At 37.5% G+C, this 288,358-nt stretch overlaps 2 protein-coding genes, 2 long non-coding RNA genes and 1 pseudogene across 25 annotated transcripts; 3 read left to right on the forward strand and 2 right to left on the reverse strand.

Moving 5' to 3' along the window:
• Positions 1-9,343: 9,343 nt before the first annotated feature.
• LOC105224621 (ceramide glucosyltransferase) lies at positions 9,344-156,367 on the reverse strand. Of its 17 annotated transcripts, XM_049459732.1 has the most exons (8): positions 155,964-156,362; positions 73,208-73,729; positions 24,504-24,544; positions 23,659-23,800; positions 23,397-23,601; positions 23,216-23,328; positions 9,857-10,312; positions 9,344-9,779 (listed from the first exon to the last, which is right to left on the reverse strand). In XM_049459732.1, the coding sequence occupies exons 4-8, from the start codon at positions 23,719-23,721 to the stop codon at positions 9,573-9,575; spliced, it is 1,044 nt and encodes a 347-aa protein (XP_049315689.1). In that variant the 5' UTR covers positions 23,722-23,800; positions 24,504-24,544; positions 73,208-73,729; positions 155,964-156,362; the 3' UTR covers positions 9,344-9,572. The 17 variants fall into 17 exon arrangements, with proteins under 17 accessions (XP_049315689.1, XP_049315680.1, XP_049315687.1 ...); XM_049459723.1 differs by lacking the exon at positions 24,504-24,544 and having other exon boundaries at positions 156,132-156,364; XM_049459730.1 differs by lacking the exon at positions 24,504-24,544 and having other exon boundaries at positions 23,406-23,601; positions 155,964-156,364.
• Positions 156,368-157,389: 1,022 nt separating this feature from the next.
• LOC125779205 (uncharacterized) lies at positions 157,390-161,496 on the forward strand. Of its 5 annotated transcripts, none has more exons than XR_007423167.1 (3): positions 157,390-157,523; positions 157,741-158,112; positions 158,177-161,496. It is a non-coding gene; the product is annotated as an uncharacterized LOC125779205 (long non-coding RNA). The 5 variants fall into 5 exon arrangements; XR_007423169.1 differs by having other exon boundaries at positions 157,424-157,627; XR_007423171.1 differs by having other exon boundaries at positions 157,451-157,511.
• A 113-nt stretch (positions 161,497-161,609) lies between these two features.
• On the reverse strand, positions 161,610-162,744 carry LOC125779207 (uncharacterized). Its single transcript, XR_007423174.1, has 3 exons — positions 162,611-162,744; positions 162,471-162,551; positions 161,610-161,907 (listed from the first exon to the last, which is right to left on the reverse strand). It is a non-coding gene; the product is annotated as an uncharacterized LOC125779207 (long non-coding RNA).
• A 104,295-nt stretch (positions 162,745-267,039) lies between these two features.
• On the forward strand, positions 267,040-270,539 carry LOC125779194 (uncharacterized). 2 transcript variants are annotated; one of them, XM_049459838.1, is made up of 4 exons: positions 267,040-267,404; positions 269,014-269,646; positions 269,737-269,949; positions 270,013-270,539. In XM_049459838.1, exons 2-4 carry the CDS (start codon positions 269,485-269,487, stop codon positions 270,061-270,063), a joined length of 426 nt encoding a protein of 141 aa, XP_049315795.1. In that variant the 5' UTR covers positions 267,040-267,404; positions 269,014-269,484; the 3' UTR covers positions 270,064-270,539. The 2 variants fall into 2 exon arrangements, 1 of the variants encoding a protein (XP_049315795.1); XR_007423163.1 differs by lacking the exon at positions 267,040-267,404 and having other exon boundaries at positions 268,203-269,646; positions 270,013-270,168; positions 270,244-270,539.
• An 18-nt stretch (positions 270,540-270,557) lies between these two features.
• Positions 270,558-273,953, forward strand: LOC125779664 (probable deoxyhypusine synthase; annotated as a pseudogene).
• Positions 273,954-288,358: the final 14,405 nt, after the last annotated feature.

A 288,358-nucleotide genomic window follows, 5' to 3' on the forward strand; every position in this document is an offset into this window, starting at 1 on the left:
ACTAGATGACTTAGCCTAAATCTTAAAGCTAACGGGAAAAAACGGTTGGAATGGAAGTATACAGGTATGTACAAAAAGAGGTGAGTAGTTCATTTTGTTAACTTATAGTAATAGATTAAGGTAAGTATATATAACATTATTAGGGTAAGTATACAATACTAATATAATTCAATATTTATAATTTTTTATACTTCATTTCTCTTAATTTTAGTTTTAGGTTTAAATATATATTTTGTCGCTTGACGCAACAGCTGTTATAAAAATGCTTAATAAGAAGAAAGTGCAGACAACAATACCCGATATGTTTAAAAAATCAAATTTTTTATAAAAAAAATATGCTTTATATATCATAAACGATTTTCATTTGTCATATTTCTTTTTATGTATTTTTCCTCGCTGGGTGCACAACCTCAATAAGTGCAACTACCTAGATTTCTATTAGTTGTGGCAGCAGCGGGTTGATGGCAGCGAAGTGATTGTATGTATGTAGAAGCAACGGATTAGTTATATCGGCACTTTTGCTTTTACCGGTTATTTTGATTGCGGCACTTTCAACAGTTTTTGAATCGTACTCGAACGGCTTTTTCCAACTGTTACTTTCTCCGTACGGCACTTTAAACAGGTTTTTTTTAAGATTTTCCACCGGTTTTTTTCAAATTGTTAAAAATTTTGTTTTTTTAGTTATATACTAACGTACATACATATATATACAGTATAAACTCGGTAACCGCAACCCTCGATACACGCAACACCTCGATTCTTGCAACACTATAAAACATAGCATTATAATCTTCATAAGTGCAACTACTCAAAAATATTGACCTCAATAACTACAACTTTACATCTAAATATGTTTTGCTTCAGTTCATTTTTTGTCGTTTTCATCTTATGGCATTTTTTGTTATGTATTCACAAACTGATCGTTATTTTACCGTTGCTCTGTCGACTTTATTGTTTCTGTGTGGATGTAAGAGCAATTGTCAACAAATGACTTATTATCAGTTTATTTTGCAACACGCCAGTAGTGTTTTATGTGTAAAAGTCGTGGTGGTCAAAAAATTAATAAAACTAACAATTAAAGAAAAAACTGAAATTTTGGATAAACTAGAGAGTGGTGTATTTACAAAAGCTCTTTGTATTGATCATAAAGTTCACAAGTCGACAAAAACGAGAATAAAGAAGAAAAAAGCTTGTATACTTAAATGTGCCACAAATATGGAAGCTGGACCAGAAAAAGGCAAACCTTAAAATTTTGTGAATACCCAAGAATGGAAAAGGCTCTCTACAAGTGGTTTTTGATACAAAGGAGTGAAAATGTGGCTATATCCATCGATATCGTCAAAGCAAAAGCTCGCAAGCTTCATGAGAAAATAAAAGAAAAAAGACAGGATGTTTTCATGCAAGTAATGGTTGGGTATCTAGTTTCAAAAAGCGATATGGCCCCCGCCACTTGAAAATTTGTGGAGAGAAGCTTTCCAATAAGACAGCGCCCGTCGAACCATTTGTAATACGTTTTAGAAATAAAATTAACGAGCTTGATCTTTCTGCAGAACAAATTTATAATGCCGACGAGTCCCGATTGTTTTTTCAGACATATACCAGATAAAACGTTGGTGAGCTTCAAGGAATCATCTGCTCCTGGTCGGAAAGTTTGTAGGGAGAGAATAACATTTCTCGCATGCACAAATGCTTCGGGTACGCACAAAGTTAAGCTCTTTGTCATTGGAAAAGCAAAAAACCCTGCAGCATTCAAAAATTTACAAAAAAAATGTCCGCTGTCTACAAGGCTAACAAGAACTCGTGGATGACTTATTTGTTTTTCGAAGACTAGTTTAATCTTGGGGTGAGAAATACGAAATGTATGGAAAAGTGATGATGCAATGATAACCGTTATGTGTATTCCACCTAACTGTACCGCGATTCTCCAACCAATGGACCAAAACGTTATTAACTTAACAAAAGTCTATTATAAAAAAGCCTTTTGGGACATTTATTAGGGAATAAAACCACTCATCTGGTAGAAAAACTAAAAGAATTCAACTTAAGACATGCTATCTGTTTTCTTGCAAGTTCATGGGAAAAAGTGCCAGCAAGCCCCATTCGCAAGTGCTGGAATATGTTAAGAAACCAGATGTTCAGTGGAGTGAAGAGGAGGATATTCCTCTCAGCATTCTAAAAAGATAAATTGAAAATGAATGTATCAATGCTCCAAGAACTTGCACCAAATTATTCGTTCACAAATGAAGAGCTAAATGAATGGATGCACGAAAGTTTTTCTTATCAAGAAGTTGATAAAGAAGCCGTAGAAATTGAAAATTCTGATGATAGCAAAGTGGATGTTATTCCACCTCCTAAAATAAAAGGATCAGTTGCTTGCAATTTTTTTAACACATGCATTCAGTGGGCTGAGGAAAACGATATTCCAATAAAAGACTTTATATTTCTGAAGGAGCTTCGTGAAAAGGCTATTATAAAAATCCTTAATAAGAAGAAAGTGCAGACAACAATACCTGATATGTTTAAAAAGTCAATTTTTTTATAAAAAAAATATGCTTCATATATCATAAACGATTTTCATTTGTCATATTTCTTTTTATATATTTTTCCTCGCTGGGTGCACAACCTCAATAAGTGCAACTACCTAGATTTCTATTAGTTGCGATTACCGAGTTCGTACTGTATGTCTTATACATATGTATATGTCCGCCAGCCCAGCACAATTTCGAAATTTTGTCACTTCGTCTTTTGTTCTTTTATTTTTTCACTACTGTAAATTTCCTTTTTTTGAGTGCTAATACATAGCACTCTCTGAATCCACGATACTTCCCTTACCTTTTACTTTTTCTTTTATTTCGCTATCATAAGCTTAGGTACGTATGTATATGGGTTAGCACTCCACTTCACTGTACATGCGTATATGTGCGTCTATATGTATATGTATATATATATTGCTTTAAATTTTGTGTATATAGGTATGTTGAAATTATTCTTTTTCACTTTTATATTTGCATGTTTATTTGACCACTGTATTTTACAAAGTATTCACGTAAGTATTAAATACTTTTCCCGCCACTTTTTCTTTTTATTTTCACTCTAGTTTTATGTGTTATATTTTATGTTTTATAATTCTTCTTCCTTTATTTAGATGTCACTATCACTGCACAACTTGGTCACTTCCACTATATTGATTATGTACATATGTATATAGGTATGTATCTATATGTATTTTTAGTTAACTATTATTATTATTTTTTTTATTTCTTTGTTTTAGGTGATTGTTCCCACTTCACTTTACCGATGATCGAAAACCGAACGATTGACAGGCAATTAGAAACGATAATGGTTAATTAAAACGACAACGAAAGTCAAATAAAATATATTCTTAGCTCACGCACTAAGTCCCTGCTCGGGCGCCATGAAATTTCTCAAGCGTTTTTGACAAGCGATAATATAACTTAGGGAATGCGCGAATAAAATAAAGAAGCCTAATTGCCTGTCGAAAGAAAATTACGATAAAAAATGAAAACGCGTCCGGTCGTTTCCACGGTTCAATTATAATAATGCGCTCTTTATTTCTTAATCTAATTGCTAAGCCTAAATCTTAAACTAACGGCTTATCTAGTGGTAATATAATTACATGTTACAAAAGGGGTAAGTACTTATCTTTCGTTAAACATTGTACTAGCTTATGTTAAGATAAGTATTAAGGTAAGTAATAGATTAATATTATGAAGGCATTATTAAGGTAAGTATTTTATAATAGATTTTCTTAATTAAATTTTTAACAATTCAATATTTTACAATTCATTTCATTATTTTTATTTTATTATTCATTTATTATTTTTGTTTTAGATAAAGACATGTCGCTTGAAGCAACAAAGTGTATTTCGAAAAAGGTCGAAACAGGACTAGCGTTTACTTCTACACAATACCATTTTATACTTGAACCAACTTTTTCTCTTTATAATAAACAATTCAAGTTTTTTATGTTTTTTTCTTTTATGTTGAAATTAACTTTATAACAAATGAAGACTCAGAAAACTTTTCATATATTTAGGACCAATATAAAAAGGCATGACCCGATGCGACGAATAAAACTAGAACTACGCGCTTTCAGCGCCAACTAGCGAAAATTTTTTTTTGGCAACCTAATATATACCGAAACCGACACTATACAAGCATACTATTTTCTCAATACTTACAGAAATATACGTCATAGTGTGGGATGTCTTAATGGTATAAAGTGGGCAGCTTTTACAGACAAAAATGTAACTAATGTTGTAAAAAGAGAGCGAAGAGGGGAAATCTTTAGTATAGCTTCCTCCGATTACGGGGATAAAATGGATATGAGCGATTAGAGAATGTTCTTCATATAGCCACTGGAGACTTGTAGTTTTTGAGATATTCCAATTAAAAGTCAAAAACTTCAAAATTAAAGTATATAATTTCTGAATGCATTATACTCGTAAATTTCACACTTGCTATATTATATTATTCAGTATTATATTCACTAACACATCACTAAATAGTTTTTAAACATTTATACACAATACCTCGCTTTTGGGTTCTGCAATTGCATAAAATGCCCCTTTACACTCAAACTTATTGTTATTTTGATTAACGCGATAAGATAATTGGAAATTGCATTTACCGCATGCGTTTTTTCGCTTTGAAATACACTCAACACTCTGTATTGCGTAAACTTGTGCGTTTAACGAATTCTTGATGCTTTTTTTGAGTTCGTAGCGCTTATTTGTAATTTATATTTATTAAAAGTGTTTCATTTATTAGGAAAAGTTGAAAACCTAATGCATGGAAAAGAACAAAAAAGGAGGAAAAGGAAAGATAAATATAAATTAACGGTTAAAAATACTTAAAACAAAAAGTTTAAATTTGCAACAAAAAGAATATGTCAGAAGTAGAACGATGCGACAAATAAGCATATTGAATTATACTCGTAATTATATTTTTGGTATGTGTTCAGTAAAGCGAGTAGAGCGAGGGCCATGGGTCTAGGTTTTTGGCTGTTTGTGCTATTAAAAGTTGAGCCCTTGGTAAAAACATAGAAATCAGCCATCTTTGTTTGTTTTCATTTGAACAATGTTGCCATTGCTCAGTACGCATATATATAGTTTTGAGCACATCTATGTTTTCAACTATAATTTTTTATAATACAAAATATCAAAACTGAAAACAAACTATTAAAAATAGTTTATCTTATATATAAAAATGAAACCGTTTTCGTTGTCACGACGTCACGCGTGAATGGCTGAACCGATTTGGCTGATTTTTTTTTTTTGTATTTGTTATTATTAGGAGAAGGTTCTTATGTAAGAAAATATTACGAAAGTTGCCGGAAAACCCCTAAAAACAGCCCTTTTCTTTTTCCCATACAAACGTTTTATTTTGTGAATACATACATTCATATGTACATATGTACGAGTATGTAAATAAAAATGATTGTTTGTTTGTTAGTAACGCTAACGCTCGAGAACGGCGGAACCAATCTTCATGAAATCGGAAGTTGTTCGCTATGGATCTGGAAAGGGTTAGATATAAAAAAAACCATATAATTTTCATAAGGAAAAGTCGAAAAATTGGATATTTCCAAAATGTGACTTTTCATACAATTCTTTTCTGTTTTGTTTTTCAATATTTTGATTTGTAAATTATTTAAATCGTTCAATTTCGGTCGCTTGCTTTTTTATTTCGGCTATTTAAAAGAAAAATTATTGAAAATTATTCAGTAAACACTTTATGTGTGTTTCAAACGAAGTGATGAATTACAGATTGAAATTTGTTACGAAACAACGAACTACATGAGACTCCCAGGATGCGATGACATATGTGTAAGCGATGGCAACTCTGTTGCCCAACAAGTGTCAGATAAAATAAAGCAAGTGGCAGCAACCAAAAGGACACATCAACAAGCAACCGTCAGCGAGTGAACAACGTAAAAATAACGAGTACGAAATATTTGAGAACATTCTATAAATTTGCATAAGTGTAATATTTTCATATATTTAAATAAAGTTCTATATTCAATTTTAACGAGTGCACACGAGTACGGTGTTTTTCTACATATGTGTGGAATTATGGATCGCTATCAATCAGCAAGCGATCATCACGATAATACAGCAAGACTTTTCATACAACAGCTACGATGTTTGATGGACTTTATCTTGAAGCAACGTGTGTATATACAAGTATGGTGCAGTAAGATGCTGGATGTACTCTGTTGAGTTGCAAAAAAGAGGTTTGCCGCACGCACACATTCCTCATGCAGGGAAAGATCCATTATTCTACGAAGTGATGAAAACCAATATGGTGCATGTACCTTGCGGACACCACAATCCCACTTGCAATAAATGCACGAAACACTATCCACGTGCTTTTCTTTCGGAAACGCAAACTGGAATTGATGGATATCCACTCTATCGTCGTAGCTCATCAGACGACAATGGCAGGACATTTACCATTCAACTTAGAGTAGTGAATATCGAAGTCGACAACATATGGATCGTACCATATTCGCCACTATTGTCTAATTCACATTCAAAGCTCATGCCAATGTTTGATATTGTAGTTTGGTGAAATCGACTTTTCCGACTGTTGTGCGTTTCGCAGTTCATTTGGAGAATGGCTAAAGAGTGTTTTTCAACCCAGAGAGTACAGTACAGCCAGCGGAAACACTTCCAACAACAAAATTTACATTGACGAGTTATTTCTCAACTTGCGTCAGTGATTCGTTTGTGAGAACATTGCTCTATTTGGAAATGCCTTGATATTATGCATGGAATGCATCGCCGAAGAAATAGGTACGCAGAAAGCAAGACCAACCAATAGATTGACATCCAGGTGTGTTCTCAACTAATTCCTTAGGACGAACTTACATAATCCACCCGAAAAACTACGATTGCTAATACCTTCGGTTGCTATTAATAAATGTACTACGTCGTTCAGTTTGATTTGAGTCATTGCGCACACTTTTCGCGATGGTCATTTCGACATATCAGCCTTCAAATCCGCGTCAATTATGGAACACGAAGAAAAGTCATCGCCGAAGACATTTTACATCGTATTCGTTAAGAATTGAAAATAGGCAAATTCCGGTTCCAGTGGTTTGATTTTGTCAATTCACTTCAACGAAATATGAACTCATCACGAATGTTTATGCCAAATTGGCCAAATTATCGTAACTACGATTGCCATCTTCTCTGTACATTTACGCACCGGAATAAAAACCAAAAAATGTTGCTTATCAAACTGCGTTACATTTAAAAAAATCGAAAATAAATGATTTTTAACACAACGTAAATTCAACTTTTTTTTCATTTCAAAACACATAATTTCACGCAGGACAACACATGCGTTGTCACGGCATCACGCGTGAATGGCTGAACCGATTTGGCTGATTTTTTTTTTTTGTAGTTTTCTAATACTCTGTACAAGGTTCTTATGGAAAAAAAATATTAAGAAAATCTCTCAGAAAGATTGAAAAATATACATTTCATTTTGCATATTTTAAAAAACGCGCGTAACGAATGTAAACGTAATTCAATTTAAATGTCAACGTCATTCAATTAAAAAAAATTGTGGTAATCATTTTCATCTAAATTTTATTAAGTTTTTGATAAAGTTCGTTTTGTTTTAAAGACTAAGAAGTTTTTTGTTTGCTAATAAGTGTTTATTAATCACGGTAAGTTAAATCCGCCTCATATCGATTTTTGGTAACTTTTGCTGACTACACAATATTACAATTTGGTATACATGGTTAAACAGAAAAATATGAGATAATTTTATTTTCAGTTGGATTTTCGTTTTTAACAATGCCACCAACCAGACGTACAAACTTAGGCCGCAGAATTCGAAATACGGCAAGTATAGGTATATAAGTATAATGGCAAACAACTTTATTTAGTTTTACAACCATATAGCTGGTGCAAAATATGTTGAGCCAGTGTCGTGTAGATGTGTTTACAAAGTGTTCCAATACTTGGTAAAGCCTACTACCTGAAACTGTCATGGAAGGCTACTGTTCAATGTTGAGATTTAGTTCTAATTTGAAATGATCTATAAAGTATTTTGGGAGTATTTTGCGAGCCACAATTATCTAAATACATATTTATATTCTTGCAGATTCAGGGTCAAATATATCATCGAACAGGTTCCTTATTGCCAATGCCTGATGAAGACTATAAATTTTTGCAAATATATTTTATGGCCGATTCAGCAAGAGAAGTCGATCAGCGTTGAGCACACAACAACCCAGTGAAAAGATCCATTGTGGAACAACTTCAAACATTTTTGCATCAACACAATGAATTATATCATATCAACCTTCAAATTCGCGTCAATTTTGGAATACGAACAAAATAACATTGCCGAAGATATTTTACATCGTATTCGATAAGAATTGGAAATAGGCAAATTTCGGTTCCAGTGGTTTGATATCAATTCCACCTGCCTTTTGTCAATTTACTTCAACGAAGTATGAACTCATCACTAATGTTTATGCTAAATTTGCCAAATTATCGTAACTACGATTGCATGAGTGCGTGACAGTTACCATCTTCTCTGTACATTTACGATCCGGAATAGAAACCAAAAAATGTTGTTTATCAAACTGCGTTACATTGAAAAAAAATTTAGAAAAATCGAAATTAAAAGATTTTTAACACAACGTAAATTCAATTTTCTTTTCATTTCAAAACACATAATTTCACGCAGGACAACGTATGCGGGGTCAGCTAGTATATTTATAAATAATAGCATTCGACTCTGATTTTGAATTATTTTAAGAAAATTTCAAACATATTGAAGACAACTTTTATAATTACTACAGTATATCGATATTGGCAACCCTGCGTTGTGAGAGAGCAATCAGCTGACACGTTCCACGGGCCTACGTTTTTGGCTGTTTGTGCTATAAGAATGTATGTACTGACGAACGATTATCGAAGTACGGATAACTTGTCTGCCGTTATGCTCATACTGTTACAACACATAAAGTTCAGACATAATTCAATTTTGTTTAAAGATCTTTTTTTTTCTACTAAAATTGTATGAAAATTTCAGAGTAAAAAATTATTAATAAAAGCTGTATAGAATAAAAAGTGGTTCTCATTATGTGCGTCATTGACGGTATACACTGTACAAAATGACTGGAAAATAAGTAGAACAGAATATCTAATTTTTATTATAAATTACTTGATCTTAAAACTGAAATAAATTGTTCATTCTGTATATTTTTTTCTAGTATTTTAATGACATTAAATGAAACTTTACAAAATCACATATTTATATCAGCTGCGTGTGAAATTTCAAATTTAAATAATGAGTATTTATTAAGAAAAATCGTAAAGATATATATGTTTTATTTCAACGGTGGATTTAATTATGATGAACTAATGACACAACTAGTCTATATACATATAAAGCACACTCTCTTAATTAGTTTAGTTGAAGAAATATACACCCTACCTTAAAATTATTTAATATTCCTAGAAAACCAAAACTAGAAACACCAGCTTTGAACTAAAATGTAGATAACATTGTTTTGTTAGCTTATGCTATGATAATAGTAGACGTTTTGTACTCAAATTTATATTGACTGACGGCAACTCATACGCAATTCCACCCCATTGCAGCTTATATGTTCGCCTACGCCACCTTATTGCTGGATTCCAAAGGGCATGCAGGAACAGATAAGGCCCACTTATTTCCCTCAAAAGCCAACCTACAACAAATTCAAACTTATGGAACGATAATGACCCATTCTAAAATTTATACAATAGAATGTAATTATTAGTTTTAAAATATATAAAATCTTAACCTCTAAATATATAAATCTAACCTGTACAATAGAAAGTAATATCCAGTCGGATAAAAACCATGTCAGTACATGCACTAAGTAAAATACTAACGGATCCCAATTGAATAGTATCGCCGCAGACCATGATGCCAAAGCTCCCAACACCATACACTCAGAGAGCGGTTCAAGAAGAATTGTTGTTGGAACCATAGCTACACGTAGTTTCGCCCATCGTATGAGCCGTTCTTGGAAACTGCTTATATCACAAATACCACTATTTTGCATTGCAGGTTGATTACTTATTCGCATTTTCCAACCTTTGTCTCTTATTGCTTTAGCAATAAAGAAATCCTCAGCTAAATAACAGCCGAATGCTCTTAAACCACCAAGTTCATCAATTACGGATTTGCGTAACAAGCATGACATTCCAGTATGACAATTGATGCCCAGTAAATCAGCGGATAGATATATGCGCGATTGAACCGTACCAAAAAAAACCTGTAAAGGAAAATCCCTTATTATTTTGAATGTTTGAATAACTGACAATTCTATTTATTATACCACATCATATTGCGCAGAAAAACGGTTAGTATTGGTCTTTAATATTTCATAAATTTTTTGGCATCGTATGTGGTATATGATATAAACATTACCAAGGTTATGAACCATATCGATACATTTTTGACTCATCAATGAGTTCACCCTATATTCACGATTGCAGGCAAGCTTTGCCAATATTGCAACATTTATGACTGAAAGAAATCGGCATTGTGGCTACAATGGCTAAATCTTTAGAAACTTTGTTATATTACTTGCGGAAATTTTCAATTTTCGTTTAGATTTCATGCTTAACGGGAAAGTCAATTTTTAAGTTATCAATGGTTCACACTTTTTATAAATTTAAAATACAATATTTCTTTTAAATTACTTTATAAAATTAAAAATGGAAAATATTTTTACACCCAAAAAGCCTTTACTGTGTATAGCTATAGTGGTCAGCTCTGAATATTTTTTTTCAGATTGTAGCGTTATTTTAGAAAATAAGCGATAACAAATTTCGTACAGATATTAAAAAAAAATTAAAATTTTTTATCAAACAAGATCTTTGTTTTGATCATTTAGTTTTTATGGCTATAATACGGTGCTCCGATATTGACGGATCTGACGAATGAGCCGCTCCTTGGGGAGAAAAGGACGTGTGCAAAATTTTCGATTGATATCTCAAAAAATGAGGGATATAAAAATGGATAGACAACATGCGCGGCTAAATCGACTCAACTCGTCACGCTGATCATTCACATACTTACTTATTTTATGGGATTTCCGACGATTCCTTACAAACTTCATGCTAAACATAATGTACCCTGTTTATGAGTAGAATAATGGTTTTTTACTTTTCTTATTAACATTTTGCATCAAAATAAAAAAAAAATAAAACTTTAAGCCGTTTTCCCCACAACTCACGTTTTAAAGTCGATGGTCGTTATAACTTCAAAACTACTGAAACTTCAACATTTTGAATACTCTTTCTGTACATAATATTCATTTACGAGGTAATGAAGAGTTATTTTCAAGCCTTTAAAAAAAATATTTTACAATATAAAATTAGCCGATGTTTCGCAAAAACTCGCATTTTTCATCAATTTTTGTAAAAAAAATAAGTATTGAAATTTTGAAAAAACTCTTTCGGTGTTACCTGCGAAAAACTACTTCCGATTTCGGGAGATTTGTTTGTTTTTGTTGCCATGAAAGCGGGACCCGTCGAAATAATCGACAAAAGCATTGATGTGAAGGTTGCTATCAGAATCCAGGAAATCTGACACATTAAGGTAGCAGCAGATTTATAGATATTAGCCAGTGCAATAAATTTGTGGCTGGTTCTAGGAGCATTGAAGATAGATAATATTAAAGCCGAGTCAAATCGCTTTATTTCATGTTGCCTTTGCGATCGGATTGCCATCTTAAATGTGCTGTACTGACATGTGAAACCTTACATTCTATTCACAACGATAAATAACTGCGGTGGATAGTTTGAAATGTAGATGAACTCGATCTATTGTAAATTAGCATGCAGACACGCAAAGGCTTCTATGAATTCGGCCGACGTCCTCGGCTCACCGAAAAGTTTAGTCATTATAAAAATTTTTTCAATTGTTTAAAATCCTAAATGATTCTTTGAAATTTTCTAAGCACGCCCTTAAACGTTAAAGCCCATCTAATGAGGGGTGCCACTTTTTCTGTTCAGAAAAGTATTTCTCCTCCAAACATTATACATATTTCTTTGCCTTCCTCTCAAAGTGAGAAAGTATACGTTCTAGCATAAAAAGCTAAAAAGCACATTTCCTCGAAAGCTCTGAAATACACCAATTTTAACAAAACGTGTTAAATCCACTGAGGTAAATGTCGCTAAAGGCCCGCCGAAATAAAACTGAAATACGACGAGTTTTTATTATCAAAATAAATAAGACTTCTAATACTAAATGAAAGTTGTAAATTTGACGTTATTGATTTACAAAAACGTGGCTAAAACCTCAAGTTTTGTAGCGAATTTCAAATATTCAAATGTGATCAACTGAAGAGATTAGGAGGAGGTGTTCCATTTTTATTACGTTCTTCTGCTTCAAAAAAAGTCCACGTTCCTGATGAGGATTCATTTGAATTTAAGTGCATTTGGATTTGTGTTATTATCCTTTATTTATTTAACGTTATCATATATACCTACCCAAAAGGACTTATCTGAATATATATAAAAATTTAGTTATTTGAAATGCACATAATTCTTATTCCATAAAAGTTCAAAGGGAATTTCATTTGCCATGTGTCTTGTGGGAAGCTATCATATCCGTTAGTCCTTATTTCGGTGTAACTTTCTTGTTCTATCAGAGGATATATATTTTATTATATGCTAAACTGTAGTTTAGAACGACTACTTGACTTTGTAAATGAGAGTTTTAATGGACCCTTAGTATAATTTTAGTATTCATGTTAATACCATGCTATTGAAAGCTACAGATATGCTTAGTTTTGTTAAACAATAATTCAATGAATTAGAGATCCGTATATAACTGAAACCCTTTTTACAACTATAGCTAGATCTTTATTGGAATATGGCTCTGTGGTATGAAATCCTGGTATCGAATTTTGAAAAGTGTTTCTGTGGTCAAACGAATTTTTTCTTAGGGTATTTCCGATGCGATTCTAAATTAAGTCGACAATAGTCGTTAAGAACTTTAAAATATACCTACACTATCCAGTCGTAGGCCAATAATGAATGGCAGAAAATTCTTAGTAAAACTCCTGAATGGATCACTTCGCAGTTCTATCCTTTTCGCCGCGTATGCCATGATTTTAATTCTTAGTCCAGCACATATGATTTATCTGATACGCTTCTGAACACATTAAAAACGATATTATACTCGTATTATCTTAACAAATAAAACCTTTAACATTTATTATAGCGTTATTTTAAAACATAGCTGTTGGAATTTTTCTTTCTGTAGCTGGGCAGTTTTAGATCTCACGTCGCACAGTGGTCGATCTCGTATGGAATCAGCGGCCAAAAATACTTCTACTACCTATATAAAAGTGAAACTTTTGCCAAAGGTTTTTAAAATCTTCCTCTCCCGTTTTCCACTCCGCCACCCCTCGATGGTAATAAATTTTAATTAATTATATTAAATTACAAAAGTTTATAAACGAAAAAAGGAATTTTTTGAATGTTATTCAACTAAATCAAAAACTGATTTTAATAAAATTTATAGACTTTTGCATGATAGTTTCTTTGACTGGTGATGAACGGATCTAAGCTCAAAAGCAACCGCTTTAGAAAGTCCTTATTTGTAGCGATCCGTTAGTTCGTATGGGTATGATGAAGTCGATTCATCTTAACGTTCTTATTGCTTGACTCAGCAGATTCTTATTAGAACTCTAAAATTCAAACTAGTGCATATTGAATAACACCGGGAGCGTGAATTATAATTTTACGGACTGACGAAGGAAGATAATACCAGGAATATTTTGAAGTTGATTCCTTTGCAGGATCTAGCGCAAATCTAGTGCATTTAGGGTTTTTTAAACAGATTCCTTTTGAAATTGAATTCGAACAGGACGACAATAGCTGGTGGACGAAGGTCTGTAGTTTTTCCAGATTTGTTCCTGCTCTTCATCATTTTGTGATTTTATTACCAGTTGTATAAGAACATATGTAGTGACAAATAAATTATTGTCTTCCAAATTTCTGCTTATATTCCCTCTGACCAGAACTACCATCAAAGCCACATATTCCTATTGATAATAGGTAATTAGAGGACTCATTCCGTTCATCAATTACATTTGTGACGCAATGTGGTCCAATAATTTTTTTATCTCACCTTCAACATCAGATTCTGAGATCTTTATTTGCATGATAACTGTTTTTCCTTTAAAATGTTATCATAGCAGGTTAAAAAGTTAATATCAAGTTTTTTGTTAACGAAGTTTCTAATAAGCTGACACTGATGTTTGGTTAAATTTGCTACTTCATACATTTTCTAAACACCAAAATTCAAAAATATAATATTTTATATAGGCGTGAAAGTTTGCATCGATATGATGTGCCTAAATAAAAGTACGTATAAAACAAAAATTTGATAAAAGTGAGAAAATGATAAAATGAAAACCATAACTTAAATTTGTATATATGTATATATACATATATGTATGATAAAAAAAAGCTAAAAACCAATAAAATACACACGTAAATAAAATAAAATTATAAAAAATAACACACAAAAAATCGCATGCCTGGTAGAAAAACATGAATAACAAAGAAAGTTGCAAAAAGTTGCAGCTGAAATCGAAAGCAAAGAATAAGAAAACATTAACTGATATAAACAAACTTGATTCATTAGAGAGCGAGACAGGGATCACAACTTTTTGTATACCTTACACCGATGTATAAAGAAAAACATACCACTCAAAAGGGCACTTATAAAATAGTTGTTTTAAAATAATAAAACAACATATTATTACATAAAAACCACTTTTTTACATAACATATACCTCTAATATCAATAGTCATTTCGACTTATGCGGATTGAAAACGATTTTATATTGCAATTTAATTAATGATAAGACATAATTTTTGAGCTATTTTCACTGAACAGTCCCCGTGTTTCTATTGTCTCCCTTTTCTCGCTTTTCGTAGTCCCTACGAATGGGATAGAGCAAAAATGTATTTACCGTTAGTTTTATTGGTGTTTTAAAAAATAGCTTTGATACAAACAGTGATAAATTTCAAACTTTTATTATTTTATTTTTGGCCTATGAAATCGACTAGTGTGCGTCGGTTGGACTCGTTGGGTTATTATTAATTACAATAACAATGTAGGCGGTGGCATGCAAATAAAATCAAAATTTGAACAATTAAATAAAATTTCATTGCTTGAACGATGTAGTCTAACTATCTATGCAGTGTAGTTCGAAAAGGTTCGAAATGGGTCCCGTCGACGTTGTAGAAACTAGAGAACCCGTACCCGCATTACTATGGCTGATACATAAGTAGATGGTACAGACCCTACCTTTAAAAGATACGTATAAAAGTTTGGCAACTAAGGAAGTATTAGTTAATGAGATATTAGCTTACAAAAAATGGATTAGAAAGCATTTGGTGTTGAAAATACTATTGAAAAATTATTTTGAATTTGGGCTCTGGGATATCAACCGTAGAAAAGAGATTTGTTAAGTTGGAAACAGGCAAAAGCTCAGTGCAAAGTTTGTGACGCGCAAGTGCATAATCCAACAAAACAAAACGAATATCTCATTCTGAGGAGAGCTTGAGTGCTCTTATCGTAATAAAAACAAATTTACGTTGGTGTTTGACAATTGAAATATGACCTCATCATTTCACACCGGAGTCCAATCGACAGTCCGGTTTATCATGTTCAGTCCACTAGGCTGACTGTCGATTGGACTCCGGTGTGAAATGGTGGAGCCATGTTTATGTTGTCAAAAACCGACGCAAAAATTCGGTTTTATTATGATTAAAGAGAACTCAAACACTCATCAGAATCAGCAATTCCTTGTTTCTGTTGTATTATAAACTTGCTCGGCATCTACTTTGCACAGAGCAAAGTCAATGTGTGGGATGTCTTAATGGTATAAAGTGGGCAACTTTTAACGACAAAAATGTAAATGGAGCAAAGAGGAGAAATCTTTTGTATAACTTCCCCCGAATTCTGGGATAAAATGGGGATGAGCGGTTAGAGATTGTTCTCCATATATCCACAGGGGACTTTTTGTTTTTGAGATATTTGAAATTAAAGTGAAAAAATCACAAATTCAAGTAAATAATTTTTGAATGTATTATGAATTATACACTTATAGTTTTTAGCATTATATCTACTAACACATTAGTAATTGTTTTTACACATTTATTCAATCATAAATAGTGAACAAATAGTTTTAAAACGTAATTAAAGTTTCTTTGAATCTGACTAATGTACACAATTTTTGTTTTTTTTTTTTTAATATAGTTCTTTTATTTATGGAAACTACTTTTTGTTTTAAAAGCCTAACAATAAGTTATAAAATCTTCTTCTTCTTTACTGGCGTAGACACCGCTTACGCGATTATAGCCGAGTCAACAACAGCGCGCCAGTCGTTTCTTCTCTTCGCTACGTGGCGCCAATTGGATATTCCAAGCGAGGCCAGGTCCTTCTCCACTTGGTCCTTCCACCGGAGTGGAGGTCTTCCTGCTTCCCGCGGCGGGTACTGCGTCGAATACTTTCGGAGCTGGAGCGTTTTCATCCATCCGGACAACATGACCTAGCCAGCGTAGCCGCTGTCTTTTAATTCGCTGAACTATGTCAATGTCGTCGTATATCTCGTACAGCTCATCGTTCCATCGAATGCGATATTCGCCGTGGCCAACGCGCAAAGGACCATAAATCTTTCGCAGAACTTTTCTCTCGAAAACTCGCAACGTCGACTCATCGGTTGTTGTCATCGTCCAAGCCTCTGCACCATATAGCAGGACGGGAATTATGAGCGACTTATAGAGTTTGGTTTTTGTTCGTCGAGAGAGGACTTTACTTTTCAATTGCCTACTCAGTCCGAAGTAGCACCTGTTGGCAAGAGTAATCCTGCGTTGGATTTCCAGGCTGACATTGTTGGTGGTGTTTACTCTGGTTCCAAGATAGACGAAATTATCTACAACTTAAAAGTTATGACTGTCAACAGTGACGTGTGTGCCAAGTCGCGAGTGCGACGACTGTTTGTTTGATGACAGGAGATATTTCGTCTTGCCCTCGTTCATTGCCAGACCCATTTCTTTTGCTTCCTTGTCCAGTCTGGAGAAAGCAGAACTAACGGCGCGGGTGTTGAGACCGATGATATCAATATCATCGGCATACGCCAGTAGTTGTACACTCTTGTAGAAGATGGTACCTTCTCTGTTGATTTCTGCAGCTCGAACTATTTTCTCCAGAAGCAGGTTGAAAAAGTCGCACGATAGGGAATCGCCTTGTCTGAAACCTCGTTTGGTATCGAACGGCTCGGAGAGGTCCTACCCGATCCTGACGGAGCTTTTCGTGTTGCTCAACGTCAGTTTACACAGACGTATTAGTTTAAATAAAATCTTACATCTATTTAAAAACTAGACAAGCTCGAGGAAGTGATTGAGCTGTTTTGGTGATACGTTGCTCCTTAGTACGCAGGCATATCTCTTCTTTTAAGGCATGTTTGATCGCAGGAATGTACCAAAGCATTAACCAAAGGGTTTAGGTGATCTCGGTCTTCTACTTCTTTCTTTACCATAGAAATAACAAGGTTTTTATGAATATTTTCACGACGTATGTACCATGGTAAACACGTGATTGTTCTATTCACATCAATACGCCAGTTGGCTGGCCGTTCTTCGACAGAGCTTAAGTGGTCGGAATGTTTTTAATCTTATATAAAATGCCTTCCTGCCACACCTTATCAAATGTCTGAGCTACCTCTAGAAATATTGCTGAACAGCACTCTCTGTGCTCAAATGCTTTTCTTATTTCGTTTGTAATTTTAATTACTTGCTCTATCGTGCTATACTTTTCACGAAATCCGATTTGGTGCGTTGGTATTGTATTATTTTCGAGGAGGAAGGAAGACATTTTTGATAGTAAAACTTTTTAAAATATTTTAGAAAGACAGGGTAGAAGACTGATTGGTTTGTATGAAGACGGCTGTGTTAAGTCTTTCCCAGGTTTATCTATTAGGATAATCTGCGACTTTTACCATGAATTAGGATAGTATTCGAGATTAAGAATTGCATTGAAGAGCAAAGAGAGCACTTCTACAGCAATATTTGGTAACTCAATTAGCATTATTGCGGTAATATTATCATGTCCTGGTGACTTTTTTGGGTTAAGTTCTTTTATTATTCTAATAATTTCAGAAGGTGAAGTCTTAAAAGATTCCGTTGACTCGTTAACTGTGTTGGGTAAGCTGGATAACTCAAAGTTGTTCTGTGCGCAATTTGGTTGAAATACCTTTTCTAGGTGATTTGCAAAACAATTAGCCCTTTCCTCGTCACTTCGAGCCCACTTTCCACCCATGTCTCTTATAGGCATGTTGGAGTCAGTTGGTGGCTTCATGTACTTTGGGTTTTCCAAAGGGAATTTTTTTGTATGAATTTGGACACAGTTTCTTTATATACATGTGGGGTCGTAACCCAGTTTCTGTGGGTTCGACCCTTATTGAAACACGAACTTTTTTCTTTTAAACGTTTATTGTAAATATTATTATACCAGTAAACACTCGTTGTTTAACTTAGACACTATTTATATGATTTCTATTTTGAGCTAAGTTTTCTTATGGTAAGCGAAAAGTGTTTTCAATAGTACACGCTGTTTAGTATTTAAATCCAAAATTACACAATTTGTAGTTGTTTCAAGTAAACGGAGATATTCAAAAAGACACAACCGCACGCTGCTTAGCTCAGAATTCAATTGTGTCTTGTTAGCGTCCGTGGGTTGGCTATCTCGGTCGAGTCAGGGTTGTTAATTATCGTACTTAGCACGGTTGCTGTTTATTTGTGCTAGACCTGGTTGATCGTACGGTCGAGGTCACTCGTCCCACATACATTTCTGTATTGAATTCTTCCTCATGTTTAAGCGCTTTTTTTAATCGATTTTTCTGGGACAAAGCGGCTTATAGTTTTGCTAAGACAGCTGCGCTAGTTATTATATCATTGAGTTCTCTTATGCTTTCGTCAATATCTCTTTCTGTATTTATTTTGTACTAAACATTAATTTGGCTACTCACGTATTTTTTATATTTTAGCCAATTCGTTTTATAAGATGTTAGACCCACTTTTGGATCAACGAATATGGGTTGTTCACATAATTTTATTAGTACAGGAGAGTGATCAGAAGATAGATCAGTACATGTATCAGCTGTTATGTACGATTTCTCTATGTACATTTTTGATTACAGCAAAATCAATTAAGTCTGGTATTTTTTACGGTCACTAGGCCAATAAGTCGACTTACCAGGAGATATTATGTCAAGGTTATTTTGCCTATTTATAGTAGTGTGATACAGTTGTCGTCCTTTCGGATTAATTAATCGTGAGCCCCAATACGTGTGTTTTGCATTGTAATCTCCACCGGCTAGATCTATTGCCTAGTGTTCCAAACAAGTCTTTGAATTGGATGTTTGTAATTTTAAACCGAGGTGGGCAGTATGTGGCCGTCAGGTTTAAGTCCCCGCAGCGATTTTTTATAGTTATTGTTGTAGATTGTAATTGCGCTGTGGCACAAGATTCTAATGCGTGGTGATTTAACAATTTTCTAACCAACACTGCTGTTCCTTCATGCGCCTTTCCATCTGTGTGATTTGTAACATATATTCTAAATTCCGGTATAAAGAAATTGTTTTTGTTCGTAAGATGAGTTTCAGACAAAAGCATAACATCAATATTATTTTCATCCAGAAATCTAATAAGTTCCAATTTATGTTGGTTAACACCGTTAGCATTCCATAAACAAATGTTCCATACACTCATTTTTTACTTAAAAAAGTTTGCAATATTTGGTTTTGTCATTTGATTATCTCTTCAATCATATTTTGCATTGAAGCCATAAATTGTGTCATACTTTGGGTAAGGTTGACAATCATAATGTGAACGCTTCCATTTGGTTGGTTTTGGGGCACTTGCATTTGTGCAGTGTTGCCTTTCACCACGTTTGCATAGCTCCCTTGTGTAGCATTGCCTTAACCGGTTTTGAAATATGGATGGGAATTTCAATATTTTCATTAGGAGGAACATTCAACATTTGGCTACGACGTGCTGGAATGCCCTGTGACAACTTCGATTTTAAATCTTTATATACAGGGCAACTGCTGTAGTTAGCAGTGTGATTTCCTCCACAATTTCTGCATGTTTTATTTAAGCATTTTAAAAGCACATTTTGAAGTAGGATGTAGATCACCACACAGACATTGCGTAGAGTGCAATATGCTTTCGTGTGTCCATACTCTTGACAGTTTATACATTGTACTGGACCATTTTTCTTATGTGGTTCCTCAACAGGAATTCTGCGATGGAGCAGATATTTTAAATTGCAAATCGGGTGTATTTAATTTTTCTTTAGTTGGTTACAATTTGGCAACAGTTCTATTTCGAACATTGGTTGTGGGACTTCGTTCCTGTTAAAATTATTTACTACTGATTTAATGCTAAAACCACCTTCTTCCAGTGCTTCTTTCACATCTTTAGAGAAGACTCTATACCTTTTCTCTTCAGTTGATATGAGCAGTAATTATTGTTATTGTTTGACAAGTTCTTTACAATATCCATGAAACTTTTTTTAGTGTATGTTGGAATTTTTGTTTCATCTATGTTACTTTTTTTAAAGGTCACAATATGAAAATCGTTTGTGCCTATTAAATTGCTTAGTTTGGAGACAAGTGTATTTGAGTTACGCTCACGCAAGTAAATTGGAGGGGGTGGGTTTGGCCTTCACGACTGTGGTGGTACCCTTTGCATCATCGTTAGTCTCCTTGCTCAGCAAGACAAATCTGTTGCCATTTAGGATTTCTGGCTTTTTGCCATTTGGCGTACCTGGTTGAAGTTTTTTGTTATTGACCGCTGATTTAATTGGACTCGATTTCCTTTTTACATTTACCTATCGGTCAATACCAGTCTGAACAGATGGTCCTTTTTTCCATGGTACATTCCCACCTTGCGTTTTGTTTTCCTTCGCTGTCCGATTGTTGTTTACCGCTGTTTCTGCTGACCTCCCTTGCTTGTTTTCATTTCGGCTGATCGCTGCGAAGACTTATCTTCGCCATTACATTTTTTTTTTGCTAGGCATTGCTATTGTTGCCTCGACAAAGCTGAGGTAGAAATTTAAGGAATGTCTTACCACCAAGGCTGCGAAACACACATTATTGTTTTGTTTTTATCAATTTATTTCGTGCACTATTTGTTTATGTTTATAAATAATAATTTGTGAACAGTGATTTGTATTGATTGTTTATTTTTATTTTATAATTATTGATTGCTTACTTTTACGCAGTGGCGTAGTTACAACTTGGGGCGCCCGGGGCCAAGGATATTCTGCCGCCCCCTTTATCTACCTACCTACATGTTTAATGAGGTGGTTCGAACAAAAGTGAATTTTTACAAAATATCTTTGATATTAAATATATAAAATTTAGGAACTAGACGCCACGCAAATTCTGAAATTCCAAAACGGTTTTTGAGGAAATCGACAGTAAATTTACAAGACATCTTATTAAAAGCCATAGAAAAAACTCATTTTCACCCTATATCTTGTACATTTTTGACACAATTTGCAGGAATTTTTGCCCAAATTGGAGTTTTTAAATAACATTTTTGAAAATTTGGAGAAATAAAAGTATTTGTTACATTCAAAGCATATGGTAACTTTGAGAGTGACACGTCGCGACGACAGAGTAAAAATAAAGATACTGTTTTTTTTGTCACTCCAACGTCGCAATGTGTCGCTCTCACAGTTTGCCCTATACTTCAACTATGACATATCCGTTGGTTTCTCAAAATATGTTCGGTTGAACAAACTATGTAATTTTTTGTCTGTACACATAATTTGTTGAAGTATTTTTCAGAATATTAAAAAACAGCGAAGATCGTTTTGCCGCCCCAAAACGTTGCGCCCGCGGCGACGACCCCCTTCGTCCCCCCTAGCACGCCACTGCTTTTACGAATATACGGAGCGAATTAAAAAAAACACGTCCGTACACTTTGAACGCAATGTAATAATCCACATGTACACAATAACATAAAGGTTGTGTGCAAACAAATACAAATACTTTCGTAATTGTGTGTCGGTGTAAACTATTTATGCACTATTTATGATTTATAAGATGTACAAAAACTATTTAGTGATGTGTTATAACGGGTGATTTTTTTGAGGTTAGGATTTTCATGCATTAGTATTTGACAGATCACGTGGGATTTCAGACATGGTGTCAAAGAGAAAGATGCTCAGTATGCTTTGACATTTCATCATGAATAGACTTACTAACGAGCAACGCTTGCAAATCATTGAATTTTATTACCAAAATCAGTGTTCGGTTCGAAATGTGTTTCGCGCTTTATTTTGTTCAGCGATGAGGCTCATTTCTGGTTGAATGGCTACGTAAATAAGCAAAATTGCCGCATTTGGGGTGAAGAGCAACCAGAAGCCGTTCAAGAACTGCCCATGCATCCCGAAAAATGCACTGTTTGGTGTGGTTTGTACGCTGGTGGAATCATTGGACCGTATTTTTTCAAAGATGCTGTTGGACGCAACGTTACGGTGAATGGCGATCGCTATCGTTCGATGCTAACAAACTTTTTGTTGCCAAAAATGGAAGAACTGAACTTGGTTGACATGTGGTTTCAACAAGATGGCGCTACATGCCACACAGCTCCCGATTCTATGGCCATTTTGAGGGAAAACTTCGGACAACAATTCATCTCAAGAAATGGACCCGTAAGTTGGCCACCAAGATCATGCGATTTAACGCCTTTAGACTATTTTTTGTGGGGCTACGTCAAGTCTAAAGTCTACAGAAATAAGCCAGCAACTATTCCAGCTTTGGAAGACAACATTTCCGAAGAAATTCGGGCTATTCCGGCCGAAATGCTCGAAAAAGTTGCCCAAAATTGGACTTTCCGAATGGACCACCTAAGACGCAGCCGCGGTCAACATTTAAATGAAATTATCTTCAAAAAGTAAATGTCATGAACCAATCTAACGTTTCAAATAAAGAACCGATGAGATTTTGCAAATTTTATGCGTTTTTTTTTTTTTTAAAGTTATCAAGCTCTTAAAAAATCACCCTTTATAATAAATGACCTTAGCAGAACATAATCTTCACAACCGTATTTACTTAACGTCATCTAAATAATACCTTCTCAAATGTGGCAGCAAATCCTTCGCGATCACATGTAAACGGCATTTGATGCACAAGTGCATATTTCTCTGTCATGTTGTTTACCATATCTAAAAGAGTATCGTTCTTCACTGTAACAAAAAGTAGACGAAACGAAATGATGTACAAGGTTTAATTTGTTATGCCACAAATAATTTACTTTTAATACCACTGTCCGATATCATGATCAGTTCATGTTTGGCGGCCGAATAACCAGGCTGCATATTATTAATTTTTGGATTAACACCAACCTTTGAACCACCCATGTATAAAGTAGCGTCCACTTGTGGATACTTAGTCATTAAGCTTTCAACAGTACTTACAGCTGGGTCCACACTATCTTCAATACAAAATAATAACTCATACTAAAACAAAAACAAATTGACAGATATTATTATAGATGTATTTATAATTAAGCATACCACTGGATAATCCATTGTAAAAAATGATTCAAGGTTGTGTTCCAAGTTCGGATCGATGCCCATTAGTGGCTTCAATATAGAAACTGCAGGTAAAGGGCTTTCATTGTAACATTTAGATGACTTCTTGTGGAGTTTAAATTTTCTGCAAAATTTAATGTAATTTGCATGTAGTTCTCTATATATAGTATGATTTATACTTTTAATATTTACGTATCAGTGTATACAAGGGAAAATTAAGTTTTTTCCGTGCATATTACATTACTAACGTCATACGAAACGCATTGATTCGAGAGATCAACGTCAAAGCGCAAATTATTTTATAAGATTCGATAACGGTACTACTATTGGAAGAAATAAGTTTCGAAATTTTTATTGTATTTCTTGGGTATTTTTCAGATTACTCAGAAAAGTATAGATAATTACAATTAGTTTTAGAGGCTGGGTATATAGGACATTTTAGGTCTTAAAATATGTACTTATATATTTTAATCACAAAAGGTTATATAATTAACTTTTAAATGTTTTTATTGTATTTCTTGGGTATTTTTCAGATTACTAAGAAAAGTATAGATAATTACAATTAGTTTTAGAGGCTGGGTATATAGGACATTTTAGGTCTTAAAATATGTACTTATATATTTTAATCACAAAAGGTTATATAATTAACTTTTAAACCTCAATGTAAAAAAATATTTTAATATTTAAAAATGACCCACATATGAAGTTTACTTCTTTTTGGGTTTATTATATATTTATTAAAAAAATAATTTGTTTAAATTATTTAAAAATTAAAGTTTAAATAACATTTGCGGAAAATTCTAACTGAAATATGTACATATACTTACGTTGACAATTAGTGCTGCTAAGCATAACAACCCGCTCTTTCCTAAAAAACCCATATTAAATCTTCTTCAGTAAAGGTTAGAAATATACGTAAAATTTACTAAAAAATCTGATATCACAATTAACGCTACGGAATTCTTAATGGTCGTTCGTTGTTTTGATATCATTTGTTCAGTAGCTCATGAACTTGCAGTGCTGCCAAATAAACAACGAGATCATGAGCTCTCTCAACAAGCAAAGAGAGGAGTTGCGGATCATTTTATCCATGGCTCTAGGTAATAGCAACCGATATATTTATACATTGTCTCTCTGAAATTATAATATATCGCTTGTCGATGGTATCAGCAGGTTTATCAATTCTAACGATGGCAACATTGTAAGAAATAGTTTAACGTCATAAGCGAACAAAGTTTTTACTTAACAATTTTTTTATAATTATAGGAATAAATGGCTTTGGAAAAGTTAGTTTAAATAACCCCGATTTGTAATTGTTCGTGGAAATATTGGTAACACATATTCAACCGTTGCAATGCATAGGTGATGTCATAACTCACGTTGAGATCTGTTAAAAAGTTTAACATACTACTTGGCTTCGCCTTAAGTTTAGATTTATAAAAAAGACAGCGTGATGTCTTACGATTTTTTTGCTTAGCCGTTTAAAATATATTAAAAACTTAAGTTTGATTACAATTATTACAATACAAAATACCTGAAAAGTGATGTTATTTTTCTTGTAAGTCTAGTCGCGTAGAGCGAGAATCTAATTTTGGATTTTGCCAAACACTCCCAAAAACCATTTCGTAGTGAAATTATTCCAATTGTTCATCATTGAACTGGTCTAGATATACTGATCGCATCTGTTATTCCCACGGAAATTATCAATTAATTATTGCTACAAAACTCTTCTTTGTATGTACGTTTCTTAACACAGCTACGTTGCTCATCCTGAGGCTATCTATCTGATGGGACTCTCGAAACGGCCATACTTTGCAATCTTAGGGATTGGAAGCCCGATTATCCCATTCACAAAGATAGCAAGGCTATTTTGTGTCGCCATCTTCCAGCCACGTAAAATTGTCAAAACTTTTAAGTTAGCAATGACCATATGCATGCGTGACATAGTAACCGAACAATTTTTTCCTTCATTTCATACGTTTCTTTCTTGTAAAACCTACACTCGATTGGAACTGATGGTAACAAATTTTTATTGGGGAATAGCTTTTGAGCCTAAGCCTAACAGTACAAACTTTTTTCAGAAAGTACATACTTTTACACGATCAATTAATAAAAAATCGCCATTCATCTGCATTACAATTAAGATTTTAAGCCGAAAATAATTTGGGTAGATTTACACAATGTACTAAATCTTTGTCATTGCCAACAGTATTAAAACTTTCTCCGAGTAACAAAGTACTCTCGCGTTTTCTACCCAACGTTATTTGAAAATATTTTTCCACCAAATTCCACTGTTTTTGTCGTGAACCGAAGATTCTCGTTTCTATAAATGTAAATCAAGCACGAAATCTGCGTAATCAGAATTTCCGATTATTTTGATTCAGAAGGAAGGAATTCTTTCTCTTAATAAATATGTTTCACCATCATCAGTGGACTTACTTTTTGTAGGCACTTTGGCATTAAGTATTTTGGTTTTGTAACCGTAACAACATTCGTATACTTAACGATTTTTCGCGATTTGAAATTGTGACCTGAAACGTTTGTTTGGCACAAATAGCAACCATCTTGTCTATGTTACGCCTGATAATGCCAAGTCATCGGCACAGAAAAGGGAAAAGTAATTGATTGTTGAACTTTCTATTTTTTAAGGGGGTATTCTACTCTAGAGTTTTGAAAAATTCGATTTTTTCATATATTTAAAGTTTAGACCCTTAAGAACATATCCTCCAAGGGATTTTTAAAAATTAAAATTATTTTAAGAGCTACAGTTACTTTAGTGACGCAGTACCTAGCCCGGTAGGTAGGTAGACTCACTTTTTTAAATGCGTTTTTCTCGAAACTACTTTTTTTCCACATGGTACCGGCATTATCTCAAGTTCTTTACAACCGATTTACTTGAAATTTTGTGTGAACCTTCTTTATATAATCCTTTATCTTTATATAATCTTTAATCCTTTGTTTTTAATATTTAAAAAAAAATTCAGGAATTTCAAAAAAAAAAGCGTAAAAAATGATTTTTATTTTCAGACAGTCGCCATTTTTCAAAAAAAAAAAAAATTCGTGTTCCCTGAGGTAGGGACTATAACAGCATCCTTACTGATTAAGAATTTCTTTTGATTTTTTTCAGACCACCAGGAGAGTTAGGATCAATGTCACCAGGATGCGCTATTTTTGTTTACACCTGTCTCTCCCCCCTCTAATTATTTTAATTTTTAATATTTTTTTGTAAAATTTTTTTTCTGTATTCTTAAGATATCAATAAAAACACCATAAAAAATTGATAGTAAAAATATTTTTTTTTTTAAATAAGATTAAAAAAACTGCCAAAATTTGATTTCTAGAGTAGAATACCCCCTTAATGTAATGATTAGCACTATAAAACCTTTCCAAAATCTTATATATTTTTACAACACCAATATTATTTTAAAGAATCCGTACTTTTCCGATTATTACGTTAGTTGCACATTTTATTTTTACTTTGCAACAGTTTTTTTTATCAAATTTAACAGAAAATAAAACAAAATATAAACCACACGTGCACTTATAACGGAAAGTTAAAGACGTCAAAATTGGGTAAAAAAACAAAACCGAAAAAATTATTGTTATTGGCAAAAATTTTGTTTTTATAAAAAGTTTAAAAACTTAGTCAACTTGTAAAAAGAAACATTCGTTAAATTCGGTATTAAACGTACGCTTTGAATCCAATCAGAACACATCTAGTCTTTTTATAAAATAGTGTGTAAAAATATCGCCAAAATCAAAAATAGGAGAAAAAGGGTAACAAATTTCAAGTTTGTTCTGTAAAAACAAATAAGTATATCTCTTGAGCTTTATTAATACATTATAATTGAACAGTAGCTACGATGTGGGATAATAGCGCGCAAAAGTATGAAAAATCGTTTTTTTAAGCTTATGTCGAGATTTTGGGAGCAGCATTTTTTTCTAGCACCTTGTTAGTTTAAGCCAGTTTTTATTTTTTTATTCTATAACTCAACTACAAGCCCGCTTTTCTCGGCTTCACACGGGTATTTCAGTTCAAAAGTTATAATTTTGTACACACTCTCCTACACATACTTCCTCGTTTTTGCGTAGGGTCATTAAAAATTAGTTAAATGAAAGAAATTCACACATGAAAGTATATTTTCTGTATTGTTATTATTATTTTTTCAATTTTTGTAAAGAGGCCTTTACTATATATTTTACTTTCTCTGCTCCTGAAAAATAATTTATAAAAGATGTTTTCACTGGAAATTGAAGCCGATTTTAATGGGGTTAGATTCCTCGGTATATGAACTAGTTAACCAGCTGCTGGGCCGGTATTAATGGTTGCTACAATTAAATTGTCCTTCAATTCCTTAATAAGCAGCCTCGTCCCGTTGCACATGCTTGGAGGACTTGAATTCCTCAAAAGCATAATTGGAATTCCAATTTTTAAAGTCAATTCATGTGGTGGCAGTCCAGTAGATTTTAATGAATTTAAAAACTCATGGGGATTCGATATTAGTCACGGTGTCTATCGATTTGTATTTTTTATTTCTTCGGGAACTCTCATATTTGTGCATAGTTTTATATAATTCATAAGGACGACGATATTAAGCATGGTTTGATGATATCTACTCGGGTACCTGTGTTAATAACAGGAAGAGTCTGTCAGAAATCTCCAGCAAATACAAAAGTTATCTCGCCCATAAGAGCAAAAAAGTTTTTAAGGTCTTTTAATGTTCTGTCCACGGCCTCTATATGTGCTTTATGGCTCATGGTGCATTCAGCTTACATAATCAATGAGGCGTCTTCCAATAGCTAACCAAGAGGCCGATTCTTACGGAATCTAAGAGAACGAAAGCACAGCTGCACACGAGAAAAGTTGCCAGATTATCATATGTGTATACATACACATATACATATTAATTTGTAAGGGCTGGTTTAAAGAAACGGTCGAGACTTGTCAGTTTTTTTCTTTTGTGTAATAGCTTCTAACAATTTCCTTGAGCATATTAATAAGATGTGATATCTGATTTGCATCATTATTGTTTTCATATCACTTTATCAAGGTATTGATACATTTAACTGTTTCCGAAAAACTCACTTTCTGTTATTGCATATTCTCCTTGATAACTGGTTCTTCAACATCATTGTCAGACACTTCGAAATCTGCGACTTCTTCCGTATTTTGATCGTCGTTCCAATTTTCAACGGATATATGCCAAACGGATATATGCCAAACGGATATATGCCAAACCCAGGACATTTCTGTCTAAATTTAAATTTAGATACAGAAATTTTGAGTTCTGTGTTCTGTTGAGAGAATATAAGTGATAGCACTCGGCGAAATCAACAAGAGTGAAGGAACTCGATGAAAAAATATTTGTGTGGAGACCTATCCGAACGTGTCCTTTGGCGTAGGTGAATGAATGTGAGTGACAGCACTCGGCGAAAGCAACGTCAAGAAGTGTGGCCGCAAGCCGATTTTCACCTTGCGCTGTGGCGCGAGTTAATACATGACTTACACTGAACCCAACTGATAATAGCTACCACACATATACATCTGCCTAGCAATAAGCTGACATCACTTACTATAAGATAACACTATCCAAATAACTAAACTAATTGTCATCCACATCAGTACTTTTCCACAATAGAATAGAAACCACAAAACTACAACTGATAAATATATTACTTTGAAGCTAAGTTCTTGTATAAATACAACCACTGATAAATATATTACTTTGAAGCAAAGTTTTTTGTATAAATACAAGCACCCGCTTGTATACAACATCTTTTCTGTTCATAAAATTCACACTGTTTAAGTGATTAAATAAAGATCGCTCTACGGAGCTAAAAATATATTTTTTAGAAAATAATAAAGTGTAAACTTTAATTGGCGCCCGAGCAGGGACACACTAATAAAAAGGAATCAGAATAAATTCCTTAACAAGTCAACAAAAATTTTCAAAACGGTTCAAAACTTAAAAACAAAACAAGAAAAAAACAAAATAAAATGGCACAACAAGCAGCAGAGATCCAAGCACTTCAAGTGATGGTACTTGATTTGCAGAGGAAATTCGCCGAAGCTCAAATAGGTAATACACCAATAATAGAAGCCCAGGATGAAATCTGTACATACACTGATCCCAAAGAAGTCGACTTAGGACTCTTCAAATCAGCAATAACAGTGTTTAGTGAAGATTATCACGAATACAGAAATTGGAGAAAACTAGCAATAACTCTAATGAATAATGTGAAAATATTTCGTGGACAAAACATTTACACTGAAGCCCTGATCCTTCTCAGAGGAAAGATCACAGGACGAGCTGCACAAATCCTCATCAACAACAACACAAAGCTAAACTTCGATGAAATCATAGACCGCCTAGACGACTCTTATGCAGATCAACGCCCACTCTATGTACTCGAGGAAGATATGATGAGAATACGACAAGGAGAAAAACCTCTCCACATATACTATGATCACCTGAACCAAGCACTCAACGGAGTATTATCCAAGATAGAAATGTCACACAAAAATGAATTTGTGATAGAAGCTCTATCAAAAGAAGTGCAACTAAAAGCGATACGTACATTTATCGCAGGGTTAAAAAGTACAGCAACAAAAAACGCACTGTACTCCAGAAATTGCTCAAACCTGATGGAAGCCTACGGTATAGCAAGGACCATGCAACATGACACTCATTATCACCAACTGGAACACATACCCAGAACATACCAGAAGAATCAGCAACAATGGCAGAGACCACAAATATACCCACCTCTGCAACCAACTTTCGTGCAACAAACACAGCCAGTGGTAACAATGGATGTAGATCCTTCCTCAACAAGATTCAGAAGACAACCATAACCACCACAATTTCAGCAGCAGCAGAATAAAAATTATCCATTTGCAGAAAGAATTAAATTAGACAAACCTATTAAATTCAATACATTACATGGAGCTTCAGTAGTTACCCACAAAAGAGAAATTAATCTCGTAGGATTTGACTTAGATTTTTACGAAACAAAAGAATTAAAAGAATTTGATTTAATATTAGGAGAAGATTCCTTAAGAAAAATGAAAGCAAAAATAGATTTTTTCGAATATTCTATAACATTTAAAAAAAATATCTGAACAAGTAAAGGAACAAATTAATTATACTATAGGAGACAAAACTTATGAAAAAGAAATAAAAGAATTAATGAATAACAATAATAACAATGAACTGTAAACTTTAACAACCACAATACAAGCAGAGATCAGGACTGAAACCAGAGAATCTGTTTGGGTACGACAATACCCCTATCCATATGCGGATCAGGACTTTGTCGAAAAGGAAATACAGAAGCTATTAAAAAATAACATAATACAAAAAAGTAAAAGCCCATATAACTCACCAATATGGACAGTCTCAAAAAAAGGATTAGATGAAGAAGGTAAACAGAAAAAAAGAATGGTTATAGACTTCCAAAAATTAAATAAACAAACGATAGCAGATAGATACCCTATTCCAGATATAACTATGACTCTCCAGAATTTAGGGAAAGCCAGATACTTTACAACAATTGACTTAAAATCAGGATTCCACCAAATTATGACAAAACCAGAAGACAGAGAAAAAAACGCATTTTCAGTCAATGGAGCCAAATATGAATTCCTTCGCCTACCGTTCGGCCTAAAGAATGCTCCAGCCACATTTCAAAAATGTGTCGATGACATACTGAGACCCTTTATTGGAAAATGTGCATATGTATATATCAACGATGTATTAATTTACTCTACTGACCCAAAGCAACATATTAAAGACATCACTAATATTAAACATACCCTACATGCAGCCAATATGAAAATCTCAGAGGAAAAATCTAATTTTTTTCAAACAAAAACAGAATTCTTAGGACATATCATAAACAATGGAAGAATTACAGTAGATCCAGGGAAAATCGAAGCTATAGTTAGGTATAAAATTCCTGAAACACTAAAGGAATTACGATCATTTTTAGGACTAGCATCCTATTATAGGAAATGTGTGAAGAACTTCGCACATATATGCAAGCCATTAACAATTTACCTAAGAGAAGAAAACGGAAATATTTCAAAAAATAAAAGTAAAAACGTAAAGTTACAATTAGATAAAGAAGCACCAAATGCTATAAATGAAATAAAAAATAGATTTAAAAAAAAAGTTGAACTATATCAACCAGATTTTAATAAAGGGTTTGACTTAACCACAGATGCTAGTAACTACGCAATAGGAGCAGTACTAAGCCAAGGAAGAAATCCTATATCATTCATATCAAGAACATTGACGAAAACGGAACAAAATTATTCTACAAATGAAAAGGAAATGATAGCCATAATTTGGGCATTACAGAAATTTAGAAATTATTTATACGGAATAGCAGACCTAACTATATACACAGACCATCAGTCTTTAATATTTTCCATATCAGAAAAAAACCCGAATACTAAATTAAAGAGATGGAAAATTTTGATAGAGGAATACGGTGCCAAGCTAAAATACAAACCAGGGCATGAAAATATTGTAGCAGACGCTTTATCACGACAAATAAACATAATGTCAGATACGTCAATGCACTCAGCTGAATCATCCGCACCAAGAAACATAAAAATGATAGCAAAACCATTAAATTCATTTCAAACCCAAATTATTTTAACACCGTCACAAACAAACGAAAAAACAGCAGCAACTATATTTCCGCGACACGAACGATTCGAAATAAAATATAACACTGAAGAATATATGATTCAAACATTAAAACAAATAATGAAACCTAAAATAGTAACAGCATTCCACACTGACTTAGAGACGTGGCATAAACACAAAGAAAAGATAGCAAACATATTTTCAACCTACTACAAAGTATTTACACAAAATAAACTACACGATATAATAGAACAAAAAGATAGGGAAAATATATTAGACTTTACACACAAGAGAGCACACAGAAACGCTCTAAACAACTATAAAGAAATATTAGAAACTTGTTATTGGCCAACACTAAAACAAGACACAGAAAAGATAGTGAAAAATTGTGTCAACTGCACGGAGAATAAATATGAAAGGAAACCAATTAAACAATTATTAGGAAAAAGCCCAGTACCAAATACTCCAGTCACATCAGTACAAATGGACATATTTTATATAAATGGCAAAAGTTATCTCTCTTCTATAGATAGATTTACTAAATACGCATATTTTCGTAAATTAGGAAGTAAACTACATTTTCATGAAATAATAGAAGAAGTGTTATCACAAATTTTTCCGAACTGTACCGAACTCATGACCGATAATGAAAGCATATTCGTCGGCATAGGCACAACCGCATTATTAAATAAATTACAAATTAAACACGAAAAGACAGCAAATAATCATTCAACTTCCAACGCACAAGTAGAAAGGTTACATTCAACGATATTAGAAATCGCGAGGACTTTAGCTAACGACAGAACTACAACTACGGAAGAAGAAATATTCTCAGCAGTCAAGGAATATAACAGGACTATTCATTCGGTGATAAAGGAAAAACCAGTAGACTTATTTTTTAATCAAAAGGAAATTAACGAAAAAGTGAAAAATAATATAGAAAAAAAACAAGAACGTATGTTAGAATACCATAAAAAAAGAAGCCAAAAAGATTTTAAACCAGGACAAATAATTTATGAGAAAAGTAGTAGAAGACAAAAATATAACAAAAGATATATTAAACACATAGTAAAAGAAAATAAAGAAAATACGGTGCTTACAACGAAAAATAAACTAATACACAACGATAACATACGAAATGTACTACCCGATAATAATATTAATAATTCTAGTGAACAAATCACTACAATACCAAATAACTAATGTGGAAAATAAAAAGTTTATATTAACCGAGACATATCCGTCATACATTTATAATGAATCAGATTACTTATATCACATGATAAACTTAACAAAAATTTTAGAACATTATGACACACTCTCAACATTAGCTAAAAACTCTCCGGAATTACATAGGGACATAGCCTTAGTCAACAGAATAGAAGTGTTAAAAAATCAATTAATAATTAGAAGAAAGAAAAGGAGCATAAATTTCTTAGGATCAGCACTTAGCTTCATAACAGGCGTACCAGATCATGACGATATGATAAAAATAAAACAACAAATTAATGATATAGTAGAAAATAATAATAAACAGAGGTTAATCAACACTCACTTCGAAAAGCTGTTGGAATCCTTTAATTATAAAACAATTCATCAACAAGTAATGCTACAAGAAATACTCAAAGAACTTGAAGACTTAACTTTAACAATCAATTTCGCTAAAAATAAAAACTTTTACTCTGCATCGTTAAACACGGAAGATATAGAAAAAATTATTAAATTACAGAATTCAGACATTCCTGTAATGAATATAATGGAATATTCAGATATACACACTTGTAGAATTAATAACACATTTATTATTATATATAAATACCCTATAATTAAACAAAAATGTGAAACATATGATATTACATTAATAGCATATCGACATGGGAAGTTACAATTAGACAATAAAGTATCTAAATGTAAAAACGAAATAAAAAGAATTAACAAATGTAAAAATATTTTATCAAAATTTATATGTCAAGAAACTAAAACAGATACTTGTACAATACCAATGTTATTAAACCTCAAAGCACAATGCAATGTAAAAGAAGAATCAAATCAAGAAATAATTGAAATAAATGAAGGAAATATTTTAATAAATGGTAAAAATAAAATAAATAATGAAACTATCACAGGAACATACCTAGTGCAGTTTAAAGAAAATATAAAATTAAATAATATAACATTTCACAATCAAAACGAGGAAATTAAAAAATATATCCTGTCACAAGAAGAAAATAATATTAAAATCCTAGATATATTAGAATCAAACTCAAAATATAAATTTAATAACATTGAAAAACTACATAAATTTATTATACCATACGAAGAACACCCAATACAAAACATATTTGTAACCCTAATAATTATATGTATACTAGCTACAACAATATACTTAAGTTTTAAATTGTATTATGCCATATTGAAATGCAAAACTCTAAAACTTAAAGAAAATCAACAAAAATGATATGAACAAATACTGAAGGCTCAAGGATTGGAACATCTCATAAAGAAAGATGCAATCACCAGCGTATAAAAAGATCAGGAGATCTTTTCAATAAAGGAGGGGGGAGTTAACACATGACTTACACTGAACCCAACTGATAATAGCTACCACACATATACATCTGCCTAGCAATAAGCTGACATCAATTACTATAAGATAACACTATCCAAATAACTAAACTAATTGTCATCCACATTAGTACTTTTCCACTTCAGTACTTTTCCACAATAGAATAGAAACCACAAAACTACAACTGATAAATATATTACTTTGAAGCTAAGTTCTTGTATAAATACAACCACTGATAAATATATTACTTTGAAGCAAAGTTTTTTGTATAAATACAAGCACCCGCTTGTATACAACATCTTTTCTGTTCATAAAATTCACACTGTTTAAGTGATTAAATAAAGATCGCTCTACGAAGCTAAAAATATATTTTTTAGAAAATAATAAAGTGTAAACTTTAATTCGCGCCGCATTTTCGCTCGTATCTCGGGAACGGGTCGTCCTACGGCCATGATCACATATACCATTTCGGTAGCAAATGACAAATAACTTTTGTTTTATACATTTTGCCATGAGATGCGTATTTCAGGCGCTAGGTAGACAATTTCACGATTTAGGCGAATTTCCGAAATTTCAAGGCCGGAGTTGGGGTTGAAGATGCAATCCGATCTCAAAACAAAAAGTTGCATTGGAATCACGACGTACTAAGGAAACTTTTCCGCACTATTAGAAATCCCGAATCGAAAAAAGTCCGGAATCGATCCACCCTAATGCACAACAGTCAGTTCATGAATTGCAAAAAAAAATATCTTACAAACCATTTCATTACAGTTCACGTATTGACCCATTTGATACTTGCTGATCATATCTCGTTGAAGGCAATAGTGGTTATTGGCCGCTACGTCATTTGGTGACGTACTAGCAAACGTATTTGATCGATTTCACCAAACTGCAATACTCAACATGATATGAGTTTTGAATGTGAATTAGACAATAGTGGGGAATATGGTAAGACCCATGTGTTGTCAACTTCGATATTCACTCCTATAAATTGAATGCTGGGGTCGAATCATTACATCCGTGCACGGAGCGGCAAGCATACGAAAGGAAATTCCGTGATACGTGCAAACGGATGATACTGTATTTTCAATTCACAATAGTTTCTAAATTCCACATTGCTTTGGATTGTATTTTTAGGTCACAATATATGTGGAACTGTCAAAACTGTTGCGAAATTTTCAATAAACTAACAAAAGCTAATTAAATAATTAAAAATAGTGAGGAAATAGCTAAGAGATCGTAGCAATAGCATACGTATAAAAAAAAAATTATGAATCCTCATTAATAAAATTTTCTTTGTAGATGTATCGTTGAACAAATCATTGGCGTCTTAAAAAGACGGTAGAGTATTTTAAGAAATGGCAAAAGAGGAAGGTATCACCGCCCAAAAGTGGAAGATTTGCTAACGTTTGTGAGGCATTACATAACATCTGCATAAAATTTACAATAAGTTACAACCCTCAGAATTACGATTCTTATCACACACAAGAAATGGACAACGGGGTAGCGAACCGCTTCACCGCAATCGACCAAACGTTAAGAGACCAAATAAATAAATTTCATTCAAACATGTATGTGTCCTTAAGTTGTAAATAATTTTATTTTTATTGTCAAATAAAATACTAAAATTTTTTCATATAAATAATTTTGTTTTTAATTTTCAATGAGATATTCCATTCATTGGTTTCTTGTTTATGTTCTTTATTCCTAAAAATTATAAAAAACTTAAAATTTAAAAAAGTTTTGCTCACATTTCCATAAATGTGTCTATTGCGATTGGTAGTTTGCGTTCGAACGACGATTCGAATGAACGGTTCTTTTATATACTCGTTCACGTGTCTCATCATGCCAGATACGAAATACAGGCTTTTACGTGACGAGTGATACTTTCACGAATGTAACGATTCGGCCCATCAATGTTCTGCCATTGTCACTTGGTGAGCGACCCCGAAAGAAAAACATGCGAATATTGTTTCGTGCATTTATTGTCAGACATAAAAACCGAAGTGGGAAGGTCCATGAACTATTGTATATTGGTTTTCATCACTTCGTATAATTCTGGACTATGTCTGGATTAGGAATTTTTGCAGAAATGATTTCATCAATTTGATCTTGTTTAACCACCATCCACCAGAAGAATGTGTGCGTGCGGCAAACTTATTTTTTGCAACTTAACAGAGTACATCCAGCTTCTAACAGCACCATATATACAATTCGTTGCTGGTTTACTGTGATCCATAAGTCCACACGTATGTCATCGCATCTTGGGAGTACTCAAGACTATGTGTCTTAGGCTGCCATACGTTGATGGCAAGAAGAGCACCGCCCGAAATTAGTGCGACCTCTTTGTGGCATCGTAACAATCTGATCGTAACAATTGATCACTTTGTATTGAATACACATAAAGTTTTCACTGAATAATTTTCAATAATTTGCGCTGAAATAAAGAAAGCAGACGACCGAAATTGAACGATTTACATAATTTACAAATAAATCAATTGGAAAACAAAAAAAATGGAAAAAATGTATCATACCCTGCAAAATCTTAAACACTGTCCTTCCGGAAAGTTGGATACTTCTGTGCGAAAAGGTTATTAGGGCGATTTAATCAACACATGTGAACATTGATTAGAAAATTTTACAAAATATTACTTCAACTACACATTAAATCTCCTTTAAAGTTGGTCGCCTTATCGCGGCAAAGGGGCTTAAGTAATAGTAAAGTGCGCATCCAAAAGGAAACGCATTCTACTCTTACGAACTAAGAGGGACACCTCATAATTCCCACTATGGTAATATGGATGAATAAACTCTAGGTTTTACACCTATCTCCTTATGTGGAAGTATGAGGATACCCACACCAACACCACCCTAAGCCAAGGTGTTGAGGTACCTGTACAAATGGCTGAATGGTCGGCGGGCGGTAATAAGTATCTGATCGCAAACGGTCCCCTCCGATGCCCGGGCGAAGTCGGTGGTATCAAATATCTTTTCTATGCATACCGGCTCTAGAGACGAGTGACCAACTCTTTCCGGCTTACTTGTGGGACCAAACATGGACAAAACAAATTTAACAACAACAACAACCAATACAGCGATTACGATAATAGCGGCGATTACAGGAACTGCTTTGACATATCGGAATCCAATAACGGAATTCAATGAGGACGAATTACTCGCCTCCAGCCAGGAGACGAGTGAGAGTACTATCGGACATACCACCCAAAGTATATCGGTAGATAAAGCAGCGGAAACCGCCAAACTAAGAGTGGAAGCCTTTACCACCAAAGCTGCCATGAGCACCAACCAAAGCTCACTGGCAGCTAAAGGAGACAACCGCAAAAAACGCAAAAATCCCAGAATCAGCTAAGGGAATACCGGTACCTAGTGGGAAGTCTTTATACTTGGTAAGATCGCCAAAGATTAGGCAGCCGGTACCCCAGTTGATGGGGAAGAAATAAAGCGCCTCCAAATGATAGTAAAGGAATGGATGCTTTCTGAAATAGAAGCAATCCGAACTTCAGAATAAGAGCAAAAACCCGAGCAATTCCCAAAAAGGAGTTGCTCAATCACAGAACAGTAAGGAACTGTGCCCAAAAACCTTAGGCCGCGGCCACGCAGTAAACGACTGAGCGATGAGCGATGAGCTGCTGAGCGACGTATGGCTTTTTACTGAGCGACTGTTGTTGAGCGATTAGTTGCTAAAATGCCGTTGTCAAGGGAATATAGATATCATGTTTATATAATCTTGCTACGTATAAAAAAAAGAAAGTATGGTGTTCATCCTATAAACCAAACAAGATGGAGGTTCGGTGAATTTAATCGTTTATATCAAAATCTACGTAAATTTCCAGATAGATTCTTTCAATATGTACGATGTCCGGTATCTGATTAAAATTACATTTTGTATTTCTCCTCTGACTTCTAATTTTTCAATATTGTTAAACTCGCATAAATGGCAAGAAACTTTTAAAAAACTGAAGATCATCATCATCTTCTTCCTTCTTTTCTACCTCAGCTTTTAAAATTTCCATTCGCTCCTTTTCAATTTGGAGAAATTCAGATTCAAACTCGCTTGTTCTTCCCTTTCTTTTCTTTGTTTTTGGTGGCACATTTGTAGGGCAACTGGTGGAAACAGAAGTGCTGGTTTCAGGCATATCAACAGTTTTAAAAACAGAGTCTTCTTCACTTAGTAGACCGTTAATCAAAGTCGAATAATTAGGATTGCAACATTGATATTGCTCTGGTTCCAAAAGATTCCCATCCATAGGATCCGGAACAACGCTTTTTTTAATGAAGCTCATCAAATCATTTTATCATGTAAATATGTTAACAATCAATTTTTTTATGAATAAAAAAAACACTCACCAGAACAACCACATATTTCTCCCAGTTTTTTCTATATGTTGTCAGTGATATTTTTATTTTTGAAGTTTTTGTGGCTATCCTGCCACAAAACCGGGTAGCTTTGCACCTCAGAAATAAGCATTTCAATGTTAAATTTGTCCATTCTTTCTGTTCGTCGCTCAGCAGTCATCTGAAAATTAAAACATGTTTTAATTGTTAAGCGACGTCGCTCAGTCGCAGAGAAATCGCTCAGTCGCTCTGTCGCTCATCGCTTACTGCGTGGCCACTTCAATGGCATTTCATATGTTTTAATTTCGTCGCTCATCGCTCAGTGCGTGGCCGCGCACTTAGGCGGAGTGAAAGGGAACATAGCAGCTCAACAACGGCAAGGCACTTCTGCGATGTAGCCAATGTCTCTCCTAGCACAATTCAGGAACAATGGGTGCTAAGCTTTGTACTCGACAATCCTGCGGTCCTCACCCGGAGTTTGACTACTCTGAAACCCTTAGGGGTTACAGGGTCTGTGCTAAAATCTGCAACGCCTTTTAGGCCTCCAATTAAGGCTCATACACGCCAAAGATATCCCAGAGAGACCTCGTGCTCGCATTTGGCTACCCCTTACAGAGGAGCCGAGCGAAAAACTCCCGAGATGCATCAAGTTGCAGAACAAAACTGTACCTGGTGTAGATGAGTGGCAGCTGATTAAGGAGAAAAAACCGAATAAAGCAAGCAAGCCAATACTAGTGGCCATTTGCGATGAGTCCATTGAGGCTCTGAAGAAGACTGACTACAAAATCAGCTTCGGAATACGCAAGGCCAGACTAAAAATCGTCCAAGGCGACCAAGCGGCTGACGAAGACGACACGGAAGAGGTCGACGACGCCAGCCAGTTGCTAAGGAATGTGGGCATCGAAGAACCCCCCGATGCCCAATAACAATAATATAAGATGCGTGCAGATAAACCTGCAGCACTCGAAGAGTGCTACAGCGAATCTGACAGTCCTCTTAAACGAGAGGGACATCGACATCAGTCTAATACAGGAGCCGTGGCTCATTAACCCAGACACCATTAAAAGGCTAAACAGCAGTAACTGTTTAAACGGAGGCAAGAAAAATGCTCGTTTTTCTTTTTTATTTGGCATAAGTTAATTTTAATTTGCAAATGTAATTTCGTAACTTTACAATTAATAACAAAATATGAAAAATCTAAATGTACTCGCTACGTGCGAATGTACAATGGAAATCCAAGGCGTGCTGGCGAAACAGTATCCCGATGAAACTAGGTGATCGTGCGTATTATGTTTAATGTAGCGCGCAGGAGTGGGTGTCGTCGCGGCGCATATATGTTAACGTATTGATGATCGAATTGAGAGTGACGAATTGAGCCTGCTTTCCCGTTGCCCATACTTTTTGTTGAATGAGTTGCATATGTGTTGAGTTGTGCTGTAGTGTCACCAGCTGTGGTGAATTGCGATGTAGCATTAGGATGCGCCAGCTTTACCGAGTAAAGGGGGTGGATGATTAACTCATTTAAACAGGAACTGTAACATTTTTTACACACGAAATAAAGGTACACGAAGGGTACGCATTCTTACCAATAGAAGTATAAATGCATTCCTTTGTCCAAATTACAGCACAACAGATATCACGGTGGTAAAGGTGGAACAAACGGACACCCGTTTGTTCTTCGTCTCGGCTTACATGGCCCACGACAAGGACATACCACACCGGCACCGCTTATAAGACTAGTAGAGAACAACAAAAAGGAAGATGTCCTAATATGGTGTGATGCAAATGCAAGGCACGCCGTATGGGGTAGCTCCAGTAAAAACACCAAAGGTGAGTCACTCTTCTACTTCTTCTTAATTGGCGTAGACACCGCTTACGCGATTAAAGCCGAGTTAACAACCGCGCGCCAGTCGTTTCTTCTTTTCGCTACGTGGCGCCTCTGCTTCCCGCGGCGGGTACAGCGTCGAATACTTTCAAAGCTGGAGTGTTTTCGTCCATTCGGACAACATGACCTAGCCAGCGTAACCGCTGTCTTTTAATTCGCTGAACTATGTCAATTTCGTCATATATCTCGTACAGCTCATCGTTCCATCGAATGCGATATTCGCCGTGGCCAACGCAAAAGGACCATAAATCTTTCGCAGAACTTTACTCTCGAACGTCGACTCATCAGTTGTTGACATCATCCAAGCCTCTGTACCATATAGCAGGACAGGAAATTTGAGTGACTTGTAGAGTTTGGTTTTTGTTTGTCGAGAGATGACTTTGCTTCTCAATTGCCTACACAGTCCGAAGTAGCACCTGTTGGCAAGAGTTATCCTGCGTTGGATATTCAAGCTTACATTGTTGGGGGTGTTTACGCTGGTTCCAAGATAGACGAAATTATCTACAACTTCAAAGTTATGACTGTCAAGAGTGACGTCAGTGCCATGTAGTGAGTGCGACGACCGTGTGCTTGATGACAGGAGATATTACGTCTTGCCCTCGTTCACTGCCAGACCCACTTGTTTTGCTTCCTTGTCCAGTCTGGAGATATCAATATCATGGACATCGCCAGCAGCTGTACACTCTTATAGAATATGGCACCTTCTCCATTTAGTTCTGCAGCTCGAACTATTTTCTGCAGAAGCAGGTTGAAGAAGTCGCACGATAGGTAATCGCCGAGTCTGAAACCTCGTTTGGTATTGAACGGCTCGGAGAGGTCCTTCCCGATTCTGACGGAGCTTTGGTTGTTGCTCAACGTCAGTTTACACAGCCGTATTAGTTTTGCGGGAATACTAAATTCAGACATCGCGGCATAAAGACAGCTCCTTTTCGTGCTGTCGAAAGCAGCTTTGAAATCGACGAAGAGGTGGTGTGTGTTGATTCTCCTTTCACGGGTCTTTACCAAGATTTGGCGCATGGTGAATATCTGGTCGGTTGTTTATTTGTCAGCCACACTGATAAGGTCCAATCAGTTTGTTGACGGTGGGCTTTAATCTTTCACACAATACGCTCGATAGAATCTTATATGCGATGTTGAGGAGGCTAATCCCACTGTAGTTGGCGCAGATTGCGGGGTCTCCTTTTTTATGGATTGGGCATAGCACACTTAAATTCCAATCGTTGGGCATACTTTCGTCCGACCATATCTTACAAAGAAGCTGATGCATGCTCCTTATCAGTTCTTTGCCGCCGTGTTTGAATAGCTCAGCCGGCAATCCATCGGCCCCCGCCGCTTTGTTGTTCTTCAGGCGGGTAATTTCTATTCGAACTTCTACATGGTCGGGCAACGGAACGTCTGCTCCATAGTCATCGATTGGGGAATCGGGTTCGCCTTCTCCTGGCGTTGTACTTTCACTGCCATTCAGCAGGCTGGAGAAGTGTTCCCTTCATAATTTATGTAGGCTCTGGGCATCGATGACTAGATTACTTTTGGGGATTCTACAAGAGTATGTTCCGGTCTTGAAACCTTCTGTAAGCCGCCGCATTTTTTTGTCGAATTTTCGAGCATTACCCCTGTCGGTCAGTTTACCAAGCTCTTCGTACTCACGCATTTCGGTCTCTTTCATTTTCTGTCTACAAATGCGTCTCACTTCCCTCTTCAACTCTCGGTATCTATCCCATCCCGGACGTGTTGTGGTCGATCGCAACGTTGCGAGGTAGGCGGCCTGTTTTCTCTCCGCTGCGACACGGCACTCCTCGTCGTACCAGCTGTTCTTTTGCACTTTCCGAAAACCAATGGTTTCGGTTGCACTGTACGTAAGGAATTTGAAATGCCGTTCCACAGTTCCCTTATACCGAGATGTTGACGAGTGCTCTCAGAGAGCAAGAGTGCAAGCCAAGTAGAAAACCGTTCGGCTGTCTATTGCGATTGCAGCTTTTCGACGTCGAACCTTCCTTGTTTTTGTTGATGTGCGTTTTTTGCCGCACAGAGGCGGGTGCGAATCTTGGCTGCAACACGATAGTGGTCCGAGTCGATGTTAGGACCTCGGAACGTACGCACGTCTAGAACACTGGAGACGTGTCTTTCGTCTATCACAACGTGATCGATCTGGTTGGTGGTCATAGGTGCGCTCCAAGCGCTCATAGAAGGCATCTTTGGTCACATCGTCCTTCTCTTCCGTCGGGGCGTGGGAGCAGATCGGCGAAATGTTGAGGAACTTCGCTTTCATGCGGATTGCGGCTAGATGTTCATCTACCGGGATGAATGATAGTACTCGGCGACGGAGTCTCTCTCTCACCACGAATACCACACCAAATTTGCGCTGCTTTATATGGCCACTGTAGTAAATGCCACATGGATCTACTCGTCTCTGTCCTTGTCCCGTCCATCGTATTTCTTGGACGGCGGTGATGTCAGCCTTCAATTAACGAGGGCCTCAAACAGCTGGGCAGCGGCACCTTCCCAATTAAGGGACTAGCCATTACAGGTGCATGCCCTTAAATCGTAGTCCTTATGTCGTTTGCCATGGTCATCATCAAAAGGGGGTCTCTCATCCGAGGCTGTTTTGCCTTCTCACTTTAGCTCGCCTTCAAACGGATGTTCTTAGGCTACCCAGAGGATACTTGGTCAAAGACCGGAAGTCGTGAGCTGCTTGAGTCATATGTAAAAGAATCGTTTCTGGCCGCTCCCAAGTGAATGGCGATCAGAGAACTTTCCTCACTTGCGTGAACTTCTACACATGACTCCATCCTCACTCACTCTTACTGTATATTTTAAATAGCAATTTAATATAATATATCCAACAAGCGCGATAAGCCAACTTTTATTTTTCAAGCTCTGATAGGTTTCCGGGGTGGGATGAAGTGCTGAACCTCACGCTATTAACAGACAGCACTTGCACTCTAAAACCTTTCCTATACCTTATATATTTTTACAACACCAATATTATTTTTAAGAATCCGTAGTTTTCTGATTATTACCTTAGTCGAAAATTTTATTTTTATTTTTTATAAAAAGTTTAATAACTTAGTTAATTTGTAAAAAGAAACATTCGTTAAATTCGTTACTAAACGTATTCTTTGAATCAAATCAGAACACATTTAGTCTTCTTATAAAATAGTATGTGAAAATATCGCCAAAATCAAAAAGAGGAGAATAAGGGTAACAAAATTCAAGTTTTTTATGCAAAAACAAATACATATATCTTTTGAGCTTTATTAATACATTATAATTGAACAGTAGCTACGTTGTGCGATAATAGTGCGCAAAAATATAAAAAATCGTTTTTTTAGCTTAAGTCGAGATTTTTGGGGTAGCACCTGGTTTTTTTAAGCCAATTTTTTTTTTAATATTACTTCACAAGGGTATTAAACAATTATTTCAGAAGTTATAATTTTGTACGCACTCTCCTCGTGTTTGCGTGGGGTCATTAAAAATTAGTTAAATGAAGGAAATTCAAACATGAAAGTATATTTTCTGCATTATTATTATTTTTTTTTAATTTTTGTATAAAGGCCTTTACTATATATTTTACTCTCTCTGCTCCTGAAAAATAATTTATTGAGTCAGATGTTATTTGATGTTAATTTATTTTGTGGCAGCAATGTGCTTAGATCAATCACGTTTTCACCATGGTACATGCGTAATGAAAATATCCAATCCTTGGTATTTCTATGGTAAGGAAAGAAGTGGAAGACAGCAGAATTAAATATATATCTAAACTCCGAGATCATCCAAACCCTTTGGCTAATGCTTTGGTACAATCCTGCGATCAAACACGCCTTAAAAGAAGAGATATGCCCGCGTACTTACATAGTAGCAATGCATCACCAAAACATCACTTGCTTGAGCCTGTCTAGTTTTTAAATAGATTTAAGATTTTATAACTAATTGTTAGGCTTAAATAAAAAAGCAGATTCAATAAATAAAAAAAAGATATTGAAACAAAAAAAATATAAATTGATTTCAGGTCCTCCGCGATAGACCTCCCGCAGTAGACCATGAGTAAAACATTCTTTCCGTAGTTCATTTCCAATTTTTAACCCTCGTCGAGACCAATGGGTCTGGCCAGGCATATTTTGTTTTTAAATATTATTTAAATATATTTAGAGTGTAGCAAACGACTTGCGCTTCCAGGTAGCTTCCTAGAATTTTATTGTCTATAGAATTGAGAAAAAAAATTCAAGGATATCGTATCGAAAAGGGCGAAAAAAGGATATTATAATATTACATTTTAGTCGAGACCAATGGTGCTTGTCTAGATCCCATATATTTTGTATGAAAATATGTGAACTTTGGTATGTTTCTATCACTTCGCGCGGTTGATTTTATCTGTTTTCAGGTTCGTTACATATCCAAATTGGTTTATATGATTATCTAGGTCAAATACTTTAGCCGCTAGAGCGTTTTAAAGGTTAAAAAAATGTAATTTTTCTCAAAATGTTGCATTTTTTGTGAACGCTAACGCCCCTGGTAGGGATAGAAAGGTTGAGGGCTTTCCTGAAAGCCCCAGGGGTGAACTAACTCCCAAAATGGTTTTGATCTCCCCCGGCCCCATACCCCTCCAACTGTAGTGAAACAAAGGGGGGGACATGGTGAAACCCCATTTTCGCCTATTGCCACGCCCCCGGTAGGGCCTTGGGGGGCGTATTATACATTTCCGGAAAGCTCTTTAAATTACCTAACCGGTGCAATTACTGTAGCCGCTAGAGCGGTTAAGAAAAAATGTATTTTTTCTCAAAATGTTACATTTTTTGTGAACGCTATTGCCACGCCAAGCATGAACAAGGCAGTCAATTTGATTTCAATCAAATCGAGAGGTAAGAAATTTCAAAAATGTATCTACTTATTGTATTGTACATATATGTAGCGTAAATACAACACGTATTTCTATACAAATGTATGTGAACACATAGGGGCCTAGCCAAGCACCATTGGTCTCGACTAAGTGTATCAGACCGTTGGTCTCGACCAGGGTTAAAGTCAATTCATGTGGTGGCAATCCAGAAGGGTTTAATGAATTTAAAAACTCATGGGGATAATGAACTGCGTCTTTGATATTAGTCAAGGTGTCTATTGATTTGTATTTTTTATTTCTCCGGGAACTCTCATATTCGTCCGTAATTTTATTTAGTTCATAAGGACGACGATATTAAGCATGGTTTGATGATATCTACTAGGGTACCTCTGTCAATGACAGGAAGAGTCTGTCGGAAAAAAAGTTTCTAAGGTCTTTTAGTGTTCTGTCCACGGCCTCTATATGTGCTTTATGGCTCATGGCGCATTCAGCTCACATAATTAATAAGGCGTCTTGCAATAGTTAACCAAGAGGCCGATTCTTGCGGATAGAACATGTTGATTGCTGTTCACGATTTATGGATACCGGAAATTGAAAAGATGAATGAGCTGTTTTCCTTCTTTTAGAAAGTCGCAGCAATTCCTGACGCACCAACTGCTATCGCTATCTTCCGTGATTTTTTTACTTTAGCAAGTATTAAATTTGCAAGAAACGTCTTGCCAGTACCCTGGTGCATCAAAAAAAAAAGTTTTTGTTATTATTCACGCTATAACTCGCCGTTACTAGTCTGTCGCAGCTTAGCTTAAAGTTAAATTACATTCTTTGTTATAAGTAATGTTTTTTTTTTTTTTAATTTTCGCCCGCAAGTCGCTTAAAATTTAACATTTCCTGATTTTTTGCAAACCATCCTCTTTGGATTACTCTCAAAGTGCTTTAAATCATTTTTCTTTCATTCAACGGTTTAGCCAGCTGTAGCGAACAGACGAAAACCCAACTTATTTTAATATATAAAACTAGCTGACCCTGCAGGCGTTGTACTGCGAAAATTATGTATTTTGAAATGAAAAAAAGTTGAATTTATATTGTATTGAAAATAATTTATTTGCGATTTTTCTAACGCAACTTGATAAACAATACATTTTGGTTTCTGTTCCGGTGCTTACATGTACAGAGCAGATGATTTTCCAACTCGCGAACACGCCATGTATAGCATTTCCAGATTTATACCACACACCTCTAGGGACTATCCTTGTGTTCTGTTGATTGTTATTGCAAATGCAATTTTCCCTGAATAACTCAAAGGAATTTGTAGAATCAAGAATTCTTCTCCCTTGTATACTATAGCTGCGTCACAATCAGTCGGGTTCCACAGTTTCGGCGCATGGAGATTGCGAAACATAATAATACACATCCAAATTTGAGACGCAAATGATGTGGCGGCATACCAAGCCTCTCCAAAGATTCTAGAAATTCTACTGGATAATTCACGGCTTCGCATTTATTGTCAAGACGATCGATCGATTTGTATGAGCGCAAATCTCTCGGAATTTGACTTTGAATCTTCCAGTTTAAGTCATTAACATAGGTATTTTTCGAAGCTACGACTGGACAAGGAAGAAAAGCTAATGGGTCTGGCAGTGAACGAGGGCAAGACGAAATATCTCCTGTCTTCAAACAGTCGTGACACTCGCGCCTTGGCTCTCACGTCACTGTTGACAGTCATAACTTTGAAGTTGTAGATAATTTCCTCTATTTAGGAACCAGTATTAACACCACCAACAATGTCAGCCTGGAAATACTCTTGCCAACAGGTGCTACTTCGGACTGAGTAGGCAATTGAAAAGTAAAAACCTCTCTCGACGAACAAAAGCCAAACTCTATAAGTCACTCATAATTCCCGTCCTGCTATATGGTGCAGAGGCTTGGACGATGTCAACAACGGATGAGTCGACGTTGCGAGTTTTCGTGAGAAAAGTTCTGCGAAAGATTTTTGGTCCTTTGCGTGTTGGCCACGGCGAATATCGCATTCGATGGAACGATGAGCTGTACGAGATATACGACGACATTGACATAGTTCAGCGAATTAAAAGACAGCGGCTACGGTGGCTAGGTCATGTTGTCCGAATGGATGAAAACACTCCTGCTCTGAAAGTATTCGACGAAGTACCCGCCGGGGGAAACAAAGGAAGAGGAAGACCTCCACTCCGTTGGAAGGACCAAGTGGAGGAGGACCTGGCTTCGCTTGGAATACCCAATTGGCGCCACGTAGCGAAAAGAATAAACGACTGGCGCGCGGTTGTTAACTCGGCTATAATCGCGTAAGCGGTGTCTACGCCAATTAAGAAGGAGAAGTAATATGGCATTATTATAGAATGTGTTGACTTGAAGTCACGAAAATTAAAAAAAAAAATTAATTTCCAAAGTTATAGTTGTTTGCGTTGACCCAGTTCCAAAAAAAATGTATTTGCGGTGACAACCATAAATCATTGGAGATTCATCTAAAATCAATCGGACAAATAAAAATAGTTTTATAAATAGATTATCCTGGGCCTGATCGAAGGATTTTTTTTTTTTTCAAAAAGAAACAAAATGGCGGCCTCACGAAATTTGTTTCTAAATTTTTAGGAAAAAGACAATAGTTTATTCGTCCTAAAAAAATCCTTCCATCAGGACCAAGTTAATTATGTATTAAAGCTGTATAAATTTCATTAAATTCTACTGAGCGGTTTTCGAGTTTCGGTTGTCACCAGTTCAAAAAACATAGTTTAGAGAAAAACGCGTTTAAAATTTCACACTAGACTTTGAACTCTCTTTGTTTTTTGTCGTATAACTCAAAAACAAATTATATAGAATCAACGTGAAATTTTCAGAGAATAGAACATGCAAAAAAAAAGTTTTTGAAAATTCTGACTACCCGTAACCCCTTAAAGGCACAAAAAGCTCAAACGCTGCACAGCGAAACACAAAGTGGACTTAATTCACAACTAAGTCACAAAAGTTAAGGAAACATCCCCCCATAACAAACAAAACTCTAGAAAATCAGTATTGTGAAGACTTCTCTAAAGCCACAACCCAGTACATCGTACGACTACCGTTAGAGCCATAATTGTCCAACATCCCACAAATTGGCAAAAAAAAAAAACAAAGCCAGAATTCAGTCTGACAATCCCAATAAAAAAAATTTAAATATATGTTGCTTTACTTACTAAGCCAACCCATACAACTTCTGCATGTCCATATTACATATTACATCTATGAGCGCACACAAAGCGATGCCACGACCATAACCTAATTATAAGTAGCAAAAGCAAAATTGATCACTCTAGAACAGTGTTTCCCAAAGTGGGCGATAACGCCCCCTTGTGGGCGCTGCAGGTGTCAAGGGGGGCGGTAAGAGACCCAGAAAGAAAATGGAGGCGTTGTGTAGAGGCCTGGGGGGTTATTTGTAATTTTATTTAGCTAGGAGGGCTCTTAGACAACGACTACATGAGCTCTCGACTCTCAACAACAACTTGTGAACATCAACTAATATGAATTAAAAGATTGCTCAAACTCGGTTCTATATTTCTCTCCGCGTAGTTCATATATATGTCCTATTTTATTGAATATAGAAAAAATGAAAATCATGTCAATCGGTCGCTCCTTTTCATAACGGGTCATTTCGACAGGATAGAATTTATAGAATACCAACTGTCAAACGTATTGCTATTGCCATTGCCAAATGTGTATGTGGGCATTTGCTATCATATGAGTAATATAATCATTTGCGCAAAGGTGTAGGGTCGGTATTTCATCAGCTTTGTGTTACTAATGACGAGGATTTCAATCATTTGTTGTTTCATACTGAAGTTCGTTGACTATCAAGGGGCAATTGTCTGACTCGATTCTACAACCTGTTTTACTCTGTTATAGAGTTCTTGGAAACTAAAGATACAGAATTTCAAGACAAGCTCATAACATCAAAGAATGATATAGCTTACATGACAGACATGTATAAATTGTCCAACGACATGAATCTTCAACTGCAAGGCGTTGCTGCTTTCACAGCCAAACTGCTTCTACACAAAAAGAATCTGGGTAGACGTGAGTTTCACAATTTTCCGAATTTATCAGTATCATGCAGTAACGGCGAATTGTTTGCCTACTGCCAACATTTGAAAAATCTCCACATTGACTTCACCGAACGATACCAGGACATTTTGAACTTGGCAATACCAGACTGGTTGTTGGATCCGTTTTCAAATGTCAACACAGCAATGTCACCTCAGCTGGAAGAAGAACTTTTAGAATTAACAACAAACGAGGAAATAGAAATCAAGTTCAAAAATGGTTACCAAGAATTTTGACCACAAAAACCGATCTCGCAATTGTACCCTGGATTGTGGTCAATCGTTCAACGATTCCTGATAGCATTCCGATCGTCATATTTGGTGAACGTGGATTTAGTGCTGTGACAACACTATTTACTAAAAATAGAAATCGTTTGCTTGTTACCGAACGTGGCGACTTGCGACTGTTCTTGAGTAAATTGGAACCTGATATTAACAAACTTATTAAACAGCATCAGATTCATTCTTCACATTAGTTTTTATATATGGATCGATTATTTTAGTTTTATTTTTAATAAAGGATTCTCTGTTTTAATACTATGAAGTTGTGTTTCAATAATCATTCTTGTTGGCAGGTGGAACCCGTACTGCGCTCAGGTTTCAAGTTGCTGGTTATAGTAAAAGTTTCGTTTAGAATTCTCCGTTAATATACATATATACATAGGTCACAATAATTAATTTGAAGTTATAGTGGTTTTTAAATAGGTGAAAAAATGGGGGCGCTAAAAAAATCTTTATTCTCAAAGTGGGCGGTAGACAAAATAAGTTTGGGAACCACTGCTCTAGAAACTTCTAGTCTACCACGACTTGAGCTATGCGTTATTGCCAAATTAGCCTAGTTGTTGTTTCGTTCAATATTCCCAATGCGATACAGTGACGCACCTACATTATGGGAATCTTCAAATTCATTCACGGCCACTCTCTCGCAAGATCCCTCTTTTGTCACAGCCCTAGCTCCAGGGCTAAGGAGTACCCAGTCTGGTCACATCTCAGCCAGGCGTGGAGTTACTATCCTTCATAAGCCGAATAAAAATAAAACGCAAATAATAAACAACCGGTATACCAAACCGATAAAATAAGAAACTGTAAGTAACCACTAATAAAATTAATAACTTCCTTACTACAATAAGTGGTCAAAACACGCAAAAGCAAATTACTACCTCAAGCACCAATATTTACATAAAATACAAATTTCTACAATTCGCCGAATTACATGTCACAATTTATAATAGACAAAATAATCGACAAGGGGGCCCAGGATGTTTAAATGAGTTAAGCCTCCACCTGGGAAAAACTGGAATGATAATCGGGACATTGACGGAATACAAACTGATATACCGATGTATTTATAATTGGAATAAGTTTAATATTACTAGCTTAATTATAAAAATAAATTATTTTTTAATTCTTATCCGAAATCAACCTCATTTTCACTCCCATATAGTAGTTAACGCAAGTGCAAGTGACTTAAGGGACACACCTAGTGTGACAGCGTAAAAAAAAGGAATTTTTTGGGATCAAAAAAAAAAAAAAACTAGTCAATCAATCGTTTTAAATTTTTGAGGGTTTATTTATTTTTTTATTTGAGGGTATATTTATTTTTGAAAGAAAATATTAAATATTTTTGAAATAACAAGCGATCTCCGGCGGCGACAAAAAAAAGGCTCCTCACTGCTGCCATGGTTGCAGCCTTCTCTGTTGATAAAACCTAAAAAAAAAAATTCTCGTTAAACTAAAACATATTGTCTGTACCATGACCCTCGGGCTAATAAAAAAATCAAAAATTGACAAAATGGCGGCATGTTGAAAAAAAAGTTAAATTTCACCCAAAATTATGGTCGTTTTTGGCCTGCCAAAATTCGATTTTTGATTAGATCAAAAAAATGGAGGGTCATCGTATGGAGAACTATACAGAGAAGATGCAAAAAGAAATTTTATAGCGATCGGACCATCTCCGAGTAATCACTCCAGCAAATTCGAAAAATGCTGTTTCGAAAAAAACGCGTTGAAATTTTAGTATGTTATTTTTAAAGATATAACCTATCGAAATATGAAAAAATCGATTTTTTGATAATTTCACACTAGGCGTGCCCCTTAAGTGTGTGCGTGCTTTCCACTATGTTGGGCACCCACATAATCAATTTTTAACTGATTAAATCGAATTGTAATTGTTTCTGTCAATAGTTCCTTTCATTAAACAGTATTGATATAAGTATGTAAATAGAATACGAGGTGTGTTCAAAAAGGATCGCGAATTTTGAATTTTCGCAGGTTACATATATTCGAATTTTTTGTGGCGTTATGTTGGTACTCATGTCTCTCACTTATGCCGACAAGCTCGGCCATTTTGAATGTTCATTTAATTGTTGACAGCTGCTTTGCTTGCACGTGTTTTGTATCATCTTCGATTTTTACCTATCAAAAAAATTGCACCACGATAACGCCCCTGCTCACACATCGTTGCTTGGGCGCGACTTTTTGGCCAAAAACAACACACTAATGATGCCGCAGCCACCGTATTTCCCAGATCTGGCCCCTGTGACTTTTTCTTGTTCCTTAAACTGAAGAGGCCCATGAAAGGACGACGTTACGCTTCTCATGACGAGATAAAGACGGCATCGAAGGAGGAGCTGAAGATAAAAAAAAAGATTTTTTGAAGTGCTTCGAAGATTGGAAAAACCGTTGGCACAAGTGTATAATATCTCATGGAGTTACTTTGAAGGGGACAAATTAGATATTCATGAATAAATAAATAATTTTTGAAAAAACACAAAATTCACCATACTTTTTGAACACACCTCGTATGTATTTGTGTACAATAAAATAAGCTGCTGTTGGATACACCGCAATCACAACTCATCTCAATCATCTATGATATTTAAGTGGCAATAGTGTTGTCAATGGATAAAAGTATTGATTTAAGAATGGATCAAGTATTTCCCCGCAACATTATTTTACCAATTTCTCTAAAATGTTGTAACCATAAACCTTCGCGTTTTTGCTTACAATTTAAATGCTATTTGAGATTTTTTCTATTCCTCCTCTTCAAATTCTACAGAATTGACGTCATGGTTTCAATGGAGTAACTGCATAAGACGACTTATCTATTTAACCCCTTACGCGAAAGCAGTAGAGTTTACAACAATTACAATTAATTCATATCTCATTAAGTTCACAGCAGAATCAGGAATGTTAAGGTGCAAATGTAATATTTCATATTACAACGACAACAAATTCAAGTGCGTTCGTTCATAACTGTACACTGCGCTCTTTTTTAGTTTGCCTGGTCAACCACAATTCGTTTTCATATGGAATTCCTTTTCGCAATTACATAAATGAAAAATCGATTTTTTTGATGCATTATCGGATACACTGTAATAAACATTCTTTCCAATTTTGAAATCGAAATTCAATTTATTACGGTCGCTATAATATTTCTTGTAGAAAAGGAACATAGTGGAGAACGGAGCAACTCCAATCTTTAAACGCTTTTTTCTCAGAATGGTGTTTTTCAAAACGGTTTCCACTTTCAAAAAAAGAGTTTTAAAGATATCTAATTCCAATTTGGAGAAAGCATTTTTAATGCCATTCTTTATCGCGCTATGGAAGCTTTTTTTGGGGATAATGTTCCCATTTTTTCTACGAAAAACTGTAAAAACGGGGCAAATTCCATACATTTTGTTCAAACCGCCGCCATTTTGACAAATTAAAAAAAACTTCTTTATAGCGCGAAAGCAATTTTCGTACAGATTAATAACACAGTAACATGAACAAACAAAGCGTTTATTATGAAAAAATTGCCACAAATGCAGAAAATAGCTACAGATTTTTTTTATCACCTATATTTTTTTACTATGAAGATTTTTGTTAAAAAAACGTGATAGATGTATCAATGTTATATTATTTTATTAACCAAAGAGCACATTAAAATGTTACTGTCCGTATTTTTCGGCGATATTTTGTTTTTGGAGTATCCCTTAACAATTTCCAGCAGTAATCGGCCAACAAACTGGCACTCCACTTGCCTTTGTACCAATTTCATTGAGCATTTCCTCAAATGTTTTATCTTTCTTTAGTCTCTCATTTGCGGACCCACAAATATGCCCTTAATGTTTGCTTCACTGGCTCTTGGAAACTTTTGTTTCAGATACAAGAACCCTCTTCCATTCCTGTCCATTGCCTTAACAAAATTCTTCATTAAACCCTATTTAATATGCAAAGGTGGTAGTAAAACCTATTTAGGATCAATTAAAGGTTTACTGGTAACGTTTTTTTGTCCCGGAGTGAGTGCCTGACATACTTGCCATAATGACAGTCTCTCGCATGGCTGTCCCATACGCAAAGGAAGCAACAATATATATCGTATATCCTAGTTGCATTCCAAGAAAAAGGGCTATTACTTTTAGGTCTCCAAATATTGCCCACCCATACTCATGAAAACAGATGTACTCTAAAAGAACTCTCATATTCTCATATGATTCCTTCATATGAATCGCATGAGCTAAGGACGCAGATGGATATTTGTTACCGTTATGATAAATACCGCCTTTAAACTAAGTTTAGAGGAATCAATGAATAGATGCCAATCACGTGGATCATGTTTCTGTCCTGGTGCGTTAATCAAGAGGTTAACTTCTGAACAGTATACTAGATAGATAGCAGTCTGCAACACATTTTTACGATTTGAACCTTTTAACAAAGCTGTTAACAACGTTACACACGTTTTACAACAGATATGAGGGGACCATGCTATGTCTTGGTCTCTAACTTTGACGCCAAAATACAGTTCGTAAGCTTTTAGCACAAGCGGGAAAAGTTAGTTCGCTGCACACATAACAAAAACTGTTGGAACTATTTACGCACTGCCTAGGCATTGTACCTAAAAATCTTAAACACAATTAATTGCAAAAACGTAAAATAATGTGAACTCAAACACGTTTTGTTATCCAAACATAGAACACGTAACCCATTCGCAAGCCGTTAGTCTACTGATAAATTTTGTAAAATAAAATGATCGCAAAACGCTCTTTACTTCAAAGAAGCAGGCACAACCGGTTTAAACAGGATAAATCCCTGATCGTATGAAAATATGAGATGATGCAATATAATGAAATTTTATGTATTGTAAAATCTAAAGTCGCAGGTTACAGAATATCTGTGGGTGATAGAAATATTCAGTTTTCAGATTTAACTTAAAGTTATCTAACTGCATTAGGAACACCTAAGAATTTTCCTATCACAAATTATGTGTCTACCAGTGTAATCTTTTTGAAATTTTTGTTTTAGATAATAGGTTCGGCCACAATCGTGGACATCATACAAAACCTAAATAAAAAAAATCATTTTGTATTCATTATTAATGTACTTATTTATAAAAAATTGGGCCGATTAGTTAATTTCAACAAAAAAAGTCTGTAATATCAGTGATTTTTCGGAGGATCACACTGAGACGATCCCTTAAGTTTTTATTTTATCTACATAAATACGAAACTATGCAAGTTCAGTCCAATCGGTAATCGAATTACTTCAAAAGAATCTTCATTTTTCAATAAAAATGCACTAAAAAAAACAAACAAATGCCGCAATATAGCCGACATTGTCGCGAGATTGTTGATGCTGAAATAATTTTATCCTCCTGATCCATACTCATTTGCAATCGATCAACTTGTTCAGCTATAACAGCTTTAGGATAAAAGTAAAAGTGGAAATCTTTGTCATAGAAATTGTAGTAATATTACACAAAATTTTAAATCAAATATTTATCGAGGAAATTCAGCTCTCGACGACTCTTTCATAAACTCTACAACGCGTCTTATCTTGCCAAAATCCACACTATATCGTACTATGGAAAACGGTGGCAGCATCAAGTCATATCCAAAGAAACGTTCTTACATATTTTGACACTTTAGATATTTAAAAAAAAATCTCTCCAAAAGGATTCTTCAAAACTCAAATTATCTTCAATGTTATAGCCGTTTTAGTATTGTTCAACTTAGCCGATTTTAAGAGAGGGTTCTTTATGGACTTTTCTATAACGAAGACGAGCCATATCCACAAATTTAATGTTTTACTTTTTTTTAATTCGTAACGGTAATAGTAAAAACAAAACAATAAATGTTGTTTGTTATCAGGCAAACGATGTTTTTTAACAAATATCCACTGTATAGGCAAAAAAAATATCCGCTTGAAGGCGAAACATCGCTCGTATGAGAGACCTCACTTTTGATGACGACCATGGCAAGCGCATTACGGATTACGATTTAAGTGCATGCACCTGGAATGTCCGGTCCCTAAATTAGGAAGATACCGCTGTCCAGATGGTTGATGTCCTCGTAAAAATATAGGCTAAGGGAGAAGCTCTGTTACCGGCTTATGCTTCAATATTCCTGCATGAAAAAATTACCTTATATTGTCAAAAATATGCAAAATAAAATAATTTTTTTACCATCAAAATCTTACCTCCCCTTAATACAATGTAGTAATGTAAAAACTAGATAGTGATATTGACCGGATTCTATCCCCCTATACTCATATCTTATACTGTGAGTGTCAAAAATAAGGAAACAGCAATTCTATCAATATTAAAGTGTTTATTACAACGCAGTTTTTAATACACTCATAAAAAGTTTTATTATACATAAAATTCAAGGCTTATTATATAAGAGTTTAACTTAGTATTAATAATAAACAAAAACTAAACACAGCCAAAAATAATTCACCTAAACTAAAAATACTCTCGTTTTTTTCGCGCCAAAAAAAAGTAAACGAAATTCTGTAAAGTTAAAATCTATGTACATATACTAAATAAATATTCCTTCTAGTATTTTGTTTACACTCCTTGGGACTTCTGGAACTCACTTTTTGTAAATTCTGTAACGTAATTGCTTGATATGTGCCTCTGCCTAATTTTTCGGTCAAGGTGCTCCCACAGATGCTCGATAGGATTAATGTCTGGGGACTGTGGAGTGTTATCCAGTTTTGGTGTTCGATATAACAGCCACTCACTAATAATTTTGAACTTTTGGATCATTGTCCAGTTGAAAAATCCAGTTTCCTGATACGCCTAATTTTTCAATGCTTTGAGCAACGTTATTTTTTAAAATATTGAAATAAGCCAATTTGTTAATCTTGGACTCAATAAAAACCAACACCAGATGCTGCCATTCAGTCCCAGACCATAAACGATCCTCCTCCGTGCTTTACGATGTTATCATTAAAGGCTTTATTTCTGGATCGCCAAATTTCGTTTCAAATATTTCGAATTTGCTTTCGTCCGTATAAAAAATGTTTTCCCAGAAGTTTTCAGCCTGATTTGTATACTTTTTTGCAAATTCCAAGTTCATCTGTTGGTTCGCCTTTGATGTATAGGGCATTTGGCGCAGTGCTCGTCCATGCAAACCGCTTTTGTGCAATGTTCTCCTGATTGTACTGGCACTTACTGGTTTACCCAATGTCTCCGCTATATCTTTTGATATTTGAACAGCGTTTGAAACTGGATTTGTTTTTACTTCCTGTACTATTTTTCGCGCTTATCTTGTCAGTAAGGCGCTTTGATCGGTCCGGTCGTGACAAATTTTCAACAGTCTGATGATTTACCATGTTCATCAATAACTTTTTTATTGTGCAGTAGTGTCTTCCAACTATTTCTCTGATTTCGCTCAAAGATTTACCATTTTTATGCAAATTTAGTATGATTTTTTGACCGTTTCAGTGGTTGTTCGCTTACCCATTACAAATTTTGATAATTTAGCGACTTAACCTCAAAAAACAAAAATGATATAAAAAAATAGTAACGGTTTCCAAAAGATATTTGGCGCTTCCCCGAAAAAAGTATTAAAAACAAACGGTTGTTGCCACTGTTTACCTTTTTTTGACGCGAAAAAGCGAGAGTATTTTTATTTTAAATGAATTATTTTTGGCTATGTTGAGTTTTTGTTTATTATTAATACTAAGTTAAACTCTTATAATATGCATAAGCCCTGAATTCTATAATAAAACTTTTCATTATCGTAATAAACTCTTTAAAATTGATAGAATTGTTATTTACTTGTTTTTGACGCTCACAGTATACAAATATGCAATCACCTTCGATTTTGCAATAATTGTATATATTACAAACTCAAGATTTGGGTGAAAATTGGTGAGGATCTTTATCATTTTATGTTAAAAGTCAAAACAATTCATACATAAAACAATTATTGAGGTACCCACAACGTGCCATAAAGCATCGTGAAGTCATAAAATCATACATTTTTGTACTAGTTTAAAAAATTTGTTGTTGAATTGCATACTAATATAAGTTTACGCAAATACAACTCTGAACGCTATGTTTTCGGATCGTTATAACTTATAACTTTATGAGACTATGTGAAACCCCTATATGTGTTCAATATTCATTTCAATATTTTTTTGCTTAAAAAATAAAATAAAATAACATAACACAGCTACTGGCAGGGTCCAGTAATTTTGGCAAGATCAAGTTTGTGTTTTGCTTTTACTAACGGCTGAGTCAAGTAGAGGTACTTTTTTCAATGGCCTTCGTTGACAAATCACGCGTGGGTCGTGTTAAGCTGTCATGTTATTTTTGGTCAGTATTGTTTGGAATTTCGTCATGAAATACTATGAAAACTCACGTTCTGTAAATAATTTGTTTCGCGCGCTTCGCGCAACTTATAGTCAATCAAATTGGGCTACTGAGGGTATTATTCGTAATACCATCACCCATCTTGGGACCCAGCATTCATTATTGAATAATATTCGACCGAATAGACCACGTCCAGCATGCAGTGAAGAAAATATATCAGCGGTAGCTCCACGAAGACCGCGGAGAGTAAATTTGGCGCCGTTCGCGACAACTCGAAGTGACGTATGAAACGACGTCGATAACTTAACACTCCAGTAGTCGCGCGTACTACAATAGTAGACCACTTGTGTATATACTTTTACGTTATTTTTTAGTTATTCGCAAGAAGTCTGATTTTAAGTTCCTAATATGTTTAAAATGAATATTTTTTGGTTGATTTGGTTTTATAATAAACTGTTACTTATCATTATTAAAACAAATTTTTTTATTTACGAATATTTCGTTTCAAACCCTTATGTCTAAAATGTTCTACACATGTAGTACGCGCGACTACTAACGGCACAAAAAGGGGCGCGACCACTGGAGTGTTAAATTGAAAGCTTGTGCAAGAACTGAGCCGCACGACCTTCTCAAGCGCAATAGCGAGCCAAATTTTGTTCAGCGATGTGGCCCAGTTCTTTCTCAATGGGTATATGAACCAGCGGAATTGTCATATTTGGGACTAAGAGCAACTCGAAGAGAAAGGTTTGATATACTTAATCGATTCATATTTCTTCAAAAATCATGCCGGTAAGAACGTAACCGTCAATGGCGGCTGTTATCGCGCCATGACAATCGACTATTGATGCCTGAAATAAAAGCACGTCATCCCAGCGACATTTGGTTTGAAGATGGCGCCACTTCCCACACACAGATGGACCATCTGAGACATTTAAAAGAGATAATCTTCCAAAAATAAATGCCAAAGAATGTTTTTTCGAAATGGGATACACATTATTCATTCAATTTGAAGTTTCTGTGTTTTTATAAGATAACCTTAAAACATCAAACCTCGAAACGGATCACCCTTTACTATTTGGGTTTTAGCAGTCGATTTTGCTATTAAACTAAATTAACGTTAAAAAAAAACATTACCATATGATCGACATAGGGCGTGTGGCGCGTCCTCTTCTGCTCTACTCCTGCACTTTTATACACTAGTGATGTAGTATTTTGCAGAAACTGTGACATATTTTACGCATTATTTATTTCAAGTGATAAGATATTTGTTAAAATTTTGTTACATAATACGTATTTATGCAGTATACAAGTATATACCATTCCTTAAGTGATTTACGAAGTCAATAAGAAAAGCATGTTGCCAATTTAACTATTCCATTAATAGTTATCATTATAAATGATATCCGATGAAGAACCATATGCAAAAATATAATGAAAACTTTCATTTGATCAAGAGATATTCGTGTTTTTCTTTAACGCGCAGCAACAAGTTATTTAGTTCGTCGACTTAATACTTATTTACAGATAATCGACGCGAGCGACGTGAGCGATGCACTGGTTTCGATCAGAATTGTTTCTTTTACAGCTCATATTATGTAAATTATTGGATTAAACCTTTAAACGGTTTAATTAATTATTAAGGGCGTGAAAATTTGATATTTCAAACTAAATTTGAAAACACTAACAAAAAAAAAATATTTTACGACTCACATGGTTTTTTATATTACAACAACGACACGAATTTTCAAAATATTTCTCTGAATTTCGCCGCAGTACCAACTGATGGGGGAAACTGGAATTTGATTCTACATTTGGTACAACGATAGTAGCGCGGCCACTGGGATCCCATGTCAAACATTTCACAACCAAAAACAATTATATGTACCAATTGGGCGGTTTTTAACAAACGCACGTGAAAATTATTATAAAATACACCAAATAAGTTCTGTTTGAACAGCTCGTCGCGTCGATGCCAATAACATGACATACCATAAGAAAGGTAACGATTTCCAGTCCTCAACTGGACAAGTTCTTGTTTTTTAGTTTGAGTCAAAAAAATGATACGTTTTTGCAAAATCTGTGAAATTTTTACACAATTAACTTTTTAGATAAAATGACACAAGTAAAATGACAATTTATGAACTGCACTATTTGAAATTTGATTGAATTCAATTGTACACAGGAAAGTGAAAAAATCAAGTGAATTTAAAATTGTGTTATGTGGAAAGTAGAGGTGGTTACAGTCCGATTTCACTCATATTCGCACTATTACATAGACGCGTCAATAGAATGTCATATAATATAATAATATATACATATATTGGTTCAAATCGGTCGGGTGGGACTCGAGATACGTGTTCAAAAGCAGGCGATGCCGCGCCCCAAAATCTCTTTCGATCTTGGTTCTATTAAAGAGCTATTATGCCATTTTGGTGGTTAAATTACAGTCTTAATTTAATGCTTAGTTATGACAGTTTATGGTGTCAAGATATTTCAATTTTCATTCAATTTACAGCTTGCACGGACTGACGGATGGACAGACAAATAGACACCCGGATTTCAACTTGTTTCTTCATTCTGATCATTTATATACTTATTTTTTTTTACGGTAAACAAAAAATCAAACTGTACTGTGGTTGGCTTGCACAACTGGACACATGAGTGTTGTTTGCTTTTTCTATGAAATTATTGGTTTAAATTTTCTTTTCTAATATTTTGTATCACTTGGCGTTTAAAGAAATAAAAAAAACTAAAATTAAATATTTCAAGCGAATTGAATTATTATTTACAATCATCTTATGTAGAACGTGGTCGAACATCCGACCGGTATTGCAAATAAAGATATGCCGGTGAACATATAAAATATCTTTTAACTAACTCTGAATTAACTGAAGGAATAATAGATACGAATTATCAAAACACTCATTTACTAGTTTTCGTTAATTTAACAAGCCTTAACTGAGCCAATCGAATATTGGACGCGTTTTGGCTCCTCCTCGACTTTGTACCAAAATTTTTTTTGTTTCGACCAAAAACAGCGTCGCGTTAACATTGTTCAAAAAATGTTGGACTCAGTCTGCGACGACCCAGATCTGCTCCAGAGGGTCATAACAAGTGTCGAATCCTAGGTTTATGGTTATGACGTGGAGAACGAATTATCCCAATAGAAGCTCTGCCGCATGAGCCAAGACCCTAAAAAAGGCCCCAAGTTGAGTAAAACATGAAGGTTTTGCTAAAAGTTTTCTTCGATTTTTGCATTATATGGGTCATACAATCAATACAGGAAACTACTTGCACGTTATGCGTAAATTGCGCGAAGCAATCCGCTAGAAACGCCCGGTTCTGTAGAACTAAAATTGGCTTTTGAACCATTATAATTTTTCTGATCGCACATCGTTGCTTGTGCAAGAATAATTGACCAAAAACAACAAAATAATGGTACCGCAACACCTGCATTCCCCAGACCTGGCTCTCTGCGACTGTTCTGTTTTCAAAACTCAGAAGGCCCATGAAAGGACGGCGCTACGATGGAGGAGATAAACACTGCATCGGACGCGGAGTTAAACAAGATCTCACAAAAATTCGTTAAGTGCTTTGGGGATTGGAAAACCGCTGGTAGAAGTGTAATATATCAGGAAGTGATTATTTTGAAAGAGACAATTAAGATATTCATGAATAAATGAACCCTTTCTCAAGAAATGAAAAATTCGCGAAACTTTTTAACAAACCTCGTATATACATATATATATTTTTTTTTTGCAATATTTCTTTATTTATTGGATCTGCTTTTTGTTTTAAAAGCCTAACAATAAGTTATAAAATCTTAAATCTATTTGAAAACTAGACAAGCTCAAACAAGTTATTGAGCTGTTTTGGTGATACGTTACGCCTTAGTACGCAGACATATCTCTTCTTTTAAGGCGTGTTTGATCGAGGAATGTACCAAAGCATTAGCTAATGGGGTTGGGTGATCTCAGAGATTAGATTTATATTTAATTCTGCTATCCTCTACTTCTTTCTATACCATAGAAATACCAAGGTCTTTATGGATATTCTGATTACGTATGTACCATGGTGAACACGTGATTGTTCTAAGCATTTTTGATTGTGACCTTTGTATTATATCAATATTAGTTGCACAGGTCGTACCCCACAGTTGAATGCCATACATCCAAATCAGCTTCATGAGCGCATTATATAAATGCACATTTTGTCTAGGCAAAGTTTAGAGTTTTTATTTAAAAGCCAGTTTAAATTTGCAGCTCTTATCTTTATGCAAGTATTTAACTAGATATATGTTTTCTACACGTAAGTCTTTTATCTAGATGGATAGTATCCGAATCTCAGAATTCCATTGAAGAGGAAAGATAGTACCTTTCTTCTTCTTCTTAATTGGCGTAGACACCGCTTATGCGATTATAGCCGAGTTAATAACCGCGCGCCAGTCGTTTCTTCTTTTCGCAACGTGGCGCCAATTGGATATTCCAAGCGAGGCCAGGTCCTTCTCCACTTGGTCCTTCCAACGGAGTGGAGGTCTTCCTCTTCCTCTGCTTCCCGCGGCGGGTACTGCGTCGAATACTTTCAGAGCTGGAGTGTTTTCGTCCATCCGGACAACATGACCTAGCCAGCGTAGCCGCTGTCATTTAATTCGCTGAACTATGTCAATGTCGTCGTATATCTCGTACAGCTCATCGTTCCATCGTATGCGATATTCGCCGTGGCCAACGCGCAAAGGACCTTAAATCTTTCGCAGAACTTTTCTCTCGAAAACTCGCAACGTCGACTCATCTGTTGTTGACATCGTCCAGGCCTCTGCACCATAAAGCAGGACGGGAATTATGAGTGACTTATAGAGTTTGGTTTTTGTTTGTCGGGAGAGGACTTTGCTTCTCAATTGCCTACTTAGTCCGAAGTAGCACCTGTTGGCAAGAGTTATCCTGCGTTGGATTTCTAGGCTGACATTGTTGGTGGTGTTTACGCTGGTTCCAAGATAGACGAAATTATCTACAACTTCAAAGTTATGACTGTCAACAGTGACGTGAGTGCCAAGTCGCGAGTGCGACGACTGTTTGTTTGATGACAGGAGATATTTCGTCTTGTCCTCGTTCACTGCCAGACCCATTTCTTTTGCTTCCTTGTCCAGTCTGGAGAAAGCAGAACTAACGGCGCGGGTGTTAAGGCCGATGATATCAATATCATCCGCATACGCCAGCAGTTGTACACTCTTATAGAAGATGGTACCTTCTCTGTTGAGTTCTGCAGCTCGAACTATTTTCTCCAGAAGCAGGTTGAAAAAGTCGCACGATAGGGAATCGCCTTGTCTGAAACCTCGTTTGGTATCGAACGGCTCGGAGAGGTCCTTCCCGATCCTGACGGAGCTTTTCGTGTTGCTCAACGTCAGTTTACACAGCCGTATTAGTTTTGCGGGGATACCAAATTCAGACATCGCGGCATAAAGGCAGCTCCTTTTCGTGCTGTCGAAAGCAGCTTTGAAATCGACGAATAGGTGGTGAGTGTCGATTCTCTTTTCACGGGTCTTTTCCAAGATTTGGCGCATGGTGAATATCTGGTCGGTTGTTGATTTACCAGGTCTGAAGCCACACTGATAAGGTCCAATCAGTTTGTTGACGGTGGACTTTAATCTCTCACACAGTACGCTCGACAGAACCTTATATGCGATGTTGAGGAGGCTTATCCCACGGTAGTTGGCGCAGATTGTGGGGTCTCCTTTTTTATGGATTGGGCAGAGCACACTTAGATTCCAATCGTTGGGCATGCTTTCGTCCGACCATATTTTACAAAGAAGTTGATGCATGCTCCTTATCAGTTCTTCGCCGCCGTGTTTGAATAGCTCGGCCGGCAATCCATCGGCCCCTGCCGCTTTGTTGTTTTTCAGACGGGCAATTGCTATTCGAACTTCTTCATGATCGGGCAATGGAACGTCTGCTCCATCGTCATCGATTGGGGTATCGGGTTCGCCTTCTCCTGGTGTTGTGCGTTCACTGCCATTCAGCAGGCTGGAGAAGTGTTCCCTCCATAATTTAAGTATGCTCTGGGCATCGGTGGCTAGATCACCTTGGGGGGTTCTACAGGAGTATGCTCCGGTCTTGAAACCTTCTGTAAGCCGCCGCATTTTTTCGTAGAATTTTCGAGCATTACCCCTGTCGGCCAGCTTGTCAAGCTGCTCGTACTCACGCATTTCGGCCTCTTTCTTCTTCTGTCTGAAAATGCGTCTCGCTTCCCTCTTCAACTCTCGGTATCTATCCCATCCCGCACGTGTTGTGGTCGATCGTAACGTTGCGAGGTAGGCAGCCTGTTTTCTCTCCGCTGCGACACGGCACTCTTCGTCGTACCAGCTGTTCTTTTGCACTTTCCGAAAACCAATGGTTTCGGTTGCAGCTGTACGTAAGGAGTTTGAAATGCCGTCCCACAGTTCCCTTATACCGAGTTGTTGACGAGTGCTCTCAGAGAGCAGGAGTGCAAGCCGAGTAGAGAATCGTTCGGCTGTCTGTTGTGATTGCAGCTTCTCGACGTCGAACCTTCCTTGTGTTTGTTGGCGTGCGTTTTTTGCTGCACAGAGGCGGGTGCGAATCTTAGCTGCAACAAGATAGTACCTTTACAGCAAGATTTGGCAACTCAATTAGTATTTTTGGGATAATATTATCATGTCCTTGCGACTTTTTGTGTTAGGTTCTTTTATGATTCTAATAATTTCAGAAGGTGAAGTCTTAAAAGATTCCGTTGACTCGTTAACTGTGTTGGGCAAGCTGGATAACTCAAAGTTGTTCTGTGCGCAATTTGGTTGAAATACCTTTTCTAGGTGATTTGCAAAACAATTAGCCTTTTCCTCGTCACTTCGCGCTCAATTTCCACCCAAGCCTCGTATAGGCATGTTGCAGTCAATTGGTGGCTTCATGGACTTTTGGGTTTTCCTTTGGGCACAGCTTCTTTATATATGTACATTTCAATGTCGAATTTACGTATAGCAGGTAGGATGGATTCATGTGTAGAAGTTCACGCAAGTGAAGAAAGTTCTCTGATCGCGATTCAGTGGCCAGAAACGATTATTTTACATATGACTCAAGCAGCTCACGACTTCCGGTCTTTGACCAAGTATCCTCTGGGTAGCCTAAGGCGAGACACAACAAGCCTCGGATGAGTGACCATGGCAAACGAAATAGTGGCCATATAAATGAGCGCAAGTTTGGTGTGGGATTCGTGGTGGGAAAGAGACTCCGTCGCCGAGTACTATCATTCACTCCTGTGAATGAACGTCTCGCCACAGTCCGCATTAAAGCGAAGTTTTTCAACATATCGCTGATTTGCGCCCACGCCCCCACGTAAGAAAAGGACGATGACCAAAGATGCCTTCTATAAGCGCTTGGAGCGCACTTATTAGAGCTGCCCCCGCCACGATGTCAAAATGGTGCTTGGCGACTTTAACGTCAGGGTGGGCAGAGAAGGTATCTTTGGCACTACGGTCGGTAAATTCAGCCTCCACGAGGAAACATCCCCAAATGGGTTGAGGCTGATCGACTTCGCCGGGGCCCGAAATATGGTTATCTGTGGTACTAGATTCCAGAACAAGAAAATACATCAAGCGACCTGGCTGTCTCCGGATCGAAAAGCCACCAACCAGATCGATCATGTTGTGATAGACGGAAGACACGTCTCCAGTGTTCTAGACGTGCGTACGCTCCGAGGTCCTCACATCGACTCGGACCACTATCTTGTTGCAGCCAAGATTCGCACCCGCCTCCGTGCAGCAAAAAACGCACGTCAACAAACACAAGAAAGGTTCGACATCGAGAAGCTGCAATCACAACAGACAGTCGAACGATTTTCTACTCGGCTTGCACTCCTGCTCTCTGAGAACACTCGTCAACAACTCGGTATAAGGGAACTGTGGGACGGCATTTCAAACTCCTTACGTACAGCTGCAACCGAAACCATTGGTTTTCGGAAAGTGCAAAAGAACAGCTGGTACGGCGAGGAGTGTCGTGTCGCAGCGGAGAGAAAACAGACTGCCTACCCCGCAGCGTTACGGTCGACCACAACACGTGCGGGATGGGATAGATACCGAGAATTGAAGAGGGAAGCGAGACGCATTTGCAGAAAGAAAAAGATAGAGGCCGCAATTTGTGAGTATAATAGCTTGATAAGCTGGCCGACAGGGGTAATGCTCGAAAATTCTACGAAAGAATGCGGCGGCTTACAGAAGGTTTCAAGACCTGAGCATACTCTTATAGAACCCCCAAAGGTGATCTAGTCACCGATGCCCAGAGCATACTTAAATAATGGAGAGAACACTTCTCCAGCCTACTGGATGAATGTTCGACGCCAGGAGAAGGCGAACCCGATTCCCCAATCGAAGACGATGGAGCAGACGTTCCATTGCCCGACCATGAAGAAGTTCGAATAGCAATTACCCGCCTGAAGAACAACAAAGCGGTGGGAGCCGATGGATTGCTATTCAAACACGGCGGCGAAGAACTGATAAGGAGCATGCATCAGCTTCTGTAAAATATGCTCGGACGAAAGCATGTCCAACGATTGAAATATAAGTGTGCTCTGCCAAATCCACAAAAAGGGAGACCCCACAATCTGCGCCAACTATCGTGGGATAAGCCTCCTCAAGATCGCGTATAAGATTCTATCAAGCGTATTGTGTGAAAAATTAAAGCCCACCGTCAACAAACTGATTGGACCTTATCAGTGTGGCTTTAGACCTGGCAAATCAACAACCGACTAGATGTTTGCCATGCGCCAAATCTTGGAAAAGCCCCGTGAAAGGAGAATCGACACACACCACCTCTTCGTCGATTTCAAAGCTGCGTTCGACAGCACGAAAAGGAGCTGCCTTTATGATATTGATATCATCGGCCTCAACACCCGCGCCGTTAGTTCTGCTTTCTCCAGACTGGACAAGGAAGCAACGCAAATGGGTCTGGCAGTGAACGAGGGTAAGACGAAATATCTCTTGTCATCAAACAAACAGTCGTCGCACTCGCGACTTGGCACTCATGTCACTGTTGTAATAACTTTGAAGTTGTAGATAATGTCGTCTATTTAGGAACCAGTATTAACACCACCAACAATGTCAGCCCAGAAATCCAACGCAGGATAACTCTTGCCAACAGGTGCTACTTCGGACTGAGTAGGCAATTGAGAAGCAAAGTCCTCTCTCGACGAACAAAAACCAAACTCTATAAGTCGCTCATAATTCCCGTCCTGCTATATGGTGCAGAGGCTTGGACGATGACAACAACTGCTGAGTCGACGTTGCAAGTTTTCGAGAGAAAAGTTCTGCGAAAGATTGATGTTCTTTGCACGTTGGCCACGGCGAATATCGCATTCGATGGAACGATGAGCTGTACGAGATATACGACGACATTGACATAGTTCAGCGAATTAAAAGACAGCGACTACACTGGCTAGGTCATGTTGTCCGGATGGACGAAAACATTCCAGCTCTGAAAGTATTCGACGCAGTACCCGCCGGGGGAAGCAGAGGAAGAGGAAGAACTCCGTTGGAAGGACAAAGTGGAGAAGGACCTGGCTTCGCTTGAGATATGCAATTGGCGCCCCGTAGCGAAAGGAAGAAACGACTGGCGTGCTGTTGTTAACTCGGCTATAATCGCGTAAGCGGTGTCTACGCCAGTAAAGAAGGGGAAGAAGATTTCAATTGAAGCTGAGTGGAAGATGAGCCATTTACAGTACGCCGACCAGACTTCGGACGCAACAAACTTCCGACAGGCACTGACCGCCATTCACAGTGGAACCATCAACACCTTCACCGACTCCCTTCCCGTGAATGGCGTTGTTGGAGTCAAACCACCACCTATTGCAGACGAAGAGCTCCAGTTGCCGCGAGAAACGCGAGCGCAACTCCGTTCTGGATACTGTAGCAGGTTAAACTCCTACTTATCCAGAATCGACCCCGACATACCTAACGTATGTCCTGCATGCAACGAGTCCCCGCATGACAGTGGCCACCTCTTTGCATGCCCCACAAACCCTACCCATCTACCACCTTCCTCCTTTTGGTCCGACCCCGTCGAAACAGTACGTTTCTTGGGCCTACCGTCAGATGACCTCGACGACAACACAAACAACCCTTACCCTTACCATCCTAACGGGGATTAGCTAACCGTTAACAACAACAACATGAGCGATTTATCTGCCATTTTCGTCTAGCACGCCTTTTTTCATTTACAAGCTTTTTTAGTCCACTATTAGTGTTTGGTTAGTTATTATATCATTGAGTTCACTTATGCTTTCTTCAATATTTGTTCTTGTATTTATTTTGTATTCAATATTAATGCTGCTCCTTACGTATTTTTTATATTTTAACCAATTCGCTTTATAAGATGTTAGATCCATTTTTGGATCAACGAATATGGGTTTCTCACATATCTTTATTAATACAGGAGAGTGATGAGAAGATAGGTCAGTATATGTATCAACTGTTATGTGCGATTTATTTATATTTTTGGATTTAGCTAAATCAATTAAATCCGGCCAATACACTGTCGATCAACTGAATAGGTTCATATAAATTCGCTTGCATTTTCATGATCGTACGCATGATTTTTTTAAAAACGTTTTAACTTTATATATGTGTCAATCAGTGTGCGCTAGTAAAGAACCGTTTGCTAAGTACCGTTACTTTGCATATTCTGTTTTGCTATTTATATCGCTAATTTCTGAGCAATTTTTTTGTTCAACTGAATAGGTTCAGCTGAAAGATTTTTAGTTTGCGATTAAACTTGGCGGTGTAGCGACACATTTTTAATACAAACTTTTTATTTCATATATTTTCTTTGAATTAAATAAAAAATGGGACGCGGAGAACGATTATCCGAGAATGAAAGAGGCCAAATCGAAGCCTATCGTGAAAAAGGGCTTAGCCATCGCAAAATCGCTCAAAAAATTGGTCGAAGCCAAAATGTTGTGAGTAACTTTTTGAGAAACAAAGCAAAATATGGCAAAAACATGAAAGGCGGAGTCAAACACGCCACCTCTGCGGCAGTCAGGAGGCATATTGTGGAGATGCGTCCAATTCGCTTTCTATACAACAATGCTGTTCCACCATGTGCCTTTCCATCTGGGTGGTTTTTAACATATATTCTAAATCCCGGTATAAAGAAATTGTTGTTGTTCGTAAGATGAGTTTCAGACAAAAGAATAACATCAATATTATTATCGTCCAGAAACCAAATATGTGCCAGTTTTTGTCGGTTAACACCGTTAACATTCCATATACAAATGTTCAATATGATCATTTTTTACTAAAAAAGTTTGCAAATTTTGGTTATGTGCTCTGATAATCTCTTGAATCATATTTTGTATTGCAGACATAAATTGTCATGTGAGGATGGAGTCATGTGTAGAAGTTCACGCAAGTGAGGAAAGTTTTCTGATTGTCATTGTCTTGGGAGTGGTCAAAAATGATTATTTTATATATGGCTCAAGCAGCTCTTGGAGCGCACCTATGAGTGCTGCCCCTGCCACGATGTCAAAATTGTGATTGGCGACTTTAACGCCAGGGTAGGCAAGGAAGATATATTTGGCAAAATAGTCGGTAAATTCAGCCTCCACGAGGAAACTTCCCAAAATGGGTTGAGGCTGATCGACTTCCCCGGGCCCCGAAATATGATTATCTGTGGTACTAGATTTCAGCATAGAAAAATTCATCAAGCTTCCTGTCTCCGGATCGAAAAACTACCAACCAGATCGATAACGTTGTGATAGACGGAAGACACGTTTCCAGTGTTCTAGACGTGCGTATGCTCCGATATCCTAACATCGACTCGAACCACTATCTTGTTCCAGCCAATATTCGCACGCTCCTTACGTACAGCTGCAAACAAAAACATTGGTTTTCGAAAAAAGCAAAAGAACAGCAGGTACGTTTGACTGCAGATTATGAACCTATCCTCAAGCGTTAAAAGAGGAATAAGTCGGCTGGCAAAGTTATGGCATCAGTCTGTTGGAATGCACGTGGTATTCATCGACATATTACTGAGCTAGTTATAATCCATTGCACTGGGTATTTGGTTGCAGTACTTTTCTACTATTCCAAATATTTAGCAATTGTATTAATTTTTTCAGTTTGAAATTGTACGCATGTACTTCAGAGTTTCGGTTTAAATATTCCTCGCTAGAGAGCTCCGATAAAAAGCGTCCGATTTCTGCTAAATTCAAAGAGCTATAGGCAGAACCGCGCTATTTATAGGCACGCTCCCGCCGCCCCGGTCAGACGGTACCGCCGCAAACGTTACGTCCCGCACTTTTTAAAACTGTAATATCTTCGATTATAATAATTTAAAATATATGCTGTAAAGGGCCATATTCATCTATATTAAATCAACAATGTATTTAAGGTATTTAATTGGATAACGATTAATACTGTAGTGGTTAAAATCATTTTAATAATTCTAATAGGGTTCAGTCTGCGTTTGCAATGTAAGTGGAAGAAATGTAATTAGTTACGACATCACATTAGAAGCCTCAAAAATAGCAGTATTTTTCCACTAATTAATGGATGTTTTTATACATAAAGGGTGATTTTTTAAGAGCTTGATAACTTTTTTTTAAAAAAAAAACGCATAAAATTTGCAAAATCTCATCGGTTCTTTATTTGAAACGTTAGATTGGTTCATGACATTTACTTTTTGAAGATAATTTCATTTAAATGTTGACCGCGGCTGCGTCTTAGGTGGTCCATTCGGAAAGTCCAATTTTGGGCAACTTTTTCGAGCATTTCGGCCGGAATAGCCCGAATTTCTTCGGAAATGTTGTCTTCCAAAGCTGGAATAGTTGCTGGCTTATTTCTGTAGACTTTAGACTTGACGTAGCCCCACAAAAAATAGTCTAAAGGCGTTAAATCGCATGACCTTGGTGGCCAACTTACGGGTCCATTTCTTGAGATGAATTGTTGTCCGAAGTTTTCCCTCAAAATGGCCATAGAATCGCGAGCTGTGTGGCATGTAGCGCCATCTTGTTGAAACCACATGTCAACCAAGTTCAGTTCTTCCATTTTTGGCAACAAAAAGTTTGTTAGCATCGAATGATAGCGATCGCCATTCACCGTAACGTTGCGTCCAACAGCATCTTTGAAAAAATACGGTCCAATGATTCCACCAGCGTACAAACCACACCAAACAGTGCATTTTTCGGGATGCATGGGCAGTTCTTGAACGGCTTCTGGTTGCTCTTCACCCCAAATGCGGCAATTTTGCTTATTTACGTAGCCATTCAACCAGAAATGAGCCTCATCGCTGAACAAAATTTGTCGATAAAACACATTTCGAACCGAACACTGATTTTGGTAATAAAATTCAATGATTTGCAAGCGTTGCTCGTTAGTAAGTCTATTCATGATGAAATGTCAAAGCATACTGAGCATCTTTCTCTTTGACACCATGTCTGAAATCCCACGTGATCTGTCAAATACTAATGCATGAAAATCCTAACCTCAAAAAAATCACCCGTTATAAACCTTCCACTTCAACCACTGTATCTATTAAAAAACCGGATCAAAACCCGATGAGTAGTTTCAAAGACTTAAACATAAATAGGGATATAGGGACAGAGAAAACGACGTTGTTTTATACTATGTAGTGATAAATGAGGGAAAATAGTTTTTGAGGTATTAATAGATATAAAAGTGATAAATATAAGTGTTAAACTCATTATAACTAAAAACACATCACATACTTTAAGTTGTTATATTTTTGACCTTAAGTGCAAATATCTTAAAAACTATAAGTTTCAGACGTCCATATTCTTTATCTGGTGAAGTAAATATTTCGTTTCTTACTCAATGAACAGTAGGGTGATTCAAAAAAAAAAAAAAATTTTTATTCATAATGATTTTTTTTTAATTGAGTTATAAAATTCATAAAAAATACAAAATTTTCCCAAAAATAATCAAACTTTAACGGTTAATATCTTTTAAACAGTTGGGTTTACGAAAAAATCATAGGAGAATTCAATTTCCTAAAAAAATCTAAAGAACAAGATATTTTTTCAAGTAGTCGGAAGAGAGATATAAATTTTTCTATCTGATAATAAAACAAAATAGAAAACTGTTAGAAGGAGGACCTTCCCGTTACAATTAAGAACTCATGCTTGGAGAGGCTTTCTGAAGTGTCTAGGAACCTAGTTTTCGGAGTACCAAACAAAAAAAAAATATTTTTTTTTGAATCACCCTAATGAACAGACATAAAAGTCTATTCATACCGTCATTATGGTCATTTGGATATATTTAAACACAATTAGTATTACGTGTTACAAACATCGGTTAAGACGGAATGAATTGACATTTGTGTCTGTATAAAAATATGTTGCAGTATGATACTTAAAAATCAAAAATAACAAAATAAGTAAGATTTGCAAGGCACTTGCAATAAAAATTCATTAATGAATCAAAAAAGAATAAAAAAAAATTATTTAATCTTTAATACGCTTTGCTAAAAGCTTGATATACATAAAGAACTAACTACATTCAAAAATAGTAAAACAATGCTTACCCATAGCAAATGGCCAAAAGGTGAACGCACCAAGTTCCGCACCAGAATACAAAGAGAGAAATTGCGAAACCATATAGCGAATTTGGTAAATGTTTCATTGTGTTTTCTCAACCTAACACACACGAGTCGTTTGCGATTGTTTTTAGATTTATGGTAAGTAATTTAATTTTTTCAGCTCGAACTAATTTTTTTATATGTCTTTCATCATAACTGTTTATACAATCTTTCATATTTTTTTAAATTATTCGTGTATAATATATTTTGATTTAAATCCTTCATGAACACATTGCGCTACCGCCTTTTTAAAATATCTTGTATTTATTTACAATAGCACAGAATTAGTCCCTGTACACGCACGGTCACACACATTTAAAATCAATTTTATAGTTTTACAATTATTTTATCTCTATCGAGTAGTTCATTATAGGTTACATTAAGTGTTGATTTGACCAGCAAAGCTTCGTTTTTCAATTACTACGTGACTTTATTTAAAATGGATGTTTTATAAAAAATCCAGTTCTGCTAAAAAAATACACATATCACAATTTTCTTTTGAATTAAATTATAGGCACAACAGAAGATATAGACGTAATTTGTGTTTGGCTGGACTTAAAATTATTCGCCCTTGCGAATAATTGTTTCTTTTTTAAAACTGAAAAGCATATAAGTATTAATGGTCCATCTTTTTTAGTTAGAATAATGCTCTTCAGTTCCTCTTATTTGCCCACTTCGTTGCTGATACTATGCATATGTGCAGGCAAAAAACGAGTTTCACTAATTATTTGTATAAATTGTGCGCAAAAAGCGACAGCATAACATGATACTGTTGCAACTGTTGCCAGCAATTGACGCAGAACATGATACTTTGACAAATTTACAATAATTCTGTCGTGATTGCCATCTCGAATGCACTCACATTTAAAAAAGTAATGAAGGGCTAAGTTCGGGTATTACCGAACATTTCATACTCTTACAACGTGCAAGTTTTCACCCGATTTTATTATAATTCATTATGAGCACAAAAAGGCGCAGTTAAGAATTTGTAAATAACCGCTAATAAAATAAATAAAAGTAAAAATTTTTTTTTACTATAATAATAAGTCCTCAAAACATTCAAACGAAAATTACTACCTCAAGCACCACTGCTTACACAAAATTATATATTAACAGTAAGCCGAATTACATGTATCAGCTTATATGTAATACTAGGCAAAATATTCGCCTATGGGGCCCAGGATGTTTAAATGAGTTAAGCATCCACCCACTCTACCCGGAAAAACTGGAACACGCTAGTAAAGCACTGCTCAATATACCGTATCTGATGACACCATACTAATACATTACCACTCAACACAACTCACCACACTTCTACATCATTCAACCCACTCAACAAAAAGGATGGACAAAAGAGAAAGCGGACACAATACATTCCCTATAATTCGATCATCAGCATTCGCTTTCATACGTACATCTCGCTACTCTACCACGAATATACTCAACTACGATCCGTGTCAACTTGATCGCCAGCACCGACAAATCATTCCCGGAATATGAGTGTCGCCTTACCCTTCGGTATTCTTTTTTAATTAAATTGTGAAATATAAATTTATTACTTAAATGAAATTGTAAAAAAAAAACAAATGTACAAAGCGGATATTTTTGTTTTAATTAACGCAGTGGTGGATGCTACTGAGTACAAAATTATACACGCATTTTTCTCAAAACACACTTTTTGAACTGGCGGACATGATTCCGGTCGAACTACTCAACCGATTTGCTTATTTTTTTTTTAAATGTTCACAAAACGCCTTGCTATTTACTGACACATGTTATGAAAAAAATTTATGTAAAAAAATGGGGAAAAATTAAAATTATTATACTAATATTATAAATGTGAATGTAAGTTTGTTTGTTACGCTTTCACGCAAAAACTACTTAACCGATCATCATGAAAGTTTGTACATATACTCCTGAAGGTATTAGAAGTAAAATAGGTTACTTTATATTAAAAACAAAATTTAAAAAGATAAAAAAATACATCTATACTAATATTATAAAGCTGAAGAGTTTGTTTGTTTGAACGCGCTAATCTCCGAAACTACTGGTTCTTTTTGTGTTGGATAGTCCATTTATCGAGGAAGGCTATAGGCTATATAGCGACCAATAGGAGCGAAGAAACAGTGGTAAATGTGTAAAAAACGGGGGAAATTATTTATCTTTGAGGGCTTCCGTTCCTTGCGCTGCGAAAGCGATCTTGAACCGAGTACACAAAAGTTATGTATGAAAGAATTATTTCTCTTTTAATGATCTAAAAAAAATCCGTGAGTACCGTTTTTGTGATAACTAATTTGGTAGAAATTATTTGTTAGAGTTGTATTAACATAATAATATTAATTTTTCTATATTTATTGTTATTTTCTTCTGTCGTTACATGCAGTATAAAACTATTCAAATTCTTGAGGTAATCCGTAATTTTTGTGGTTAGCAGTCATTTTATTATTTTAGATCTTACTCGCTGATGTTAATTCTTACTCTGCTTTTCTTAGAAAATGCCTCGGAAGCGGAAATCTGGTATATCCAAAATGACATGGTAGTTTTATTGACTGGTGATTTCCGTCAAACCCTCCCAGTGATTCAGAGGCGGACACCAGCAGATGAAATTCAAGCGTGAATTAAATCATCACGCTTATGGTCGACAGTTGAAAGTGCATCTTCATAATGACGTGGATTCAGGACTTTACGCAGAAATGTTGTTGAAAATTGGTGATGGTTGTTTAGATGTTGACGTTGAAGGCTACATATTACTGTCAAGAGAATTTTGTAATTTAGTGGAAAGTGATGTGGATTTCATTGCTAATGTTTTTCCGGAATTGCGACAAAATTTGTGTAGTGATCAGAGGTTGTGTGCAAGTGCAATATTAGCACCAAGAAATGAAATTGTTAATAGGATCAACACTGATATTTTAAACGCGGTTCAATGGATACAATTATAGATACGGAACTAAGTACTTGATATCCTGTGGAGTTTTTAAATTCACTTGAACTATCGGGTGTACCGTCACATAAACTTCAATTGAAACTAAATGTACCAGTAATGCTTATGCGAAATCTAGATGCTCCTCTGCTATGTAATGGAACAAAGCTTCGGATAACAAAGTTGGGACAGAACATACTTGGTGCTACTATTTTAACAGGTGTCGGTAAGGGAAATAGTGTTATAATACCTCGGATACCAATTGTTCCCACTGACTTTCCATTCAAATTTAAAAGGGTTCAGTTTTTCGTCAAGCTTAGCTTTGCTGTCACTATAAAGAAGGCACAAGGACAAGCATTACAAGTAGCAGGAGTGCATTTAGAAAACCCATGCTTCTCTCATGGTCAACTTTATGTAGCCTGTTCACGTATATCTAATGCCCAGAATTTACACATATTTGCACCCGACGGGAAAACTTATAACATGGTCTACAAAAATATACTAGATTAACACTCTGTATTTTATTTTTTTAAATTGTTAGAATTCAGAATTATTTATTTTTGTTACGGTGAAATATATTTTAACATTTTTTGTTGCATTTCAATGCGCATATTTTAAGGTGTTGAAACTTCATTGTCTGTAGTAATTTTTAAAAATTGTTGATCTCAGCCAAGCAATAAAATTTAGTTATCATTTTGACTCATTTCTATTATTATACCCTTACCCTTTATCTATCATACTTATTTAATGGCTCCACTGCCGGCGAAGCCGCGGGTAAAGAGCTAGTACAGTATAAAACTATTAAAATTTTTGAGGTAATCCATCATTTTTGTGGTTAGCTGTCACTTTATTATTTTAGACATAGTTTCAGCTGTTTGTAATTTTTCTATATTTATTGTTATTTTCTTCTGTCGTTACATGCAGTATAAAACTATTCAAATTTTTAAGATAATCAGTAATTTTTGTGGTTAGCAGTCACTCTATTATTTTAAATCTTACTCGCTGATGTTAATTCTTACTCTGCTTTTCTTAGAAAACGCTTCGGAAGCGGAATTCTGGTATATCCAAATCATTCTCCCACCGTCCCACTATATTACCGGCGGTGACGACAATATCTAATTCAACAATCATGAATACTGTAATACCGTCCCACTGTATTACCGGCGGTGACGATAATATCTAATTCAATTGAATATACATAGTTTCAACTGTTTGTAATCATACTAATATTATAAGTGTGAATGTAAGTTTGTTTGTTACGCTTTCACGCAAAAACTACTTAACCGATCATCTTGAAACTTTGTACATATAATCCTGAAGGTATTAGAAGTAAAATAGGTTACTTAATATTAAAAAAAAAAATTAAAAAGATAAAAAAATACATACAGTATAAAACTATTAAAATTTTTGAGGTAATCCATAATTTTTGTGGTTGGCTGTCACTTTATTATTTTAGACATAGTTTCAACTGTTTGTAATTTTTCTACATTTATTGTTATTTTCTTCTGTCGTTACATGCAGTATAAAACTATTCAAATTTTTAAGATAATCAGAAATTTTTGTGGTTAGCAGTCTCTTTGTTATTTTAGATCTTACTCGCTGATGTTAATTCTTACTCAGCTTTTCTTAGAAAATGCCTCGGAAGCGGAAATCTGGTATATCCAAAATTTCATCGCGGGCCCGTGCCGCAAAAGTTGCACGAAATCAAGAAACTTCGGCTTACGCAGAGCTGAGAAGACAACTACAAGCAGAGCGACAAAGAGTTTTGAGAGCAGCTGAAACGCCTCTTCAGGCACGAGTTCATTTAGAGCAGTATTTCCCAAAGTGGGCGATAACGCCCCCTTGTGGGCGTTGCAGGTGTCAAGGGGGGCGGTAAGAGACCCAGAAAGAAAATGGGGCGTTGTGTAGAGGCAACTGTATTTGTAATTTTATTTAGCTAGAAGGGCTCTTAGACAACGACTACATGAGCTATCGACTCTTAACAACAACTTGTGGACATCAACTAATATGTATTAAAAGATTGCTCAAACTCGGTTCTATATTTCTCTCCGCGTAGTTCATATATATGTCATATTTTATTGAATATAGAAAAAATGAAAATCATGTCAATCGGTCGATCCGTTTCATAACGGGGCATTTCTACAGGATAGAATTTATAGAATACTAACTGTCAAACGTATTGCTATTGCCATTGCCAAATCTGTATGTGGGCATTTGCTATCATAATATAATCATAAAGATTCTTTTTTTACAAATGTATTTCTAGGAAAAATAAGAATTCATATTTTTTGACTACTATATAATAATTGTGCTTAAGCACTCCTATATAAACAATGTAATATTTATTTTATATGCATTTGTGGTTTTGCGCGCAATAGATGAGCATTACTTACGCCTCCTTTACATTACTCGCGAAGTTAAACGTATTTCTCAAAGCAAAACAATGTCGGAAGTAAAAAAGAACAGACGACAATACTGTGCCGAATATATTAAATTCGGATTCATTGAAAATCCCACAAACCCATCCTCGCCTTTGTGTCTTCTATGTCTAAAAACATTTTCGAATGAAGCAATGAAGCCTTCAAGACTGCAAGATCATTTGAATAAATGCATCAGGATAAGAGAGAAAAGAATGAAGCATATTTTCAAGACCTAGAGAAGCATAATACTCAGCCAAGTGTAGCAAAACTATTTTCGGCGGCTGCTAAGCAAGATGACGACGAACTTCGACCTTCGTACAATATCTCTTTGTTAATTGCTGAAAAAGGCAAACCACACAACATCAGAGAAGAGTTAATATTACCAGCAATAAATGAAGTAATAACTACCGTGCTTCATAAACCGGCCGCAAATATTATCCGAAAAATTCCTTTGAGTAATAATTCTGTGCAAAGACGAATTGATGAAATGGCTGAAAACATTGAAGAATCATTGTGCGATCACCTGAGGACAAGCCAATTCTCAATTCAGCTCGATGAGTTCACTTTACCAACTAATGAAGCATTGTTGTTGTCTTACGTGAGGTTTATTAAAGATGAGAAAATATGTAAAGAACTATTATTTGCTAGAAATTTAGAGACCGATACAAAAGGCGAAACCATATTCAATATACGAGTATTGGAAAAGTTTTGCGATGAGAAAGAGATTCCTTTGAAAAATATTATTTCAATTGCTACGGATGGCGCTCCGGCTATGATAGGGTACCATAAAGGCTTAATAGCGCACTTAAAAAATAAAATTCCAGATGTCCTTGGTGTACATTGCGTTATTCATAGACAACATTTAGTTGCTAGAAACTTAAGTGGAAAACTATTTCAATCACTGCAATATGTCATCAAAGCAATCAATAAAATCCGCAACAGCGCTTTGAATGATAGATTATTTCATCAGCTTTGTGTTACTAATGACGAGGATTTCAATCGTTTGTTTTTTCATACTGAAGTTCATTGGCTATGAAGAGGCAATTGTCCGACGCAATTCTACAACCTGTTTGACTCTGTTATAGAGTTCTTGGAAACTAAAGATACAGAATTTCAAGACAAGCTCATAACATCAAAGAATTATATAGCTTACATGACAGACCTGTATAAATCATGTCGTTGAATCTCCAACTGCAAGGCGATAAACTAAATTTAATTAAAACAAAAAACGTCGTTGCTGCTTTCGCAGCCAAACTGCTTCTACACAAAAATAATCTGGGCAGACGTGAGTTTCACAATTTTCCGAATTTATCAGTATCATGCAGTACCGACGAATTGTTTGCCTACTGCCAACATTTTGAAAACCTCCACATTGACTTTACCGAACGATACCAGGACATTTTGAACTTGGAAATACCAGACTGGGTGTTGTATCCGTTTTCAAATGTCAAGACAGCAATGTCACCTCAGCTGGAAGAAGAACTTATAGAATTGACAACAAACGAGGAAATAAAAATCAAGTTCAAAAATGGTTACCAAGAATTTTGGCTACAAAAACCGATCTCGCAATTATACCCTGGATTGTGGTCAATCGTTCAACGATTCCTGATAGCATTCCGATCGTCATATTTGTGTGAACGTGGATTTAGTGCTGTGACAACACTGCTTACTAAAAATAGAAATCGTTTGCTTGTTACCGAACGTGGCGACTTGCGACTGTTCTTGAGTAAATTGGAACCTGATATTAACAAACTTATTAAACAGCATCAGATTCATCCTTCACATTAGTTTTTATATATGAATCGATTATTTTAGTTTTATTTTTAATAAAAGATTCTTTGTTTTAATACTATGAAGTTGTGTTTCAATAATCATTCTAATTGGCAGGTGGAGCCCGTAAGAGTTAACTTGAGACCTAAGCGCCGTTGTATGTTACCTACTGCGCTCAGGTTTCAAGTTGCTGGTTATAGTAAAAGTTTCATTTAGAACTCTCCGTTAATATACATATGAGTATATATGTAGGTCACAATAATTAATTTGAAGTTATATTGGTTTTTAAATAGGTGAAAAAAGGGGGGCGCTAAAAAAATATTTACTCTCAAAGTGGGCGGTAGACAAAATAAGTTTGGGAACCACTGATTTAGAGAGACAAGCTGCACTGCAGACAACTAGAAGAGCAATAGAATCACAAGAACAATCGCAGGTGAGAAGAATTCATAATGCAGACATGCAGACCACGCGCCGCCGAAATTTCATGTGTAATGATTAGACTGTGTTTAATAGTACTGGGTTTCAATATGATCCTACAATTGAATATCATAATCATCCATTGATTGTTATTGGCTCAATGGATAAAAAATGTCAGTACTGCGATGCTTTTAAATGGAAAGATGAAACTGCTGGAATGTGCTGTTCCGGTGGTAAAGTTTCACTTCCATTACTTGGTGAACCAAAAGAGCCTTTGAAAACTTTATTATTAAATGTTACAGATGGGTCAAAGCAATTTCTAAGCAAAATAAGAAAGTATAACTCTTGCTTTCAAATGACATCCTTTGGAGTTCATAAAGTGATAAGAATGTCCGGCTTTTCACCAACTTTTACTGTACAAGGACAGATATATCATCAAATTAGATCACTATTTCAAGAAGATGATGATCAGCATAAATTTCTACAGGTATACTTTATAGGTGATGAAGAAAATGAAGTAAATCGTCGTTGCCAATATATTGAAGGAGTAGAAAGAGAAACGGCATTGAAAATTCAACGAATATTGCACAGTCACAAAGTCTTGGTAAAAATCTTTAAAAGTACGATAGACAACTGGCCTTCAGACAACTACTAAGTTATCATTCATGCTGATCGGAAGGCGTTATAATGCGCCGATGGTCAATAAAGTTGCTGTTTTGGTTACTGGTGACCCGAGCTCTCCACGAGACGTACTACTACGGGCACATAAGAATACGGTAAAGCGTGTAGCCGATACTCATAGATTCTATGATGCTTCGCAGTACCCATTAATTTTCAGTAAAGAATAATCTGGATATCATTTTAATATTCCAGTCAATAATCCAATAACGGGACAACCAATTCAAAATAAAAAAGTTTCCTGCATGGACTTTTATGCGTATTAGATGATGCTTCGAGAGCATGACTTCAAACTTCTTCTGCGTACAAGTCAACTTTTTCATCAATTCTTGGTAGATATGTATATTAAAGTAGAGAGCGAACGTCTTCGTTACATTTCACTAAACCAGGAAGAATAACGAGCTGAAAATTACATACATTTACAAGATGCGATTAGCGCAGACAATAATATCAGACCCAACGCCATTGGCAAAATGGTTATTTTGCCGTCCACTTTTGTGAACAATCCCCGTTATCTCCATGAGTACACGCAAGACGCATTTTCTTATGTACGAACTTACGGAAGGCCTGATCTCTTCGTAACTTTTACCTGTAATCTTTCGTGACAGGATATAACTCAAGAGTTTATGTATGGGCAAAAAGCCACTGATCGACATGACATAGTTGCCCGCGTGTTTCGATTAAAGGTTAATGAACGGTTAATGAACGTCGTAACAAAAGGAAAAATATTTGGAGACGTCCAGTATTGAATGGCAAAAACGAGGTCTACCACATGTGCACATATTAATTTGGCTAAAGCAGAAGCTACTTCCTAATCAAATTGACAACATAATTTGCGCTGAAATTCCAGATCCAGAAGAAGATAAAAATCTGTATGACACGGTTATTAAAAATATGATACACGGTCCCTGTGGAGCTCGCAATCCAGCATCACCTTGCATGCAAAATGGAAAGTGTACAAGAAAGTATCCTAGAGAAATGATTAAAGAAACAGTTCACAGTGATAAGGGTTACCCGTTATACAGACGTAGGGCGCCTGCTGATGGTGGTAAACAAGTTAACATTCGTACTCGCAGTGGGGAAATAAAGAACTTTGATAATAGCTGGGTAGTGCCCTATTCCCCGATTTTCTGTAAATTATTCAACGCCCACATTAATGTTGAAGCTTGCATTTCTGTGTGTGCAATTAAATATATTTGTAAGTATATCAATAAAGGAAGCTATCAGGCGATCTTTAATCTGCGTAATGAAAGTGCTGTACAGGCAATCAATGAAATACAAACTTATCAAGCAGGAAGATATGTTAGTAGCAATGAAGCAGCATGGCGGCTTCTTGGCTTTCCTGAAAGATATCCGACTGTTACACATCTTGCAGTACACTTAGAAAACGGACAGTGTGTCTTTTTTGATGAAAATACCTTTCAAGACAGGATTTTATCTCCTCCTTAGACCACGCTGACTGCCTTTTTTCACCTTTGTCAGAATAATACTTTTGCAAAGACGTTATTGTACTCTGAGATTCCCCGTTATTATACATGGAACAGTTCAAAAAAAGAATGGCGTCGTCGTATTCATGGTACACCTGTTTAAAACCAACCTGGGGTTAAGGCATCGAATGCTCTTGGTCGTGTCTACATTGTACATGTTACGAATTTTGAATGCTTTTGTCTGCGCATGTTGTTGCAACGTGTTAGAGGTCCAATTAGCTTTACAGAACTTAAAATTGTCAATGGTCAGGAATGTCAAACATACCAAGAAGCATGTGAAGTTCGGCGACTGTTAGAAAATGACAATCATTGGGACGAAACTATGGAGGAAGCTGTACAATGCCTATCGCCAGATAAAATCAGGGAACTTTACGCTACGCTATTATCTTCTTGCGGTATTTCTAACCCTAAAACTCTTTGGAATAAGTACAAAGAATACATGGCTGAAGATATTTTACATCAACTGCAGCAAGTACACAAAGATATTACTTTCAATGAACATGTCTACAAATAAAACGCAAATTATAATCGAAAACAATGTTTTTACGATGGTTGGAAAAAAATTAGATGATTTTGGAATGTCGAGCCCTCGACGAGACAATATGGATGATTTTGATAATGAAATTGCACGAGAGCTAGATTAAGATTTCATAGCACTGCAACATCAAGTGACAGAATTAGTCCCTCAATTACTTCCAGAGCAAAATCATGTTTTCAATCTAGTTTTACGTAAAATAGACTCCGGCAGTGGTGGACTCTTCTTTCTCGACGCACCAGGAGGAACTGGAAAAACGTTTTTGCTTAACTTATTATTAACTAGCTTTTTACCAGCGGCTTCGCTCGCAGTGGAGCCATTAAAGAAGTATGAGAGATAAAGGGTGAGTCAATATGATAACTAAATTTTATTGCTTGGCTGAGATCAACAATTTTTAAAAATTACTACAGACAATGAAGTTTTAACACCTTAAAATATGCGTATTGAAATGCAACAACAAATCATAATAATATTATAAATGCGAATGTAAGTTTGTTTGTAACGCTTTCACGCAAAAACTACTTAACCGATCATCATGAAACTTTGTACATATACTCCTGAAGGATTAGAAGTAAAATAGGCTACTTTATATTAAAAAAGATAAAAAATACATGCAGTATAAAACTATTAAAATTTTTGAGGTAATCCGTAATTTTTGTGTTTAGCTGTCACTTTATTAATATAGATCTTACTCGTTGATTTAAATTCTTACTCTGCTTTTCTTAGAAAATGCCTCGGAAGCGGAAATCTGGTATATCCAAACTATACTCATACTAATATTGTATTATAAATGCGAAAATGAAGTTTAAACAATGAATACTGTAATACCGTCCCACTGTATTACCGGACTCTCCAGGACTTGCGAGATAGTACAGATTTAATGGGACGCATGGTAGTTTTATTGGCTGGTGATTTCCGCCAAACCCTCCCAGTGATTCAGAGGGGGATACCAGCAGATGAAACTCAAGCGTGCATTAAATCATCACGCTTATGGTCGACAGTTGAAAAACTCCGCTCGAAAACGAATATGAGAGTGTATCTTCATAATGACGTGGATTCAGGACTATACGCAAAAATGTTGTTGAAAATTGGTGATGGTTGTTTAGATTTTGACGATGAAGGCTATAAATTACTGTCAAGAGAATTTTGTAATTTAGTAGAAAGTGATGTTGATCTCATTGCTAATGTTTTTCCGGAATTGCACCAAATTTGGTGTACTATTTTAACAGGTGTCGGTAAGGGAAATAGTGTTATAATACCTCGGACACCATTTATTCCCACTGACCTTCCATTCCAATTTGAAAAGGTTCAGTTTCCCCTCAAGCTTAGCTTTGCTGTTACTATAAACAAGGCACAAGGACAAACATTACAGGTAGCAGGAGTGCATTTAGAAAACCCATGCTTCTCTCATGGTCAACTTTACGTAGCCGGTTCACGTGTATCTAATGCCCAGTATTTACATATATTTGCACCCGACCGGAAAACTTATAAGCAATAAAAGTTAGTTATCATATTGACTTATTTCTTTTATTATACCCTTACCCTTTATCTCTCATACGAGGGCTGTCTGATAAATAACCGACCTCAACGTGAAGCTAGCGGCACATCTGAAAAAAAAGTTTCTACTTCAAATTGTGCATATTATAATAGCTACTCGCCAAAATTTCAGAAATTTATCTTGCGCAATTATCTGTTGACAGTCGTTTTTGTGAGTCTATTTCGGTGATTTCCCCAAAATAGAAAAAATTGAGTATCGAGCTGTAATTAAATTTTTATTTTTGAAAGGCAATACGCCTTCACAAATCAAAGTTGAGTTGGACTCTGTGTATGGTGACTCTGCACCATCGTTTACCACCGTAAAATTTTGGGCAGCTGAATTTAAACGTGGTCGCAGGAGCTTGGAAGATGATGAACGTCCTGGGCGTCCAAAAACTGTAACCACTAACGATAACATCGCTAAAGTTCATCAATTGGTACTAGACGACCGCCGGATTAAAGTTAGCTGAGATTATGAAGATGTCAAAAGAAACTGTTTGTCACATATTAAACCAAGATTTGGGCATGAGAAAGCTGTCCGCGCGTTGGGTGCCACGTTTGCTTACGCTAGACCACAAACGTGCGCGCATGAACATTTCCAGCGCTCTGTTGGCTCAGTTTAGAGGCAATAAGACCGAGTTTTGGCGCCGATTGATAACTGTAGACGAAACTTGGATTCATCATTATACGCCCGAAACAAAAATCCAATCTAAACAGTGGATTGAAAAGGAAGAACCAGCCCCAAACCTAAAGCTGTGTATTCGGCTGGGAAAGTGATGGCGAGTGTTTTTTGGGACAGCCATGGAATTATTTTTATCGACTATCTTGAAAAAGGAAAAACTATAACAGGAGCATACTACGCATCATTATTGGACAAGCTAAAGGAAGAAATTTCGAAAAATCGGCCACATTTGCGAAAAAAAGAAAGTCTTGTTCCACCAAGACAACGCACCATCTCACACCTCAACAGTCGCCATGGCGAAAATCCACGAATTGCGGTTCGAACTGCTTGACCATCCACCTTATTCACCGGATCTAGCACCAAGCGACTTTTTTTGTTTCCTCAACTTAAAACTGCGCTCGGCGGCCAGAGGTTTTCGTCAAATGAGGAGGCAATCTCTTTCGTGAACTCGTATTTTGCAGACAAAGACGCCAAGTACTATTTGGAAGGGTTGCAGAGATGGGAGCATCGCTGGGAGAAGTGTGTGGAGTTACAAGGAGACTATGTAGAAAAATAAAAAAAAAAATTGAAAAAGTCGCGTGCATCATGGTTAGGTCGGGTATTTATCGGACAGCCCTCGTACTTATTAAATCCAACTTCTCTCTTACACCGTAGCACACAAATTAAATGAATAGTACTAAGTGAAATTTGAGTATCTAAGCGATTATAATCAAATCGTTTTGTGCAAAATCAAGGTGGGATACATACTATTAGAGGACAGGAAGCCAAACAACCATAAAAATCGTGTATGCGCGAAATGTTCAAGAGATCAATCTGAGCCAGTGATTTTTTAGGTCAAGTGTATTTTTTCGGGATTATAAAATTTTCTTCGTTATCTTTAAGATATCCAAATGAAATTAAACGCATTGGTGCATTTTGTTGTTCTATTGATCACTTGTCAGAATCGGCCAGATCGGACAACTATGTCACATATCTCCTATACAACCTATTATTCCGTTATTTTATTTTCCGGTATCCTGCTTTTAATTAAAAAGCTAATAGCACATATTTGCGAAACTTTTTTCTAATAACAAGGTCAGTGAAAATAAAGATTCTTGCTTGCAATAATCTCTATTTTCTTTATTCGTTTGCTCGAAACCTGTTTTAGACACATATTCTCTCAGGCAAAGTTGTTCAGAATAATCCGTTGAACATTTTCCGCTTACGCGATCGACTACATATACTTAGCTTGGAGTGTTGTTCGTAGAATTATGTTCTGGATATACATATGCATCCACAAATTTACGATAAATATTTTGCTTAAATAGTTTATTTTAACTTAACAAAAGAATGACGACGTAAAGTGCAAAACATACAGGGGTTGTTTTTACCGCAGCGTCGCTTTGAAAGTGGGAGTAAAGTAAATAATTTTGATTATAGTAGTTCTGTCGTGCCTCAATTTCTACTTCTTTATTACTATTTTATAATATTTTTTAAAGACTTAAGTATTATTATTTTTAGGCTTGATTACTTTCTGTCATGGATTTTTTATTTAGATTAGAAGGTAAATTGCGCAAGTCTGAACATTTGTTAATAAAAAGTGATGTTAAGATTTTTTCGATTTATTTAACTATTTTCTTAATTTAAATGGAATAATAAGCTCCTGATTTTACTTAATTATTAGCATTACTTTGGTTAGCATTGTTAGCATGTTGACATGTCTTTCTGTCATAGAGGTTAAATAGTAATTATTAGTGCTATGCAGTGTGGGATTGTGGTAAATTCTTTTGTTTTTGAAATCAATACATAACAATATGTCTATAATATAAAGGTAATTAAATGGATAAATTCGCTTTTAAAAGTAATAGTAGGATCCAGTCGTGGCCTTGTTTTAAAATGTACTCCAAAGGGTCTTAAGATATAATATGTCCAACTTTGTATTATAAAATACTATTTTTGTACTTGTAAGTACTTGCACAATAGTAAACATTATATTGTTATTATTAATATTAATTTTATTAAACATATATATACGTAGGTTGCTTAGTTTATTTTATTCGCACGAAAATAAAGAAGTATTTCGACGCAAAGTCAGCACTTTACCGTGATTTACTCATCAAATTCATGTTTTCAGTGATCAAAAATGAAATATATTAGGCAATGTATGAGAGCTCGAATTGCCATGGTTTAGAGAATCTGTTTTCGTTGGTTGGTTTTCCTGATTTCTTGAGAGACAAATGGCAAGCAAATGGTTGTGTACCACTCAGACTTTACTCTTCTGTATAGTTTTAGAGGTAGGGTTACGACATGTTCAGTTTAAAAAAAAAAAAAACTGGAAACCATTTGCTTGGAGATGCTTCGTGCGCGAACAGCTTTTTCTGATTCGGCTCATTTTGAAATATCCATACAGTAGACTACTGTTAACTTTCGGGCTCATTCGCATAAATTCACGGTTCACCACCTGTCACCATGTCATAAACGTGTTTCGAAGCATCGTTATCGCATTCTATTTATATTCCTCTCGTCCTCTCTTGAGTGATGCACAAATTGTATGAGATCCAACGAGAAACAAATGTTTCTACAATGAAATGTCCATGCAATATTGAATGTATGCTAGTCCCGCTAGTGCATCTATAGTTGTCTAAATCTCACGATAGGTCGCATGACGATCTTACAATATCACTTTTTGTGCACAGAATCAGAATCAATAGTTTCCGGAAAAAGAACTGATGTGAACGAGTTTCAAGAAGTTCGTCTTGGGATGATTTATGGCGTCGATTGAATTTATCATACCAAATCAAATCAAATCAAACAGCACTCGTGTGTCAAAACTTTCTGAGTATGTATAAAATCAAAATTGTCGAACTTTACGAAGTAGTTGTGAAATTGCCAGTTTGTAACACTAGGGTTGCAAAATAACCAATTATAAAAGACAACCCACACATATAGTTATTTATACTATATCACTATTTTAGCACACGCATCCTATTAGCCATTTTGGAAAGGAGCTCAACTTGTACTTATTAATATGTACACCGGTCAAAGAAAGTATTCAACATCTGTATATATTTTTTTGTTTGTTTTTTTAAATATTCCTTAATATAAACAAATAAGAAACTAAAAAACAGTGCAACCTTTTAGTTAGTTTGTAACTTGATAAGTTTTGTGATAATCAAAAAAAAACGGACGAAAACAAATTTACCCTGAAAATGAAATCAAAAAAATAATCGCCAATTACGCAAAGGAGCGAATTCCTATGCTTAAAGTAAAAAGTAACGATGGGTTTGAAAATTTTGCTTAACATTGTCCAATTGTTCATTATATTATAAAAAAAAATGAAAGATAAGACGTCGGTTGAAAATCATCCAAGGTGTTGTCGCCCTTAGGCCTTTTCTAAAACAAACGAATGTTGGTTGGTACGCAAGGTTAAAACAAAAACCAAAACAAATGGCAAAAGTCTTAAAGAAAACCTTAATATAGATGTGATTCTCCAAACCAATCCAAATTATTAGAAAGTCAATGGGGAGAGTTGCGCGTAAAAAGCCAATATCTTTAAAAAGTTTAAGCTAAACAAAAGCAACATATGTAAACAAGCCCGCTGAATTTTGGAATAATGTGATCTTTGCATTTGAGAGCAAATTTAACCTTTTTGGAAGTGATGGCAAAGTAATTGCATACTGTGTGTGTAATATGTATATAGAAATTTTGAAGAAAAACTAACGAACTATTTAGTGCAGGAAATCTCGGAATCGGAGCGGCATTCCAGTTTTTCCAAGATAGCTACCCAAAGCATTCCGCACTAAATACAAATCTGTTGCTTTTATACAATTGCCCTAGAGTAATTAAAACTTCTACTCAAAGTGAAGTTTTAAATCCCAACGCAAAACTCAAATGAAACAGATAGTAATAGAAGAATGGTTCAATGACATTTTGATTTTTAACTTGGATTCTGAATTGCCGAATATTATTTTGTTTTTATTTTTGGAGTAATTCAGTTTTGTGGTTTTTTGGTCAGTTTTCATGTTTTTATTATCATAAAACTCATCAAGTTACAAATTAAATAAAAGTTTGCTTTAAAAAAGACTGTTTTTATACGCTGAACAGGGTATTTAAGTTTGTCACGAAGTTTGTAACACCCAGAAGGAGGCGTCTGAGTTAGGCTTGCCACCCGTACTTTATTATAAAGTATTTTACGTTAATTGTACTCTATACTTTATAAGAACAATAAAGTTCACAAAAATACTTTATTTCGCATGATTTGATTTCTTTGAGATTTTGGAAAGTTTAGTCGATGAATTTGTTAAACGAAATTTACAGATTGGTGATTTAGTGCTGAATCGATGTTGCCACTCGTTGGCGCCACATCACTGAAGCACTCGTTTTTTACAATTACGGAGCATCTCGACAGGATAGAATATATAGAATACTAGCTGCATTGCCGCGCCCATTGCCTATGGAGACTCCACATTGCTCATAGCTTACTAGATATAGATACTATCTAGTTTGCCATGTATCGTAAGCTAGAAGCTGTCACTTCAGCAGTTTGACAGCGCAATTTTCATTTCTATGAGAATTATGAAGAGGCAACATATCCCATTTGTACATATGCCGACGTCATTTTCAATTTGGCAATATGAAATTTATAAGAGCGAGTATTAAGACGATTGTGTTATATTATAAAAATAAAGTACTTGTTCAAAATACATGAATAAATGGTTTGATTTTAATAACACGAACTGGTTATTTACACTGGGTAATATAAATTTAAAGAGTAATATAGAATTTGACAATATTGTAAACATAATTGAAAATTTAAATCTGCAAAAACTTAATGTGGATATGGATGATCTTTATGGAGAAATCGCTTTATTAAACCAAGTTTATAATCAATTATGTACTTCTAAGGGTTTTGCAGAGCTATCAACTGCCCAAAAATGGCAGCAGGTATTTAATGTGAGTGATGATAATTTTTTAAACTTCTATAAGGTAATTTCATTTTTATTGTCTATTCCCGCCACGTCAGCATTCACAGAAAGAGTTTTTTCTGTGATGAATAGCATGAATAGATGGCGAGACGAAAGGAACAAAGCGCCTCTGAATTTGATAAAAAATGAATTACTTATTTATTTTAATTTAAATATACATAGAATGCAAAGATGCCGTGCAATTGTTCAGTAAAGATGCTAATTTGATAAAAATTTCAAAAAGCAATAAAAAATATGTTTTTAAATATAATAATAAAGAAAAATAAGTTATACTTTATTTTGATAGTATGTACTTTTATCCCCTACTTAGGGTTGTGCGCTGGGTTTGGGACCCGCCACGTAAAAAAACACCCCCAATGAAAAAGCAAACACAGCCTCGGATGAGAGGCGGCTTACAGAAGGTTTCAAGACCGGAGCATACTCCTGTAGAACCCCCAAAGGTGATCTAGCCACCGATGCCCAGAGCATACTTAAATTATGGAGGGAACACTTCTCCAGCCTGCTGAATGGCAGTGAACACATAACACCAGGAGAAGACGAACCCGATTCCCCAATCGATGACGATGGAGCAGACGTTCCATTACCCGGCCATGAAGAAGTTCGAATAGCAGTTGCCCGCCTGAAGAACAACAAAGCGGCAGGGGCCGACGGATTGCCGGCCGAGTTATTCAAACACGGTGGCGAAGAACTGATAAGGAGCATGCATCAGCTTCTTTGCAAAATATGGTCGGATGAAAGCATGCCCAACGATTGGAACTTAAGTGTGCTATGCCCAATCCATAAAAACGGAGACCCCACAATCTGCGCCAACTGCCGTGGGATAAGCCTCCTCAACATCGCGTACAAGGTTCTATCGAGCGTATTGTGTGAAAGATTAAAGCCCACCGTCAACAAACTGATTGGACCTTATCAGTGTGGCTTCAGACCTGGTAAATCAACAACCGACCAGATATTCACCATGCGCCAAATCTTGGAAAATACCCGTGAAAGGAGAATCGACACTCACCACCTATTCGTCGATTTCATAGCTGCTTTCGACAGCACGAAAAGGAGCTGCCTTTATGCCGCGATGTCTGAATTTGGTATCCCCGCAAAACTAATACGGCTGTGTAAACTGACGTTGAGCAACACGAACAGCTCCGTCAGGATCGGGAAGGACCTCTCCGAGCCGTTCGATACCAATCGAGGTTTCAGACAAGGCGACTCCCTATCGTGCGACTTTTTCAATCTGCTGCTGGAGAAAATTATTAGAGCTGCAGAACTGAATCGAGCAGGTACAATCTTTTATAAGAGTGTACAGCTGCTGGCGTATGCCGATGATATTGATATCATCGGTCTCAACACCCGCGCCGTTAGTTCTGCTTTCTCCAGACTGGACAAGGAAGCAAAAGAAATGGGTCTGGCAGTGAACGAGGGCAAGACGAAATATCTCCTGTCATCAAACAAACAGTCGTCGCACTCGCGACTTGGCACACACGTCACTGTTGACAGTCATAACATTGAAGTTGTAGATAATTTCGTCTATCTTGGAACCAGCGTAAACACCACCAACAATGTCAGCATGGAAATCCAACGCAGGATTACTCTTGCCAACAGGTGCTACTTCGGACTGAGTAGGCAATTGAAAAGTAAAGTCCTCTCTCGACGAACAAAAACCAAACTCTATAAGTCGCTCATAATTCCCGTCCTGCTATATGGTGCAGAGGCTTGGACGATGACAACAACCGATGAGTCGACGTTGCGAGTTTTCGAGAGAAAAGTTCTGCGAAAGATTTATGGTCCTTTGCGCGTTGGCCACGGCGAATATCGCATTCGATGGAACGATGAGCTGTACGAGATATACGACGACATTGACATAGTTCAGCGAATTAAAAGACAGCGGCTACGCTGGCTAGGTCATGTTGTCCGGATGGATGAAAACACTCCAGCTCTGAAAGTATTCGACGCAGTACCCGCCGCGGGAAGCAGAGGAAGAGGAAGACCTCCACTCCGGTGGAAGGACCAAGTGGAGAAGGACCTGGCCTCGCTTGGAATATCCAATTGGCGCCACGTAGCGAAGAGAAGAAACGACTGGCGCGCTGTTGTTGACTCGGCTATAATCGCGTAAGCGGTGTCTACGCCAGTAAAGAAGAAGAATCGCGTTGTGTTCTTATGCAATTTATGTATTTAAATTTTTACCATCAAATCATAGTCAAGCAAGGAGCCTAACGATGATGCAAAGGGTACCGCCACAGTCGTGAATGCCAAACCCCCTTCAATTTATTTGCGTGAGCGTAGCTCAAATACACTTGTCTCCAAACTAAGCAATTTAATAGGCACAAACAATTTTTATATTGTGCCCTTGAAAAAAGGTAACATAGATGAAACAAAAATTCAAACATACACTGAAAACGTTTCATGGATATCGTAAAGTTCTTGTCAAACAATAACAAGAATTATTACTCTTGCCAACTGAAGAGCTCAAAATGCCTAGTTGTCATAAAAGGTAATGAGTCTTAGGTAGACTCTAACGATGTTAAAGAAGCACTGGAAGAAGGTGGTTTTATCATTAAATCAGTGGTAAATAATTTTAACAGGAACAAAGTCCCACAACCAATGTTTAAAATTAAATTGTTGTCAAATTGAAACTAACTAAAGAAAAATGAAATACAGCGGATTTACAATTTAAAATATCTGCTCCAGTACAATGTACAAACTGCCAAGAGTATTGACATACGAAAGCATATTGCACTCTACGCAATGTCTGTGTGGTGTGTGGTGATCTCTATCCTACTTCAAAATGTACTCTTAAAAAAGAGGATTTTAATAAAACATGCAGCAATTGTAGAGGAAATCACACTGCTAACTACAGGGAATGTCCTGTATATAAAGATTTGAAATCGAAGTTGCCACGGGGCCTTCAAGCACTTCGTAACCAAATGTTGAATATTCCTACTAATGAAAATATTGAAATTCCCATCCATATTTCAAAACCGGTTAAGGCAATGCTACACAAGGGAGCTATGCAAACGTGGTAAAAGGCAATACCGCACAAATGCAATTGCCCCAAAACCAACCAAATGGATGCGTTGAAACTATGATTTTCATCCTTACCCGATGTATGACACAATTTATGGCTTCAATGCAAAATATGGTTGAAGAGATAATCAAATGACAAAACCAAATATTGCAAACTTTTCTAAGTAAAAAATGAGTGTATTGAACATTTGTTTATGGAATGCTAACGGTGTTAACCAACATAAATTGGAACTTATTAGATTTTTGGATGAAAATAACATTGATGTTATTCTTTTGTCTGAAACTCATATTACGAACAAAAACAATTTCTTTGTACCGGGATTTAGAATATACATATGTTACAAATCACACAAATGGAAAGGCCCATGGAGGAACAGCAGTGTTGGTTAGAAAACGGTTAAGTCACCACGCATTAGAATCTTATGCCACAGCGCAATTACAAGATACAACAATAACTATAAAAATTGCTGCGAGGACTTAAACCTGACGGCCATATACTGCCCACCTCGGTTTAAAATTACAGACATCAAATTCAAAGACTTTTTTGGATCACTAGGCAATAGATTTCTAGCAGGTGGATATTACAATGCAAAACATACGTATTGGGGCGCACGACTAATTCATCCGAAAGGACGACAACTGTATCGCAATATTATAAATAGGCACAATAACGTTGACATAATATCTCCTGGTAAGTCGACATATTGGCCTAGTAATCGTAAAAAAATACCAGATTTAATTGATTTTGCTGTAATCAAAAATATTGATAAACCGCACATAACAGCCGATACATGTACTGATCTATCTTCTGATCACTCTCCTGTACTAATAAAATTATGTGAACAACCCATATTCGTTGATCCAAAAGTGGGTCTAACATCTTATAAAACGAATTGGCTAAAATATAAAAAATACGTGAGTAGCCAAATTAATGTTTAGTACAAAATAAATACAGAAAGAGATATTGTCGAAAGCATAGGAGAACTCAATGATATAAAAACTAGCGCAGCTGTCTTAGCAACAGCAAACAAAAACTATAAGCCGCTTTGTCCCAGAAAAATCGCTAACAGGAAAATAGAAAAGCTTGTAAATGAAAAAAGGCGTGCAAGGTGCGAATGGCAGATCAATCGCTCCCCTTCTACTCAGCTTCAATTGAAATCTGCTGCACGTAAATTAAAAAAAGCGCTTAAACATGAGGAAGAATTCAATAAGAAATGAAAGAAGCTGTGTCCAAATTCAAGCAAAAAAAATTCCCTTTGGAAAGCCTAAAATACATGAAGCCACCAGTTGACTCCAACATGCCTATACGGAACATGGGTGGAAATTGGGCTCGACGTGGCGTGGAAAAGGCTAATTGTTTTGCAAATCACCTAAGCTTACCCAACACAGTTAACGAGTCACTGGAATCTTTTAAGACTTCATCTTCTGAAATTATTAGAATAATAAAAGAACTTAACCCAAAAAAGTCACCAGGACAGGATAATATTACCCCAATAATGCTAATTGAGTTACAAAATATTGCTGTAGAAATGCTCTCATTGCTCTTCATTGCAATTTTTACTCTCGCATACTATCCTAATTTATGGCAAAAGTCGCAGATTATCTTAATAGATAAACCTGGGAAAGACTTAACATAGCCATCTTCATACAGACCAATAAGTCGTCTATCCTAAAATTTTTGAAAAAGTGTTACCATCAAAGATATCTCTTTTCCTCCACGAAAATAATATAATATCAACGCATCAATTCGGGTTTTGTTAAAAACATAGCATGATAGAGCAAGTAAAGAGAATTACTAACGAAATACAGGGTCTGGCACTCGAAGTGTAACCAACTTCACACCGTTCGCGCAATTGTCGCACTGCAATCAGCTATTTATAAATTTGCTGAATGACAGTTAGGAGTATTGTTCACAAGTGTACAAAAGCGTTTTGCCAAAAGTTAACGCAAAAAAAGTGATCAGCGATGGAATTCAAACGTGTGATTGCTTTATATTTATCTGGAAAATCACAGCCAGCAATTGTTCGTGAGCTCAAACACCTTAATGTGAATAAAGTTTTTGTTTATCGCACCATCACTCGTTACAGTGATACCGGTAGCATCGCAAAACGCCAAGGAGGTGGTTATCAAGAGACTGCATCGTCACGTGAGATGGTTCGGAAAGTGAAGAAGCCACTTTAGCGAAATCCACGACGAAGTGCCAATCAAATGGCTAAAGAACTGAAAATATCCGACCGCAGCATCCGACGCATATTGAAAAATAAGCTCAAGGTCAAGCCTTACAAGTTCCAAAAGACCCATGATCTCACACCGAAGCAGCAACAAATAAGACTTGAGAGAGCGAAGCAGTTGCTTCGCTTGGCCGAAAGCGGTCAAATTCCGAACATTGTGTTTTCTGGCGAAAACATTTTTCCAATTGAGCAATTCTGATATTCAAAAGGTAAATTGTTAAAAATTTTTCAGTGAAAACTTTATGAGTGTTTCATACAAAGTGATCATTTACAGATTGAAATTTGTTACGATGCCACGAAGAGGTCGCGCTAATATCGGTCGACGTTCTTTTTTCCATCAACATACATTGGCAGCCCAAAGCACATGCAAGAATACTCGCAGGATGCGATGTCATACCTGTACGTACGAAATTATGGAGGGCGGATTTGTTTGTTACATTTACTTGAGGTCTTTCAGCAAGCGATCGTCACGATATCAAAGCTTTTCAAACAACAGCATGTTTACATAAACGCCATCGCAAGTAAATACAACGGCGAGTAATAAAAACTATAAACGGGTTTTATTAATTTTATCGGAAATAAAAACTCTTATTTACCTAAAAGAGTTTTTGGTTGAAAGAAAATATATACAAATATTTTACAAATTTACATTCTCTAAATGAATATATGTAGATTCAAAAGAATCTCAAACATCTCACTTCTTGAAAATTCCCAAAATGATTTCTGACGATAAGAGTCCATGTACACCTGTAGAAGATACACGCTCTAAGCTACCAACCAAAAGAGGGAAAAGACATATCATACTCTAAATTGATTTCTGAAAGTAACTGTCTAGTAAAATACTGCATTCGATCCAAAATTATCGCAAGCGCAAAAATTGTATCATCTCCGATACAAAACAAAAGGTCAAGCAAGCGTAATAGTAAAAAAGTTCGCATTAAATGAACACGATTTCAATTTGGCTTTGGAAGCTCTGAAAGCAAGATATGAAAACAAAAGAATATTGGTCGACAAGCAAGTAACTCAAGAACTTGCCGAAAATTAAAAAAAAAACAAGTGAAGAATTCATAAAACTAGAATCCACTGTTTCAAATTGTTTGTCGACACAAAATGTTCCCGCAGACAACTGGGACCCTATTCTGGTAAGTATAAGCACCGTAGAATTACCCGAAAAATCATTACTTTTATGGGAGCAATCGCTCTCATCAAGAAGGGACTGCCCAACGTGGCAGCAAATGAAAGATTTCTTATTTTCAATATGAAATTGCGGAAAGGGTAGATAAAAAAAAACGGTCAGAACTAAAAGTGATCAACACGAACTAAACAGAAGAATAACAACAATGTACAGGAGGGGATAAACTCAAAACTTGCGAGAAGTTTAAAAAATTAAATACTAACGATAGGAACAACTTTGTCAGATTAAAAAGACTGTGCAAACTGCTTGTCCCACGCACACAACCTTACTAATTGCGAAAGCAAATTCAACTGCGTATATTGTCATAAAAGACATCATTCCATGTTACATTACAACATGTCTCCCAACACACCTCAAAGTAGCGCATTCTCAAGAAAAGCCACGGGTTTAGTTGCAACAGCAACTCCTGAAACACAAAATCTCGAAATTTGCCAAAAGAGACCATGCTGCTCAAAGGCATTAAAAACTCAAACGCTTCACAGCGAGTAAGGCATTACTACCAACAGCAGCTGTCTACATCGAACTCAGAGGAGAACTGTTTAAACTTAGAACCTTAATAGACCAAGGATCGCAACGCTCATTTATAGCGTCTAAAGCACAAAATAAATTAAAATTGCCAACAAGGCAAGCAAAATTTGAAATTACGGGAATGGGCCGAAGAGTAGTGCAAAACGATCACAAAATATGCCCCATTACCCTAATTTTCAGCGAATTATTTTCCGAAAATCTGCCAATAGTCCACTACGCGACTTTAAATTAAAAACACTAACCTTTGATGTAAACTGTGCTCCATACTTAGCCATTCGTACACTCCACGAACTGGCAGAAGACACAAAGTCAGAATTTCCTCTGGCAACACAAGTGTTAAAAACACGGACGTATGTAGACGATATCCTGTCGGGAAGCCACAGTCTTCCACTAGCATACGATACCTTATCACAGGTAATAAATGCCCTCAATATCGCCGGGTTTCCTTTAAAAAAGATTACAGCAAATATTTAAAGAAACAAAAACACTAGGCATCCAATGGAATGCGACATCTGACCAGTTTTCCTATACTAGAGTCAATATCCGCATTATCCGCCATAACGAAGAGACAAATTTTATCCTGTGGCGAAACTTTTCGACCCCGCAGGATGGCTTTCGCCAATTATGATACAAGCGAATATTCTGATTCGAGAATTATGGGTAGACGGAACCGACTGGGACGAACAATTGAAGCCTCTTCGCTTAGAAAAGTGGTCCCAGTTTGCTAATAACCTAAAAGACATTTCACGGTTACGAATTCCACGGTGGGTAAACTGTTCCCCCGAATACAAAGCGGAACTACACGGCTTCTGCGACGCCTCTGAAAAGGCATATTGTACCACTATATATGTGCGTACACAAAGCAATGTCGCAACTACAATCCACATACTAGCGGCAAAAGCAAAAGTTGTGGCCCCAAAAACGCTAAGTCTCCCAGGACTTGAACGCTATGGCGCTCTGCTACTAGCAAAACTAGCTTCCATGGTGCAGACCCACTTGAACATGGCAAAATACAAGTTATATCTTTGGCCTGGTTGGGAAAACCACCACATGCGTGGAAAACATATATTTCTAACAGAACGTCTCAAATACTTGACCTAGTAGGATCAGCCACTTGCCGACACGTAGCCAGTGCTAAAAATCCTGCTGATCTAGGTACAAGAGGATGCAAACCTCTGCATCTCGCCACCTCCACCCTCCGGTGGAATGGTCCTCAATGGTGAACAGAATCTCCCGATCCTTGGCCACAATCGCCCATGCGCAACATAATTGCTCCAGTAAGAAAAATCGATGAACGATGGATGATACTGACATCCTTGAACGATTCTCATCGAGCACTCAGAGTGGTCGCATATGCTCAGATTCGTAGAGCGACTCAAGCATAAAGTTAAAGGAGAAAATTATCCACAATGCGATACCTTGACGCACCAAGACTTGCAAAAGCCAAAAGTCGCCCTTATCGCATCAACTCAAACGTGCTACTTCAGCCGCGACATATCATTATTAAGAGAACTGAAGCCGATTGATAAAAAGAGCTCACTCTTAGTATTAAATCCATTTCTAGACACGAAAGCTCTGTTTCGTGCGAATGGTCGGCTTGCTAATTCCAGCCTAACCTATAATGAACGCCACGCTATAATGTCCATTTGCCACCTTGTTCATCGCATATATCCACAATACTACTGCTCCACGCCGAACATCGCCTCATGCAACATATGGTTCGCCAAGAGTTGTATATACCCCGACTTAAGCCTCAAATAAAGAAATGCATTTTCATGTGCAAGATCTTCACTATCCATAAGCAGAAAATGCGAACCCAGATTATGGCAGCACTTCCACCTGAACGCTGCAATTTCGCTCTGCCCTTCACAACCACAGGGGTCGATTTTGCTGGGCCTTTTCAGATAAAGGCGTCCATGCTAAGATCTCCCACCCTAATGAAGGGCTATGTGGCTGTATTTATCTGTTTCACGACAAAAGCAGTACACCTTGAGTTGTATACTAATCTGACGACGGAGGCTTTTCTCGCGGCGTTTCCTCGCTTCACGGATGACGTGGCTTTCCATCAAAAATAATGAGCGATAATGGAGAAACATTTATCGGAGCACAACGAGGTTGTAGATTTCATGAAACAAGTCTCACCTGACATTGTCCAAAAATATGCTCCTCAAGGTATGAATTGGGAATTCATCCCCCCAAGCGCTCGTCATACGGGCGGTTTATGGAAATCAGGTAAAAAGCTTCAAAAATAATTTCAAGAGCTAGCTAGCAACTATAAATTCAATTATGAAGAATTCACGAAAAAATTAAAGTTCTCCATCATGAATTCAGTCGCCGATGGAAAGATTATTTAAAGGACCTCCACAGAAGGTACCGGTGGAAAACACCAGAAAAAAGCCCCTCAGCTTGGAGATTGTATCTTGATCAATGACGATTGTCTCCCCCCTACCGAATGGCGGCTTGGCCGCATAGAGAAGCTTTCCTACAGCTCCAACGGCCATATTCGCGGAGTCTCCACACGCAAACTGGAACACTAACCAGGCCGATCGTTAAACTATGCTTTTCGCCAACAACCGAAAAAACCGACATATAAACGGTTAACAATAAACCGAAAAGAAACTGCACAATATACTACAAATAATAATTTACTAAGTCCAACAAAATAACATAAAGGGTCGATCTACATGACGACCCACTCATGCCACACCACGTGGCAACATTAGTTCACCAATATATTTCACAAATGTATAATTACAATAACCTCTTCTATAGATAAATATGGATATCGATGCGGTAACAGCACCAATGCCAACCATCCATTCGACTGTTCATGTTCCACGCCCTGGGGCTGTGCCAACACCAGCGCCGCGAACAATCACGGCAACAACGCAACATTAGTACGCCACACTCCCCACACTCATTACATCATCATTTGTTACTCACATTATACACCACGCTCTAACACCCACACAATGACATCACACACTCATCACTCAAGACAACAGCACACACCATCACCTACTTTCGCCGCACCAAAGTAACAAAAAGGACAGTCAACATGATCAAAAAACACTCTGGCGCTACGACATCGGTCCGATCCACACGATTCCTTTGGCGAACGTTTTACCATTTCTTGCGAACAGCATCGTTAAATTAAAATATTTTGAACCTTTTTGCGAGGCGAAAGTTTTACCTCTTTTTTGCGAACATCCCATTTAAAAATTAAGTCCTTTTATATATTATACACCTATGTTGTGAATAGATAAATCCGAAAGTTTACATTTTCTTGAACCCCAATATGGTGCATGGACCTTGCGGACCATATCTTACCATATTCGCCACTCTTGTCTTATTCACATTCAAAACTCATATCAATGTTAAGTATTGCAGTTTGGTGAAATCGATCAAATACGTTTGCAAGTACGTCACCAAATGGCGTAGCGTCGATACGTTTACTGCAATGAAACAGTTCTATTCGGAAATGCCTTTATATTATACATGGAATGCATGGTCAAAGAAATGGTTACACAGAAAGCAAGGCCATCCAGTAGATGGACATCCAGATGTGTTCACAACTAATGCATTAGGGCGAATTAATACAATCCACCTGAAAAACGACGATTGCTTCTTCCTTCGGTTGCTACAATTTCCGGAACATGATAATCACTGGAATCAAACGATGGGTGATGCGATAGCTACTTCGCATACTTTCGTTTTTTTTCGCGATGATCATTCGACATATGAATCAGCCTTCAAGTCCGCGCCAATTATAGGATAGAAACAAAAATGGCATTGCCTAAGAAATTTTACATCGTATTGATCATATTACATCGTATTGGAAATGGACAAATTCCGGTTGATACTTCCAGTGGCTTGATATCAATTCACCTGCCTTTTGTCAACACGAAAGATGAACTCATCACGAATGTTTATCCGAACATTGGTAAAATTATCGTAACTACGACTCCTTGAGTGCACGCTCAATTTTAACTTCCAAAAATACCGATGACTTAAGCTGGAAGCTTCAAAGTCAAATTCCAAGAAATTTGCGCTCATACGAACCGAGCTTTCGTCTTGACGAAGCCGTGAGTTATCCAGTGGAATTTCTAAAATTTTTGGAGAGGCTTGGTATGCTGCCACATCACTTGCGTCTCAAAGTTCGATCTGTCATTATTATGTTTCGCAATCTTCATGCGCCGAAACTGTGTAATGGAATCCGACTGATCAAATACAAAGGGACAGAATTCTTGATTCTACACAAGGATAGTCGCTAGACGTGTGTGGTATAAATCTGGGAATGCTACGTTTTTCACACGGCCATACGAGTTCACGAGTTAGAAAACTATCTTCTACAAGTATGTACATTAACGCACCGAAACAGAAACCAAAAAATGTTGTTTATCAAGCTGCGTTACATTGAACAAATGTTGGAAAATCGTAAATAAATGGTTTCAACACAATATAAATTCAGATTTCTTTTCATTTCAAAACACATAATTTCACACGGAACAACGCCTGCGGGGTCAGATAGTCATATATAAATTGTGCGATAATCGAAGCATATCTGGCGACATGATGTGATACCATAAGTCCAAGTAGCCAAACAAGATAAAAGATTTAAATAAAATGGTCACATCTTGTAAGAATTACTCCAGAAAATAGCAAAGGTGTTCTAACCAAGGTGAAAGTTATGGATTGTACATACAATAATGGACAGTAATGAACACGATAATAACTACAAGTAAAAGAGGACCAATGGTGCAATCGAACCATTAAAAATACAGGCGCCATAACCCTGCAAGGCTTTTCCATTCTTTGGAGCGGGTTCATCCTGTGCAGTCCGTCCATTCGGTTGAGTGTCGATTAGACTTCTCACATATAGTCGCAGAAACTCGAGCTCATTACACTTGAATATCTTCAAACAGGGCTCCGAACCATCATACACACGTACAGCTGCAATGTTGTTGTTGTTTAACAGTCCGTCCATTCGGTTGAGTGTCGATTAGACTTCTCACATATAGTCGCAGAAACTCGAGCTTATTACACTTGAATATCTTCAAACAGGGCTCCGAACCATCATACACACGTACAGCTGCAATGTTGTTGTTGTTTTAACGGCTTAGCTAATCACTGTTGGGATGGTAAGGGTCGTTTGCATTGTCGTCGAGGTCATCTAACGGTAGGCCCAAGAAACGTGCTGTTTCGACGGGGTCGGACCAAAGGGAGGAGGGTGTTAGATAAGTGGGGTTTGTGGGGCATGCAAAGAGGTGGCCAGTGTCAAGCGGAGACTCGTTGCATGCAGGACATACGTTAGGTAAGTCAGGGTCGATTCTGAATAGGTAGGAGTTTAACCTGCTACAATATCCAGAACGAAGTTGCGATAGGGTCACTCGCGTTTCTCGTGGTAACTATAGCTCTTCGTCTGCTGTTGTTGTTGTTTTAACGGATATGCTAATCCCCGTTAGGGCGGTAAGGGTCATCTGTGTTGTCGTCGAGGTCATCTAACGGTAGGCCCAGGAAACGCGCTGTTTCGACGGGGTCGGACCAAAGGGAGAAAGGTGTTAGATGAGTTGGGTTTGTGGGGCATGCAAGAACGCCATTCACGGGAAGGGAGTCGGTGAAGGTGTTAATGGCTCCACTGTGAATGGCGGTCAGTACCTGTCTGAAGTCTGTAGCGTCCGAAGTTCGGTCGGCGTACTGTACGACGTCGTCGACGTAGTCGAGGAATGACCTCTTGATGCTCCTGGGAGGCGGCTCCGCTCCAAGCAGGTGGCTGCAGGGGTGATTTCTACGAAAACATCCCAGCAGGAACTGTTGGAGAGGAGTTCGTTATGCTCCTTAACTGGAGCATAAGCGTCTCACTATGTAGGTGTTCGATGTGAGACATCAAGAGGCATCCTGTCGTGGTCCAGAGTGCAATGTTCTGGGGGGTCTGTAGCTTCTTTATTTGCGTGCCACTGCATCCAGGCGACCATATCGGTGCTGCGTAGTTGAGGACCGGCCGGCCGATTGCCTTGTAAGTTGCCAACAACGTTTCTTTGTCTTTTCCCCATGTGCTGCCGGCTAGCGACTTGAGGATCTTGTTGCGGCTCTGTACTTTGGCGATAATCGCGGTCGTATGGGGAGTGAAGGAGCATAGACTATCAAAGGTTACGGCTAAAATTTTAGGGTTATTGACAGTCGGAATTTTGACGCCATCGACTGCAATATCAAGCTCAAGTCTAGACTCCTTCGTTCAGTTTGTGAATATAGTCGCTGTGGATTTGGTGGGGGAAAGTTGGAGATTCCGTGCAGTGAGGAAACGAGAAAGGTCGGAGAGGTAGCTGTTCACTTTCGAACACATGCCATCGATTCCATTGCCCGACGTCAATATCGTGCAGTCATCAGCGTACGAGGTTATGGAGCCCCCTTTGGTGGTTGTGGGAGTTTCGAGATATAGAAGTTAAACAGTAGTGGGGAGAGGACACCACCCTGCGGAACCCCCTGTTTAATTCTTCTCAGTTTAGATGTTTCGCCTCGAAATAGTACGGATGACTGGCGACCACTCAGGTAGTTCATGGTCCACCTCTTTAACCCTGGAGGAAGCGTTGTTTTTTCTATGTCCTGCAATAGCGTTGTGTGGTTGACTGTGACAAGTCCAACGCTACGAGGATCGTTCTCTCACAGGGTGGCTTCTGGTTGAGGCCACGAACTATCCGGGTGTTTATGACGCTAAGTGCTGTGGTGGTGCTGTGCACTTTTCGGAATCCATGCTGGTGGCTGGCTAGGCTCAGGTGGTGAGTGAAAGTCGGGAGTAGCAGGGCCTCAAGTGTCTTCACTACTGGGGAGAGGAGAGTTATCGGGCGATAAGATTCCCATTTGTTGGCGGGTTTCCCAGGTTTCAGTAGTGGCACCACCCTTCCGATTTTCCACACATCGGGTATTTGAAGGGTGGTTAGTGACAGGTTGAGGACACTGGTGAGATAACCTACTCCCGCCGAGCCTAGATGCTTTAGCATTAGCATGTTGATTTCATCAGGGCCAATGGATTTGGATGATTTAGCTTTTGTGATGACACTCTGAACCTCCTCACCGGTGAAAGTAAGTGGCGCGCAGTTGTTTGGCATTTTGCGCAGCCGCCGGTTAACACATCTCTTAGCTTTGTCTACCGAAGGGTGCAGTATAAACTGCCGGCTAAAATAGCTCGCGCACTTCTTCGGGTCCGAAGAGGCATGACCATTGAATTGAACTTCAACTCGGTCGTCGTGTCTCTTCGGATTAGACAAAGCTTTGACAGTAGCCCAAAGCTTACTCACACCGGTGGAGAGGTTGCAGGACTTCAGGTGCTCTATCCATTTCGTCCGCTTATGTTGATTTACCACTCGCCGAATCTCCAAATTGAGATCCCTTATTCGGGGATCCCCGGGATCGGCATGGCGTAAGGTGTCGCGCTCATTAGCTAAGACAGCTGCTTCGGCTGGGAAATTGGGGCGGATTTCCGCTATTCTTCCAGCCGGGATGAAGCGAGCAGTAGCTGCTGCGATCACCTTGCGGAATTGACGTTCGCCAACGCATACGTCCGTAGGAATGGGTAGAGCGTTGAAGGTGCTCTCAGTGAATTCTGTGAAGCCGACCCAATTAGCTTTTTTGAAGTTAATGAAGGTACGGTTGTCCACAGAAGCGAAATCGGGAGGCTTCTCGATCGAGATAATTATGGGCAGATGGTCTGATGCAAGAGTTAGCATAGGTCGCCAGGTTATGCTGTTTATCAGGCCACCGCTAGCAATGGTAATATCCGGCGAGCTATTACAGGTGCCCATAACTCTGGTGGGGGCTTCGTCATTCATTGTGCAGAATGTCGAATCGTCAATCTGTTCCGCCAGCTCCATCCCCCTACGATCATTTGACAGGCAGGAATGCCAAAGATCGTGGTGCGCGTTAAAGTCGCCTAGTACCATACGGTTTTCACCACGAAGTAGCGCACCTATATTCGGGTGATATCCTGTAGGGCAACATGTAACTGGGGGGATGTATATATTAAATATTTCGAGCTCGACATCGCCTGACCGGATAGCTATGCCCTGACATTCTAGGGTAGTATCCCTGGGGTCGATGTCTTCTTCGATTAAACGATACTGCACGGTGTTGTGCAATATGAAGGCTAGGCCACCACCACCATCTCGCTCGCGATCTTTACGTAGAACGTTGAAACCTGCACAACTCAGAAGATCTGAGCGGCTGTTTAGCTTGGTTTCTTGGACCGCAGCTATCGATACACGTTCCCGATTCATAAGTGCAACTATCTCCTCGATCTTGCTCTGGAGTCCGTTGCAGTTAAATTGAAAGAGTCGGGTTTGTCGCGGGTGTCCGTGGGTGATCCTGGGGGTGAGGGAGTGACGTGTTGGTGGTATTTGTTGCGCTGCAGAACCCGCGGGGGCGGTTGTCGCACTGGGGTGTTGGTTGGCGACGCCACTGTTGTGAGTTGCGGGGGCAGACTCCTGCAGCATGGGGCAACGTAGGTGACACTCCACTCACGTGTGGTGCGCAGGCCGGAACACGTCGGGAAATGGCACCAGCCAGTGCAGGAATTGCACTTAACTGATGCGACGTTCCTACGTATGACAGCCTGACACACGGAGCAGACTGTGCGAGGAACCAAGAGTTGCTGATTGGTTCTCGCACGAGGATTGGAGCGGGATGAAGGTTGGGGGGGGGACAAGTCAGAGTGGGAGCTGTGTTGCCTGTTTGAGCTCCTGACCGTAGAGGTCCTTTGTTGGCCACTCTGATTGAGTGGCGGCGCGGCGCGCGAACAGTGTGCAGGTTGCACAGCCGTGGAGGCTTGTATCGCAGTATTGCGCAGACAACACGGGGCCACGTAACGCGTGGTCCACTCCCTGTGGGTCTTAAGGCCTGAGCAGGTCTTAAGATGGCTCCATCCATTGCATGTATTGCACCTGACCGAGGTGGAGTTTGGATGGAGCCTTTTAGCGCAGACGCAGCAGAAAAATTCCTCCGGGCCCGGGTTGGACTCAATGCCAGCACGAGTCAGGAGGATACGGAGCAACCCTGCTGCAAGGCGTTGCTCTAATGACGACAAACATAGATTAATGCTTACCGATCCAAACGGGGTTAGATCGCCGAAAGGACAGCCCTTGGTCGGATAAAATCCGAGTCAATTCCGGTGCGTAGAACCGGCTGTCGTGGGAATCTTCGTCTGCGATAGGTGGTAGTTTGACTCCAAGACCGCCATTCACGGGAAGGAAGTCGGTGAAGGTGTTGATGGCTCCACTGTGAATGGCGGTCAGTACCTGTCGACAGTCAGTTGCTTCTTTACAGGTAGAGTACGCGTCTCTCTGTGGAGGTGTTCAATGGGAGACATCAAAAGACATACCGCCGTGGTGCGGAGTGCGGTATTCTGGCAGGTCTGAAGTTTCCTCATCTGCGTGCCACTACATCCAGGCGACCATATTGGTGCTGCGTAGTTGAAGACCGGCCGGCCGATTGCCTTGTAACTTGCCAGCAACGTTTCTTTGTCTTTTCCCCATGTGCTGCCGGCTGGCGACTTGAAGATTTTGTTGCGGCTCTGAACCTTGGCGATAATCGCGGTCGTATGGGGAGAGAAGGAGCATAGACTATCGAGGGTTACGCCTAAAATCATAGGGTTATTGACAGTCGGAATTTCGACGCCACCGACTGCAATATTAAGTTCAAGTCTATACTCCTTCGTCCAGTTTGTAAATATGGTCGCTGTGGATTTGGTGGGTGAAAGTTGGAGATTTCGTGCAGTGAGGAAACGAGAAAGGTCGGAGAGGTAGCTGTTTACTTTCGAACACATGCCATCGATTCCATTGTCCGACGTCAATATCGTGCAGTCATCTGCGTACGAGGTTATGGAAACCCCCTCTGGTGGTTGAGGAAGTTTCGAGATATAGAAGTTAAACAGTAACGGGGAGAGGACACCACCCTGCGGAACCCCCTGTTTAATTCTTCTCAGTTTAAATGTTTCACCTCGAAATAGTACGGATGACTGACGACCGTTCAGATAGTTCATGGTCCACCTCTTTAGGCCTGGAGGGAGAGTGGTTTTTTCGATGTCCTGCAGTAGCGTTGTGTGATTGACCGTGTCAAAAGCTTTTGACAGGTTCAACGCTACGAGGATCGTTCTTTCGCAGGGTGGTTTCTGGTTGAGGTCACGAATTATCTGGGCGTTTATGACGCTAAGTGCTGTGGTGGTGCTGTGCACTTTTAGAAATCCATGCTGGTGGCTGGCTAGGCTCAGGTGGTGAGTAAAGGTCGGGAGTAACAAGGCCTCAAGTGTCTTCTCTACTGGGGAGAGGAGAGTTATCGGTCGATAAGATTTCCCTTTGTTGGCGGGTTTCCCAGGTTTCAGTAGTGGGACCACTCTTCCGACTTTCCACACATCGGGTATTTGAAAAGTGATGAGCGACAGGTTGAGGACCTTGGTGAGATATTTTACTCTCGTCGAGCCTAGATGCTTTAACATTAGCATGTTGATTCCATCAGGGCCAATGGATTTGGAAGATTTTGCCTTGTTGATGACACCCTGAACCTCCTCATCGGTGAAAGTAAGTGGCGTGCAGTTGTTTGGCATTTTGCGCAGCCGTCGGTTAACACATCTCTTGGCTTTGTCTACAAAAGGGTGCAGTGTAAACTGCCGGCTAAAATAGTTCGCGCACTTCTTTGGGTCCGAAGAGGCATGACCATTGAATTGAACTTCAACTCGGTCGTCATGTCTTTTCGGATTAGACAAAGCTTTGACAGTAGCCCAAAGTTTACTCACACCGGTGGAGAGGCTGCAGGACTTCAGGTGCTCTATCCATTTCGTCCGCTTATGTTGATTTACCATACGCCGAATCTCCAAATTGAGATCCCTTATTCGGGGATCCCCGGGATCGGCATGGCGTAAGGTGTCGCGCTCGTTAGCTAGAACAGCTGCTTCGGCTGGGAAATTGGGGCGGATTTCCGCTATTCTTCCAGCCGGGATAAAGCGAGGGGTAGCTGCTGCGATCACCTTGCGGAATTGACGCTCGCCAACGCATACGTCCGTAGGAATGGGTAGAGCGTTGAAGGTGCTCTCGGTAAATTCTGTGAAGCCGACCCAATTAGCTTTTTTAAAGTTAATGAAGGTACGGTTGTCCACAGAAGCGAAATCAGGAGGCTTCTCAATCGAGATAATTATGGGCAGATGGTCTGATGCGAGAGTTAGCATAGGTCGCCAGGTTATGCTATTTATCAGACCACCACTAGCAATGGTAATATCAGGAGAGCTATTACAGGTGCTCATAACTCTGGTGGAGGCTTCGTCATTCATTGTGCAGAATGTCGAATCGTCAATCTGTTCCACCAGCTCTATCCTCCTACGATCATTTGACAGGCAAGAATGCCAAAGATCGTGGTGCGCGATAAAGTCGCCTAGTACCAAACGGAGTTCACCACGAAGTAGCGCACCTATATTCAGGTGATTCCTGTAGGGCAACGCGAAACAGGGGGATGTATATATTAAATATTTCGAGCTCGACATCGCCTGACCGGATAGCTATAGCCTGACATTCTAGGTTGGAATCCCTGGGGTCGATGTCTTCATCAATTAGACGATACTGCAGGGTGTTGTGCAATATGAATGCTAGGCCACCACCACTATCTCGTTCGCGATCTTTACGTATAACGTTGAAACCGGCTCAGAAGATCTGAGCGGCTGTTTAACTTGGTTTCTTGGACCGCAGCTATCGATACACGTTCCCGATTCATAAGTGCAACTATCTCATCGATCTTACTCTGGAGTCCGTTACAGTTGAATTGGAGAAGTTTGGTTTGTCGCGGGTGTCCGTGGGTGATCCTGGGGGTGAGGGAGTGACGTGTTGGCTATGTTGCCTGTTTGAGCTCCTGACCGTAGAGGTCCTCAGTTGGCCACTCTGGTTGAGTGGCGGCGCGGCGCACGAACTATGTGCAGATTGCACAGCCGTAGAGGCTTGTATCGCAGTATTGCGCAGGCAACCTGGGGCCACGTAACGCGTGGTCCACTCCCTGTGAGTCTTAAGGCCGGAGCAGGTCTTAAGATGGCTCCATCCATTGCATGTATTAAACCTGACCGAGGTGGAGTTTGGATGGAGCCTTTTTGCGCAGACGCAGCAGAAAAATTCCTCCGGGCCCGGGTTGGACTCAATGCCAACACGAGTTAGGAGGATACGGAGCAACCCTGCCGTACAGCTGCAATCGAAACCATTGGTTTTCGGAAAGTGCAAAAGAACAACTGGTACGACGAGGAGTGCCGTGTCGAAGCGGAGAGAAAACAGGCTTACTACCTCGCAACGTTACGATCGACCACAACACGTGCGGGATGGGATAAATACCGAGAGGTGAAGAGGGAAGCGAGACGCATTTTTAGACAGAAAAAAAGAGGCCGAAATGCGTGAGTACGAAGAGCTTGATAAGCTGGCCGACAATGGTAATACTCTTAAATTCCACGAAAAGATGCGGCGACTTATAGAAGGTTTCAGAACCGGAGCATTATCTTGTAGAACCCCCAAAGGTGATCTAGTCACCAATGCCCAGAGCATACTTAAATTATGGAGGGAACACTTCTCCAGCCTGCTGAATGGCAGTGAACGTACAACGCCAGGAGAAGACGAACCCGATTCCCCAATCGATGACGATGGAACAGACGTTTCATTACCCAACCATGAAGAAATTCGAATAGCAATTACCCGCCTGAAGAACAAAGCGGCGAGGGCGGATGGATTGCCGGCCGAGCTATTCAAACACGGCGGCAAAGAACTGATAGGGAGCATGCATCAGCTTCTTTGTAAAATATGGTCGGACGAAAGCATGCCCAACGATTGGAATTTAAGTGTGCTCTGCCCTATCCATAAAAAAGGAGACCCCACAATCTGCGCCAACTATCGTGGGATTAGCCTCGTCAACATCGCATATAAGGTTCTATCGACCGTATTACATGAAAGATTAAAGTCCACCGCCAACAAACTGATTGAACTAATACGGCTGTGCAAACTGACGTTGAGCACCACCCAAAGCTCCGTCAGGATCGGGAAGGACCTCTCCCAGCCGTTCGATACCAAACGAAGTTACAGACAAGGCGACTCCCTATCGTACGACTTCTTCTATATACTGCTGGAGAAAATAATTCGAGCTGCTGATCTGAATCGAGTAGACACAATTTCTTATAAGAGTGTACAGCTGCTGGTGTACGGCGATGATATTGATATCATTGGCCTCAATATCCGTTAGTTTTGCTTTCTCATTTGCGAAGCAAATTGCTCTGGTAGTTAACGACGCACTTAGGACCATTTGGTCTCAAAAACCGGACAAAATTATTTAAAGTGATTTTATGAATGAAAAAGAATAAAAATGCATGATTAAATATAATAATGCAATATATTAAAATAAAACAAGTAAGGAAGGCTTAAGTTCGGGTGCAACCGAACATTTTATATTGAATATATTTGAGAAGGGGGTAGTGCCAACCAGATTTCATCTATTTTTGCTAACCCCGCATACTACTTATATGCCACATACCCTCCCTCGGTTTCATTTAGGTATCTTACATACAAACAGCAATCATATGGTCAAGTGGAAGTCCGAAAATCTTGGTAATAGTTATATAGGTGGGGGGGTTGTGTTGGAGGGGTCAAGTTTTCGCGCAATTGTATCTAGTTTAGACGCAAAGATACACTGTTATGAATAAAATATGTTCTGCAATTTTCATTGAGACTTGACTCAAATATTGGCGGATATATCTAACATAAAGTGACCTAGGAGTTCTAAAATCTTTATATTAGGTATATAGGGGCTCTTGAAAGTATTGACCCGATTCAACCCATTGAAATACTATTATCAGAAAAGGATTCTGTGTGAATTTAAATTGCATATCTCACACATTGAAAGATATTTTCGGTCAAAAGTCAACTATTGGTATCGGTTATGTGAAATATTCGGTACCTGGGGCTTGAACAGTTTTGGTTGGATTTAGACAATTACTGGTCAAAAGGTAGCTTACTTAAAGGGAATTATTACGGCAAAATTTTTTTCCGTTATATTAATTAATTCTTTATTTGTGTACTGGAAAGAGGAAGAATCAAATGGAATTTTAAATTGTGTTATATGGGAAGTAGGCGTGGTTGTAGTCCGATTGCGCTTATTTTCACATGGTGACACAGGAAAATGAAAATAATGTTACGTTCCCAGTTTTGTCGAAATCGGTCAGTCGGGTCCCGAGATATGGGATTTCACCCAAAAGTGGGCGGTGCCACGCCCACTGTCCAATTTTCACACCGGCTCTGATAGAGCCCCCTTAAACCATCTATATACCACCCGCATAGAATAATTAAGCAGGATTTCAGTATTTAATTAAAAAAAAATAAAGCAGTACTCATTTTATGCAAGTTACCTACTTTTTTCAACGCGCTTTTTTTAAGGAGGGAGGAAGACGGGGAAAATGTTTAAGCTCATAAAGATTTGCAAGAAAAAAAAAACCAAAATTCGTCGAGATACAGGCTTGTGGAGTGGGGGCTTCAAACAAACAGCGCGTCCTGGTTGACGTGATTTCAACCCTAAACCACAAAAAACAAGAAGATTCTTCATTAGTAAGGATGTCGTTATGGGGTTGACCATTTTCAAAAACAAAAAAAAATAATAAAAAAAAATAACAAAATGGCGTCGACTTGAAAAAACAAATTTGTTTGACCCGATTTTTTCGACCTTTTCGAATTATTTAAAAATACTTCAAATCAAAATTTTTGGAAACCCAAAGCAGACTTAATAGAGCATTGTATAAAGAAGATACATACCAAATTTCAAAGGAAGCGGTTCAGTAGGACTTGAGATATCATGTCAACCACTTTTTTTGAGTTTCGAGAAAAACGCGTTTAAAGTTTAGGAGACAATTCTAGTGAACACGAACACCACGTCACAAAATCGGCTGTATCTCCGAAAATAAGTCGAATTTTAAAAAATCCTTCCAAGGTCATATTTTGGAAAGTCTAAACTTTCAAAATATGCAAAAAAAATCGATTTTTTTTCAAAATCCTAGACCAGAATGCCCCCTTAAGCAGATACCCTGTAGTTTACTTGGAAAAATAATTCATGGCTCGATCTCGCCCGACACTATAACAAAAACACTAATTTCTAAAAAATTAAAAAAAAAACATAGGTTTTTAATGATTCAAAAACATAGTAATACATTAACTAAATTAATTTTATATCATTAATATTAAATACATACCATGTTGTCCAGAATTCATAAAAAATGTTTTCAAGAATTTCGTTCACGCAATAAAAAACCACTTGCAATTTTGAGAACAATGGAGAGTTTCTGCTATATTGTGCAGGACAGTGACAACACCTGATGAATCAACGTTACGAGGTTTCGAGAGAAAGGTTCTGCAGAAAATTTATGGTTCTTTACGTTTTGGTAACGGCGAATATCGCATTTGATGGAACGATGAGCTGTTATACGACGACATTGACACACTTCAGTGAATTAAAAGACAGCGGCTATGTTGGCTAGGTCATGTTGTCCGAATTGACGAAACACTCCAACTCTGAAAGTATTCGATGCAGCACCGCCGGTTGCCATTTCGTTGGAAATTTCAGGTGGAGAAGAACCTGGCTGCACTTAGTATCTCGAATTGGCGCCAAATTATGACCGCGTAAGCGGTGCCATTAAAGAAGATGACAAGCCTGTTAAAAAGTTTTTCGATAGCTGTCTTTACACTGAGGCTGTGATATAAAAGCTCACGTGTCTATTAATCCACAAAACTTTGCTGCACCTTTTAGCCCTAATCCGAGGACTCTCATGACAAATAAAAATCTCGATTTATTTCACCAGAGTGCCAGACACAAGGACAGGAATTTATGTTACGATCTGCACAGTTATCTCACAGCAAATCAATTTTGAAACCAAGTACTCGTTCACAAGCAGTTTCAAACTCAACTTTTCCGTCATAGATCTTACATTTCGCATACTCAGAAATCACAGCAAACACTGCTATAAAATTTAAAATTAGATACTCCGTCCGTTACAAATGAATCACGAGGAACTGAGATTTCCACTTGTTCTTTAAATTTTTTCGCTAAGGCACTGACACTACTTTCATCATGTTGCATCTGTTTTTGGATTATGAACATTTTTTTACCTTTATATTCTCGACTTACGTATGTATGTTAAGACATTTTCTCATTTCTCTGGAAGATTTAATTTTTGCGAAAAAAGTACATTTCCAAGCACTCTGAAACGCCTTTGAGTGTAATTTTAAAAATACTCACCGGAACGATATGAAATTTTCTGTGTTTATTTTTAAATGAAAAAATAATCAAAAAACGAATTTTTGAACATTTTAAGTAAAAAACCACTGATGCTGATAACTACCGTCAAAAAGAAAAAGGAGGTCCGCATAATTTTATTGCAAGAGTACAGACACATTTGTTGAAATAATCCGTCAACTCATTATAAAAACAAAATGTTTCCCCATTTAAAAGAAAATAAGTTGTGAATCTTAAACAAACATTATTTAGAAGCCAATCGATTGACAATGAAACTGTTGTAAGGAAGTTTGACTAAGTTTTGATATTTATGTCAGGCATTATGATACATTTACACTTTATCTCCTTTTTTCACGGTTTTTTTACACGTTTTTTGAACACCTCCTAGTTACATTTTTACACTGTTCTATTTCAGCACATGTTTTTCATTGTTATCATATGCTTTTTTGCAATACAATCTAAATTCTATACGTAATTAATTAGAACATGATTTCCACTTGTTCTTTAAATTTTTTCGCTGAGGCACTGAAACCACTTTCATCTTATTCAGCTGATTATAAACATTTTAAATTTTTTTTGTTCTCGACTAACGTATGTTAAGGGGCTATACCAGTGTGACACTTCCAAAAAATTTTTTTTTCTTTTTGCTTTTACGATAGTTTATATATTCAAAAATATATTGTGAAATCGGCAAGGTCGTATCTTGAATAGTTTTTGAATGGCAGCGTTCTAAACAGCGACCGCTCAGAGGTGCAAACATATATAAGTGAAACTCTAAACGCATTTTTCTTAACACGACATTTTTCAAAATTGCTGACATTATAACTCAACGAGAAATTGACCGATCGATTTCAAATTAAAACTGGGTATAGTTGAATGTATTTGCTATACAATATACTACGACCTTTTTGTTTGGTTGAAAATTGTCAATTTGGCGTTGAAAAACGACCATTTTTTTGGTTACGTCATTTTCTTCATTTTTGATATTTTTCAAAGATCGTAGTTCACTGTATAGGAAATATTTTTAAGTTTAACAAACTTCTCAATTTTTTTTGTTTGAGCTACTCATTCGGCCGGAATCACGCCAGCAGTTGGGACACTTTTCTTTTTGGCACCTCCGAAGAGAGCTCATATCTCCGTTATTTTTTAACATTTCTGTAAAAAAAGAAAATTTAGAATATAGTTGAAAATATACCTTATTACGTTCAAAGAACTTTGAAATATTCAATCGCGTACTTTCTCTTAAAAAGATTCATGAAAATCGCTTAATTTTTCATGCGTCACACTGGTATAGCCCCTTAAGGGCGGAGCCTGCTTTAGAGGCTTCAAAAATTTGATTTTTTGAGGATTTTTTGGGAGGGAAAGAAATAATTGATTGCATGTGTCTGACGGCGGGCAGGATGCAGGTCGCAATCGGAAACAAAAAATTTAAAGATATTCATTTTTGTCAATAACTTATCTTCTAGTTAAACTAAGAAAATTCCAAAAAGGAGTAAAATTCTACCCTTTTTTAAAAATTAAAAAGAAAATGGGTATTGACCAAAAAATTTTACTTAATTTTTTTTTTAATATGTTCATACTTTCTTAGTTTTTTTTTTAGTTTAAATAGAAGATAATTTTTGCCACATAATAAACTTTGCCCCAATTCCATACGACGTTTCGTTTTTTTTTCTATCGTGCCCGCCAATTAAAAAACAATCGTAGAAATGAAAGCCCGAGAAATCGCGCGTCAAAGTTTCCACTGTCTGCCCAAGCGCTGACATATCTGCTAGATGCTCGGTCACTATTTCCCGCCTAGCTTCGACAATATTTGGAATTCCCATCTATAACTTTGGGGACATATTCTAAGATAATTTTTAAAGAGACTTAAGCAAACAAAAATATTTTTTGAAGCTTCTAAAGCAGGCTCACCCTTAAGAGATTTTTTCATTTCTCTGGAAGACTTCATTCTCACGAAAAAATTACAGAAAAAATATGAACGAACTCACAAGTTTATTGCTTGGCTTAGCTACTTATAGTGACTACAACTCTTTTATATTTTGAGAGAAGAAAAAGAAAAATTGACATTTCAGGTATAAAAAAATACTTAAATACTGTTGCTATAGCGTTTCTGGTAAACGCTGTCGCACCTTGTACTTCTAAGCCCTCTGTAACGCTTTTTCAAATGTGCGTGTAGCTTCAAAAATACTCACCGGTACGATATGAAATTCTGTGTGTATTCTTAAATATATGTACAAAATGAAAAAAAATCGATCCTTTGAACATTTTAACTGAAAGGGGTTATACCTTAAGACATATAGAGAGTGGAAACCAATTTGATCTATAGGTACATTGTACTGTCCCTGGAATTAGGATACTATTGATATCGTAGGTTGCGCCAGCCCAAAGTCAAAATCTACTGACGCTGATAACTACCGTCAAAAAGAAAAAGGAGGTCCGCAGAATTACATACACATTTGTTGAAATAATCCGTCAACTAATGTTATAAAAACAAATTGTCCCCCTATTTAAAAGGAAATAAGTTATTTAGAAGCCAATCGATTGACAATAAAACTTTTGTAAGGAACTTTCACTAAATTTGATATTTATGCCAGGCGTTATGATACATATACACTTGATCTCTTTTTTTCACGGATTTTTTATACGTTTTTTTAACACCTTCTAGTTAAGTTTTTACACTGTTTTACTTTTAATTTTTTTGCAATAAAATCTAAATTCCAGACCTAATTAATTACAAAGTCTGTTGCAAATGAACAGAACTTTTTAAATATAACTGTTTCTGGTGCCACCTATTGGTGGGTATATGAAATAAAAATTTTGATCTCTTGTTGACATTTCGTAAAAATTTTAAGACAATTGGATAACTACAATCGATGTTATCGATCAAAAAGTAACAGGAGGTTTTTGGTCATCGGTCGTAAAATGCATTTTGAACAAAGAGCAAAAATTAAATTGTGTTTTAAACTTGGGAAAACGTTTACTGAAATATTTCAAATGATGAAAAAAGTTTATGGTGATAAGTGTCTATCCCGTAGTAATGTGCATGAGTGGTTTAAGCGATTCCAAGAAGGTCGTGAGGACGAGAGCCATCACCGAAAAAAAGTCGTCTTCAAAAGTCAAAAATAAAGACAATGCTGATTCGTTTTTACGATTCCGAGGGTATTGTACACCGAGAGTTCGTCCCACCTGGCCAAACGATTTATGCTGTGTTTTACCTTGCTGTTATGAAGCGTCTTTTGTCACGCATTCGTCGCGCTCGACCACAATACCGTGAGGCAGGGGCCTGGCGCCTGTTGCAGGATAATGCTCCGTGTCATCGGTCGACGCTTGTCACTAATTTTTTGACAAAAAACTCCATATTAACCATTAATCACTCACCCTACTCACCTGATCTGGCACCCTGTGATTTTTACCTATTTGGAGAACTTCATTTGCCCATGAAAGGACTCTGGTTTCAAGACATTTCAGCTATCCAAAAGCATTCCGAAAAATGACCTTAAACACTCATTTGGAATGCTAATTGACCGGGCTGAACGCTGTATCGAAGCACAAGGAACTACTTTTAATAAAAAATTATACTTTGAATAAAAATATATTAATCTTTTGTTGTTTTTTTAACAGTCCTGTTTCTTTTGAAACAGAGCTTGTAAAACATGTTATCGTAATACGACTTTAAAAACGGAAAGGACTCTGGTTTCAAGACATTTCAGCTATCCAAAAGCATTCCAAAAAATGACCTTAAACACTCATTTGGAATGCTAATTGACCGGGCTAAACGCTGTATCGAAGCACAAGGAACTACTTTTAATAAAAAATTATACTTTGAATAAAAATATATTAATCTTTTGTTGGTTTTTTAACAGTCCTGTTTCTTTTGAAACAGAGCTTGTAAAACATGTTATCGTAATACGACTTTAAAAACGGTATATGTTCGATGTGAAATTACTGCGGCAATTTTGAGAAAACATCACGTTCCACACGAAAATTTAGCAACACTGCCAAAGTCACATATTCTATCGGTAAACTGTTGCCTACATTTTTTTTCCTCTGCGAATGGTAGGCACCTTTTCGTGGTGCAGGGGCTTAGGCGCAAGGGATATCGGCGCCCCCCAATCCTGTGTGGTTGGTGCTGTTAGCACGGACCATGCGGGATGTCGGGTGCCGCATGAGTGCGCTAACCAAGAGCTACCACCTCCTAATCCAGGGTGTTATGCGACTCCCGTGCCCATTGGAACTTTGCAGCCAGGAGGTAAATGTGGCTGTATTTTAACGGAGCCTTCCCAACACCGGGCCGAATTGGGAAGTAACGGTGGCCTTACCGCGCCAAGGGGCTCTGGCGTGGCGGACCTCTCTGTTCCCCAGACAGAACGTAGACCCGACAGCTCACCCCGTTGTGTCAAGGGTCGTAAAAAAATGATGAATAACGACCAACAACAAAAACAAACACAAAAACTGGATTTGATGACGGACAAAGGGCAACGACAAAGGACAACGGAAGCGGATAAGGAGAAGGAGATCGGGGCAGCGGAAGGTAAGGGGGGTCGAGGGGAGGTCACGTCAGGGAGAATGATGACGACGTGCCCTCCTGCAGCAGAGCTCACCTGGTGGGAACGCCTGGTGCCGCTAAAGCAGCAACGAACGTCGTCAAGACCCCCGCCGGAGGGTGCAGTGGGTCGGCCTCGGGCGAGTCAAGTCGGGCAGAGCCTGATGGCACAAAAAGAAAAAGGAGAAGGCGCAGAAGAAGTGGGCAACGCCCCCTCCCAGAAGCTGGCATACCCGGCGGGTGTGAGGATCCACGGAGAAAAGGGATGAGTGGCTCCACCATGAGGTGGTACCTACGCCACCTCCACGATGGGAAAACCCCGGAAGAGGCGGAGGCACTAGCCAGGAGCAAGGGCCAACGGAGCAACGCAACCACGGCAAATGGACGCGATAACAACGTGCCAGCTCGCGCGCAGGGCAGCGGTAGCAGCGGCAGAGGCCCGGTCAGCACAACGCTGTCCGTAAGGCGTAAGGCATCCGCATGGCTGTTCTGCCTCTCAAATACCCGGCGGAGTCGCTGAAACCGGAGGAGCTCACCGTGCTGCAGGACATCCTCATGGACGAGGTGTGTGAAGGAGTGGACTACACGGCGTCCTTCCTGGGCAACGACTTCAGGGGAGACATGATGCAGGTAGACTGCCATGACGAGTCGTCCGCCGACTGGCTGAAGGAACACGCTCCAAAGCTGGGAGGCTGGACGGGCCCTGTCCTCTGCGCGAAGAGTGTGGAAGATGTGCCAATCATGCACAGCATGACAATTTTCCTCCCTCGGAGTGGGGACAGGTCCTACGAGTACGCCCTGGGCCTGGTGAGGAACCAGAACCGGGGACTCAGTATCTCGGCCTGGTGTGTTGCCAGTAGCAATAAGGAGAAGTTAGGGAACATGGAAGGATGGAGGTTGCACTTATATATAGACGACGAGTCATATAAGTATGTCCGGGCCGCGAGCTTCCGCCTGTTCTACAGGTACAGCACGGTCGTCATGCGGCCTTACAAGCCTGCTGATACTGGGAGCAAAGAAGCCAAGACGCCCGCGCCTCCACGGAACAAAGGCGTCGATAGCCAGGCAGTGCCGGCATCCGCCACGGAGGAAACAAGGATGGAGGTGGACGAGTCGTCGGAGCAGACCTGCGTGAGCAGGTCTGGACAGGCAGTGCCAGGAACGACCACGGACGTCCCCGACGATGGCCTGAACATGGAGCTACACACAACGCAGGAGCTCCTAGACGGACTTGGAGGCCCAATTGACAGCAGCGCGGTTGACGGCGGGGTAGAGGATCTTTCTCTCCTCGAGCCCAATTTATGGTGGCCGTCAACATGGAAATTGCCCAAGTGAACCGGCATCATGCGGCGGCAGCCTCAGCTGTCATAACAAGCAGGTTCACTGCGGAGAAACTGGGCACGCTGCTGATCCAAGAGCCTTGGGTCTATAAAGGAGAGGTAAAGGGCCTCAAGACGGAGGCAAACAAGGTAATCTGGGACCTCTCTAGCGAGAGGCCTAGGACGTGTATAGTTGTTAGAAGCAATATTGATTTCTTTTGCATTTCAGAGTTTCTGACGCAGGATTTGGTGGCGGTGCAGGCTAGGTACACTGAGGGCAACGACTTCGTCCTAGCCTCAGCATACTTTCCGGGAGAGGCAGCAACGGCACCCCCGGAGGCGGTGGAAAGGCTGGTGGAGCAATGCAGTTTGCACAAGCTCCCCCTTATCATCGGTTGCGACGCGAACGCCCACCATACGGAATGGGGCAGCACCGACTGCAACGCGAGAGGTGAGTCCCTGTTAGAATATGTAGTAGGTAGGAATTTAGCGGTAGAGAATGTAGGGTGTGAACCCACATTCATAACGATAAGCAGGAGGGAAGTGTTGGACATCACCGTCAGCAATGAACCTGCAACAGGGCTGGTCTCGCAGTGGAGAGTCTCAACGGAGCCCTCCCTGTCGGACCATAGAATTGTAAGGTTTGCGCTGAGGGCAGAGGTCAAGCTGTGCCCTCCTAGACGCAACCCTCGAAGGACCAACTGGAGTGCCTTCAGGGAGAGACTAGATGTGGGATTGAAGAGTAAGGGGCAGACTGACAGTAGCGCCACGGGCCAGGGAGTGGAGGTCAGATTGACCGCGCTTAACGGGTCCATCATTAACGCGTACATTGACAGCTGCCCCTTAGGAGTACCCACAGACAGGCGCAATTGCTCCTGTTGGACAAGGAAACTCCCAGACCTAAGGAAGAAGGTACGAAGCCTATTTAATAGGGCTAAACGTACAGGGGTCTGGGAGGAGTACAGGGGCAATGATACTATACAACAAGGAGATCAGGTCTGCCAAACAGGCTAGCTTTAGGAGATTCTGTGAAAACGTCTCCTCCACACCAGAAGCTGCCAGGCTGCACAAAGCTCTCGCTAAAAGGAAGACGGACACAGTGCTAGCCATCAAAAGGAATGACGGGACATTCACGACCAGCGCGGAGGACAGAGCTACAGAGCTCTTGCGTGCTCACTTCCCGGAGACTGTTCCAGTTTATCGGTGTCTGCCATTAACTGAACACAGGCCATCCCGCACTGATTGGGCTATCGCCAAACAACTGTTTACCTCGGACTCGATCAGGTGGGCAATGGCCTCGTTCGAGAGGTTCAAGTCTCCGGGAGTGGACGGCATCTTCCCAGCGCTTCTGCAGCAGGGTGAGCAGATCCTGATGCCACACCTGATTAGGCCTGGCGTTGGCCTACATCCCTGAATCATGGAGGACAGCTGAGGTAATCTTCATACCGAAAGAAGGAAGGAAGGACTACTCGTTGGCCAAATCCTTCAGGCCAATTAGCCTAACCTCCTTCCTACTGAAAACTATGGAGAAGATAATAGATCATCATTTAAGGTCTAAGGCCGCACCCCTACATGCGGCTCAGCATGCATACAGAGTTGGCAGATCAACTAACACAGCTCTGTACCAGTTGACCTCCGAGATAGAGAGCTCACTGGAGAAAGGGGAAGTCATGCTATGCGCCTTTTTGGATATTGAGGGAGCTTTTGACAACACTTCTCATAGAAGTGTAGCAATGGCACTGGAGGGTAGGAATGTGGCAGCACCGGTGCGTAGATGGATAGAGGCGGTACTCCGCACTAGGATTGCTGAGACCACAGCAGGGGGCACAAAGATTCGCCTAGGCACAACAAGAGGCTGTCCGCAGGGTGGTGTACTATCGCCCCTGCTATGGAGCCTTGTCGTGGACGACCTTTTAGCACTGCTAACCGACAACGGCATCCGCTGCCAAGGATATGCGGACGATATAGTGATCATAGCGAAAGGCAAATTCGAGGACACTCTCTGTGACCTAGTGCAACGAGGTCTAAACCTGGCAAAGGAGTGGTGCAGGGGAGTTGAGCTGAGTATCAACCCCTCGAAGACTACCATCGTCCCGTTCACGAGGCGAAGATCCCTACCCGGGCTTAGGAACCTCTCACTTGGGGGTAGAGTGATTGAGATGACCAGCAAAGTAAAATATCTCGGTCTCACCCTCATCCCAGAGGATGGAGATGATAAGTGGCAGCAATCCAATTGCCCTCCTCCCGAAGGACGGGATTACAAAAACAATAAACTTCACGAGGAAGTTCAAGGTTACTCTTGGCAGCAAGAGCGAGTGGAATGACTCCACTCTTGAGCTGATGCTGAGGGATAGTACACTGAAGTGGTACACTGACGGCTCGAAGACGTCGGAAGGTATTGGTGCAGGGATCGCGGGCCCACGCACAAGGTTATCCATACCGATGGGCAGTTTCCCCAGTATCGTCCAGGCCGAAGTCCTAGCCATAAGTCGGTGTATAGAGATAACCCTCCATCGCGGCTATCGTAATGAGCGAATAACCATACTCAGCGATAGCCAAGCGGCACTAAAAGCGATCTCCGCCTACGAGATCAAATCGCTGCTAGTGCAGGAGTGTAGAGAACGGCTAAACAGCCTAGCGGAATTGAATCAGGTGCACCTCATTTGGGTACCTGGTCATAGAGGCATAGCCGGCAATGAACTGGCTGACGAGCTCGCCCGCTCTGCAGCCTCCACAAATATGGTAGGGCCCGAACCGTTCACTGGGGTGGGCCCCCACACTATAAAGGAGCTGCTCCGCAAGGAAGAAAGAGTGGGCAGAGAAGGTCATTGGCAACGAGCGCATGGTATGCGGCATGCCAAGTTGCTGATAGGGGGGTACAACCTCAAAAGGTTCAAATTGATAATCAACCTCCCAAGGATCAAACTCAGGCTCTTGGTAGCATTCTACACCGGCCACTGCAAGTTGAAAAGGACTTGCCTCTTGCTCTAACTGCCGGTTCTGCGACAGGGAACCTGAAACCCCGGAGCACCTGCTAATCGACTGCATCGCAGCCTGCAGACGCAGGTCTAAGGCCCTTGGAATTATGTTTCCGGATAGGGACCACATCGACTCACTAGCTCCCTAGAATTGATCGATTTGTTGGGGCTTGGTGAGTGCCTGTGAGTTAGGAGAGGGCACAATATACCCAAGGTCGCAGTGCATACCTCGTTTAATTCTATTCTATTCTATTGCCTACATTTTCCAACCTTTTTTCGTCCGCATTCATATACGTTAAAATTTCTATATCTCTAAGCAACACGTTCCACGCAAAATAAATACTGCAAAATATCAGTTGACCATCAGCAACAGAGTATCAAGTTTTTAACAGGTTGCAGTATTGCGGTGGTTATTAAGCAGCTCAAACACTGCCATGCTGGCGGAACTAGAAAATCCTTATCTGAATTTGAACCCAAACACAGAACGGTCTGAAATATTTCAGCTGTAATTAAATTAAGCAGTAGAATGCTACCATGAGTTGCTAGTAGAAGTATAGTAAAGGTAATAGAAAAGAAGACACAGCGATTAATTTCGACTTTTTTAAAATCATACTTGTAACATTATATGAACTTTAAAATTTATTTCTATTTTTTGCTATTCCGACTTTTTTTTTGTTTGTTACTTTTAAAGGTAATACCCCTGCGAATGGTAGGCACATTGTCGCGGTGCAGGGGCTTAAACTGCAACGCAGAACGGCGACCAAGAGCTACCATCTCCTAATCCAGGGTGTTATTCGACTCCCGTGCCCATTGGGTGATTTGCAGCCAGGAGGTTTATTCGGCTGTATTCGAACAGAGCCTTCCCAACACTGGGCCGCCTTGGGAAGTAACGGTGGTCTTACCGCGTCAAGGGGCTCTGGCGCGGCGGAGCTTTGTGTTTCCTATTTAAAAAGATATGGTCTGAATGGTCGCCAGAAACAGGATGAGCAACAAAAACAAAATACAAACAACAACAGCAAATAGCTGCAGCAGCACGAGTGTAGAAAAAAGTTCAGCTTCCTGGACGCTCTCTCGACGCAAGAACGTGCACTCTTCGAGGAGCACGCGCGCGATGACGATGAAGTGCCCTCTTGCAGCGGCACTCAGCGCAGTGCGTCCACCGCGACTATTGCAAGTCGTGCGAACCCCCACAACCCCCTCTAGCAGGATCGACTGCGGAGAGGAGGGTGGATTCAAAAAAGATGAATCGGGGCGAATGGAAAAGGAGAAGACAGCGAGGGAACATTCCACTCACCCCAGAAGCAGGACGCCCAGGAGGTCGTGACGATCCACGTAGAGCGGGCATGAGTGGTGCCACTCTCAAGTGGTACTTGAGATACATACAGGACGGCAACATCAGAGGCAGCAGAGAAGCGGTCTCTGAGTAGGAGCAGGGGCAGCAACCTTTCTTCTAACAATGCACGACGCGCAGGTGCTAACGCAGCGTCTGCAACCAGACGCAGAAATCGGAAGCGTCGCCGGGCCAACTCAGCCTCTTCGGAGGGACGGAGCAGCGAAAGGTCGGCACCTCAAGATGCACCCAGTCGGACCGATAAGAGGAAAAGCGGCCAGAGAATTCCTCAGGAGCCACCAAGGTCGAAGAGGATTAGAGAAGACGTACCACAGGAGGTAAGTGGAAGACGCTCCAACCCAAACCCGCCGCCGGCGAGAACTGTACAATGCAAGTACTCGGAGGCCTTAAGAAGCATCCGGATGGCGGTGGTACCCCGCAACTACCCGGCGGAGGTCCTCAGGTCTGAAGAGCAGACGACTCTTCAAGACTGCTATGCTACTGGTCGACTGTCAGAACGAGAAGTCGGCCGCCTGGCTAACGGAGATCACGCTAAAGCTGGAGGGTTGGAAGGGTCCGGTCCTTTGTGTAAAGAGAGGAGAAGATATACTACAATTGCACAACATGACGGTATTCTTTCCCCGGAGTGCGGATAAGACATACGACTTCGCGCTTGGTTTAGTAAAGAACCAGCTGTGCATGATGCGACTACCGCTGTGGTTGGAGGAGAGTGACACGAGTCCCCCAACGACACCATCTCGGTTGGGCAGGTTCAAACCACCGCCGCTCATGAAGGTAAGCGCCATGAATTTCCCAATGAGCAGGATGGCACGCTACCATCCACCCAAGAGCTTCAGGAAGAGCTGGACATGCAGGTTGATGAAGATGGCGGAGACGAGGACCTGTCTCTCATCGAGCCGATATTGTGAACTCCAGCGTCGGCGAAGAAGTTGCCCAGGTGAACCTGCATGACGCGACGGCAGCCTCAGCTATCATCGCGATGCGGTTCATCTCGGATAACCTGGGCATCCTCTTAATCCAGGAACCATGGGTGTATAGAGGATAGGTAAGAGGCCTTAATTCAAGAAAAAACAAGGTAATCTGGGATCTCTGTAGCGAGAGACCCCGTTCTTGTGTAGTCGTTAGAACCGATATAAACTTTTTCTGTATTTAGGAGTTTCTAACGAAGAATCTGGTAGCGCTACAGGTGAAGGAAGGTGAAGGTAAAAATAATTCGCGCTGCTGAAGTGAATCGAGAAGGCACAATCTTTTATAACAGTGTACAGCTACTGGCGTACAGCTATGATATTGATAGCATTGACCTCAACATCCGCGTCGTTAGTTCTGCTTTCTGACGACTGAATAAGGAACGGTAGTTAACGATGGCATGACGAAATATTTCCTGTCATTAAACGTCGCACTCGCGACTTGGCTCCCACGTCACTGTGGACAGTCATAACTTCGAAGTCGTAGATACTTCGGACTGAGTAGACAATTGAGAATCAAAATCCTCTCTCGACGAAAAAAGACTAAACTCTATAAGTCACTCATTATCCCTGTCCTGCTATGTGGTGCAGAGGCATGGACAATGACCACATCTGATGAGTCGACGTGACAAAGTTTCGAGAGAAAGGTCCTGCGGTGATTTAAGGTGTCCTATTGGCAATGACGAGTACCACTATCGATGGAACGAAATATACGACGATATTCACATAGTTCCGCGAGTTAAGAGACAGCGGACCCGTTGACTAGGTCATCTCAACCGAATCGATGAACACTCCAGCTCTGAGGGTATTCGACAGAGTACCCGCCGAGGGAAAGGAAGAGAAAGATCCGTTGGAGACTAGGTAGGCGTATGCCTAAGAAACTTTGTCAGTCACCGATATACGCTCGTTCGAGTACAAAGTGACTACCAACTTTATTCGTGCACAAGAAGTATTATGTGCCGAGAATTGGGTCTTCGATCGCATTGAACAACAGTGTACCCACCGAGGTACAAAATTAGTGTTTAATTGCCAGGGAAATCCAGCAGAAGACGCGTAAGATTACCTTACCATTGCCAAACACTTCTGCTGCCATTTGGAGCAGAATGTGTCAATCTAATCTAATCATTATACCGAATTTATTAAAACTGGTCAAGATTTGCATTCGTTTACTTCACCAAACATTTAAAATTTAACCACGATTGCAGATTAAACAAATGTACTTATTATTTTGACCATGTACATATGTATACCAGCCTCAGACTTTTAGTTTTTGAGATATTTGTATTTAAAGTTCAAAAATTTTTTAAAATAATACACGCTTTTTCACTATGTCTCAAGCAGGATTCCACTCTGCAGTGGAAGCAGCATTGTGACCTGACCAAGGTCAAAGTGACTAAGACACGAATGATGTGCAATAAACTATCTAGTAAATCAATATTGCCAATCAGGCGGTGACTTGGACTTCGCAGACTTCGGTGAGGATCCAACTATTGAATCTCCGCCAACTTGCATGCATCTGGGGTCGGCTTTAGAATACCGTCCCACGATTTCGGGATTAGTGTTATGCCCGCTTGTCCGACGGCAGCACTAGAAGTCATGCTGGAGCTCACAGCCAGGAAGCCAAACACATACATGTTTCAGACGTAAGTCTTTGCCATAAGTCGGTGCATAGAGAAAAACCTCAAATGCAACTATCGCAACGAACGTATAACCATACTTAGCGATAGTCAAGCGGCACTTAAAGCAATCTCTGAATTTGAGATCAAATCGCTAGAACGGCTGAACAGCCTAGCGGAAGCCAGTCACAAAAGTATAGCTGGTAATGAACTGGCTGATGAGCTCACCCACTCCGCAGAATCCACGAACATGGTTGGACCAGAACCCTTTGTTGCAGTAGGTCCTCATATCACAAAGGAGCAAGAAAGAAGGAGCAGGCACAGAGAGATATTGGTAAGGTCAGAACACTGGAGTCAAATCACCATCCATTTCATATGAAGACAACTTAGATCACTACTTAGATGATGAGAGACATCAAGAGGCATCCTGTCGTGGTCCGGAGTCCAGTTTGGCAGGTCTGTAGCTTCTTCACCTGCGTTCCACTGCATCCAGGCAACCATATTGGTGCCATATTGGTTCGGGGTAGTTGAGGACCGGCCGGCCGATCGCCAACAATGTTCATTTGTCTTTTCTCCATGTGGTGCCGATTAGCGATTTGAGAATTTTTTTGCATAGACTATCAAATGTTACACCTAAAAACTTAGGGTTACTGGCAGTCGACTGCAATATTAAGTTCAAGTTTATACTCCTTCGCCCAGTACCTAAATATTATCGCAGTGGATTTTGTGGGGGAGAGTGTTAGGTTCCATGAAGAAGAAGCGAGAAAGGTCGGAAAGACATCTGTTTACCTTTGAACCCATGCCATCGATTCCATTGCCCGACGTACAATCATCAGCGTACGAGGTTATGGAAACTTCCTCTGGTGCCTGTGGGAGTTTCAAGATGTAGAAGTTAAAGGGTAACGGGGAGAGCACACCGCCATGCGGAACCCCCAGCTTAATTTTTCTCAGTTTAGATTTTTTTCTCAAAATAGTACGGATGATTGACGACCACTCAGTCCTGAAGAAAGCGTAGTTTGTTCGATGTCCTGCAGCAGCGTTGTGTGATTGACAGTGTCAAAAGCTTTTGACAAGTCCAACGCTACGAAGATCGTTCCCTCATAGGGTGGTTTCTGGTTGAGGGCACGAACTATCTGAGCATTTATGACGCTAAGTGCGGTGGTGGTGCTGTGCACTTTTAGGAATCCATGCTGGTGGTTGACTAGGCTCAGGTCGTGAATGAAGGCGTTGGCGGGTTTCCCAAATTTCAGTAGTGGAGACATTGGCCACTCGGGGTGTGTGACGGCGCAGTGCGCGAACTGTGTGCAGATTGCGCAGCCGTAGAGGCTAGTGTCGCAGTATTGCGTTGACATATTGGGGCCACGTAACTCGGGGTCCACTCCCTATGTGTCTTAAGGCCTGAGCATATATTACACCGAGACAGAGTTTGGATGAAGCCTTTTGGAGCAAATGCAGCAGAAAAATTTCTCCGGGCTAGGGGTCGGCTTTAGTATACCATCCCACGATTTCAGGGTTATAAGTGGTAGGGTTGGATAGAGCTGCTGCTCCAGATTAAGAAAATATATAACTGTTGCCGCCGCAAACTTATAGTTTTCGAGATGTTTGCATTTAAAGTTGAAAATTTTGCAATTTTTATCTTGCAATTTCTCGATTTCTAGTAATTATTTATTTCATATTATGCACTTTTTATGCACTTATACTTTATTACATTGTTTCTACATATCTATTTTTTTAGTAATTATTTAGTTATTTTCTTAAAATAAGCATTTTATATTTTACACAAATTTCATTCCATGCACAATAACAAAAGTATTCCGTGTTGACAGATAATAAGTGTTGCCATAATTACACATTTATCAAACGAATAAAAATGAATCAAAATGAATAAAAAAATAAGATTATACCCCAAATACATAAATCATTGCCCCTTTTCTTCATACATCATGATTTTTGATCGGGCAGGCCGCCAACGCAAAAAGGAGTTTTACTCAAAAAAAAATCCGACACACCCCGGTGTTGGATCGGCCAGGGTTACTTTTTTTTGAAGCGCGGCCGAAGGCCGCCAAAGCAAAAAGGAGTTTTACTCAAAAAAAAATCCGACACACCCCGGTGCTGGATCGGCCAGGGTTATTTTTTTTGAAGTGCGGCCGAAGGCCGCCAACGCAAGAAGGACTTTTACTCAAAAAAAAACTGACACACCCCGGTGTTGGATCGACCAGGGTTATTTTTTTTGAAGCGCGGCCAAAGGCCGCCAACGCAAAAAGGAGTTTTACTCAAAAAAAAATCCGACACCCCGGTGTTGGATCGGCCAGGGTTATTTTTTTCGAACTTTTGTTATTGTGCATGGAATGAAAATTGTGTAAAATATAAAATGCTTATTTTAAGCAAATAACTAAATAATTACTAATAAATAAATATGTAGAAACAATGTAATAAAGTATAAGTGCATAAAAAGTGCATAATATGAACTAAATAATTACTAGAAATCGAGAAATTGCAAGATAAAAATTGCAAAATTTTCAACTTTAAATGCAAACATCTCGAAAACTATAAGTTTGCGGCGGCAACAGTTATATATTTTCTTAATCTGGAGCAGCAGCTCTATCCAACCATACCACTTTTAACCCTCAAATCGTGGGATGGTATACTAAAGTTTCCCCCGCGCTAGAGTTGGACTCAATGTCAGCACGAGTCAGGAGGATACGGAGCAACCCTGCTGCAAGGCGTTGCTTTGACGACGACAAATTTAAATTAATACTCACCGATCCAAAGAAAAATACAAAGTGAAATTTTAAGTGTCATTATATTAATTTGTGAAGTGTCATATTTTGTTAAAGAGTGGCTGAAGGCCGCAAGTGCTGGGAAGAATTCGACAAAAAATCTATGGACATCCTGGTGCTGAACCGACCAGGGTTATTATTTTTGAAGAACGGCCTAAGCCCGCTAACCCAAACGAATGAAACAAAACTCCTTTGACGGGAAACAAAAAATTGTTTGATTATTTTTCACAACACAATATGCGATATTTGTCAGGAATGTAAACACACAAAATTCTTGAAACGGTGAGTGGGAATTTCTTATTTATTTCAATTCAATTCAAATTTATATTAATAAGCCTGGGTGTTCACGTACAAAATGGGACACTTCATCAGTTGGATACCGTTCTATGTCGAGCTCAATTCGCAATTTGCTAACCTTTAGCAGTGTATCAGTCACTAGATGAATTAAGAATATAAGGTTTATACGTATATTGGAAAAACTATACTGAATTAAATATACCACTAGAATTTATCTGAATTCTAGGTTTTATTTACGGATGAAACCAAAATAAATAATTTTGGATCAGACGCAAACGTTTAGTGTGGAGAATTCCTGTAAAAGAATTGGTGGACAAGAATAGTAAAAAGACGCTGAAGCTTGGTGGCGGTTCAGTAATGATATTAGGTTTGCATTGGATCTGAGCTCGGGAAAGTACACGTTACTGATGGGATATTGGATGGTAATGGGTGCATTGATATTTTAAAACAAAATGTTACAAGCAGTAGAGAAAAGCTTTGTGTTCGTAAAAGTTTTGTATTTGATGTTATATAACTGCCAAATAGTTATTAAAAGGGGCCAGCTTTAGTAAACCATCCCACGATTTCTGGGTTAAAAGTGATATGGTTGATAGAGCAGATGCTCCAGATTAAGAATATACTTAAATATGGCCGCCGCAAACTTATAGTTTTCGAGATATGTGCATTAAAATTGAAAATTTCGCAAATTTTATTCTGCAATTTCTCGATTTATAGTAACTTTGGATAAGCAATAAGCATTTTATTTTTTACATAAATTTCATTAAAAGCATAATAACAAGTGTTCCGTGTTGAAAAATTATAAGTGTTGCCATAATTACACATTTAGCTAACGAATAAAAATGAATAAAAAATAGGATTATACCCCAAATACATAAACCATTATTCCTTTATTTTTTATAAATCATGATTTTTGAGCGACCAGCGCAAAAAGGATTTTTACGCCAAAAAAAACTTGACACACCCCAATGGCGGGTAATAAGATTTTTTGAGATTAACAATTGCAAAAATTCTTTTTTGGGTATATATTATTTTCTTATTTCATTTAGTTCATTAGCAAAAGTTGTCTATAAGGTAACACTGATTATTTGACAGACTGCAACTCTTTAGTTGTTATTAAATAAATATAATTGAACAATAAGTTAAATCTTGAATTAAAACTATTTTTGCAAACTAAACTATAAAATAAATGTGTACAAACGAATTAGTGAAGTGTTAGTGGATATAAAAGTGTAAAATACATTTTAAATCGAAAAATATGTACTTTAAATATTTGAAATTTTTTCTATAAACGCAAATCTCTCGAAAACTATAAATGGGTAAATTTTAGAATAGCATCCCCCGATTTTGGGTTTATTTATTTATTTAAAATGGGTATTTATGGATAGAGAAGATCCTCCAAATCAAGCAAATATATATATAAGGCGTATTTTATTTGACCCGTAAATTAAGCTATTAGCATATTTTGTATGGAAGACTTAACCAACATAATTATGTTGGCTTGTCATAAGCTATCATAGCTCGTATATTGAACTAGAGGCATTGTCAGTTCATCACAATAGCAAGGTTTTTCTTAAAAAAAAAGTAGTTGGCAAAGCGAGAAACCTTATTTTGACAGATGAAAATGTAAACAAACCAAAATTACAGATTTTTTGGATGAGTATTAAGTTAAAATTTAGACAAATATGAGCACTTGTTTTCAGATTTTTGTATTCTAGGCCCCAAATAAATAAAATAAATTTATTTGTATAGCATATTTGATTGTTGGTGTCCACATTACCAACGTAATTCATTTTTAACCGAATATATGGAATAAGCTAAGTGCGTTTTATTTGTTCATGATTTAGCTATTTGCTTGTGATGGTCAAATAAAGCACGACTATAGTTGCCGTTGGTTTATGGGTTTTGAGGTATTTGCATTTAAAGTTCAGAAATTCAACTATTAAAAACTCGTGCTGAAAGATGTGAGTATATTTTAAATTTTATTAAATAAATTTGCATTTATTTAATATTTTTTTACTTCATTTGACAGACAAAATTCCAAAAACAACAAGCAGTTGGGGGAAGTGTGTTGCTGGCTGCAGCGAGGGAGGAAGAGCTTCCAATTTTCCTAACAGTGGAACGGATCTCAAACGGTGAGTAATTAAAAAAAAAAACGTTAAATAGTGCAAAGAGTTGCTTATCACTTTATATGACTTTATGGCAAATTTGCTGAAATATTTTCGATTTTGTAATTAAAATAGTAATCCGATATCCAAATCGGACAATAGTGAAATTGAAATGAGGTTCCGTGTATTAATATGTTAAAAATAAGTTTTCGATAACAGAAAAAAATGTTAACATATACTTGTGCTTCTGTAGTATTTTTCGAATTTTATTTAAATATATTATTTTAAAGTAACGACTTATCATTGAATATTCATGATTGTTATAAAAAAAATCGAACTTTTAAATATTCAAGGGTTTATTAAAATAAGAGTAAATTTTTTTGGCATTGTTTGCACTACATATTATACTTTTTTATGATTCTATTTAACGCTTTGTATATTATTATTTATTCTATTAATAGGCGTCAAAGGCTCAAACGTTTAGGTGTTTTTGAAGATCTCAATGAAAAAACACATTTTTGCATGTGAGTGGCATTTTTCTGAAGAAATGCTTAACGCAAAAAAATTGCGTTCGAGCCGTTTCGGACATCAATGTAATTATTGAGCCAATATTTAACGCTCCAAATTCTTTTTTGAAAATACCATTGAAATGAAGATTTTGTTCCCCAAATGGAAGGGTCTGCGTCCATATTTTTTAGAGCCTCTGCCACTTCTTGAGGAGGAACTATTAAGGTGAAGTGAAAAAGTCGCACAAACAGGTAGGGGTCTGATAGCAGGGTCAGATAGAAAAAAAAAAGCGGGAAGTGAATACGATTTTAAAAATAAAATTATATGAAAAAGAACAGGAGAATAGGACAATTCCCACGACAGCCGGTTCTAGGCACCGGAATTGCCTCGGATTTTATCCGAACAAGGGCTGTTTTTTCGGCGATCTAACGCCGTTTGGATCGGTGAGTACTAATTTGTGTTTGTCGTCAATGGAGCAACGCCTTGCAGCAGGGTTGCTCCATATCCTCCTGACTCGTGCTGGCATTGAGTTCAACCCGGGCCCGGAGGATTTTTTCTGCTGCGTATGCGCAAACAGGCTCCATCCAAACTCCACCTTGGTCAGGTTTAATACATGCAATGGACCTGTTCTGGCCTTAAGACTCACAGGGAGTGGACCACGCGTTACGTGGCCCCAGGTTGCCTGCGTAATACTGCGACACAAGCCTCTACGGCTGTGCAATCTGCACATAACTCACGCGCCGCGCCGCCACTCAACCTGAGTGGCCAAACAGAGGACGTCTACGGTCAGGAGCTCAAACAGGCAACATAGCTCCCACTCTGACTTGTCCCCCCCAACCCTCATGCGAGAAGCAAACAGCAACTCTTGGTTCCTCGCAGTCTGTTCCGTGTGTCAGACCGTCATACGCCGGAATGTCACATCAGTTAAGTGCAATTCCTGCACTGGCTGGTGTCACTTCCCGACGTGTTCCGGCCTGCGCACCACACGTGAGTGGAGTGAATCCTACGTTGCCCCATGCTGCAGGAGCGCGACAACCGCCCCTGCGGGTTCTGCAGCTGCAACAAACACCACCAACACGTCACTCCCTCACCCCCAGGATCACCCACGGACACCCGCGACAAACCAAACTTCTTCAATTCAACTGCAACGGACTCCAGAGTAAGATCGATGAGATAGTTACACTAATGAATCGGGAACGTGTATCGATAGCTGCGGTCCAAGAAACCAAGTTAAACAGCCGCTCAGATCTTCTGAGCCGGTTTCAACGTTATACGTAAAGATCGCGAACAAGATAGTGGTGGTGGCCTAGCATTCATATTGTACAACACCCTGCAGTATCGTTTAATCGAAGAAGACATCCACCCCAGGGATACTACCGTAGAATGTCAGGGCATAGCTATCCGGTCAGGCGATGTCGAGCTCGAAATATTTAATATATACATCCCCCCAGTTACATGTTGCCCTACAAGATATCACCCGAATATAGGTGCGCTGCTTGGTGGTGAAAACCGTATGGTACTAGGCGACTTTAACGCGCACCACGATCTTTGGCATTCCTGCCTGTCAACTGATCGTAGAGAGATGGAGCTGGCGGAACAGATTGACGACTCGACATTCTGCACAATGAATGACGAAGCCCCCACCATACCTTCATTAACTTTAAAAAAACTAATTGGGTCGGCTTCACAGAATTTACCGAGAGCACCTTCAACGCTCTACCCATTCCTACGGACGTATGCGTTGGCGAGCGTCAATTCCACAAGGTGATCGCAGCAGCTACCCCTCGCTTTATACCGGCTGGAAGAATAAGGGATCTCAATTTGGAAATTCGGCGTATGGTAAATCAACATAAGCGGACGAAATGGATAGAGCACCTGAAGTCCTGCAGCCTCTCCACCGGTGTGAGTAAACTTTGGGTTACTGTCAAAGCATGGTCTAATCCGAAGAGACATGACGATCGAGTTGAAGTTCAATTCAATGGTCATGCCTTTTCGGACCCGAAGAAGTGCGCGAGCTATTTTAGCCGGCAGTTTACACTGCACCCTTCGGTAGACAAAGCCAAGAGATGTGTTAACCGACGGCTGCGCAAAATGCCAAACAACTGCGCGCCACTTACTTTCACCGATGAGGAGGTTAAGGGTGTCATCAACAAGGCAAAATCTTCCAAATCCATTGGCCCTGATGGAATCAACATGCTAATGTTAAAGCATCTAGGCTCGACGAGAGTAAAATATTTTGAGGTCTTGTTACTCCCGACCTTCACTCACCACCTGAGCCTAGGCAGCCACCAGCATGGATTCCGCAAAGTGCACAGCACCACCACAGCACTTAGCGTCATAAACGCCCAGATAATTCGTGGCCTCAACCAGAAACCACCCTGCGAAAGAACGATCCTCGTAGCGTTAGACCTGTCAAATGCTTTTGACACGGTCAATTACACAACGCTACTGCAGGACATGAAAAAAACCACTCTCCTTCCAGGGCTAAAGAGGTGGACCATGAGCTATCTGAACGGTCGTCAGTCATCCGTACTATTTCGAGGTGAAACATTTAAACTGAGAAGAATTAAACAGGGGGTTCCGCAGGGTGGTGTCCTCTCCCCGTTACTGTTTAACTTCTATATCTCGAAACTTCCTCAACCACCAGAGGGGGTTTCCATAACCTCGTACGCAGATGACTGCACGATATTGGCGTCGGGCAATGGAATCGATGGCATGTGTTCGAAAGTAAACAGCTACCTCTCCGACCTTTCTCGTTTCCTCACTGCACGAAACCTCCAACTTTCACCTACCAAATCCACAACGACCATACTTACAAACTGGACGAAGGAGTACAGACTTGAACTTAATATTGCAGTCGATGGCGTCAAAATTCCGACTGTCAATAACCCTAAGATTTTAGGCGTAACCCTCGATAGATTAAACTCCTACTTATCCAGAATCGACCCCGACATACCTAATGTATGTCCTGTATGCAACGAGTCTCCGCATGACACTGGCCACCTCTTTGCATGCCCTACAAACCCTACCCATCTAACACCTTCTTCCCTTTGGTCCGACCCCGTCAAAACAGCACGTTTCTTGGGCCTACCAACCAATCCATAAAAAAAGAGACCCCACAATCTGCGCCAATTACCGTGGGATCAGCCTCCTGAACATCGCATATAAGGTTCTATCGAGCGTATTGTGTGAAAGATTAAAGCCCACCGTCAACAAACTGATTGAACCTTATCAGTGTGGCTTTAGACCCGGAAAATCAACAACCGACCAGATATTCGCCATGCGCCAAATTTTGGAAAAGACCTGTGAAAGGAGAATCGACACGCACCACCTATTAGTCGATTTCAAAGCTGCTTTCGAAAGCACGAAAAGGAGCTGCCTCTATGTCGCGATGTCTGAATTTGGTATCCCCGCAAAACTAATACGGCTGTGTAAACTGACGTTGAGTAGCACCAAAAGCTCCGTGAGGATCGGGAAGGACGTCTCCGAGCCGTTCGATACCAAATGAGGTTTCAGACAAGGCGATTCCCTATCGTGCGACTTCTTCAACCTGCTTCTAGAGAAAGTAGTTCGAGCTGCAGAACTAAATAGAGAAGGTACCATCTTCTATAAGAGTGTACAACTGCTGGCGTATGCCAATGATATTGATATCATCGGCCACAACACCCGCGCCGTTAGTTCTGTATTCTCCAGACTGGACAAGGAAGCAAAACCAATGGGTCTGGCAGTGAACGAGAGCAAAACGAAATATCTCCTGTCATCACACAAACAGTCATCGCACTCGCGACTTGGCACTCACGTCACTGTTGACAGTCATAACTTTGAAGTTGTAAAGGGTGATTTTTTAAGAGCTTGATAACTTTTTTAAAAAAAAAACGCATAAAATTTGCAAAATCTCATCGGTTCTTTATTTGAAACGTTAGATTGGTTCATGACATTTACTTTTTGAAGATAATTTCATTTAAATGTTGACCGCGGCTGCGTCTTAGGTGGTCCATTCGGAAAGTCCAATTTTGGGCAACTTTTTCGAGCATTTCGGCCGGAATAGCCCGAATTTCTTCGGAAATGTTGTCTTCCAAAGCTGGAATAGTTGCTGGCTTATTTCTGTAGACTTTAGACTTGACGTAGCCCCACAAAAAATAGTCTAAAGGCGTTAAATCGCATGATCTTGGTGGCCAACTTACGGGTCCATTTCTTGAGATGAATTGTTGTCCGAAGTTTTCCCTCAAAATGGCCATAGAATCGCGAGCTGTGTGGCATGTAGCGCCATCTTGTTGAAACCACATGTCAACCAAGTTCAGTTTTTCCATTTTTGGCAACAAAAAGTTTGTTAGCATCGAACGATAGCGATCGCCATTCACCGTAACGTTGCGTCCAACAGCATCTTTGAAAAAATACGGTCCAATGATTCCACCAGCGTACAAACCACACCAAACAGTGCATTTTTCGGGATGCATGGGCAGTTCTTGAACGGCTTCTGGTTGCTCTTCACCCCAAATGCGGCAATTTTGCTTATTTACGTAGCCATTCAACCAGAAATGAGCCTCATCGCTGAACAAAATTTGTCGGACGTAAAGCGCGAAACACATTTCGAACCGAACACTGATTTTGGTAATAAAATTCAATGATTTGCAAGCGTTGCTCGTTAGTAAGTCTATTCATGATGAAATGTCAAAGCATACTGAGCATCTTTCTCTTTGACACCATGTCTGAAATCCCACGTGATCTGTCAAATACTAATGCATGAAAATCCTAACCTCAAAAAAATCACCCGTTAGATAATTTCGTCTATCTTGGAACCAGCGTAAACACCACCAACAATGTCAGCCTAGAAATCCAACGCAGGATAACTCTTGCCAACAGGTGCTACTTCGGACTGAGTAGGCAATTGAGAAGTCAAGTCCTCTCTCGACAAGTAAGTCAGTAAAAATTCCCGTCCTGCTATATGGCGCAGAGGCTTGGACGATGTCAACAACGGATGAGTCAACGTTGCGAGTTTTCCAGAGAAAAGTTCTGCGAAAAATTTATGGTCCTTTGCACGTTGGCCACGGCGAATATCGCATTCGATGGAACGATGAGCTATACGAGATATACTACGACATTGACATAGTTCAGCGAATTAAAAGACAGCGGCTACGCTGGCTAGGTCATGTTGTCCGGATGGACGAAAACACTCCAGCTCTGAAAGTAATCGACGCAGTACCCGTCGCGGGAAGCAGAGGAAGAGGAAGACCTCCACTCCGTTGGAAGGACCAAGTGGAGAAGGACCTGGTTTCGCTTGGAATATCCAATTGGTGCCACGTAGCGAAAAGAAGAAACGACTGTCGCACCGGTTTAACTCGGCTATAATCGCGTAAGCGGTGTCTACGTCAATTAAGAAGAAGTTTATTTAGGAAGTAATATAAAATAAATGGTTAGAAACGAATTAATGAAGTGTTAGTGGATATAAAAGTTAAAAATATAGGTGTAAAATTAATTATAAATCGGAGAAACACGCATTTTAAATAGTTTAATTTTTGAACTTTAAATGCAAATATCTCAAAAAAAAAATATGTCAGTATATGTATGTATGTATATTTTTTTTCTTCATCTGGAGGACCGCCTCTATCCGTACATACCCATTTAACCCCGAAATCGGCGGATGCTATTCCAAATTTTTGAATAAAGATTTATCTCTACCCAACTTTATGAATCAAATTTTGTGCGTTTCGCATTTATAGTTTTTCATCTTCCCTTTTTAATGGTTACAATGAGCTAAATATTTAATACTAAAAATTTGTTTTTAAACAGAATCGCTACATTAAGACGCTTTAAAGTTAGAACGATTTTAGAAAGTTTTTAATTATAAATTAGAATTTGGATTACAAATTGGCATTTGTATATATGTTTATTTTTAAAGTGTTAAGTATTATACATACATTTATATATTTATTTATTGTGATATGGAATGTTGTAAATTTTCTTTATATTATATAACTATAACTGGCTACAATGGAAAATGTCGTAAAGAGCGCTAATTTTGAGACGCTCTCACACTGGAATGAGTTGGACATTTCTTTATCTCTGTTAAAAGTTAGCGCTAAGCTTGGATGATCTCCTTCATCTACCTTTATAATTAAAACCCCGCATATACAGATGATATTCTAAATCGTAACCTGATAAAATTCACTATAATTTAAAATGTGCCAATTATAATTTTAACAACTTTTCACATTACAAGATTTTTGTAAGTTATCCTAATTAAAACATTCACAACATTCTGGCAACAATGGCGTCGAGTAAACACGTATGTATAACTTGCTCAAAGATTATAAGAGGAAACTCAGGAAGTATTAGCTGCAATAGTTGTAAGAATTGGTTCCACAAGAAGTGCAGCGACTTGACTGACGATGGTTTAAAGAAAATTGCTGCTGCGTTTCGGAAAACTGGTCATATTGAATGGCGGTGCTCTGGCTGTCACTCAGAGGTTAGTATTATTGAGGCAATCAATGACAGTGATGAGGACGACAATCATTTGCCGTTATCAACAAGCAAATCGGAGTTGGAGAAAATGTTTGAGAAATACTTAACACCGTTCAAGAAAACAATTGAAAATATTCAGACCAGCGTCGCAGGGATTCGGCTGGACTTGAAGAAATTTTCAGAAAACAACAGAGCAGTCTCGCAGCATTATAAGCAATTAGAAAAGAGGGTCAGCGCTGTTGAGAATAAATTAACATCGTTCGATGCACTTAATGTGGATCCCGACATTATAATATCAGAGATAAATGATCGCAATAAGCGTGAAAGAGAGGTTATTGCTGTGAACGTGCCGGAGTCTGATAAGCCGGTAGGCTATGATCGACGTCTGGATGATTTGGAGAAGGTTGTCGCATTATTACCACAGGAGATGTCAGAGATTGGTCCGAAACTCGGTCGTCCTGTGATAGGTAAGATTCGTCCGCTAGTACTAACTACAGAGTTTGTAGCAGATGCTAGGCGTATCAAGACAGCTGGTGTGTCTGACATCTCATTTAAGGCGAACCTAACTCGAGCTCAGCAAGAGCATCTCAGGAATCTACGTACGGAGCTTGATAATCTAACTAAGGGCGGAGCTAACAGCAAGATAATTAGATACATTAATGGGGTACCGAGGATAGTCGATAAGCAGACTTTTGGTGCACCAAAAGCAAAGCCTAAAGATTCGTAAGTTAGATATATACTATCAAAATACTCGAGGGTTAAGAACAAAATTAAAACAGAAAAATATCCCAACTATGCATTGATTATCGTTGGCGACTATAATCTCCCCAGTAGCTGTCCGCAAGATGAATGTGCAAATATGGTATACAGTGAGATGAGTGTGGCTAACTGTCCAGAAAAAGGATGCGCATGCAACATACAAGAGATTAAAAACCAGTTACGCCTACAATGTTTTTCGTCGGTGGCGAACGGAATGCAAAAGAATCGGTAAATGGTGTTACAGCGCATACACTTCCAGGATGAAGGAGCTTGTACGGATTAATTCGAGTCAGTTCTGGAAATTCATCAAAAGCAGGAGACGGAACAATATGGATATTCCATCCTCCGTGTCGTGGAAAGATAGTGTAGCTACAACGGGCGGGGAAGTGAGCAATCTTTTTGCGTCGTTCTTTGGTAGCATCTACGCGGAGAAACTTAATGACAATGGGGAACCAATGCCCACAGCCAAGCTGTGGAAACATCGACTAATTACGATGTGAAATTATCGGAACTCACCATCCGCTTCGATGAAGTGTACGAGCAAATGTGCAAACTAGATGGAAAGAAGGGAGCCGGACCAGATGGAATACGGAACATATTACTGCAGAGCTGTGCAGTCGGACTTGCCGAACCAATAACCCACATCTTTAGTAAATCACTGGAGATGGGTATTTTTCCATCGGCATGGAAAAGCTCGTATATTTGTGCAATTTACAAGTCAGGGTCGAGATCTGAGGTGTCCAACTACAGGCCAATATGCATACAGCCGGCAATGGAAAAGTTGTTTGAGAAACTTGTTTTGCAGCAGGTGAATTTCGCCTTCAAGAATACGATCTCGACCAAGCAACATGGGTTCTTTGGCGGCAGGTCTACGGCTACAAACCTTTAGTTGTATGTCGATTACGTACTGAGAGCGTTGGACGAGGGTGAAACAGTTCACACTATCTACATGGACTTCAGCAAAGCCTTCGACATGATGGATCATGAGCTCTTAATAGAAAAGATGGATCGCTACGGAGTGGCGGGAAATGTGTTGAGTTGGTTCAACTCGTACTTGACTGGGAGATTCCTGCAGGTGCGAGTCAATGGCTATGAGTCGTCCGAGTTTAATGTGTCGTCCGGGGTTCCCATCTGGGTCCAGTGATGTTTAGCATATTTGTCAACGACATTGGGGACAAAATATCGTCGGACTTTTTACTTTATGCTGATGACCTCAAGATTTTAAGAAAGATAAGCACTGTGGATGATATTAGAGCATTACAGCAAGACCTTGATAGACTTGAGGAGTGGTGCGAGGAAAATAAATTGAGTTTAAATTAAAAAAAGTGCGTGGTAATGTTCTTGTCACGGTCCTTGTGTCGTCGTCCAGCTGTTTACCGTATCGCTGATCATCAGCTAGAAGAAGTTACAGTAATAAAAGATCTTAGTGTCATGATTGACAATGCACTAAATTTCGCCAGGCACATTGACAAAATTACATCACAAGCACATAGGAAACTTAGGTTCATATTGTTGTTGTTGTTTTAACGGTTAGCTAATCCCCGTTAGACTGGTAAGGGTTGTTTGTGTTGTCGTCGAGATCATCTAACGGTAGGCCCAAGAAACGTGCTGTTTCGACGGGGTCGGAACAAAGGGAAGAGGGTGTTAGATGGGTGGGGTTTGTGGGGCATGCAAAGAGGTGGCCAGTGTCATGCGGAGACTCGTTGCATGCAGGACATACATTAGGTATGTCGGGGTCGATTCTGGATAAGTAGGAGTTTAACCTGCTACAATATCCAGAACGAAGTTGCGCTAGGGTCACTCGCGTTTCTCGCGGCAACTGGAGCTCTTCGTCTGCAATAGGTGGTGGTTTGACTCCAAGAACGCCATTCACGGGAAGGGAGTCGGTGAAGGTGTTGATGGCTCCACTGTGAATGGCGGTCAGTGCCTGTCGAAAGTTAGTTGCGTCCGAAGTCTGGTCGGCGTACTGTGCAATGTCGTCGACATAGTCGAGGAATGACCTCTTGATGCTCCTGGGAGGCGGTTCCGCTCCAAGCAGATGGCTGCAGGGGTGATTCCTACGGAAACAACCAAGCAGGAACTGCCTGGAGAGGAGTTGATTATGCTCCTTTACAGGAAGCATCTGCGTCTCACTATGGAGGTGTTCAACGGGAGACATCAAGAGGCATCCTGTCGTGGTCCGGAGTGCTGTATTTTGACAGGTCTGAAGTTTCCCCATCTGCGTACCACTGCATCCAGGCGACCATATCGGTGCTGCGTAGTTGAGGACCGGCCGGTCGATTGCCTTGTAAGTTGCCAACAACGTTTCTTTGTCTTTTCCCCATGTGCTGCCGGCTAGCGACTTGAGGATTTTGTTGCGGCTCTGTACCTTGGCGATAATCGCGGTCGTATGGGGAGAGAAGGAGCATAGACTATCGAAGGTTACGCCTAAAATCTCAGGGTTATTGACAGTCGGAATTTTGACGCCATCGACTGCAATATTAAGTTCAAGTCTATACTCCTTCGTCCAGTTTGTGAATATAGTCGCTGCGGATTTGGTGGGTGAAAGTTGGAGGTTTCGTGCAGTGAGGAAACGAGAAAGGTCGGAGAGGTAGCTGTTTACTTTCGAACACATGCCATCTATTCCATTGCCCGACGTCAATATCGTGCAGTCATCTGCGTACGAGGTTATGGAGATCCCCTCTGGTGGTTGAGGAAGTTTCGAGATATAGAAGTTAAACAGTAACGGGGAGAGGACACCACCCTGCGGAACCCCCTGTTTAATTCTTCTCAGTTTAAATGTTTCACCTCGAAATAGTACGGATGACTGACGACCGTTCAGATAGCTCATGGTCCACCTCTTTAGCCCTGGAAGGAGAGTGGTTTTTTTCATGTCCTGCAGTAGCGTTGTGTAATTGACCGTGTCAAAAGCATTTGACAGGTCTAACGCTACGAGGATCGTTCTTTCGCAGGGTGGTTTCTGGTTGAGGCCACGAATTATCTGGACGTTTATGACGCTAAGTGCTGTGGTGGTGCTGTGCACTTTGCGGAATCCATGCTGGTGGCTGCCTAGGCTCAGGTGGTGAGTGAAGGTCGGGAGTAACAAGGCCTCAAGTGTCTTCACTACTGGGGAGAGGAGAGTTATCGGTCGATAAGATTCCCCTTTGTTGGCGGGTTTCCCAGGTTTCAGTAGTGGGACCACTCTTCCGACTTTCCACACATCGGGTATTTGAAGAGTGATGAGCGACAGGTCGAGAACCTTGGTGAGATATTTTACTCCCGTCGAGCCTAGATGCTTTAACATTAGCATGTTGATTCCGTCTGGGCCGATGGATCTGGAGGATTTTGCCTTGTTGATGACACCCTGAACCTCCTCATCGGTGAAAGTAAGTGGCGCGCAGTTGTTTGGCATTTTGCGCAGCCGTCGGTTAACACATCTCTTGGCCTTGTCTACCGAAGGGTGCAGTGTAAACTGCCGGCTAAAGTAGCTCGCGCACTTTTTCGGGTCCGAAGAGGCATGACCATTGAATTGAACTTCAACTCGGTCGTCATGTCTCTTCGGATTAGACAATGCTTTGACAGTAACCCAAAGTTTACTCACACCGGTGGAGAGGCTGCAGGACTTCAGGTGCTCTATCCATTTCGTCCGCTTATGTTGATTTACCATCCGCCGAATCTCCAAATTGAGATCCCTTGTTCGGGGATCCCCGGGATCGGCATGGCGTAAGGTGTCGCGCTCATTAGCTAAAACAGCTGCTTCGGCTGGGAAATTGGGGCGGATTTCCGCTATTCTTCCAGCCGGGATGAAGCGAGCGGTAGCTGCTGCGATCACCTTGCGGAATTGACGCTCGCCTTCGCATACGTCCGTAGAAATGGGTAGAGCGTTGAAGGTGCTCTCGGTAAATTCTGTGAAGCCGACCCAATTAGCTTTTTTAAAGTTAATGAAGGTACGGTTGTCCACAGAAACGAAATCAGGAGGCTTCTCGATCGAGATAATTATGGGCAGATGGTCTGATGCGAGAGTTAGCATAGGTCGCCAGGTTATGCTATTTATCAGACCACCACTAGCAATGGTAATTTCGGGCGAGCTATTACAGGTGCCCATAACTCTGGTGGGGGCTTCGTCATTCATTGTGCAGAATGTCGAATCGTCAATCTGTTCCGCCAGCTCCATCCCCCTACGCTCATTTAACAGGCAGGAATGCCAAAGATCGTGGTGCGCGTTAAAGTCGCCTAGTACCATACGGTTTTCACCACGAAGTAGCGCACCTATATTCGGGTGATATCTTGTAGGGCAACATGTAACTGGGGGGATGTATATATTAAATATTTCGAGCTCGACATCGCCTGACCGGATAGCTATGCCCTGACATTCTAGGTTAGTATCCCTGGGGTCGATGTCTTCTTCGATTAAACGATACTGCACGGTGTTGTGCAATATGAAGGCGAGGCCACCACCACTATCTCGGTCGCGATCTTTACGAATAACGTTGAAACCTGCACAACTCAGAAGATCTGAGCGGCTGTTTAACTTGGTTTCTTTGGTTTCTTGGACCGCAGCTATCGATACACGTTCCCGATTCATAAGTGCAACTATCTCCTCGATCTTGCTCTGGAGTCCGTTGCAGTTAAATTGAAGGAGTCGGGTTTGTCGCGTGAGGGAGTGACGTGTTGGTGGTATTTGTTGCAGCTGCAGAACCCGGAGGGGCGGTTGTCGCACTGGGGTGTTGGATGGCGACGCCACTGTCGTGAGTTGCGGGGGAAGACTCCTGCAGCATGGGGCAACGTAGGATTCACTCCACTCACGTGTGGTGCGCAGGCCGGAAAGTCAGAGTGGGAGCTATGTTGCCTATTTGAGCTCCTGACCGTAGAGGTCTTCAGTTGGCCACTCTGGTTGAGTGGCGGCGCGGCGCGCGAACTATGTGCAGATTGCACAGCCGTAGAGACTTGTATTGCAGTATTGCGCAGGCAACATGGGGCCACGTAACGCGTGTTCCACTCCCTGTGGGTATTAAGGCCTGAGCAGGTCTTAAGAAGCCTCCATACATTGCATGTATTACACCTGGCCGAGGAAAAGAAAAATTCCTCCGGGTCCGGGTTGGACTCAATGCCAGCACGAGTCAGGAGGATACGGAGCAACCCTGCTGCAAGGCGTTGCTTTAATGACGACAAACACAAATTAATACTCACCGATCCAAACGGGGTTAGATCGCCGAAATAACAGCCCTTGGTCGGATAAAATCCGAGTCAATTTCGGTGCGTAGAACCGGCTGTCGTGGGAATTGCTTAGGTTCATATTCAGATGTAGGGATGACTTCAGGAATGCCGATACGTTCCTAAGGCTGTACTCGACCTTGGTGCGTCCAATGTTGGAGTATTGTTCATTGGTTTGGTCTCCTCATACCGACTACCTCATTGACAAAGTGGATAGAGTGCAGAAGAAACTCTGTAAATATGTCGCGTACTTCCTGAGACTTAAAGGATGGGTCGGAGGTTCGTGGTCAATTTGGGATTTGTCCTGTCATTGGGGTATAATTTGTTTTCTTTATTTTATTTAGATTGCAACCCTTTTGTTTTTGTATGAACAAAAATAAATGAACAAAAGTTAAATGTTGAATAAAAGTAATTTTTGCACTATTTAATATAAAATAAATGGTTAGAAACGAATTAGTGAAGTATTAGTGGATATAAAAGTTAAAAATATTATAATTATTATTAAACTTATTATAAATGGGAGAAACACGTATTTTAAAAGTTGAATTTTTGAACTTTAAATGCAAATATCTCACAAACCATAAATCAGCGGCAACTATATACAGTTAGTGTCATTGAAAATCGTACAGCAAGTAAAATTTTAAGTTTTCTTAACTATCTCTTTTTTCTTTCGGAAAATCAAAAATTGTATCCTTGTTATAATTTGTAATAGAGTTAACAACAAAATGCAATAGAAATTATTTCTTTAGCTTTCCTCGTTTTTATATCAAAGGAGCACCATTGCCCAAAGTTTGTCAAAGAGGGTGTCACTGAAAATCGTACAGCTGACTAATGATTTGAAAAATTCGGTTATTCTTCGAATTCAAATCAAGAAATTGGAACGTACTGATTTTAATCTTTTTATATATTAAAGTGTTCATTGCAGTAATTTTTTCATTAATATATAAAATTTTTGTAAAATGAAGTAAACGACTATTGAAATGCGCGAACTGGCAATTAATCATTATAAAAAAGGTAAATCGTATGGAGAAATAGCCAAAATAATTAATCGGAGTCGAAGATATCAATATATTATTGCAAGATATAAAAATGAAAATCAGGTGGCAAATAAGATAAAAAAAAAATTCAAAAAAGAGGAAGCTGACTGCGACTGACGAACGATCGATCATAAAATTGCAACAAATCTTAAATTTTACATAAAAAAGGAAGTGATTCAACTATTCGTAGAGTGCTCAGAAAAATTGATTTCCACGGCAGAGTGGCACGCAACAAGACTTTAATTAAAAAGCATAATAGAAAGATTCGACTTGAATTTGCAAGGACCTATCTTAAGTAGCCTGCTGAGTTCTGGAATAATGTTATATTTACGGATGCGTCTAAGTTTAACATTTTTATGTCCGATGGAAAAGTAAATGTGTGGAGAAAACCCAGTACTGCAATGGATCCTAAAAATTTTCGACCGACAGTCAAGCATGGCGGAGGTTCAGTCATGGTATGGGGATGCATGCCCTTCTTTGCTGTGGGAAATTTGGTGTTCATCGATGGTTGTGTGGATCAGTGGAAATACCTGAATATACTTAAGGAAAGTCTTAAGCAGAGCGCTGAAAAATGGGTATTGCAAGTACATTTAAGCTGTACGCGGACAACGACCCAAAGCATACAGCACATTCGGCACGAATGTGGGCACTCTATAATTGTCCAAAAGTTCTGAAAACTCCAGCTCAGCCCAGATTTCAACGTCATTGAACACGTATGGAATCATTTGGTCCAAAAAATTAGGGCTCTGCCAATTTCGAACATTTCTGCCTTAAAAAACGCGCTCCAAAGTGAATGGAGTAAAATATTCCTAGATTATTGTAAGAAATTGGTTGATTCAATTCCCAAACGTCTAAAAGCTGCTGAAACTAATAAAGATTTTCCAACTAAATATTAAATATTAGTTTTCAGCAATGATATTCATTTTTTGTTTAATTTTTTTTACATTTAAAATTAAAAAAGATGCACTGTACGATTTTTACTGACTGAATATTACTTAGCCAAGGGTATTAAAATGAGCTGTTATTTGTTATTTCGGGTCGGCTTTAGTATCGCGCCGGTTAATTTTGGCTCACTGTACCTAAACGAGAGAACCAAATTGAAAATTTTAAACATGCATGTAGGCATAAATTATGGAACTTTATTTTAAAACATATTTTATAAAAATCGGTTCACAAATTTTTCCACAAATTCACTTTAAAAAATGCTAAATGCAAATTTCTAAATATATGCTAGTGTATTTTCATCTGTTGCGCATTGTACCAAACCAATTATGGACACTTTTTGACGCATATATATTACTTATGAATTATAAAAACCACTGTTTTTAATTACTTATGATTGTTAATTTCTTTGTAAATATTTAAATAAAATACACATTTTTCTGCATTGAGTTCAATACTGCGAAAAACCAAAATGACTGCCTAATTTGAACTGTCAAATTACCGAGAAAGCATGAACAAAAGGGAATAAATTAAACCCACTTAGCAATAAATGTATGAAGTGAACGCGAAAGGGTGTTCAATGCTAAAATACTGTGAATGGCGTAGCCGGTGTTGGACCGGCCAAGGTTATTTTTTTAAAGCGCGGCCAAGGCCGCCAATGCAGAAAGCTGTACTACGCGAAAGTACTTCAGTTACCCCGGGTATTCGCTCGGCCAGGGTTATTTTTTTAGAACGCGGCCGAAGGCCGCCAACGCAGAAACGAGTACTACGCGAAAGTACTTCAGTCAACCCGGGTATTCCCTCCGGCAGGGTTATTTTTTTAAAGCGAGGCCGAAGGCCGCCAACGAAGAAAGGAGTTCTACTCGAAAGTACCTCAGTCACCCCGGGTATTCGGTCGTAACATTATAATATTATCACACGATTTTAGTGAAACGTTTCTTTTACAAAGCCAACTATAATCACACCGCCAACTTCGCCGACGTCACCGTCGAATATATGTGGCGATCTATTCAAAAGCAAGAAAAAGATCATTTTGTATCATTAATAGATGCAATTAAATATGTATATACACACACTGAAACAGTTTGGTTTTCTTTATTTTGATTTCTTGTCCATACAAAAATGTTGGCTGGGTTGCATTGGTTTCAGTTTGTATGGAAAAATGAGCAAAAACACTGATTTTGGTCATTTTCAAAGCGCTCCCTACAGGTCGAGGAGGGGTTTATTAAAAAGTTCGATCCTTCCTCTTTCCAATAAGGGGCGTGAGGGGAGCCCCCCTTTTCATGAGAAAAAGTCGAAAAATTGGAAATTTCCAAAAATTTACTTTTTTCATACAATTATGTTTTCTTTTGTTTTCAATATTTTGATTTGTAAATTATTTGAACAGTTCCATTTTGGTCGCTTGCTCTTTTATTCCGGCTATTTAAAAAAAAAATGTTTGAAAATTGTTCAGTGAAAACTGTATGTGTGTTTCAAACGAAGTGATCAATTACAGATTGAAATTTGTTACGAAGCCACGAAGAGGTCCCGCTAATATCGATAGGTGTTCTTTTTGCCATCAACACCGAGGCACATGAACGAGTACTTCCAATCAGCAAGCGATCGTCACGTTGTCACAGCACGACTTTTCAAACAGTTACGATGTTCTTCTTTGGATGGTGGATAGTGGTTCCAAGAGATCAAATTGATGAAATCATTTCTGCGGAAATTCCTGATGCAGGAGGATGGAGTCATGTGTAGAAGTTCCCGCAAGTGAGGAAAGTTCTCTGATCGCCATTCACTTGGGAGTGGCCAGAAACGATTCTTTTACATATGACTCAAGCAGCTCACGACTTCCGGTCTTTGACCAAGTATCCTCTGGGTAGCCTAAGAACATCCGTTTGAAGGCGAGCTAAAGTGAGAAGGCGAAAAATCCCCTGCATAGGGTTGTGCGCTGGGTTTGGGGCCCGCCACGTAAAAACCTCCCCCAATGAAAAACAACACACAGCCTCGGATGAGAGACCCCCCTTTTGATGACGACCATGGCAAACGAAATAAGGACTATGATTTGAGGGCATGCACCTGGAATGTCCGATCCCTTAATTGGGAAGGTGCCGCTGCCCAGCTGGTAGATGTCCTCGGAAAGATAAAGGCTGACATCACCGCCGTCCAAGAAATGCGATGGACAGGACAAGGACAGAAACGAGTAGGTCCTTGTGACATTTACTATAGTGGCCATATAAAGGAGCGCAAGTTTGGTGTTGGATTCGTGGTGGGAGAGAGACTCCGTCGCCGAGTACTATCATTCACTCCGGAGAATGAACGTCTAGCCACAATCCGCATCAAAGCGAGGTTCTTCAACATATCGCTGATTTGCGCCCACGCCCCGACGGAAGAGAAGGACGATGTGACCAAAGATGCTTTTTATGAGTGCTTGGAGCGCACTTATGAGAGATGCCCCCGCCACGATGTCAAAATCGTGCTTGGCGACTTCAACGCCAGGGTGGGCAAAGAAGGTATCTTTGGCACTACGGTCGGTAAATTCAGCCTCCACGAGGAAACATCCCCAAATGGGTTGAGGCTGATCGACTTCGCCGGGGCCCGAAATATGGTTATCTGTAGTACTAGATTCCAGCATAAGAAGATACATCAAGCTACCTGGCTGTCTCCGGATCGAAAAACCACCAACCAGATCGATCATGTTGTGATAGACGGAAGACACGTCTCCAGTGTTTTAGATGTGCGTGCGCTCCGAGGACCTAACATTGACTCGGACCACTATATTGTTGCAGCCAAAATTCGCACCCGCCTCTGTGCAGCAAAAAACGCACGCCAACAAACACAAGGAAGGTTCGACGTCGAGAAGCTGCAATCACAACAGACAGCCGAACGATTTTCTACTCGGCTTGCACTCCTGCTCTCTGAGAGCACTCGTCAACAACTTGGTATACGGGAACTGTGGGATGGCATTTCAAACTCCTTACGTACAGCTGCAACCGAAACCATTGGTTTTCGGAAAGTGCAAAAGAACAGCTGGTACGACGAGGAGTGCCGTGTCGCAGCGGAGAGAAAACAGGCTGCCTACCTCGCAACGTTACGATCGACCACAACACGTGCGGGATGGGACAGATACCGAGAGTTGAAGAGGGAAGCGAGACGCATTTGCAGACAGAAGAAAAAAGAGGCCGAAATGCGTGAGTACGAACAGCTTGATAAGCTGGCCGACAGGGGTAATGCTCGAAAATTCTACGAGAAAATGCGGCGGCTTACAGAAGGTTTCAAGACCGGAGCATACTCCTGTAGAACCCCCAAAGGTGATCTAGCCACCGATGCCCAAAGCATACTTAGATTATGGAGGGAACACTTCTCCAGCCTGCTGAATGGCAGTGAAAGCACAACACCAGGAGAAGACGAACCCGATTCCCCAATCGATGACGATGGAGCAGACGTTCCATTGCCCGACCAGGAAGAAGTTCGAATAGCAATTGCCCGCCTGAAAAACAACAAAGCGGCAGGGGCCGACGGATTGCCGGCCGAGCTATTCAAACACGGCGGCGAAGAACTGATAAGGAGCATGCATCAGCTTCTTTGCAAAATATGGTCGGATGAAAGCATGCCCAACGATTGGAATTTAAGTGTGCTATGCCCAATCCATAAAAAAGGAGACCCCACAATCTGCGCCAACTACCGTGGGATAAGCCTCCTCAACATCGCATACAAGGTTCTATCGAGCGTATTGTGTGAAAGATTAAAGCCCACCGTCAACAAACTGATTGGACCTTATCAGTGTGGCTTCAGACCTGGTAAATCAACAACCGACCAGATATTCACCATGCGCCAAATCTTGGAAAAGACCCGTGAAAGGAGAATCGACACTCACCACCTATTCGTCGATTTCAAAGCTGCTTTCGACAGCACGAAAAGGAGCTGCCTTTATGCCGCGATGTCTGAATTTGGTATCCCCGCAAAACTAATACGGCTGTGTAAACTGACGTTGAGCAACACGAAAAGCTCCGTCAGGATCGGAAAAATCAGAAAATTATTAGAGCTGCAGAACTGAACCGAGCAGGTACAATCTTTTATAAGAGTGTACAGCTGCTGGCGTATGCCGATGATATTGATATCATCGGTCTCAACACCCGCGCCGTTAGTTCTGCTTTCTCCAGACTGAACAAGGAAGCAACGCAAATGGGTCTGGCAGTGAACGAGGGCAAGACGAAATATCTCCTGTCATCAAACAAACAGTCGTCGCACTCGCGACTTGGCCCCCACGTCACTGTTGACAGTCATAACTTTGAAGTTGTAGATAATTTCGTCTATTTAGGAACCAGCGTTAACACCACCAACAATGTCAGCCTTGAAATCCAACGCAGGATTACTCTTGCCAACAGGTGCTACTTCGGACTGAGTAGGCAATTGAAAAGTAAAGTCCTCTCTCGACGAACAAAAACCAAACTCTATAAGACGCTCATAATTCCCGTCCTGCTATATGGTGCAGAGGCTTGGACGATGACAACAACCGATGAGTCGACGTTGCGAGTTTTCGAGAGAAAAGTTCTGCGAAAGATTTATGGTCCTTTGCACGTTGGCCACGGCGAATATCGCATTCGATGGAACGATGAGCTGTACGAGATATACGACGACATTGACATAGTTCAGCGAATTAAAAGACAGCGGCTACGCTGGCTAGGTCATGTTGTCCGGATGGATGAAAACACTCCAGCTCTGAAAGTATTCGACGCAGTACCCGCCGCGGGAAGCAGAGGAAGAGGAAGACCTCCACTCCGGTGGAAGGACCAAGTGGAGAAGGATCTGGCCTCGCTTGGAATATCCAATTGGCGCCACGTAGCGAAGAGAAGAAACGACTGGCGCGCTGTTGTTGACTCGGCTATAATCGCGTAAGCGGTGTCTACGCCAGTAAAGAAGAAGAAGAGAAAGATCCAGCGTACAACACAATCCCACTTCGGTTTGTATGTCTAACAATAAATGCACGAAAAACTATCCACTTGCTTTTCTTTCGGAATCGCAAACTGGAAATGATGGATATCCACTCTATCATCGTAGCTTTGGGCTACCCCCCTTCACGCCCTCTTATTGGAAAGAGGAAGGATCGAACTTTTTAATAAACTCCCCGTCGACCCCCTAGAGTCCCAAAAATCAGTATTTTTGCTCATTTTTCCATACAAACTGAAACCAATGCAACCCAGCCAACATTTTTGTATAGACAAGAAATCAAAATAAAGAAAACCAAAATGTTTCAGTGCAATGTATGTACATATTCAATTGCATCTATTAATGATACAAAGGGATCCGGGGTGACCGAAGTACTTTCGTGTAGTACTACTTTTTGCGTTGGCGGCCTTCGGCCGCGCTCTAAAAAAATAACCCAGGTCGGTCCAACACCGGGGTGTATCAGATTTTGGGTCGGCTTTAGTATACCATCCCACGATTTCAGGGTTAAAAGTGGTATGGTTGGATAGAGCTGATGCTCCAGATTAAGAAAATAGGGGAAACTTTAGTATACGATCCCACGATTTCAGGGTTAAAAGTGGTATGGTTGGATAGAGCTGATGCTCCAGATTAAGAAAATATATAATTGTTGCCGCCGCAAACTTATAGTTTTCGAGATATTTGCATTTAAAGTTGAAAATTTTGCAAATTTTATCTTGCAATTTCTCGATTTCTAGTAATTATTTAATTCATATTATGCACTTATACTTCATTACATTGTTTCCACATATTTATTTTTTTAGTAATTGTTTAGTTATTTGCTTAAAATAAGCATTTTATATTTTACACAAATTTCATTCCATGCACAATAACAAAAGTATTCCGTGTTGACAGAAAATAAGTGTTGCCACAAATACACATTTATCAAACGAATAAAAATGAATAAAAAATAAGATTATACCACAAATACATAAATCATTGCCCCTTTTCTTCATACATTATGATTTTTGATCGGCCAAAAAGGAGTTTTACTCAAAAAAATACCCGAAACACCCCGGTGTTGGATCGTCCAGGGTTATTTTTTTTTGAAGCGCACCCGAAGGCCGCCCACGCCAAAAGGATTTCTATGCGAAAAAAAAAATCTGGGGGAAACTTTAGTATACGATCCCACGATTTCAGGGTTAAAAGTGGTATGGTTGGATAGGGCTGAAGCTCCAGATTAAGAAAATATATAATTGTTGCCGCCGCAAACTTATAGTTTCCGAGATATTTGCATTTAAAGTTGAAAATTTTGCAAATTTTATCTTGCAATTTCTCGATTGCTAGTAATTATTTAATTCATATTATGCCTTTTTTATGCACTTATACTTCATTACATTGTTTCTACATATTTGTTTTTTAGTAATTATTTAGTTATTTGCTTAAAATAAGCATTTTATATTTTACACAATTTTCATTCCATGCACAATAACAAAAGTATTCCGTGTTTACAGATATTAAGTGTTGCCATAATTACACATATATCAAACGAATAAGAATGGATATAAAAACTCAAACCCAGAAAACAAATACTATCTGAAATAAATTTTCCATTGTAATAAGATAAGTTTTAAGGCTTTATTGGCGGCCTTCGGCCGCGCTTCAAAAAAACCTGGCCGATCCATCACCGGGGTGTATCAAGTTTTTTTTAAGTAAAACTCCTTTTCGCGTTGGCGGCCTTCGGCCGCGCTTCGAAAAAAATAACCCTGGTCGATCCAACACCGGGGTGCGTCAGGTTTTTTTTGAGTAAAACTCCTTTTTGCGGTGGCGGCCTGGCCGATCAAAAATCATGATGTATGAAGAAAAAGGGCAATGATTTATGTATTTGGGGTATAGTCCTATTTTTTATTCATTTTTATTCGTTTGATAAATGTGTAATTATGGCAACACTTATTATCTGTCAACACGGAATACTTTTGTTATTGTGCATGAAATGAAAATTGTGTAAAATATAAAATGCTTATTTTAAGCAAATAACTAAATAATTACTGGAAAAAAAATATAGAAACAATGTAGTGAAGTGTAAGTGCATAAAAAGTGCATAATATGAATAAAATAATTACTAGCAATCGAGAAATTGCAAGATAAAATTTGCAAAATTTTCAACTTTAAATGCAAATATCTCGAAAACTATAAGTTTGCGGCGGCAACAATTATATATTTTCTGGGTCGGCTTTAGTATACGATCCCACGATTTCAGGGTTAAAAGTGGTATGGTTGGATAGAGCTGATGCTCCAGATTAAGAAAATATATAATTGTTGCCGCCGCAAACTTATAGTTTTCTAGATATTTGCATTTAAAGTTGAAAATTTTGCAAATTTTATCTTGCAATTTCTCGATTGCTAGTAATTATTTAATTCATATTATGCACTTTTTATGCACTTATACTTCATTACATTGTTTCTACATATTTTTTTCCAGTAATTATTTAGTTATTTGCTTAAAATAAGCATTTTATATTTTACACAATTTTCATTTCATGCACAATAACAAAAGTATTCCGTGTTGACAGATAATAAGTGTTGCCATAATTACACATTTATCAAACGAATAAAAATGAATAAAAAATAGGACTATACCCCAAATACATAAATCATTGCCCTTTTTCTTCATACATCATGATTTTTGATCGGCCAGGCCGCCACCGCAAAAAGGAGTTTTACTCAAAAAAAACCTGACGCACCCCGGTGTTGGATCGACCAGGGTTATTTTTTTCGAAGCGCGGCCGAAGGCCGCCAACGCGAAAAGGAGTTTTACTTAAAAAAAACTTGATACACCCCGGTGATGGATCGGCCAGGTTTTTTTGAAGCGCGGCCGAAGGCCGCCAATAAAGCCTTAAAACTTATCTTATTACAATGGAAAATTTATTTCAGATAGTATTTGTTTTCTGGGTTTGAGTTTTTATATCCATTCTTATTCGTTTGATATATGTGTAATTATGGCAACACTTAATATCTGTAAACACGGAATACTTTTGTTATTGTGCATGGAATGAAAATTGTGTAAAATATAAAATGCTTATTTTAAGCAAATAACTAAATAATTACTAAAAAACAAATATGTAGAAACAATGTAATGAAGTATAAGTGCATAAAAAAGGCATAATATGAATTAAATAATTACTAGCAATCGAGAAATTGCAAGATAAAATTTGCAAAATTTTCAACTTTAAATGCAAATATCTCGGAAACTATAAGTTTGCGGCGGCAACAATTATATATTTTCTTAATCTGGAGCTTCAGCCCTATCCAACCATACCACTTTTAACCCTGAAATCGTGGGATCGTATACTAAAGTTTCCCCCAGATTTTTTTTTTTCGCATAGAAATCCTTTTGGCGTGGGCGGCCTTCGGGTGCGCTTCAAAAAAAAATAACCCTGGACGATCCAACACCGGGGTGTTTCAGGTATTTTTTTGAGTAAAACTCCTTTTTGGCCGATCAAAAATCATAATGTATGAAGAAAAGGGGCAATGATTTATGTATTTGTGGTATAATCTTATTTTTTATTCATTTTTATTCGTTTGATAAATGTGTATTTGTGGCAACACTTATTTTCTGTCAACACGGAATACTTTTGTTATTGTGCATGGAATGAAATTTGTGTAAAATATAAAATGCTTATTTTAAGCAAATAACTAAACAATTACTAAAAAAATAAATATGTGGAAACAATGTAATGAAGTATAAGTGCATAAAAAGTTCATAATATGAAATCAATAATTACTAGAAATCGAGAAATTGCAAGATAAAATTTGCAATATTTTCAACTTTAAATGCAAATATCTCGAAAAGTATACGTTTGTGGCGGCAACAATTATATATGTATTTTCTTAATCTTGAGCAACAGCTCTATCCAACCATACCACTTTTAACCCTGAAATCGCGGGATGGTATATTAAAGCCGACCCCAGCTAGTATCTATTAAATATTTTTAAGTTTTGTGAATAAATGAATTTAAGTTTTTATATAAAACGCCTAATAGTATATTTCATTGGAATTATCTGAAGTAGATAGGAACTGGCCACTAAAATACTTAAAAAGGGTGCCTGTGCGATTTTCAATGACACTCACTGTATATATATTTTCTTAATCTGACGGATCTCCTCTATCTATACATACCCATTTTAGCCCCGAAATCGAAGGATGCTATTCTAAAATTTACCCTCTGTCATATACATATGTACAAGGTTGAGTTGCACGCACTTGATCATTATACTTACAAAAAGCAGTACCTAGAATGTCTTCTTTAGTATTATTAAAAATATAATCCGTTTAGAATTGTTACACTCTTGTAAATTATAATCAAAAGCTAATATATTCGGAACCCTTATTATTGATTTGTTTTCATATTTTACACAATTGTATAACGAACGATAAAGAATTTTCACCTTCACGACTGAAACTAAATTTAGTTCAATCTTTTAATTTGCCTACACGTTCGACAAATTTGTCTGAACAAAATATTAACTTCCGATATAGACTTCCAACACTTTCTTTAACTCGGCTAAACAAATTATTTGGGGAAAATGTATACCACTAAGGCGTGATAGAAAAATATAAATATTATAAGATAGATATGCATATACGCAGACATCAAATCGTAGGAGCAAAGTTTTAACTAAAGGGGCATCTCGACACGATAGAATTTATAGAATACTAGCTGCATTGCCGTGCACATAGCCTGTGGAGACTCCACATTGCTCATAGCTCGCTAGACATAGAATACTATCTAGTTTGCCATGTATAGTAAGCTAGAAGCTGTCACTTCAGCAGTTTGACAGCGCAGTTTTCATTTCTATGAAAATTTTGAAGAGGCAACATATCCCATTTGCACATATGCCGACGGCATTTTCAATTTGGCAATATGAAATTTAGAAGAGCGAGTATTAAGACGGTTGTGTTATATTATAAAAATAAAGTACATTTTCAAAATAACATATTTTCAAAAAATTAATATTTAGTTTAATATTGTTAATTTACAGAAAAATTATACAAATTGGGTTGGGAATGAGCGAAGTCTTAAATTTAATAAACTTATACAAGCATAAATCAAAATATTATTGCGCATTTTAAATTTATTATTTCAATTGGTACATAAAATTTATGCCGCAATTATTATATAATAGTCCAAAAATATGAATTCTTATTTTTCCCAGAAGTACATTTGTAAAAAAAGGATCTTTCTCCTTTTCTTATTATCTTATTTTTCCCAGAAATACATTTGTAAAAAAAAGGATCTTTATCTATGTTATGTTTTTCTTTTTCCCAGAAATACATTTGTAAACAAAATGATCTTAATCCTTTTTTATTTTCCACATAAAAGATTTCAAACGTGCTCTACATCAGCTACCTACCCCACGGCATTTCGCAAATGATAAAATAAATTTTTCAAGAGCTCAAAGCATGCGCTACATCAGCTCGAACCTACCTACCCTACGCCTTTGCGCAAATGATTCTATCATGATAGCAAATGCCCACGTACAGATTTGGATATGTCAATAGCAATACGTTTGACAGCTAGTATTCTATAAATTCTATCGTGTCGAGATGCCCCGTAATAACTAGAGCTGCAAAACAATCTACGGAACTATCGATACATAATTTTATTTTCGTCCCACTATCGATAGACTTTTTCGACCATTGCTGGTTTATGCGTTAACTAGACCTCAGTATATACAGTAGACAACCTTTTGCGTGGTAGCTTTCATGGGGGTGAATAGCGGCCATCTTGGATTATCAGTGGTAGCAATCTGTAGCAACGCAGTGATGTATAAATTGAGGTTCTAAATACTTAGCAAATTTATTTTATTAAATAAAAAAACTATAAATATTGTTGCTTAATATAAAAGAAAATTATTTATTAATGTTATATATTTACCAATAGGTGATTTAAATGCCATAGTGTGCAATTCTTCGGCCATAAAAATATCATTTAGTGATATTCAGATATTCTTTTTGTAGTGAGTTCTTAATAATAAAATGCAGTCCTGTTTTCAGATTTCTCGGTGGTGAGTTTTCTTCTGAATGTATTTGTTTACATTTGACCGACAGAAAAAATAAAAGGTGCAGCTTTCAATATTCGAACATTAAAATAAATCAAAACAAAGTTTATTTTGTATAAAGTTACTAAATATTTTATTTAAAGTTTGGAGTGAACATAGGTTTTATACAATAGAAAATGTCCGTTGAACCAGATATCGCCAATGAAGCGGTACTTAAAAGAAGTGAAAAAGCACGGAAAACATACCCATCGTGCGGAGCTATAATTGGAATCAAGGAATTGATTACTCAAAATTATTTGAGTCGTGTGTTAATACGGGGTTTCAAGCTACTAATCTTGTGTTGGCAATAAAAGAAATCAATCTAATGGTAATGTAACCATTTTTTTGTGGAAAAGTTTAAGTATTTTAAAATATTGTTATCTTGATTGTAGGCAGCAGCCATTGAAACCTGAAGAAGCCGATTAGCATGAAACGGATGAATTCATTAGACGAAAACAATATTCCTTGGATTCACATCACATTCGTCACCAGAAGATCTATGTATTTATATATTTGATCAAGGACTGTTAACTCGTTTTAGATTATTTAATTTATTAGTATATGTATTTCTCAGTTATATAACTCTCTTTATTCCAACGAAATTATTAACGTTATAAATATTTTTAATAATTTATTTTTTAATCTTTAAGTTTTGCATATTCCACACCACCCCTGAGGTTTGCAATAAGGCGCGTTACCGACTTTTTTTAGGTGTTCGGTTCCCCGGTAGGCCTATTTTCACCTTTACGACTTAAAATAAACATAATTAATAATTTACATAAAAATTTAAATATAAATATTGCACAAAATGTTTAATAAGCTCCCACAATAGATGCATCAAAAATCCTATAACTCTATTAAATATATTAAAATACAGAAACTAACTTTAAAAGGGGGAGGTAGTTACCTATGTGAAATGCACAAAAATTTTATGTGCCGAAAATGAGGGCTGGCTGCCTGCTTATTAAAAATTCTTAAAGAAAAATATGTCCTAATTCTAATAAAAAGGAATTTTAAAACGTCGGGTTGTGAGTTTTCGCAGCAATAAAAAGGCTCTACATCTCCCATCATACTATGTAATTTTTTTGAAAATCCTACAAGATGACAACAAGAATCAAAATTGTCATTCAATATAGCATCAAGTTTTTTCAAAAAATCTATGAAGGGTTCAGGAGCTTTTACCAGATTTGACGAATCGTACACTTTTTCTTTTGTAAAAGTGAATGCGTCTTCAGGGATCTGGTCTTTTTCAAAAAGTGGCAAAGGTTGGGAACAATTATGCAATTTAAAATATTCATAATACATATAACCACAAAAATATGCAAATGAATTTCGCTGTAGGAAATCGCTTTCAATTACATCGATTTCGATACAATTCCTAACATTATAGGGGCTATCTAAGAACGGTCTTGGCAAACCTTGAAATGTCTGCCAAGAACTATCCTGAATCAAAGGGTCATTACATACCCTTTCAAGGGTATTGAAAGAAAATATCTCTAAATCTCTACCCTGCAGAGATTCACAATTGCCACGTGTCACAAATTTGACATGTCTAAGGCCCCAAGATTGGCGGAAAAGGTCAGAAAACATAGAAGGAGTTGTTCTGGCGTTTAATCCTCCCCCTTTCCTAATCTGTCCGAAGTAGTGTTCCAGTTCGTCTTGGCAAAGTCTTCTTGTCTTAATATATTCAAATCCCTCCCGGGACAATATGCGCCACAATCGTCTTAAACTGCGAATGTTAAGAAACCAACCTCTAATGAACGAAAATGTATTTGTGATATCTCGACCAAACATATCACAAACAGTGATAGAGTTAAGTGCTTCTTCGGCTTCTACTAAAAAATTCATTTGATCTAAGCTGCCCGAAAAGGGTTCACCATATTTTTTCAATGTTCCGAGGTATTTACTATTAAAAATATTGAAAAGTTGGTCGAAAAACAATACAAACTCCGCGGTATTTAAAAAAGTTTGGGACAGAGATGTATTTAAGTGACCCGTTGTATACATGGCTAACATTGCGCTAGCAATTGTATTGCTAAAGACTTGGGCAGCTAAACGTACATTCATTTTTTGAAAAGTACTGGGCTTTAAATGTGCGGAAGTCAATTTTGGCGCACATCGAATATCACGATGTGAATCCTGTTGATGGAAATGAACTATATCTTTCCAATCTACAGGATGCCCACGAAATTGTACATGGTTTTTGAAGTTTTCAATACAATTTCTCGTACTCTTTAACAGGTGAGGAGAATCATAAAAGAACACGATTTCTTCACCGTTAACTTCAAAATAGGGCCTATCATCTGTAATCCCCACTACCTTAGCAAAATTAACAAAATTGGATCCTTGATCACAGACTAATTGACAGGTATGAAGACCTATTCCCTGGAGTTTCTCAATCACTTCAAAAACATACTTCCGAACCACATCCCCTTTACAAGAATTATGGACGAAAAAGTAAGCAACTGGTTGAGACCAGGAGTTGCCTCCAATGCCTTGAGCCATTACTGTAAAAACACTGTTGGCTATCCTGGACGTGCGATTTTCATCCCCATAGTCCTCCAATCCTACTATAAAATCCCTATACCTATCATATTTCAAATGAGTTTTCAATGACATTTCATCACAACACAATGAAATGTATTTCTCCTCATTACTAAAGCCTCGGCTACGCAACTCCAGGGACTTAATGCTGCAAAATGAGCATCCAGGATTTCTTGGCCAACCTTTTACAAATTTTGAAAGGGTGGTTGTAGAAGGCCAATGAAAAAGGGGTCGCAAATATCTATAGGCCAAAGGAGATGTGAATTTTACTCCAAGGGCTATAGTCTTCATATTTTTGCTATATCTGCGACCTGAAGGGCTGCGAGAAGTATTTTTTACACTATTTCGGACACATATTGCGAGATGCGGTGGTAATTTGCCACAAATCTCATCAATTTGGGGATGGATATTGTTTTGATTAATTAAATAATCTTTTTGGGCTTTTAGCTCTAATATCTCCTGCTCTTTTTCTTTGATTAACTTCATTAATAATGAAATTTGATTCATCGCATTGTCAAGTTGTTCTTGGCAATTTCGATGACTGAAGGATCCATCGCAGAGATATGATTCGGTTTGGGTCCCCTGACATCGAACCCCAAAAGGAATCACTTCTGCCCTAGCTTTTTCTGTTTCCCTAAAATAATCAAAACCCTCCTCCTGAGCAGCAAAATCCTCAGGCCCTAATCGAATTACCCCGTCATCTGCGTCCGTCTGTTCGACTAAGCTACCTATTCCAACCCCTAAATTATTTTTTGTAATTCCATCTACTGTGGGTGCGTACAAATTACTATCGGGGACTGCCCCTTTACTTAGCTTTAATTTGTTCCTCATCCGGAACGAGAAATGGCGCTGGCAGGCGAATTGCTCTTTTTTTGGGGTGTCTGTTACCCCCAAAAGTTGCATCCATTTTCCTCGTCTATAAAAATTTTCATAAATTTAAGAAAAGAATATGCAAGCAAAATGGTTAGTATAAAACAAATAAATCTTGGTTAGTTTTTTTTTTAATAAAAATTAAAATGGTGCAAAAAAAATTAAAACGCATGAAAAGCATTAAATTGGTTAGTTTTTTAAAATAAAAATTTAAATGGTGCAAAAAAAACTTAAAACGCATGAAAAGCATTAAATAAATGCATGAAGTGAACCAACCTTTTTAGAGGCATCATTTAAAACATCGCCGAAATTTTTAATAAACTATTTATAAGTTTATTTTCATACAAAAAAACTTATCTTTTAAAAACTATCATATTATCTATGACTAATTTTTAAGGTTTAACAAAATGAATTACCTTAAGTAATTAATACTATTTATGGTATTGATAATTTAAAAGTAACATGTGGTCATATTTTGTATAACTACGCTCTTATAAGTTAATATAATATTTACTTAAAGAATTATATTTATAATTAAACATTTTCGTAAAAAAAATTTTGTTAGCCACTTGTTCTTTAACCTAATTAAAACTAATACAGTTTTCATTATACTTAAAAAAAGTTCTTAACTAAAACTGTATTCCGTAGGCCATCCCGAAAAAAAACATAACCACTTCACTTGGGTAGTTTGTATTGGTGGAAAGGCTGCCTGTAGATAATACACATGTGGCAAAAAAAATGGTTTTGAATTAATAAAAAAAGATATTTTAAATTTTTATAATGCACACATTTATGTATGCATAAGAACAATAGCATTAAAGGGGCTATACCAGTGTGACACTTTCAAAAAACCGGTTTTTATTATTTTTTTTTATAGTTGAAACTGAGTATTCTATAGTATATTATTTACCATACAATAACCTACGATCTTCTTGATTGGTTGAAAATTGTCAATTTGCCATTAAAAAAACGACAACTGTTTACATAAAAAAAAGACACTTTTTTCGGAACCTCCGAAGACAGCACATAATTTCGTTATTTTTAAATATTTTTGTAAAAAAAACTTCAAATATAGCCGAAAATGTACCTTATTCTGTCCAAAGAACTTCGAAATATTCGATGGAGTATTTAAAAAAAAAATCACGAAATTCGCCTAACTTTCCACTCGTAACACTGGTATAGCTCTTTAAATATTTGATGAATGTTATATATATATAAATTCACCCAAGTATTATTAAAATATCTAACATATATTCCAAAATAAATTCATACCTTGCTAATTCTCGTTCCGATGGGAATTTGTAGAAGGATTCAGCTCCTGCGCATCTACATACACATGATTTCGGCATTCTTCTGTAAACACAAACTTATTAAAAACTTCAACATATTTCTGATATATTTATAGACCTTACCTTTATCTTGCTTTTCAGCAAAAACACTTATAAAAAATATATATATTATAAAATACACACTAAATATAATAATAATAATAATAAACAATAAATCACTTTGTAATTGATATTTTTCTAATTGTCACTTTGTATACATATGTCAAACGACAAATTACCACCCAGGATTGTATCCTACTGCATGCAAAAATATAGAAATACTTGAAGCGTGTTTTAAAATTGCACACAAAAAAACAACTGATTTAACATTAAACAACAAGTAATATCCCAATAAAATTGAACAGATACTCAAAGTAATTCAATATAATCACTTAAATAACGTAAACACTTGCATTATTTAATATATTTTAAAGTGGTGATGATCAAAATTTAAAATTTATATGTAGCTCAAATGCTAACACAACACCCTGATTACCATGAAAGTAGCAAAAAAAGTGTTACACAAAACCCTAAGATTTGATAGAGGTGAGTATAAGTATGTAAACAAAGCAAAGGTTGTCTACTGTATATACTGAGAACTAGACTTACCAAAAACTCTCCTTAATTCGCAAAATTTTTTTTTTTAATGTACAAATTATTAAATTTAACTATATTTAAATTAGAATTTGGATCCATTGAAAGGAATGTTGTAGAAATATTTACAATTAGGTAAACATATCTAATGTCTCAAAATGCCGGGTCAACATGTTCATACAAGCAGTAGCAATTCAGGATTTTTTACGCGGGTAAATTTTAGAATATCATCCCCCGATTTCGGGATTAAAACTTTAGTATACCATCCCACGATTTCAGGGTTAAAAAAGGTATGGTTGGATAGAGGAGGTCCTCCAGATTAAGAAAATATATATATATACATATGTTGCCGCTGATTTATGGTTTTTGAGATATTTGCATTTAAATTTCATAAATTAAACTATTTAAAATGCGTGTTCTATATATGTATATTCTTCATTATTTCAACTATATGTATATATATTCCTGATCTGGAGGAGCTCCTCTGTCCGAGCATACCCATTTTAGCCCCGAAATCGAGGGATGCTATTCTAAATCGCAGCCTCTTACGCTTCTGTTTTCAGGTATTTTAGTAAAAATTAGGTACCGTGGAAAAATAAAATTTCAAAGAAGACCACATATTACTTAGTATTCCTGATCTTGAAGATACAATTTTGAATAATACATAAATACATACTAATACATGTTCTATGAACATGTGTTTGAATTTCACTAAATATATATAAGTTATTTTTAATCTTCTTGTTATTACTCCTTTGGGATAGCGACGGTGTTGTCGACTATCCAGAGTTAAGTTATTCTTGAAGATGATATTCACACTAGTTATTTCTGATCTTCTTGTTATTACTCCTTTAGGGTCGGCTTTAGTATACGGTCCCACGATTTCAGGGTTAAAAGTGGTATGGTTGGATAGAGCTGATGCTCCAGATTAAGAAAATATATAATTGTTGCCGCCGCAAACTTATAGTTTTCGAGATATTTGCATTTAAAGTTGAAAATTTTGCAAATTTTATCTTGCAATTTCTCGATTGCTAGTGATTATTTAATTCATATTATGCACTTTTTATGCACTTACACTTCACTACATTGTTTCTACATATTTTTTTTCCAGTAATTATTTAGTTATTTGCTTAAAATAAGCATTTTATATTTTACACAATTTTCATTTCATGCACAATAACAAAAGTATTCCGTATTGACAGATAATAAGTGTTGCCATAATTACACATTTATCAAACGAATAAAAATGAATAAAAAATAGGACTATACCCCAAATACATAAATCATTGCCCTTTTTCTTGATATATCAAGATTTTTGATACACCCCGGTGTTGGATCGGCCAGGGTTATTTTTTTTGAAGCGCGGCCGAAGGCCGCCAACGCGAAAAGGAGTTTTACTTAAAAAAAACCTGATACACCCCGGTGTTGGATCGGCCAGGGTTATTTTTTTGAAGCGCGGCCGAAGGCCGCCAACGCGAAAAGGAGTTTTACTTAAAAAAAACCTGATACACCCCGGTGTTGGATCGGCCAGGGTTATTTTTTTGAAGCGCGGCCGAAGGCCGCCAACGCGAAAAGGAGTTTTTCTTAAAAGAAACTTGATACACCCCGGTGTTGGATCGGCCAGGGTTATTTTTTTGAAGCGCGGCCGAAGGCCGCCAACGCGGAAAGGAGTTTTAATTTAAAAAAAAACTTGAAACACCCCGGTGTTGGATCGGCCAGGGTAATTTTTTTTTTGAAGCGCGGCCGAAGGCCGCCAATAAAGCCTTAAAACTTTTCTTATTACAATGGAAAATTTATTTCAGATAGTTTTCTGCGTTTGAGTTTTTATATCCATTCTTATTCGTTTGATATATGTGTAATTATGGCAACACTTAATATCTGTAAACACGGAATACTTTTGTTATTGTGCATGGAATGAAAATTGTGTAAAATATAAAATGCTTATTTTAAGCAAATAACTAAATAATTACTAAAAAATAAATATGTAGAAACAATGCAATGAAGTATAAGTGCATAAAAAAGGCATAATATGAATTAAATAATTACTAGCAATCGAGAAATTGCAAGATAAAATTTGCAAAATTTTCAACTTTAAATGCAAATATCTCGGAAACTATAAGTTTGCGGCGGCAACAATTATATATTTTCTTAATCTGGAGCATCAGCTCTATCCAACCATACCACTTTTAACCCTGAAATCGTGGGATCGTATACTAAAGTTTCCCCCTCCTTTAGGATAGCGACGGTGTTGTCGACTATCCAGAGTTAAGTTATTTTTGAGAAAGATACTAACACGTTGAGTTTCGTACTAAAACTGATTTATTTCATTATTTGTAAGCTTATTGCTAACCTCCTATCTTTGTCGTCGCTGCTGCCGTTTGCTCGACGTTATTGCTTGCATAGGCACTTCCCACGCTCATGTATCGAACTGATCGAATTACTACAGCTAACCCAGCATGTTGTTTTGTTTACATAATTTGGTCGCGCATGAAGTGACCGATGCAGACTGCTTGCCTTGCAATTTTTGGCAGCATGAGCGCTTCAGTGCGTTAACTATTGTTAACTACTCCCTCCTTCAAAACATGGTCGTCCTCGGCCATACCCAACCTTTCCATCACTTGACGCACTGCCTTAGAAGTTTCTCTTCGCCGCCTACGTTTTAGTAAGATGATTGATGCAGCAAGCATTACGGCGATCGTGGCACAAATTATTGCGGCTATCAGTGGTGCAGCAATCGTTCGTATGCGTAATTCAGCGATGTGCCGCAAGTTTACTTCACTTAGCTTGTGAAGAAATGGTAGGCTTAGTAGGGTATGATGGGAGGTTATGTTGATCCGTGCGGAGGCAGACTGTTGTGGGAGTCTCTTCGGGTATCCATTGAGAGTAACGTATTTGGTGCCATTGATAAAAGCGGTGCGTTCGAATGTAACAAGATAAGTGCCATTAATAAATATTTCAGGGCCATTATCTATGCTAGCCTTAACTATTGCATCGTTTATCAAAACTATACCATCGTCGACGACGACAATGGGGGATAAGTCGCTGGGCTTGGTGGCACAGTGCGCTACTGCGCCAGAGTGTAGGCTTTGTGCGCAAGTTTCAGTTTCGGCTTCTTTACAGAACGTTACCATTGGTGCATCAATACAAGATATAACAGCGGTAATGTTGCCTCCGCAGTCAGCTATAATGTTGTCCGGTAAATGCAATATACGGCCAGCATGCGATACGGGAAAAATAGTAATCTTCTTACATAATAACTTCTTCTTCTTCTTTACTGGCGTAGACACCGCTTACGCGATTATAGCCGAGTCAACAACAGCGCGCCAGTCGTTTCTTCTCTTCGCTACGTGGCGCCAATTGGATATTCCAAGCGAAGCCAGGTCCTTCTCCACTTGGTCCTTCCAACGGAGTGGAGGTCTTCCTCTTCCTCTGCTTCCCCCGGCGGGTACAGCGTCGAATACTTTCAGAGCTGGAGTGTTTTCGTCCATTCGGACAACATGACCTAGCCAGCGTAGCCGCTGTCTTTTAATTCGCTGAACTATGTCAATGTCGCCGTATATCTCGTACAGCTCATCGTTCCATCGAATGCGATATTCGCCGTGGCCAACGCGCAAAGGACCATAAATCTTTCGCAGAACTTTTCTCTCGAAAACTCGCAACGTCGACTCATCTGTTGTTGACATCGTCCAGGCCTCTGCACCATATAGCAGGACGGGAATTATGAGTGACTTATAGAGTTTGGTTTTTGTCTGTCGAGAGAGGACTTTGCTTCTCAATTGCCTACTCAGTCCGAAGTAGCACCTGTTGGCAAGAGTTATCCTGCGTTGGATTTCAAAGCTGACATTGTTGGTGGTGTTTACGCTGGTTCCAAGATAGACGAAATTATCTACAACTTCAAAGTTATGACTGTCAACAGTGACGTGAGTGCCAAGACGCGAGTGCGACGACTGTTTGTTTGATGACAGGAGATATTTCGTCTTGCCCTCGTTCACTGCCAGACCCATTTGCGTTGCTTCCTTGTTCAGTCTGGAGAAAGCAGAACTAACGGCGCGGGTGTTGAGACCGATGATATCAATATCATCGGCATACGCCAGCAGCTGTACACTCTTATAAAAGATTGTACCTGCTCGATTAAGTTCTGCAGCTCGAACTATTTTCTCCAGCAGCAGATTGAAGAAATCGCACGATAGGGAGTCGCCTTGTCTGAAACCTCGTTTGGTATCGAACGGCTCGGAGAGGTCCTTCCCGATCCTGACGGAGCTTTTGGTCCCGCTCAATGTCAGTTTACACAGCCGTATTAGTTTTGCGGGGATACCAAATTCAGACATTGCGGCATAAAGGCAGCTCCTTTTCGTACTGTCGAAAGCAGCTTTAAAATCGACGAAGAGGTGATGTGTGTCGATTCTCCTTTCACGGGACTTTTCCAAGATTTGGCGCATGGTGAATATCTGGTCGGTTGTTGATTTACCAGGTCTGAAGCCACACTGATAAGGTCCAATCAGTTTGTTGACGGTGGGCTTTAATCTTTCACACAATACGCTCGATAGAACCTTATACGCGATATTAAGGAGGCTAATCCCACGGTAGTTGGCGCAGATTGTGGGGTCTCCTTTTTTATGGATTGGGCATAGCACACTTAAATTCCAATCGTTGGGCATGCTTTCGTCCGACCATATTTTACAAAGAAGCTGATGCATGCTCCTTATCAGTTCTTCGCCGCCGTGTTTGAATAGCTCGGCTGGCAATCCATCCGCCCCCGCAGCTTTGTTGTTCTTCAGGCGGGTAATTGCTATTCGAACTTCTTCTTGGTCGGGCAATGGAACGTCTTTTCCATCGTCATCGATTGGGGAATCGGGTTCGTCTTCTCCTGGCGTTGTGTGTTCACTGCCATTCAGCAGGCTGGAGAAGTGTTCCCTCCATAATTTAAGTATGCTCTGGGCATCGGTGACTAGATCACCTTGGGGGGTTCTACATGAGTATGCTCCGGTCTTGAAACCTTCTGTAAGCCGCCGCATCTTTTGGTAGAATTTTCGAGCATTACCCCTGTCGGCCAGCTTATCAAGCTCTTCGTACTCACGCATTTCGGCCTCTTTCTTTTTCTGTCTACAAATGCGTCTCGCTTCCCTCTTCAACTCTCGGTATCTATCCCATCCCGCACGTGTTGTGGTCGATCGTAACGTTGCGAGGTAGGCAGCCTGTTTTCTCTCCGCTGCGACACGGCACTCCTCGTCGTACCAGCTGTTCTTTTGCACCTTCCGAAAACCAATGGTTTCGGTTGCAGCTGTACGTAAGGAGTTTGAAATGCCGTCCCACAGTTCCCTTATACCGAGTTGTTGACGAGTGCTCTCAGAGAGCAGGAGTGCAAGCCGAGTAGAAAATCGCTCGGCTGTCTGTTGTGATTGCAGCTTCTCGACGTCGAACCTTCCTTGTGTTTGTTGGCGTGCGTTTTTTGCTGCACAGAGGCGGGTGCGAATCTTAGCTGCAACAAGATAGTGGTCCGAGTCGATGTTAGGACCTCGGAGCGCACGCACATCTAAAACACTGGAGACGTGTCTTCCGTCTATCACAACATGATCGATCTGGTTGGTAGTTTTTCGATCCGGAGACAGCCAGGTAGCTTGATGAATCTTCTTATGCTGGAATCTAGTACTACAGATAACTATATTTCGGGCCCCGGCGAAGTCGATCAGCCTCAACCCATTTGGGGATGTTTCCTCGTGGAGGCTGAATTTACCGACCGTAGTGCCAAAGATACCTTCTTTGCCCACCCTGGCGTTGAAGTCGCCAAGCACGATTTTGACATCGTGGCGGGGGCAGCTCTCATAAGCGAGCTCCAAGCGCTCATAAAAGTCATCTTTGGTCACATCGTCCTTCTCTTCCGTCGGGGCGTGGGCGCAAATCAGCGATATGTTGAAGAACCTCGCTTTGATGCGGATTGTGGCTAGACGTTCATTCACCGGAGTGAATGATAGTACTCGGCGACGGAGTCTCTCTCCTACCACGAATCCAACACCAAACTTGCGCTCCTTTATATGGCCACTGTAGTAAATGCCACAAGGACCTACTCGTCTTTGTCCTTGTCCCGTCCATCGCATTTCTTGGACGGCGGTGATGTCAGCCTTTATTTTCACGAGGACATCAACCAGCTGGGCAGCGGCACCTTCCCAATTAAGGGACCGGACATTCCAGGTGCATGCCCTCAATTCGTAGTCCTTATTTCGTTTTCCATGGTCGTCATCAAAAGGGGGGTCTCTCATCCGAGGCAGGTTGTTGCTATTCGCTGGGGTTGTTTTTTTACGTGGCGGGTCCCAAACCCAGCGCACAACCCTATGTAGGGGATATTTCGCCTTCTCACGTTAGCTCGCCTTCAAACGGATGTTCTTAGGCTACCCAGAGGATACTTGGTCAAAGACCGGAAGTCGTGAGCTGCTTGAGTCATATGTAAAAGAATCGTTTCTGGCCACTCCCAAGTGAATGGCGATCAGAGAACTTTCCTCACTTGCGTGAACTTCTACATATGACTCCATCCTCCCTTAGGTCTAGGAAAACCGATAATAAAGGTTACAATTTCTTTGCTTGCTAAAACCTTAACTCTAGCTATGCTAAACAATTGGGTTATTGTAACTCCTGTGAAACTCTCCTTCATAACCGCCTCCAAGTCATCTGCATCAATAATAGCAGGGTTTATTACATTGGGAGCAGGGACTCTCCGCTAAACAATTAAGCGCATCTTCTTCATACTCAGTTTCATTTTCAGCCTCTATTTCTGCCGCTGCATCATAAGCGGCTTGATCATATTGCTTTTCGTACGCTTCGTCTCTTTCTTCTGTCAAATGGTTAATCCTCTGGCGTCTGTAGTCCGACGTCCTTTGAGAATTCGCAGGTCTCTTGAACGCACCTTGTGGTTGACTGTTGCCAAAGGGATGTGCTATAGGTAAGCTTGAGTTATGGGTAATTTGGTTGTTCTGGTTTGTAAAGTTAGTGCTCTGACGGAACCTCGAGGATGGGTCGACTTCCATTTTTTCAACTTGGTCGCGCTTTGGAGAGCGAGCTCCTTGCTCCCTGGTGAAATAAGGGTTTTTTCCAGTCCTGTACTGAATGTCGGACTGCTTCTGATAAGATCGATTTTGATGTTGCCTGAGGTTTTTTTCCTCCAACGATCTTGCAAACTGGGCCGCAAATGCGTGTATATCATGATTTCCTTCTATCTCCTGGGCCATTGCAAGAGCCGAGGGCAAATCTTTGGGCTGGGCGGCAAAAAGAACATCCGTGAGGTTTCTCCTTAACCCAGAGACGAATACGCGCAGCGCATCGGTCCTATGCTTGTCGTTCATATACCGTGCCTGGTCAGTATCAAAGGTCATTGTAGTTTTATTTGTGAGAAGTGTGAGTAACTCCTGTGAAACTCTCCTTCATAACCGCCTCCAAGTCATCTGCATCAATAATAGCAGGGTTTATTACATTAAATTTAGCCAGTGTGATTGCAATTATTAAATTTTGAATCTCTAGTGTTAAAATTCTGTTTCTAGCCAACAGCGTTTCATAGAGGTGCGATGAATCTATTTCTCCCCTTTTTTTTTTACACTGAGAATTTTATTGACCGTATTCGTGAAGGCGTTAATCTGTTCCTGAGTTCTAGAATTAATGACGATCTGTCTATTGTTGGACTGTATTAACTCTTGCTCCGTTAGTCTTGTTTGTAGTAAGTCATTGAAGTCAGGCGTGCCGGCTATTACCTTCAGGGCGGACCCCAAAAAGTTTAGGCTCCGAGCATGCCTATGGTGTACTCCTAGTGTCCCTAATAAAGTAAGTAAATGCCTGGTGTCTACTTCTAAGATCTTCCTCATGTGTGATTGTGGGAAGACGCTAATCAAGTCTGTGGTTTCTTGAATGTATTGTCCATATTCCGTTAAATTTGATATATGCCTTATGTACCTCGTCTCGTTCCAAATTATTGCAGTGCCGTCCAGGATCGGTATGTAGTCCGCGTGCGAGTAGTCCGTAAATTTGGAAGCCGTCAGCGCAGCCCAAGTCAAAAGTGCGAAGATGGGAGTATGCCTGAAATTCAAAATAAAAACAATGAAAAAAAAGGTATTAAGTCAGGAGTTTCACTTGAGGTTGTCCTTGTGGACCACCCTCCCTTTAATAAGAACGGTTGTTCCTAGATCAGCGTCTATCCTTTCCTCGACGTACAGTGGAGTGACCTTGTCGCCTAGTCTCTTGTTGGACTCTTGTCCGGTAAATGCAATATACGGCCAGCATGCGATACGGGAAAAATAGTAATCTTCTTACATAATAACTTAGGTCTAGGAAAACCGATAATAAAGGTTACAATTTCTTTGCTTGCTAAAACCTTAACTCTAGCTATGCTAAACAATTGGGTTATTGTAACTCCTGTGAAACTCTCCTTCATAACCGCCTCCAAGTCATCTGCATCAATAATAGCAGGGTTTATTACATTGGGAGCAGGGACTCTCCGCTAAAAAATTAAGCGCATCTTCTTCATACTCAGTTTCATTTTCAGCCTCTATTTCTGCCGCTGCATCATAAGCGGCTTGATCATATTGCTTTTCGTACGCTTCGTCTCTTTCTTCTGTCAAATGGTTAATCCTCTGGCGTCTGTAGTCCGACGTCCTTTGAGAATTCGCAGGTCTCTTGAACGCACCTTGTGGTTGACTGTTGCCAAAGGGATGTGCTATAGGTAAGCTTGAGTTATGGGTAATTTGGTTGTTCTGGTTTGTAAAGTTAGTGCTCTGACGGAACCTCGAGGATGGGTCGACTTCCATTTTTTCAACTTGGTCGCGCTTTGGAGAGCGAGCTCCTTGCTCCCTGGTGAAATAAGGGTTTTTTCCAGTCCTGTACTGAATGTCGGACTGCTTCTGATAAGATCGATTTTGATGTTGCCTGAGGTTTTTTTCCTCCAACGATCTTGCAAACTGGGCCGCAAATGCGTGTCTATCATGATTTCCTTCTATCTCCTGGGCCATTGCAAGAGCCGAGGGCAAATCTTTGGGCTGGGCGGCAAAAAGAACATCCGTGAGGTTTCTCCTTAACCCAGAGACGAATACGCGCAGCGCATCGGTCCTATGCTTGTCGTTCATATACCGTGCCTGGTCAGTATCAAAGGTCATTGTAGTTTTATTTGTGAGTAGTGTGAGTAACTCCTGTGAAACTCTCCTTCATAACCGCCTCCAAGTCATCTGCATCAATAATAGCAGGGTTTATTACATTAAATTTAGCCAGTGTGATTGCAATTATTAAATTTTGAATCTCTAGTGTTAAAATTCTGTTTCTAGCCAACAGCGTTTCATAGAGGTGCGATGAATCTATTTCTCCCCTTTTTTTTACACTGAGAATTTTATTGACCGTATTCGTGAGGGCGTTAATCTGTTCCTGAGTTCTAGAATTAATGACGATCTGTCTATTGTTGGACTGTATTAGCTCTTGCTCCGTTAGTCTTGTTTGTAGTAAGTCATTGAAGTCAGGCGTGCCGGCTATTACCTTCAGGGCGGACCCCAAAAAGTTTAGGCTCCGAGCATGCCTATGGTGTACTCCTAGTGTCCCTAATAAAGTAAGTAAATGCCTGGTGTCTACTTCTAAGATCTTCCTCATGTGTGATTGTGGGAAGACGCTAATCAAGTCTGTGGTTTCTTGAATGTATTGTCCATATTCCGTTAAATTTGATATATGCCTTATGTACCTCGTCTCGTTCCAAATTATTGCAGTGCCGTCCAGGATCGGTATGTAGTCCGCGTGCGAGTAGTCCGTAAATTTGGAAGCCGTCAGCGCAGCCCAAGTCAAAAGTGCGAAGATGGGAGTATGCCTGAAATTCAAAATAAAAACAATGAAAAAAAAGGTATTAAGTCAGGAGTTTCACTTGAGGTTGTCCTTGTGGACCACCCTCCCTTTAATAAGAACGGTTGTTCCTAGATCAGCGTCTATCCTTTCCTCGACGTACAGTGGAGTGACCTTGTCGCCTAGTCTCTTGTTGGACTTTACCAGGACCTTTTCTCCAACTTCGAAGATTCTATTTTGGCGGTGGGCATTACTCCGCTCCAACTGTTCTTGTTGGGCTTTCTCTAGTCTGGTAGCAATATCCGGGAACATGTTTAAGTTGGCATGGATCACCTCAATCGGCTTCATGCCCGTCACTGAATGGAACGTTCTATTATATTCCACGGCGGCCTGAAGAAAAAGTTCAACTACGTCTTGTATCTGCCTTTGCAGTTTTAGACATCTGGCAATTTCCACGAGGGTGCTGTGGAATCTTTCCACTTGCCCGTTTGACGTACTGTGCAACGGTGGCGCATTCACTATGTTGATGTCGTATTGGTTTTTCAGCAACGATCGAATTGTATCTGAATTAAATGAAGGTTCGTTGTCACAGTACACAGTTTCTATTTTAGGAAAAATGTTAATGATTTGCAAAATGCCCGCTTTTACGTCTGCGATAGTGCGTGACGCCACTGGCTGAACCAAGGCAAACTTGGAGAACTTGTCTAGGGCTGTTAAAAAGTGTTTTCCTGCAGTTGAAAAAATGTCAATGTGGATCAATTCTCCTACACGGGAAGGTATAGGCGTAACACCCATCTCTTGCTTCTTTGGATGCCTATCATACTTCGCCTTTCCACACACATTGCAGTTTACAACAATTTCTGACGCAATTTTTCCCATTTTTGGGAAATAATAATCGAGTAGAATCTGCTTTACATTCTCCTGGGCGGCTCTATGTGCCCTATTATGCTCCATCGTTACTATCTCCTTTTGCTCGTCTTTGTTAACAACATCTGTTACCATGTTCTTGCAGTGCCAGAATTTGGTGGCAGGGAAAACTCTGACCAAGTCATCCTGAATGCGTGCCAAAACGTGCAGGTCGCAGTGTAAAGCATTTACTACGTCCGGCTTTACGACTTCTTTCACTTCTGCTAGCAATTTAAGCCAGTCTTTAAAGATGATCTGATGACGAGTCTTTGTGCCAAACAAGATAAATGTCCGTTTTGTGGGGGTAGAAGACTCTTCTATAACTATCTGATTTCTGAAGCAATTCAGGGGCTTATCGATAGTCTCAATCACATGAGTTAAAGATACTTCACTGTGTGCTGTCGCTGCATCGGACTGTACTGATTCCTGTAGAACGTTAATACTTTGACGCGATAATGCGTCTGCAACGTAGTTTTCTTTCCCAGGTTTGTAAAATACCTTTGCGCCACTCTCTTCAATTCGCGCTTTCCAACGTTTTATCTTGGAATTTGGGTTCCTATCCGAGACCGCGAAAACTAGAGGTTGATGATCTGTATAGATTCGTATGTCACTCTTACCGTAAATGTAGTGCCGGAGGCTGTCCAAGGCCCAAACGATAGCTAATAGTTCCCTTTCGTTTGTCGCGTAGTTTATCTCCCTATCCTTCAGCGTCCTCGAGATCATTGTTATGGGTCTATTTCCCTGAGATAGTACTGCACCTATGCCACTTGAGGAGGCATCAGTAGTCAAGTCGAATGGTTTTGAAAAATCTGGGTAATGAAGAATAACATCTTCGGAAGCAAGAATATTTCTAAGCTTATCAAACGCAGTCTTCTGGATTTCATCAAAGGATACCGGGATGGTTTTTGAACGGAACTTGCTAACTCTTCCGCTCTCCCCTTTTAACAAGCTTGTTAAGGGTCTTGCTATTGCTGCGAAGTCCTTTATAAAGCACCTATAGTAACTCGCCAGACCAATAAAGGATCTCAGCTCGAACAAGTTGCTTGGTTGCTTAAAGTCTCTGATTGCTCTGACCTTGTCTGGGCTAGTTTTTGTCCCCTCTTTCGTAACAACAAATCCCAGAAACTCTACGCTTTCTTTAAAAAACTGTGATTTCTCCTTAGACACCCTCATATTGGCATCATAAAGGCTCTTTAGTACCTGTCCAACGTGTTGTACGTGGTCTTCTTCGTTTTCGGAAAACACTATAACGTCATCGACGTAAACATAGCAGGTTTTACCAATCATATCGCGCAGGACATCATCTATGGCCCTCTGGAAAATGCTAGAAGCATTCTTTAGCCCAAAGGGCAAACGGCAGAATTCATACTTTCCTCCATTTACTGAAAAGGAAGTCTTTTCCCTATCGTGTTCTGCTAACATAATTTGATGGTATCCAGATTTCAAGTCCAGGGTGGTGAAATACTTGGCCTTTCCCAGGTTTGAAAGTATCATACTGATACTCGGCATTGGGTACTTGTCCGCGATGGTTTTGGAGTTTAATTTTCGGAAATCTACCACCAACCGCTTATTAGGCGCTCCTGTGAGGTCTGTGCCCTTTTTTCCGACAACCCATATGGGGTTGTTATATGGAGACCTAGATGGTCGAATGATGCCATTTTTAAGTATATCCTTGATTTCTTGGCTCACAAAGTCAGCAGCTACCATGGGGAATGGGTACATTTTGGAGTAGACTGGCTCATTATCCTCCGTGCGAATGGTGGTAACAACATTGGTATTAAACGGGAGTAACTTGCTCGAGTCGGCAAATGCCTTCAAATGCTTTGCCATCATTTGTAGAAAATCTGCACGGACGTTAGCTGGAACTTCTATGTCTTCAATTTTTGTGAAATTGACTTGAGCACATTTGTGGAATCTCAGAGTTTCAGATCCTCCCTTAAAGTGGATCAGTTCTGACGCGAGATCAATAGTTGCTTCCGCCTGTGTCAATAGGTCGAGTCCAATTATGCCGTCAAAAGTTGTGAGACCGGGTAAATGAAAAAAGGGCTATTTATGCCAAACATCATAATGAAGCTTTTGCTCCCAATTCTGTTAAATCCATGAATTGATTTAACCACAAACGGGGTCTGTACTGGGACAGAGGATAAAGGGCTTATGTTAGGTTTAATATAACTTTTTGACGCCCCGGTGTCAATTAAGAATTTTAACGATTTCCCTGCTACTGTTCGTTGGATAAACGGGAGCAGGGACTCTCCGCTAAAAAATTAAGCGCATCTTCTTCATACTCAGTTTCATTTTCAGCCTCTATTTCTGCCGCTGCATCATAAGCGGCTTGATCATATTGCTTTTCGTACGCTTCGTCTCTTTCTTCTGTCAAATGGTTAATCCTCTGGCGTCTGTAGTCCGACGTCCTTTGAGAATTCGCAGGTCTCTTGAACGCACCTTGTGGTTGACTGTTGCCAAAGGGATGTGCTATAGGTAAGCTTGAGTTATGGGTAATTTGGTTGTTCTGGTTTGTAAAGTTAGTGCTCTGACGGAACCTCGAGGATGGGTCGACTTCCATTTTTTCAACTTGGTCGCGCTTTGGAGAGCGAGCTCCTTGCTCCCTGGTGAAATAAGGGTTTTTTCCAGTCCTGTACTGAATGTCGGACTGCTTCTGATAAGATCGATTTTGATGTTGCCTGAGGTTTTTTTCCTCCAACGATCTTGCAAACTGGGCCGCAAATGCGTGTATATCATGATTTCCTTCTATCTCCTGGGCCATTGCAAGAGCCGAGGGCAAATCTTTGGGCTGGGCGGCAAAAAGAACATCCGTGAGGTTTCTCCTTAACCCAGAGACGAATACGCGCAGCGCATCGGTCCTATGCTTGTCGTTCATATACCGTGCCTGGTCAGTATCAAAGGTCATTGTAGTTTTATTTGTGAGAAGTGTGAGTTTTTTCTCAACCTCCTCATAAAATTGAATAATAGTCAACTGTCCTTGCCTTAGCGTTGCTAGCTCTTGTTCGAGCAGATGCAATGGTCGCTTGTCTGAGTATGTAAAATCTAAACGGCTAATGATAGCGTCGAAATTAAGGACCGTGTTGAATGATGCTAAAACTGCATCAGCCGATCCCCTAATTCTGTTGCGAATTATGAGGACAGCTTGGTAGTGTTTTGAACTACCCACATAGGTTTTAAATATATCATACGCGGCCATAGCTGCCTGCCGCCAGGAGACATATTGCTCCTGTGAGCCATCGAACTCTGGAAGTGATTTAACTGCATCCAGACCCTCATGACATTCTACCCCGTCTATGATCTTTATTGGTTCATATGTCTTAATGTCAGCAGCTGCCACAGTTGTGGCCTGAAACCGGTTTGTAAGCTGCTCTAGCTTGGTTTCAAAGTCTTTCCTTTGAACTTGTAGTGCGGCGCTAACGGCCGCATTGATAATGCCCTGCAGTTGTTGTTCGTTCATGTCTTGTTCGCGCCTGAAACGTTTACTTGTCAAGAGTTGGTTGTCAAGTCTATCCAACAGTTCACTAGTGTCAAGCTTGCTCATGCAAGGTAGTTAAGATGGCACGAACGGGTAGCGGACGTAAGTGCACAAAAAAAACAAAAATGGGGAACAAAGTGCAATCCTGTTTATTGCAAATATCTAGTACGTATCTTAACTGGCAGTTTATGCAGTTGCTTGATATAAATTTTGTCGCCCGTTCACTTATTTTTCCAGACAGATTGTTTATTGCAATCACACTAACCACACTTAATTGTCAAATTTTCACTGATATGATTATGTAAACAGAAGGCGGAGGGAAAAAAAGTTTCACTTACATTATTTGTCGGTTGGTGTCTCAATTCCTTAGAAGGTGTCTTGATTCCTTTGCCTCCAGGTGGTGTTCCTTCCTGCGTGGGTTTTCTCTAGAAGGTGTCTTGATTCCTCTGCCTCCAGGTGGTGTTCCTTCCGGCGTGGGTTTTATTCTGGTTGGGCGCCAGTTATTTTTAATCTTCTTGTTATTACTCCTTTGGGATAGCGACGGTGTTGTCGACTATCCAGAGTTAAGTTATTCTTGAAGATGATATTCACACTAGTTATTTCTGATCTTCTTGTTATTACTCCTTTAGGATAGCGACGGTGTTGTCGACTATCCAGAGTTAAGTTATTTTTGAGAAAAATACTAACACGTTGAGTTTCGTACTAAAACTGATTTATTTCATTATTTGTAAGCTTATTGCTAACCTCCTATCTTTGTCGTCGCTGCTGCCGTTTGCTCGACGTTATTGCTTGCATAGGCACTTCCCACGCTCATGTATCGAACTGATCGAATTACTACAGCTAACCCAGCATGTTGTTTTGTTTACATAATTTGGTCGCGCATGAAGTGACCGATGCAGACTGCTTGCCTTGCAATTTTTGGCAGCATGAGCGCTTCAGTGCGTTAACTATTGTTAACTTATACATATGTATGTACTTTAGATCCGCCTGATATGCAGGGATATACGCTGGCTTAAAATCGGTTTGAGGCAAGGTTGTTCAGAATGATCCATCGAACATTTCCCGAATACGCGATTTTATAAAATAAATCGACTTGCTCTACATACTCATGTGCATACTCATACATACACCCACAAGGTATATACCATACATAATATATAAAACTAATTATTTTTAATTTTGCAGAGTCGAAGAAAAGGCTTAGACAAGCTCGATTAACAAATCTGAAAGAACAACATCACTAAATGCTAAACACGTCAACAAATTACTATTTTTAAACAAAACTAAGTGGGTTATTAAGAAATAACATACTCTACCGAAACGTATTTTAAGTATACATTCTTGTTCGCAAATTACAAATTTTCTTAAAATTTCAGAGCAGTTTATAGTTAATATAACATCAAAAAATTTGTATATGACTTAATCTTAACATAAAATATGTATTGCTAGCAATATTGCCAATGTTTAGCAATTGATATTTGAAGGCTCAGATATGCATAGTATACCACTGCACAGACAAACATTAGGGGTATTCAGACCGAAGCCTGTTAATTTGGTAATTCGTTAGTTGATACTTCGTTAAAAGGCTTAACTGTGAACATACTTTTTGCTCTACCTTGGTAGTATGGTAAATTTTATTCCGAAACAGCTGAGTCAATTTTATTAAAGAGTAAAAATGCCTCAACAAAGTGCAAAATCAAAAATTGTCAGTCATTTAATTGAAAATTATGTGGAGCAGATCAAATTGATTACTGGTAAGTACTTTGATGTAAAGAGGAACATGGAACTAACTTTCAAATTATTTCAAGACATATTCAGTGAAGATGAAAATTTGGAAGAGGATACCATTGACGACGTGTATGATGATTTGCTCATTACACTAAACTGTCGTAGAGATGTAGAAAATATTGTTCCAAAGTCAGTTCACTGGTGCGATGATATTTTAACCACAATGGATGACAATCGGTTCCGTCAAATGCTGCGTGTAGACCGAACTCAATTTACTCACTTATTGACCCTCATATCAAGTGACGAAGTTTTTAAAGAATGTAGTGGCAGCAATTCCCGATTGATATACAGCTAGCTGTCGTTTTATACAGATTGGGCTCGTCTGGAAAAAGTGCATCGATACGAAAAATTGCGTCAATTTTTGGGATTGGTGACGGAGGAACGTTAACAAATATTACTTGCAGAGTATTCAAGGCATTTTTAAAAAGACTCCATATATATATATACTGGCCAGATAATACTGAGCGCTCTCTAATAGTACGAGAAACGTTCAACGAACTACCATTTTGTGTAGGTTACGTGAATGGCACTGAAATAAAACTCGCCGAATCCCCACCAAAAAATCATGAAGCGTTCTTTTCCAGAAATCATATATGTATATGCAATTGAAGCTCAAATTGTTTGCGACTACAAGCTAAAAATTATCGTTGGCTAGTGGCTCTACTCACGATGCAAAAATATTTAAAAACTGTTCACTAAACAAATATGAGCCAAGATTTTTTTCAGGACAGGAGTGGATTGCTGGAGACATTGCTTACCCCCTCAGTAACATTATTATAACGCCTTAAAGAAGCAACTCTCAACAATTTGAACTAACTAAAAGAAAAAAATTCAGCAAACAGCATAGCAAATACCGTGTAAGAATTAAACACTGTTTCGGCTTATTAAAAGAGCGATTTTGCAGTCTAAAAGAGCTTAGGATTCGAATACGAAATCAAAGTAGTCAAAAATACTGTAACGAATGGATACTAGTATGCTGCTTTCTTCACAATATACTACTTGATAAAGGTTGGTACGCAGCTCTCAAGTAATTGCTCAAGAACAAAGATACATTATTTCTCAAGTAATTTTGACAGCTGGTTACGCATTGTGAATGATCCACACTAGAAGAGTAAGAGAGAATAAACAAAGTAAACAAACTTTGTGCGTATGTATGTATGTATGTATGTGTATGGTAACACAAATATTTTCATTGAGATTTAAGGAATGTTGTTGATGATTGGTTGGTTTTATACAAAATGGAACATACTTTATAATAATGATTTCAACTAATTTAGGATGAATTTGACGATTACTTCGAATTTCCTGCAAGAAACAATTGTTGATTTGATGTTTCTTCGCAAAACCAGGTTTGCCATATTCACATTTTATTGAAAAAAAGTATTAAAAATTAGTACTAGCTTTCTTAAGAGCTGCGTACTAGCACAAGTAACTTTATCGCAGGAACGTTTCTGGACCGTTTCTTAAGCGTTTTTTTATATGAAGTTTTTACGTTTCTTGAGAGCTGCGTACTAAGCTTAACAGTGAAATTAGAATTTCAACGAGAGTACAAATGAAGACATTAATGAAGAAGAAGTGGAAGAAACGATCTCAAATAGCTTTGAATTAAAAAGACAATCGGAATATCATCTTATGTTTCCAAATACAGTTTTATTAAATTAAAAATTAGAATTAAATAAAAAATTCAAATTTCATTTTTATATATGTAGGTACATTAGAGTGTGCCATTCTGAGGCAATCTTTTTTTTTCAACTGAAAAACAGGCTCAAAACTTTCGAAAATGTGTAAAAAAAGTCACTCAAAAGATGAGCTCTTAATATTAATATTAAGAGGTGCCTATTTCAAATTTTCTGTTTTCCATATAAATTACATGGAATAAAAATCATTTTTTTTTTGTGGTGGTTATTTTGCGGACGTTTTATATGTGCCCCGATGGCTGCCAGTAGGGATGGTAAACTCGATCCCGATTCTACTCGAGAATCGAGTTTTCTCGTAAAATAATCGATTTTTCGAATGTCAAGAACCGATTCTTAATCCACTTCGACTACTGAAAATCGATTTTTAAAAATCGAATTTTTACACATTTTCGAAAGTTTGGAGCCTGTTTTTCAGTTGAAAAAAAAAGGTTGCCTCAAATGGCACACCCTAATGTACATATAAAAAGTTGTATCACTTCAAGTTATTACATTTAGATATATTTGTACATTCTTAAAAATTTTTAAACATAACAATAGCATATAAAATTCATTCTTATCACATAAACATTCTTAAAAATTATTATACAAAACATAAAAAATGTTATATATTATATTTGCACTTTAGTTCAATCATTGCTAGTCTTTCTTTTTGCTCTAGCTCCAATCAATTAAAATCTTTATTTAACTTTTTTCTGTTTAATTCTAGCTTTAACTTATCCAAATTTAACTTTTCTTTTTCAATTTCTATTCGTTGTTAAAAAAAAACTGTTCTCTTCTTTTGTATATCTTTAAGTTCACTAAGAATATTCTTTGGAGTGCGTTATTTCACTTTTTCGAGGAACGACGGAGTGGTAGGAGGATCTGTTGCTAACTCTGCTCCTACTGTTGTCTGTTCTGCTTTGTCGTTAAGTGAATCCGATGGTTCCGCAGATGGTTGTGATGATTCGGCTGCAATTTCCACTACCTCTACAAGGTCTGCAAAATCGCTGCAGTATTGTGACACTTCAGGGTTGTACGTCTCTACAACACAATTGGCTTCGGATTTACTCCCAAATAAAACCGAAAACCGTTCATAATTTGGACACATTTTTGAAAGTTTTGCTGAAAGAACGGAGAATTATTAAAAAACCAAAAAAGTTTCACTTAACATTAAAGCCGCATTTACCTTTTATTGAGAAAACATCATCGCCAACGTCTATTCCAGCGCCCGTCGATTTGCGCCACTCCTCAGCTTTAATATAACGGGTGATTTTTTTGAGGTTAGGATTTTCATGCATTAGTATTTAACAGATCACGTGGGATTTCAGACATGGTGTCAAAGAGAAAGATGCTCAGTATGCTTTGACATTTCATCATGAATAGACTTACTAACGAGCAACGCTTGCAAATCATTGAATTTTATTACCAAAATCAGTGTTCGGTTCGAAATGTGTTTCGCGCGCGTGTTTTGTTCAGCGATGAGGCTCATTTCTGGTTGAATGGCTACGTAAATAAGCAAAATTGCCGCATTTGGGGTGAAGAGCAACCAGAAGCCGTTCAAGAACTGCCCATGCATCCCGAAAAATGCACTGTTTGGTGTGGTTTGTACGCTGGTGGAATCATTGGACCGTATTTTTTCAAAGATGCTGTTGGACGCAACGTTACGGTGAATGGCGATCGCTATCGTTCGATGCTAACAAACTGTTTGTTGCCAAAAATGGAAGAACTGAACTTGGTTGACATGTGGTTTCAACAAGATGGCGCTACATGCCACACAGCTCGCGATTCTATGGCCATTTTGAGGGAAAACTTCGGACAACAATTCATCTCAAGAAATGGACCCGTAAGTTGGCCACCAAGATCATGCGATTTAACGCCTTTAGACTATTTTTTGTGGGGCTACGTCAAGTCTAAAGTCTACAGAAATAAGCCAGCAACTATTCCAGCTTTGGAAGACAACATTTCCGAAGAAATTCGGGCTATTCCGGCCGAAATGCTCGAAAAAGTTGCCCAAAATTGGACTTTCCGAATGGACCACCTAAGACGCAGCCGCGGTCAACATTTAAATGAAATTATCTTCAAAAAGTAAATGTCATGAACCAATCTAACGTTTCAAATAAAGAACCGATGAGATTTTGCAAATTTTATGCGTTTTTTTTTTTAAAAAAGTTATCAAGCTCTTAAAAAATCACCCTTTACATATGCTTCCAGTACCGGACCTTGCATCGCAACATGTCCGTATTCGCATCGATATTTGTTGTTTCAATTAGTTTTTGGGGGTACAATTGGGCTTTTGGTTTCTATAAAAATACGTATTAAAGTGTTTATTTAAAGCTAATTGTATAAAAAAAATTCCCTAATTTTTACATTTTTTAGTAAATATTCTAGAACCAAGTGGTTTTCCTCCTCACACGATATTTTTTGCTTTGCCCTCCTGTGTATTTTCTTTTGAGGTTCCACTGAAAATAAGTATTTAATGAAATAAAAAGCAACTACAGTGAAATTCCCAAGACAGTCCTTATAACCGGACAGCTCCAATAACCGGACAAATTTTGTGTACACAGGTTTTTCAATCATTTTTCATACAAATATCATTCTAATAAACGGACGCTCTAATAACCGGACGTGGACACTGTATTTCAAGCCATTTCCATGAAAAAATTTCTCATAAACGGACAAAATTCAAAAACATCGCAAGCAAGCTTTGTTGTTCATTATAAAAATGAAATAGGGGATTCCCCTTTTAACATGTATGCACACATTCAAGCCGTGCGTGTCAAGTAAAAGGTAGTTTTCTATTCAGTTTGTCAAGTAAGTTGCATGCGAGTGGTTGCGTTCAAAGCTCGTAATAATATGGCACCGAAAAAGAAGCTACTTTCTATTAAAGAGAAAATGCAAATTATTAATGTTTTCGAAAAAGAAAACATATCAGTACGTGGAATTGCAAAAAGGTAAAGTATGGTGAGTCCAAAATTTAACTTGTAGGTACACGTTTCCTTTGCTTTAAAAGGTTCAATATTGGCAAAACGCAAGCTGCTGAAATTAATAAAATTAAGAAAAAATTCGTTCTAAATGGGAGTCTGGATCTAATATTCACCAAAAGCGAAGTTTCCTTAAAGAAGGCGGCTCGGAAATAGACAGGATGTGTTTTCATTAATTCGCTAAGGCTAGAAGTCAAAAAATTCCGATTTCTAGTCCCATTTTGAAAGCAAAAGCAATGGAAATTGCAGGAAAACTGGGTGTACCTAATTTTAAAGCTTCGGATAGAGGGCTAAATAAATGGCGATTAAGGAATAATGTTTCCTTCAAATGCATATCTGGTGAAGCTGCAGATGTGAATCAGGATGATGTCGAACAGTTTCAGACAAAGCTGCAAACTCTGTTGAATGGGTACAAGCCTGAAGACATTTACAACGCCGATGAGAGTGGGCTTTTCTTTCGTGCCTTACCGGACAAAACCCTCGCTTTTAATTCTGAAAAATGTATGGGAGGTAAACTGTCAAAGGAAAGACTCACAATTTTGTTCTGTGCTAATATGGCTGGAGATAAGGAGCCGCTTTTGGTTATAGGGAAAGCAGCCCGTCCTCGATCCTTTAAACATGTTCCAATTGCAAAATTTCCAGTGGATTGCAAGTCTAATAAAAAAGCATGGATGACTCGAGAAGTGATGAGCGAATGGCTGTAGCAGTTCAATCGAAGAATGAAAGCCCAGAATCGAAAAAGTATCTTGTTTCTAGATAACGCGGCTTTATCCAAAGGAATTAGACTTGACCAACATAAAAATTTGTTTCTTGCCACCAAATACAACGGCAGTTAGCCAACCCCTTGATCAAGGTATAATCCAAAATTTTAAAACTTTGTATAGAAGCTTAGTTTTAAAACACTTGATAACTAAAATTGGCGATACAAGTTCTGCCTCAGAGCTCTCAAAATCGATTAATGTACTGGAAGCTGTGTATTTTATCAAAGCATCTTGGGATAAAGTGGAAGCCACGACAATCCGAAACTGCTTCCGTAAAGCAGGATTTTTGGAAACCTTAGAGCATCCTTCAGATTTTGATCCCGAAGATGACATTCCACTGGCAGTCTATGCTAAGCTTCAGGAAGGACTAGATTTGGCAAATGATGTCGAAGCTTTTCTCCAAATAGATCAAAATGTTTTCACTGAGGACAACAATATAGAAATTCAATTTGACCAACCAGATGAAACTACGGACTTAAGTGATTCAGAAGATGAAACTTCAGAAGAAATAAGTGACCCCATAACATCATATTGTTACGAATTTACTGCTTGCTAGTTCACTTTGTTAGGTTCGTATCTCTGGATTGACAAATAAAACCAAAACTGTTTAATTTAATTCAACAACTCTTTATTTCACAACTCGTCTAAACTATAGCAGTTTACTCTTAGCACTGATTGATTACGTTGGCGCTGCCACGGCTTATATAGCCACGCACTTCTCGCTGATGCCGACGTGTCCTTCTAGAATATTGCGTCTGGAAATTACCAGAACATAATGCTATACGGCGCCAGACGCAAGCAGAGAGCCGCGGCGCCAGACTCAGCAATTGTTTAAGTAGACAAGCAGACAGTGCGGCGCCAGATGTCTATTGTTTCGATAAGCAAACAGCCGCGGCGCCAGATGTCTACAACAAGACAAATGCTATTCCATATACCTACAGCTATTGTTCATAATAAGGGATGCATATAGCAATACAAATACAACTTAATACTACTTTTGTAACACTGCCCTCCACTAAAGCCTAATCGTCCCGATTAGGCACAAATCCTCTTTAACCAAATAGGGCGAGCCTCTCCAAATGTACTACTTTCATTTTACATCGTGCTTTTCCATTTCTTTGTATGCGGTATACCACGTCATTTAGTCGTTTCATCACCATATAGGGTCCTACCCAGGCTGTCTGCAGTTTCGGGGACAAGCCTTTCTTTCGAAGTGGATTGTACAACAGGACCAGATCACCTTCTTCAAAACCTTTTGAATTTGCCGCTTGATCGAACCGGTCCTTCATCTTATTGCTCATCAGATGCGTATGCTGTCTTACCATTAGATGCAATTCATTCATTTCTTCCTTTAAGGCAGAACAACAATCTCCATCATTTCTTACAGCTGTAGGATTCGTTCCAAACTTAAGATCAGCAGGGAGTCGCAGATCAGATCCGAAAATAGTCTTTGCTGGCGTGTAACCAGTTGTCTCGTGCTTCGCTGAACGATACGCCACCAGGAACATCTGGATGCACTTGTCACAATTCCGTTGATCTTTATCAACGATTTTCCGCAGATGTTCTTCGAGCGTTCGGTTGAATCTCTCCACCATTCCATCTGATTGTGGATGTAACGCTGATGTCCGTGTCTTGTGGATGCCCAATAATGTACAGACTTCTTGGAAAATGGAAGATTCGAAATTCCTGCCTTGATCTGAGTGTAATTCGACGGGCACTCCGAACCTTGTTATCCAATTTTCTACAAAAGCTTCGGCTACTATCTTCGCTTCTTGATTTGGTAAGGCATATACTTCTGGCCATTTACTGAAATAGTCCATGACAACCAGTAGATATTTGTTTCCGGCCGTACTGGTTGGGAACGGACCTGCAACATCCATTGCGACTCGTTCAAATGGTGATCCCACGTTGTACTGTTGTAGCCTACCGCGACTTTTGGCTTTAGGACCTTTAGCTGCCATGCACTCTACGCAATTACTTATCCATTCTGCTATGTAATCTCGACAACCGATCCAGTAGAACCGTTGTTTAATCTTCTCTATAGTTTTTGTAATCCCAAGGTGCCCTCCACTAGGTCCATTGTGATATTCTTTCAATACTTTCGGGATCATGGACTTCGGTACTATGATCAGCAGACGAGACTGTTTGCTATCTTCGCTTTCCCAGGTACGATGAAGGTATCCATTAACGAGGTTTATGCTGTTCCATTGGGCCCAATATGCTTTTGCAGTTGGACTCTCGCTACTTATTTGTTCCTTTGGTGGTCGTACCCCATTTTCTTTGGCCATTACCAGCTTTGCAAGATCAGGGTCCTCCAGCTGATTGATTCTGATGCGGTGAGGAGTCCAATCATCTTCAGGTTCTATATTCAGTAGTCGCCCGTCGATTACACCTTCTTTTCCTTCTGATTTAGAGCAATGTTTACATTCCAATGGACAAGGGCGACGTGATAATGCATCCGCATTTTTGTGGTGAATCCCCTTTCGATGTTCCGTTTCGAAGTCGTAATTCTGTAATCTTTCGATCCATCGTGCAATTTGGCCTTCCGGATTCTTAAACTGTAATAACCATTTTAATGCTGCATGATCAGTCCTCAGCAAGAATCGTTGTCCATACAAATACTTGTGGAAATGTTTTACACATTCCACCACAGCTAGTAGTTCTTTTCGCGTCACACAGTAGTTTTTCTCTGGTTTCCCGAGCACTCTGCTGTAATACCCAATTACTCTTTCTTGCCCGTCGATGAGCTGAGACAGGACACCTCCAATTCCATAAGCGCTCGCATCTGTATCCACGATGAATTTCTTTCCAAGTATTGGATAAGCCAACATCGGCGCCGTACAAAGTAGTTCTTTAAGCTGCTCAAACGCTTTTTCTTGTTCCAACTGCTATACAAACGGGCGATTCTTCTTTGTTAAATCATGTAAACTTCTAGCCACGTTCGCAAATCCAGGTACAAAACGGCGGTAATACGTGCATAAGCCAAGGAAGCTGCGGAGTTCATGTATGTTGGTGGGTCGAGGCCAATCTTTGACTGCTTTTATTTTTCCTTCCTCGGTGTGAATCGCCTCAGTTGACACTTTATGTCCGAGATATGTGACCTGCTTCTTCCATAATGAACACTTTTTGGGATTCAAGCGTAATCCGGCTGATGCTATTCGGTGAAAGACTTCTTCTAGATTTTTCAGATGATCATCGAAACTTTTTCCCATGATGATAATGTCATCAAGATACACCAAACATGTTTTCCAGTTGAGTCCTTTTAACACATGTTCCATCAGTCGCTCGAACGTTGCAGGCGCATTACATAACCCAAATGGCATCACAGAGAATTCCCATAGCCCGTCGCCCATACTGAAAGCGGTCTTTTCACGGTCACGTTCATCAATCAATCGACTTGCCAATATCCACTTTGTAGATCTAATGTAGAAAACCATTTCGCTCCAGACAAGGTGTCTAATGTATCGTCGATTCTTGGTAGAGGATAACTGTCTTTCTTTGTGACATCATTCAACTTCCTATAATCTACGCAGAAACGGGTGCTACCATCTTTCTTTTTAACTAAGACGATAGGTGAGCTCCATGGACTTATTGAAGGTTCGATTACACCGTTTTTGTGCATGTCTTCAATAATTTTGTTAGCATACTCACGTTTTGCTAGTGGAACCCTACGCGGAGCTTGTCGGATTGGTTTAGCGTCTCCAGTATTTATGCGATGTTTGACAATGCCGGTTCTTCCTGTGTTTCCTTCGTTTGCAAATATGGATGCGTATTTTTCTAATAGTTTTTCTGCTTTTAATTTTTCATTTCCATGCAGTTCGTTCAGCAAATTATTTAGGAGTGTAGTACTTATCTGCTGTGGCTCAATAGTAGGCTTCTGTTCTGACCGTTCGCATCGTGCTATTGCACTTATATTCTGGCACTGTCCAATTACTGCTCCTTTCTTCAGACTTATAGGCGTGTTGAATTCATTCACTACTCTGACCGGAATGGTGGCGTCTTCTCTAGTTTTTACAAGCGTTCTTCCTACCAATATGGGTGTATCTATTTTTGTTGGTTCCACAATCCACAACTCTTCAGTCCCACCTCCTCCATTCACTTTAGCCCATACAATCGCCTCAGATTTTGGTGGAATACTCTGATTATCATCAACAATCACCCTCATACTTTCAACGTTGGTCACATATCCGGTGTTTATAGGCATCTCCATGTTCTGGCAAAACAGCATTTGCTTGTTTAAATAAAAGTAACCCCGTGATCAATCAAGAAATCTACTCCCATTATAATTTCATCCGTGATTTCTGCTACGATGAAGGTGTGATTAACTTCCAGGGTACCAATCACCACTTCGCAAAACACTTTTCCCGCGACAGCTGCTTCCTCCCCGGTGGCCGTTCGAAGCTTGCAACCGACTAATGGTTCAACCGTTCCTCTTACCACATCCGGTCGGATAATTGAATGTGTGGCACCAGTATCCAAAGTAAGCGTTGACAGTCGTCCATTTACGATGCCGTTGATAGTAAGATTGTTGTCATGGCGACCTATTTGTGATATCGAGATGGCGGGGCAAATAGTTGTGGGAACCAGCTCACGCCCCTTTGAACTGTTCCGTTTTAGTTTAACGACTTGTGAGATGTGGATGCTCCGTCCTCGTTATCTGTTGGTTGTTTCCGTTTTGATGGGTTTACTTTTATATTGCAATTTCGGGCAAAGTGACCCGCTTTTCCACAGTTGAAACATCTTCCTGTTGTATTTACTCGCGGTGCAGCAATTGTCTTCAGAGTCTTCAATATTTCTTCCATCAGCGCCGGTTGTTCCATTTCAACCCTTTGTACTTTGTGTGCTGGTTTACATAGTAGGGAAGCTGTTTCCTGTGTGAGGGCGTGCGAAACCGTTTCAGCAAACGTTCTTTTTGGCAATGCATATGTGGCGCGTTTGGTGTCCACATCACGAATTCCATTTATGAAACTTTGAATTTTTACCCTCTCAATGTAATCCACAGGTGCATCTGCATTTGCCAAATGAGCCAGTCGTTCGATTTCAGTTGCGAACTCTTGCAATGACTCGTTCATCTTCTGACCCCTATTTTGCAGTTCGATCTGGTATATTTGTTTCCGGTGCTCACTACCATATCGTCTTTCTATCGCACTCATCAATGCCTCATAGTTGTCCCGTTCACAGTCTGGAATAGTCTGAAGGATTTCTGCCGCAGGTCCTTTCAATGATACAAACAAGGACGCCACTTTGTTCGCTGCGTTCCAGTTATTGGCCATAGCTGTCTTTTCAAACTGAAGTTTAAAATTTGAAATGGAATACTTCCATCGAATGTGGGTGCCTTAATCTTTGATTATTTGTTGATGGTGCAGGGCCATGTAGTTGCAGTTCTCGCACACGATTACTTAATTGAAGAACTTCTGATTTTAAATTTTCTTCGTCATTTTTTAAAGTGCTTAATTCGTCTTCAAATTTTGAAAATTTTTCTTGCACTTGTGTATTATTTTCTGTAATCTGTTGTACCAAACGCTTTTCTAACTGCGTATTATTTTCAGTCATTTGTTGTTTAAGGCGAGACTCTAACTGTGATGTATTTTCAGCTATTTGCGTCATTTGCTGTGCCAGACGATTTTCTGTTTGCACTGCATTTTCTGTATTTTCAGCTATTTGTTGTGCCAGACGATTTTCTATTTGCACTGCATTTTCTGTATTTTCAGCTATTTGCTGTGCCAGACGATTTTCTATTTGCTTAATAGCCACTAACAGCAAGTTCATGTCTACACTTGATGATGTTCGTTGTTCTTCTACTTTTTCTTCTACCTTTGTAGAAGTTTCTGGCCCAACAAATTCGAACTCGTCCACATTAATTCCATCCGCTTCCATTGCTTCACGTAATCGTGCCTCCAGATCCGCCTTTTGCCCGCTTATCGGCAAATTACGCTCCTCCAATTCCTTTTTTAATTGCTGAATTCTCAATTCTCCGAATTTAACCATCTTGTATTTGGATTATTTGACAATCCCACTTCTGACACCAATTGTTACGAATTTACTCCTTGCTAGTTCACTTTGTTAGGTTCGTATCTCTGGATTGACAAATAAAACCAAAACTGTTTAATTTAATTCAACAACTCTTTATTTCACAACTCGTCTACACTATAGCAGTTTACTCTTAGCACTGATTGATTACGTTGGCGCTGCCACGGCTTATATAGCCACGCACTTCTCGCTGATGCCGACGTGTCCTTCTAGAATATTGCGTCTGGAAATTACCAGAACATAATGCTATACGGCGCCAGACGCAAGCAGACAGCCGCGGCGCCAGACTCAGCAATTGTTTAAGTAGACAAGCAGACAGTGCGGCGCCAGATGTCTACAACAAGACAAATGCTATTCCATATACCTACAGCTATTGTTCATAATAAGGGATGCATATAGCAATACAAATACAACTTAATACTACTTTTGTAACAATATGATGAGGCTTTAAAACTTGTTGCGCGCTTGAAACAATTTGCAAAAAATGACTATGTAGTTTTTCAGCAGGTTAAAAATATCGAGAGTCACTTTGAAAATGAAAATTTCAAATCAAAAGAATCAATGTTAAAACAAACAAGCATCACACAATTTTTTTTATCAAACTAGTCGATATTGAAATGTAAAGACTTGTACAATGTATTTAATTGATATATTTATGTATGTATGTATATGTAATACTAAAGTATTTAAATCTTCTTTACTTCGAAAAATTTCTTAAATAAACTACAATGAATTTTATATGTATAGTCAGGGTTCTCATTTACTACTCCGTAGCAGCAAAATTTCTAGAATTATTGCTATGCTATCGCTACCGCTATCACTTTTCCGGGAGCCACAGCATAGTCGTAGCATAACAATGTAAAAGAAGTGCTCTACTCTGCTCCGAGTTTTGTTAGGTAAAAAACTATAGCTGGAGCGGGAGCAAAAAATTAAATTCTGCGCTATGCTCTGGCGTAGCGGTAGCAAAAAATTGGGAGCGGTAGCACAGCAGAGCTAATGAAAATTTTCATTTTGCTATTTTCTGTCATAATATTTGAATTAATTGAATAATTCAAACAAAAAAATGTTATGCAAATCATTTTGGCACTTGTTGCGTCAAGTGACTTTATAAATCTAAAATCAAATATTTTAAGAAATATATTAATAAAGTCAATTAGATAATAATTGAATAAATTATACATATATATTTTTTTATTATGTAAAATATTTACCATTTATTTACCTTGGAAATACCATACAAAAACTTCCTTGAAATATTTAGCCCTAAATATTAACATTAAAAACTGGACCAAGGAATGTAAAAATGTATATAAGCAACAAACACCAGACTTATTTTTCCGTTAAAAATGTATAAAGCAACGAACAACAAACAAACAGCTGATATGATATTACCAAGTATCGAAACAATTATCAAGCTTGCCAGCTGGATAGTTCGTTACTCGATAAAACGATAGTCTGTTAATTTTACAAAAACAAAATACATGTAAAAACTACCGAACTAATGACTAACGAATTAACAAGGCTGGTCTGAATACCCCTATTGAATGTGAAATAAAGCTCCAATTATACTTCAGACAGCGCATAGAAATCTGCTGTGCAAACATAAAAGCCAAATTGTAGCGCAATGTTACCAATTTAGGGTTTTCCGCCCTAATATAGGGTTTAAAATAATCGAATAGTATTTTTTAGTGGTGTTATATTTTTAGGGTTATTTTCAGGGGTTTCCTTTAGTTTGAATACTAGTTTTTAAACTGAATATAGATTATGAACGTAATCGAAACGTAGTAAACCAAATCGAAACAAACTGTTCAGAGACTTTATTTATTTTACGATCTTGCAATTTGACATATATTATTTGTATTATTTTCCAATATTTTTCTAAGTGATTACATTGAGCATACTAGATTATGTTAATGTTTATGGTACATATACAAAAATTTCTTGTATCGACTTGTACCAAGTGACTTGATAAAATTGCACTAAGAGGCTTATCGGATGTTAAAGTATGACGTTAAATTTTTGTTGTTTAGCAGAACAGGTTAAAGAAAAATACGATACATGAAATATGTTTATTCGACTTCTGACCCCCTGATATTTCCCACCTCAACACACATATCTCACCGCAGCATTCATCGCACACAACTCAAACCCACACAACATAATAACTACAACATAGCACATCACTTACCAAACACAACCATACCACCACGGAAACGTTAAGGGGAGTTCGGGGTTGAGTTTCTATTGGAATCCAAAATTACCGACTTTTAACCGGAAAATGGTTGCATTGTGTTATTTTCTTAAAATTTATGAAAAAGTTGTCCCAAAAATATTGGTTATACAATATATAAAACTTTAATATATTTTCAAAAGAAAATCGTTTTATTTTAATATATTTTTTTAAAGAAGAGAACAAAATGAACAAATACATGAAAAATTAAGTTTTTTATTTATGGCTCTTTGAACTGTGGTAAGTTAATAAATGTTCACCACAAAAAAATGTTACGAACAAATAAGCAACTATGCCAAATATTGGGCTCCAGATTCTGCTCATTCACAATCACATTTATATTGTTGCCGTCGCATTGCTAAGCAAGCTAAAATTAAACTTTATTTCAAAAGAATTACCATGTATTTTTTATAGAATCAGCAGAGAAGCAGGTGTAGAACGTTCAATTATTTGTCTGCTTTAAACGGTAGTCCCACCCCATGAGCTTTGTGCTTGAGGGTGGAAGCAACTTTTTGAAGAGAAAATACTACGGTGAGCACATTCGAATATTGCACAAGCTATTGTCAATTGCGCTAAGGATCCCGATACTGCTGGTCAGGGTAGGTTTTGAGCAAAATTGAATTTACATAATGCTAAACACTCAACATCAACCTTGCAGACCAAAGACCAGATGAGCGAATTAATTGACTGGTTTCATCGTGTTATGCGCAAAGATGAAAAATGGATGGATACCGTCGTTAAGACATTCGTTCCGATCCTACCTTCCTATTGAAAGCCAAGTTCACTGAGCTTATCTGTCCTGGACAACCTATTGGTGAGCTACATATGAAACGTATCGATCGCGAATGTATTACCGATGTCGTTTGGATGTACAATTGACGTCCATGGAAGAGAAAGTACAATAGAAATTGCGGCCATATCGTGCTGCGCAATATTATGATGACAAATTGGGATAGTGGGAGGAACTAGCTCCACCAAAACCGATAGAACATCGGGAAGAACTACGTATGTTTGCATAAATCTACTATAATGGCAACAACGCTAACAACAACAGCCAAGCAAATAATAAACAACACTCACCAAATGAAAGTTGGTAGCCAACCAAACTTTGAAAGGTTTTCCAAGAAACATCATTAATCAAAGTGTCGTTGCAAACGCTTTGAAGGGCGCTAGAACTGAAAGCTTCCCATCCTTCCCTAGGCAAAGGTTCGCGATTTCTCTTAGTCACATAGTTAACAGTCCTAAGGCCACAGGAGATGACAAACATGGTCAAATGTCTAGGTCTCACGCTGGATTCCACGTTAAAATGGAAGCAGCACATTGACCTGGTCAAAGCTACAAAGGCACTGATGGTGTGCAACCGGCTGGCTGGTAGATCCTGGGGGTGTAAACCAAGGATAATCAGATGGTTGTACACTATGATAGTGCGACCAATTATCACCTACGGAGCGGTGGTTTGGGCACCGAAAGCAGAGCAGACGACGATAGCACTCAAACTATCGAACTGCACTGAAACTGTATGACAGGAGCTATGCGCACCTGCCCGACAGCTGCACAGCGGCCCTGCTGGAGCTCACCCCGCTACACCTAGTAATTGGTCAAGTCGCCAAGCACACTCTGCTTCAAATGACAGCAGAGGGGACTGGCAAAGGTAAAGTGATCTCGTCCCAACGCATGGATACGAGGTAAAATCGCTATTGGTGCAGGAGTGTATAGACCGGCTGAATAATCTGGCAGAATGCAACCAAGTGCACCTTATATGGGTGCCTGGGCATAAAGGCATCGCCGGAAATGAACTGGCCGATGAACTTGCCCGCTCTGCAGCATCCACCAGCATGGTAGGACCGGAACCTTTCATAGCGGTAGGTCCCCACACCATAAAGGAACAGTTCCGCAAGGATGAAGCAGTGGGTAGGGAAAGACATTGGCAACACCTTTCAGGCTTGCGGCACGCAAAGTTGCTAATGAATGGTTATAACCTCAAAAGATTTAAACTTATAATAAATCTCCCAAGGGATAAAGTCGGGCAACTGGTCGCCTTCTACACTGGCCATTGCAAACTCAAGAAGCACTTATTCAACATGGGCCTAGCTTCTTGTGCAAATTGCCGGTTCTGCGACATGGAACTCGAAACTCCAGAACACTTGCTAATGGATTGCACAGCAATCTGTAGGCGCAGGCCTAAGGCCTTCGATCCATGTTTCTAAATAGGGATCACATCGCCTCACTAGCACCTAGCAGTATACTGGAATTCATCCATTTGCTGGGGCTGGTTGAGACGCTGTGAGTAGGGAGAGGGCACAATAGACCCTAGGTCGTGGTGCAATCCTCATTCATTTATTTATCTTATTTATCTAAGGCCCCAGGATTTTCGGAAAAGACATGAGAACATGCACGGAGCAGTTCTCACTCCTACAACCCGGGTAAAATGCACAGAATTTGACCCTTGATCACACACAAAATGGCAGGGGTGAAGACAAGTTGTGGCACAAATTCAAATACATACTGTTTTAAAATATCTCCTTTGCATGATTTATGCACAAAAAATAATCAAGTGGTTGAGACCAAGGCTCCCCACCTATGCTTTGAATCAATTCTGGAGGTACGATTTTCATCACCCTAATCCTCAAGACGCCACCTAGCGAATTAAGAAGAAGAAGAATCCTCAAGACCTACAATTAAATCCCTATATCTATCATACTGCAAATGGGTCTTCAAAGACATTTCATCGCAGCAAATTGACACGTATTTCTGGTCACTCGTAAAGCCAGGGTTTCGCAGTTCCAGAGTTTTTATGCTGCTATACGTGCAACCAGGACTTCGTGGCCAACTTTTAATAAATTTGGACGAAGTTCTTGGTGATGTCCAATTAAAATAGGGCTGCAAATATCTATATGCTAGAGGTGACAAGAAGTGAACCCCTAGATATATTTTTGGTCACTCAGGATGTGCCCCTTAAAGCCTGAGGCTTATAAGTGTTTCTTTATACACTTATATTTTTTTTCTTATTATTTTCAACATTTAATTATTAATTCAAACCGAATATCTATAATATTATATTTTTAATATTATTATTAATTGTTCATAAAAGACTCGGAATACGAGGATTGCAGTACACACATTCATATCCATCTTTCATTTAATACTATAAATCAATATAATAATATTATAAATGTGATAGAAAGTTTGCATGCATTCACAATACCAAAAAAATGTACTTGTATAATAGAGATGAACTTCCACAACTCAAACTTCTACAACTCCCCATAACTTGGACTCTTGAATTAGCAATAGATGTAAAATTGCATACAAATTTCCTGTCATAACTCGAAGTTTTTTAGTGGATTATGGTGATTCGAGTTAGGAAAGTTCAACTGTAATTATAATTTTCAGTAAAATTCTTAAGGGGGTATTCTCATGTAATCACTTTCGAAAAAATCGATCTTTTTTTATATTTTGACAGTAAAACCTATTGAAAACATGCTGTGTAAAATTCAGACCGAAATTCATAGTATTTGAAAAGTTACAGCTCATAATCACCGACGTGTCGTAAGCGACTGTCTACCAGGCGCCATGACAAGTCTGCAGCTGCTACGTTTCTAAACGCATTTTTTTCGAATCATCATTTTCTGAAACTGTCATGGTCCTAAAAAAAAAATATTCAACCGATTCCTTTAAAATTTACATACATATGTTCTTCTACTCATTTATAGTTATCGTCCCTACCAGAATTGTTTATTGTCGATTTTTTATTTCAGACAACATGAACAGCCGCTATCAACATGACCAGTGAACTACTTTTTTTTTTGGGGGCTACTTTGATTAAAAAAAAAAAATATTAAAAATGTAAAAAACGAAAAATTTTTTTTTATACATTTCAAAATACAAATAAAAATATATTAAAAAATTAAAATGATTGAATTTTTTTGAATTTCCTATGAAGTTGTAAAATGTATGCGTCCACATGAGAGTATCCCCTTAAGGGCCATTTTCTTAATGTCTGGTTAACAGCCATTTGCCAGTACAGTTCTCGTAAACTTCACCAAGATCTCTTTTTTCGGTAAAGAACACTTCTTTATCACTAGAACTGACAGATGCTATTAACCTAACTAAGAAAACAGCCTTAACGTCGTTATTTTGTTCCATTGACATTTATAAGTATGAACATATTATATTCAAAATACACTAGTACAATTAACTTGATTCTTATACCAACAAAAGCGTGTTAACCTTTATTTGTTAATGAATTTTTCACTGTATTGAAATGATTATTATATATGCACCCAATATGCAAAATAACGTATGATCAAATAATTTGAAATTGAGTGTTTCATTGATTTCGATCCACCACTTCAAGTTACATACACATGAGTACATATATCCAACATTTTAAGGTTCTGTTATCTGATATAATAACATAAAAAAGGCATTTTTTGGGATCGAAAAAAAACTAGTCAATCAATCGTTTAATTTTTGAGGGTATATTTATACATGTTTTAAGAGTACACAAACAAATTTTTGAAAGAAAATATTAAATATTTTTGAAATGACAAGCGATCTCCGGCGGCGCCAAAAAAAAAGGTGCCATGATTGCAGCCTTCTCTGTTGATAAAACCTAAAAAAAAAATCTCGTTAAACTAAAACATATTGACTAATAAAAAAATCAAAAATTGACAAAATGGCGGCATGGTGAAAAAAAAGTTAAATTTCACCCAAAATTATAGTCGTTTTTGGCTTGCCAAAACTCGATTTTTGATTAGATCAAAAAACTGGAGGGTCGTCGTATGGAGAACTGTATAGAGAAGATGCAAAAAAAAACTGTATAGGGATCGGATCATTTCTCTCAGAGTAATCACTCCAGCAAATTCGAAAAATGCTGTTTCGAGAAAAACGCGTTAAAAAAATGTCCCATATCCAATGCAACTACCTAACTGCCGAGCGGCTACTCTTTTAAATGGCTGTAACTCAAAAACAGTTTCAGATATCAATTTTAAATTTTAGTATGCTATTTTTAAAGGTATAACCTATCGAAATATTTCACATTAACTTAAATTTAATCTCACTAGGCTTATATATAAAAATAAAAAGTTGTTTTGGTATGTCCAACGTATGCATGGTAACGTCCAAAACGCAGCACGAAATAATGTAAAAATTTGCACAATTATTTGTTTAACTTCGTCGATTGTGCAATACCATTTGATGATTACATATATATATAAATAAAAAATAAAATTAAATATTCTACTTACCTGGGCATTTCTCGCTCCCGAGGAAATTTATGCAGGCGTAACGAGCCTTTACACTCTAACACACACTTGAGAGGCATTTTCCTTCTGTAAAAAAGTGGCTTTTAGTATTTGGCTATAATTTAACTTATAAATACTAACCTGTCGATCGATCTGAACGGGAACGGGAAGAAATTGATCTGTGAAAATAATAATAAAGTAATCATTATATTGAAAACTTAAATAACTTAGTTTTAAAATACACCGTCCCACACTGGTCGATTTCATAGGCCAAAAATGAAAAAATTAAAGTTTGAAATTTACCACAGTTTGTTTCAAAGCTATTTCTTAAAATACCAATAAAACTAACGGTAAATACATTTTTGCTTTATCCCATTCGTAGGGGCTACGAAAAGAGCGAGAAGTGAGACAATAGAAACACGCGGACTGTGCAGTGAAAATCGCTTTAAAATTATCTCTTATAATAAATTAAATTTGCAATATAAAATCGTACTTAATCCCCATAAATCAAATGTGTATTGAGAATAAAGGTATATGTTATATAACAAAGTAGTTTTTATATAATAATATATTGTTTTATTATTTTAAAACAATTGTTTCATAAGAGCCCTTTTTAGTACTATGTTTTTCTTTATACATCGATTTCAGATATACAAAAAGTTGTGATCCCAGTCTCACCCTCAAATGAACCAAGTTTGTTTATATTAGTTAATGTTTTCTAAGTCTATGCTATTGATTTCAGCTGCAACTTTTTGCAACTTTCTTTGTTATTCATGTTATGTGTGTTGTGATTTTTTGTGTGTGTTATTTTTATAATTTTTTGTATTTACATGTGCATATTGTATTGTTTTTTATGTTTTTTTCATCATACATATAAGTATATAACTACATATTGAGCTTTGGTTTTAATTTGATCATTTTCTCACTTTTATCAAATATTTGTTTTATACGTACGTACTTTTATTTAGACACATCATATCATATCATATATATTATTTGGTGTTTAGAAAATGTGTGAAGAAATATCACTTATCAGCGAAGCAAATTTAATAAAGCTTCAGTATCTACTTATTAGAAGTTTCGATAACAAAAAACTTGATATTAACTTTTTACCCCGCTATGATAACATTTTAAAGGAAAACAGTTTTCCTGAGCAAATAAAGGTCTCAGAATCTGATGTTGAAGTTGAGATAAAAAAAAATTATTGCACCACATTGCCCCACAAATGTAATTAATGAACGGAATGAGACCTTTAAGTACCTATTATCAATAGGAATATGTGGCTTTGATGGCAATTCTGGTCAGAGCAAATACAACCAGAAATTAGAAAATAAATAAATAAAATAAATAAAATCGCAAAATGATGAAGATCACAAACAAATTTAGAAAAACTGCAGACCTTCGTCCACCCGCTATTGCCATCCTATTCGAACTCAATTTCAAAAGGAATCAAACCCTAAATACACTAGATTTGTGCTAGACTAATTTCAAAATAGTCCTGATATTATCTTCCTTCGTCAGTCATAACATCGCTCCCGATGTTATTCAATATGCACCAGTTTCAATTGGAGAACTCTCATAAGAATCTGCTGAGTCAAGCAATAAGGACGTGAAGATGTATCGACTCCATCATACCCGAAAGAACAAATTAGGACTTGCTAAGCCGATTGCTTTTGAGCTTAGATCCTTTCATTACCAGTCAAAGAAACTATCATGCAAAAGTAAATCAATTTTATTAGAATCAATTTTTGATTTAGCTGAATAATATTCAAAAAATTCCTTTTTTCGTTCATCAACTTTTTTAATTTAATATAATTAATTAAAATTTGTTGCCATCGGGGGGTGGCGGAGTGGGAAACGGGAGAGGGAGATTTTAAAAAGCTTTGGCAAAAGTTTCACTTTAATATAGGCAGTGGAAGTATTTTTGGCCGCTGATTCCATACAGGACCGATCACTGTGCGTCCGTCCGTTTGAATATTTTCAAATATTATATGGCAAAATAGTGTTGCGTAAGCTAATTTGAACTCCTTTTTACTGCTATATAGATATTGAAAATCCAAAAAATAATTCCTTTAAGAATTCCTTTTATTTAAAAACTTAGCTTAGAACTAAAAAATAATATGGTAAATCTAATAGGATCGTCAAACACTCCATTTGGGAAGGAGTAGGATTCCTGATCGCCGGTGTACAGCTAAGTTCTAACATGTAAAACGTTTATGTAGTTTGTGATTACAAAAATTTATACTTAAACATGGCTATTATAATTATCTCTTGATTTATCTTACAACAAAAAATTGTGTTTTACTATTGAGATGAATTATTATGATATGTAATACCAAATTTTTCCACAATAGTTATCTCTTTGGTCCACTCATTATCAAAAATAATTTCCAATTTGTCCATGAATAAGTTAACTAAAACGCTTAAAAATATATAGCATATTTATTTATATCAAGAAGATATAATTAAATATTTTGATAACAGCATTGAACTTCATTCTATAAGCAAATTTGAAAATAGTATTTTTAAATGTATAAATATAGTACTGTAAATTTATAATTATACTAGCTAACCCCGCAGCCGTTTTCCTGCGTGAAATTATGTGTTTTGAAATGGAAAGAAAGTTAAATTTATCATTTCTTTTTTTTTTTCAATGTAACGCGGCTTGATAAACAACATTTTTTGGATTCTGTTCCGGTGCGTAAATGTACAGAGAAGATAATTTTCCAACGCGTGAGCATGCTACGTATTTTTGGCCGTGTGAAAAACATAGCAGTTCCAAATGTATGCCCCACATTTCTTTTACTGGAAACGGAAGACGTTGAAACTGAAATGGCAAATCGTTAGAACTCAAACGAATTCGTAGAATCAAGCATTCTGTCCCCTTGTATTCGATAGGTGTGTATTGGTTTTCATTACTTCGTATAATACAGGATCTTTTTTTGTATCAGGAATTTCCGCATGATTGAATGACTTCATCAATTTGATCTTGTGTAACCACCATCCACTAGAGAAGAATGTGTGCATGCGGCAAACCTCTCTTTTGCCACTCAACAGAGTACATCTAGCATCTAACAGCACCATATATACGTTGCTTCAAGATAAAGTCCATCGAAGCTGTTGCTTGAAAAGCCGTGCTGTGACATCGTGACGATCGCTTGCTGATTTACCGCGATCCATAATACCGCACGTATGTCATCGCATCCTGGGAGTATTCGGTCATGTGCCTTGGGCTGCTAATGTATGTTGATGCCAAAAAGAACGCCGACCGATATTAGCGCGACCTCTTCGTGGCATCGTAACAAATTTCAATCTGTAATTGATCACTTTGTGTGCAACACACATAACATTTCCACTAAATAATTTTCAAAAATTTTTGAAGCAAACGACAAATTTGAACGATTCAAATAATTGAAAAACAAAAGAAAAAAATTTGAAAAAATTGTATGGAAAAAATTAACTTTTTGGAGTTATCCAATTCTCCGACTTTTCCTCACGAAAAGCATACAGGTTTTTTTATTTTTGAACCTTCCTCGATCCACACAGAACATTCTCTGAAAATTTCATCAAGATTGGTTCAGTCGTTCCCTTAGCGTTACTAATAAACAAACATTCATTCGTTTGTATGGAAAAACAAAAGGGCTGTTTTTAGGGGGTTTCCGGCAATTATTCGAATTTTTTTTGCCGTAAAAACCACCTTTGAACCTCAACGAACATTTAGAAAAAAAAATTGCCAAATTGGTCCAGGCGTTGTTGAGTTATGCGCTTACCAACACATTTTGCGATTAATTTTTATATATAACATATTAAAGCATTTTTGCTTTACGCAACCCGTTTTAACCTCTCGGCAACCTCGGCAACCTTTCTGGGAATTGGGCAGTCCAATGTAACCAAATTTTGGCATAGTGATAAACTATAATATTAGTTATAAGTTGACAAAATTTTAAGTACATAGCTCTTATAATAAGAAAGTAACGGCATTTTATATGGTGAGTACGCTATACGTGACTTGGGGCACTCAGTGCCCATAGAATTTCTTCATATATTTTGTATGAAGAGTCGTAATTCTCTAACGGTTTTGATGATTAGTGTGCATTTCTAATTAGTTTCGCGTAAAATTTTCGAGTGAACAGTTGATTTTTAGTTGTGACAAATATTATTTTTTGAAATGAGTGAGGAATTGGCGATTTATTTGGCCAACTTACGTCGTGAATTGACCGAAGAAGAAGAGGAGAATATTTCAAATTATTTGAATGCTAATGATAACGATGATGATGATGGTGGAAGAGAACATAAATTTGGTGATGACCACGAATCGATACCTAGTGACCAATCGGACTTTGGAGATGATAATGCTGAGCCCATTAGAGATCCACGTCTCGAAGAATATATCCAGGAGGGGACTGTGTATATATGGACCCTGACGAATGCAGATTTGATTTGTCAAATACAGCTATTGAGGGTAATCGTGGAGAAAAGTATTGTGGTCAGGGAAGGAACAATCTAACAGTATGGTGGTCAAAACCAAGCCAAACTGAAAAACGGCGAGCGGAACTTGCATTAGAAATGCGTAGACAATCAACGTCACTATGCACGGAAAGTTTTGGATCTAAAAGTAATGCCTTCATACGCGTTTTCCCAGCGTCTCTTGTTGAAGTTATTGCTCTTGAGACGAATAGGAAAGCTAATACAGGCAAACATGCATCAAACAGTTCCAAAAAAAATGAGATATTGGCAAGACACAAATGCGGAGGAATTATATGCTTTTATTGCAATAATTTTATATTCCGGTGCTGAGAAGGCAAACTTAGTTCATGCTAAGGATCTTTTTCACAAAACGAACATGCCCTTTTATAGAGCAGTGATGTCACTGCATCGGTTTGAACAATTGTGCCGTTTTATACGCTTTGACGATTCCCGGACTCGCGCTGAGAGACTACGATACGACAAATTGGCGCCTATTCGTCATGCTTGGACATTATTCTTGGCGAATTTGCCGATACCATTCGTCCCAAGTAAAGAATTACCAGTTGATGAGCAGTTGCTTTCAACAAGAAACCGATGCAGTTTCCGCCAATACATTCCCTCTAAGCCTGGAAAATATGGCATAAAAATATTTTGGCTTGTTGACGCAAAAACCAACTATCCACTTGCAGGCGAAATATATTTGGGTGCACAGCCTAATGAACAGCGGTCGCCTGGTATTGCGCGCAATCTCGTTATGCGACTCGCCAACCGATATTTGGACAGAGGTATGAGTATCACGATGGACAACTTTTTCACAAGCTATGACTTGGCGGAAGATTTGCTTGTGCGGAATACTACCTTGGTGGGCACAATAAGAGGCAATAAGCCGCAACCGTCCAAAATTATTTACATCCTCTGAAGAAGCTAAAAAAAGGGGTATGTTTGAATCAGTGTTTTGTTTCTCAAAATCAATGCAATTAGTAAGCTTTACAACACATTCGAAGAAAAACGTGCTAGTGCTTTCAACTGCTCATGCCAGCGAAGATGTAAATCCTGTGACAAAAAAACCACAAGTCATACATGATTATAATGAGCATAAAGGTGGGGTTGATACTTTTGACAAAATGCTACGTGGATTCTCTGGCAAAAGAAAAACAAATCGCTGGCCCATGGCATTATTTTATAATATGCTGGATATTGCTGGTGTAGTAGTAGTAATATACGGGTTCTAGATCACTTTTTGTATGGAGAAAATGGCGCAGCCGCAAAAACCGCAAATTGGCACGTGGTACAAAACCGCAAAACCGCAAAACCACAATTGGCACGTGGCACAAAACCGTGTTGTGTGTGTGTGTGAGTGTGTGTGTGTGTGTGTGTGTGTGTAGCGTGTGAGAATTTTATGAAATCACAGACACATATAGTATGTATGTATGTATGTATATTAGGGTGATTCAAAAAAAAAATTTTTTTGTTTTTTTTTATTGGTACTCGGAAAAATGGGTTCCTAGACACCTCTAAGAAATCATCTCCAAATATGAGTTTTTAATTGTAACGGGAAGGTCCTCCGCCTAACGGTTTTCTATTTTTTCTTATTATCAGATAGAAAAATTTATATCTCGCTTCCAACTACTTGAAAAAATATCTTGTTAATTAGGTTTTGTAGGAAATTGAATGCTCTAAAATATGGTCTCTTATGATTTTTTCGTAAACCCAACCGTTTAAAAGATATTAACGGTTGAAATTTGACTATTTTTGGAAAAATTCTTTATTTCTTATTAATTTTATAACTCAATGAAAAAAAATTATTATGAATGATGAAACACATAGTTTTGTAGGAAATTTACTGCTCTATAAAAATGGTGTACTATGATTTTTCGATTAAGTTAAGCGTTTACGAGATATTCATCGTCAAACATCAATGCATATTAGGGTGGATCAAAAAAAAAAATTTTTTTTTCGTTTGGTTCTGTGAAAAATAGGTTCCTAAGCACCTCTAAGAAATCCTCTGCAAAAACCTATTCATAATAATTTTTTTTCATTGAGTTATAAAATTAATAAGAAATAAAGAATTTTTCCAAAAATAGTCAAATTTCAACCGTTAATATCTTTTAAACGGTTGGGTTTACGAAAAAATCATAAGAGACCATATTTTAGAGCATTCAATTTCCTACAAAACCTAATTAACAAGATATTTTTTCAAGTAGTTGGAAGCGAGATATAAATTTTTCTATCTGATAATAAGAAAAAATAGAAAACCGTTAGGCGGAGGACCTTCCCGTTACAATTAAAAACTCATATTTGGAGAGGATTTCTTAGAGGTGTCTAGGAACCCATTTTTCCGAGTACCAATAAAAAAAAACAAAAAAATTTTTTTTTGAATCACCCTAATATATATATATATATATTTTTTTTGTTTTTTGCTTATGGAAAATTTTGCTTTTGGAAGATAAGACATTTTTAACCACAAGAGTATAATTTTGCTTTTGGAAATGTATAAAACTGCTTATAATTTTATGTTTACATTTTGTTTTTACTAATTTTTCGAACACAATCCCCAAGGGTTTTACTTAAAATGCCTAGTTCAGCATTTAATTTGTTTTGTGAGGAAGATGTTTTTGTTATTCTGGATTATATTACTCCGGAGGAAGTTGGAGTTTTATCTCCATTCTTAGATAGTCGATATTCGTACAGTGAACAAGCGCGAAATAACATCATTCGTACACATTGGAATAGTAATGATACTTGGGCATCAGAACTGAAAATACTGTGCGAGTACTTCATACTTCAACTCCTTAAGGAGCGAATGGAATGTAGCTTTCGAATAGAAACCAGCGCAGCTCTCAGGAAATTCGAAAAGGAAAGATCATATGGCGAATTCGTGGTCGATGCATTAGCATTTAAGGGAGACGCCGGTTGTGCTACGTATGGGACACAATTTCGAATCTCTGTAAATTTCGATAAATTGAAGATAATAAAAGAAAAAATATTGTTTTAATTGCTTGTTTTATGTTTATTTCAAATTTAAAACATTTGTACACTTATAAATAAAACATTTGTTTTGTCTAAATTTAATGAATGCATATAAACTTTTTTTCACGTGCTTAATGTGGGTAAATCTACCAACATCTTTATATGCATATACAAGTCCTAACAACTCACTTAGAAGTTTATCTTCACGGATCCATTCAACATCACACCAAATACTATTGTTTTTTATTGAAGTTTGATTGTCTTCCAAATAAATATCATCCCCCTTAGAAAATTCATCATCAAACCATTGATGTATTAAAAATTTTAATTTCTGAATATCCCCATCATTTTTGAAATTGACTTCAAATGAGGGGACGTTTCCACTCTTACTATTTAAATCAATTTTTCCTACATTTAGTAAACCCTTTGTGTTTAAAACTTCAGTTATAGGAACAGCTGCTGCTAATTTTGGTTCACAAACATCAATACAATTATTTACATTTCCTGGAATAGCTCTTGATTGAGTGGCTTTTTGTTCAGATCGCTCAGGTTGTATTAACTTTGTACGTCGTTGTCTCTTACGTTTATTTGGTATCTGAGTTTTCCCTTCGATGGTACCTTGTTGGGATTTGACGGGCTCTCCTAGTTCTTGAAGCTGCTTGTAAACTCCTTCTTCGTTTAAATTTTGTAGGATCTTATCAAATTCGTCTTGATTAAACTCAAAATTAATTATTTGTTGGTCGTTCTCAAAGATTGAATCCATAATTCTCCACGTTGATGTGTGTCTCCCGTAAATATTTCAGTACAATTGGATTATTAAAAGTAAAATTCATATTTATATCTTTTTAAAATTTGGTTTCTTTATCATTTTGAAAATGTGTTTTCTTTATCACACATTTGTTTTCTACCACCTTGACTCATTAAACATGACAGCATATAAATTATAAATTTTTTTCAATGTTTTATATCGGGAATAGAGTGAAATACAATTACAAATATCTACGATTTCCTTGTATGAGTTATCCGCAAAAGGACAATTTTTCTTATGTAAACCATTCGGTGAATATATAAATGGCTCGGATAAACATGGTCGCAATTCATTTAACATGGAATAAAAAAATATTTGATGCTCATTATCAATTAAGTCGTTATATTTTCTTAAAAAGTTTTCTAAATTTTTCGGGAAAGACATTTTATTTTATTTTTTGTGCCTTTTAATAGTAGTGTCTCCTTAATACTAAATTATAAAATATGTTCCCATACTAGAAAAAGTGTGCAACTTGCAGTTTGTAGAACTATAAAACCGCAAAATATTTACTAATAGACAGAACTATAAAACCACAAAATATTTACTGATAGACAGAACTATAAAACCGCAAAATATTTACTAATAGACAGAACTATAAAACCGCAAAATATTTACTGATAGACACTTTCATATATATATATGATAAGACTACTTGTCTCAATGAATATAAATTAGACACCTTTTCAGTGAAAACATTTAGTGACTTTTGTGAAGTGACTCTTGTTTCCCGTGCGATATAAAAATTTTAAATAGCAACACCAACCACTCAGTAAAAGGTAATATAGTGAAAAAATAAGATAATATATTTATACAACGCCTTTTCTAATGTATCGATTTTTTATAGATTTAAATTGTTTAAAGCAACTCTTGTTCCATGTAAGGATCTAAAATTAATCCTAATTTTCAATCACCTACTTTGTCCACTTAAGGATATAAATTAAGTATAAATTATGAATCGATCTCTTAAAGACTTGAAATCAGTTTCAAGAGAAAGAGTCCGAAAACTAATACTGAAGGTAATTGATTTACCAATTCATAAAAAATTCAAAATAATAAAAGCTATTAGGGTGAAGACAAAGTTTGGAGAGAAGGTGATGATAGAACTAGATGATAGTGTTCTTTTTCTTCCGCATTCCTACAACGCTTTAGAGGATTCAACTATTGATGCGTTAAATAGTAATACATTTTATATAGAACTAGTTAAACCTTGTGAAAAATTTATTTCCCCATCATTTGAATTTCATACAGAATAAAAAAAAAATCAAAATGTATCCGTGTAGTTTTTGTGAAAAGAGTTATACTCACAAAAGGAGTTTAGAAAAGCATATTACAATAAAACATCAAGAATCAAAAAAAGAAAAAACTTTTTGTGAGCAATGTAAAATTCAAGTAAAAGAAAATTTATGGCTAGCACATGTGAGAACAAACATGCATAAAAAGAATTGTATGTTTAGTGTAAATAGTAATAATAATAATATTAAATGTATTAATAGTATGTTTACTAATCGTATTGAAACATACGTTTTGGAAAACAATCAACCCAATGATTTAATTGTTGAAAGTTTTTTTGAAAAACGTCTAAGTGAATTATCTGAGCTTTTACAGAAATCTATAGAGAAGCATGAAAGCATAAAATTTAACTTTGAACTATTTTGTAAATATATTCAATTAAAAGAAAATATTGAAGAATTTGCTATAATGTCACATCAAACTGTAATGACTGAAGCATTTATGGAGAACAATAATGTTATTGATATAATTAAAGAAAAATTTGCTAAATTGATTGAAAAAATGAACACATTTCAAGAACGAGATAGTGGTTGGAGTCTAAGTGAAATTATTCATCTAGAAGTAAACATAAATAAATATCAACCAATTAGAGGATCGTTATATATACCACTACCAAAAATAATTGCAGATAAAAAAGCATGTATAAATATTGTTAACAATGATGTATATTGCTTTAAGTGGGCCATAGTTTCATCTCTTTACCAACCCTCAATAAATAGACAAAGGTGTTCTTCATATAACATAAGAAATATTCAAGATTCCATTATAACTTTAAATAATGGTAAAGTAGTAAATTTTAAAAATTTAAATTTTCCATTACAAATAAAGGATATTAAAATATTTGAAGCAAATAATCCAAATATTAGTGTAAATGTGTTTGGTATTGAAGACAATTTGTTAGTAGGACCCTTTTATTTAACGAAAGAAGAAAAATCACATCATGTTAATCTTATTTCTTTATATAGTGATGATTTCAATGAAAGTCATTATGTTTGGATACAAAATTTAAGTAGATTACTTAGTTCTCAAGTTACAAGAGTTAAGCATAAATTATATTTTTGTAATTCATGTCCAATACATTTTTATGAGGAAGCAAAATTAGCTATCCATAAAATGCATTGTAGAAAAATTGTGACACGGATGCCTTCACCTGAAAAAAAAAATATTAAAATTTGAAAATTTCAAAAAACAAATAAAGGGTGATTTTTTAAGAGCTTGATAACTTTTTTAAAAAAAAAAACGCATAAAATTTGCAAAATCTCATCGGTTCTTTATTTGAAACGTTAGATTGGTTCATGACATTTACTTTTTGAAGATAATTTCATTTAAATGTTGACCGCGGCTGCGTCTTAGGTGGTCCATTCGGAAAGTCCAATTTTGGGCAACTTTTTCGAGCATTTCGGCCGGAATAGCCCGAATTTCTTCGGAAATGTTGTCTTCCAAAGCTGGAATAGTTGCTGGCTTATTTCTGTAGACTTTAGACTTGACGTAGCCCCACAAAAAATAGTCTAAAGGCGTTAAATCGCATGATCTTGGTGGCCAACTTACGGGTCCATTTCTTGAGATGAATTGTTGTCCGAAGTTTTCCCTCAAAATGGCCATAGAATCGCGAGCTGTGTGGCATGTAGCGCCATCTTGTTGAAACCACATGTCAACCAAGTTCAGTTCTTCCATTTTTGGCAACAAAAAGTTTGTTAGCATCGAACGATAGCGATCGCCATTCACCGTAACGTTGCGTCCAACAGCATCTTTGAAAAAATACGGTCCAATGATTCCACCAGCGTACAAACCACACCAAACAGTGCATTTTTCGGGATGCATGGGCAGTTCTTGAACGGCTTCTGGTTGCTCTTCACCCCAAATGCGGCAATTTTGCTTATTTACGTAGCCATTCAACCAGAAATGAGCCTCATCGCTGAACAAAATTTGACGGACGTAAAGCGCGAAACACATTTCGAACCGAACACTGATTTTGGTAATAAAATTCAATGATTTGCAAGCGTTGCTCGTTAGTAAGTCTATTCATGATGAAATGTCAAAGCATACTGAGCATCTTTCTCTTTGACACCATGTCTGAAATCCCACGTGATCTGTCAAATACTAATGCATGAAAATCCTAACCTCAAAAAAATCACCCGTTAGATGTACCATTTACTATATATGCAGATTTCGAATGTATTTTAAAACCAATAGATATTCAAAATTCTAGTAGGACTCAATGTGTGCAAGAGCATATTCCTTATGCTTATTGTTATTTTATTAAGTGCTCATATAATAATCATCTTAATCGTTTCAAAATATATAGCGGTGTTGATGCTCCAAAACATTTTTTTAAAAATATTTTCGATGACGTTATCGATATTTATCACCAGTTTTTGAATAAAGCAGTTGGAATGCATCCATTAACTGTCGACCAACTTAGACGTCAAAAAGAGGATATAGTTTGTCATATTTGTGGAATGGAACTTTTATTAAGTGATAGGGTAGCAGACCATTGTCATTTAACTGGTGAATATAAAGGTCCGGCACATAAAAAATGTAATTTGGAATATCAGATAGCAAATTTTATTCCAATATTTTTTCATAATTTATCGAAATATGATTGCCATCTATTTATTAAAGAATTGTCATCTGTTAAGGGAGATATAAATATTATTCCCTTAAACAAAGAGTTGTACATTTCGATATCAAAGAGAATATATATTTATGATAAAGATACAATTGAACTTAGGTTTTTAGATTCTTTCCGATTCATGCCTTCTAGTTTAGACAGTTTAGCTAAGAATTTAAATAATAATGATTTAGAAATTACAAAGACTTTTTTCCCTAACGATCACCATTTTGATTTAATGAAACGTAAAGGTATTTTCCCATATGACTACTTAGATTCAGAAACATGTCTCAACGAAACACAATTACCTGCTCGTTCACATTTCTTTAATAAATTATCAAATGAATCATGTAGTTAGTATCGAAGATTATCAATATGCTCAAAATGTTTGGACAACATTCAATTGTTCCAATTTATTAGATTATTTATTATTATATCTAAAAGTAGATGTGCTACTCCTCAGTGACATTTTTGAAAATTTTAGAAAATTATGTAAAGGAATTTATCGACTAGATCCATGCCAATATTATACATCTCCAGGATTATCTTGGGATGCAATGCTCAAAATAACTAGAACAGAATTAGAATTGTTTACTGATGAAAACATGCATAATTTTATTTTGTCCGGTATTAGGGGAGGTATTGTTCAATGTTGTAAACGGCATTCAGTTGCTAACAATAAATATTTAAGTGATTACGATGCGACTAAGCCTTCAAATTTTATAATTTATTTAGATGTTAATAATTTATATGGTTATGCTATGTCACACAATCTTCCTCATAGCAATTTTGAATGGGTTGAAAACGTAGATGATTTTAATGTTTTTAGTATACCAGAAGATTCTTTAGTTGGTTACATATTAGAAGTAGATTTAGATTATCCTATAACCACTCACAATATTCATAATGACTTCCCATTGTGTTTCGAAAATAAAAAAATTGGATCAATGAAAAATTCAAAGTTGATTGGTGATTTGGGAAATAAGGTAAAATATATAATTCATTATAAAAGATTACAACAGTGTATTAAACATGGTCTTGTATTGAAGAAAATTCATAGAATTCTACAATTTAATCAATCGGATTGGTTAAAAAAATATATTGATTTAAATAATTATCATAGAACATTAGCAGCAAATAAGTTTGAAGAAAATTTTTTTAAATTATTAAATAATGCGGTGTATGGGAAAACTATGGAAAATGTAAATAAAAGAGTAGATGTTAAATTAGTACAAAATTGGGAAAATACTAATATTGGTGGAAGAGGCAGGAAAAGATTAGGTGCTAGAGCCTTAATAGCTAAACCCAATTTCCATAGTCTGAGCAAATTTTCTGATAATTTATTAGCGATTCAATTGAAACAAGTATCAGTTCTGTACAACAAACCGATATATATTGGTTTTTCCGTTTTAGAACTTTCTAAATTTAAAATGTATAGTTTCCATTATGATTATATCAAAGAGAAATATAAAAATAATATTACCTTGAATTATATGGATACTGATTCATTCATTTATGATATTCAAACTGATGACTTTTATAATGATATTCGTAATGATATTTCAAAATTTTTTGATACTTCTTCATATCCAATAGAAAATATTTTTAATTTTCCTCGATTGAATAAGAAGGTTTTAGGTATGATGAAGGATGAATGTAATGGAAAGTTGATAAAAGAATTTATTGGGTTAAGAGCGAAAATTTATTCATTTAGAATTGATAATGATGTAAATGAAACTAAGAAAATTAAGGGAATAAAAAAGTGTGTAACTTCTACATTGAGCTTAAATGATTTTAAAAAATGTCTGTTAGAAAATAAAGTTTATAATGCGTCAATGTATACATTTAGATCTAAGCTGCATACGATTTATACCCAAAATATTTGTAAAGTAGCTCTAAGCAATGTAGATGATAAGCGAATTGTACGGGAAAATCATATTGATACTTATGCTTATGGTCATTTCAAAACATTATAATATTATTTTATTATTGTAATACAAAAAAACAATTTATATTTTATATTACTTATTTTTATTAAATAAAAATTTTAAACATAATTGCCCACATATTACTGTGTTATATTTTTGTTTCTGCTCATAATTGTAATATATTGGTGGCTTCAGGTAATTGATTAGTTCTATCGGTGGCTGTAAATTACCAAAACTATCAAAATATTCTTTATAATTTTTGTTTTTATAGTATGCTACCCAATGAGTTCCAGGACCATCAGCATCATCTAAATTAAGAATTCCACATTCTTGAGATTTTGGTTTCTTCGGTAATGAGTTTCGCATAAAAATTCCTCTAAAATTTTCAAGATGTTTACCATATTTCATTAAATCTACGTCTGTTAATGGTCTTTTGGGTAGCTTTTTTACTAGTTTTTTGGATAGGGTCGTAAATATAACCCATATCCTCTTTTATAAGGCTTGAGGAATAAACCCTTCCCCATAGCGATTGATTCCATATATCTATTATGACGGCTAGCCTCGGCCAATTGCTCCTTTCCATTCCTAATATCATTTAATACTTTGGCTATGGCTGATCCACCAGATGCTATACCACCAAGTGCGCCTAACGCTGTTAAAATAGGAAGCAGTGGTAAAATCCCACCACTTTTTGGGACTGGAATTATTCTCGGTATGTTAACTTTTTTATTTTTAAAGCTAGACTTTATAGCATTCTGAGAAATGTTACAAACCTCATTAAATGGCTGTGGCTTCTTTTTGTTAAGCATGTTAATACCATTTTTAACTGCCCTCAAAAATATTTTGTTTGATGACACTTTACGGGGTTTCATCTTTTTACGTTTTTTACATTTAGATGTATTTATTTTCTTATTTTTAATACCCATTCCAAATTTGAGTTTTCTCTTCATTGCATTTGTTACGAGCCAAGCGTTTACTCGTTCTTTGAAATCACTATCCTTAGATGTAACACGTTGCCAGGCTTTTTCAGATAAAACTTTATCAGCTTGATGTCTGATATTTATATCTTTCGCTTGTGAATATGTAATATCGTGTTCTCTGCAGGCTGCATCTAAAAGATTTATACCTTTATCTCCTCTTTCTAACCGCTGTCGGAGTTTTGTTCCCGGTCCACAAAATTGATATCCGGGTAAATGAAGTTCAATAGGTAAAGAATTAATCAAACTATTTACAAGACCCTCCCCATTCTTTTTATGTATTAGTCCCATTGAGTGAGTTATAATTAAATGAGATCATTATTATAAAAGCAATGGTTTATATCGCTATAGGTCTAGTGAACAAAATGAAAGTTGTTAAACAACGTCTTCAACTCAAGGTTAACAACGCTGACAATTATATAAATGTTAAAAATGTTAGTAGACATAGTTCCCTTTTACCAAATTCCATACGAGCGCTGATTGTGGGACCATCAAATTGTGGAAAAACTAATGTTATGCTCAGTTTAATTGAAAGTCCTAACGGGCTTAATTTCCGAAATATATACATTTATTCAAAATCATTATATCAACCGAAATATATCTATCTAAAAAGGCTTATAGAACCGATAAAAGGAATAAATCTTTATACATTTAGTGAAAACATTGATGTTATCAAGCCCACTGAAGCCAAACCGGACTCTATTTTTATATTCGATGATGTAATATGTGGAAAACAAAGTACAATACGAGATTATTTTTGTATGGGTCGTCATAAAAATATTGATTCCTTTTATTTATGTCAAACTTATACAAAAATTCCTAAACACTTAATTCGTGATAATGCAAACATGATTATTGTATTCAAACAAGATGAAATGAATCTTAAACATATCTATAATGATCATGTTATTGGGGATATGTTATACAAGACATTTTTAAAAATGTGCGCTGAGTCTTGGATAAATAAATACGGCTTTGTTGTTATAAGTAAAGATGATCCTATAAACAAGGGTCGCTATCGAAGAGGATTTGACAATTTTATACAAATATAAAACATCTATAAAAAGCATACACCACACCAGATCCTTATCAGATACTCAGCTGATAGGTAACAGATTTGTATCTCATTCGCTAAAGATCATGTCCAATAATCAAATGACTATATTAGCAAATCTTGCTAAGGCCAGAAAAGTATTAAAAGAAAAAATTCAAAGAATGAAATTGGGAGAATTGGATAGAATGAACTTGTTGGAAGAAACATTTAAACCCATCTCAAAACCATTAAATGAATTGGTTGGTAATTTGAAAACCTCTAATAATAATAAAAATAATGTTACTAATTATAATGGTGATATTGTAACTTGGCAACCGGAAAGAGTAAAAGAAAGCAAAGATATGGAAATTGATGCATTGAATGATGTGAATGTTAATGATCTTGATAGTAAAGAAAACATTTTTTCGAATACCTCAGATTTAGAATATTCTACAGATAGTTCTCGGAAACAGATTGTTAAGAAGCAAATGATGAAGAAATGTAAAAAGAAGAAGAGAAAAACTACTGTTGATATCGCTAATGAGCAATGTTTTGTTAAAAAAACAAAACCAGTTAATTTTAATAGTGTTAGACGAAAAATAAATTTTATGAAAGATTGTGAAAGGCCAACATCGTATATTCATCCTAAACCTCATGATGATGAATTACTAAAGAGAGCTGTACAAAGCAATGTAATGAAAACTAAAAAGCGAAAATCTATTGATATCATTAACAAACAAAATTTTGAAAAAAAACAAAAATTAGATAATGTTGTTGGTGTTAGACAAAAAATAAATTATATGAATAATCCTCACCGAACAGAACCATATATTCCTAAAAAACCAGACGATGAACAATTGTTAAACAAGGCTGTAGAAACCCAAAATCGAAGTGAATTATGTAATGATAATAATAATACTACTCCTCTAACTGATCAAGATATTTTAAGAAGAATTGAAGAAGATCCTGATCTGTGGGAAAGAGACAAGCATGTAAAACGTAAGAGTAAAAATCAATTAAATGAAGACTATAAACGAGTTAAGCCTAATCAACCCAATTCATTATTACAAAATATAAGATTACTTAAAAATTTAAAAACGTTTGATACATTGTATGGACCGAATAAAGATTCAAATGGTCGATGGCGATTTGGAGTCAAACCAATAAAACTTACTTCCAAAGATGTTATACAGATCGGTAAGGATAAATGGAAAATGACACAAGGTCTATTTGAGTTAATATTTCATAAAAAACCACAACATTATAAGAAGCGTGATTTGATGACTTATCGACAGATTTTATTAGATACAAGTGCTCACAGACGTAATTATAAGCCAGATAGTCAAATTAAGGGAACAAAATCCTTTAAATATCTAAACATTATCAGAAAATTGATCAATTATATTCCACACTCTTTCATAAGGGGTAGAGGTTTATTGAAGTCAATCGACTGTCGTAAAAATATTTATCAATATTGGGATAACCCTAATGAGATGGTGGATAGATTGAGATTGCTTATATCTTCAACAAGTGTCGGTCACAATAACCATCAAAACGAAATTATATCAATTATTGAAGAGTTACGAGAAGCAAATATTATTAAATAATATGAGTATAAATAAATTTGGTCATTTCTCTTTAGACTCTAGTAGGTCAAGTGGGAAAACAATACTAGATCGAAATAAAAATCTGAATTTAAACAAGAAAAGAATAATTAACCTAGCTGCTCCCATAGGAGACGATGATGCCATTTCGAAAGTATACTTTTTAGACATGCTGAATAAAATGAAAACCAAATTAGAACATCAAATTAGAGAAATTAATACCATCTTGAATAATAGTATTAAAAATGATGTATCCATAATTGAGACTCTAACAGACCAACGAATAAAGAGTGCATGTGGAGAATATTTAGATAATATAAACAACTATTTATCAACTATTGAGGATTATTTGATGCGTTTCGTTGTATTGAAACAACTTCCTACTGAAAAAGACGTTGAAGTGTTAAAAATAAAGTTCCCTACTATAAAAGGATTAGCAAAAAATGAATAACAAAAGGGCTATTGTAGAAGAGTTACATAAACAAGCTAGAAAAAATTTTACACGACGACATGTTATTATAAAAGGAATCGATGATTTATGGCAAGCTGACTTGGTGGTAATGATTCAGTATTCAAGTAGTAATAAACAATACAAATATCTTTTAATTGTAATCGATACATTTTCCAAAAAAGCATGGGCCGAAGCAGTTAAAGATAAAACTAAAGAAAATGTTACAAATGCAATGGTTAAGATTTTAAACTCAAGCAACCGAATACCGAAAAACCTGCAAACAGATGATGGAAAGGAATTTTATAATACTAATTTTAAGAGATTACTACAGAGAAAAAATATCAATCATTATTCAACATTTTCTTCATTAAAAGCATCTATAATAGAGCGATTCAATAGAACATTAAAAGGAATGATGTGGAAAGAGTTTAGTTTTCGAGGAACCTATAAATGGATTGATATCTATAAAAATTTAATTAATGATTACAATAATACTATTCACAGGACTATCAGAATGACTCCAAATGAGGTAAATTCCTCGAATGAACAACATTTATTGGACACTGCATACAACAATTTGAAGGTTTTTCATAGACCAAAATTTAAAATAAATGATGAGGTTAGAATAAGTAAATATAAACATGTATTTGAAAAAGGATATACACCAAATTGGACAACTGAAGTTTTTAAAATCAAATCAATTAAAAACACAAACCCTACAACGTATATACTTGAAGACTATCAAGGAAATGTCATCAAAGGTGGATTTTACGAATATGAACTAATGAAAACTAAACACCCTCATGTATATTTAGTTGAAAAAGTTTTGAAACGTCGAAACAATAGAGTTTATGTTAATTGGTTGGGATTCTCTTCTGACCACAATTCCTGGGTGGATGTTAATGACTTAAATTAAAAAAAATTAATAAATAAATAAATAAATATAACAATATTTTAAAAAATTGTTTCAGTTGAGTTTTTAATGATAACCTATCATCATCATCATCATGTCGATTACATTAACAGTAAATGGTAATTCATCTATATTGGTTGCAAATTATTTTCCTCCTATAGAATTGCCACAATATTATGTTTGCGGGTTAATTAGCTTCGACTCGTATAATACAATTCCAAATGTGGACAAAGAAAACAATTTGTTTCACATTGGAAATATGGTTCTTGAGATACCTATTGGAACATATGAATTGGATGATATAGTTGAGACAATAACCAACAAATATGAACCTTTAAATAAAGGGTTTATTGATATAAAGGCTAATCTGAATACATTTCAAACTGAAATCATGAGTAATAACGAAGAAGTGAATTTTAATAAAGAATGCTCAATTGGTTCATTACTAGGATTCAGTAAAATAGTATTGGAGCCAAAAATTGTTCATTACTCTGATAATCCAGTGGATATAACAAGAGTAAACACAATATCTGTTGAATGTAATATCATCAATGGTTCATATATAAATGAAGCAACTGCGCATACTCTACATCAGTTTTCACTTAAAGTTAGCCCAGGATATAAAATCACAGAAATACCTATTAATGTAATATATTTACCGATTAATACACGTCAAATAAGTACTCTAGTTCTTAAAATTGTTGATCAAACGGGAAAACTTATTAATTTCCGTGGAGAAGATATATCAATAAGACTACATTTAAAACCTATATAAAGAAAAAATGATAATTTTTAATAAAAAGACACTACATACAGATTTTGTAAATAGTTTTCAATCATCCTCAAAGGTATTACCTTCAAAAACAAAAAATTTACGCTCCAAAGAGGTAAATTCTCTTGTTCATAATAAAATTGTTGATTTAACCCCTTCGAATAAGGAGTTCCTAATAAGTCTAGGATTTAATTTAAAAAAAAATGAGTGTTATAGTAAACGTTTTGTACAAACCCATTTTTGATAATAGTATAATAAAAAAGGATTATCATAGCTATATACCATATTTACATTCGTTTCAAAACAATGATGAAATTCGGATTCCCATACAAAATCAAGACCTCTATGTGCTACCAAGTGAGAGTATTTTATACATAGAGGGGTACATATCAAAAAGTGATTCATCAATTTCACAAACTGTGCAGCTGCTAAATAATTGTATGGCTTATTTATTTGAGGAGATACGATATGAAATAAATGGAATAGAAATCGATCGGACTAGAAAGTTGGGTATTGCAACAGAAATGAAAAATTATGTATCACTTAACGTATTTGAGAGCACAAATTTAAAAAATGCAGGGTGGTGCCCTTTTAAAAATATTAACCTCACGACTGGACATTTCAATTTTTGTATACCACTAAAAACCCTACTTGGATTTGCTGAAGATTTTGAAAAAATTATTGTTAATTGTAAACATGAACTAATTTTAGTACGAGCTAAAGAAGATGATGCTGTTATGATGACAACTACAGCAAATGAAAAACTTGTATTAAAACTTTTAAATGTTATATGGAAAGTGCCACATATTGAACTTTCAGGCTCGTATCGCTTAACTATGTTGAGAACAATTAATAGTAAACAACCGCTCAACATTTCGTTTAGAAGTTGGGATGTCTATCATAACCCCTCCCTACAGGAAAGCACGAATATCTTGTGGAATGTCAAAATGGTTGGTGAAAATGAAAGACCTCGCTATATTCTTTTAGGATTTCAAAATGCAAAGAAATTTAAACATTGCGACTTATTAGATGTTAAAGTTCACCTTAACTCCACTACATATCCATATGATGATCTTAATATTAAATTTGAACGAAATCGGTATGCTCTATTATACGACATGTATTTGAAATTTCAACAAAGTTACTATGGACGCACTCCCCAACCACTTTTATCACCTAATCAATTTGTTGAAATTGCTCCAATAATTGTTTTAGATGTAACACATCAAAATGAATCTATTAAAAGCGGCCCCATCGATATTCGGATTGAGTTAAAATTTCACAAATCCGTCCCTGCTAACACAGCTGCTTATTGCATCCTTATCCACGATAAAATGTTTGAATATATTCCATATACAAATATAGTTAAAAAGATTATTTAAAAGAACGAGCTTAAATTATATCAAAAGCATAAGTAGGTTAAACATTATTTCCCACACTAGTTTTTATCACAAAAGCAAAAACAAAAAAAGTTCAAATGCTTAATCGTTTTGTTATAAAAAAGTAGGTTAAACATTATTTCCCCCACTAGTTTTTACCACAAAAGCAAAAACAAAAAAAGTTCAAATGCTTAATCGTTTTGTTATAAAAGTTTAGCTGTGCTGCGATTTGTGTACTTATATACATATATGTAAGTCATGCAAACTAGCTATTTTGTTAAACATGAAGCATTTACGCGGACACGTAAACAGGAGGACGCTGAATGAGACCAATCCGAGCTGGATTTCGGTATTGGAAAACGAAGATGAGCGTTTGGAACTGCTCAACAAAATTAAAGAGATAATATTATCTCGTTTAAGAATAGAACTGGATGGTGACATCGAAATGATGTTCGATAATATAGATGTTACCGAAAAATCAATGGGAAACATATCAGTTTCCGTATCTCTTTATCGAAGACACTTGGGTCTTCTATGGGGGCTTAGTGAAGCCCAATTAACATTTAGTAATGGAATTTTCAATTTTGTAATGCCTTCATAATTGAAAAAATAAAAATTAAAAAATAAAAATAAAAAAAGTTGTTTTTTATTTACATAAAGGTTTATTAAAAAAAGTAAGTTATTACAAGTGGAATTTATTTACAACATTTACAGCTAATTTGATTATAAATTTTGGTGTAAGTGTTCATAATTTTATAGGCTTTCTCATCTAGACGCTCGAGGTATGAGCAATTACAGGTGTCTGGACCAGCTGTACAATTAGGATTCGACCAAACGCAGTCTTCATAATGTTCACCGAAATGATTTCTTATTTTACTTAATTTATCTCTATACTCGACTTTTGAATGAATATCCATAAGTGTTCTCCTCTGATCTCCAGGTAAAATATGTTCAAATTTTTTGAGAAAATTAAATATGTATACAGCTGTCATCGTGGACATCGTCTTTTTGATTACTGAACCTTCATATGTAGTGTTTGATAATAACGATCAACATTAATTATTGTCGGGTTTATAACGTACGAAGAGCGCTCATGTAATGCCTCTCTATTGTTTTCCGAAAATTCAAAGCAATAGATATTTAGAGTACGCTTTACATAATTGCTATAATAAGAGCATTTAACTCGTATTTCACAATTATCGTAAACTAAATTGAAATGTCGATAAAAAACCTCTGGACTTTCAAGAATACCTCCAATTCTCTTTTCCTTTTCCACTAAATCTTTTTTGAAAGCGTCAATGGCCTCGAGAATGGTGTATGCACTTCTTTTTACATTATGTGACTCAGTCCTTTGATCGGAGTAAGTTGGTCTTAATGTTGTTCTTAATAATGGTTGGTTCGGCCCAGGAAAACTTTGATCTATCAATTGAATTGTTACATTTATTTTTAAACGTAATGAAGTGTTTGGAATACTGTATTCAAAACTAGCTTGTTTACTGTTTTCAAAATTTCTAAACCTACTTATATTTTGATTTTGGTCTATAAATTGATTATAATAATAGCTTGTTCCATAGCTTAAATAAAATAGGTGTAAAAGTAGAATTTTTATTAAATTAACTAATTTCATTTTCTTTGTTGTTTTTTAATTGATCTTTACACGTGGAGCTCACGTTATACTATGACCATATTATATGTTTGTTTATAGTTTTTTACATCAACTATTTCCACATGTGGTCTTTTATATGAAGTATCATGGACTAGAACCTTTTCAATATCCCCATTACTTAGAATTCGTTCAGTTTCTATTTCACGATATTCAAAGCACTTGATGCTCAGCAGTTTGTCACTATATCTACTATCATAGGTACAACGAATTGGTATATTAAAGTTATCATATTCCAATTTGAAATGTCTATAAAATGCTTGTTTCGCCTCGATGATTCCTCCAATATCAGTCTCCTTTTCAATAATTTCTTTACGAAATGCCTCTATAGCTTCATCTATAGTAAAAATTCTCAAAGGCTTTCCTTCAGTTGTAAAGTCAATTACAGACAACGGTGTGATTGTTGTAGATGGTTGAATTATTTCTGTAGGTGGTGAAGATGGTTGTGTTATTTCTATAAAGGAGGTCGATGACGACACTGCGATTTCTTCTTCTTCATAATCCGTTAAAAGAGGTTCACTTTGCTTAAGTAATAATAGTGAAATATTTATTTGTAAAATATCATTACTATTCGGTAATGTTAAATTAAATTGTAGATTTTTCGAGTTTTGGTTTATCGCAAGTCCATTATTTTCTACTTTCTTCCAAAATGGTGCCCCGTAGGCAGCTTTGAAAACAAGGAGGAATGATAATAATAGCGAGAGATAAAATTTAAATTCCATTGTGTCATAGCGCTTTGCTCACGACAATTTAAAATGAGGTGTACATTTGAAAAAATGTGTTTATATACTTACTTTTCTTCTTCTTTTCATCCTTTCAAATAAAAAAAATAAGGTTTAAAATTTCTAATTTTATTTTATTTTATTTTATTTATACCATTATCTAGTATATACTTCAACATAATTAATGCTGATTTTAAAGCACAACGGATTTGTAGTTTGTTGATTTTCACATTACAGGTATTATTAAAATGATATTGACAACGTATAGCATCTGTATATAAATTATACAATGTAGACAGATTCATTTCATTACCTTCTATCATCATCTCTTCTTCAATATTAAAGACCGGCTTTTGGAGAAACTCTGCTATCCACATTTGTTTCTCTTCCCCTTTTCAATGTAGATGCTAAATAATTCCTTACTGCTTTGAAATTATCGCTTCCATAAGACCATAGTAAACCAATTGGCTTGTCGCTGATAATCCTTATTCAGCTCTGAAAAATCAAAGGGAGCTTTGATGTGGAAACAATGAAATTCTTCATTATTAAAGACCACAGCTATTTCCTTCACAATAAAACAAATATTTTTATGCTCTTGTGGTTAAAAATGTCTTATCTTCCATAAGCAAAATTTTCCATAAGCAAAATTATACTCTTGTGGTTAAAAATGTCTTATCTTCCAAAAGCAAAATTTTCCATAAGCAAAATTATACTCTTGTGGTTAAAAATGTCTTATCTTCCAAAAGCAAAATTTTCCATAAGCAAAAAAAAAAAAAAAAATATATATATATATATATACATTCTATATGTGTCTGTGATTTCATAAAATTCTCACACGCTGCATACACACACACACACACACAAACACGGTTTTGTGCCACGTGCCAATTGTGGTTTTGCGGTTTTGCGGTTTTGTACCACGTGCCAATTTGCGGTTTTTGCGGTTTTGTGGTTTTGCGGTTTTGCGGTTTTGTACCACGTGCCAATTTGCGGTTTTTGCGGTTGCGCCATTTTCTCCATACAAAAAGTGATCTAGAACCCGTATTTTACTACTACTTGCTGGACTTGCAGCGTTCAGACTGTTTGATCTTGGCCACCCTATGTGGAATACCAATAAGTCTGAAAAGCGCAAAATATTTTTGAAAGAACTCTCTATGGAGCTAGCGCAAAAGCAATTACAAAGCCGATGCAAAACAAGAATTATTTCTTCAACTAAAATTGCAATGGACTTGATAAATTTCAAACGGGTTCCTGCAGTGACGAGCTCGCTTCCAAATGTACAGGTAGGCTTTCATAATTTAATTTTAGTTCGTTTGAAATATGTTTCACTATTTTCTTTTCTTGCCACAGATAAACACTTTAAAACGGCGGTGTGAAACCTGCAAAACTGCTAAGATCGATAATAAAACAACAGCAGCAGTTTGTGACCATTGCCTTGTTCCGACATGTACCAAACACTATATAAGGACATGTGAAAAGTGCTATTTTGCAAAATACAATGCCGAAGCCGATACGGACTCAGACAATGATGAAGATGTGGACAATACTCCAACAACATCTACAGCCAATCAAAATGCATCAAAGAGACAGCGAAGAATTTGACCCATTTGAGCATTTCGAAATTAAAACTTTATTTGATTTTCATATTTTTCAATAAAATACATTTGTTTCTAACAATAAACACAAGTTTCGATAAATTATTTGCATAAACAAGCGAGATATTGACGTCTTTGTAAAAAACTTAACTCTTAAAAGTCTAAATTTTCAAACAAAATATATTACTGGGCACTGAGTGCCCAAGTCACGGGATTAAGTTGTATAGCCATGTCACGGTTCTAAGGTTAAGGACTGTGAATGGCTCTTTTACTATGGTGTGGCACTTTCCCTTGTACCAGGCATACCACTTCATACAACAGGGATGAGCTCCTATTCTATAATCACCCGTTGCATAGATATTTTGCCGGCTTTTCGATAGCAGCAGTTTTATAGACGTATGTGTGCCTACGGATTATTTTTATCGCCTATTCTTAAGGTCCTCTTATAAGAATAAAGTAGAGAATACTTGAAAAATTATTAAATACCTGAATTGAATTCTTGCTTGCCGATACGAAATTATTGTTTACATTATTAATACAAATTTTAATTCTTTAACTTTTAAAAGAAAAAAGTACACGTGAGTATACACCCAAATATAAAAATATGAAAGCAACGAAGTATTAGATAAAATACATAAATATTAAATATTAATGTAAATGTTGAAACATGATCTTATCTGATATTTATAATTACAAAAACGTATTATTAATTCAATAATATTTGATTATTTATAAATTAAAAGTTATTATTTTTGAATATATATTTTGATTATATATTGAATATATATATCCCCGGGGTTGTGCGCTGGGCTTTGGACCCGTCACGTAGAAAAAATTGTCAATGAAAACGAAACAACAGCCTGGAAAGGGAAACCCTTCTATAAAAGGCTGGTACAATCAGAAGGGCCGTGTCGCAGTGCAGTGCTTACCTCGCAACGTTACAATCGAGATAAAGAGGAGCGAGACGCATTTACAGACAAAAAAACGAAAGAGGCCGAAGTGCGTGAGTATGAAGAGCTTGACAAACTGCCCGACAGGGTTAATGGCCAAACAACGACCATGAAGAAGTTCGAATAGCAATTATCCGTCTGAAGAGCAGCAAAGCGGCGGGGCCGATGGATTGCCGACCGAACTATTCAAACACGGCGACGAAGAACTGATAAGGAGCATGCATCAGCTTCTTTGTAAAATATGGTCGGATTGGAATTTAAATGTGCCTTGCCCAATCCACAAAAAGGGATACCCCAGTCTGCGCCAATTACCGTGGAATAAGCCTCCTCAACATCCCAAATAAAGTTCTATAAGTACTGTGTGAAATATTAAAGCCCACCGTCAACAAACTTATTGGACCTTATCAGTGGGGCTTTAGACCTGGAAGACAATTGACCAGATATTCACCATGCACCAAATCTTGAAATGGATGAAAACACTCCAGCTCTGAAAGTTTTCGACGCAATACCCGCCGGGGGAAGTAGAGAAACAGGAAGACCTCCACTCCGTTAGAGAGATCAGTGGAGAAAGAGCTGACTGCACTTAAAATCTCCAATCGATGCCACAATGCAGAAGGAAGAAACGACCGGCGCATTGTTGTTACCCGGCTGTAACCGCGTAAGCGGTGTCTACGCCAGTAAAGAAAAAGTGAATGTATAACTTATATAAAAACAATTAAATATTGCAGCACCAAGGGAAAAAACAAACTAACGTTGTTAACAAGCCAATCAGTCGACCGGCCATCAATTATTCTGCACGGGTATTGTAACCTGGATGCAGTATGAAGCAGATGAAAATGTCACGATGTCTCGATGTTTCCCACCGAGCAGCTACACATAGAGACCTTTATCCTTCCAATTAACGTAATCGTAAATAAACTACAAATTCAAATTCAAATTTGGTATCTCCTTAACCCATTTCCAACCGCGCTGCAAAAATTTTAAAATTTTTTTATTTAAGGTGCATTTTTAGATTAATTACGGCCCCCTGATTCCAAATCTGTCATCAAAAAATTTCTACCTCTTCCCGTTTTCCCGATATGTCAAAAATTAAATTGTTCGATTAATCGAACACTGGCGGTGAACACATACCATAAAATCCCATACAAATGCGAAATGTCAATTTTTCCCGCCAAATGATAGCGCTTTGACATTTCTTTTGTGTGTTTCAGAAGAAAAGACTTGTTTTGTGCCTGCTTATCATATTCTTACATTTTAATAGTTTTTCGAAAAATAAATGGTGAGAATCTATTAGAATATAGTTTCGTTTGATGTGTAATTCCGAGTGTTTGTATTGTTCCTCGATTCCAGAATTGCAAAATGGCACGTTCAAAGAAAACAACAATGAGGGAGATTGAAGATATTTTAGAGAATTGGAGCGATGACGAAAATCCGGTTCAGTGTGTCAACGTACTCCCACCCAATGTACATGAACTATCCGATTCTAAGAACCAGATAACCCTTTGTCGCTGGCAAGATAATAAGGAGGTCACCATTGCTACAAACCATGATCAGATTCTGCCACTCTACCCTGTTCGGCGTTGGCAAAAGGCAACTAAAGCTTCTAAGAAGAGCCTGGGAGAAAATGGGAAATTTGTCAACGTGGATCAACCTGCTGTGCTGCACAATTATAACAAAGGAATGGGTGGCGTTGATCTCCACGACAATGCCATTCAAATTGATCGAGTAAACATCCGTGGAAAGAAATGGTACTGGCCACTTTGAATAAACACTCTAAATTCTTCCACTGTGAATGCATGGAAATTGCATTGTTTGGTCGCGAAAAATAAGAATGAGAAGCCAATGAGCCAAAAACAATTCAAGTCGTCAGTCACTGAGTCTCTTTTGTAGAGCGATGATAAAGAAGCATTGGAGGTGGATGAAGTTCTGCAGTTCCAAAGACCACGCAACTTACCAAATGTGGTTGGTGAACACCTCATCGTCCGTCAACCTCAATTGAAATGTCATCGATGTCAATTGAAAGGCTGTGGAAAACCAACAGTTTGGATGTGTGAAAAATGTGCCAAGCATATGCACTCGAAGTGTTTCAAAGATTTCCATGAAATACTATCTAAATAATCAAAAATAGCCAATATTCAATAAACATTTGTTTTTACTGAAATAATCTTGTCTATTCATTTATATTACGATATGTTGTTATATTACGATATGTTGTATGTGATGACCGCCACTGTTCGATTAATCGAACATCTATTTTGAGTAATACCTGTGCCATCCATGTTTTGTCAGGTGTTGATTTTTTTATTGTAAAATAATATTTGGTTCTTTGCCTATAATACCTCATGTTTATTTTTTTAGTTTTATTTATTTACATATTTTTAATATAATTTACAAAAAAGGTCTACCGGCAAGGCATTTTTCAACCCCTCCCCAATCAAATTAAGGGGGAGTTGGGAGTTAGTAAATATAGTTTTCAAATAGCCAAAATATCAAAGTAATATATGATACTCACTATCGTCCTGATATCATTTACCTTCACAGCTAAAACAATTATTCAAAATAGACAACTTTGCTGTTCGATTAATCGAACACCAGTTGGAAATGGGTTAACTTACTATTGTGTGCAAAAAATAGTAAGACTTATATAACTATCATATAAATGTCACAACATAATCTTTCTGAAGTACATAAAGCGTTAGTAGATTTCACGATTAGTGACATTATTCAACAAAGAAGTTCGATTAAATTTTGTGTGCGCAATCAAATTTCAGAACGTTGGTAAGGGCTTCCGGTGATAATTGTTTGTCGTGAGCAATTGTTTGGATTGGTACAATATATTCAAAACGGGTCAAGAACGCTTTGACGACGAACCATGACCAGGGGTCGCACCGTTACATCTGTGAACGTATGACTCGTCACGTAAATAGCTGTATTTCGAATTATGACATACGTGATCGTAACGCTTCTATGGTAATCTGGCATGATGACATACGTGAGTATATTAACGTATCCGGTCGTTCGAAATGTCATTAGAATGAAAAATGCCAATCGTAATAGATAAACTTTAAGAAAATTTGAGTACATTTTTTTTTTTAATTTTATATTATTTTTAGTAATAAAGAACAAAAACAAGAAACCAATGAATGGAATACCTCATTAAAAATAAAAAAAAAATTAATTAATAAAAAAAAATTAAATAAAAAATTTTGTATTTCAGTTTACATAAAAAAATTATTTACAAGGTTAACGACATATTTATTTTCAAATTTAATTTAATACTTTATTTAGTTTCTTTTCGTTTGGCTGATTGCGGTTCGCTACCCGGTGTCTATTTCTTCTGTGTTATCAGAATCGCAAATTTGAGGGCCATAACTTTTTTACATTTTATGCAATTGTTATGTGATGCCGCACAAACGTTAGTAAATCTTGCCATATCCTAAATTTCTCTATCGTCCTTTTAAGATTCAAATGCTTCGTTCAACTATAAATGTACAAATAAAATTTTAAAACGGGGTTTCATAATTTGTTTTTTTTTTGATACTTACGCTATTGCGCTATTGGTGATATCTCGCTGCTATCTCCGCACTATTTTTTCATCCTCATTACTTTCAGTAGAGCTTAAATAAAGTGACAAAGTCGGATCCATTTTCATGTTTAATTAGCTTTTGTTAGTTTGTTGAAAATTTGCCACAATTTTGACAGTTCCACAACTACTGTGATCTAAAAATACGATCCAAGGTAATGCGGATTTAAAAACTATTGTGAATTAAAACAAATTACCATCCGTTTGCACGTATCACGGAATTTTCTTTCGTATGCTTTCCGATCCGTGCGCGGATGTAATGATTCGACCCCAGGACGACCATCAACTAATGATCAACACGTCAATCAAATAAAGGAATTGGTGTTTGAGAATCGACGGTTCACAGTCAGAGTTCTTACTGGAAATGTTGAAATGTTAGAAGGATCAATGAAAACCATTTTGAATGACCATTAGGCCTAAGAAAAGTGAAAGCACGACTGATTCCAAAAACACTAAATTTTTTACGAAAAACCTCATCTCACTAACGTCTGTGAAACAATTATTTATCGATAATCGTATTATTACTGGTAATGAATCTTGGATCTATGCTTGCGACCCGGAAATAGACGATCAATCGGCCGAATATCGTGGCAAAGGTGAGCCGAAGGTAAGCCGAAAAACAGCGTTAAAGTAGATCAAAAATCAAAATTTTGTTGACCAACTGATGTTATAAGTAAAAAGAGGCCGAAAACCACCACGATAATGCCCTCGCATACTGAAAAGTATTTTGGCATATTCGTATTGTTGCTAAGAGATACTATTTTGAAGGGGATATCTTAAATTCTGAAGAAAAAATTAAGAATTTTAAACTTACGCACAAAGTCTTACTACTTTTTTCTCATAGTAGTGTGCTAAAAGCCCTAAACTTAAACTTAAGTTTATTTCTATATTCGAGTCAGCTAAAATTGTATTAAAACCGTGTTTACATATGTGATATTACTCGACCGAAGAAGATTTATTTAGTATATTGAGTTAATGTTGAAAACGTCAACCAGAAATAGGAAATCTTTATATTATATTAGAGATATGATATTTACACCAAGATATAGGTCAATTCCATTCTAATTATTGACCATTTTATTTCATAAAAATATCACGTATTGACAAACGTGAACGGTGTCAAATCAACGGAAATCATTATTGGGCAGAAAAAAAGACGGACTGATTGCAATAATTTGGACATTTCACACGTATACGTGAGAAAGTATCAGCCCTATTCTGAAAAAACCTCTCAACTGAGTTGAGAGGAAAAATTTAAGAGATTTCTTGTGAGACATATTTTGTTAAGCTATTCTTGCTCAGGATGGAGTCATGTGTAGAAGTTCACGCAAGTGAGGAAAGTTCTCTGATCGCCATTCACTTGGGAGTGGCCAGAAACGATTCTTTTGCATATGACTCAAGCAGCTCACGACTTCCGGTCTTTGACCAAGTATCCTCTGGGTAGCCTAAGAACATCCGTTTGAAGGCGAGCTAAAGTGAGAAGGCGAAACATCCCCTGCATAGGGTTCTGCGCTGGGTTTGGGACACGCCACGTAAAAAAACACCCCCAATGAAAAGGAACAACAAGCCTCGGATGAGTGACCCCCCTTTTGATGACGACCATGGCAAACGAAATAAGGACTACGAATTGAGGGCATGCACCTGGAATGTCCGGTCCCTTAATTGGGAAGGTGCCGCTGCCCAGCTGGTTGATGTCCTCGTGAAAATAAAGGCTGACATTACCGCCGTCCAAGAAATGCGATGGACGGGACAAGGACAGAGACAAGTAGGTCCTTGTGACATTTACTACAGTGGCAATATAAAGGAGCGCAAGTTTGGTGTGGGATTCGTGGTGGGAGAGAGACTCCGTCGCCGAGTACTATCATTCACTGCGGTGAATGAACGTCTAGCCACAATCCGCATCAAAGCGAGGTTTTTCAACATATCGCTGATTTGCGCCCAAGCCCCGACGGAAGAGAAGGACGATGTGACCAAAGATGCCTTTTATGAGTGCTTGGAGCGCACTTATGAGAGATGCCCCCGCCACGATGTCAAAATCGTGCTTGGCGACTTTAACGCCAGGGTGGGCAAAGAAGGTATCCTTGGCACTACGGTCGGTAAATTCAGCCTCCACGAGGAAACATCCCCAAATGGGTTGAGGCTGATCGACTTCGCCGGGGCCCGAAATATGGTTATCTGTAGTACTAGATTCCAGCATAAGAAGATACATCAAGCTACCTGGCTGTCTCCGGATCGAAAAACCACCAACCAGATCGATCATGTTGTGATAGACGAAAGACACGTCTCCAGTGTTTTAGATGTGCGTGCGCTCCGAGGTCCTAACATCGACTCGGACCACTATATTGTTGCAGCCAAAATTCGCACCCGCCTCTGTGCAGCAAAAAACGCACGCCAACAAACAAAAGGAAGGTTCGACGTCGAGAAGCTGCAATCACAACAGACAGCCGAACGTTTTTCTACTCGGCTTGCACTCCTGCTCTCTGAGAGCACTCATCAACAATTCGGTATAAGGGAACTGTAGGACGGCATTTCAAACTCCTTACGTACAGCTGCAACCGAAACCATTGGTTTTCGGAAAGTGCAAAAGAACAGCTGGTACGACGAGGAGTGCCGTGTCGCAGCGGAGAGAAAACAGGCTGCCTACCTCGCAACGTTACGATCGACCACAACACGTGCGGGATGGGATAGATACCGAGAGTTGAAGAGGGAAGCGAGACGCATTTGCAGACAGAAGAAGAAAGAGGCCGAAATGCGTGAGTGCGAACAGCTCGATAAGCTGGCCGACAGGGGTAATGCTCGAAAATTCTACGAAAAGACGCGGCGGCTTACAAAAGGTTTCATGACCGGAGCATACTTAAATTATGGAGGGAACATTTCTCCAGCCTGCTGAATGGCAGTGAAAGCACAACACCGAGAGAAGGAGAACCCGATTCCCCAATCGATGACTATGGAGCAGACGTTCCACTACCCGACCATGAAGAAGTTCGAATAGCAATCACCCGCCTGAAGAACAACAAAGCGGCAGTGGCCGATGGATTGCCGGCCGAGCTATTCAAACACGGCGAAGAACTGATAAGGAGCATGCATCAGCTTCTTTGTAAAATATGGTCGGACGAAAGCATGCCCAACGACTGGAATTTAAGTGTGCTATGCCCAATCCATAAAAAAGGAGACCCCACAATCTGCGCCAACTACCGTGGGATTAGCCTCCTCAACATCGCATAAGGTTCTATCGAGCGTATTGTGTGAAAGATTAAAGCCCACCGTCAACGAACTGATTGGACCTTATCAGTGTGGCTTTAGACCTGGCAAATCAACAACCGACCAGATATTCACCATGCGCCAAATCTTGGAAAAGACCCGTGAAAGGAGAATCGACACACACCACCTCTTCGTCGATTTCAAAGCTGCTTTCGACAGCACGAAAAGGAGCTGCCTTTATGCCGCGATGTCTGAATTTGGTATCACCGCAAAACTGATACGGCTGTGTAAACTGACGTTGAGCGGCACCAAAAGCCCCGGCAGGATCGGAAAGAACCTCTCCGAGCCGTTCGATACCAAACGAGGTTTCAGACAAGGCGACTCCCTATCGTGTGACTTTTTCAATCTGCTGCTGGAGAAAATAGTTCGAGCTGCAGAACTTAATCGAGCAGGTACAATCTTCTATAAGAGTGTACAGCTGCTGGCGTATGCCGATGATATTGATATCATCGGCCTCAACACCCGCGCCGTTATTTCTGCTTTCTCCTGGACAAGGAAGCAAAACGAATGGGTCTGGCAGTGAACGAGGGCAAGACGAAATATCTCCTGTCATCAAACAAACAGTCGTCGCACTCGCGACTTGGCACTCACGTCACTGTTGACAGTCATAACTTTGAAGTTGTAGATAATTTCGTCTATCTTGGAACCAGCGTAAACACCACCAGCAATGTCAGCCTAGAAATCCAACGCAGGATAACTCTTGCCAACAGGTGCTACTTCGGACTGAGTAGGCAATTGAGAAGCAAAGTCCTCTCTCGACAGACAAATACCAAACTCTATAAGTGTCTCATAATTCCCGTCCTGCTATATGGTGCAGAGGCTTGGACGATGTCAACAGCGGATGAGTCGACGTTGCGAGTTTTCGAGAGAAAAATTCTGCGAAAGATTTATGGTCCTTTGCGCGTTGGCCACGGCGAATATCGCATTCGATGGAACGATGAGCTGTACGAGATATACGACGACATTGACATAGTTCAGCGAATTAAAAGACAGCGGCTACGCTGGCTAGGTCATGTTGTCCGGATGGATGAAAACACTCCAGCTCTGAAAGTATTCGACGCAGTACCCGCCGGGGGAAGCAGAGGAAGAGGAAGACCTCCACTCCGGTGGAAGGACCAAGTGGAGAAGGACCTGGCTTCGCTTGGAATATCCAATTGGCGCCACGTAGCGAAAAGAAGAAACGACTGGCGCGCGGTTGTTAACTCGGCTATAATCGCGTAAGCGGTGTATACGCCAATTAAGAAGAAGAAGATTCTTGCTCAAATCTCATAAGAAAAAAGCTTAAAAAAGTCACCACGTGAGGTGAAAAGCTTTTTGTTGTCAAACAGCTGTTTTAATAAAAATCAAGATATGTAAGTAATTTTGCAAATTTTAAATGTAACTATAATAATTTCATATATTCCTAGGCGTACGAAACCGAAAGGACAACTTAGGAGCAGCTGCAACATTATGTAATGTTTATGGTTGTTAAACCGGCCTTATTACATTACTTTACCTTTTTGTGCTAATGCAGCATACGTAACGTAAATGAATGCTCCAATTAATCACCTATAAAAAACATTCTAATTTTTCACTATCCACTCCTTTTTTTTGTAAAATACGGGCCTTTTGAAAACTCCAGGGGGAATCGCCACTGACGTGAATAAAAGAAATAAAACGTGATGATACTATGTTATATATCCATACATATTCATATCATGTACTGCCATATTATCAGCCTCCCAAGCAAACATTGGCAGTTTGTTAACCTAATGTAATCTAAACAATAAAAAAATCACATCATATGACGTCTTTCATATATATTTCTTCTTTTTTACTGCGCGCCTTCTTAACAACAGCGCATCAGTCGTTTCTTCTTTTCACTATTTGGCACCAATACAACAGAGTGGAGGTCTTTCTCCGCCTCCGATTTCATACGCACAAAATGACATAGCCAGCGTAGCCGCTGTCTCTTAAGCCGTTGAAGTACTGCGATACTGGCCATTGCAGGGAACATAAATCTTCCGCAAAACCTTTCTCGCTAACACTCCTAAGGTCGACTCATCAGATTATGGCATTCAGGGACTCCTACTATGTTCAGACCGACATCGAAAACATGTTTTGGTGGAAAAAACTGGTTTTGGCCTAAAACTTTTTCATCCATGTACATTAAAGTGCAGAGCTCTAGACACAGAGGACTGGCTCATAGAGAGCATATAACTATTACCAACGCATTTTTGGTAAGAGCCATGCCCGTAAAAATACAAACACGCCAGGAAACGCAGATCAAAAGATATACTCGACTTCTACACATCATGCGGCACCAATTCACCTATAAGAACTTTACATAGCGATTTTGGGAATCGAAATGTATTTATAAATGTTGTGTCTTGCATAGTAAAAGGATCGCTTTTGTCTCGTAAACCCTTCAAAATTTTCTTCCTACCCCCCGATTCCTCCTCTTCAACAATTGCCGCATACACAAAGAACAGTTCCTTCATGCTAGTTATAACACTCAAACACAGATGTTTTTTCACACGTCACAGATATTTAAGATAATAAAGGGTGATTTTTTAAGAGCTTGATAACTTTTTTTTAAAAAAAAACGCATAAAATTTGCAAAATCTCATCGGTTCTTTATTTGAAACGTTAGATTGGTTCATGACATTTACTTTTTGAAGATAATTTCATTTAAATGTTGACCGCGGCTGCGTCTTAGGTGGTCCATTCGGAAAGTCCAATTTTGGGCAACTTTTTCGAGCATTTCGGCCGGAATAGCCCGAATTTCTTCGGAAATGTTGTCTTCCAAAGCTGGAATAGTTGCTGGCTTATTTCTGTAGACTTTAGACTTGACGTAGCCCCACAAAAAATAGTCTAAAGGCGTTAAATCGCATGATCTTGGTGGCCAACTTACGGGTCCATTTCTTGAGATGAATTGTTGTCCGAAGTTTTCCCTCAAAATGGCCATAGAATCGCGAGCTGTGTGGCATGTAGCGCCATCTTGTTGAAACCACATGTCAACCAAGTTCAGTTCTTCCATTTTTGGCAACAAAAAGTTTGTTAGCATCGAACGATAGCGATCGCCATTCACCGTAACGTTGCGTCCAACAGCATCTTTGAAAAAATACGGTCCAATGATTCCACCAGCGTACAAACCACACCAAACAGTGCATTTTTCGGGATGCATGGGCAGTTCTTGAACGGCTTCTGGTTGCTCTTCACCCCAAATGCGGCAATTTTGCTTATTTACGTAGCCATTCAACCAGAAATGAGCCTCATCGCTGAACAAAATTTGACGGACGTAAAGCGCGAAACACATTTCGAACCGAACACTGATTTTGGTAATAAAATTCAATGATTTGCAAGCGTTGCTCGTTAGTAAGTCTATTCATGATGAAATGTCAAAGCATACTGAGCATCTTTCTCTTTGACACCATGTCTGAAATCCCACGTGATCTGTCAAATACTAATGCATGAAAATCCTAACCTCAAAAAAATCAGCCGTTAGCAGAGAACGTATAATATAGAGAAGGTCCACCGCGTTGCCAAACTTACGATATTTCATTTTTTGGAGGGGTACCCTTTTCTATTAGTGGATTTCACCTCAAAATCAGGGGAACTATTTTCTATAAGAGGATTTCACCAATATTTAACAGGAGCGTCGAAAATAGCAGAATTGAGCATTTTCAGTGATAAATGAGAAAAGTAATGCTTATACATATATAAATAAGAGACAGCCAATGAAGTAAAAGCTATGAGAATGTATTTACAATATATGCATGCTCTTTTTGGCTGAGTATTTGCATATAAGATTTTTTTGATATGTATGTATATGTTTTCATGGAGGACTTGCGCCAAATTTAACGATGAAATATGCGGTATATGTACATATAAAATATGAAAGTAGTTAGATTTTTTCTAATTGTAGGTAATATATGTATGTTACAACGGGGAAATGGCGCCAATTGTATTTACAATATTATAAAAAATAAAATCGGGAAAAATCGGGAAAAATTAGGAAAAATTATTTTAATTTTATTTCTCTTTATTTTTATTTTTTAATTTTTAAATAAATCATTTCTTCAAAGAAAATTGATGACCTTTATGAAATATGCATATTCGCAATATTTCGTTATCATTTCCATATTTGTACCAATAGAATTTCTATGACACATACGGTGGCTCAAACGCATAATCGGACAGTGGTTTTTTATACGAAAGTTTATTTTAATTGAAAGAAAAAAGCCAGAAAAAAGAACAACAATGATTCAATTTTTATGGTGAGTATTCTCCAATCTCTCATTTTTCATAATACAAAAAAAACCAAGAAGAATAAATTCCTTTTTACAAAACAAATTTAACAAAAGCAAAATAAATCAGAATTCTTAAGCACAAACAAATAATCGGACACTAAACAATATTGTCATAATAGTGCAAAAGAAGCAACCAAAAAAATGCTCAATATGAGGTTTAATATTTTGTGGGGTATTCTTTAGAGTCAATTACAGCTTGCAGTCTTCTGGGTATAGAATTGACCAAATTTTTACAAACTTCTGGCTCAATTGAATACCAAGCCTCTAAAAGTAACTTCTTTTAACTCATCTAGAGTTTTGAATTTTCTTTTGTACACTCTTCTGGCCAGTTCCTCCCAAAGATGTTCAATGACATTTAGGTCTGGACTTTGGGCAGGTGTTTGGAGCAGCTTGGGGCAATGGTGGATCAACCACATCTGTGGAACGTTCGATTTGTGCTTCGGATCATGATCTTGGTAAAATGCAAAGTTTTCCAAAATACCAAGCTTCTCCGCACTCTGCTTCAAATTTTCTTTCAAAATGTTGTGGTATCCAAATCTGTCCATTTTTCCATCCACGAAACACAAATTGCCTACACCAGCACTTGACATACAGCCCCAAACCATGACTGAACCTCCTCCATGTTTAATTTTGCCCTTAGTATTTTTAATAGCAAATTCTTGATTTGGCTTTCGCCAAACATAAGACTTGCCGTCAGATCCGTGTAAATTAAATTTACTCTCATCTGTATAAAGAACCTATAAATTGTACAATATATTTTTTTTTTTGTAATTTTTAACTGTTTTCTATAACTTACCGTATTCCAGAACTCAGGCGATTTAAGTAAATAGTCTTTAGCAAAAGCGATTCTTAGCTTCTTGTTCTTGTTGCTAATGAACGGCTTATTCCGAGCGATTCAACCATGGAAATCGTTTTTACGAAGAACACTACGTACCGTCTCATCACATACTGTAACTCCAGATCTTTCCTCCAACTCTATTTTCAACTCTTTAACCCTAACTTGGTCACTATTTACATATGTAAATATTCGATTTTTAAAATAGCTATTATTTTCACATTTTCGGTCCTATAGAATTACGATTCGGACTCAGTGACTACTTTTTGATGTTTTTCCTGTGAATAGAAAAAATAAAAAAAATAAAGTTAATTTACCGTAACTTTTTTCAATTTTCCCATTTTTTCTTCATAATCGGGCACTATTTACATATGTAAATATTTTTTGTTTTTGCGTTTTTAAAACAATACAATTTTTTTATTTATTAAATTATGTGCTTATAAATAAGAAAAATAAGGAATACATAAGAAATTGCAAATTTAGTTTTTTATACATAGATTGCATTTTGTTTGCACTTTGCTGTGTTCGATGCAAACCGGTTTTTTGCACTGGCCACAAACTTTGCGTGTTGAACGCTTCCTTTTGCCTTCTTCTTGATAGCACATATAGCAAGCACCTTTTATTTTCGAATGCCCACGATCATCTTCGTCTGGGACAAAATCATAATTCCTTTCGCTATGCAATGCATGAATAGGTACACCAACAATGCACTCAATTGCACTCTTTGTTGGAAAATATGAAATGACACGAGGAATCTGGGATCTTTTCAAAATTGTTGGCATACAAAGTTGTTCTGCTAATTGCTGCAAAAACAAACTACGTCCACCTGTTTTGATGAATAGTACAAATATAAAACGTTCCTATTTACTACAAATGTTATGAAAAATAATTACCATTTCGGAATACAAATTGTGATGGAAAATTTTCTGTATATATTATATAGGTCGCAATATTATAAAATAGAGCAAGTGGCCAACGATGTGTTTTGCGTTTTGTGGAATACTGCCGTAGCATATGATCCATTACGTCAACACCTCCTTTCGTCTCGTTGTAAAATAAAATAACATTGGGTTTTTGCTTTATACCCGAGATGGTGTCGTCATATGGCATTGTTGAAAGTAAAACAACGGCTTTGTTCTTTTTGGGAACATAGGAGCAAATTGTCTTGTTTTCTCCTTATCCAAATATGCTCGAATGTTCCAACCTTTGCGGGGAGGGCTTGAACTCCGAGGGCAAGCATGCTTTGTTTTTTTTCATGGTTCCAACCAAAGACAATTTCCAGCTTGCAAGTGCATCTGCAAGTGGAAGACTTGTAAAGAAGTTGTCGCATGTGACATTTCTTCCAGTAGTTTTGTACTGTTCAACCAAATCTTTAACCACTCTTTCTCCTTGGTTTTTTTCTCTGTCACTGCCCGACTTACCAGTATAAATTTGACCAGTCAGAGGGTACTATGATTTCGCATCACATACCCACCATAGCTTTATGCCGTATTTGGCTGGCTAGGATGGAATATACTGCGTGAACTTGGTTCGGCCTCTAAAAGGAAAGAGCTGTTCATCTACAGTTATATTTTCGCGTGGTCTGTAGTTTTGGCGCGAAATGGCGTTAAGCATTTCGAAAATTTCGGAAATTGGTGCAGCTTTGTCTGTTAAAGATCGCTGCTCTCTAGTATTTTGTTGAACCAAACGAATAAATCTTAAAATTAGTTTGAAACGTTTCGCTGACATAGCTGCCCGATACAAAGGAAATGCATTTTTTTGCCAAAGCGCTTCAAGTTTCTCATTGCTGGCATTATGACTACCAATAGCTATTAGTATACCATAGAATGTGTTAAGCTCCTCTTCTGATACATCTTCCCAAATATATTTTCTAAAGATGATGTCAAACATATTTCTGCATGCGGATAGAAAGGCCATAATAATTATAATGTTAACTTACCTTGCACTGCTAGCGCTTTCACTCGCTTCTAGTTTTTCGTACTCAGCCTTGCCTCTTTTGTTCGTATTTCGGCAAACAATTGTCTGTATTGTCGGATGCATTATAGCGTGAAATGTGTCAAATATGCTCATATTTTTAGTGTTTGGATTGGGACCTATAAAACGACTTTCACGGAATATATTTTGTTGCCGAAAGCGCTGAAATCCAGGCGGGCTTCTTTTCCATTTGGTCCCGTCTTTACCAAGAAAATAGCTTTCTTCATCAGTGGTTGGCATATCTACTGCTTCCATTTCATCATCAGACTCCAAATCATTTTCCGAGTCACCTCCGTGACCCAGTTCTACTGGATGTGCCACCATTTCTGTATCAGAAGCATTGTCATTTAATTCGTTAACTAATTGCATATCATCTTCATCAGCATTGTCCGTTATCATTTCCTCATCCTCGGACTCCATTTCATTAACCAGATTTTCAAAATACTTTGTTTGCATATCATATGGAAGCATGGGATATTTTAAACATACGTAGATACTAGCATTTAGTTATATCATAAAATACTTACCGGGACACTGATGAAGCACTCAACACTTTAAATTTACTATTATTGTTAGTTGCCATTTTCACTAAACACCTGTTGCTCAATGCATACACAATTTCAAAATGACACGCTTCAAAAGTTTAACAATCGAATTCAGTAGTACATATGTATTTGCAAAAAAACTATTACCGTTATTCCAAACATAGAATGCAAAAAAACACACAAAATTTACTCTAAAAGAGACACTTTTGTTTTGAATAAAATAGCATGTGTCCAGCAAGACAAATATTATTCTTAAAAGTTACTCTCTTTCTCTCTCTAATTATTAGATTTTTACGGAATATAACTTCTCTCTAAAATAACATATAAAAATGTACGTATTTACAAATGTAAATAGTGCCCGAAATCGTAGTAAAAAGTTGGTGCCCAAGTTAGGGTTAACGGGTTTAAAAGGATTTTTCTTAACTTCTATTAATAGTTTGCGCTCTTCTCTTGCTGATATCTTTTTCCCTTGACCTTGCCGTGACTAATATTCCAATCTACATTCGTCCCTATACCTTTTAATTATATCGTGCACTGTAGATTTTCCTTTCCCGACTATTTCAGCAATTTCGCGTACCGATTTTCCCTCAAAATTTAATTTTATAATAAGTTGGCGTATTTCTAATCCTAAGTGTTTACCTACAGGTGCCATCACGTGCAAACTTCAACAAAAAATCTCACAATGTTCATCACGTCAAATATGATAACTGTTGTCAATGTAACGGCATTTTTTTGTTTCTTCTTTTGCACTATTATGACAATATTGTTTAGTGTCCGATTATTTGTTTGTGCTTAAGAATTCTGATTTATTTTGCTTTTGTTAAATTTGTTTTGTAAAAATGAATTTACCCTTGTTGTTTTTTTTTTGTTGTATGAAAAATGAGAGATTGGAGAATACCCACATTTGTATGTTTACGAAAGCAAATGCGAGCCACATACATATGTATGTACATATGTACATTCAAAATAACAAGTGTCACACGCATCTTTCGCATCTCCGTTGTCACGGTCTACCAATAGCCGAAACTGACGCTTTGTTAAAGAGTCAAGTGCTGAACACATTGAGCGCGACAGACTGTTATGTCAAATATTAAAATACACACGTTATTATGGACACAGTTATTTTGTTGTGAAGCTGCCTCATTAACTGTGTCCCTAAGAACGTGTGTATTCTAATATTTGACAGATGTCGTTTGCAGTCTGTCGCACTCATTGTGTTCAGCACTTGTGTGATGATAGAAACTCAAAGCTGTGCCGAAAAAAATAAACGAATGGTCGCCGATTGTCACCGCTTCCCTTGCCGCTGTAACAGCTTTGCCTACAAATGTGAGTAAATATATATGTATGTATACGTATGAGCGTGAATACATATCGACGCAGATTTTTGCGAGTCACGGAAAAATATTTTAGAATGGACAAATATTACAAATCGACAACTGCGTTGTAGCCACTTTTCTCACGTCTTTCTGTGAAGAAGTATCAGAAAGTTGTTCAATTTATGATGTTTAGCTTTTGCCATCGTCGCGAAAAAACGCTTCTAGGCAAAGGCATGCTCGGGGAGATGTTACGGCGTCTGTTTATATGAATGAAACGAGGTCGCTTGTGGCATATGCGCCTGCGTTTATGAATGAAATCGTTTTTGTTGTAAAATTTACTACATTTGGGCTTCGCCAATTCGGCTGCCATATTGACTTGTGATGCTTCTGCTATTTAGACAATTGTTGTTTTTGTAGAACAATGCTTCAATTTTTTGTTGGTGACATATTCACATGTGTACGCAAATGTATGCTTGTATGCTTGTGCATTATTTGTTCGGAAGTGTATACAAATATATGTATGTACATATAAGTGTATATAAATGTATGAACATGCAGATCAATTTGTGACGATTGTTGTTTTTGTACATTTGTAGTATTTGTAGTTTTTGTGGGTAATATATTTACATGTGAACACATATATTGAACACATATAAATATGTATGATGTGTATGTATATTATTTGTGTGGGAATGTCATGTGCACATATCTACATGTGTGAGTATGTATGATGATGTTTGAGACGATTGTAGAACAATATTTGAATTTTTACGGGCGACATATTTACATGTTGAAGCATATAAGTATGTATGATGTGTTGTTTTTGCAGAACAACGTTTGTAGATTTTGCGGGTGACATACATATTTAGATGTGTACTCATATTCATACTTATATTGTGGTTTGTGTACGCATTATACGGCAATGTTACACACATGCAAATATGTAAATTATGTATTCCCGCGTTGGGAATACCAAAAAAAATTATTTTTTAATCGGACAGCGTGTCCGCTTTATTGAACAAAAACGACTCAAACTTAAATTTAACAATTTGGTTAATTTATACTTATTCTAAGCCACGGAATTATTAAGTGGCGTGATCTATTTCCTAGAATTAGTATAAGCAATTAGTATAAGCAATTCGATTGCATGTTCGATTGGCATGTGCCGGATGTGCTGAGGTTGCATCGGCAGAATTTACCAGTTGTCGCTTGCGCTGTAATTTCGGGGTTGTTGACATAGTTGCACTTTATGCTTGGTTCGTGCTAACTCTTCCCCTCTTAAGTCGATTGTCCTCAATCGGGATTAATGCATTTGTGGTGTTGAAATTTGTAGAAATGGTCCCCTTTTTGCTGAAGTTGCTTGCGGTGGCTCAATTGAAATATTTAGCTTTTGCTTACTTTTTATAATGATGTATACAATTGTTATTAAAATTATAGTTATAATTATAACATCAGTGCCTATGCTGATTAAATTCCTCTTTTTATTTTTATTCATTAGTAATTCGATACTATTTTCGTGATTTATTTGTTTTACATAAAGATTTTCTAATTTAAGAACAAGTTCAGTTACATTCTTTTTCTCTTTAATGTTTTTTCTTTTAATTTTTAATATAACAATTTTGAAATTTGATAAGAAAGTTGCCTTTCTGTTTTATTTTTTGCTTATTGCAATTGTGTTCTATTTCTACATCAAAATACTTAAATACTAGAATACCAGGGACTATTTCAGTGACATTTATTTTATCTATAGTTTCTATATTACAATTTGCTTCTTCGAATTTCAATATATTTTCTAAACATTTATTGTGAATTTTTATTAAATTTTTCTCCAAATTGTTTTTTACATATGTTTCATACATATTGTTTTCTGAATCTATTAATACTTCGTAAGTATCTAAGGCTATTGATTTGTTAGCTATATTAGGAAGTGGTTCAAATCTGATTTGTGAAAGGGTATTTGGTGAATATTGGGGTATTAGGAGGATTATGATTATGTTGTTGTTTTGAAATATTACTGCTGTCTTGATATTTTGGTAACTGTCGAAATCTGTAATTAATTCGAGTTCTAATTTGGTGAGGATGTCCGTAGGAATTATACCTATTTTGCTGGAAAATATAATTTGTCCTATGTCGTCTATGTGGTTTCGTAAAAAGGATATATCGTTTTCTATGTGGTATGTGTGCTCTAAAAATTGAACCTTGTCCTCTAATGACTTTATTTTATTTTGTATGGTGTCCTTAAATGTATTAATGTAATGACTTATTGAGATTTGCTGTTGGTTAATATGTTTTGTTATATTGTTTATTTCCTCGGATATGAAGTTATTAACGCGTACTATATTCGTCATACTAGCTGTTGTGGATAATTCATTTTCGTGTATTTCTGTGAGTGCGTTATGGATTTCCGTCTCGTCATCACTGTCCATGGATCCTGCTATATATTTTAATCCTTTCCCTAGAATATTTACAAGTCCTCGTTTTGATTTAAAATGAGGGTGTAAGCCGCTTATTTTTGATTGGAGTAATGCAAAGTTCCTATTAACTGTGTCCAAAATTTGTTTATCTTCAAAAGTTGTGGTTTTTAGCATGTTAATGTTATTTGATATTAAGGCTACTGTTTCCTCGTAGGCTGTTAAGTTGATAAAATTAAGTGTTTTGTCATAATGATTAATTATTTTCAGTTCGTTAGTTTTGATGGGTAAATATCCGTTATTATTCGTTAAATCCTGGATGTCGATTTGTTGTGCGTCTACCGTCAATGCTAATACCAGCATGATTGTCATGATTTCCCCCGTATTCATTTTTCCTATTAAAGAAGAAATTTTATGTGCTTAAATTCATATTTACTCATGCATTTCTATTTAATGTTACTTTTATGAACTACTCTACCTGATTTAGTTACTATTGTTGTATTAAAATTTTTCGCAACAATTTCTTTTCTAAATCTAGCCGATAACTTATTTCCTAATCTTCTATTTACTTTGACAAATATGATATCTCCTTCCGCATATGTGCTTGGAGGTGATCTGTTCTTGTTATGGTATGTAAGGTCTGCGTTTTGTTTCACTAGGAGTCTGTTTATAGTTTCTTGTCTGTCTTTCTCCATTATTTTAGGGTCGCTATAAACACGTCTGCCAAAGAATATTTCTACAGGTTTTCTTCCTGTTGTCGTATGAATAGTGGAGTTATATTCGAAAACTGATTTATCCAACAATTCGTGGAATGAACGGTCCGTGTTCTCCTTTTGAAGACATCGCATTATTTCTTGTAATGTAGAATGGAAACGTTCTACCTGTCCGTTTGAACAACTTGTATACGGAACGGTTCTAAAAATATTAATTCCGAATTCATTCTCTATCATGAAGTTTATTGCTTCAGAATTAAAAGATTTCTCGTTATCCATCACTATTGTTTCTGGAACAAAGGAGAAAAGGATATCGCGTAAAGGCTGTCTGATGTGTTCCGATGCTCTCGATCGAATGGGTTTTGCTATTGCGTATTTGGAGAATTTGTCTATCGCGGTTAGAACTAATTCCTTACCAACTATAAATATATCAATGTGCACTATTTGGCCTGTGAACTGTGGAATGGGTGTGGCCTGAATTTGAGGTTTTATTGGACGTCGGTCATATTTGCTTTCCTTGCGTGTTGCACAGTTTCTTATAATTTTCTTTATTTTACTTGCCATTGCAGGAAAATAGTACTTTTCCAGAATTTGCATTTTATTTTCCCTAGTATTTCTGTGCGCTCTATTGTGCGTTTTTATAATGATCTCTTCCTGTTCTTTTCCATTAGGTATATCTTCCACTTGTATCTGTGTGAACCTAACTCGGTAATTGCTAAAATGTAATGGGTAGACCTCTTGTATTTTGCCCATAACATATTCTTCTGCTTTTATACAGTTTATAACTGATGGGTTCAAATATCTTTTTAGAATTGATTTGATAAGGGTTTGTTCGGAATAATCAGGTTCCGTAATTATGTGTCTATGATATGTAGGAAACACGATTTTAAATTGATACGTAGATGTGCTATCTGTTTTTAAAATTATTTGGTTTTTGAAAGCGTTTATAGGGGCTTCTATGCTATAAATTAAATTATGGGACGAGCTATCATTCGAATTGGTTGCTATTGATAGACTGTTAACCTGTGATTCCTTCGGGGGTATCCTGGATAGTGCATCTGCTACGACGTTTTGTTTCCCAGGTTTATAATGTAAGTCGTATGAATATTCTTCTAAGGCTGCTTTCCACCTTTTCATCTTGCTATTGTTATTCTTATTGCTCAAAGCGTAATAACTACTATGTTCAGACCGACACTTAATCACACGATTTCGGCTGTTGAATGGATTATCCCACTAATCTTAAAAATTTATCAAGATTTCGCCATACAAAAATGACAGTTCCAAATCACTTTATTGAAATGATTTGAAACTGATCCACGCTAAATCTGTCCGTGCGACTCTGATTTTGCGCAATCTACTTGTCAGCACTAGAAAAATACTAGTCAGCACTGGAAATCTGTTACGTTATCACAGCTGATTTAGACACTACAAAGGGAAAAAAATGTAAACAAACACATTTTTTTAGAGCAATGAATCTAATTTCACCTGAAAATCGACCAAAAAAATGAAAAAATGCATCCATTATTTCTATTATATGGAAAATATTAAAAAAAAACGGCTTTTATTTCAAAATACTATATGACAATCTTTTCTTTTGATAAATATTAAGCGATGTGAATTCTTGAATGACAACAACAGCTGTTTTTTAATCTTTCTAACGGCAGTGAGAACACTGTTGGGTTATGAAATGCTTAAATGTAATCTAATCTTTGAAATTTTCGGTCTGAACATAGTATAAGTGAGCGGCTGGTGATCAGTAAAGATTTGTACTTTAGTTGAGCCATATAAGTAATTCCTAAATGAATTCAGAGCCCAAATTATGGCCTGCATCTATTTTTCATTGGCGGCGTAATGTTCCTCCGCCTTGCTCAATGTTCTTGAGATAAATGCCAAAGGCTTTGAGTCTTGCGATAGTACGGCTCCGATTGCAAAGTTGGAGGCGTCTGTTACTAGTTCGAAATTTTTCTTATAATCAGGATATGCAAGTATCACATCTCTGGAAGTGAGTGAACGTTTTATATTATTGAAAGCTTCTATTGCTTCTTCATTCAAAAGTATTTTTACTTTTGCGGATTTGTTTTTCGATATTCTACCTTCTTCTCCTCTCAGAAGAGAAGTCAGTGGTTTTGCTAATTTCGCATAGTTTTTTATGAATCTTCTGTAGTATCCTGACAAACCAAGAAAACTGTCAAGCTCTTTTAAAGTTATAGGTTCTGGAAAGTTGGCAATTGCTTCAACTTTTGCAGGATTCATTTTTATGCCATTTGGAGATATGACATACCCTAAAAATTCTACTTCCTTTTGGAAGAAGTGACACTTATCCAACTGAACTTTCATGTTGGCTTCGTCCAAGGTATTGAAAATTGTATTAATGTGAAAAATGTGCTCGTTTTCCGTTTTGCTGAATATAATTATGTCATCGATGTAGACATAACAGTATTTTCCTATGTGATGGCGCAGGATATCATCAAGAGCGCGCTGAAAAATAGACGGAGCATTTTTCAAACCAAATGGTAAACGTGTAAATTCGTATTTACCATTGTTGATGGAAAATGCCGGTTTTTCGATGTCAGATTCTCTTAGAGGAATTTGATGAAATCCGCTTTTCAGATCTAACACTGAGAAAAATTTGCTTTCGCCGAGCTGCGAAATTACTTCTGTTATTTTAGGAATTGGATATCTGTCTGCTGTTGTGACTGTAATTTTCGGTAATCGATGACCATTCGGTACTGTTTATTCCCCGCTGAGTCGGCCTTTTTCGGGACGATCCACAAGGGTGAATTGTAGGGAGACCTAGAGGATCTTATAATCTTATCATCTAAAAGTTTCTTTACCTGCTTTTCTACCTCTGATTTGAGAGATGCTGGGTATGGGTAAAATTTCGAGTAAACAGGAGAGTCCGTTACGGTTCTTATTTCTCCAACAACTTTTGTTGTGTATGTTAATTTTTTGTTCGGCTCCGCGAACAGATTTGGGAATGCGTCTACTGCTTGCTTAATGCTAGTCTTCTGCTGTGACGATAAGTGCTCGAAGCGAAGAGCTCATCAAGCTAAAAAATGAACTTCAGATGGTTCGTCTTCCGAATAATCATTCTCCACATCTTTCGACATTGTGGCAATGTGGAAAGTTCTTTGGGTTTTCCTTTGTTGCTGATTATTAACTGATGGTGGTCTTTTCCCTTGAAATTGATTTTGAGGAGTTCTGTTCATATAGTTAATTCGACGTGATTGCATACTCTGGTCAACTTCCATGGGTTCTGGCTTTTTTTTTTTAAGTAGGGGGAAGCATCGAAAGCCGAAGTGCGGAACTTTAATCCGCTAAACCTAACCTACTCCCAACTCAGGACTCTCCCACGGAACCACCGGCTAGGTATTACTTCGTGGGAGGGACTAGACATTTAAGTCTCCTCTATTGCGCGGACTAACGGACGCCTCGTCTGTTGAAAAGATCTCAGTTTGGTCATTATGAACGCTGACGCTTCGCTGACCATTTATCAGTCGACTGACACATGAGTGTCGTTAAATTATCGACCGTAAAACTACCACCGAGTGTGGTTTTTAGATTTTCCCTTGTATTCGAAAATCGAGGGCAATAAAATAAAACATGTTCAGAGTCTTCTATATACTCTGTACACGTCGGACAGTTCGGACTAACGTCATTGTGGAATCTGAAAAGGTAGCTTCTAGAGCAACCATGTCCACTGAGTATTTGGGTCAGATTAAAGTCTAGGTCCCCATGTCGTCTGTCTATCCACGAGTGGATGTCCGGTATAAGTCGATGGGTCCAGCACCCTTTGGATGAGGAATTCCACCGCTCCTGCCACATTGTAGTGCTCTTGTTTCTCTCCTCTGTCCTCGCCGAGACAGTCTTAGGCGTTGATAATTGATACAAACGCTCGAGTTCATCTCCCTGGATGTCAATGGGCGGCATGCTGGCTAACACTTCAGAAGCATCGGTTGATATAGTCCGGAAAGCACTTATTACCCGGATTGCAGAAAGTCTATGCACTGCAATATTTGTTTAGCATACGCTTTTATATCCATTGCCTGAATCCATACTGGTGCCGCATACAGTATTACGGAACTCATTGCCTTCGCTATTAAGAATCGCCGGCTGGAACGCACACAGCCTCTATTGGTCATCATTCTCGATAGGGCATTATACATTTTGTTTGCCTTGGCGGAAGAATACTCCAAGTGTTCTTTAAATTTTAATTTGGAATCTAATATTACTCCCAGATACTTCAATTGCGGCTGCGAAGTAATCTTGCATTCCCCAATGGTGAGCTCTATTCGTTCTTCTGTCTTCCTAGTGCTTATCAGTAAAACTTCTGTTTTTTCCTCCGCCAGTTTCAGACTCATAGAAGAGAACCATTGACGTAGATTATTTACGCACTCATTGCATTTACCTCTCAGGTCGGCTAATTGTTTGGCGACTGCTACCACCATGAGATCGTCCGCATAAGCTACTAGTTTCACGTCTGTTGGTTGCTGTCTTCTTAGCACCCCGTCATACATAAAGTTCCATAATAGTGGGCCTAACACTGAGCCTTGGGGTACTCCACTCGTCATAGAGTAGCTCTTGGTGCCTTCATCCGTATCAAAAAACAGTTTTATGTTTTTAAAGTAACTCGTTATTATATTTATGAGGTATTCAGGGGCCCGTATTTCATCCAGGGCATTGATTATGTCTGCCTAATTCGCCGAGTTGAAGGCATTCTTGACATCCAGGGTAATCAGAGCGCAGTACTTTTTTATGCCACCTTTCCATCTTTTGCCACTTACTGCACATTTCGCAACATCGACGACTTCTCGTAGTGCGTCTATAGTGGATCTCTTTTTTATAAAGCCGTATTGTCTCTTTGATAATCCGCCGGCTTTTTGGATTGCTAATTCCAAGCGGTTTCTTACATTGCTTTCGTACACTTTCCCAATCGTGTCGAGCATGCAAAGAGGTCGATAAGATGAAGGTTCTTCTGGTGGCTTTTTTGGTTTCGGGAGTAGAACCAGGCACTGTATCTTCCACGGGTCGGGGAACACCTCTTCTAATATACACGCATTGTGCATATTAACAAATAAACTGGGTCTAAGAGTTATGGCTTCTTTAAGGGCTCTATTTGGTATACCATCTATTCCAGGCGCTTTGGAGTTTTTAATATTTTTCGCAATAGCCAATAGTTCGTCTTCTGTGACTAATAGGGGTGGCTCCGTAGCTTCGTTTCGCTTAATATAAGAAATGGAGGCATGTGTCGGGAATAACGCTTCGACATTTTTCATAAACAATGCATTCTTAGGTTGCTGCGACTTATTTTTGAATTTCGACATACAAATTTTGTACGCCGATCCTCAGGGGTCTATGTTTGCTTCTTCACATAGCTTTTCGAAACAGGATCTCTTACTACGGATAATGGCTGACTTCGAGAGCTTTTTTTTGGCATTTAAATGCTTCTCTGAGGCGGATTTCATCTTCCCCTCCCTGGTTTCTCTGTGCGCGACGTCTAGCTAAGTGACAGAGCTTCCTCAGCTTGGCAATTTCGTGCTCCACTAGTATACCGGCTTTCGATTCTTATTATATCTCGTCCTGCGCATAGTTGCGTCGCATGCTGCAACTAGTTCCTTCTGCACAGCGGATACTAGGTGGGTGGCGTCTTCGCCTGGTGCCTTTGCCGCACTCCAAACGCTCTTAAAGACATCAGTATCAAATTCCTTTTCACGCCAACTACGTTTTCGAGAGGTATTTCTCTGAAACAGTTCCCTTTCTTGGAATAACGAAACATCAGCGATTATAGCCATATGGTCGCTATTTGTGTAAATATCTGATACCTTCCACTCAATATGTCTGCTAAGCGTGTCGTTCGCAAACATTAGGTCTATTATAGAACCTTTATTACCCTTTTGAAACGTATTTTTTGTGCCATTGTTTAGAATCGTGAGGTTTGTTTGACTCAAAAATTCTAGAAAGAGGCGACCACGGTGATTTGTAATTCTGCTACCCCAAGCAGTAGACCATGCGTTAAAATCACCCGCTATTATTATTGGCGATTTGTTTCTGGTCTCTAGAGACAACTCCAGGATAAAATCTTCAAATTCTTTAATTGTTGCGCTAGGACGAGCATAGCAGCTTACTAAATATATATCTTGTATCTTCACCCATGTAAAGCCATTATGAGCAACTTTGGAGCGGGATGAGAAAGCATATCCTTTGCAGGCCCATATTGCTGCCTTGCCACTTTTATCTTTACACCAAGAGCTTTCCGAACACTGTCTATATGGCTCGCTTAGTAAGGCGACATCTATGTTCTCTTCTTGAACTGTTTGTTTTAGCAGATCTTGTGCTGCAGCGCAGTGATTAAGGATTAGCTGTAACAACCTCATTTTTTCATTGTTTTCATCATTTCTTCGTACTTCGGACAAGTCGTACTTAAGACGGAGTGCTCTCCTTTGCAAAGCATACAGCTCGGGGCATTTTTGCACACTTTTGCTACGTGCCCTGCAGCTCCGCAGCGTGTACAGAGGGCTGACCGATCAGTCTGACTGACGCATTTGTGTGCTATATGAGCCAGTTGAAAGCACCTAAAACATCGGGTAATGGGTGCGTATTCTCTAAAACGACAGACAGACCACCCTATCTTCACTTTGCCCAATTTTAGTGAATTTTAGCATCTTGAGTGCGCAGACAAATAAGAGCTATTTGTGTGCCACTTCGGGTTTTCCTCATATTTTTGAAACTTTATTTCTCCAGGTTTTGGAATCCACACTCTTTTTTTAGTGCCTCGCAGACTTCCTCCGGTGTTGTAATTTCGTCCAAGTCCTTACACACTATTGTAACGTTATGGGTTTTTGGCTGTATCAGCGCCATTCCACCCACCGCTCCTTCTAAGACGGTTTTAAATGATTCGGCTCTCTTGTCTGCCTGATTTTTCAACTCGATGAGTAGGTCTCCTTTCATCGTCTTCCGTATGTAGGTCACGTTTGATCCCAACTCTTCAAGGCCGCTGTCGCTTTTTATCTTACGACGAATATCAGCATAAGACGCACCCTATTTTTTAGTTATAATGATGGCGTCCGGTCTCATTCTAATTTTCTTCTGAATCGGTTTCTTCCCTTTCACGACGTCCACCCATTTTTCACCTGCGCCATGTTGACCCGTAATATTTTCCTGAATTACTTTTGTGGGCTCACTGGTCATTTGTTGCACCTTCTCAGTGGCTTTTTTCGGTTTTTTCGTTGGGGGTAGGTCACCCGTTGCTTCACGCAGCAGCTTTGGGGTATTCATTTCTTTAAAAATATGAGATAGCTGGGTTGCTTTCTCAACCATAATTTTTTTCTACGGTTTCTCGGCTTTTTTATATAGGCTCATTATGCTACTCAGTAAATCGCGCATTGCTTGATTTACGTGCCTTTGACCAGCCATCATATTTTCCAACTCTTTAATTCTACGACCCAGCTTGTTGAAATGGTCGGAAGTATCATTGTTTAATGAATTCTCGTCACTTCTGCTTACTCGGTCAGCAGTTTCATCGCTAATTGTTGATACAGCAGCAGTGGATTCCTCATTTCCGCCGTTAGGAGGCGTTCTCAAAAGTTTAGAACTCCATCGAAAAGGATTCTCGGGTGTACGCCTCATACAGTTCTCAGAGGCCATACCTCAGTGAGAAAATAGTCTGGGTACACCAGTCAAACAGTATGTTCAATCCCTACCGCTACAACTTTACTTATATTTTCAATGGTTGGCAACGCCTAACCCAAAAGCAAAACGAAAAAAGGGAGAAAAGAAAACGGAGAACAGCTGATTAATCAAAACAAAACGGCAGATTAAAAAAAAAATATTTGCACGTTTTGATGTGATTTGCTGTTAGTAGGGGAAATGAAAAAAGAATTAAAACTAAAAAATTTGCAAATTTGCCACGAAAAAGGACAGGAATTTTTGTTTAAAACAAATTGTCCTTATCTATTTCTCTAGGCTTATTATCCACTTGAATCCTCCGGACTTCCGGCAAATGCTAAGACAAAATCTAGTGTGCTGTCACTGTGAAAACTGGGATTATTCCGTGAACAATCCAAGAGCGCAAAAAACACTTCCACTTCACTCAACACTATCTATCTATCCGTCGCTTAGGATAGAGTTGAGGAGTTTGGTATGCCGTTTTCACATTGTGAACATGATTCATGCGAAAATTCTGATTGTCTAGTTTCAGGCATAAATGAAGGGCCTGAGGTAAGTCGACCGGTTCTCTTATTCCCAGTAAACGTGGGAGGTCGCCATTTAATCCTCTTATGAAGGTGTCCAAAGCTTTATCCCTGTATGATTACGTTATCATTCGTAGAGATTCGTTGCTCATTTCGGTACATCCTAGTTTATTTAAAATTAATGAGAGGTGTTTGTATACTTGCTGATAGAATTCAGCAACCGTTTTATTACCTTGTACTAGAGTTGTCATTTGATACTCTAAGGTGGATAAGTCACGCTTGTCGGCATAATGCATTGCCAGACATTTTGTTATTGCTCACCAATCACGTGGCGTGTTATAAGATTCTAATGCCATATCTGCATTGCCTACAATCTTATTTCTAACTACAGTAAGGATTCCGTAGTATTTCGGGGTTCCTTTTAATGGTTCGTATATATTTAATATACGGTCTTCACTTTTTTTCCACGATATGAATTCTCCTGGGCGGCCAGAAAATTCTTTTAGACACTTCACATCAGGGATCCTATCTAAACCGTCTAAATTTCCTCTATGTCTGTCCTCTATAGTTTGATCAGTTGTAGTTGCTAAGTTGGCATCCGGATTTAGGGTGCCCTGTACTACCTTTGGTCCTTGCTGCTGTAGTATATTTGTCGTTATATTCGCTATTAATGATGTCAAGTCGTCTATACTTAATTGCGTGTTATTTGTCGCTTGAGGAGTGGATTGGTTAGAAGGAAGAATGGGAGATCTGACCAAGTTGTTGGGATTAGCCATTTTACAATTTAATATAATTACAATATAATTTAAATTAATTTAAATAATTCTTATAATTTAAAAAAATTGTTTCTTACTCTAATCCTGATGTTTCTGGATGCTGCTGCTGCTGGTTTACTTCGTTGTTAACGTTGGCAAATCGTACAGCCCCACTATCAAACACTACGCTCGTTATTTTACGTTTGTGTTTTTGTTGCTTTGCTTTTGTTTTCAATTTCTCGGTAAACTTTAAATTTTAGTAGCCGTCGTTGATTATGTGAGCAATAGTTGCTTGTTGCTTGTGCTGCTCGGCTAAACATTTTTAGCCATTCACTCGCTTGATTTTAACTATCATGTGTGATCGCGCGCGTAATTAATCTTTAACACTAGGATTTTATAAAGAGGCTTGTGTTTTGTTTTCTGTTTTATATAAAATCACAAATTTAGAATATTGTTCTGTTACAGTTTTGTTAATTATAATAATTACTTTCGTACATATCTACGCTTATAGTTACAATTACAATTTGGTAGTCGCCAATAAACGCTATTTAAATTGCTTTGTTATTGTTGCTTGTTGTATTTTATCACTGCTAAAGCTTTTATGTTTTTCACAACAATTATTTCGCTGGCCTAAACTTTTTCACTTCACTTGCTGCTTGTCTTTCGATAAGGCTGGCACGTCGATGCCTCCTTTTTACTTTTGTTACTCAGGGACCGCTATCGAAAATACTTTTTCACTTCACTTGCTGCTATGTCTTTCGATAAGGCTGGCACGTTGATGCCTCCTTTTTACTTTTGTTACTCAGGGACCGCTATCGAAAATACTTTTTCAACCGGGCGCCAGTTTTCCTACCGGACCGACTGAATTTGCTCGGGCGCCAATTATGTATTCCCGCGTTGGGAATACCAAAAAAAAAATTATTTTTTAATCGGACAGCGTGTCCGCTTTATTGACCAAAAACGACTCAAACTTAAATTTAACAATTTGGTTAATTTATACTTATTCTAAGCCACGGAATTATTAAGTGGCGTGATCTATTTCCTAAAATTAGTATAAGCAATAAGTATAAGCAATTCGATTGCATGTTCGATTTCGGGATTGTTGACATAGTTGCACTTTATGCTTGGTTCGTGCTAACTTGTATGTTCATATACATACCTACATTAAAGCGCGCTGATGATAGTGTATTGATAAATGATAAAATTTCTGAATGCATATATACATATGTATGTAAGTTAATAGTTGCCACCAAATAATAAAGACACGCTCATTTGAATTGTCAAGTTGAACTCCAAATTATTTTATTCAATACATTTCTTTTTATACAAAATTTTTGCTTATTACTATAAACTTACATATGTACGAATTCTTACTTACTAGTACTTAATTCTATATACTTTATAATGCTAACGTAAGCAATAATATAGCGAAACAGTAAACCTCAGTTTGTTCAAGAAACGGCTTACATTGCGGTGGCACGACTTCCGCTCTGGTTTAGTGCCGACGAAATGTGCTGTTGTTGTAATTTTTGGAATTTAACTTTATTGAGCAACATTCTCGTCAGTATACTCGTATTTTGCTAGCTACGACAACTTTGTTGTTGTATATTTCGTTAGCTATGCTACCTGTGATAACTGCTATGCTAGCTGTGATAACTCCCCCCTTCTTAAGCATCAGCGTCTCGCTGATTAAGAATTATTGGCTACTGAAAGCTGTGGGTAATCTATTATTGGTGGGATAAGAAATGAATTTCTGTTTTTTGGTTTGAGTATGATATATAAAACTAATGATAGTGTTACTGCAACAAGAATTGCTAAGAAGCTTGAGCTAATTGAAATAATGTTTTTTGATGTTATCCGTTCTAGTTCATTTACATTATTTAAATGTAGTTTATGTAAGTAGTTTAAGTCCAATTTAATTTCATTTTCCGTTAGGTTATTCTGAAGTATTGCGGGTAAGATTTGGTAGGAACTTGTTTGCCAGTTTGTATAACTAACGTTATTCAAAGTTATAGTTTCGTTAAAGAAGTTTATGAGAAAAGTACCATTTAGTTTAAAAGAAGTATTATTATAAGTAATATTTCCAATAAAATTTGAGAGAAATATTGTTCCTTCACTAATTAATTCAATTATAGCTTGGTTTACATATTGGTAATCGCAAAGCGCTTTTTCTCCGCTAAGGATTTGTGAAATGCAATGGGATTTGTTTAGTTTTTTAAGTTGGTTTCTCTTGCATATAGTAGTATCATCTATTTCAATGCAATTTCCAAGTATGCCATATTTGTCGTTTTGGGATATGAAAAGATTGGTGAATTCTAAGTATACTCGTTTAAGGTGTTTTACAGTCGATCGTATGATAATATTATTGTAAAGGGTATCTTCGGTTTTTGGTAGTGAAATTACATATAAAAGAAGTGAGTCTTTAATAATCATAGAAGGTTCTGCATATTTGAGTGCTTGCAGTTCATTTTTAAAAGGTAGTGTCTCAGTTTGAGAGAGAATATTTGCGATATCTTCTTTATTTAGAATTTGAGAATGAACGATTCCTTGTTTTGCTATTTGGGTTGCCATTATAATTTTAGTAATTTCGTCTTTTACAATACCTAATCTATTATATAATGTTTGTGCGAATAATTCCTTATTATTCTTAGTTATTTCATCCACAATCATGTTATGACTATCTAATATTTTATTATTTGTCTTGATAAGGTATTGGTTTGTGGTGTACTGTACGTTACTGTTTTCAGTCAGTTTATGTGTTGTGGAAAGTATTTGATCCCAGTCAGTGGCATCGGGATTTCCTGCTAACCATTTCCAAGCAGATCCTATCCAATTGATTGAACTCTTTTGAATGGTTGAATTTTTTGTTCGCAGTTGGCTTAATAAGCTGTCTATCTCGGAAAGTTGATGTTTTAGTTGTGGAAATAAAATATTTGTTTTACTAATTTCTTGGTATATAGTAAGTCTAACGTCGTTGGTAATTTTTTCGTAGTCGTCCAAGTCGATAGTGTGGATAATTTTATACGTCCCTTTTGTAATCTTTCCTAGTCCTTGTTTGATCGTCACGAGTGCGCTGTCATATTCGTAGGTGTCCACTGTTGCAGTTGTCCAGTAAGGTAAGAGTCTAAAGAGTAAATGTCAGTTAGTTTTTTAAATGTGATTTATGAATCTTTCTGTTATCTTTAGTAGTTATTGTGACGGTATTGTCTTTAGCGACAGTTTCTTTTTTAAAAATGGGTTTCGTTTTCCCTTTAATTTGTTTGTTCTTTTTAAATATAGTATCACCAGGTTCGTAATTCCTTACTTTTGACCTATTTTTGTTGTGATAATTTAGTGTATTTTTTTGGTTTCTGGCTATTTCATTTCGAAGGTCAGAATTAACTATTTCCTTAAAGTTTGTTAAATCTTGGTAGTTGATTCTCTGTGTTCTTCCAAAGAAAATATCAGCTGGTTTCCTTTTCGTAACTGAATGTATCGTGTTATTATATCTGTCAACAGCAATGTTGACAATTTCTTTAAAGGAGTAATCAGGATATTCCACTTGGAGACATCTGATTATTTCAATAATAGTGGAATGCACACGTTCTATCGCACCATTGACTTCGCTTTTCTGAGGTGGTGCTAAATAGATTTCAATTCCTAACCCTTCTAAATAGTTCAGAGTTATTGGGCTTATAAAGCTGCCTTCATTGTCCATGACCAAAGTCTTTGGTACAGTGAAATAGTGTAGAAGCTTTATCAACTTATCCCTGATATGCAGTACTGATTTATTTTTTATCCTGAAAAATTTTACAAATTTAGTGAATTTGTCAATGCACGAAATATATTTTTCACCGGACATTTCTATAATGTCGATATGCAGTATTTCTGTTGGATACGAAGGTATGGGTGTTGCCTGTAACTTGGGTTTTTGTGGATGCCGGTCGTACTTATTACATCCGCAAATTTCACATGATTTAGTATATTTTTTAATAAGTTTAGTCATTTGTGGAAAATAGTATTTTTCCAATATCTGGTCTTTATTTTCTTTACCATTGCGATGGGCTCTTTTGTGTTCTTGTTCTATTATTTTAAATTTGACATCTTCGTCTGCGATATCGGTAACTACTTTCTGTGTTATCCTGATACGAAATTGTGAGAAATTTTCTTGATATATTTGTTGAAGTAATGAAATGTATTTCTCTTGAATTTTAATTCCATTGATTATGTTTGGGTTTAGAACGCTTTTCAAGATTTTACTTAGCTTTTCTTTATCGTAAACTTCACATTTAATGAGATGTCTATGGAAGCTTGGATGAGGTTCTTCCTGTGTAATTTCCTCCTTTCCTTCTGTAAATATAACTTGATTTTTAAATACGTTAATTGGAGCTTCACAGTGAGGAATGAGCTTTGAGCTATCCTCTTCTGCGCTATGTTGTGTATTTTCATCTGTGGATGTTAGCGTATTAACTTCTATTGGCAGCCGTGATAGCGCATCGGCGACTACGTTTGTTTTTCCTGGTTTGTAAATTAGTTTATAATTATATTCTTCTATCCTTGCTTTCCACCTTTTTAGCTTGGCATTGTTATTACTGTTGCTTAGTGCAAACGTCAGTGGCTGGTGATCAGTAAGAATTTTTATTTCTTTAGCTCCATACAGGTAAGTCCTTAATTTGTCGAGGGACCATACTATGGCGAGCATTTCTTTCTCTATTGTCGAGTAATTCTCTTCGGTTTTATTGAGTGATCTGGAGATGTAAGTTATGGGTCTGTCTTGACCGATTATCCCTTGTGAAAGGACTGCTCCGATTGCAGTATTGGAAGCATCTGTCGTTAGAATAAAGGGTTTGTTGAAGTCTGGGAATACCAGAATTTCAGAAGATGTAAGCAAATATTTTATGTCATTAAATGATTTCAAGCCTTCCTCTGTTAGTGAAATTTGTATCCGTTTGGATTGACTTGCTTTTATTTGAGCATTTTCACCTCTAGTTAAATTGGTAAGTGGCTTAACAATTTTTGCAAAATCTTTTATAAATCGCCTATAATACGATGCTAAACCCAGGAAACCTTTTAATTCCTTAAGGTTAGCAGGTGCGGGAATTTTTTTAATAGCGGATATTTTGTCAGGATCTGGCAAAATACCTTCGCCGGTAACGATATGACCTAGAAAATTTACTTCTGTTCTAAAAAATTTGGATTTTTCCAGATTGACTTTTAAATTTGATTTGTACAGAAGCATGAACACATCTTCAATATTTCGTAAGTATTCCTCTTTAGTTTTTCCTATTATTATAATGTCATCGATATAAACGTAGCAGGCTTTTCCTATAAGCGTTTTGAGAACATCATTGATCATTCTCTGAAAAATGGAAGGGGCATTTTTAAGACCGAATGGCAACCTAGTAAATTCATATTTACCATTGGCTGTTGAAAAAGCTGTCTTTTCTATGTCCTTTTCCTTCATCCTGATTTGGTGGAAACCGGATGTAAGGTCGAGTGTAGTAAAATACTTACATTCGCCTAAGCTAGCGAGAGTGTTGTTTATATCAGGTATTGGATAGGAATCAGGTATAGTTATTGCGTTTAGTCGTTTAAAATCAACAACTACTCTATACTTTTTTTCTCCTGATGGACCTGGTTTTTTTGGAACAATCCACAATGGGGAGTTATACGGACTCTTTGAAGGCCTTATTACACCATTGTTTAGAAGTTCTTTTATTTGTTTATCTACTTCGCCCCGTAGGTTGGTTGGGTAAGGATATGATTTTGTATATATCGGTTCTTCACTTGTTGTTCTAATTTCTGCTAATACAGTTGTGTCGATTGTCCCACTGTCGGAGACTGGTCCGAAAAGTTCCGAATATTTATTTATCATTTCCTTAACTTCATGTTCATAGGGGTTTTCTTGAATATTATTTATTTGTTTAGAGATATTTTGTTTTAGTGGCAGTACCACATCCTTGAGAGTTATTGTGTCATTTTTCCTATTTATGATTGCTCCCAATTCTTTGAGGGTATCATCGCCAATAATGCCATCAAAGGATTTTAAATTGGGTAATGTGAAGAAATCAAAATTATTTGTAATACCTATACTTCCGAAGAATGGTCCACGTAGTTTATGGGTTATATTTACTTGACCTGTGGCTGAGTGAACCTTAAAAGGAGACTGAAGTTTCTTTGAATTTTTTGAAAGTTTTTCGGAGACAAAGTTTTTATTAGCTCCCGTATCTACAAGGAACTTCGCGATATCCCCGTTCTTTAAAGTTAGTTCTAAATAGGGTAGGATAGACAGGCGTCTGTCATAAAATTTATTTCCTCGTCCTCTGTTTGGACATTAAATAGTTTTTGGGATTTCTTAGGGATATTTGAAGAATAATTGGATGGCCTTACTATAGGCGTATTGTTCGGTCGATTCATATAGTTTATTCTTCGTGAGTGTATTGAAGGGTCTACCTCCATCGGGACTGCAGGCTTGGGTTGGGTTGGCCTAGGTGGAGGTAGCGCTTGAGTTTGAATATTTTTATTATAGATTTGATTTTTTTCGAACGAGTTTAATTCCCTTGGTACAAATACCTGTTTTTGGTTCATTTGGTTTCTTTGCGTTTGGCTTATGCTACCTATATTCCTTGGGTAGATTGAATAGTTTCTTAAGTTAATGTTTTGTATTTCAAGACAGGAAGCGTATGCTTCGGGTAAGTTCTTGGGTCGTTGGATGACTAGTATCCTGGATAGTTCACCGTTTAGGCCTCTGATGAATACGTCAAGGGCTCGGTTCCTATAAGTTTCTAGTAGCACGCTACTTGTTTCTCTGGAATAGTCCTGTCCCTTTATTTTATTGATTATCAAAGATAATTGGTGATTAATTCGAGCATAGAACTGCTCTACGCTAAAGTGCTTTTGAGATAAGGATCCTAGTTCGTGTTCTAGGGTCCTTAGGTCGCGTTTGTCTGCGTAGTGCAGTGACAAACAACTCTTGATTGTCCCCCAGTCGTCATCAAATATATTATATGATATTAAGGCCGTATCCGCAGGACCTTTCACTTTTTGCCTAATGTGCCATAAGATGGCTCTATAGAGTGGCTTCGTCCTTACCACCTCATAGTTCTGTAAAATAGATTCTACATTGTGGATCCAGGAGATAAATTGGATTGGGTCTCCTTCGAATGTCGGTAGGTTCTTTACACTATCAGGCAATCTGCTAATTTCGGCTAGGTCTGCCTCTGTTAAGTGAATAAGGTTATTTGGGTTAGCGCTTTCGCTGTGTGGGTTGACTCTAGCTTCTAATTGATTTATTCTATTGCTTAATATCTTAGCTTGCTCGATTTGCGCGTTTATAGCGCCTGTCAAGTGTGTGATTGCTTCTTGTACTTGTTCCATACTGAGGCTCACCAGTTTTTACAATTTTTTCTATTGCTAATTGTTATAATCTTGCTCTTATTACAATTTATTTTAAATTGCTCAATACATAAATTTGATTACAAAAAGGTGAATAACTTAATTTTAATTCTTACAACAGTATCGGGAGTATCAGCTTCTGCATCCTGATTTCGGGCGGTCCACTTGTTCCTTTTTGAGGTGTTTTATTCCGCTACTTGGGAGTGGATGACGTCACAGTTCAGGCTTTGATTGTTGTCTTGGTGGTTTTGCACTTTTGTCTACACAGTTGAATATGCTGCGAGAATAATTTTCTCAGTTGCACAGTTCTTATTGTCGTATTAAAGTCACTTTGAGCACTTGGTGTTATGGCAGCTTTTCTACGTTGATTCCTTCTTGTTTAGGGGCAACAATAGTTTTTATTAATGCACAGTTTTGAGTCTCTTTGAGCACGTTTTTAGATAACAGCAGTTTTGTTAAGCTGCTTAGTTACTTACACGCGGATAACAGAAGTTTTATTAATGTGCGATTAGAGTTACTTTAAACATTTTGTTTAGATAACAGCAGTTTCCTAACGCTGTTTTTTTCTGCTCGCGGGCAACAACAATTTTATCAATGCGCGATTTAGAGTTTTCTAACGCTGCTTTTTTCAACCGATATAGACAATTTAAATTCTCGGGCGCCAGTTAATAGTTGCCACCAAATAATAAAGACACGCTCATTTGAATTGTCAAGTTGAACTCCAAATTATTTTATTCAATACATTTCTTTTTATACAAAATTTTTGCTTATTACTATAAACTTACATATGTACGAATTCTTACTTACTAGTACTTAATTCTATATACTTTATAATGCTAACGTAAGCAATAATATAGCGAAACAGTAAACCTCAGTTTGTTCAAGAAACGGCTTACATTGCGGTGGCACGACTTCCGCTCTGGTTTAGTGCCGACGAAATGTGCTGTTGTTGTAATTTTTGGAATTTAACTTTATTGAGCAACATTCTCGTCAGTATACTCGTATTTTGCTAGCTACGACAACTTTGTTGTTGTATATTTCGTTAGCTATGCTACCTGTGATAACTGCTATGCTAGCTGTGATAACTTGTATGTACATTCATATCTGCACGTGCAAATATAAAAGCATACATATGTACATATGTATGTTGTAATAAACTTAATCTCTATTAGTAACAATTTTAATGCAAAATATTAGGAAAGTATATTACGTATAAAAAATAAAAATATTAAATGTTCAAATTGATTATCAATGATACATGCGAATATATACATATATGTACATACATACATACATGAGATATTATACACTTGTATTGTATAATTATATGTACATAGGTGTTAAATGATGAAAGTATTTTCAAACATAAGAAATACTCAAAAAGTAGGTCTTATTTGCAGATTGTAAATAAATATTACTTTGAAATAGCATATGTAGTTTAACTAAAAGGTTATCAGTTTTGCTTGCATTCCTAAAAATTTCAAAACGAAATTCATATCAATAAATATGATTCATATAAACGCATATGCAAAGAGAATAACATGCGGCTGTAGTATCAAAGCAAGCCTCAGAGCATAATTTTCATTGAATGCTCGGCTCTGTTCGTTCAGCACTGTTAACATTTCCCCTTCTTAGCCAAAAGTGGTGAAATCCACTAATAGGATTTTGTTAGCTCTTGACAGTTCACACGCTTGTCCGCAATTGAACCTTCTCTATATTATACGTTCTCTGATAATAGTGAGCATTTGAGCTTTTGAATTTTCGCCAGCATACCGAAAACCTCACAAATAACAAAAACATCACTGTAGTGAGGGCATGAGAATAGGGATGATATCAATATCATCGGCATACGCCAGCAGCTGTACACTCTTATAAAAAATTGTACCTGCTCGATTAAGTTCTGCAGCTCGAACTATTTTCTCCAGCAGCAGATTGAAAAAGTCGCACGATAGGGAGTCGCCTTGTCTGAAACCTCGTTTGGTATCGAACGGCTCGGAGAGGTTCTTCCCGATCCTGACGAAGCTTTTGGTGCCGCTCAACGTCAGTTTACACAGCCGTATCAGTTTTGCGGGGATACCAAATTCAGACATCGCGGCATAAAGGCAGCTCCTTTTCGTGCTGTCGAAAGCAGCTTTGAAATCGACGAAGAGGTGGTGTGTGTCGATTCTCCTTTCACGAGTCTTTACCAAGATTTGGCGCATGGTGAATATCAGGTCTAAAGCCACACTGATAAGGTCCAATCAGTTCGTTGACGGTGGGCTTTAATCTTTCACACAATACGCTCGATAGAACCTTATATGCGATGTTGAGGAGGCTAATCCCACGGTAGTTGGCACAGATTGTGGGGTCTCCTTTTTTATGGATTGGGCACAGCACACTTAAATTCCAGTCGTTGGGCATGCTTTCGTCCGACCATATTTTACAAAGAAGCTGATGCATGCTCCTTATCAGTTCTTCGCCGCCGTGTTTGAATAGCTCGGCCGGCAATCCATCGGCCCCTGCCGCTTTGTTGTTCTTCAGGCGGGTAATTGCTATTCGAACTTCTTCATGGTCAGGAACGTCTGCTCCATCGTCATCGATTGGGGAATTGGGTTCGCCTTCTCCCGGTGTTGTGCTTTCACTGCCATTCAGCAGGCTGGAGAAATGTTCCATCCATAATTTAAGTATGCTCTGGGCATCGGTAACTAGATCACCTTTGGGGGTTCTACAAGAGTATGCTCCGGTCTTGAAACCTTCTGTAAGCCGCCGCATTTTTTCGTAGAATTTTCGAGCATTACCCTTGTCGGCCAGCTTATCAAGCTCTTCGTACTCACGCATTTCAGCCTCTTTCTTTTTCTGTCTGCAAATGCGTCTCGCTTCCCTCTTCAACTCTCGGTATCTATCCCATCCCGCACGTGTTGTGGTCGATCGTAACGTTGCGTGGTAGGCAGCCTGTTTTCTCTCCGCTGCGACACGGCACTCCTCGTCGTACCAGCTGTTCTTTTGCACTTTCCGAAAACCAATGGTTTCGGTTGCAGCTGTACGTAAGGAGTTTGAAATGCCGTCCCACAGTTCCCTTATACCGAGTTGTTGATGAGTGCTCTCAGAGAGCAGGAGTGCAAGCCGAGTAGAAAAACGTTCGGCTGTCTGTTGTGATTGCAGCTTCTCGACGTCGAACCTTCCTTTTGTTTGTTGGCGTGCGTTTTTTGCTGCACAGAGGCGGGTGCGAATTTTGGCTGCAACAATATAGTGGTCCGAGTCGATGTTAGGACCTCGGAGCGCACGCACGTCTATCACAACATGATCGATCTGGTTGGTGGTTTTTCGATCCGGAGACAGCCAGGTAGCTTGATGTATCTTCTTATGCTGGAATCTAGTACTACAGATAACCATATTTCGGGCCCCGGCGAAGTCGATCAGCCTCAACCCATTTGGGGATGTTTCGTCGTAGAGGCTGAATTTACCGACCGTAGTGCCAAAGATACCTTCTTTGCCCACTCTGGCGTTAAAGTCGCCAAGCACGATTTTTACATCGTGGCGGGGGCATCTCTCATAAGTGCGCTCCAAGCACTCATAAAAGGCATCTTTGGTCACATCGTCCTTCTCTTCCGTCGGGGCGTGGGCGAAAATCAGCGATATGTTGAAGAACCTCGCTTTGATGCGGATTGTGGCTAGACGTTCATTCACCGCAGTGAATGATAGTACTCGGCGACGGAGTCTCTCTCCCACCACGAATCCCGCACCAAACTTGCGCTCCTTTATATTGCCACTGTAGTAAATGTCACAAGGACCTACTTGTCTCTGTCCTTGTCCCGTCCATCGCATTTCTTGGACGGCGGTAATGTCAGCCTTTATTTTCACGAGGACATCAACCAGCTGGGCAGCGGCACCTTCCCAATTAAGGGACCGGACATTCCAGGTGCATGCCCTCAATTCGTAGTCCTTATTTCGTTTGCCATGGTCGTCATCAAAAGGGGCGTCACTCATCCGAGGCTTGTTGTTCCTTTTCATTGGGGGTGTTTTTTTACGGGCGGGTCCCAAACCCAGCGCACAACCCTATGCAGGGGATGTTTCGCCTTCTCACTTTAGCTCGCCTTCAAACGGATGTTCTTAGGCTACCCAGAGGATACTTGGTCAAAGATCGGAAGTCGTGAGCTGCTTGAGTCATATGCAAAAGAATCGTTTCTGGCCACTCCCAAGTGAATGGCGATCAGAGAACTTTCCTCACTTGCGTGAACTTCTACACATGACTCCATCCTCCGGCCTATTTTTACCCTTTTTATATATTATATACAGTTTTAAATCAATCTACTTATTATAAAAAAATATGACTAGACAAAAATAAATATATAAAGTCAGGTACAATTCATGAATATTAATTACATTAAAAATATAACATTGACAATATATGTCAAAACAATCAACTGGAAACTATTTAAGAAAAACCAAAATAAATATAAAAAATCAGGTACAATTCAGGAACAACAACAATAATATTCAAAACAATCTACTAAGTAATAAATAATATTTACAAAATATTCTAAATCACCCACAGCGAAATACTTATTAAAACCCTATATAATAGTGGTGGAAAGAAGGGTCCTATACCTGGTACACGAAAACACTTAGGAGTGTAAAGTAGTATACTGTATAGTAGTATACTGTATCTGCCAGAATACTAAAATGAGACTCCTGACTAGCAGAGTCACTAAATGAAGATTGTGACAATTAGAGACATGAGACAATCGTCTCAAGCAGAATACCGATATAAAAAGTATGTCGCAAAATACATTAAAGTTCATTACACATACATAGATTGAAAAATTAAGGGATCGAAACAAACTGCGGAATTGGAAAGAAGAAGACATAACTAAGTCGATCCACGCTATATTCAACGAGCCCGAAAGCGTACAAACTTTTAAGGAGAAACAACTTTCCTCTATCAGGTGTGCGCACTCTGCAATGGTGGTCAAAGAATTACAAATTACTTCTAGAAGCACTTAGATTTAAGTAATTTTGTAAATTGTAGCTCGAAAGTAAAATTATTGTTTTTCATAGATAGAATGTATTTTAGGATTCGTTCCTTAAATAAAAACTTAATTGAACATATGTATAGCAAAAGAAAAAAATTAAATAAGACAATAAATTGATCCTTGATTACAAAATATTCAATCTTTTTAGTTACATAAATGTATATGGTTGAAACAAACACAGCAAAGAGACAAAATTAAATAATACAATGAAAGTTCAATTAAATTAATATGCAGGTAAATGTTCACTATAAAATATTCACTTATATTGATATCTTTTATTAATATTCACTTATATTGATGTTAACTTTTAATGATATTCATGTTTTTGTATGTCTGCAATACAAAATTACTTCTTATTGCAAAGAAAAACAAACAAGTGAAAATTTGCTGGTTGTACGTTGATCAACCGTGACGTAGATGCGCAGAACGAACAAAATTTTAACACGTCATTGCACAATCTTTGTTTCTGTGATTCTTGGCACAGCAATACAGTTACTATACAATAAATTTTTGCCTGTCGAGATGCCCCGTTACTTTGAAAGTTTTCCTCCACTAGGTATTGTAGCTGACGTCCGGCGACAGTACGGCTCTCATTATTTCAAAAAAGGGCTACTGCGAGGGAGAACCGACAGTTGACCCGACAGTTGTCTTCTCTTTCCTGCAAAACGTGGTATTTATGTAATAACTCTATTTTTCTTTAATTTTATTTAATTACTTATATCTTTACGAAAGATAGTACATTTTTGATTTTATTTCTCCCGCTGTGAAATGAACACCTTGTTGCTGCAACTCCACTGCCATTTCCTCCATTATGTGGCTACTTTTTCTTTGCCCGCCAAGAGCACTAATTTTGTTTTGCCACAATATGAGTAGGGATTCTCCTCCATCACTCCACGAATTTCATTTTATAAGGGCCATCTCGATAGGTAAAAATTTATTGTATACTAACTGTCAAATCTATTGCTAAGGCCATTGCCAAATCTATATGTGGGTATTTGTTATCATAACATAATTTTTTGCGAAAAGGCGTCGCGTAGGTAGCTTCGAGCTGATGTGGCGCATGTTTTGAGCTCTTGAGCTGTTTAAAATTTTGTATGGATGAAAAAAATTTGTATGCAAAAAAAAAAAAAGGAGAAATATAATTTGATTTGATTGTATACTAAAATTTTATTTGAGGTTGTTAGGGGTGATTTCTTGCCGATTAAAAAATTTATTTTGTTATATTTTAGTTTCAGTTCTGCAACTTTTCTTTGTATATGCTCCTTCCACTTTAACTTTGTATCCAGCGCCCAACCCATTTTGCATAATTTTTCTGTAAATTAAGAAAATTAAACTAAATATTAATTTTTGCAAAAATATTATTTTGAAAATGTACTTTATTTTTATAATATAACACAACCGTCTCAATACTCGCTCTACTAAATCTAATATTACCGAAATGAAAATGCCGTCGGTATACAAAAATATATATATATGTGTAAAAGGGATATGATGCCTTTTCGAAATTTTCATAGATATGAAAACTGAGCTGTCAAACTGCAGAAGTGACAGCTTATTGCTTTCAATATACTAATTAGTATTCCATATACTGCTTTCCATAAGCAATATGGAGTCTCCACAGGCAATAGGCAATACAGTTAGTATGACATACATTTTATCCTGTCGAGATGCCCCGTTATATACATATATATTTGCTTTAATATAAATTTGACAATATCAAGTAACATTTTAGGACCAGCAACAGAGAACGTTTATCATGGAGAAGGTTCACGGCACGGAGAACGTAAAAATATTTTTAGCTAACTCGGTCGAGATGGAAGAGTTTCACCACAGACAAATTATAAGCGTGTTTCACCACGAAAATTGAGCATTTTCAGTGTTAAATGAGAAAAATAATGCTAATTCCAATGTAAACAAATTTATGCCTACAGATTCGTTTATTTCCTATGCGCAACCGACTCGGCATATAATTTATATATGATCCGTATATGTATATTTGGTATCAAAGCATATACAAAGTACATAGTAAGTATGAACATAGTTATGTTAAAATTTACCTACTTTATGATGAATTCCATAAAAACTTTGCAAATATGTACATATATAACTCAATAAGATTTCTACCTAAATAAGCATTTTATATACATAAATATGTATATACATATTATATTTTCTTTGGTCATTAATCGTTTCGATATAATGTTAAAAGACCAAGCGGTTGCACATTTGCCCAAATATGTATATGTATGTAATTATGTGTGCATGTTAACAAATATAAAAGAACCATACGTATAATGTTTGTAAATTTGTCTACATGCAACATATGTATGTAAATATGTACACTCAATGCTTCATGCGAAATTTCCGTTGACACGGACAACCAATAGCGAAGCTCACATTTTTTGCTTTCATGTCAAACAGTCACAAACATTGTGTTGTTGGTAGAAAATCCGAGCTGTGCCGAAAACACAAACGAACGATCGCCAAATGACACTGCTTCCCTTGTCGCTGAAACAGCTTCGCATCTCTACAAGAATTGAATGATAGAAACTAACACAATAGCAATTTTCTTACTAACACAAATGCATAGACTTCAGAACTTATTGTATATCTATCCACAAGTAAGAAAAAGACGATTCAGATTATTTTCTTTCGGGCTATGATTACACGTGCAAAACTGAAATAGCTGATATACACACAGTGTAGAGTCAGAGAAACTAAAAACATATGTTCTCTGGACATACACTGTATGTATATCAGCCGTTATTTATTCTTAGTGGAAGAAGAAGAAAACAAGAGCAAACAAGTGCAAGCAAGTGAAATAAAATTTTAAATTTAAAAATTTCGAAGTGGAATATATTTTAAAACATTGAAAAAATAAGTGAAATGAAAAGAAGACATTTTGATAATAGTCTTTCTAAAGAAAGAAGGACTTTCCAGTCCAACATTAAAGTTACAGAAAAATATTTGAAAGGGGAAAGTGAAAATGAAAGTGGAAGTGTAAGTTCTAGTGCGTTTTTTGAAAGGATTCCTATTGTAAGTAATAGGGAACCCGATCCTTCAGTGGTAGGTTCAGTAGTAGAAAATTATGAAAGTGATGCTAGTGATACTTTGAGCTTTTCTAGCGATGTAGGTACTGATTCTGAGCTCGAAGCGTTCACCTCTATAGGGTTTAGTGTCGTTTCAGAAAATAATGACGACATAAATAAATGAAATGAAATCAAGTCGTGGGCTATCAGAAACAGCATATCGCAAATCGCTTTAGAAAATCTTCTAAAAACATTGCGCAAAGTAGATGTTCATGGTATGCCACTAAAACACTATTAAAGAAAAAATAAATATCACTAAAATACAAGATGGAGAATTTTTGTACCTAGGAATTCCAAACTATTTTGTTTCAAGTCCGTTTAATTACTTGGAAGGGAAAAGTGAGGTTTATTTAGACATAGGAGTTGATGGGTTAAAATTGTATAACAGTTCAAACAGGGTATTATGGCCTATCTTAGGTTCAGTTGTAGGTTTCCCTAATATAAGCCCGATTATGATAGCATGCTATTCCGGGTTCAAGAAGCCAAGTAATATAGATCAATTCATGTCCGAATTTTGTGCCGAGGTCGTGTCCCTAAGGGCAACCGGCATTAAAGTTGGATTTAGCCAAACGTTATAAAATTTAACATTCGCCTTTTTTCGGATACAACGTTTATGTTACGTTCAAATCCTGCGCAACATTTGGAAGATTTCAAATTCAAAAAGAGCATTTTGGAAGAATCAGATTTTGGGATGGTTTCTCAGTTTCCCCTTGATAGTATGCACTTAGTCGACTTAGGAGTAACAAAGAAATTACTTAAACTTGCAACAAAAAAACGAAAAGCTTGACTATGTCTCTAAATTTATCCCATCAGAGTTTGGAAATCGTCTGAGTTTAGGCAGTTTTTGCTTTATTCTGGTATATTCGTTCTTAAAGATTGTATCAGTACCGATCAATACTATCACTTCCTGCTGCTACATAGTAGTATTCGACTTTTGTCACATGAAAATATTCATGGACTACTTCACTTGGCAGATTGCGTAAAACAGTTCGGATCATTAGATTCTTTTTCAGCGTATCGTTTCGAAAACTATATCCAGAATATAAAAAAAAATTGTAAATAAACCCAATAAAATTCTACAGCAAATATATCTTAGACTTGATGAAAAACAGGGTATTGAATCAAATTCAGAGAATGTGACAAAATTTGCTTCATTTGAAAAAAAAATCCCAACAAGCAGAAAGATAGTTTTTGTTTTAGTGAGTTGACAGGAGAAATGAAGGTATTTAATGTCATAAAGTCTCAACAGTCGTATGAAATTGTCTGCAAAGTTTTCAGAAAGACTGAAAACTACTTTAATGAACCTGTAGGATCGTCAAGTGGCCTAGGGATTGTAGTCGCAAGTGAGTTAGATGAAGAAATGGTAACAGTTTCTATCGAAGACATTGATTTCAAATACTTTTGTATTCCTAACGAAGAGAAATATTTGCCAATACCACTTTTACACCATCTTTTTAACACATTTTCCCATTAACCACTGATTTGCGCATTCCACTTTCAAATTTAATATACAATTTTAGTTTCACTAATATAACCAAAACTGTATATAAATGCAATATAATAAAAAACATAATAACAAGTATAAAACATCATAAAAAATATACAGTATTGTTCAAGCAACAAACTCCAAATGCAATATGTTGAACGACATTTTAACAATACTGTATATTTTTATGATGTTAACCTAATATAATTAATATACTCGTAATATAATATAATAATAATATAATTATTATATATACAAATGAGTAACATATTCGAGACGCAAGATGAAGGTGATAAGTTAAAAGGAAAATACTCATCGGAATAAGTATAAATATATTAAAAATTATTAATTTTTTAGTAGAGATTCCAATCGTTGAGAGGAATATCAAGAACACGACAAAACTCAGGTCATTTTTACTTAAAGCTTCTAATAAAATATACTATATATTAACTTTTTAAAATTAAGATATTCTTTAAATTATATTATATTAAAATATTCGTTAAAAATGATCATTGCGGGCCAAAAGAATATACAAGAAAGACTAGACAAATTGGAGGAAAACGTATTTATAACTTTACAGAACCAAAAAACTCTTAGTGAAGGCCAATCGTCACTGGTTCACAACCAAACCGCTATATTTGAAAAACTTAATGAGATGGAGTCGAAAGTAAGTGTTTTACAATATTGTATGTACACTCAGTAATACAAGTAAATCTAAGACTTTATTTATATCTTTTCGTCTAAATTTATTTCTTAGATTGTCGAAAAGGCTGGGGTTTTGGCGCAAAATAAGTCGATCAGAGAATGCAAAGTTCTCTTAAAACGAGTGGAGCAGTCAGTGTGCCGCATGACCGGCGAAGTGATTGACAAAGAGCTGGACGACGTCGCTAGCACTTTTCCGATGGATTCGCAAGCAACAGTTGCGGAAGTGGAAGATAGACTGCAAAGCCAAGACTATGCTCAAACAACGGTAACCTAAAAAATAAAATATAATAAGTTTACTATTAGTTACAATACTTTTACTTCTTTTAAGACTACATTTCTCCATAAACTTAAGGCGCCAGTGATAATGTGGCAGACGTAATACCGAAGGTTTTCTCAGATGAGCTCTTGGAAGGATATAATTGGGATGGCAGGTGGAGCAAGAAATCCCTATGCAAATTGGCGCTGGTTGATACCATTTTAAGAAGTTCATACATATATATAATTTCAACTTAATTTTTATATAAAATGTTTACTAATATATATTTTTCTTTTAATTTAGATGTGTTTCAACAACAAGTCTGTAGGAGTTTCGAACAAAGTATAAAGCGGTCAAACCTGCACAGCCATCACAGATTAAAGCAGCGTACTTATTTAAAAACAAACGGAAACAATAATTAAATTTAAAAACTAAACAAATTAAAACCAAATAATGAAGCTTTAATCTTACATAATTTTTTTTTTATTTTTGTACAATTTTTTTATAATATGAATTAATGAATATTACATGAATTAAAATGAATTTAATTTTTTCTAAATAAACTAAATTACAATAAATTAATAAATGCGTAATTTTTACATGTGCTTACATCGTATATGATTGTCACAACTGCATGATATTTACATCACAGTATATACAGTATATAACCTTTTCGTGGTAGCTTTCTGGGGGGTGAATAGCGGCCATCTTGGATTTTCAGTGGTAGCAACCTGTAGCAACGCAGTGCTGTATAAATTGAGGTAGTAAATACTTAGCAAATTTACCTTACTAAAAAAAAACTATAAATATTGTTGCTTTACTTGATGAAATGGTTGAAAAGCAAAAAACGAAAGGCATGATTTGGCATGATACGAGAAGGATCGTATTATACAACGACTTGGGGAAAGGATAAACGACACCAGCTTAATATACTACTGGGCTGCGAAACATAAAATTCCTGGGTTTAGCCCTGCCCTTAAAGATGGTAGCCTAGGTGACATGATGTATTTCCTCTCTTTCCGTCACCCCGGATTAGTGGTAGATATTTTGTCCGATTTGCGACGTCTAAACACTGTGGCTGTGAAAGCCACCAAATCGGTAATGATTATAATTGGTGGCGGTATTATAAAGCATCACATATGCAATGCGAATTTAATGAGAAATGGAGCCGATTATTCCGTTTTTATTAACACAGCTTCGGAATTCGAAATTCGATGGCAGTGACAGTGGTGCTCGACCAGATGAGGCTATTTCTTGGGGTAAAATAAAGAAAGAAGCTTCACCAGTTAAGATGTATGTAGAAGCTAGTTTAGTAGTGCCATTGATTGTTGGTGTGACTTTTGTTAAAAGACATTTCAATACAAAAAAAGAAAACGAACCATGATAATAAATAATTGTAAAAAATGCAAATTTGTGGACTTTAATTTGTAATAGTAAACGAACTTTTTAATAAAGCTTAGTCAATATTTATTTTTCATAAACTCTTTATTCCAACGAAATTAAACAAATTTTATTAATATTATAAATATTTTTAATAATTTATTTTTGAATCTTTAAGTTTTGCATTTTCCACACCACCCCAGAGGTTTGCAATAAGGCGCGTTACCGACTTTTTTTATGTGTTCGGTTCCCCGGTAGGCCTATTTCACACAAGATTTCGGCATTCTTCTGTAAACACAAACTTATTAAAAACTTCGACATATTTCTAATATATTTATACACCTTACCTTAATTTAGCTTTATTTCAGCAACAACACTTATCCACAATATAAAAAATATAATGTTATAATTAACACTAATATTTATTGTTAAAATCTTCAATATACATACGTTTGTGTTTAAACTCAATTTCCAATTGATGTTTTCCCCTACCGCTAACGAATTGTCAATTTGTTCACATATGTCAAACGACAAATTACCACCCAGGATTGTATCCTACTGCATGCAAAAATTTAGAAATACTTGAAGCGTGTTTAAAAATTGCCCGAAAAAAAAAACAACTGATTTAACATCAAACAACAAGTAATATCCTAATAAAATTGAACAAAGATTCAAAATGTATCAATATATAATCACTTAAATAACGTAAACACTTGCATTATTTGATATATTTTAAAGTGTTGATCATCAAAATTTAAAATTTATATGTAGCTCAAATGCTAACACAACACCCTGATTACCATGAAAGTAGCAAAAAAAGTGTTACACAACACCCTAAGATTTCTTAGAGGTGAGTATATGTATGTAAACAAAGCAAAGGTTGTCTACTGTATATACTGAGATTTACATCATATGTGATAGTCACACATGCCTGAATTTTACATCACATATGATTGTCACCACTGCATGATTTTTACATCATATGTGATAGACACACATGCATCAAGCATAACAAGCATTCATGACAGAGATTTATATCATTAATGACACAAATTTTTATTCTAAACACCGTTGGAGTGAGCAGTGTAGCTATATGTTGTTCAGGTTGTTAAACCCAGTATGTAAGAAAGAAATGCAATATCACATGTACACAAAAGTTTTTTTCAACTTTTTCATATTGCCCTTAAAAATGTGATAGAAACTTGCACTGAGCCAGTGACAGAAAATTGTGTCACTAGTGATTATCATATGATTGATCATATGATTATCATCGTTCTTGTAGGGATACAAACCAGCGTAGATATGTATGAGCGTGCATACATATCGACGCAGACTTTTGCAAGCCGCTTAAAAATATTTTTGCATTCCTTGACAAATACAGCCAAACGGTTATGTGCCACAATCAAAGATACAGATGCTTGTGGTTTGCAAAACTAAAAACATAATATGGCACATAAGCGTGTGCGAATACTTAAGCGAGTGGTACTTAAAACAATAATTTCTATGTATTTCTTAAAAATAAAGAAGCAGCAAGATGTAGGGAGTTAAGAGGGATGATTTTCATTTAAGCGGAGTACTACTTAACCGGGACTCACTGTCCACATAACTCAGAGGAATAATAAATATTTTCTTTGATACATTTTTTGACTCGACCAATAAACTACGTTGTCAATTTTATTCTATACTTATATTTGAGGGGTGGTCGCTTTATCCTTCTCATACAAATATCAGAAATTGTTCAATTTATGATTTTTAACTTTTGCCACCGTCGCGAAAAGACGCTTGTAGGCAAAGGCATGCTCGGGGAGATGTAATGGTGTTTGTTTTTATGAATGAAGCAAGTTTGACTGTTGAAGTTTGACGCTTGCGTTCATGAATGAAAATATTGTTGTTAGGATTTTTTCAACAAATTTGGGCATCGACTATTTGGCTGCCATATTAACTGGTGACGCTGCTGATGCCCTATTATACGATTGTTGTTTTTGTAGAACAATATTTGTACTTTTTGTGGGTGACATATCTACATGTGAACGGATATACATACGTATAAGTATGTATGTTGTGTATGCGTTATTTGTGTGCCAATGTCATACGCACATATTTATGTGTGTACAGTGATGGATTACCGCGTAGGCCCGCGAGGCCTGGGCCTAGAGCGGCACAATTTGGGGGGCGGCAAATTTTTCAGAATGTCAAAATTTAAAACCTGATATAATGTAGCGACAATAGAATGTAATTCATTTTGTGATTAACTTTTTTATTCGTGAGTGCAATACTGATAAAAAAATGTTTTATAACAGAAATAATTGAATATTGATAAGCTTTTTCTGACGAATTTTCAAAGCTCTGTTGACTTGTTGTATCTTTAGTAAAGTTAATCTTACACCCTTCTAAACTTGCACAATGTTTTCTTATTTTATTTTCAATGATTCCGGTGTTTCATATATGATTTGATATAAGTTTTCATTTAAAATTCATCTTTTTCTTTGTATATAAAAATATTTTTACTCTTAAAAATGATTTCTATAGAATCAAATAAATGAATATATTCATTTTATAGCCAATTTTTTGAAAAATGTAAACAATTTGAAGAAAATAAAAATTTAATAACAATGATGTTTCATTTTCGCAATATTGTGAATTATATTGACGAATATTAACGAACTTTTATAGCTTAAAGCAATATAATGCTTGTGTATAATTATTGTAAAATGTTATTAAAATTTTAGTATACATACAATATATTTATGTCGATATATACAGCCGTGGTCTCGCAAATAGCACACATTGTCATAAGAAGCAATAAGAGCTTATACAATTGACAAAGTTCTTTACAAGGCTAAAAAGGGCTAAAAATATCATTATTTGTTTATTTATTTATCCATTTAAGTAAAAATGACAATTAGCAATTCACAAATAATTAATATTAATTAAAAAGCTTGACCTCCCTCTAAAATGCTTATTTGAATGTCAATAGCACAATTTACCAAACCTGCAAAAATTATGTGAAATTAATGAAATTTAATCAAGGATTTGGTTCCATAATATAATTACGTTTCTAATACTTGGTACTATATCCCCGATTTTGCATTACGGCATTACATCTGCGTACCATACTTTCTACAAGCTTCTCACACCTCTCCTTTGGGATGGAGTACCAAGCTTCCTTAATACCTTCCCATAAATGTTCAAATTTTGAGAAATTTTTAGCCGCAATTTTAGTTTTAACATTGTTCCATAGGTTTTCTATGGGATTAAGGTCATAGCTTTGCGCTGGCCAATCCAAAACATTTATATTTTCTTTCATAAGCCGTTGGGAAATTTTAAGACAGCTTTCAAGTTTAAGACTTGAAAGCCCTTCTCAAACTCGTTGGTCTGCTCGACCTGATGCATGCTACACGTTAAAAAAGAGTGGCCTGGAATAATTGTTGCACTAAACTTTATTGGCGAAAACAAAGATGAAAAACCTACTACGCTAGCTGAAGCTAAGGGACTGCAGCAAAAATTACAACACCTAGAAACAGCAATTCTAGTCATTGTTTTGAACGCAATTTTGGATCGCTTTAACGCTGCGAGTAAGAAGCTTCAGGATTCTAAAGCCGACTTGTCATCTGTGATAAGAATATATGTATAGTTCATTGGCATTATTTCTCTAAGATATGAGAGATAAACAATTTTCAGATTATGAAAAAAAGCCAAAGCACTATCCGGAGTTCAAAATTATTACCACTATGACACCCGTCGTAAAAAAACCCGAAAACTTCAGGCTGACGAGTCACGGGAAAATGAAAGAACAGCTTTATCTGGAGAAGAAGATTTTCGAACCAACGTTTACTATCTAATTTTAGATACTTTAAGTGTACAATTGACAGGACGTAAAAGCGCTTATCATAATCTTTAGGAAAAATTTAATTTTTTTGACAATTTATATGAAATAGATACCAATGAATTAAAAATTCGCGCAGATGAATTAGTTACTAAGAATTCTGATGATTAGGAAGATACCTTCGCGAATGAATGTATTCATTTGCACTGTCAACTCAAAGATTCTCTAATGAACACAAAAGATATTCGTTCCGCGAAAGGAATATACATTTTTTTGCATTCTCAAAATATTCAAGATGTTTATCCAAATTTAGACATTGCTCTACGTATTTTTTTGTGTAAGTTAAATTTTTTTTTTGTTGTTTTAATTTTTAAAAAACTAGCGGACTCGCGTCCGCGGTCTTTATTTATTAAATGTTGGCTAAAGACTGATTACAAATTATTTCTTAAGTCTAAATTAAACCTATGCCTCTACCTGGTCACGTTGCCAACAGTTGCGGCGTCAGCAATTGACCGGACGCGCGTGTGGAGTCACTAACTGATATTGCTGATGCAGTGTCAGCAATTGGGTGGTTTAAAGTTTCCAGCTATTGACCAACGGTGGGAATTAGCTGACGGTGTGAACCACTGTGTTAACTCTTCCCCCTTTAAGCATGATCGTCCTCGATCATCAATAGAATGGCAAGTCGTTGAAGTTTACGTAAGTTGGCTTGTTGATAATGTCGTTTGGTGGACTTACTGGAGGGTTTTCAATTGTGACTTCTTTTCCGACATATTCAATCTTTATTGATCTACGTTTATAAAGTGCAATGCACATGCATGAAAAAACTACCATAACTGTTGTTGTAAGAGTTCCAATAGAAAGCGTTGTGATTCTTAGGAAATCAATTCGTCTGGTGTTGTTGATGTGCAATTCGTTTAGCATTTCTAGTGATAAAAGCTTGATGTGATTCTTTTCGTCTGGCGTAAGTTGTAAGACTGTGGGTATGGCTTCGAAAGGTATTGTTTCAAAATTTCTATATGTCTGGTTTTTGACTTCTATCGTAGCATTATAGAATTTAATAACGTGTGTCCCATTTGTCATCTGAGGCGTTCTGTTTATATTTATTATACCATCAAAATTGTTTAATAGTAGTATTCCTGGTTGTATTTCTTCGATTGTAGGAATAGCGTGACTCGTGATTGTGGTGCAGGTAGAATTTAAACTATTTATTATTTTAGGTAAACATGTATCTTCACTTAAATCTACTAAACATTTTTTTTCACAAATTGTTACATTATTATATTTTTCACATAGTTTCTTAACTCCATATATTGAATCTTTTCCTTTAATTATTTCTTTATATTTAATATTTATTGCAATGTTTTTTGGCTTCTTAACTGGCCTTATAATTATTCTTCTAAATATTTCGCTATTTGTAAGCGGTATTTTTATCATATAAATTATTAACATTTCTTTACTTAGTACGTTTATTTTTGAAAATTCTAACGCTTCTTCTGCGTTGTTAAATGGCATTTGTTCTTCTCTTAATTTTTCTAATGCAGTTTTTATTTCTTCTTTATTTAGTAATAATGTATTTAAAACATTTGTTTTCGCCCATTGAATGGCATACTTTATATTAACTAATTCTTCTTTTATTAACCTAATCTTACTTTGTAAGTCAATTACAATTTCGTTTATTATACTATCGTCTTTTCTTATTGAATTTGAAATTAAATTCATTACATTTGATATATTGTTAATTCTGTTAGTAAATAGTTCATTTATTATTACTTGTTTGTTATTATTTTGGTTTAGGTTCAAAAGATTCTTATTAATGATTTCGAGGTCGTCATGGTCTGGTGATCCTGCCAGATATTTCCATGCGGTGCCTAATATGTTTATTGACTTTCTAATTCGGGATGTTTTAGTGGGTTTAAGTGTATCGAGGATTTCAAGGGTTTGATTTATTTCATGGTTAAGGATTGGGCGAAGGAAAGTGTCTTTGGGGATTTTGTCCGTTATATGGTCCTGTATGTCTGTCAAAAGTTGTTCGTACTTGTTTATGTCAATTATATGGATTAGTCTAAATGTTCCGTCCTGAATTTTAGCTAGTCCGTTATTTATCGTCACTAGGTAAGAGTTTGTATAGTCCAAAATCTCTATGCTAGCGAGACTGGTCGTAATAGTAGTCAAGAAGAGTATGCATCTAATGGTGTCCATTTTTCCTGAAAGTAGGTATTAGTTATTTTTTATTAGTCCTTTGTGAACTATTCTTCCTGATGCTGTTTTAACTGTGGTTCTCATATTTTCGGAAACTGTTTCTTTTTTGTATTTTGAAGTTAATTTTGATCCTAATCTGTTATTTATTTTAACATAAATAATTTCTCCTGGGCTATAGTCCTTGTGTTCTGATCTATTTTTATTATGGTATGAAAGATCTCTTTCTTGTTTTTCCTTCAGAAGAGTAATATTTTTTTGTCGTTCTTTTTCTATTTGTTGTGGGTCAGAGCGTATCCTGTTCGAGAAAAATATGTCTACGGGTTTGTTTTTTGTCGTTGAGTGAATGGATGAATTGTATTCTTGAACTGATTTAAATAATAATTCTTCAAATGGCATACCTGTGGAGTTAGCTTTGATACATCTCATTATTTCGGAAAGAGTGCTGTGAAACCTTTCTACTTGTCCATTACTGGTGCTGCTGTAAGGAGGTGTGGTGTAGACATTTATAGACATTTGGTCTTTGAGAAGGGTAGATATAGAAGCTGAATTTAGTGATTTCTCATTGTCTATTACAACGAGTTTTGGTATTCCGAAAGCAATCATTAATTCTCTTATTGGGTCCTTTATATGTTCTATTGCTCTTGATGAAATAATTTTAACCTGTGCATACTTTGAAAATTTATCTAAAGCTGTGAGGATGAGATTCTTCTGTGTGGAATAGATGTCAACGTGGACGATTTCTCCTGGGACCTGTGGAATAGGAGTTTCTTGGATTTGGGGTTTCGGTGGATGTCTGTCATATTTCTGTTCATGACAGGTAGAACACTGTTTGGTGATTTTTTCAATTTTGGAATGCATACTTGGAAAATAGTATTTTCGTAAAATTTGAGATTTATTCTCTCTACTGTTTCTATGTGCTCTTTCATGTTCCTGAATGATAATTTGCTCTTGTTCGGTTGCGGATGCGATATCTTTGAGAAACGTTTGCGTATAACGGATTTTAGTGTTGCTGAAGTGAAGTGGGTATATTTCCTGTATCTTGCCCATTAGAGTTTCTGTCGTGTGTAGTCCGTTTATAAGTGCTGGGTCTAAATACCGTTTGAATATGTCAATGATGTCTTGTGTAGAATAGTTTTGTTTTGTAATTATGTGTCTATGAAAAGTAGGGAATGGTATTTGAAAGGTGTAACTGTTCTCGTTGCCAAATAATAGGAAGAGTTGATTTTTAAAAGCATTAATAGGGGCTTCTGTAGCTGGAATAAGGAGATGAGAAGAGCTGTCGTTACTGTGGTCAGTGGTTGTAAGAACATTAATGTCAGTCTGTGGAGGTCTCGATAAGGCATCTGCTACGACGTTTGTTCTTCCTGGCTTATACTTCATTTCGTAGTTGTATTCCTCAAGGATACACTTCCATCTCTTCATTTTGCCGTTGTGGTTTTTGTTGCTCAACGCAAAGGTGAGTGGTTGATGATCTGTGAAGATTACAACTTTCGCTGATCCGTATAAATAGTTTCGGAGTGATGTAAGAGCCCAAATAATAGCCAGCATTTCTTTTTCGTTTGCGGCATAGCTCTCTTCGGTTTTGTTTAATGATCGGGATATAAAGGTGATAGGTTTACCTGCTTGCTCGAGGACGGCTCCTATGGCATAGTTGGATGCGTCGGTAGTAAGATGAAATTCTTGTGTGAAATCTGGATATGATAGGATAACTTCTTTTGATATTAGGGAAGATTTAATTTTGCTGAAGGATTCTAAGGCGTATTTATCAAACACTATTGGCTTTTTACTGGAGGCGGTTTTGGACACGCGTCCATCTTCCCCCCTTAAAAGCGAGGTCAGAGGTTTCGCTAACTTGGCGTAATCTCTGATGAAGCGTCGGTAATAGCCTGATAGGCCAAGGAAAGACCTCAAGTCTTTCAGTGTTTTTGGGCACGGAAATTCTTGGATTGCCTTTACTTTGGCGGGATTGGTTTTTATTCCTGTGGGTGAAATGATGAAGCCTAGAAATTCGACTTCCTTGCGGAAAAACTCGCACTTGTCTAATTGGACCTTCATGTTTGCATTTTGTAGCGTATGGAATATTGTTTCGACATTATGAAGGTGATCTTGCTCATCTTTGCCAAATACTATTATGTCATCTATGTAGACATAACATATTTTGCCTATGTGCTCCTTCAGTATGTCGTCTAGCGCTCGTTGGAAAATAGCGGGCGCGTTCTTAAGTCCAAACGGAAGTCGAGTGAACTCATATTTGCCATTATTAATCGAAAAAGCTGTCTTCTCAATGTCCGATTCCTTCAAGGGAATCTGGTGGAAGCCACTCTTTAGATCAAGAACAGAAAAATATTTGTTGTTTCCAAGTTGTGAAATTACTTCATTTATTTCCGGGATGGGGTATCTATCTGCTATTGTCAATGTATTTAATTTTCTGTAATCAATTACAAGCCTATATTTCTTTTGTCCTGAGGCATCTAGTTTTTTAGGTACAACCCAAACGGGTGAGTTATAAGGAGAACGAGATGGTCTGATAATTCCGTTTTTAAGTAGATCTTCTATTTCTTTAGTTACAAAATCTCTCATCGCTAGTGGGTAGGGATAGTATTTTGTATATACTGGAGTATCTGAAGAAGTCCTGATTTCTCCTAGTACGGTAGTAGTATAGGTAAGACTTTCATCTGGTTCAACGAATAAATGAGGGTATTTGTTAGTAAGTTTATTAATGTTTTCCTTCTGTGTTGTTGTCATATGTCCAGTCCTAATGTCAATTTTGTTGACCGATGGGGAAATTTGTTGTTTTATTCTGACTTTTATGCCATTGCCAAATGTAAGGGTGTCATCGTGAATATTTATGGTTGTGTAAAGTTCTTTGAGGCTATCATTGCCAATTATACCGTCAAAGGACTTCAGAGTAGGAAGTATAAAAAATTTTAAATTTGTGTCATCTTTTCCAAATAAATTTATAACTGTATGGTGAGTTACTTGTATTTGTCCTGCTATAGAGTTTGCAAAAAATGGTTGTTCGTTAGGTATTTGCCTTAAAACGTGACAGGGTTGAATATAGTTTTTGCTTGATCCAGTATCGATTAACATTTTTAAAATTTTTCCGTTCTTCGTTTTACATTCAACATATGGCAACGAAGAACTATTCATCCTAAAAAATGGATATCGATATGTTCATGAGTATCATTTCCTGGTTTTGGGTTGTCGTATTGGAATGATTGTCCGTTTTCTTCCATATTCAAAGCTGTTTCGTATTCTTGTAAAGTGGGAGTCCCGGTTTGTTGGCAGTACTGGTCTTGTGAGTACTCCTGTTCTTCTGCGTAGTATGGGTCTTGTGGGTACTGTTCATGTTGATTACCTGTTTCTATATGATAGTTTCTTTGATGTTTGAGAGGTATTTGTGTTGAAAAGTTAGATGGTCTTTTTATGGGTGGTTTATTGAAATGTGGTCTATTTATGTAGTTAACTGCTCTTGAGTGTATGGTGTGATCAACATCCATGGGCTCTGGAGGTGGGAGCTTATTGGTGACCTGAAACGGTGGTCTGCTAAGCTGAAAATTTTGATAATTTTGTTGGGGGCGTTGGTATTGGGGTGGCATCGAGTTTCTAAAAGGATTCTGCGGTCTGGGAATGTATGCTAATTGAGGGTAGAATGGTTGGTTGGAAGCAATTGGTTTCCTTGGTGGTAATGGTGGTAAGTTATGGGTATTCGGTTTACGTACAGCACCTTGGTTGTTATATGCGTATTGAGTCCTGTAGCCTTGGTTTTCTAGTTTTAGGCACAAATGAAGTGCTTGAGGCAGATCTTCAGGTTCTTTCATTCCTAAAAGTCTAGGAAGGTCACCTTTTAATCCCCTGATAAACGTGTCCAAGGCTTTATGCCTGTAAGTTTGAACTAACAGACTTAGTGACTCCTGGCTCATCTCCAAACTCGAAAGTTTATTTAGAATAAGCGAAAGGTGTGTATAAACATTTTGGTAGAACTCCTGGATAGTACTGTTGCCTTGCACAATTGATGTAAGCTGACATTCAAGGGTCGTAATATCTCTTTTATCTGCGTAATGTAACGTCAAGCATCTAGATATTGCTTTCCATTCCAGTGGGGTGTTGTAGGACTCAAGGGCGACATCAGCATTGCCAGTTATTTTATTGCGGATAACAGAAAGTATTCCGAAATATCTAGGCGTTCCCTTTTCGGATTCGTAGATTTTTAAAACCCGATCTACACTTTTTTTCCAAGAGCTAAATTCTCCTTGGTTGCCGTTAAATTCCCTTAAACTTCTAACTATGTCTGGTATTTTATCAAGGCCTGATAACTGTCCTCTATATTCTGGGTTGATAGTTTCGTCTGTCGCATTAAGTAAGTCGAAATTAGGGTTGAGAACATGTTGTAAATGTTGTCGGCCCTCATTCCTGAGTACCTCACCTACAATTGTGGTAATTAGTGTTGTCAGTTCAGCATTCGGTTGAGAATTATTGGCGGGAGTTGGGTTTGGGTTTGCGTTCACTGATCCTTGATTAGGAGCAGGAGGAGGGATTGCAGGCTTATTTAGTATACTGGGCCTAATCATTTTAGAAATTCTTTTAAGTTTTGGGATATTTGAATTTTATAGCTAACTAATTTTATTGTTAATAGTGTTTTTGTTTGTTAATTATCCTTTTTCTCTGGAGGGTCCCTTTGGTGGTGAATCGCAGAGTAGGATGTAATGTTATATTGAACCGGAGGGTCCCCCGTTAGGTGGTGAATCGCGGTTCGTGTTTATTTGTCCTTTTATTGGCTGTACAAGCCTATGTTATGTTTTTATATTCCTCTGGAGGGTCCCCCCGAAGGTGGTGAATCGCAAAGGAATTTTTATGTTATAAGACTGGAGGGTCCCCCCGAAGGTGGTGAATCGCAGCCTTGATTGTTTTAGGTTATTGGCTGTACGAGCCTGATTTTAAATGGGTTAGTAAGTTTTGTTTAGTTTTTAATTATCCTTAAAAGTTATACTTATTATATGTCTAACTAATATAATTTTAATTTTTCTTAAAATATTAATTATTTATTCTTACAAGTATCCTCGTGGCGACGGGGAGGTGTTCCTTTTTGGCCTTCTGCTTACTGGGGTTCCCACGGTGCGCACGTATCGAGGGTGCGTTCCCTTCCTACAGGATTCCAACGCTGTGTTTCGCTGTGTTTTGGTTCGGGACCAGTTAGTTCGCTTCCGTTTTCACTAAGCCGTTTTTCTTTACGGGCTGTTATACGGGCGTACTGTCTTTGTGTGTTCACTTGTGGCACTGAAACATATGCGAATACTGGCACTGCAGCTGCTTTGCAGGCGTCTGGCCAAACACTACGACACTTTTTTTTTGACGCGGCTGTTGTACAGGCGATTGTCTATATTTAAGTGACGACGCGGTATCACAATGTTCACTTTTAAATTTTTAAGGACACGGTGAAACAACACTTTGACACTTTACGGCGCGAATCTAAGCTGGTCCCTGCTCGGGCGCCAGTTAAATTTTTATTTTGTTGTTTTAATTTTTAAAAAACTAGCGGACTCGCGTCCGCGGTCTTTATTTATTAAATGTTGGCTAAAGACTGATTACAAATTATTTCTTAAGTCTAAATTAAACCTATGCCTCTACCTGGTCACGTTGCCAACAGTTGCGGCGTCAGCAATTGACCGGACGCGCGTGTGGAGTCACTAACTGATATTGCTGATGCAGTGTCAGCAATTGGGTGGTTTAAAGTTTCCAGCTATTGACCAACGGTGGGAATTAGCTGACGGTGTGAACCACTGTGTTAACTTGTATTCCGGCTACAAACTGTTCAGGAGAAAGATCTTTTTCCACCTTGAAAAGAGTCAAAACGTATTTACGCGCAAGTATGGGCCAAGAGAGACTCAATGCTTTAGCACTACTATCGATTGAAGCCCAACTAGCTCAAGAAATTGATTACAACGTCATAATTGATGATTTTGCTCAGACGAAAGTCAGAAAGAAGATATTTAAAAATTAAGTTATACATTATAGTTTAAGAAAACTGACTGTTATTTATGTTGTTAATATTTATTTGTATTGTTTAACAATTATACTTAAATATTATATCTTAATAATACTCAAAGAAATAAAATGTCATCCTTTAAAAAGGGCGGCTAATCAGACAGGTCCTAGGGCGGCAAAATACTTAATCCGCCACTGTCTGTGTACATACATATGAGCAGCGCGCACATGTTATTATTGATAAGTGATAATATGATTTGAATTCGCGAAAGCGAACATAAACACATATGATCATGATACATGTGCATATAAGTTTTGAATGATAAAATTTACGATTAATGTACATTTATCACTATTGTAATATATTTCATTTTTTTAATAATGTTATGATAGTTTTTTTATATGCATACATATGTTATGAAGTATATGTATGATCTGATATATTCAAAAAATAATTATAACATAGGCTTTATTTTCACATTAACTACGAATATTGGCTTTGACAAGTAAGTTTCATAATTCAAATTGCACATGTATTCATTAATAAGCACAAAAAGAATTCATACGAAAACACATGTTTGCGAAAATGTTAAAATTCCTCTTGCCGAGCTGGCAGTGGTGACCGACCGAGTTAGCCAAAAATATTTTTACGATCTCCGCGCCGTGAACCTTCTCTATGATAAACGTTCTCTGCAGTATGCCTACGTACTGAACCCTTAACTCCGGCTGCTGTAGCTTGTATTCGGGACCGCCGTTAAGCACTACTTCGCAGGACCAAGCTGGGCGATAGCTGCCTCTTTATCCGGCTCGAAGGACCAAATGTTATTACCTCAATGCAGTTTCTAACAATTCTTACCGCTGGTGGGGGGCAATGCTAGACTTATATTGAGTGAGAATTTATTCATTACTATCATTACTTATAAAATATTTTAGAAAACTATCTTAAATAACTGAATATGTGTGTAGGTTTGTATGTATTACACTACACATATTACTTATGCTGCTTTTTTTTAAGTGTACAATTTAATACATGTGTGTGTGTGTACGTGTTTAATGTTATATCTCAACTGTAAATTTATGATTTGTGTCCCCATTTATTTTTATTTTTAGTTTATTTATATTGCATGTAAATGTATATTGTTTATGTACTTATGTATGTATGAATGTATAAAAATAGATATTGTTACAAAAAGTAGTATTAAGTTGTATTTGTATTACTATATGCATCCCTGATTATGAACAATAGCTGTAGGTATATGGAATAGCATTTGTCTTGTTGTAGACATCTGGCGCCGCACTGTCTGCTTGTCTAGTTAAACAATTGCTGAGTCGGGCGCCGCGACTGTCTGCTTGCGTCTGGCGCCGTATAGCCGTATGTTCTGGTAATTTCCAGACGCGATATTCTAGAAGGACACGTCGGCATCAGCGAGAAGTGCGTGGCTATAGCCGTATGTTCTGGTAATTTCCAGACGCGATATTCTAGAAGGACACGTCGGCATCAGCGAGAAGTGCGTGGCTATATAAGCCGTGGCAGCGCCAACGTAATCAATCAGTGCTAAGAGTAAACTGCTATAGTGTAGACGAGTTGTGAAATAAAGAGTTGTTGAATTAAATTAAACAGTGTTGATTTTATTTGTCAATCCAGAGATACGAACCTAACAAAGTAAACTAGCAAGAGTAAATTCGTAACAATATTAATTTTTAATAGTATTTCGGCTTTGCTTTGCATGTTCAATGGTATTTGAACACCGTGACCTGAATAAACCGAGGATATCGAATTTTTGGGAATCTATATATGTATGTATAATATATAAAAGAATGTCATGTTAGTTACATTATCTATAAGTCAAGAAAGGTTAGGAGGTAGCTTAGAACCCGGTGACGGATGCAAGAATCAAAGCCAATGAAATACTTTAAGGTGTAAAACCAATCATATAGAGTAAAATCAGTCGGATGGAAAATCTTGATATTAGTTATCTAGCCCTTATATAACTAATATCAAGATTTTCAAGGTTTTGCCAAGTTTATCTATTTTATTATGACTAAAACACGTTCTCTTATTTTCATTGGGATAACTCACATATTGGCCGATATATGCGGAACAAAGTCCCCCGGAAGTTCGAAAATTTTATATTAAATATAAGGGGGCTAAGAGAAGTATTGGAGAAGGTTTATTTGAATTATATATCTCACACATTGACCAATATTTTCGATCAAAAGTCAACTATAGCTACTGGGTTCCAAATATTCGGTACCAAGGGCCTTGAAGAGTTATGATTGGATTTAAAAAATTTTTGTTCATAAGGTGGCATACGCTAAAGGATTTATTCGCGCAAAGTTTCGTCCCGTTATATTAATTGCTCCTTGATTTGTGTACTGAACGAATCAAGTGGAATTTAAATTGTGCTGTATGGGAAGTAGGTGTGATTGTTATCCGATTTCTTCCGTTTTCCAAATGTGACAAAAGAATGTAAGAAGAATGCCACATATTAATTTCTTTTTCGAAATCGGTTGGTCGGGGCCCGAGATATAGAATTTCACCAAAAAGTGGGCGGTGTCCAATTTTCACACCAGCTTCAATAAAGCTCTCTTCTACCATCTCGGAGGTGAATGTTCTTGCTTATTTAGTTATTGATTTATTTCGTTTTTAATAGTTTTTAACAATACCGTTATATGGGGAGTCAGCAGGGTTATCTTCCAATTTCATCCGTCGGTAGGAGTTCTTATAATATTTGAGCCTAGCAAATTTGGTTGTAGTAGCTTAAGAGGTTTAGAAGATATGTACATATACTTAGTCGTTTTTATATTGTATTGTAATTTTTTAACTTTATTTTCTATGAGCTTTTTTTATTTTGTTCAGAGAAACTCATTATTTTTTTGCTAATTGATTCTATAACCTTTTTCAACAGGTTTAGTGATATTTTAAAATATTTATAAACTACTATTTCTTTATTTAGGTTTACAATTGCATTATGGCCATTTTTTTCTATAATTTTCAAATGGTCCACAATGTCTTGTCTGTCATCATCATCCAATACAGTATTATAGTTTTGTTCACCTAACGGTTGTAGGTATCACCTACAACTAATCGAAATAGATATAGAGTTATGTATATATAAATGATCAGGATTACGAGAAAAGTTGAAATCTGGTTGACTGTCTGTCTGTCCGTACGTCCGTTCATCGGTGCTGTAACTTGAGTAAAAATTGAGATATCTCGATGAAACTTCGTATGCAAGTTCCTTTGTACAAAAAAAAAATCGTGGGCGTAATCGGACCACTACCACGCCCACAAATCTCCATTAACCGAAAACGAATAAAGAGCCATAACTAAGCACCTAATCAAGATATAAAACTCATATTTAGCACAGGGGAACGCAGTAAGAAGGGGCATCTGTGGGAAATTTTTTTTGGAAAAGTGTGCGTGGCCCCGCCTTCTAATAAGTTTAATAAGCATATCTCCTAAACCGCTTAAGTTACAACAACCCAATTTGCTGAGTGCAAATTTTATAAGAACTTCTACCGACAGTGTGAAAACCTCATTCTCTGTCCATATAACGGCACAGTTCAAAACTACTAAAAGCGCGGTAAATCAATAACTAAATGCGTCGGAAACATAAAAATATTGCCGCCGAGATGGTATGAGAAAGCTTTATGGGAGTCGGTGTGAAAATTGGACGATGGGTGTGGAACCACCAACTTTTTGGTGAAATCCCATATATCGGGACCCAACCAACGGATTTCGACAAAATTTTGTACGTGGCATTTTTTTTTTTATATTCTTATGTCACGTTGTCACGCGAAATCGAACAATAGCCACGCCTACTTCATATATAGTACAATTTTAAATTTGATTAATAATACAAACTTTATTATATATTTTTAACGATTTTATGGAGTCAAGGGATATAAGGCAGGTCGCCTCCAAACTGGTGCATCCTGGGTAACGCTAAATGACCTGCGGCCTTCACGGCCTAACAACTCCCTGGACGACTTTGGCTCTGGACTGGTTTTGAGAAACTTTTTATTGGATTTGGTGGAACCCTGGGCTGGTGGTGGCAGCATTCTGACACCTGAGTACGATGAGGCGACACTCATCAGAAATGGCTGACAGGCTAATGTCGCAACTGCCCCGTCCCGCTAAGACCCTGGCAAGCCGCAGAGTACGTTCCCCCCCGTCGTCGTTAAGTTGGCGTGGTATGTGTATGTTGAGATGACTCCTTCTTTGCGCTGGTCGGCTCTGAACGTATTGCCTCATAAGGGCGTACGTCAACCCTCGCCTTGGCCTCGTCATCGAGATAACCTTGGGACCATAAAAGGCGACTACCTTTCCGGGGGACGGATAGCGGCTCTGAGTGGGGACCTTTTTTGCATGGACAATTTGACTAACAACAAAAATGATGGAAGAACGACGACGGGAGGTCCAACGACGGGAGGATCCAACCCAGGCGGGATGCTGTTCCTATGGCGACGAAACCGTCGCCGAGAAATGGCAAAGATCTTCGCATTTGTAATAGAGGAAACTCTCCTACTTTTGTGACCGCAGGCGGGGAGGAGGTCCTCGACCTCACCCTAACCTCACAAGCGATTGCCCCGCTGATCTCGAACTGGAGGGTCCTCGACGATCACTCCTTTTCAGATCACAAGTACATCGAGTTTAGTCTAGTCGGCGAAGGTCCGTCTAGGAAATCTTTTAGAAACCCTAGGAACACGGACTGGGAAGGAGGCTTCGGCAAACTCTCCCACGCGCACCGGGGGTGGACTCGTTGGCCACTACCGATGCTGTAGAGGAGTGGGTTGAAGTCTTCAGCTCGGCGTGCAATGCTGCGCTGGAGAGGTTGAGTCCACTGAGATCGCCGAAGGGCAAAGAGAAACCTCTATGGTGGACTACGGAGCTTTCAGATATCAGGGCGTCTTGTAGACGGCTATTCAACAAGGCCGGCAGAAGTGGGTTATCTGATGTCTGGGCCTTGCATAAAGTAGGACTTTCAATATATAAGGCCGAGTTAAGAAAGGCCAAGAGGA

Source organism: Bactrocera dorsalis, chromosome 6, assembly GCF_023373825.1.
Source record: "Bactrocera dorsalis isolate Fly_Bdor chromosome 6, ASM2337382v1, whole genome shotgun sequence".
Lineage (NCBI taxonomy): Eukaryota > Metazoa > Arthropoda > Insecta > Diptera > Tephritidae > Bactrocera > Bactrocera dorsalis.

What these genes read in the sequence shown, in the direction of transcription:
- LOC105224621 (XM_049459723.1), bottom strand. Translation starts at nt 73,305, where the DNA reads ATGAAACATTTACCAAATTCGCTATATGGTTTCGCAATTTCTCTCTTT. An exon ending in TTACAATGGATTATCCAGTG is followed by an intron (nt 23,602 to 23,658) that starts GTATGCTTAATT and finishes TTTTTGTTTTAG; the next exon opens with TATGAGTTATTATTTTGTAT. An exon ending in TTGCTGCCACATTTGAGAAG is followed by an intron (nt 10,313 to 23,215) that starts GTATTATTTAGA and finishes TTTCCTTTACAG; the next exon opens with GTTTTTTTTGGTACGGTTCA.
- LOC125779194 (XM_049459838.1), top strand. Translation starts at nt 269,485, where the DNA reads ATGATCATTGCGGGCCAAAAGAATATACAAGAAAGACTAGACAAATTG. An exon ending in TTAATGAGATGGAGTCGAAA is followed by an intron (nt 269,647 to 269,736) that starts GTAAGTGTTTTA and finishes TTTATTTCTTAG; the next exon opens with ATTGTCGAAAAGGCTGGGGT. An exon ending in AAGACTATGCTCAAACAACG is followed by an intron (nt 269,950 to 270,012) that starts GTAACCTAAAAA and finishes ACTTCTTTTAAG; the next exon opens with ACTACATTTCTCCATAAACT.